We start from the raw sequence: 281130 nt of genomic DNA on the forward strand, positions 1-281130 counted from the left end.
AAGGCGACAGAGTGAGACCCTGACTCAAAAAAGTCTTTGATGAGCTGGATTGGCTCCTGAATAATTGGAAGGGTGTGTTAGCCTCCTGCGGCTGTGATAACAAGCGACCACAAGCTGGGCAGCTTTAAGCCACAGAAATCAAAGTGTCACAGGGTCACGAGTCATCCGAAGGCTCGAGTGGAGACTCCCTCCTTGTACCTCCCTAGCATCTGGCAGTTGCTGGCAAGCCTTGGCATTCCTCTGCTAGCAGCTGCACTGCTCCAGTCTCTGTCTATCACATCCCTGCCTTCTTCTCTGTGTCACTGAGTCCACATTTCCCTCTCCTTTAAGGACACCAGTCATTGGATGAGGTTCCACCCTAATCCACTGTGACCTCATCTTAATTGGATTACATCTGCACAAACCCTATTTCCAAATAAACTCACATTCACAAGTACCTTACCAGGGGTAAGGATGGGAACATATCTTTTGGGAGGGCCGCAGCTTAACTAACAAAGCGTGCTGTGTGTGCTCTTCTTCTGTATCTACAGGTCTGAAGCTTCTTTGGAGGGACTCCTTCCACATGGGGCAGGTTGTTCCAGCAGCAACTCCAGAACTTCAAATAATTATATTACACAGTCAGCACACTGTTTTCTAAGGGCTAGATTCATGCATTCTTTCAGGGTTTGAGGGCCTGCTCTGTGCTGTTGCTGCTTCAGGATCTGGATGTGGAGAGATGAGTAAGCCACACAGCTCTGATCAAATACAATTGTTTGTGTTTTAAACTTGCCAAGGGCATCATGGACTCTTCTGGCAATTACATGATTAAAACATAGTTTTAAGAGAAAGGAAAGTAATCATTTTTCTTTTTGCCAAGATGTAAACTAAGATGCATGTCTGGGAAAATGTCATCTTATAGGATCATGCCTATGGACAAGGGCTTATGGCAAAACTGTGGAGCCCAGCTTGGAGTGCCCCGAATCTGAGCACAGCAGGATGACAAATACAGAAGCAAGGATGGGTGGTCTGTGGGAGGGGAGATGAAGGGGAGCTGCAGGATGGATTGCAGTAGTGCTGGGGGCCCTGACAGTGGATCAGGCCAGGAGTCCTCCTGAGCTGTCCTGGTGGCCCCTGGAACCACCAATGTGATGGAACTTCTCCTGGTCCAGTGAGCACCCTGGGTGGTACAGGAAAGAAACACACTGGAGCAGGCATTCCGCACTCAGGGAACCACCCCAGGACAGCTGTGTGTTTGTGCCTTCTTCCTCTTTGTGGCTTTCCTCGAAGGGTGGCATGGCCTCAGGCTGCCATCACACCCTTCTTCCCCTTGGGCCTTCTGGCCTGACACTCCGTGTGCCTCCCTGCCTGCCTCCTGCTTCTGATTTCAATCCTTGGACTCTCAACAACTCGTCTCCCTTTGTCAATATGGAGAATGTGTAACAAATGGCCTCTGTTTGGCGGAGGTGGGACGGCTGACACCTATGAATGGACCTCTGGACAGCTCCTCCTGCCAGACCAAGGCCACAGGGACCCAGACAGTGACAGCAAGCAAAGAAGCTGCATTCTGGCCCGGGACTCTTGGAGTACTCACCAGCCATGAGGGACGAAGGCTGAGATGCAACGTGAAACATGGACATAAATGTGGTTGTTTTGTATAACCCCCCAAATAACTGGGGGCGACGCTACCTCTCTCCATAGTTTTTTTACTTGGTGACACGCAGCATATATATGAGAATGAAGGAAGGATCTTGAAGATCATGGTTCCCACACAAATTACAAGCACCATCGTTAATGCGTGGTTACAGTAAAGAGTCCTATCCAGTTTCTCAACTGCCAACCCCCGCCCCTCGTATGAGGACTATGAGACATCATAACCTGCAGGTAGAGTTCAGTATTCAACAAAATGAGCAGCTGTCATCCTGGCTGTCACCTGGTGAACCAGAGGCTGGTGTTTCCTACTTAAGGTATGAACAGACTTCTGCCTTTAATCATTCCTGGGCCGGGTTCTATTAATACATATCAGGCAACTATGAAAAAAATGACTGGATTTTTTCCCCAAGCAATCAAAAGTAGTTTATATTATTTTATATTAGTGTGTGAGAGTTACATATATTTGTATACCATTTGTTAAATCCTTAATTCTAAGACTTGAAAATGAACTACAGAAATCTGTGTCTGGTGCATTTAAGTTCAGGATTCAGGGCAAACTACTGCAAGTGGCCAACGTAAACTTTTCACCAAAAGGCTGCAGAAGAATGCAGATATATGTGATGTTGTCTGAAAGCCCTCTACAAGATGTTTTACTCTACTAGCCTTGAATTATTTTGGTGTGAGAAGCAGAGCTGCTCATCCCATGCAGAAATAAAGCGCTGAATTTGATCAATCAAATTCAGACCCTCAACTAGCCCACACGCCCAAGCGTAACCCTTGTCTTTGCAGAGCCTGGGATGTGTCACCATGAAGGCACTGTGGCCACACTGCAGTTCTCCAGGGTGAGCCTGTGGTTCATCCATAAACAACTGTTAACAGTTTCCACACCCACCAGCTTCCCATTGCTGTTGAGCCTTGTTCAGATCTTGCCTTTGCTGGATCCTTCAACAGTAGGTCTCACAGTGATGGAAGCTGCTTCTGGGCCTTGCACCTTCTAGTCCTCTGAGCCAGGAATGTGCATGGAGGTCGTATTCCCAGGGCCAATGAGGCTCCCTGGGAAGCAGGCAGGGGGTGGGGCCTCCACTTCAAGCACCACTTTATTTTCAGGGACGTTTGCTACGTTTCCCACCTCTGGCCTTTCTCCACTTTTCACACCCTCGTCTCCCCAGTAGAGGAGAAGTGATTTACCTTATTGGGGAGCTTCAGAAGGAGCCCCTTTCCTGCTTCTCTCTGAAGGGCCAGCTGTGCACACAGAGCTCACAGTGTCTCCTGCTCCTCTGTTCTCTGAGTCTCACAGGTGCAAGGCCTTGGTGGGCAACCATGTGTAATTCAGAGGTGAGGTATTACAAACCATATTCTCCAGTATCCATCAGCTTTGTTTTAAGAAAGAGGATATTTTACTCTCCATCTGCCATACCCTGTGTCTACCTCCATGAGTTTTCAAATTAGTTAGGGTGCAGGGGTGGCAATTATTAGGGTCCCTCAGACCCCGACATCCTAAAAAGAGAGAAAACAAGCTAGCTTACTGCTTTCAAGGAAACTATGAGACAGAGAAGAAAAACAGAATTATTTGCATATTTAGCATGCAATAAACTTCATGCAAAGTAAAATGTGTATGAATGCAAGGAAATAGAAATAAAGATAATTGTGAACCACAACATTACCCAGTGCTAAAGGGAAACAAAAGTGAAGTAATTGAGGGAAAATGGGGTTAAATAAGAAGGTCAGAGTTTAGATTAAAATGTTGAAGCAGGGACTTTAAATAGTGGAAGTGGGCCAGGTGTGGTGGCTCACGCCTGTAACCCCAGAATTTCGGGAGGCCGAGGTAGGCAGATCACCTGAGGTCAGGAGGAGTTCGAGACCAGCCTGGCCAACTAAAAAGACAAAAATTATCTGGGTGGGGGGTGTGCGCCTGTAATTCCAGCTACTCAGGAGGCTGAGGCAGGAGAATTGCTTGAACCCAGGAGGCGGAGGTTGCAGTGAACCGAGATGGTGCCACTGCACTCCAGCCTGGGTAACAGAGCGAGACTCCATCTCAAAAAAAAAAAAAAAAAGTGGAAGTGGAGTGGGGTAGAGGGGTGGATAACAATAGGGCAGGGGGTGAGGAATGCAATAAAATGCAAGTAAAATGAATCATCATTCGCTCATTGAACAGGCTGACAGACCTACACATGCCAGGCCTGGTTAACCCTGCTGAAAGTGTTAAGTCGAGACCATGGATGCTCACTGAAGAGTTTAGAGCCGAGGAATGGCCTGGCCTGACTTGCATGTTAGAAAACCCCTTGGGTGGAAGAGAGAAGAATGACCTGAAACCTTAAGATCTCAAGGAAGCCTGATAGGAGGTCACTGCATAATGATAAGTGGAATGATAAGGTGGAACTTCTAGTTGGGGTACTGGGGAGAAGGGGCTTGTGGGGCTGTTACTGGCTTCTAGGGTGAGGCCATAAGAGTGCTCTGGGAGAGCCTGGGTGAACTTGGGTGGTGAAGCTGGATAGAGACTGGACTCGGGCTGTCCCAGGGATGGTGGTGGAAATGGGGCCTCAACACAGGCTCAGCTGGAAGATGGTGCAGAATCCTAAGGTAGGGTCCTCTGCAGTGCTTCCAGGTGATGGAGCTGTTTTCAAGAACATTAGGGCTCACCTTCTATAGAAGATATTTCTCCTTGAATTTATGGGATACTCATTTTGGTGTTCCATACGGAGTATTGTGTAACCAGAAATACAAAATTTAAATTTCTGAAGTGATTTGGATTTTTGTTTTTAAATAAGTTTTGGTCAACAGAATAATTTAAACATTTCTCTAAAAAGCAGACATGCTTTGCAGCAAGTATTGCGGGGACAGCTGGATATCTACATGGAGAAGAATGAAGTCACACTCTTTCCACACACCTAACACAAAAATTAACTCAAAGTGGATTACAGACCTAAACATAAGAGTTAAAACTTTAACACTCTTAGGAGAAATTAAGGGAGTAAATCTTCATAATCTGGGCTTAGGCAAAGCCTTCTTAGATATGACACAAAAAGCAGAACTGACAAAAGAGAAAACCGATGTTAGACATCATCAAAAGTTTAAACAATTTCTGCTTCAAAGGACGCCATCAAGAAAGTGAAAAGAAAGCTCACAGAATGAGAAAAATATTTGCAAACCATATATCTAATAAGGGACTGGTATGCAGAATGTATAAAGAATGCTTACAACTCAAAAGACAAATAATCCAATTAAAAAATGAGAAAGTTCAAAGAGCTAAAAGCAGACTGACCATTGGACCCAGCAATCCCATTACTGGGTATATAACCAGAGTAAAATAAATTGTTCCACCATAAAGACACATGCATGTGAGTGTTCATCGCACCACTATTCACAATAGCAAAGATGTGGAATCAACCTAAATGCCCATCAATGAGAGATTGAATAAAGAAAATCTGGTACATACACACCATGGAATACTATGCAGCCATAAAAAAGAATGAGATCATGCCTTTTGCGGGAACATGGAAGAAGCTGGAGGTTATTATTCTTAGCAAACTAACACAGGAACAGAAAACCAAATACTACATGTTCTAGTATATTTAAAATGTAATTCCCTCCTCCCCTCCCCCAGTTCCTTCCTTCTCTTCTTCCTTCCTTCCTTCCTTCCTTCCTCCCCCATGCTTAATTTATAAGCCTGAGATAGAATATATTTAGATCCATGAAATAAAGCATAATTATATTGTTAGTTGGGTAATAAGAAAAGATAGCAAGCCAAAAGTGAAAAGTTCATTTAATTTGAGAAACTGCAGACAGAGAGGATATCTGAGGTTTGAGCAAGTCTCCTTAATGACATTTATTCATTTTTTATTCAACACATATTTATGGGACATGTATTAAACATTTGAGGCACTGTACTAAGTGCTACTTTATGATTTCACAGCAACATATGAGTATATTTTCCATAGCACGCACCTGAGACCAAGTTTTAAATGTTTTATAACAAGTCTGTTGAGGCTACCTCCTTCCTTTTTTCTAGCAAGTCATTTACAGTAGCTGACTTTGGTCTATCACAAATTGCTTACCAAGATAAAACCCACAATCACACTTGGAAATCTCTTGCTATTTACAGAAATGCAAAGCACTTTCTTGGAAAATTCATAAAATAGCTGTGAGTCTTGAATAATGTCTGAGTGTGTCTTGTAGCACCGTTGGGGATCTCAGAGCCACAGGGAGTGGGGTGTGGAGAAACCGAGTCTGCCTATTGTGGGTCCTCCATCCACCACTGGGGCTGCAGATCTACTTTGGTTTAGGAGGACTGAACACTTGACCCAGCCGAGGCCCCTAGAGATATGAGCTGATTATGAAATAGCTTTCAGGAGAATTGGGTCTACAGGATCAAGTCAGAACCCACCTCTTATCAGAGCAAACCCAAGCCTTGGGTCCAGGTGACTTCAAGGTGCTATCTCAGGACCACCCCAGACCCTCTGAACCTGCATCTCTGGAGGTGGGTCAGATGAGGCTTAAAAGCCCAGGAAGTTCGCAAACTACTGTCTATGATGAACTCAGCTCTGAGGTGGACTCCCAAGGTCCCTTTAAAAGTAAAGGAAACTAGGACCTTATAAGTGAGGACTGTTGGAGGCTAAAAGGAATCCCCTGGGCCAGATCTAGTTGATGCGTAGATCTTCACAACTTAATTGAATTGGATTCCAGAGATTAGGCATATGGACAGGAAGAGTGGTCACTCATCTCATCTTTATTATTATTATTATTTTGTCTTTTTTTTTGTTTACTTTAAGTTCGGGGATACATGTGCAGAACGTGCAGGTTTGTTACATGTGCCATGGTGGTTTGCTGCACCTATCAATCCATCATCTAGGTTTTAAGCCCTGCGTGCATTAGGTATTTGTCCCAATGCTCTCCCTCCCGCTGCCTCCTACCCCTTACCCCAACAAGCCTCGGTGTGTGCCGTTCTCCTCCCTGTGTCCATGTGTTCTCATTGTTCAACTCCCACTTATGAGTGAAAACATGCAGTATTTGGTTTTCTGTTCCTGTGTTAGTTTTCTGAGAACGATAGCTTCTAGCTTCATCCGTGTCCCCGCAAAGGACATGATCTCATTCTTTTTTATGGCTGCATAGTATCGCATGGTATATATGTGCCACATCTTCTTTATCCAATCTGTCACTGATGGGCATGTGGGTTGGTTCTACGTCTTTGACATTGTAAATAGTGCTGCAATAAACCTATGTGTGTATGTGTCTTTATAGTAGAATGATTTATAATCTTTTGGGTATATACCCGGTAATGGGATTGCTGGGTCAAATGGTATTTCTGGTTCTAGATCCTTGAGGAATTGCCACATTGTCTTCCACAATGGTTGAACTAATTTACAGTCCCCCCATCAGTGTAAAAGCATTTTATTTCTCCACAGCCTCGCCAGCATCTATTGTTTCCTGACTTTTTAATAATCATCCAAAAAGATCCCGTATAGCCAAGACAATTGTAAGCAAAAAGAACAAAGCTGGAGGTATCATGCTATCTGACTTGAAACTATACTACAAGGCTACAGTAACCAAAACAGCATGGTACTGGTACCAAAACAGATATATAGACCAATGGAACAGAACAGAGACCTCAGAAATAACACTGCACATCTACAACCATCTGATCTTCAACAGAGCTGACAAAAACATGCCATGGGGAAAGATTCCCTACTTAATAAATTATGCTGAGAAAATTGGTTAGCCATGTGCAGAAAACTGAAACTGGACCCCTTCCTTACACCTTATGCAAAAATTAACTCAAGATGGATTAAAGACTTAAATGTAAAACCAAAACCATAAAAACCCTAGAAGAAAACCCAGGCAATACCATTCAGAACATAGGCATGGGCAAAAACTTCATGACTAAAACACCAAAAGCAATTACAACAAAACCTAAAATTGACAAATGAGATCTAATTAAACTAAAGAGCTTCTGCACAGCAAAAGAAATTGTCATCAGAGTGAACAGGCAACCTACAGAATGGAAGAAAATTTCTGCAATCTACCTATCTGACAAAGGTCTAATATCAGAATCTACAAAGAACGTAAACAAATTTACAAGAAAAAAACAACCCCATCAAAAACTGGGCAAAGGATATGAACAGACACTTCTCAAAAGAAGACACTTATGAAGCCAAGAAGCATATGAAAAAAAGTTCATTATCACTGTTCATTAGAGAACTGCAAATCAAAACCGCAATGAGATACCATCTCATGCCAGTCAGAATGGCGATTATTAAAAAGTCATCTCATCTTTAATCTGAGGCTCATTCCTTTCATTTGTCCTCGGTAGACCAACCCAATTATCTTTGTCCTGGAATCAGCCGAGAAGTTGAAAAGTAATCCAGGAGAAAAAGTGTCTATACATATTCCTAGCAGATTTTACTCCTATGGAAAAATACATTTAGAGAAAGTGGAATTTTCCTAAGGAGAACAATGTAATTTTAAAACAAAAATAAAAGGGAACAAATTTTCACCAAATAATTAAGCCATCAAAAATGTATGCATCATTTAAGTAAAAAGCTTTATTTTTTTCCCTCAGTGTCTGAATCTTCTTTATTGTTTACCAGGATTCATGATTCCTTTTGTAACTTGTTCTCAGTCATGTATTCAGTTGAGTAATTACACTTTGTCAGACAAATATCTAAAGTTTTATTATGTAACTTGCAGATTTTCAGGATGAGTGAAGGAGGAAAATGGCAGAAGAGTTCAGGAAAGACAAAAATGCAAGACTGTGTCTAAGTTTGTGCCTCTCTTGAGTTTGGTGATCCACTTTTAATTTAATCATTTGAGTGTCTCTTAGGGATTCTTCCTCCACAGTGGAGGAAAGTGGGCTCTACTGAATTCATTGGAACACCGTCCTTTAAGGAGAAAGAAACTTTGAACAATAGACATCTTTTTCAACAACTACTGCCAATGTTTTGAAAGTTGTCATTTGTTTTCAGCTAGATAACAAAGGCTGAAGAGTTGCCTTCTTTCCAATTGATCCGATGGTTTACTGGCACTTTTAAAACACATTACGTAAATCTTTAGAAATCTTTTGTGAAGGTAAATTCAGTATTTTAAGCAGTGATCCTTTGCTCTCATGATTCATGGCATGGAGACAGCACCCAGCTTTCCCGAATCAAGGTGAACGTTGATATTCAGTTTTCAAGGTAACACACCATATAAGGCCTCCATCGTCCTGAGGAGACCTGATATATTGCCTTTTCCTGACAAAAAGTCTCACTTGCAGATGTACCTCAATTAGTGCAAACTTTTTTTTTCTTTCTTTTTTTTTGGGGGGGTGGAGGATGGGGTCTTGCTCTGTTGCCCAGGCTGGAGTGCAGTGGTGTGATCAAAGCTCACTGCAGCCTTGACCTCCTGGGCTCAAATGATTCTCCTGCCTCAGCCTCCCAAGTAGCTGAGACCACAGGCATGTGCCACCATGCCTGGCTAATTTTTTAAAAATCTTTTATGTTTTGTAGAGATGGGGGTCGCCCTGTGTTGCCCAAGCTAGTCTGGAACTCCTGGCCTTAAGGGTTCGTTTGTCCCTCCTTGGCCTCCGAAAGTGTTGGGATTACAGGTGTGAGCCACCATGCCCAGCCGAAACTCATTTTTTAATGCAGTAATAGTGTATGCAAGTATATATATGTATATAGATATAAATGATCATGTAAAAAGGAGTTATTTCTTGTGTTACAATTTCTCCTATAGCAAACACAGATGACTAAGCTAAAAATATTTCAACTCAGGCTCAGTGGCTCTTCTCAAAGGTATCAAAAGAACTTAGGTCTCAAAGGTGGTACTTTGGCCAAACTGTTTCCTAATCAAACGACCAGTTAGTTGGTCAGTGACTGGGACTCTGCTCCATCATGCTCTCTCCATTCTCCACCCAGCACCATTTTCTTTGGAATTCTATGCCACTCAAAGACTGTTGTTGCACAAGCCATGCTGCAGGGGTACTGGTGTCCAGGATTAAGGCTTAGTGCATCACCTCTCTGAGCAACCCACCGAGATCCTTGCTGATGCCTCCACATTCTCATCAGTGAGCCAGCCCTTTCCCAGGCTATAATGTCATGTCAGGGATTGCTCTTGTCTGCACCCTATATTGGGAGCCACAGAGTGGCATGTCTGAGGAAGCCTTTGCACAGGTGAACGGACAGGGAAGGCAGGCAGGCCATCCATCTGTCTATCAACATGTAGGGCCTGCTATGTGCCGGGCTTCATGCCATGATGTACTATGTGCGATAAGTCTCACAGAAGCCCATGTCCATCAGAAGCTTTTCTGCTCCTCAAAGCAAGAGAGAAATTTTCGTGCACTCAGACTTTGGGAGGGCACTCATGTCTTTCACCTTGTTCTGTGAGTTCTCCAATCCTTCGTGATTTATTTATTTTTTGATTGATTGGTGATCCATGCTAAGTTACGTCCTTTCTGGAGCTCAGTATAAGATGAAAAAATTCCATGAGCTGGGTCAGAAATAGACAGTAGCTTTTGCTTTCACGTAGACCTCCTTTCATCAGGGATGGAAGGAACAGTACAGGACTGTGGCCACAGACACTGAGGCTGGCTCCTGGGTGTGGACAGGGCACAGACAAGGGCCTGGTCTGAGGGGGTCCTTTGTGCCAGGTGGGACAGAGAGGGACCCAGAGCCACGTCTGTCTGCAATAACCACTCCAAGTTTGGTTGCTGCAGGAGCAGGTCCCTGCTCAGAGAGTTCATCCTGAGTAACGTGAAAAGAAAGGAGGAAATGACATATAACTGAGCAAATGGAAAGCTAGGATTTTCCTACCTTCTGGAAAAACGAGGTTTGTATCTTTTTTAACAAGTAGGAACTTTTATGTATAGAATTATCCAAGAATAATGTATTTACAATGTGCGTGGCCTTGATTGTGTTAATGAAGCTATTATTCACACATAAAATGAAAATCATCTGGCTTTGGAGGCCCACTTTGCTGATGGTGTTTCTTTTGAGACAAGCAATACGATCAGTTATGCAAGCAGGAAGAGAAGAATCAGGGCCAGGGCACAGTGGCTGGGCCAGAAAGGCGGGGCAGTGCCGGCGCGGCCCTTCAGCATGCACATCACCCTGGACCAGGATCCGTTGTTGGGCAGCGGGGTGATGCCCACCACGTTGCACATGACATTGTAGACGTCCACCGACCTGATAGGAGCAGCTCTGAAGTTGGATTTGAAATCTGAAAGGGAAAGGCAAACAAACAAGTTGTCATGGCAGCTCCAGGGCAGAGGTGGGCTGAACGCAATAAAGAAGAATTACATTCAGGCTGCAGGTGACATTGAGATTAGGGAATCAGCTCCATCAGTGGGGTGTGGCCTAGTGAGTGTGAACATAGAAGGGTATCTGGAAGGCTGTAGGTTAGAAAGGGAAACAACTTTCTATGGCTCATAGAGATGAATTTCTTTAAAAGACAAGCAGCAGAGCCAGGCTTGGGGGCTCACACCTGTAGTCTCAGCAAGTTGGGAGGGCGAGGAGGGAGGATTGCCTGAGCCCAGGAGTTTGAGACCAGCCTGGATGACAGAGCAGGACTCTATCTCTAAAAAAAATTTTTTAAACCAGGCATGGTGGTGTGCTCCTAGCTACTCAGAAGGCTGAGGTAAGGAGACCACTTCAGCCCAGGAGTTCAAGGCTGCAGTGAGCCATGATAGTGCCACTGTACTCCAGCCTGGGCAAGAGAGTGAGATCCTGTCTCAAAAAAAGGTAATCAGCAAACAGACTTTCTTTGTGCATAACTGTGCTCTCTTTGTGACAACAGCACTTTCTTTGGGGGCTCGGGGGAGGCTGAAGGGCCATCTGATGCTGCTCCATGTCTGCAGAGAGCACAGCAGAGCCTGTATGGTCACAGAGTGACTGTCTTGCCCTTAACCAAATTAAATGCTATGTCATTTTCCAGAACACCTATCTAGCCTGGACCGACAGCCAGAGTGCCAGCGTCTACCGCAGAGGCCGCACGGCAACTCAAGAATGTTTTCTCACTTTGCTGCCCCATCGAGGTCACAGGTCTTGATGGAATGTGAAACTGCAGTTTTCTCGGTGCTCGCTAGCTCAGCAGCCATGGCGATGGTTTCCTAAATACATTTGGAAGATGAGTGGAACACTCTTTGGGAGCATTTTACCAACAGATAAAATAAATTAGCCATGGGGAAAATGAGCAAACTGGTATCTGAATCAGGGATCCATGTGCAGGCTCTGAGCAAGCTAATGGAGAAGACCACTGTGCCTCTGCCCAGAGTGGCCCCAAGCTCGAGAGTCACGCAAGAACACACAGGTAGGGTGGCCACACACAGCACGGTGAGCGAGGGACGCCGAGGGTGACTCCACAAGTCTTTGGAGGGATTTCAATCAAGGGATTTCTTCTTCTCTACAGCGGGCAGATGAGAGGCAGAATTCAAAGCACTTGTCCATTTAAAGAGTGAATGTAAGATTTTAGTAATACACATAAGCAACTTCACTTTTAGGCCCCAAACCAGAGCTTGTAACAAAATACCCAATGCTACATTAAGGTTGAATTCAGGGAGGCGATTTAAGCCATTGATAAAGGCCTGTGCCTGTGCTTTCTAGTTCCCCTACAACTTTGAAGGAAATGAGTTGTTTGGGGGCTGTAAAGCCAAGTTTTTTAAGATATTAGAAATAATCTTTGTAATTGCTTTGCTAAATAATCCTAAATACTTTAGTTAAAAAACAAACAAACAACAACACACAGCAATATATCGCAGAGGTATCAACACCAAATTCTGTTCCTCTATTTATCCTGGAATTAAAAATTGGAAAAAAGCTAAATATAGATACTTCTGCCACATAGTATGTTAGATCCAGGGCAACTGCCCAGATAGCACGTTTTGCTCCCTTTGGAGAATTAAAGTTGAATCCAATATAAAGAGGTGTGTGGGCTCCACCGCCAGCCTGCACCCAGCATGCACTAGCTGGGTGACCTCCGGAAACAGGCATAGAAAGTCATCGTTCCTGGCACACTGTGTATACTCAGTAAATGGTCACTACTATTATTAATAAATATGTATGACAAGGACAAATCGTGGTTTGAATATATTCACTTTCTAAATTATCTGGAGGGTTCACTTTTCTTCAGGGGCATGGAGGATAAGGGTCAGCTTCTCCTCAGAGTAAAAATTAGTTTAAAAAAATGTAAAACCTGGCCAGGCACGGTGGCTCACACTTGTAATCCCAGCACTTTGGGAGGCCGAGGCGGGCAGATCACATGAAGTCAGGAGTTCAAGACCAGCCTGGCCAACATGGTGAAACCCCGTCTCTACAAAATTTACAAAAATTAGCCAGGTGTGGTGGCAGGTGTCTGTAATCTCAGCTACTCAGGAGGCTGAGGCAGGAGAATTGCTTGAATCCAGGAGGCGGAGGTTGCAGGGAACCAAGATTGTGCCATTGCACTCCAGCCTGGGCAACAGAGCAAGACTCTGTCTCAAAATAATAATAATAATAATAATAATAATAATAATAATAATAATAATGTAAAACCTGTCCAGAGAGGAGAAAGAAAGGGCTGCCCCAGTATCCCAGCCCCTCTCAGGCAGATCAGACAATCAGATGAGGATGGTAGTTACACTTCCCTATCCGAGGAATCAAGTGCAGCACGAGAATCCAGTGGAACGGTTGTTCCAGCGACATGGAAGCAACTCTTCTATCTTCTTCTCATGTGACCTGGATGTGATAATCCTACTGCCACATGGGGCCATGCCTTGCTGTGTGTGGGTGGGAGGGCATGTGAGGCAGTGGACCAGAGTAAGCCCAGCTGTCCCACAGCCTTTCAAATATCCACTTCTGGCTGGGCACTATGGCTCACACCTGTAATCCAAGCACTTTGGGAGGCTGAGGCAGGAGGATGGCTTGAGGCTGAGGAGTGCAAGACCAGCCTGAGCAATATAGCAAGACCTCAACTCTGCAAAAATAAAAAATTAGCTAGGTGCGGTGGTGTGTGCCTGTAGTCCCAGCTACTCAGGAGGCTGAGGCAGGAGGATCTCTTGAACCCAGGAGATGGAGGCTACAAGTAAGCCATCACGCCACTGCACTCCGGCCTCGATGACAGAGAGAGACCATCTCTAAAAAACAAAACAAAACAAAAATCCTCTTCTTTAACACTTCACAGGAAAAACTGAGATCAAATTCTTCTGACAAAAGTATTAGAAAATATTATCTTTTTACATTGGAAATATGAAATCGAATTCTGTGCATTTAAGCAGAAAGGAGGATTGAGATTTCTTTCCCATCCCATCTAGTTCATGGCCTCCTGCTGCACAGGGATAGTGCTTTGGGCTCAGTGCAGAAATAATCCAGGCTGGAATGAGAAAGCTTTTAGAAAATTCCTGAAGAGCAAAACAATGCCTGATCCAACTGAGGACCCAGACAGGCTCCACTAGCTGAAGATGGCATTTCAGACATGGACAGAGAGTCCAAGTTATCCTCGCGTGTTTACATTTTTTTGGATATGAGAGGTGTGTCTCTTACAGAGAGGAGGTTCTGCAGGCTTACACTGTGCCTGGCCACCTGGGGCTGCCTTCCCACTGGGGCTTGCTAGCTCGCAGGCAGCTCACTGACTCCCACTCCTGCTGTCTTATCTCGAACGTGGAGTTCTCCAGGGCAAGATTAGACTGTTCAAATTAGAAACTGGGATTAACAAGAGTGAGGCTCTCCTGCAGAATTACTTCCCTTTCTCTTTGCTGGACCAGACTCACTGACTTCTGAGGCTGCATCTGGGCAGCCGCAATGATGCCCAGCTTTACCCCTAAGCGAGAAGCACATACAGTTAATCAGGAGGGATGCACCTTTATCTCAAAGTGCAGCTAGATAGCTATTAAAGGCCTTGCTCTTAAATTTTCTTCTCAGTAAACAGCCAGTGTGTAAAGCTGTTTAATCTTTCATGAGAACTGGAGCCAGAACGTGATGGTTTGCGGGAGGCTCTCCACGCTGTATCTGCCTGGAAACATTTTGCAATTAGCGCAGTCCATTTTCATCAGGGATCATCTATCTGTCTGTAAAAGACTGGGCGCTTTTAGTGTTACAGGAGCCTGTGACGGAGGCCTCTGTTAATGGACAGAATCTCTTCACCAAATTTTAACTTTAAGCTAATGCAGCTTTGGGGACCTTGTTTAAAATTTGGGGTTTGGGGCTAGATTTGGTTCTGCTTTAAAATATTCCTGAGACTCGGCTGGGCGTGGTGGCTCACGTCTGAAATTCCAGCACTTTGGGAGGCTGAGACGGGCAGATCACCTGAGGTCAGGAGTTTGAGACCAGCCTGGCCAATATGGTGAAACCCTGTCTGTAAGAAAAATACAAAAATTAGCCAGGCGTGGTGGTGGGCTCCAGTAATCCCAGCTATTGAGGTGGCTGAGGCAAGAGAATTGTTTGAACCCAGGAGGTGGAGGTTGCAGTGAGCTGAGATGGCACCATTGCACTCCAGACTGGGTGACAAAAACTGTCTCAAAAAGAAAAAAAAAAAAATATATATATATATATATATATATATATATATATATATATATATATTCCTGAGACTCTCACTTGTATATAGTCCTTCCCAGACCACTGCTTTGCATTCATGATCCTATTTCCCTCATCTGGGAATGGAGGGTGCCATGCTTTTGAATGAAAGCCTTGCTGACTAATGTTCTCCCAAAGAAAGACCATGGCCCTGGAATGTATCCAGTGTAATCCAGTAGTTACCCTCGGGGTGCTCCATTCCTAATTCCTTTAGCTTTGGGGCTCTGCATATCTGACCTGGGGCTCGGCTGACAGGGAGCACCTGATAACTATCACTGGTTAAAGGCAACATGTTCAGGCATCTTCAGAACCCTCTCTTAGGCCAACATCATGAACCCTATTAGTGCTCCATGAATTTGCTGCTACTGCTTCTAATGCTCCCTTGAGGACTTGGGAACCTGGATCACATGTGGAAAGGGATTTGGACTAATGTGTTTCCTAAGCTCAGGCACCCATGGAGGTTGCAGAAACTGACACCTCATAGTTCTTAACAGGGATTTTGTGGAAAGTAGAGTGAACGATGGTAGGCTGAATGAGGGATGCTGGCATACGTCTTTGATCTTACTACACTGAAGAGATGAGCAGAGCTTGTAGATGTGATGTGTAACCTATAATTTGAAAGGCAAACATGGACTTTTGTGGACTGAAACATTTTGACCAACATCTAGAAAAAGGCATCCAGAATACAGGTATCAGGGTAAGCTGCTTATATTTAGTGCAGAAGGACGGACTGTGCTAAGAAAGGATAGCTCATGAACCAGTCAACTGATGGTTGATGGCTGTTGGATGCTTTTTCTCCCTTTTTAATTTTTGTTTTTGGGAGAAGAGGGTGTTCAGGTAGCAGTAAGATCTTCAGAGTGTTTGGCAAACTTTTCCAAAGTATGAATTGGCAGGGATCCATCTGTTAAATCAAATGACCAGATAGGCCCTCTCCATCTCTCCTCTCCTCCAGCCCTAGGAATTAATCTGGTCAAGGAAGACACAGCAAATTTGCTCTCATGCAAGGCAACCCTCGTCATTCTGGCTCATTCTCAAAGTCAGGCTCAAGGTCATTTCCGCGAGTGCCCTTGAGCACATCCCAGCTTCTGGTTGGGCTCTAAACTAAATGAGCCTCTCTGAGGTGGGTGCTCGAGACGGGAAGGACCGTGGAAGAGCCAGACCCCGAGAAGCGATCGCATCAACTGTGAGACTCACAGTGGTCAGCAACCTGGTGTCCAGTAAGCTTTCCTGGACATCAGATAGCTATGAAATAACATTTTGATGAATTAGGTAAAAAATGAATCACAAACATGTGGAATACATTTTCTTCACTGCACTCAGGATTTAAAATTTACAAGGCAAAGTATTTGGCTACATTTGCCAAACCCAAGAAGCATTTGAAAGGAAGCCAGCAAAAGATGTTTCATGGAGACCGGCTGGGTTTGCTCTGCTTGGCTCATAAAGAGGGTCTGTAAGGAAATCCCTGCAGCCTCTCCTGGCACCCATAGCCCCCCTTACAGACACTTCCTTGGGAATGGGGTCTGACAGCATCTGGTCATTTCCTCGCCTACCAGGTCCGAAGGCCAGGAAGATGCCCCGCATGTCCATGAGCTCGTTGTCGTAGCCGTGCCATCCACGCTGCCAACCTTCCCGCCTGCCGGTGCTGTTCATCCAAAACGGAAGCATCTCTCGATTCTGAAACCAAGCAAGGCAGACACATGACACTACGTCCTGACCGTGGCGCTGAGCGGGCATCTGCTCCAAGCCGCCACTCCACCGGGGGGCGCTTTCCTCCTCTGCGCTCCGACTGACCCAGACTGACCCAACCTCCGCTGCGGCACTTCCTGCTCCAGGCCGCTCAGACCTCGGGCAGCAGCCTATTCGATTGCTAAGCGCTGTGGTTAACCAGGTGTTTTCCTACGTGGGGCTGAATTGTCTCCCGTAATCAGTTTTAGAGCCACTAAATATAGTAAGTTAGTGGCAGAAGGGATGTTAAAGTGTATCTGCGGTGTCATAAAAATGTATTTGGTCTTTGTCCCAGGTTTCTAACCTAGAGCTCCTAAAACCAGGGGTACAATTTCCTGAGGATAAGAATGTCTTTCGCTTTTCATTCATAAGGAGCTACTTTCTCCCACACCTGAGTTAATGCTACTGAGAGGGGTCCTGGGGCTGGGGGCTAGACAGCTTCAGGGTGGGGACTGGCCACCAGAGGAACCAGACCGGGGGAGGGAAGAGGAGTTGGAGACTGAGTCCAATCATCTGACCCATGATTTCCTCACTCACGTCTGCGCGATGAAGCCCCACGTGAAGCCCACGGGGCATGCGGTTCCGGAGCCCCTCGGGAGTGGAAGCTCTGCGTGCCTCACCTCCCATGCTTTCTTTCCCACGGGCCTCTCTATGTGGTGCCTCTCTAAGGGCCATCCATTACAATAAAACAGTCATCTTAAATATAGTGTGCTTTCCTGAGTTCAGTGATTTGTTCTAGTGAGTGATCAAACCTGAAGTAGGGTCATGTGACCCCTCGAATGTAGCCAAATCACACACAGGTGCCGGCAGGCTGGGGACCTGGGACTTGTGGCTGGCCTCTGAGTGGGGGCTGTCCTGTGGGATGGAGCCCCTTGACCTGTGAGGCCCACTCTAACTCCAGGTATTGTTGTCAGCATTGAACCGAATGGCGGGATATCCAGTTGATGGAGAATCTTAGGGAACCAGTATCTATCTAATCACATTTCCTAGCAAAGCAGCCGGACCCAGAAGGGTCTCCTCAGCAAATCCCAACTCCCTTTCCCATGCAGCCCACCCTACCTTTCTTCCTTCTAGCCCTGCCCTTGGGAGCAACTCCAAGCCAGCCTCCTCTCCTCCATTAATGAGCACACTGGAAGATGGCACCTTTGCTCCCCTTGTCCAGGCTTCACAGACCTTAATTTCCCTCAACCACTCTTCCTTTGGGATGGGTTCCGGAACCATCACTTCCCGTCACACTTCTTTTCTTTGGAACCCAATTTTCTTAGACTACAGCTGATCACTTGCTATGAAATAGAGGGCTGAGAGAAGGCTTTGCAAGTCCTACAGAGGCTGCAGCCAGCTGAGCACAAGCCTAGCCATGCACCCCAGAAGCCACTCATTCTTCTACGACCTCGCCAAGGACGAACGGCCCATCCTTGCTAGGCAGGTTTCAATATTACAAATATTTACTATTTCAAATGCAGGAGGTAGAATTTGCTGGTCGTGATGAATGAGTAGAATCAAGACCGCTAAGCTACCAGCAATTTACAGGTTGGCTCACAAGACTAGTATCATGTGTTTAGTGAGCCAAGCAGTTCGCCATAAGCTGACACCAACGTCCACTGAACCATCACAACATCCCAGTGGGGATGATACCATTTGCCCCATTTTGTAGTTCAAGGGACTAAGGCTCAGAGAGGTTAAGTGACAGTCAGAGTCACACAGCTAGTGCAAGGCAGGGCTGGGATTGGAACCCAGGTCATCTATCTCCCGGTGCCTGGGCCCCTTCCAGTCCACACTGCCAGAGGTCACTGCAGTGCTCCTGCTGGCAGCGGCCAGTGAGGTGTCACCTTGCACTTCACATCCTCACTCACGGAGTGTGGCCAGACACAAAGCACTAACAGAATTTTGGAACTGGGTTGGTGCAGTTAGGTGGGTTAAATTCCAGCTGCTACTTTCTAGCTCTGGGATCTTGGCTGTTCCACTTCTCTGAGCTGCAGTCTCCCTGCTGGTCCTGGCCACCTTGCAGGGTCTGTGGGGGATGTCATGACTGTGTGCTAAGTCCCTGACACACAATAGGTGTTCAATAGGTGGCAACGGTCTGGTCCGCAGATGCCCCTGGCCATGGGGCCAGGCGCCCGGGCAGTATGCAGCCGGGCAGTGTGGGTTGTGAGGGCTGAGCCTGCTTGTGCTTATTTAGCTGTCATATTACATTGCACAGCCATCTGCTCTCACCCCATAAATCGCCCCCTCGCATTGCAGCTTTCCAAGTTTCTCTGTTTCCTGAGTTTCCCGCATCCCTCGTCCCTCCTTCTCCAGCTGTGGTTCGTGTTTTTCCATGGGAAGGTTTCTTTCACTTACTGCATCTCTAACTTTCTCTTTTTCTTCCTTATCTGTCCATGGTGATGATCACAACACATCCCAATTTAGTCTCGTCAGCTGATTTAATGTGTTGCTTCTCCCTCTCACAGTCTACAAGGCGGTGAGCACTGAAGCACGAAGTAGAACACTTTTGCTATTAACAACCTCACCAATTATGAACCTCATAGTCTGTGTGTGCCCCATGGCAAAGAACAGAAGCAAGATAGATGAAGACTGATGGCCTGATTTAAGACTTACAGCCTAGATTCCACAAATAAACACACAAAGCAGTGAAAAACCCCAGCCCTGAAAGTGATTTTGGATCTTTCTAGTTGTAGGTAAATCCACTCATTTTTATTAAAATAACAAGTTGCCCCAGAAAAACAATTGCTCTTACTGATGAAAAAATCGCAGCCACCTGGCGGGTCAGGTGCACAGGTAACTGTGTGGTGTAAGTGATGGACTCAGCCTTCATTTCACAATGCTGCAGCCATGATTTCCTTCTTTTTCCTCTGCCAGTGGCTTTTAGCACCTTTGCTTTGTACCCCACATTATCTTCTCAAGGGCATACAGCTGAGGCCAGGCCCATGAAGAAGGGCCCGCCACACACCTCTCCTCCTCCACAGCGGGAATGTCCGTCTGTGGATCCGCAAGCTCCTGGTTGGCCTGCTGACCCCATCCAGCCACTGCGGGGCCCAGGGACTGCCACACAGCGCCACCTAGTGACATCCAGGGAGGCGCCCCAGCCCTCCAGATCTGGCGGAAGGTGATGAAAAAGGGTAGAGGGTGGGCTTGTGTGTGTGTGTTCAGGCAGAGTGGGGCCTGTAAGTGGGATCCCACTGTAGGGTGGGCAGCCAACTCCCAGGGTGGCAGGAAGCACCCGGTTCTCCTGCAATGTGTGCTGGAGGGGGTGTCTCCCCACTCCTCAACTGGTGGGGAGGGAATTCACTCCATGCAGGCAGAGAAGGAGTGGGGTGCCCCAGGTGAGAGGAGTCCCAGGTGACAGTGGAACGTCCCTGCCAGCATGTGGGAGAAGCCCATGATTTCAGGACCGGTTTATTCAGTTCTACGGATGTGGACTGAGCTCTGGATTCGTGCCAGGAACCCGGCTAGGCTTCTGGGGTCGGGGCCACAGAGGTGGAGGGCGGCTCCTTCCCCTAACAGAGCTCAGCTTTAGTGAGGGAGGAAGGGGGCTGCAGCTGCTGGGCATTGACTCCAGAGTAAGTTGGTGCCAGGAGTGGGTGCCCGAGCCTGAAGGAGGGAGGGAGGCTCAGGCCCCAGGGAGGCCTTCAGCAGAGGGGACACAGGAGGAGGCCGAGGGGAGAGTCAGTCAGTGGGGACGCAGCTGTGTGCATGCGACCTACATGCAGGTAAGCATATGTGTGCATGTGTGTGTGAATGTGTGTGTGCATGAGTGTGTATGTGCCTGTGTATGAAAGTGTGTGTGAGTGCATGAGTGTAAGCATGTGTGTGCATGTGTATATGTGAGTGTGTGTTTATGTGTGTCTGTGTTGCATGTGTGTTTATGTGTGTGAGCTTGTGTGTGTGTGTGTGTAGCAGTGGGGTAGGGAGATGGGGAGGAGAAATCAGGACGAGGAGTCCACATAGGGAGTCCAAATAAAGAGGGTGGGGTCGCTCCAAGGGTCCTGCAGTGACAGAATCCCAGAACTCCAAGAGCGGGGGAGCCCTTGAATGACCTGGGTGGGAAAGATGGAAAGAAAGCTGCCATCAGAGAGAGACAGCTGGAAGAGCCAGGAGGTGAGAGGAACTGGGTTGTTTTGCTAGCGGGGTTGTGCCAACCAAACAGGGTGACCAACTCTCCTGGTTTGCAGCTGAGAGGGTTTCAGGGATGCAAGACTTTCAGTTTGAAAACCAGGACAGTCCCAGGCAAACCAGGACAAGTTGGCCATTGTACAGTCAACACTATATTAGGAATTTAGATAACATCTTCACCCAGGGTGATGTGTTCAGCACTTCCCAGTGCCTTCCAGGACCCCTCCTCTAGACAGGGGTAGACAGCAATGCCAGGACCCTCCTTGATGAGCCCCTCAACCAGTTAATCATTTCTAACAGGAAGGAACCAGAAACAAGTCGCCCCACACGAGGACGCGCAGTGAGAAGCCCCACACGAGGACGCGCGGTGAGAAGCGGCTGCGCGGGTGCCTTCAGGCTTGCGCGCTTTCCTGCCGGTGCCTGCATTCTATCTGGGCGCCTGCACTCCATCGCCAGCTCCCCATGATAATGCCTGTTATATGCTTGCAGTGATTTGGGAAGCCAAGGAATAATTATGAGATAAGAGTTATAATTGCTAGACCAGGCATTTGTCTCAATCATCCTTAGCATTAAAATGAAAAGAAAATGCAACATTTGCGCTTTACCTCCGAATCAGAAACCCGGTAAATACAGTTTGTTCGACACTTGCCAGGGCCCATCCGTTTGCATTCAGCATTGTAGGATTCCTTTGAGTGCTGAGCTGAGCTGTGCTGTCTGGGGAGCACACTCAGAAATGCCAGGCTGCGCTGGGAATGAAGGGGCAGGCAGAGGGAGGGGTGGAAGGACAGGACGAGGCGAGGAGCACTGAGTGGTCCATGTTCATTATTTGCCGTTTCACATGGGCAAGGTATGGCTTTGGCAAACTCTAGGGGCATTTACTTGTCTTTTCATGATGCATTTTTGGAATACGTGATCATATATATTTCTTGCCCGTTCCTTCCTATTTCTCTCCACCATATATAGGAGAATGGTTGCTAAGCTGGGGAGAATAACGGAGGAGGCTGGTGGCCAACAGCTGCCCAACATCCAGCCTCCAGCTGTGTCCTGCATCCCTAAATGTCTCCTCCCGAGGTGGCTGGAGGGTTGAAATCTGTCTTCTCTGGCATCCCTCCCCGAGCAGAGGCGCCGTTGCAGGGCCTTGCCGGGTGCCTCCTGCTCTGCCTGGTGCTGCCCCTCTGGCCTTCCCACAGAGGCCACAGTGTCGCTCCCTGCTGGAAACCAGCGTGCTCACCGTCCACACCGGTGCATCCCATGCTGGCTGCTCAAGGACCACCCTGAGCTCGGCCAGGACCTGGCTCCGGGATATTTGCATTCAGCAGGTCAGGAGGAGTTGAGGAATCTCTTCTTAATGTCCCCCAGGTGGTCGGGATGTGCAGTCAGCCATGAGAACCCCTAGAAGCTGCTCACCTGGCATCTGCCATGGGCCATGTGAAAGGATGATTGTCCTTTTCTGAGAAGTGCCTGAGATCAGGGACTGTGCCTCATGTCCCTTTGTGTGGCACTGGGCAAGCAACACGGGCCTCCCTCTTAGAAAGTTCAAAGGGCTTCAAGGGACTGCAGAGTGAGGCACAGGATCAGCTGGTACAGGGCTGCTTTCCAACAGGCGGGAGCCAGGGTGGCCCTCCAGCTGCTCCAACAGGTGCTTCATTCTCAAAGGCCGGCGCCCATGGGGTGCTGGTTGTTACACATTTTGACTATTGTGTCTCCTTTCAACTACTGAAAGTATAATTCGCATGAGGTGTGGGGTCAGGGACCCAAGTTCTTCCCTTTCTCCCTTGAGGCATCACAACAGGCCTCCAGGGAACTGGGGAACACCGTTGAAATCTGGTCAGATTAAAATAAAAGGTGAAACCTATCTAAGGTGTATTAGAGGCCTAATAAAAATCTACTTTTTTCTTCTAGGACACGGTTATAACAAAAGCCTCCTACCTCCCTGAAAATACAATACACTTCTGACATCCTCCCAGTCTAAGAAAAGGCACCAACAATGTTCAAGTCATGGGTGGCTTCAGTGAAAACGCTGGTGAAATGATGACAGTTTGGCTGGCTTGGATGGTTTTGCTGCTAGTGTGAAGGTCAAGATATGGTTTCTATTATAAACCACGCTTTCTCATATTTTGTGGCATTGCTATTTTAAATTGTCCTGCAAAGAGGCTTCCAGCCAGCAGGACTCTTTGGAGCCCGTGGGAGTGGTGGTTATGAGCCTTGGAGATGTGTTCGCCACATGCCGCTCCAAAGAGATGTTCCTCTAACCATTTCCCTTTCTCTGTCTTTCTGAAACAGAATGTAATTGCTCAGGCCTCGGCCTGCTGGCCTGACCCCAGCGAGCCCCTGGCCACACACTGCTTGATCCTCGAAATGGAAAATGCAGGCAGCCAAGTCAGCAGGGATCCGGCGACGCAGACATTCTCGGAGTGGAGCGAAGCGCTGGAGAAAAGCACTTAGTGGATGGGGTTTCTTTCTTCTTTTCTTTTCTTTCTTTTTTTTTTTTTTTTTTTTTTTGAATCACGTTGATTGCAGCGCGCCCGGGCTGAGGAGGGTATGCCTGTGCTCCCACACAGCTCCCACAGATGGCCCTGGTCACCATCAGAACGCATGCAGCTTCCCGCCCCACATCTGACTTTCTGAAGCTCAGGCAGGCCTGGACAATACCACACTAGCTGCCACTAAAGCTCTGAAGCCACGTTTTCCAGATTGTCTTGATTTCCCCAGATATTTTGAGTCCAGGCCTCACAGCCATTCAACCACAGGCTTTAGAATTGAGCCTGGCATTTCATATCCTTTTCCAGTTTTCAAAATAAGTCTTTCCTCTGGAGAAAAATATTGGCCTCCTTTAGAAGCTTGGGCCTGAATTTGCTGCATTTCTCTCAAGTCAGGCAGGGGTCCAGACCATGTTCTACGATCTTTCACCAAGCTCTGGGGAAATCTTTCCCCATCCTACCTTTGTGAGCATGGTGGCATAAAATGGACACTGTCCAGGAGAGGCTGCAGGAATTAGCCCTTCAGGGCTGGGGAAAGCTGTGTCCTGCCCTTGGACTGTAGCTCTGGGTCAACTGAGGTGAGAAGAATTTGTACTTTCAACACCTCTTCCCTGTTGAAATTTCTTCTGGGGCTACTAATAATTAGCCAAGCTTGAAAGCCTGACTTCGCTTTCTTCTCTGTTTACTTGGTGACTGGTTTACACACCAACCAAGTGAACAATCTGTCAATAAGTAGTCAGGAATCAACTGTCTCAATATTTAATAATTCGTACCACCCACTAACATCTACTGAGACTCTACTGTGTACAAGTTCTATGATGGGAAACAAAGGTCAAGATGCCAAAGACCTGCCCTCAGGGAGCCTCCACTCTGGCAAGGCAGAGTCCAAAACAGACAAACAAATGTAGCATCAGGTCTTACAGAAATTCCAAGCTGGAGAACATTAGCAACTCTTGAGTGTTTCCTGGAAGAGATGGTGTTTGAGTTGGGCTTTGAAGGACAGGGAGGGATTGGCACAGACAGGGCATTCCAGAGATTCTACTGATTATTTATTAGGCTGATTGAAGTTACTTGGGCGAGCACAGTTACCCCTCCCTGACCACCAAATTCCCAACACTTAAGTCTTGCACTGGAAGAATTGTTTTCACAACCAGAAACATTTTGGTTCGGGTCTATGCAAATCACCCATGTTGGTGATAAGAAAGAAAGAAAGGGGTTGGGGTAAGGAAGAATAAAAGGAGGTAAATTGGGCTTGGAACAACTGTAGAGGTTTTTGCAGTATGACACGAGCAAGAAAATTTAAAAAGATGATGGTAGAACTTCTGTTTCTGCAAGTGTGAAGGAGCCAAGATGTAGCTCTAGACCCCACAGAAGCCAGAAGGGTGAGTCTGTAACTGGGAAACACGATGTTAGAAACACATTGAACATTCTGCTGAAATGTTTAGAACATCTTAGAAGAACTGGACGGGACTGTGTGCTTCATGGCTAGACTTGAATTCAAGTCCTGGGTTAGTTGCTCAGAGATTTATAACCATAGGCAAGGTACCTAAAATGCTGAGCCACCATTAACTCAGTAAATACAGTATCCACAATGCAGAGAGAGTGAACTGAGGAGGTACTTCATTCCAGATGGCCACTATTGTTATGGTTGTTATTGACCAAAATTTTTTTTTAAATCCCCATATTTTTATTATCTGCAAAATATAAAATAACTTGATGTGTATGTTATTGAAACTTCTGGGAGGGCCATAGGGAGCTCTTTCCAAAGTCTACCATGATCCAGGCAAGAAAAATTAAGATTGTTGTTCACAGCAACCAGTATTACTAATTAAAGGTGTATGAAATCACATTGACAGTCTGTTTAGTGGGTCAGTGTAAGGATTTTCGTGGAACTGCTCATGACTTCAGTTATTTAACTCTGTTCTTCCCAGGGAATTACATTACCCTGAAGATGATGGATCATGATCCTCCCCTGTAAAAAATTCCCTGTGGTTTCCCACTGAACTTAAGATTAAAAATACCAAGTTGTTTTTTTTTTTTTTGAGATGGAATCTCGCTCTGTCTCCCAGCTGGAGTGCAGTGGCACAGTCTTGGCTCACTGAAACTGCCACCTCCCAGGTTCAAGTGATTCTCCTGCCTCAGCCTCCCAAGTAGCTGGGATTACAGGCACGTACCACCACGCCCGGTTAATTTTTGTATTTTTAGTAGAGACGGGGTTTCATCACGTTGGCCAGGCTGGTCTCGAACTCCTGATCTCAGGTGATCCGCCTGCCTCAGCCTCCCAAAGTGCTGATATTACAGGCATGAGCCACCATGCCCGGCCACAAAAATACCAAGTCTTAAGATAAAAAATACCAAGTCCTGGCCCAATGGTCCCTTGCTTACCTAAGCAGCCCCATCTTGTTGCCATGTCCCCTCTCCTGGCTCCCCACACTTGGCCACCTGGCCCATTCTTTCCATTCCTCTCACTCTCAAAGGTCTTTCCTGGCTCAGGTTCTTCAAGCAGCCCATTCCCTCAGCCTGGAGAGCACTTCCTCTTCCCGCCTGACCGCTGAGCACTCCTCCTCTGGGTTTCAGCCTCAAGCTCCCTTCTCAGAGAGGGCCCCCCCCAGCCCCTCATCTATATCGGGCTCCTGTTGCCCTCACCCCAGTACCCTCTTTCATGGCACTCTCTGTGTCCATGACAGCTCTTACCATGGCGACTTATTTGTGTGGCATGCGTGTTTATTTAGTGTCTAGTGCCTTCACTAGCAGGGAGGGCAGGAGTGGGGGCAAGGACTCCCAGTGGCTCCCCACTGTGGAATTAGAACTTTTCATTGGCCGTCACTGTAGTCGGCACTCAGCACATATCTGCTGGTTCGCTAGGTGCATGATTGCTGAGGCACACGGCCTTCACGGTCGGGGATGGAAGAGTGTGCTTGAGTCTGCTGCAGACTGCCCACAGCCCTTCTCCACTTGGCATTTTGCTGTGTTGTGCCTGACTCTCCCATAATTTAGCATCACTGAGCCTGCCTCCTCAGTGTCCCTGGCCCACCATGACATTGTGACAACCCAACCTGCCCCAGGCCCCTGGGTGAGGGAGTGGCAGGGTGACCCACTGAGAACCGCGGTGGAGCCAACCTGGGCGGGGCTTCCGTGCTCTGGGGAAGAGTGTGATCTTCATCCCCTGTGGGAAGATGCAGGGCAAAGTCTTTCCAGAAGACAGGGACCAGGTCTCAGGCAGGACTTCCATGAGGAAGGCCCATTTCCTATCCTTGAAGCAAAGAGCTTGGCTGGGGTGACGGGCTCAGGCTGGACCTGTGGAGGCGGCCTGTGCTTTACCTCTTTCTGTTTTATCCTGTGGGAATAAGAACACTTCAGATTTCTCTCCTTTCAGGACAGGAGGCTGGAGAAAGGACTGACAGCGGTTGGAAATCCAGCTGGTTTATTAAAGAGTGCAGGGGCAGAGGCAAACTGGGGGCCCTTGCTTTGCTATGGCAGGGTCAGCAGTCCCGCTGCATGACTGTGTGTAATCCCAGCACTTTGGGAGGCTGAGGTGGGCAGATCGCAAGGTCAGGAGTTCGAGACCAGCCTGGCCAATATGGTGAAACCCCGTCTCTACTAAAAATAGAAAAATTAGTCAGGGCTAGGTGTGGTAGCTCACGCCTGTAATCCCAGCACTTTGGGAGGCTGAGGCGGGCGGATCACGAGGTCAGGAGATCGAGAACATCCTGGTTAACACAATGAAACCTCGTCTGTACTAAAAATACAAAAAATTAGCTGGGCGTGGTGGCGGGCACCTGCTGTCCCAACTACTCGGGAGGCTGAGGCAGGAGAATGGCGTGAACCCGGGAGGTGGAGCTTGAAGTGAGCCAAGATCCCGCCATTGCCCTCTAGCCTGGGTGACAGAGCAAGACTCAGTCTCAATTAAAAAAAAAAAAAAAAAAAAAAAAAAAAAAAATCTGTTTCTGTCTTTATCTTTTTCCGTGACGCCTCTCTAAGAAATCCTAAGAAAAAGATGAACTCAATTAAGTCTTCCTGTTAGTGCAGCCGCCTTAGAGTCTGCAAGACTTAAATTTATGTTAGAAAGTTGGTGTGTTTTGGGGAAGGGCATTTTTACCAAGGAAACCAAATCTTCCACGTTTCTGGGATGGCGGCTACAGGCAGAAAGGAGTAGGGGACAGGACTCTGGTGGCTGTCACCCAGCATCACCATGTCCTGACTCAGCTGTTTTCCTAATCATGGCTAAACCAGAAACCAGTCTCATCTGCCAGCCGAACTCAGACCCAGAGAGGCTGCTTTCGGGCCGAGAGTCTTGCCATGCCACAGATGTGAAGTCTAAGCCAGCCCTGAAACGTCATCGCATGCACTGTGGATGGGTGTATAGGTTTCAGGGCAAAACTTAACATTCTTTTACCATTTGGGGAGAAGTTTAGCGAATAGGAAAGTGAGAGATTAATAGCCTTGGCACAACGCAGAAACGAGGATATAGAATGGGGTTTTTAATTCTCTGCTGTCAAGAAAGGATAACAAACAATCGAACGATGTCAAAGGAAGAAGTTTAAGCCAATAAAGAAAGAATGGGCACTTGTTTTGGGGATTTCTCAGAAAACAAATAAATAAAGCCCCAATGTTATATTAAAGTAGAATCAGAAATTATAGCTTTTACATATGGTGTCTTGATAATAAAAATTTGTAAATTCCAGGATAGAAGTAAAATGATTAAGATCTTTAGTCTAGGAAACTGCAGAGTCATTAAAAGATATCTCAGTGTCTCTCAGGACTTAGGGACGATTATGAGTTTCCAGAGAGACATTTGTGTTCATGGACATAAGTGCTGTAAGTTATGTTAATGGAACTGATTGTTCTCTTTGAATTGGCTTCTTGGAAGCTCAGAACCACATGTGTGTTCCATTTTGTTTGGCTGTATGTTATTTTCAGAACTAACAATAGCAGCGGGACGCAGTGGCTCACGCCTGTCATCCCAGCACTTTGGGAGGCCAAGGCGGGCAGATCACTTGAGGTCAGGAGTTCAAGACCATCCTGGCCAACATGGTGAAACCCCATCTCCACTAAAAATACAAAAATTAGCTGGGCAGGGTGGTGGGCACCTGTAATCTCAGCTACTTGGGAGGCTGAGGCAGGAGGATCTCTTGAACCTGGAAGGCAGAGGTTGCAGTGAGCTGAGATCGCACCACCGCACTCCAGCCTGGGTGACAGAGGGAGACTCCATCTCAAAAACAAAACAACAAAAAAACAAAACAAACAAAAAGAACTAACAATATCCATGATGCAGAGTCATCAGGAGAATTAGAAACAGGAACTGGGATGCACTTAATTCAAGAGAGCTATTATTATGCAGTAGTTGTTGTCACTGACTAAAATTTAAACAGACATTTTTCTTGATGTATTTATTATCTGCAAGGTGTAAAATAACTTTCTATGCATGTCATTGAAGCTTTGGGGGAGGGGTCATTCTAGAGCTGCTACGGATCCGGGCGTGATACATGAAGATGAATTTCGCAGCCCTTATCATTAGTAATTAAAGGTGTGTGAGCCACCATGGATAATCTATTAGTGAGCAACCCTCATCTTTCAGAGCTAATCTTATTTTTTCACACCCTATTTATCTGATTTCTGATGTTCTTTTGTTTCTTTTTAAAGTTTCTACTTCACTTATCTTTGAAATTACCTCAAATCTTCCTTTGGAAGTGATTGTATATGTTAAAATGCTGCTCTAATAATTGTCAATAGCTAAGCATTCTTCCTTTCTGTTCTGTGGCTTCTCCCTAAGACATACAATACAGTACTGGTTAGCCCTTGCTAACTGATGGTCTCACTTCTGATTTATTCAGACAAACGTGTGTGTGTGTGTATTTGTCAATGCATACAAAAGTAATATATAATAGAACATAACATGGTCAACGCTAATTTGTCGGTGTCCTACAGGGGAGCAGGTACTTGGATCCACAGCAGAGTGTGGGGCGGGAGGATGCGGGGGAGATGGGAGAAGGTACTTGGACCCACAGCAGAGTACGGGACGGAAGGATTAGGGGGAGATGGAAGCAGAGCCAGGGGAAGGAGGACGTGTCCTCAGACGTGTCACTGGGCATCCTGAGTGGGCCAGCACCAGTCAGAATGGTGCAGAGGCTGCCGTTTGTCCTTGCTCTCCCCTCACCCCTTCTTTCTGTTCTTTGTTTCGGGGCCCCAGTCTACCTGACTCCTGGCCTCTGTTTCACTTTTGTCCTGTGATTGGGACCCCCTGGTCTGCACTTCAGCACAACTTCAGATCTCAGAACCAAAGCTGACCCAAGGCAGGAATTTTCTAGCCCCACTAGTCAGCTGATTGATGAGACTGAGGGGAAGCCGCTAGTGGGTTCTGGGCAGAAGCAGATTTACAGCTTATGCACCAAGGCTCCTCATGTGTGTGAACTTCTTCCAAATCCCTGTACCTAATTTTGTATTCATAACTGTGTATGTTTTCTTCTTAAAGAGAGATCCCATTTAGCATAATCTTCAGAGTCCTACAAAACCTGAGTCTGGCCCTGGCTCTGGTATGTATATTTTTCTCCCTGATAAAAGTAGGAGACATACAAACAGAACCCATGCCCTTTCTTTCCTGCTTTGGAATGTCCTGACGGGATATGATGTGATGCATGGAGCTGCAGCAGCCACCTTGTGACGTTGAAGAAAGCCAAGAGCATTGCAGAAGAGCTTGCTTGGGGCATGATATAATTGAGTTGCTGGATTCAGCAATCCTGGAATTGCCTGCCTCCAGACTTCTAGTTATGTGGGATAGTAAATCCTTTTTGTTTAAGCCACATTTATCAAATGGGCTGTGATTTATGACCAAGAGCGTCTTAATGGATGCCTTGAGGTCTCCCAGCACTGCGTTTCATCACTCACTGGAAGGCCCTGCATCTTTATGCCGGACGTGTGGCTGCTGAGATACCATGTTTACTTTCACTGAGAGGACTCAGGGCTGAAGCTGCTTCCCCAGCACCTGTCACACCCTACTGCAGGGGACCAAGACCTTTCTCGCTGGAATTGAGATGGCACCTCATTAGTCACCCAGCATCTCCATAGTGACCTCTGGCCCTGCACTCCCCTACCTAAGCCTGTTTTCCACCAAGATGCCCGATCACTTCTGCGCTCTTATACTCTCCCTCCCTACCACCCAGCCTCTCAGCACGGGTGACTTCAGCTAAAGACGACAGAGTAATGACGGATGCAAATAGCCAGCTAAGAAATTACTGATGGCTGTGGATTAACCTTCAGGGCATATTTGCTTTTAAAAATTCCAAGCAATTCTGCCAGAATTTTATAAACTGAAAAAAGTTCAAACAGTAAGCCCTTTGGTGTGATCTGGAAGGCTGGCGTTGTGGAATACAGTGAGACAGGTGACTTGCTTGACCACATATGTGCTCTGTGTGAGGTCCTGAGCAAACCACTCTAAGTGATGATTTGGTGATCCCAACCTAACCTCACTCCAGGTGACCTCACACGCTGTGATGAAGTGATGAGAAGCATTTTGGATTGTAGAGGAGAGGGCATTAGGGAACAGAAGGACCCTCACCTTGTAAACCACGTGGCAGAGAAGCCATAGCTGCCTGAGAAGGACCTCGCTGGTCTCTGCTCTGCGCAACTCACACCCCTAACCGAATCTGCTCTCTTCTCAGTTCCTTGGTGCCAGGTGCTTCTCTCTGTCTGAGAGCACCCAGAAGCCACGCAGTCTTCCTGCATAACTGATGTTCATGTCACACAACCCCCATTTTCCCATGCCCATGTCCCGGACTCCCACTCACTTGCCCAGTCAGCCTTCCTGCTGATCATCACCTGTCCTCATGCCCCAGGGTGACTACTGACAGTCTTAGGTCTTACACTTGGTTGGCCTCAACCAGCTATTCTCATGTACCCTGGGGTCTGTTCTATTAGGTTGGTGCAAAAGTAATTGTGATTTTTGTCATACCGCAATTACTTTTGAACCAAGCTAATAATTGCAATCCACCTTCAAATTCCGAAAATAACCCATGCTGTCTTCAGGAATGAACTGTAAACATGACACGACTGCAGACTCCCCTAAAGGGCAGGGCCTCCCCACCGTGGCCTGATATCACAAGCTGATGCCAGAGCTGGATGAGCTTAGAGTCCAGGCCAACCAGGAGGAGGCTGTGGAGGTCATTCAGGCATGAGGCAATTAAGGTTTGGACAAAAAATGCATGATATTCTCCTCTGAAAGATCAAATTGGCAAACTGGGGACTCACAGTCTCATTTGCCAAACATTTCTCTTGAAGGTGAAAGTTAAGCTGAGCCTCTCCCTGCTTTTGACTGCCCTTGAGCAATTGCTTTGGTTCACAGTAATTGTTCCACTTTCAAGCGAACAGGTTACATTGTAAGCCGGGTAATCGAGTTAATGCCCGTTTGTTAAAACACAGCGAGTCTGGAGCCACGAAGTCTAAACCACGACTCTGGGTTTGCGTCTACAGTTGTGTCTACAAAGTTACCTGATCAAGACTTTTGATTCTCTAAAGAAAGACATAACGCAACAAACGATGCCTACGTGAAAAAATCTTTTATGTATAAAAACTTGAGTAACTATTATTTAACTTTGGACTGTTTTATAGAATTTGCATAGAGAATAAATTGGCACATATTTCATAATTACCTCAGTTATGAACCAGCCTTCATCAGCCACTAAAGTCAAAGGAGAGACAAACTTCCCTTTCTTATAATAGAACCTGCTTGGGATGGCTTCTTTCTCGTAGACAGTCATATGTTCCACTGTGCTCAGTTTGTTATATATCTGCAAAGAAAATCAAGAGTGATCAGTCTGACACTCTCTTAAATATGTGTGAATATTTACTGGAGCTAAGGGAGAGGAGAACTTACGTATAAGACCAAAGAAAGAAATTGCCAAATACTTGATAGATTTGAATATGTAAAAACAAAAAACTTTTGTCTGTCTCAAAAAGCAAGGTGGCTTTATCCAGGAAGGCTGAAGATCCTCACACTCTCTCACCTAAGAAGTTGACTCTGAGGAATAGAGTGAAATCCCTCAAGCCTGTGCACCTGTAGCCATGTGGAGGAATGAACCCTGCAGACTGGAACAGCCCAAATGCCCAGCAATAGTGGGGGAGAGAAAGAATTCATGGTGTGGTTCTGCAATGGAATACTCTACAGCACTGAAGATGAATGAATTATAGCTACAAACACTCCTGGAAGACTCTCAGGGATCTCAGCTTTAGCGGGGGGAAAGCAAGTTGCTGAAGAATACAGGCAAAATTATTCCAATTCTATATTTCTTATTATAGTTTGAGCAACTACAAAACTAAACAGCATATATGGTAAAACTGTAAACAGAAGTTTTAATAATTTAAGACAGTGGTTTCCTCTGAGGGGGCAAAAAGGGGGATTGGGTCTGAGAAGGACATACAGCTGTCCCAGGTAACGGTAATGTCCTATTTCTCAGGTGTTCTGAGTATAAAGGGTCTGCTGTAACATTACCCTTCACACCTTATTCATTTTCTAATAATGTCAAAACGCCCATGCTCTAATATTATGTCAAAACTCCCATGCTGATATTAAAGGGAAAGTAAGAAATTGGTCTACCTGATGTTAAATATTGCAAAGATCAAAAAAGAGGATTTGTTCTTCAACTTGACCTAGAGCCTATCCTGCCTGCACGTGAATCTTTAAAGCACTAGTACTTGTTTGCCATTAACTACATTGGTAATTTCATAATGAAGATGCAAACTTTGTACAATTTCATGATGAAGATGCAAACTTTGTACATACTTTGTACATCTGCCTGCCTCAGCCTCCCAAACTGCTAGGAATATAGGCTTCAGCCACCGAGTGTGACCCTGTACGTATTTCTTTTTATCTCTCTCTCTTTCTCTTTCTTTTTCCTTCCTTTCTTTCTTTTCTTTCTTTTCTTTCTTTCTCTTTCTTTCTTTCTTTTTCTTTCTTTCTTTCTTTCTTTTTCTTTCTCTCTCTCTCTTTCTTTCTCTCTCTCTCTCTCTCTTTCTTTCTTTCTTTCTTTTTGATGGAGTTTTGCTCTTGTCACCCAGGCTGGAGTGCAATGGCAAGATCTTGGCTCACTGCAACCTCCGACTCCTGGGTTCAAGCAATTCTCCTGCCTCAGCCTCCCAAGTAGCTGGAACTACAGGCACTCACTGCTACACCCAGCTAATTTTTGTATTTTTAGTAAAGACGGGTTTTCACCATGTTGGCCAGGCTGATCTTGAACCCCTGACTTCAGGTGATCCACCCACCTTAGCCTCATAAATTGCTGGGATTACAGGCGTCAGCCGTCGTGCCTGGCCCTGTACATATTTCTAATAGTAGCAGCCACTTAAATATCTATAGCTAAAATTAAAATCGACTGACTGATATTGACTTGGCCTTTAGCCAAATCAGGCATATATTTCTGGGCATCACTGAATATGAGATTGAGTTTATCAACTCAACTCTGTAAAATAATGTAGTGGATGGTTTCTGACGGCTCCTGAGTTATGATTTTCTACTTAAGGAAATCCGGAGTTCCTAAGGAAAGGAGGATGCATTTGCAGAAGGATTTTGTATAAGTGAAAAATCTAGTGACACACAGCAGGTCTCACAAACTGTTGTGTCCGTCACATGACAAACTGTCGCCCAAACATGGCCCCCGCTTTTGAATACTCTACCAACTGCTTTGGCTGCCTGCAATGCCTGACTTGAACAGTACCTTGGAAGGCGCTCTCCCTAGCTCAAAAGCTGTTGATGCCCAAGTTCTGGAGACAGCACGTTCCTAAGTGCCAAATTGGACACAAGGATGATCTTTCTTGCCAAAAAAAAAAGAAAAAAAGAAAAAACCCAGAATGTATTTTCAAGAACCTGCCAATGTGTAAAATATTGTTTCTGATTTCATATTTTGGGAGCTCATGGGAACACTGCATAAACATAGCCTGCACCTGCAGTCCCTGACCATGGAGCCTGAGAACATCCCCTGGGGATGGAGCAAGGCTGGGAGCAGTGGCATTCTGGGCATCTGTGTTCCTCAACCCCAAACAGACAGATCTTATAGGGCAGTAGGCTCCGTGAGTTATGATTTTCTACTTAAGGAAATCCGGAGTTCTTAAGGAAAGGAGGATGCATTTGCAGAAGGACTGGGCTAAGGAGGTGAGACCCTGGCCTCCACCAGTGCTTCATCCTTACTAATGACTGTCCAGAGCCAACTCATGGCTGCAGTGAGGATGGAGAGAGAAAGCAGGCTGGCCAGGACCTACTACTGGCACCCTGTGGTTGGCAACCTCCAGGGGCAGCAGGTCGCCTGCCCCCAGGAAGACAGTTGCTTCCTGCCCAGATCAGTTTCATCTGGGAGTGGGACGAGCCACAAAGCCCATATTGGGAAGTGACTAGGAACTCGGGGGACAAGCAGCCAGCAGAAGGTGCCACTTGCTCCTCCTCCTTTCTCAGGGTAGGTCACCAGCTACTGCCAGGCAGAATATTTGTTTTGAGAGCAGGGTAAGCAGAGGTCTAGTCATCCCTGGTGCAGGGCAGTGACTGTGGGGAGCAGAGCTTTGTCCCCCATCTTGGCACTGTGGGAACTCAACCACACCCTCTGGTGGGGATCATCGTGGTCACCGACACATACACTGTCCTTGCAGTGGGCTCAGCGAGCTTCCATATCCCTCACAGCAGCCAGGAGGCAGCTATGACAACACCACCATGCTCACGTACAGGGAGGCAGAGAGGCCAGGGTGGGGAGCTTTTCTGGCTTCCAACTGAACACAGAGCTGGGAATGGTGGCTTCTGACATAAGGAGCTGGGCACTGCATACAGCCTCAGCTCCCTTCATTCTTTACCGTCTTGTTCCCCAACAGAAACAGATCAGCCTGGCAGCAGCCTCTTTCCTGAGAAAGGGCAGCCTAGGGATGCTGCTGATGCTCCCCAGATGTGCCTGAGAAGTGCTGCATTTGGGCCAATAATAAAACAGCCCTAGGCCGGGCGCGGTGGTTCATGCCTGTAATCCCAGCACCTTGGGAGGCCGAGGCAGGTGTATCACGAGGTCAGGAGATTGAGACCATCCTGGCTAACATGGTGAAACCCCGTCTCTACTAAAAAAAAAAAAAAAATACAAAAAAATTAGCTGGGCATGGTGGCGGGCACCTGTAGACCCAACTACCCAGGAGGCTGAGACAGGAGAATGGCATGAACCCGGGAGGCAAAGCTTGCAGTGAGCCGAGATAGTGCCACTGCACTCCAGCCTGGGCAACAGAGCGAGACTCCGTCTCAAAAACAAACAAACAAACAAACAGCCCTGGTGAGGGCCTGTATGATGCTTCCTTGATCTCATTTAATTCTCATGACATTCAATGGAGTAGGTATCATCATGCCCATTTCAGAGAAGAAAAAACAGAGACTTGATAGAGGTCACTCAGGGAGTGAGAGGTAAACTAGGTCATCTGTCTCCAGCATCCGAGCTCCTGACACTGCTCTGTATGTCAGTATTAAAACTACAAGGAAAGGCCGGGCGTGGTGGCTCACACCTATAATCCCAGCACTTTGGGAGGCCGAGGTGGGTGGATCACCTGAGGTCAGGAGTTGGAGACCAGCCTGACCAACATGGAGAAACCCTGTCTCTATTGAAAATACAAAATTAGCCGGGCATGGTGGCGCATGCCTATAGTCCCAGCTGCTCAGGAGGCTGAGGCAGGAGAATCACTTGAACCTGGGAGGCAGAGGTTGCAGTGAGCCGAGATCGCGCCATTGCACTCCAGCCTGGGCAATAAAAGTGAAACTCTGCCTCAAAAAAAGAAGCAAACACACACACACAAAACAAAACAAAACAAAACAAAAAAACTACAAGGAAAAGACAGTGCAAATGGCAACACACGAGGGCCCACATGGACCTCCTCCGCCCCCCATGGGGCTGTCTTGCCTCAGAGTGTTTCCCAGGGGCTGGCCAAAGGCTCACAACAGGCCCGCGGTCCTTCACTTGCTGCAGGTCATTCAGGCTGATGTACTTATTCAGCTCAATCACTTTGTCCATCCAGAAAATGTCGGTCATTCCGTGATCCGAGAAAATAATGACGTTCAGGCGGTCCTGCAGGCCCCGCTCCTGTGGGGTGGGAAGACAGTCATTACTGCACCAACAGAGAGGCTCGGGCACTCAGAAAACCTTGTCAACTACAAATGATGGGAGAAAGGCTATCTCCTCAGTTCTGTGTTTAATCATCTACTATTTTGCCCTGGTGAGAGCCAGTTCAAAACCACAACAGAAACCCTTTGCGGAGGGGACTGTGAGGCTCAGTCCCACTCAATTCGTGCTGACACCTTACACAGCACTTTCAGCTTTTTAAGGTTGACCCTCTGCATCTTCTTTGGCTCTTTCAACAAACTTGTGTGCTGGTTTGAGAACTATCACGTGCCCATGTTACAGATGTACAGGATAAAGCACAGGAAGGGAAAGCAAAGGTAAAAACAAAACTGAACACTTGTAGTCATTCAGCAAAAGCGTAAGGTAGAATCAGGACTGGAACCTGTCTACACGTCAAGCTGCTACCAAACTTATTAGGAGTCCACAGAGCTGGGTGTCTCTCCAGCTGAGCCAGGCGAGAAGGCACACCTAGGTCAGTCTCTCTCACTGGCCTGGCTGTGGAACAAAGGATCACTTGGTATCGCAGGAGGCATTGTGTGAAGCCAAGGGACTCGTCAAAGCCTGTGCTGGCCCGATCGGCCTTTAGCAGTAAGAGGGAAGATGTTGACAGGAGTGACTGTGGAGGAGACAAACAGAGGGTGACAGAGAGAAGGCCAGGCCACGTGTCTTTGCTTCAGGTCACCTGGATCCACTTGGTCATGTACTTCAGGACAGTGTCTACAGCCTTAAGGGCATCTTTCCTCTGCGGGGATGCAGGCCCGTAGTGGTGGCCTTCCACGTCAATGCGCTCATGGTATATGGCTGCCAGGTCGGCCCGGCCACTCCTGGAGGGACAGAGGAGAGAGGCGTAGATGTGGGAGGCCCCCGCCAGCTTGCTCCCTTATCACCCCCATAGCACTCTCTGAAGGTGTTCACACCCCCCGAAACCTTGTCCCTGGGCCAGACAAAGCCAATACCCTAAAATAAATGAGGTCAGATCTCCAAGGGAGAAGCACACACTGAACCAAGAATTGCTGGTCCTGAGCAATTCTTGGCAATCTTTGAACATAGAATTCGCAGTCTTTGAACATAGTGAAGCTTCCATAAAATCTGTCCTTTGGATAAGCCTCAGCATTTCATTGCTTTAGGTACGTGCACATTTAGCATTTCAGATGTGCCTGTTCACACAGTATGGCATCTGTTTAGGTGTCCACACTTCCAGAGTGGGCTTACATGTAGGGAAAAATCCGATTAAACTCAGTGGTGTCTTACTATAGTGAGGAGTTTTCATGAATAAAGTTTACCATTGCATTAAAGTTTAATGAATGAACTAATTCTAGGTCTCTTCATGTTAGATACCTCTCCTTAGTGCAGCACTCACTGTCCTGGTTTCCTTAAGGCTATTACTCTATTCACAAACCTCCACATCAGCCATTATGTATGACAATTTACCTGGTGGCTTTTGGTCAGGAAGCTGTCAACCCCAGATGCTGGGAATCCTGGATTTGTGATGCCTGTGATTCAGGGATTATACACGTGTCTTTTGTGAAAGGATGATACGTTGACATTTCATTGACTCACTAGGACCCTATGTCTTCAAGGGCTGAGACCTCTTGCCTGTCTGGAGTTTAGCTGACACATGCTTGCTTGCCAGCTGTTTTCCACAGGGATCTGGTTTCCATCCCAGGTCAGCTCATTTGCAATGAATTGTTTGGGTGAGGAGTGACGAGTAGTCATGCCTGCCCACCTACTACTGGCCATTGACAGCTCTAAGGTCCAGGAACCATGGCAGAAGGACATGTGGCCCCCAGCACAGTTACCTGAGAGCTGCAAGGGGTTCCTAGCCCTGGGGTTTCAGGGACACCTGAGTCTCCCATCACCTTATGATTCTGTCCTGATTTCTTTGCCATGTAAAAAGTTCTTAATGTTCTTTCCATTTTTCTTACTAAAGTGGGTGACTGTTAAGAAAAATGATCCAAAACTTAGAAATAAAGCCTACAGTATGATTGCCTGTCTTCTCAGTGCCATGGTGAGCACTGTCTAATAAGCTTGCTTGAGTCACCAGACTGAACTACTGATTGGAGTTCAGACTCCGGAAACATAGCTGTTAACTTGTAGGAAACTGATAAGATGAAAATTATTTTTGTCTGATGGAGAAAGCAGCTCTAACATTATGGTTTGATTATCCTCTATATTATTAAGCATATCTGCATCAAACAATAATTATCACTCATCATTCTCCATCCTTCTGTTTCTTGGTGTGTGTGTGTGTGTGTGTGTGTGTGTGTCTCATTTTCTCCTTATAAGCAACTTTGTCATGCTCCTGGTTCCCCTCAGCAAGAAACTACGTTGAACCTTGGCATATTCCTCATACCCAGATGTGCTGAGCATATGACAAGTCTTAATTTTGAAAATTCTCTTTTGACAGGGCCATTGCAACTAGACAAATTCGGGATCAAACTCTGGCTTCTCTTCTAACTAACCTCGAGGCCTCAGATGAATGGCAAGATTATCTCCAAGCCTCCATTTTCCCATCTGAAAAACCTACTTGATATGGTTTGGCTGTGTCCCCACCCAAATCTCATCTTGAATTGTAGCTCCCATAGTCCCCATGTGTTGTGGGAGGGATCCAGTGGGAGGTGATTGGAGCATGGGGGCTATTCTCATGATATTGCTATTCTCATGATCGTGAGTGAGTTCCCATGAGATATGATGGTTTTATAAAAGGCTTTCCCCCCTTTTGCTTGGCACTTCTCCTTGTTGCTGCCGTGTGAAGAAGGACATGTCTGCTTTCCCTTCTGCCATGATTGTAAGTTTCCTGAGGCCTCCCCAGCCCCGTAGAACTGCGAGTCAATTAAATCTCTTCCCTTTACAAATTACCCAGTCTTAGGTATGTCTTTATTAGCAGCAAGAGAACGAACTGATACACTACTCAAAGGGTAACATGGTGTATTAAACAAGCTGATGTGTATAAAGCACTTGACACATAGTAAAAGGGAGGGGAGGGGAAGAAATGCCTCCCATTTCTCTCTTCCTTCCAGGTGGCCCTAGATCGCTTTTCCTGAGTATGTGGCTGAGCAGGCATGAGGAGCCAGTCTCCTAGCCCCAGCCTGGTTCCTGCTCCTTTTTCCCTGTACTCTACAGGGAGGAGGGACCAGGCCAGGACAGGGGAGCTGGCTTCCTGGTGGCCTGTGGAAAGAGTTGTGTCATCTATTCCTTCATTAGTCCAGGCACCACTGAGGCTCTGGGATCCTGAAGGCAGTCCTTTAGAGCTGTCTTCAGTAGCCTGGAGCTTGACAGAGGACCATATCTATACACAGCCTATGGCTGTGCCCACTGTTCCGGCGGCCAAGTTGTTTCCTGACGGACACTTTTGTGAGGCTGCACAGTGAGTCTGCTCTACAAGCCTGGAAGCAGTTGTCCGGCCCACTGTGACCCCCTGCTCTCCTCCACCCACCCCATGAGCCATTCAAGGCTTATTTCAGCTTTAGCACCACGCACCTTTTCCCGCCCACTGAACCACGAATATCCTGCAAATAGGACTTCTGGGGGGATGGGAATAAGTGGTGCAGATCACAAACCCTGCTTCCTTTTCGGCCAGGATAAAGGGCCGTGTGTGGGGGGCGCTGCCTGCAGACTGCCCATGTGTGGTGGGAGGCACATGGCTCCAGTGCCTGGGCTGCAGGCTGCAGACACACGACACCTGAGCAGGCTGCAGAACCCCAGGCCTTAGGATGGCCCCAAAGAGAATACTTGCAAAGAGGCGCGTCTGGACTCCCTGTCGCTGTCTCAATTTCAGGGTGTCTTAGAGGTGTGAGCTGGCAGAGACCAGGGTAGAGGACTGAGGAGTTGACCCTGGAGTGGTTCTCAGGCACCGTGTCCCCAAGGCAGGAGGCCTCCAGAGACTGGGCCCTAAGCCGCTGTGGAAAGAGCTGGGTTCTTGCTCCACCACTGGCTGGCTTGTGAGGTCCAAGGAGAAGTATTTAACCTTCAGAGAGCCAGTGGCCTCTTTTGTAAGGTGGGGAGAGCAATGCCTACACAATACCATGGACATGAGAACCAAGTGGGTTACTGGAAATCAAGCCCATTGACACAATACTAGCCAATGGCTGTTAAAACACTAATTCCCTTCCCTCCTCCTTTTCCCTATTAGAAGTTGTCCAAATTCAAAGGTAGCATTTCACAAGGATATGTCTGGGGTCAGTAATGCATTATGAGCACCGGAAGGCAATGCCTGGATCAAACTTGGGCGAGGGATTATCTTTCCTACCACAGGCTGACATAGATCCTCTGCTGAAATGTCCCTGAGCAGACCTCTATGTTCAAGATCTTAGCAGCCTCTCCTGCTTTCTGTCAAAGCCCATCTATCCTGGGTTCCATTCTCTCTGCCTCTCAAGTTAATAGCAAAGTGGATTAAAAAACACACTCTGTGAGTCTTGTAGTGACTTGGAGAAATGTGTGTGCATGTTTGGACACTCACGTATGAAAACTCCAAGTGGTCCTCAAATTATAGTTAGGAATTTGCAGTAGAGCTGAACAGATGTCAAGAGGTGAGCTGTGGCATTCTAGACATGCTCCTCTTTTAGGGGTCTCTGATGGACAGACCAATAATCCTACATCTTTGCTAGACACACATACCAAGAGACTTAATGATTCCTTTGAGCCACATGATTGCATGGACAAGCTACTACGGGCAAAGTGCTCTTGACTGGTCTAGACTGTTCTAGACTGGACATCTTCTTCACTCACCTCATTCCTGAAGGGGACAAAGGTTAGATTTCTTTCAAAGAAAAATGTTGACCCACAACTTTCAGGCCTTTATTATTCTTTGTAAGAAGGTGATGAGACATGTTCTAATAATAACACACAGGTTGGCTGAAGGAGGGGCTTCCTGTGTCTTCAGGGGAGGCCCAAGTCATCTCACTGTCTTCCACGGGCAGTGTCATCCAGCCTGTTATTATTCTTTTCTTTCTCACATGTCAAGAGCTTCCTAGCTTTAGAGGTAGTGGGTCTCCATCTTTCCACCTACTACCCAAAGGGGCTGTTTCTGGTGGCCCTGTTAATTTTGGCAATATGAAGACCCCATGAGACAATTACACTGACCTGGTTTCCATCCGACCCAGGCCTTCACTGCTTCCAGGGCATCATTCTTATTGCAGACCATGTGAATGCCAACCCATGGAGCTCAAGGCCATCTACATAGACCACAATATAAATATGTGGAGCTGGGCAGTATGGTAATGCCAGGGCACATTAGGTGGCGGCCTAGCTGGGGACCCTTTCCTGGGCTTCCGGTTCTTTGTAGCCCTTTCTTCCTGGTGGAACCCAATACCTATGGTAGACACACACTCATAGCCCACCATCACTACCACCACCACCACCACCACCAGAACCTTCCCCATTCCTAAATATTCTCCAAGGTAAAGATGCATTTCCATAGCTTCTCTAGAGGAAACAGAGCCCAGCACTTATTCCCTGCTGCATGCTGGTGTCTCTCAGGACAGGGAAGTCTGCTTAGACTGGCCAGCTAGTAGGCCAGTGCCAACCTGGGATTCTCATGGCTGTGCGCTCTGTGCTCACCCACCTGTGAATCACCGGGCGGTACAGAGTGACAATCCATCAGCTGTTAAGATAAGATGAATGCAAAAAGGATGACATTGCCAAACAGACTGTTGGGTTATTTGGAGGTATCTGTATGACAACTCTAACCCGAAATTTCATATTTGGCACAGCCATGGCCTGTGGGGATGGCTGGCATTCTGGATATGTTGGAAACAGCATTGGTTAGACATGGAGCAATGTCCAAGTGCCAGCCCCACTCATCTGCTACACGTGCTGTGCTATTCTGCTTCACTCACACAAAACTAGACTGCAGCACAATATCCCGGCTCATCCTTGTGTGGTTCTCCAGCACTCACGGGCAATTATTTCTCCATTTCTATGTGTTTTAAACCTGTTTTCTCTCCGACCTGTCAATGAGAGCATGAACCTTTATGTGCCCCCACCTCCCTGGACCCTCTTGATAGGTTTCGTGGAAGTGGAATCATTCTAAGAAGCAGTGAAGGCAGGGTGCTGTTTTCTGCTTTCGCAGCTCTGTGGGGGTGGCTGCTGCTCACCATGGCGTCGGAGGGGCGTGGCAAGAAGAAAATCTATGATTGGTCAGCTCTGTATCTGAGGCAGTCTTAGCGACAGGCCCTTTCATGTGGCTCGTGCTAGTGCTCTGTACACTGTGCCTGGGTATGTTGGTTCTCGGATATGCCCAGCTTGAAACCAGGCTCCTTTTCTTGGGGAGATGAAGGTCCTGTCCCCAGTCTCTTTGCTCTGATTATGGTGGGTCTTCTGCCTGACGCACACGGGAAACCCATTCAGTGTCCACAGTGACCTCAAGTCCACTCCTGGAAACTCAAAAGCTCCCAGCATCTGTAACCTCTCGGTTGCTGATCTCTACTTAATGCAAACTCCCACTTGGGCTCCCATCTTGACTTCCACTTCCAGAGATTTCTGAGACTGACTTGAGGCTTTGTCCTGAACTGTCTTGATCAGTGTCCTTGACAGACTCTTGTGTGCTATACAAGAGAGCATTACTAATTCCTACATTTTTCAAATTGTGTGTCATGGTTCCATGTGGGAGGGAAAAAACAGATTTTGTGTTCTAATATACCCATGCATTTTGTACATGGGTACAAGAAGGGGGTAGGGTAGGCAATTTTCCCAAACTTATTTGACCACATATCCTTCCTTTTTGCCAAATACTGATTAGTACCTTCAGAGACACAATTGTTCACTGACTAATGCTTAGGGAAATGATGACATTTATATTGTTTTTCCGTTGTTTAACAACATAAAAAAGGAGATTCAAACCCTTAGGGATTTTCCTGCTCTCAATTCAACATTTCCAGAGATTGCCCCTGCCTGAAATCACTTGCTCACAATTACTCCCTACTAGCAGTTAACAATCACCATGCAAGACGCTCACCAACTCTCTGACATTATTTCATCTCCACCAAGCCCTCTTAATTCACTTTAGGCTCCATGATCAGTCCTGGAAACAAAGAAGAAAATGGTGTGGCTAGAGTTTGGGACACTTACTTGAAGGAGTCAAGAGCATCGCTGACTGCATTGGCAAAATTGATATCCGTTGGGACATTTTTATATTCTAGGCAGTAGGTGGGTCTGACACCCAGAATCTCAACCTCACAGCCTAAGAAGGAAAAAGATGGCAAATAGTTACTCTCTTCAATAAGCAACGTCGAGTTATGAGCCTATTTCAGGAAGCAAACACCATTAGTCAAAATCAAAAATAAAAATGTTGCGTATTTTTATGAACTAAAATAACTTATTGCTAATAAGTGGTGTATTTAACTGCAATTTTGCATAACCGGAGCAGAGGTTCTCAAATGTTATTCCTATGCAACACTGGTGTCCCACATCAGAGACTGGCAAAAATTAGACCACAACTGTCTTTCCCAATTTGAAACAAAACACAATTAATCAATATATACAAATACCTCAACTGAAAATTTCTTCAATAGATTTTTCATGAATCTAAGTCTTTCATGAAAACAAAGTCTTCTAGTGTACTTTTGCCTCTTCTAGAATCAAGTATTAGGTAGCATCTGATTAGTCAGAGGATTATAAAATAAATATTTTACTATCCTGTGGCATTATACAAAAGCTAACTGGACTTAGAGGTACTCTGCCAAATTGGCAAGCTAAAAATCAGTGAGTTCAAGCAATGGGGTCTGAGCCGTATCCTTGCCTGGCCCAAAACAGAGTGAAAGAATCAAACTCATTCCGATGTGAACAGACTCAGCTTTTCTGCCCCAGACTCCTGGACAAGTAGAAGTAGTTGCTCTGCCGAGGAGACACCCATCCATATTAGGGAACGTAGAACAGAAGAGGGATGTGCCCACCTCGGTTTCTGCTAGTTGAGTAAATATTTATTGGGCATTTACTATGACCTAGTCACTATGTTCAGATGTACTGGAAACAGGAATGGATCTGGTAGGGTCTCCTTCCGGGAGCATCCCAGAGTTTAGTCTAGTGGGAGGGGACACAGGAAAGCATGTGGTATGTGAAGTCTAAAGGGAGGTGCATGCGTCCTGGGTGTTGTGGGAATCAGATGAAGGGCACTGACTTCAGGCATCACTTCCTCCTGAAAGCCTTCCTCAGGTCCCGATGTTGGGCTCAGTTTTGTAGATTTAGCCAGGGCAATGGGATGCAGGTGGGCTGGGAGGAAGTCCCAGGCAAAGACAGCAGCTTGACCAAGGGTTCAGAGAATTTCTGAGCAATACTGTATGTGTAGAGAACTGTAAGTACCATAAAATGCCAGACAATGGTGCCAGGAGACCAGATGCTGCTCTTTCTTATAGCCCAGGGAAAATGATTTCCAAGGTGAGGTAAGTAAAAGTGGGACAGAGGGAGCGCAGGAGGAAAGGAGGAAGGAGTCCCTGTCAGGAAGCACATCAACCCCACCCCTGGGTACATCTGCCAGCTGGTTACAGCTGATTTCAAAGATGATAGGGCAGCCTCCAGAAAGCATCCCTTCATCTGGCATACTATAGCAAGACCTGGGTGTGTCATGAGAGACCCTACTGCTTTCTGCTTGATACGTTGGGTTCAGGGAGAGCAAGGGCCCCTACAATAACTGCGACAGAACTAGAAAAGCAGGAAGTTTCCTTTTCCGAAACATGTTTTTTGAGAGGGAAAAATAGGCTAGGTGACCCAGAAATAAATACTGCTCATGACTTCCAGGAAAATATTCATTAGAGTAAGAAATGTCAGTGGAATCTTGAATGACTATATCACTTTAGATACCAGTGTTTTATCTGTTGAAGGTGATTTGTGAATTGTTATTGCTCTCTCAAAGCTATTTTTTCTGTATCCACCTTGTGCTCAGTGCCAGAAACCCCAAAGCAAATAAGATATCACCCACCCTTTAAAAGTTAAACAGTCATGTACAGTGTGACCAGGTGTCTGCTTCTAGCATCTCTGACACATCTGTATGTAAATTGTAAGTAATGCAGTATGACCATGGTTTTTGCAGATAAGAGAAACACATCCTTTTTGGTGTTTGCACATAATATAAAACTATAAATGTTTTTGGTGCGAGCAACAATAAATATGTTTGTTAATGTTATCAAACAGATGTTCTCTTAATACCTTTACTTAAATAAAATGAATCTGGACTTAACACTGGCATAGTAATACAGTTCACCTGAGAAATTTGCCCTTGCCTCAGGTTAAAGTAGAAAACAAACTTTTTTTTATTGATTAATTACATGTAAAATTCTATAGTACAGGTAGAGGCAGTATGTGTCAAAGTGGAGCTGTTGTTATGGTGCTATGGACTTCTTTATTTTTGAAAACTATAATTAATTTTAATTTAAACAAACATCATGGCAGCAGCCTACCGTGGCTACCTAGGCTAAAGGTAGGATAGGAGAATCAAGAGAAATTCCCCCAAAGTACACAAACTCTTCACTGAGTGCAAAGCAACAGTTTTATCAAAGACTAAAGACATACATCAGAGTGGAAAGGGATCTTCCAACTTGCAGAAAGCTGTAGACAATGCTGGAGAGAAAAAGAATTCCTCAGTGACCCAAGAAGTTGGCAGCATGAATTCTCTATGTAAAGCACTGGACAAATCGCAAGACTTGCTAAAGTGATCGTCCTTATCATTTCTCACCTGTGACACTAGTGGAAAAATGAATCTAACTAAATCTTCAAGAAAGCCCAGACCCAGCTCAGCTACAGATTAGATTGATTTGGATGCCACCCTAGAGGAATGAAATAGGAAGAAATATGGCCTTTCTGGGGAAAATATTATTTACCATATTATCTCTATTGTTCTTTCTCACACAATGTCCAACATACAATAAAAAATCATGAAACATGCTAAAAACAGTAAAACGTGCCCCATAATTAAGAGAAAAAATAATCAACAGAATCAGATCCATAGATGGCACAATTGTCAGTGAGAAAGGTTAAACATAAAATACATTTTTAAAAAAGATTATTGACTAAATCAAAATTGATAACAATATATTATGGACTTTACAACATATGTAAAAGTAAAACATATGACAATAAGAATATAAAAAGTGCATATGTGGACAAATGGCATTATATAATAAAATTTTGAAACTCATGTCATTTGTGAATATTATTTTAAAGTAGATGTAAATAAGTTATAGATGTGTGTTGAAATGTCTAGAATAACCATTAGGAAAAAAACAATAAAATCTAAGATTAATAAAGAAGATATGGTAGAATTCTAAAAGTACTCAATTAGTGGAAAAAAGATAGGAAAGGAGAAACAGAGGAACAAAAACAGTTAAGACAAGTAAAAAAACAGTATGAAGATGAGAGTTTTAAACTCCAAAACATCAATAATTACATCAAAAATAAATGGACTAAATATGTTATTTAAAAGGCAGAGGTGGGTCAGACTGAATAAAAAAGCAAGACCTGAGGTCAGGAGCTTGAGACTGGCCTGGCCAACAAGGTGAAACCCTGCCTCTACTAAAAATATAAAATTAGCCAGGCGTAGTGCTGTGTGCCTGTATTCCCAGCTACTTGGGAGGCTGAGGCAGGAGAATCCCTTGAACCTGGGTGGTGGAGGTTGCAGTGAGCTGAGATTGAGCCATTGCACTCCAGCCTGGGCAACAAGAGCGAAACTCCATATCAAAATAATTTTTAAAAAATTGTTAAGCCTAAGTGATAGCTATTAAGGTAGTTATGTGAAAATATTTTATGGAAGAATAAGGTGTATACTTAACATTTTTAAAGTAATAATCTGGGTCTAAATTTCCAAATTATGTCAACAGAAATTGGGAGAGAGTGCCAGGGAAGGAAGAGAAAGCATTTTCATTGTTGATGAAGGGAAGGGATAGTCAATATATAATGTTTCATTCTAGATATTGATTTAAAAGATTTGAAAATACAGAACAGCATAGGTTTTGAGTCATCAAGGAAAAAAACAAAAAAAAATTGATCAAATATCAAAGTACATATAAGTGAATAAAAGGAAGCAACCAGGAAGCATTAATACTGAATGAATAAAAAAGGAGAAAACCAAATTTATTAACTTCAAAATTATTGTGAATAGATTAAATTCTACTTTTTTTTGAGGCAGAGTCTCACTCTGTCACCCAGGCTGGAGTGCAGTGGCACGATCTCGGGTCACTGCAACTTCCACCTCCCGGGTTCAAGCAATTCTCCCACCTCAGCTTCCTGAGTAGTTGGGATTACAGGCATATGCCATCATGCCTGGCTAATTTTTGTATTTTTAGTAGACACGAGGTTTCACCATGATGGCCAGGCTGGTCTCAAACTCCTGATCTCAAGTGATCTGCCTGCCTCAGCCTCTCAAAGTGCTGGAATTACAGGCATGAGCCACCATGCCTGGGCAGTTAGCCTATTTTTAAAGAATGTCAAGATGATGTAAGAAATAAAATCCAACTTTATTTACAAAATGCACATTTGAAATAAAATGACACAGAAGAATAGACATAAAAGAATGGGCAAAAAAAAAACCTACACACACAAAGAAATCTTGGAAATATAACGTGCAAAATTGCAACTTGGTGGAAAACTTTCATGACAGTTCAAGACATAAAGAATAAATACAAATCTAGAGGATTTGAATGTTAGTATCAATAGGCTGGATTCAATAGATATTGAAAAGTTTATCTTATTAGCATAGAATGTGCATTATTTTCAAATATAACTGTTGAAAAAACTGATCATATTCTGGTCAAAAAGAAAATCTCAGTAACTTCCAAAAAGCAGAATTTTTGTAGGCCACAATTGCATACTATCTGATCATGGGTAATAAAATTAGGAATTAGTCATGATAATTAACCACCAATAAATCTAACTGCCTATAAATTAAAAAGAAACCTTTATGTAACTTGATGTAAAGAGGAAATGAAAACTTCACCGACAGGCTAGTTATTAACAACAGTGAAAACTCTACATTTTTCAAAACTTCAAGGGATGCATTTTCATTTAGGTGAGAAGCAAATCAGGAATGCTATCATCACCATGGTAATTTATTATTATTACTGTTATAGAACTTCTCAAACAGGAAAAAGAAATGAGAAATGAATGCTGGAAATCAGGAGGCATGTAAGCGTTCCTCTATTGGAAAGTTTTGAAAACTTTTTGTCTGTAATCTGTGGAAAAATGCACTGACGTAGTACACAAACACCCCCCCCAACATACACACACACACACACACACACACACACACACACCAGAAACAAAATTTCACCAAATTATAGGCAATGTACACGAATACTTTCTTCTTCTATTCTGTTCTGTGTTTTTTAAAAAATGCTTATTAGCATTCCATAAGTACGTTTCAACTTATGGATCAAGTGAACTCCCATCCACTACGCATCAAGACCTGTGTTTGAAAAATACACCTAGACATGGATTTCAGGGTCACTGTTATCCATTGAGACTAAGGTTGTTATGAAACTCAGACAACTTCTATGGTCTACATGCTTTGCCCAGCAAACCACTGCTAGAAACATACTCTAAAAAATAAAGTTGTATATACAAGCATCTTTATTACAATATTATTTATAAAACTGAGAAGCAATTTAAAGATTTGATAATAGAGGTCTGGTTAAATTATAGCATATCCACATAATGAAGTAATATGCAGGCATTAAAATAATTATGCCATTTTATTTAGTGGCATAATATTTTGAAAGAAAAAAGCTACAAAATATATATATAGTATATAACGGATGATCTCCTTTTTGGAAGTATTTAAAGCAGGTTTATGTCCAAAAAAGAGTAGAAGTAAATACAACAAAATAGAAGAAAGGACACAATTTCAATGACTGGTTTGGCAGACTTTTTTTGGTTGATTGAAGTGATTCCAAACTCCCTTCTCTGTTTCTGTTTTGTCGAATATAAAGAGGAAAACTTCCTCACTTCCTCAGGTCCCCTTGTGGGTAGGAATTGTCATTTGACTTAGAAGTGGCATTGAGATTGGGTGCGGAGCTTAGGGTGGGAAGCTTTGCTTCCTCATGAAAGACAAGGTGTGCTGCTGGCCAAGCTACTCTCTTCTCCAGTTTGGAATGCGGTTGTGAGGGCAGGATCCCTGGGTCTGCAGCAGCTGCCTTGAAACTATAGGGCAACAAGCATGAGGATAAGCTGATGTGCTGAAATGGGCAAGGGACATAAAGAGCCTGGGCTTTGGCCGGGCGCGGTGGCTCACGCCTGTAATCCCAGCACTTTGGGAGGCCGAGGCGGGTGGATCACGAGGTCAGGAGATCAAGACAATCCTGGCTAACGCGGTGAAACCCCGTCTCTACTGAAAACACAAAAAATAGCCAGGCGTGGTGGCGGGCGCCTGTAGTCCCAGCTACTCGGGAGGCTGAGGCAGGAGAATGGCGTGAACCCGGGAGGCGGAGCTTGCAGTGAGCTGAGATCACCCCACTGCACTCCAGCCTGGGTGACAGAGAGAGACTCCATCTCAAAAAAAAAAAAAAAAAAAAAGAGCTTGGGTTTTAAAAATGACGTTGGTCAGTGTCTGAACCACATAAAGCACTCCTTGTTCTATGATACAAATTAATTCCTTTGTGTTTATCCAGTCTAATCTACATTCTATATCATCTGCAGCAGACAAGTCCTAACTGACAGAGAGAGATAGTGGTGACTTTCTATTCTTATTATTACTTATCTGAATGGAACTAACTTTTCTAAAATAAATGTTGCTTTTGTCATAAGGAACTAAAACTTATTTTGTAGTGTTAACTTCCAACTGCCTTGTAATATGCCAATTAGGACACAGAAGTTCCGTTATGTGACTGTATCACTATTTATCTATCCTAAAGTTGTTGAACATTTGGGTCATTGCCAGTGTTCAAATATAGTAGATAATGCCGACAGAAACATTTCTGTACACTTTCTTTGGTGCTCATAGGTATGCATTTCTGTTAGGATACACGCATGAAGAGAAGAGCTCGATTTGGGGAACGTATACAGTCAACTTTATAAGATAATGTCAAAGAGTTTTGTAAATCTGTTGTTTCAACTTGCTTCCACCAGCACTCACTCTTTCTTTCTTTCTTTCCTTTCCTTCTTTTTCTTTCTTTCCTTCCTTCCTTCTTTCTTTCTTTCTTTCTTTCTTCCTTTCTTTCTTTCTTCCTTTCTCTCTCCTCTCTCTCTCTTTCTTCTTTCTTTCTTTCTTTTCTTTCTTCTTTCTTTTTTGTTTTGAGATGGAGTCTCCCTCTGTCGCCCAGGCTGGAGTGCAGTGGAGTGATCTTAGCTCACTGCAATCTCTGCTCCTGGGTTCAAGCGATTCTTCTGCCTTAGCCTCCCTGAGTAGCTGGGACTACAGGCACCTGTCACCATGCCCAGCTAATTTTTTTTTTTTTTTGTATTTTTAGTAGAGATGAGATTTCACCATGTTGGCCAGGCTGGTCTTGAACTCTTGACCTCAGGTGATCCACCTGCCTTGGCGTCCCAAAGTGCTGGGATCACAGGTGTGAGCCACCATGCCCCGGCCTCTACCAGCACTTTCTAAGACTCAGTTGCTCCATCCTCATCAACACTTGGATTTGGTGGTTTTCAAAATTACCCATTTTCCATTTCAGTGTCTGTGACTATCAAGAGTCTGTAGAGAAACAAGGACCAATAGAACACACACACACACACACACACACACACACACATATATAAAGAGGTATATTATGAGGAATTGGCTTCCACAATTATGGAGGCTGAGAAGTCCCACCATCCGCCATCCACAAGCTGGAGATCTAGGAAACCTGGTGGTTGTAATTCAGTCCTAATTCAGTCCTAATTCAGTCCTAATTCAGTCCTAATTCAGTCCTAATTCAGTCTGAAGGCCTGAGAACCAGGAGCACTGAGAGCAGAAGATGGATGTCCCAGCTGAAGCGATTAGGTAGGAAGGAGTGACTCCTTCCCTCCTAAGCCTTTTGTTCTATTCAGGCCCTCAAGGGATTGGATGATGGCCACCCACATTGGGGAGGGAAAAATACATTACTGAGTCCACTGATTCAAACGTCAATCTCAACTGGAAACCCCCAACAGAAACACACAGAAATAATATTTAATCTGGGGACCCCTCTACCTGTCAAGTTGACACATAAAAATAACCATCACAGTGGGTATGATGAGTTCTCACATTGTAGTTTTATTTTGCTTTTTTTTTTGCTAACAAGGCTGAATGTCTTTACATATGTTTATTGACCATTGGGATACCCAATTATGTAAAGTGTTAGCTCATATTTTTCTATTGAGTTGACTTTTTCCTTTTTATTTATAGGAATTGTGCATATGTTCCAGATATCAACTTGTTGTTTTATTTCCTCATACTTTGTAATTATTTTTGTCCTTTCTAGTAATGTCTTTTCATAAAGAGAAGCTTCTAATTTTAATGACTTCATCAGTCATTTTTCTACACTGTTAGTGCTATCTTTTCCTGCTTAAGAAATATTCTTCTTATCTAAAGTCATGAAGATATTCACCTATGTTTTCTTTCTTCAGTTCCAAATTTTTCTAAACATAGAAGCCTTATGTTTTCCATTTTACGTTTAGATCTACAATCCATCAGGAATTACCTAGAATTAATTTTCATATATGGTATTAGATAGGAGTCAGAAGATGTATATATATATTTATATATATACACACACACATATATAGGAGTCAGAAGATGTATATATAGATACACATATATACATACACACACACACACACACACACACATATATATATATATATATAAAATCTCCAATTGATCTATCATAATTTTTTGGAGACTATCTTTTGTCACTTTGTGGCAGTGTCACTGTCATAAATCAGATATTGGATCATATGTTTGTGGGTTTATTTCAGGAATTTCTGACCTTTACCCTTAGTCTATTTAACTATTCTTGTGGAAATACAATTTGTCTTACTTTTTGTAGTTTAAAGTAGGTCTGTATCTATTAATGGAGTAAATCTTCCTGTTTTGTTCATCTGACTCTAAATAGTTTCAGCTATTCTGGAGTCTGCATTTCATATAAATTTTAGAATCAACCTGTCAATTCACACACACACACACACACACACACACACACACACACACACACACACACAGTTGAGATTTTGACTGGGATTACAGTGAATCTGTAGATCCATTCTGAGAAAACTGATAAAATACTAAGACTACCAGTTTATAAACATATTTTTCCAATTATTTAGGTCTTTTTACATTTCTCTAAATGCTTTTTGATATTAAGTTCTTGAGTCATTTTTATTAGATTTATTCTTACATCTTTCATGTATTTGAATTTACTATAAATGGTATTGACCTTTTAATTTTTTCTCAGTTTTCTGTTGATACCAATACAATAATTTTTAAATTTTGAATTTATATCAAAATGCCTCTTATTAATTCTAAAAGTGAATTCTTTGGGGTTTTTCCAAAACAGTCATCTGTGAATAGTGACAGTTTTTTGCCTTTTTAATTGTTTTACTTTTATCCCTGTCATCTTCCCCTGCTCCCCCGAAGGACCCTCCGTACAAAGCTAAATAGAAGTCCTGCTAGGAGGCACCCTTACCATAGTCCTGAACGCATTTCTCCATAAACTATGATGTTTGCTGCCATTTTTTTTTTTGGTAGATATCCTTTATCACACTAAGGGTGCAGTGTACTAATTACCCAACTTTATTTTAATAAATCTAGTTTAGGATGGTATCAATTGCTTTTCATGTATCTACTGAAATGATTAGATGATTTTCTCTTTCATTCTATTACTGTTGTAAATGATATTGATTGATTTTTTTTTTTTTTTTGAGATGGAGCCTCACTCTGTCACCCAGGCTGGAGTGATTTTTAAATGTTAAACCTGGGTTTTCCTTTTATAAACCCAATTGGTTGGCATATATTATTCTATTGATGTATTGATAGATTCAGGATGCAAATACTTTGTTTCTAATTTTTCTATCTATGTTCATGAAAAAGGTTGTCTTGTAATTTTACTTTCTTTTAATGTCTGTCACATTTTTGTATCAAGATTACACTAACCTCATTATGGAAGTGATTTATTTATTTGTTTGTTTGTTTGTTTATTTATTTATTTATTTATTTATTTATTTATTTTTATAGCTGGTATCTCACTATGTTGGCCAGGCCAGTCTTGAATTCCTGAACTCTGGGGATCTTCTTGCCTCAGCCTCCCAAGCAGCTGGGATTACAAGTGTGCACCACTATGCTTGGCTTGATTTATCTTTATGCATTCTCAGGAAGAATTTCTGTAAGATTGTTATTATTTTTTCCTTAAATGTTTGAAAACTTCACTAGTGGAGTGTCTAATACTGGGTTATTTTAGGAATGGTTTTTAAAGACTTAATTTTAAAACTGACACAGAAGTATTCCAATTTTCTATTTCTTTTTTTCTGTTTTGGTTATATTTCCCCTAGAAATCTGTCTGTTTCATGTGTGCTTTCAAATACATTGGTGTAACATTTTCACACTGTATTACTGGCTTTTTACGGTCTACAGGTTCTCTGTTGATGTCCCTTTTTTCATTTTATTATTGGCTATTTGTGTCTTCTCTCTTTATTTCTTTATAAGCCTTGTCAAGTTTTCATCCATTTTAACAGTTTTTTTTTCCTGAAAACAAATGTGGCTTTGTCAGTTTTCTTTGTTGTATGTTTATTTTCTATTTTATTCATTTCTGCTCATCATGCTTTTCTTCTTTACATTTGGGGATAATTAAATTTGCCTTGAATTGGAGACAAATAATTACTTTTGGCCTTCTTAGCTAATGCATCTTGTATGCCTGTTAATTTCCTTTTAAGGATGGCTTTAGCTGCATTCGTCTTATGCCACTACATCATAAGCAGCATTTTTACTATCCCTCAGTTCAAGATTTTTCTAAGTTTTCACAATTACTTCTTTGAATCAGGAGTTATTTAGAGGTCTGGTTATTTTCCAAATGTATGAGGATTTTTTATTTTTATTATTGATTATTGTTTAATTACATGACAGTCAGAAGACACATTCTGATGATTTCAGACCTTTTCAATTTGTTGAGAAAGGTTTTATGGCTAACATATGGCCATTTTTGATAAATGTTTCATGTATACTTGAAAATAATGTTCATTCAGCAGCTAGGGGCAGAGTTCTAGTAAATTCAATCAGGTAAAAATGTTAATTATATTATGTAAATTTTCTGTATCTTTCTAACTTTTTGCTCTCTTATTCTATCAGTTATTGAGAAAGATGTGTTTAAATCCACTATTATTGTGAATTTACCTGTGTCTCCTTTTAGCACTTCCCATTTTTGACTTATTTATGTTGAGAGTGTATAATTAGGAACATTACAATTTAGAACTGTTACATCTTCTTAGCAGATAAAAATTGATATCAACATGAAATGTCCTTAACTTAAAAACATTCTAGCATTAGAGTCTACATTGCCTAATGTTATTATAGCTGCACCAGCTCTCTTAGTGTTTTGTGCAATGTGTCTTTTAGAAATGCTATTACTTTCAACTTTCTGCATACTTATATTTAATGTATGTCTTTATAAGTAGCCTATATTAGTTTTTGGTTTTATCCAGTCTGATGATAGTCATTTTTAAAGTAAATTTCTATCAAAATTTAACATAGATGCAAAAAAGTGAATAATTCATAAGGGTACTGTTCAGTGAATCGTTAAAAGGTAAAGGCAGCTGTGTACTGAGTACCCACGTCAGAAAACAGAACACGGCCATCACGTGTGGGCACCTTTTCATGCTCCCTTCTCATCACTGTTCACCCAAGGGTGAATACTGTTCTAACACTGCACATTAGCTTCACCTGTTTTGAATTTTATGTAAATGGAACACTATATAAATTCTGATTCATTAAAATATTTAACAAAATATTAGTAAAAAAATTAAAATTTACATTTAATGTATTTTCTGATATTTTTGTGTTTAAATCAGCCAATTAACTACATTTCGTATCCATCACACATTTGATAGCTTTTCCTCTCCTTCTTTAATTTCTTTTGAATAAAGTACACATTATTATTATTGTGCCATTTCCCTTCCTCTATTAGTTTGCTATTTGTACACTTTGATTAACCTCTTCCTTGCAAAGGGCCCCAGAGATGATAAAAATGGAAATATTAGTCTATTAAAGTCTATTAGTCTATTAAATTTTATATAAATATAAAATTTATATTAAAATATAAATTTCATTCCACAACTTCCCAGAAAATACAAGAACATTCAGACACTTTAACTCTGAAATTTACATTTCTCCCATCTTCTGTGCTTCTATTGTCATGTACTTTAATTCTTGACAGGATTTTAATCCAAAAAAGGGATTTTTAGTATTATTATTTATTTAAATTTACCTACACACTCACCCTTTCTATTACTCTTCATTTCCTCCTCCATCTCTATGCTTCCATCTGTGATCATTTTCCTTCTGTCTAAAGAAGTTAATATTTCCTTTACTCTAGCTGGCAATGAGTTCTCTCAGTTTGCTATCTCTATATTTTCTATGGTTGCTGTCTCAGTTTACTATGCTATCATTTTTGAAGAATATTTTCACTTGATATAGAATTTTACGTTGATCACTGTTTTCTCATATCATTTTGAGGATCTCATTCCATTGTCTCCTTGGATTCAAATATTTTGTTGGAAAGTCAGCTGTCAGTCTTATTATTGCCCCACTGAACAATTTTCTCTGGCTTCTTTTAAGATTTTCTCATTGTCTTTGGTTTTCACAAGTTCTGAAATCCATGATGCTCTTTCCTGTTTCACAGCACTTCTTGAATGTATAGTTTGGTAATTCTTGTCAGTTTGGGGAAATTCTCCATTATTATTACTCAAATATTACTTCTGCCCCATTTTCCCTCTCCTGCTGTGACCCCTTCACTATATCCCGCATGTCTCTTACATTCTTTTCTGCCTTGTTCATCCTTTTGCCTCTTCACATTGAAGCTGGATAGCTCTGTCTTTATTTCTAGAGTTCCCTTTGTAAAAAAGATTTTAATTTACTACTGCAGGTCTCCATTTTGTGATTTAGTCTTTTATCAGAGTTATTTTTGTTTTTCTGAGATGGAGTCTCGCTCTGTCACCCAGGTTGGAGTGCAGTGGCGCAATCTCAGCTCACTGCAACCTCTGCCTTCCAGGTTCAAGCAATTCTCCTGCCTCAGCCTCCTGAGTAGCTGGGACTACAGGCACCCACCACCACACTTGGTTAATTTTTGTATTTTTAATAGAGATGGAGTTTCACCATGTTGGCCAGATTGGTCTCGAACACCTTACGTCAAGCAATCCACCTGCCTCAGCCTCCCAGAGTGCTGGGATTACAGGCGTGAGCCACTGTGCCTGGCCCATAGTGGTTTTGGGTCTATTCTGCTTTTTTTTTCTCTCTTGGTTTTTCAGTCAGGCCTTGTTTTCTTATAATCTTTTTTTTTAATTGAATACTACATATTATATGCATAAAATTGTAAATACCACTTAACAGGATATGTAGTTATCTTCTAGTGAGCACACAGTTTTGCTCATGGTGAGGATTTAGGCTATGAGCAGACTACCTTAATCCAGAGTGGATTGTCGAGGATTAAGATGATTTGAAGCTTAGCTGTGTCTTTATGAAGGCTTCCCCCTTGTCTATTTCTAGCTTATTCTTACTGCTAGGGTGTTGCTTTTTACTGTTCCAACTGAAAGTCTGGATTTTTACTAGATTTATTTTCCTTGGTGGGCCCTGAACTCCAATTTTTGTCCTTTCCCCTAACCAATAGTGCTGCCATGTCTCTTGACCTCTCAACTGCTGCTTTTGTGATCAGCATTTGACTGAAGGAGAGATGGGTACCATTGCTGGATGCACCTCTTTCTCCAGGTCTTGGCATGTCTCTGGTCCATCACATGCACACATGCACGCAGGCCAGCAGCTTTTCTAGTTGTTCCTGGAGAGATGCATTGTTTCAAAACAACTTAGCTGGGCATTGTACCAACTAGAACCCCACATTTCAATAAATAATTTTTAAACATAAAAGGTTACAATTTTAGAAATTATCTTTACATTTTATTAGAAATGCATGTCTTAATGAAAGAAGTAGGTGTGCTTTAAAACATTAATTTGTATATTCATGGATAAATATGACTGATTTCTAGAATGAGACAAGTTTAGAATCAATGCTATTTCTAATCATTAAATGTAAGTGCTGAGAAAGTTGTTCACATAAATAAATATATAGAAATAGAAGGAGTTTTTGTACCAATGTCATTTAATTCTTTGAACTGCTTCTTTGAATGCCAAAATCACACAGTGATCTATCATCATGCATTTGAAAACAACATTTCAGCTGACAACTCAATTAAGTTTTTCTTAAATAGTTAAAAAGCAAACACTGGAAACATCTTTTCTTTTAAGTTCTGTTATTTTGTTACTGGATTCACTCACTTTCCAACATTTACATCAATATTTTGAACCATCTGTCTGGTGCTAAAGGCATTTGTATACCGTGTCAATGCATCTTAGGAATATTCTTGATGAGTGAGAGGTATCTTTTTCTTACATATAAGAGGAAAGAACATTTTTTAGTCAGGATGACTTTAGCAATAGGTATGGACGTTGAGGATCTTAGAATTGGTTTCTTTAAAACTAATCTTGCTCTTGGAAATCCCTGGGAATTAAGTCTGAAGACTCCTGAACTCAGAAACTAGGCAGCAGAAGCTGTACTCTATGGGAACTGTGATATCCTGGAAGCAACTGGGCCCGAAGTGATGTTGACAGTTGGAGGTAAGAGGTGAGATCCATCTGACAATGGCATAAGGGATTCTCTTCAAGGTTATCCCCCAACTAAAGCTCTATGTGCAGAGCAGAGAGAGGAAGAAACTTCGAAGCCGGGGCAAATAGGACATCCTAATTATGATCTACTAAGATGATTACAGACTCAAATAATGGGGTGAGAAGGTCCTATCTCCACCCATCAGAGGTGCTCTGAATGCAAGTCCTGCAGACACCGTTCATTTGGGTGGAAGTCATGTGTCTCTGAGAAGGGATGGGACTGCAACCCAAGTGGATGGAGACTGGACAGGTGCAATCCTTCTGCTCCGTCTCTGCAGAATGGTCTCTCCGCAGTGAAATCCCAAAAGGGAAAACATCTGCCCTTACCTCTAATGTTAAAACCCAGAGTGAATAAATGACTGGCTAGGCAACGGCCAGCAATAAATGACAATGGCAAAGAAACGGAGCGTGGAAGAGAGAGCAGTTTCAGATTCAGCAAAGTTTTAGAGGGAGCAAAGTTAATTATTCTGAGGTGAATTTTTTTTTTTAGTTTTTTTAAAATTTATTATTATTATACTTTAAGTTTTTGGGTACATGTGCACATTGTGCAGGTTAGTTACATATGTATACATGTGCCATGCTGGTGCGCTGCACCCACTAACTCGTCATCTAGCATTAGGTATATCTCCCAATGCTATCCCTCCCTCCTCCCCCCACCCCACAACAGTCCCCAGAGTGTGATGTTCCCCTTCCTGTGTCCATGTGTTCTCATTGTTCAATTCCCACGTACGAGTGAGAATATGCGGTGTTTGGTTTTTTGTTCTTGCGATAGTTTACTGAGAATGATGATTTCCAATTTCATCCATGTCCCTATAAAGGACATGAACTCATCATTTTTTATGGCTGCATAGTATTCCATGGTGTATATGTGCCACATTTTCTTAATCCAGTCTATCATTGTTGGACATTTGGGTTGGTTCCAAGTCTTTGCTATTGTGAATAATGCCGCAATAAACATACGTGTGCATGTGTCTTTACAGCAGCATGATTTATAGTCCTTTGGGTATATACCCAGTAATGGGATGGCTGGGTCAAATGGTATTTCTAGTTCTAGATCCCTGAGGAATCGCCACACTGACTTCCACAATGGTTGAACTAGTTTACAGTCCCACCAACAGTGTAAAAGCGTTCCTATTTCTCCACATCCTCTCCAGCACCTGTTGTTTCCTGACTTTTTAATGATTGCCATTCTAACTGGTGTGAGATGGTATCTCATTGTGGTTTTCATTTGCATTTCTCTGATGGCCAGTGATGGTGAGCATTTTTTCATGTGTTTTTTGGCTGCATAAATGTCTTCAAATACCTAGGAATCCAACTTACAAGGGACATGAAGGACCTCTTTAAGGAGAACTACAAACCACTGGTCAAGGAAATAAAAGAGGATACAAACAAATGGAAGAACATTCCATGCTCATGGGTAGGAAGAATCAATATCGTGAAAATGGCCATACTGCCCAAGGTAATTTACAGATTCAATTCCATCCCCATCAAGCTACCAATGACTTTCTTCACAGAATTGGAAAAAACTACTTTAAGGTTCATATGGAACCAAAAAAGAGCCCATCATATGGAACCAAAAAAGAGCCCACATTGCCAAGTCAATCCTAAGCCAAAAGAACAAAGCTGGAGGCATCACACTATCTGACTTCAAACTATACTACAAGGCTACAGTAACCAAAACAGCATGGTACTGGTACCAACACAGAGATATAGATCAATGGAACAGAACAGAGCCCTCAGAAATAACGCCGCATATCTACAACTATCTGATCTTTGACAAACCTGAGAAAAACAAGCAATGGGGAAAGGATTCCCTATTTAATAAATGGTGCTGGGAAAACTGGCTAGCCATATGTAGAAAGCTGAAACTGGATCCCTTCCTTACACCTTATACAAAAATCAATTCAAGGTGGATTAAAGACTTAAACGTTAGACCTAAAACCATAAAAACCCTAGAAGAAAACCTAGGCATTACTATTCAGGACATAGGCATGGGCAAGGACTTCATGTCTAAAACACCAAAAGCAATGGCAATCAAAGTCAAAATTGACAAATGGGATCTAGTTAAACTAAAGAGCTTCTGCACAGCAAAAGAATCTACCATCAGAGTGAACAGGCAACCTACAAAATGGGAGAAAATTTTCGCAACCTACTCATCTGACAAAGGGCTAATATCCAGAATCTACAATGAACTCAAACAAATTTACAAGAAAAAACAAACAACCCCATCAAAAAGTGGGCGACAGACATGAACAGACACTTCTCAAAAGAAGACATTTAACCGAGGTGAATTTGCGTGGGAGCTTTGTTTCGTTTTCTCTAGTTTTTATCTGATGGAAATCAGACTGGAGGGGGAGTGTTGTGTGAATCCCAGGAGGCAGCTGTCTAATCAGGAGTCTGTGGGCCCCTCTCCTGTATCTCCCACAGGCTCAATCTGTGAAGTAGGCGAGCATTGCTCAACCTCGCAGGCTGCTGCCTCCGGGCCATTTTCATGGCTCCACAGGGAGCATGGAATCTGGTCAGCTGAGATCTTGCAAGTCCCCTCAACATGACTGAGGAAAGCACGGCTTTCTGAATCTCTGCCTCAGGGATCTGTGGGGAAGGCGGCAACAAGGGCGATGGGCTGCCTTTCACAATTTCAAACATTAATCAGGGACTTGGGGCAAGATTTTGGTTTCATGACAACTTTGAGGGCGTGGTTTAGCTTTATTCTGTCTTGTTTCCTCATCATTCCCAGGGAACATTGCAGGGAAATGCCCTTAATTAGGGCTCAGTTTTTAGGACCTCCTCTTATCTCTGTCTAGAGTCTGCCTTCTTGCTGGGTATTCCCATCTCGGGCAGTCTTCTACATCCTGATTGGAAAATAGAGCATTAGTGAGAACTTAAAGGACAACCAATGACAGCTGTCACTAAACCCATAGGCTTTTGTGCAAAATAATAATAATAATAATGATGATAAGGTATTTCTTCTTCAAAACATATAACTTCCACCCATTAGAAAATTATTTTGATATACTTATTTTTTTATAACACTTTTTTGGCTTGGACCAAAAATTGTCAACACAAATATGCAAGTCTGTAACGTCTACAATACGGACGATGCCCCCCATAGATGTGGCATCCTGTGCAATTTACAGCTTTCACAGCTGTAGCTGCCATCGTACCTCAAACCCCTTCATCTACAGCTGAGAAAACAGAGGCCTTCTATGGGAGAGGTGAACGTCCCAAGGTCTCCCGGCCTGCCAGCCATCGGGTCTAGCTCTGGTACTTTCCACTGTGCGCACTGCCTTCCTGAAGGAGACTCGCTTCCTGGCAACTCTCTCCAAGGACCGCCAAGTTGAGCCCATAAAAATTACATTTCTCCAAACTTCCTAGAGCCTAGGTTTCCCCTTCCAAGTGTAGCTCCTGCTGCCTGCCAACTTGGACACATCTTGTAACAATAACCCCTGTGCGCTGCATTTTATGTGATGCGAGACAGGTGTGCAACTGTTGAATGCATGTCTCAAGAGAGCTTATTAAAACAGCTAAGCCAATTAACTCTCTTAAAAGCACGTAACCTTTTCCAGGAAAATACATCTGAGGCACAGAAGCTTGTGGGAACAAGTCCTTGGGGGAAAGCATGGCCTTTGATCTCAGAGACACTTTTCCTGGGGTCGGCCTTGCCCACGGGGCTGGGGGACCTTTGGCGGTGGCTCCCTTCTGATGCAGGGAGGAAGAGGGTGGGCTAGCCTGAGCGCAGGGTGACCCTGCAGACTGGCCTTGTGTGCAGGGGTGAGAGCAAGCTGAGGAAGACAAATTAGATGAGAACCAACTCATCCATTAGCGCTGACCCTGAAAACTCAACTGAAAATGACCTACTGGGCACACAAAGTGACTAATAGGAAACCAAGATGAGAGGGAACGTGTGCCATACCCAGGCTGAGTCTCAGCTTCAGGGAGGCAGATGGTGAAACTACAGCCAGGCATAATGAGGCCAAAGGCCGCGCTTTCATCTCTCTATCTGCTGGTGAGCTTCAGATCAGGAAGAATCCCTGGCCCAGGGTCAGTGACTGCACTTCTTCCGAGTGGGACCAGGTGAGAGGAATGAATGACCACGACTGGAATTACGGCCCCTACAGGCCACTTGACATAAGCGATCCACAGGGTCTTTGTGTCTGAGGCACGTGCCTCATGACCTTCTCAATCTTGAAAGGATTACAGTGGCTCCATGCTTCCCACAAAGGAAGCCCTCTTGACTTTCTGCACCACACGGTTTTCCTGACCAAAGCCTCCTTCTCCGAGGAGCTGGTTTCCTCGCATTTGGATCACAGCAGACTGAACCTACCTGGCATGCAACATGCTGACAAGTCCTTTAATGCAAAGCTCATCAGGGTTGCTGAACCTCTTGCCCCTGTCTAGGAATTCCTTCCTCACCCCTCCAATTTGAATCTCTGATTCCCAAGTCTTACAAATGGCCTTATCCCTCATGTCTACTGGAGTCTCATGGTCTCCCAGCCTTCTCAGGTGGTTCTGAGCCACTCATAGGAAGAGCTGAGGCAAGGAGGGAGCAGTGTCTGTGGGCCCTGCAAAGCCTCTTCTCTGCAGTTTTTGGGCAGCAGCCCGGCACCAGCTCTCCTGGACTAGCCAGTCCTGTGGCCTTGTCAATCAGCTCCGCCTCTGCCTCAGTTCTGTGGGTGAGCCCTGAGACATGACACGATCAGGCTCTGTCCTCCTCCCCTTCTCCATGGACCTCGTGGCCTCTCCCGCTGTGCGTCCCTTTCCTGGGAGCCCCGCTTTCTGTCATTCATTGGCCCTCATGGCCAATCCCAGAATTCTCTGGGCAATCTGGAACATGGCTCCTGCTGCCCTCTGCACCTCTGCAGCCCAGTGCGGGGTCTGCAGAGAGGGGGAGGGAAGAGCAGAGAGAGGCTAAGGGATTTCTGCACGCCTCGCAGTGAGTGAGTGGCTGCATGGATCTGGAATCCATGTTCTGGCTTTTTAAAAAAACATCTTCTGCCCTGAAGTTCCTCAAGTGCTCCAGTGAAGTGCTGGAAACACTGTAGCCGGACAGGAGGGACAGGCAGGTAGGGGGTGCAGCTGTCTGCACACCAAGGGCTCAGGTGAGGCAAAAGTGCCACCTCTCTGTCCCACCACAGCGAAGTCCCTCTAACAGACGCTGGATCAGACAGCCAAGGGCCCACAGACTCAGCTAGGAAAGGTGCAGCAGAGGCTGGCAGGGCCCCCCGGGCCCCCAAGCCACCTTTCTGCTCTAGGAGGGGTTTGGTGCTGACAGAGAATGGGGCCTAGGCCTAGGAGGAAGGCATATGATGCAGAAAGGGTGCAGACTGCCCCACTCACCAAACACCTCAGACTCTGGCATTCTCCTCTGAGGGCTAATTTAATATGTGGGTACCTACCTGGAGCCCTCTTCTTTATTTTGCCAGGACTCCTCCCCCCAAATCCACCACCCCCAGACTGTGCTCTGGGGAGTTGGGCTGGCACAGCTGGGAAGGCCAGCAGGAGCCCCAGCAGTGCCAGGCCCTCTCCAGACCTGGCCAGAAACCAGGTCCCAGTGCAGGGATCTCGCAGGCGGGACTGGGGTCAGACAGCCCCAAACGGTAGCCCCGCCACTCACTTTCCTCTGCGTGTTCCCTCAGACTCCATTTCCCCAGCCCTGCGGAAGGGATCGGGGGCAGCCTTTCCCCTGGGGTTCTCTGGAGAGACCCCTCTTTCTGCAGGAGTCTGGAGCAGCCAAGGCTTCCCAGGGAGCCTGACGTCAAATCCAATGGCCTAACTAAGGTAGGAGGCAAAGGGAGGTGGCAGGGCCGCCTCACCCAGCTCCTGAGCGCTGCTACCAGCGCCTGCTCCAGGTCAGATGGCACTCTGTGGGAAGGAACCTTCTTCACCCTAAACAAGCTCCGAGCAGGCAGGACACTGGAACCCCAAAATCAGCCCAGAGAGAGGCCTCAGGATGTGTAGCTGGCACTCGACCTTGAGAGCAACAAGGTCTTCCTCACTGGGTCCCACCCTGGGGTACAATCCTGTACTCATCGTTCCTTTAGGTACTGGCACTGAGGACTGTTAGGATGAAATAGTGTGTGGCCTGACAGCCCACGGCCCCGGCCCTGGTTGAAATCTCCTGATCAGGTCAGCGGAGGACAGAGGGCACTGAGGAAGGAAGGGCAGGCCCTGGGAAGGACTGGGCCCAGCAGGGCAGAGCAGGTGGAGCGCCAGGAGGAGGAGGAGGTGAGCAGCCTGAGAAGGGCCTTCCCGCATTCATACGCTGGTCTAGCCACTGCCTCAAGGAGAGACCCTGAAACACAGTTCACTTGTTCTGATTTGCAGGCATCCGAGTGCAGCGTTGCATGTGGAACGGCTCGCTCCGCCTAGGGAAGGTCAGTCCTTCCCGAGTCCTTCAGCCTTATCTCCTCTCTTCCGCCCTCCCTCCTTCCTTTGCCTTGCTGCTTCCCCCCTTTCACCTCCCTGCCTCCTTTTCTTTCTTCCTTCCCTTCCTTTCTATCCTCTCCCCTTTTTCTTCTTTATTTTTTCCTTCAACATGAAAGCATCAAATGACACATTTTGTTTTCCATTCCTGAGGCAGCGCTCAATTGATTTTAAGAAGTGGTCACAACACAGCTGCAAGGAGACGTGATGAAGCCCGAGGTTGGTCTCCTTTGCCCGCTGCACGCGTTGTGCTGTGATGCAATTATTTTTGACACACCTGGCTACCTAATTAGGCTCTAAGCTCCTCGGTGGCAGGGCTGTGGCACATTCCGACTGTGCCCCATGTACACAGGCCACACAAGAAAACCACCATGGAATGAACACGTCAGTGAACAGCATAGGCAGTTGATGTCCAAATTTCTTTTTCAGAGAAACTCTTTTCCCAAAGAACTTCCAGCCATCTCCTGCCTCTCCAGCCCCTGAGCCACTGCAACTTGACTGGGAAGCTGAGGGCAAGTGAATGCAGTTTGAAAACCTCCGATAGATGTGCGATGCGTGTCAGGGAATTCCTTACTGTAAACCCATAGGGGCCAGTGACTGCCCAAGAATAAATGGAGTATTATGCAGTTGTGTTCAAACAAATTTGGAACAAAGCAATCTGGCTGGAAATAATTTGGTTAGCACACCAGTTTGGTCAGAACAATAATTTGGTTTAAAAGGAATATTCATGACTCTGTGATTTTAAGTTTTTCTTTTTCTTTTTTCTTTTTTTTTTGGTTTGGTTTGTCTGCTGTTACTTACCCTGTCCTCTCTTTTTTGTGTATATCCCAGTTCATTTTCAGCCAATTTTCAAGGGTTGACTAACAATGTTTAGAAATTAGTTGAAACGGCCAGGCGCAGTGGCTCACGCCTGTAATCCCAGCACTTTGAGAGGCTGGGAGGAGTGGATCATGAGGTCAGGAGTTGAAGACCAGCCTGGCCAAGATGGTGAAACCCCGTCTTTACTAAAAATAGAAAAATTAGCTGGGCATGGTGGTGGGTGCTTGTAATCCCAGCTACGCGGGAGGCTGAGGCAGAGAATTGCTTGAACCTGGGAGGCAGAGGTTGCAGCGAGCTGAGATCGCGCCACTGCACTCCAGCCTGGGCGCCAGAGCGAGACTCCGTTTCAAAAAAAAAAAAAGAAAAAAGAAAAAAAGAAATTAGTTGAAACAAACTGAATTGTTTTTCTTGCTATAAAAACAATGCATCCTTGCTACACAAAGTCAGAAATTATAATGTTAAAGAAATGAAATAGCCGCAAAGTCCAGAGCTGGCTGGGGTGCCCCGTTAATAAATGCAGATGCTCTTTTTGCAGCTCAGCAACATTAAATGCTCACGATGCCCACTCTGTCTTGCATTCTTTTGGCCTCTGGAACAAGTGTGTGTCAACAGTTGTCAAGTAGTGTCACTGTCTCAGGGAAGCCTCTCCCTGCCTCTCAGATGGGATGGGGCCCTCATCAGATGGCTACGCAGAGAGTGATACTACCTCCCCTTGCTTTTCACAGCTCTGCTGGGGCTTCTCCTGCTTCTGAAGCCTCTCCTCCTTGGTGTCCTTTGCAGGCTCACCCTCCTCCATCTGGTTACTAAAAATTAGATTTCCTCAAGGCTGTGTCCAGGACCCTTTTTTCTTTCCAGTTCTGCACTCTCCCTGGGTAAACTTCTCCATTCCCACAGCTGCATTGACTTCTGATGCGTCATTGAGTCACGTCTTTGTATCTCCAGCCCTCTTCTCTGAGCTTCAGACCTGCCGGCTCAACGTCCCAGAGCCAACTCCGAATTGATGTCCCTCTGCCTTCAGACTGCTTCTCTTTCAGCTCCACCCGATTCAGTGAAGAATCACCATCTCTGCAGTTCTGTGAGCAAGAAGCCCAGGGCCATGCCTGTCACCGTCCAATCCCTTACTCCCAAATCCAATCCATCCGCAGGTCCTGGCAGTTCCAATTCCTAAGTGTGCCTCCAACCCAGCCATTTCTCACCACCTCTGTTGCCCAGTCTGAGCGATGCTCACCTGCTCTCCAGGTTTCTACAGTGACTTCCTGATGTGTCAGTCTCCCTCATTCACCCACCCTGGATGCCTCCATTCCATTCAGGCTGCAGCCGGAGTAGTGCTTTCAAAATGCAAGTATGATGCCATCACCCTCTTCCTTAAAACCTTCCAGTGACTTCTCATTCATTTCACGATCAGAATAAATGCTTCAGCATGGGCCAGATGCTCATGCCTGTAATCCCAGCTCTTTGGGAGGTTGAGGTAAGAGGATTGCTTGAGTACAGGATTCGAGACCAGACTGGGCAACATAGTAAGCCCCCGCCACCCCCGACCCCATGCCCGTCTCTACAAAACGTAAAAAACTTAGCAGGGTGGGGAGGTGTGCCCCTATCATCCCACCTACTTAGGAAGCTGAGGTGTGAGTATCCTTTGAGCCCAGGAGGTCGAGGCTGCAGTGAGCTATGATTGCACCAATGCACTCTAGCCTGGGCAACAGAGAAAGACCCTGTTTCAAAAAAAAAAAAAAGTATTCAGCTTGGCTCTTAGAGCCTGGCCTGGCCTCAGCCTCTCTCCACCTTATCCACACCACAGCTCTCCTCCCTTCTTTCAGTGTCTTGAAACTTGCATGCTTCCCACCCCATCCAGGGCCTTAGCACCTGCTGCTCCTTGAGTCTGGGGTCTCCTTCCCACCTCACCCATCCCCTCGTGTCACTTTCTAAGGACAGCTTTGTTAACCCTCTCAGATGGAGCTAGACTCCTTATTAGATGATGTCATCATGCTTGCTTTTCATTATTGTGCTTTTGATAACTGTACTTTTACATTTATTTTGATAAGTATTAGATCATCTATCTCCTTCACTGGATGGTAAGTTCTCAGGAGGGGGTGCAGGTGAGGAGGGTCTGTATCTGCTTTTGCTCATGGTTGTCTCCTGAGAGTTCATTCCAAGGCCTTGAGTCACACCCTTTAAAGATGTTTTGTGAAGAAGTGGATTTGCCATGATTTGTGAAGGTTGGAAGTTCGTCCCTGGATTTCTCTTTAAAACTTTCTAATCAACATAATGGATGCTGCTAAAAAACTATGCACTCTTTTGGCCAAGATACCATCCTGCAAAGGGAGATTGGATGTGGTTAGACAGCTATAAAAACTTTTGAACACTGCAGGAATCACTTCTGCAGACAGCAGTCCAAAGAGGCAGCATCTCCTCCATTTCTCTGCAGCAGAAATGGTCGACGCCTAGAAACCCTGCAGAATGCTTTTGAAGATCATTTTGTGGAGACAATCTCACTCTTGAGATGTGAATTTGCAATCCTTTTCTTGCTGACACAGACAACATCAGCGATGCAGATCTTGCCGAAGTTACTGACAAAGGAAATGATGCAATGTGAATTCAACCCAAAGAGGCTTACAGAATTTTGACCCAAGCCTGCCCTTGCCAGACATTAATTGCAGAAGCTTAGGTTTCATTTGATACTTTGATGAGTTTTTAACACATTTCTATTGCATTAAAAAACCAAATCAATTAGCTATCATAGGTATGTGTATGTTATCACATCAAGGACCGCTTGGCAATCCTCAGCATCGTAATCTCTTATACTACATGAGAACAAAAGTGTGAGTGTAGTGGATGTGGATGCATTCTTCTGGAAGGACGTTTACAGTTTTTATCAGTTTCCTAAAGAGGTTCTTGACTAATGAGGGCAGGAGCCAGCAAATTATGCCTTGACTAAGGCCTCTTCCAGTCCTAAAATTACATAAACCACAAAGTCTAATGCCAAACTGGTAATGTTATTTAAAAAGTAGTGGATATCCAGACCACTTGTGTTTCCAATGTTTTGACATCTGCCTGAAAAAAATTCCAGTTTTTAACCAGAGGATTGGTGTCACATGCATAGAGGCCGTGACTTAGCTATCAGGTTTACTCATGCCTCTGTATGAGCAATGCTGAGCTCCTAATTTTCCCTGTGCCTGAGCCTCTGCTTCTAAGGTCAGCCTGACTGAAGGTTGTCAAGGACCTACCATGGCAGGAAAGAGAAAGAGGCTGTACCTGATCCATAATTCTTCACCAATAGCCACTGCATGCCTCCTACTATCCAGATGATGTCACCTTGATTGTAACAAGCAAAACTTGATAGAAGCTGAGTCAAGTGCCCACCCACTAACTCCCCACTCAGCCCACTGCTGGAAAGTGTGGGATTGGAAACCAGGTGGAAATGTGTCTTTCTCTACATAGAAGGTGTCTTATTGGTCTGAAGGCCTGCCCTGGACAGGAAGAGGCCAGGAGAAGAGCCCAGACTCACACCCAACACCATTCCAGGAGCACACGAGTGGTTGCATCCAAGTCCTCCTACTGCTTGGCTGTAGGGAGTTAACATTGCAAAATGCATGGTGGGAGATGTGGACTTAGAACTCCAAAGAGTTTTAAGCACAGACTCTTAAAAGGTTGCTATTTTTTATTCCTTTTTTGTATTTTATAATAGTCGTAAAAATAAACTTAAAAACTGCTGCCACCATGTAAGGTAGCCCTGCTTATCCAAAGAAATCAAGCTGCATTTCTACACCATATCTTACTATTCTCCCATATTCCCTATTTTCCCTCCTTCCTCCCATAGTTATTATCTGCTTTGGGTTCTTTCCAATATGAAGTGAATGTTGGAGTCTCTTCCTCACCACCCCCAACCTCTGCCAATTCTTTTAACATTCAACTAGAAGGATAGGGTGGAGGGATTAAGTGAGTGAACAACACACACTCAGCTCTTACTCCTTGCAGTACACTACTGGGTCATATATACAATTTCTGGCTGATTTGGGGGGCCTACCCTGACTTAGGGTCTGGGATCATTTCCAGAGGCATATTTCTCCCTGCACTCCAATGGCAACATTGGGTGGGGTGCTAAAGGGCCTGTTGAACGATATTAAACGCCTCAAGACTTGAGGTGGAGTATGTTGGACTCTTCACTGTGGGTCAATTTTTCAGCCTGCTGCTTCATCTACCTGACAGGAAGACTTGAACTAGTGCCATTTCTAAATTGCACTTCTAAATATTGACTTAATGGCGAGACTCAGCGTGTCATAACCCAGTTCACTAGAGCAACGAAGATTTTCCAGGCCTCACCGAGAGGTCTGTACAATATCCTGTGGGGAGTGGAGAAGGAAGAGGAGGATTTAAGAAGAAAAATACAATCAAGTTGTGTTTTGAAGAAATGCCCCTGTGCCTCACTTAATCTTGCAGAGACACATGAGTGCTCACTGGGCTATTGGCTGAGGCTGGAGGGAACCAGGGTAGACAGAGAAACGATATCAGCAACCAGAAATACCGCAGCTGCCCCCCAGGAAGATGAGAGGGTGCCAGGGCACACCTTGCTGGGCTGGTAGCAGAGACAGCTGGCTCTCTGAGAGTTTCATTTGAGTATCCAGTTTAGAAGGACTAGACAGTGTCTGAGAGACTAGAGACTTTATTCTATATCTATGAAGACTTCAGCACAGCCAGATCTTCAGCAAATCTTCATTTAGGTCACTGAGGAAACTCTAGGAGGCTATCTTTATAGCTTCTTTCCTCCTGAGAGTTAACACTATAACTGATCTTAAGGCATTTTTGTCACATCCCATTAGCTGTTAGACTGTGAATCAGAGGAAGATATTGGTCCCTTCTTGTCCTGAAGGAGCTGTTTTGGAGGAGCAACAAGATATTTTTCATGCAAATTAGCTTTCAGATTTCTTTAGACACTCAGTGCTATATAAATTTGTATTCTCCAAGAGGAGCTAAAAGCCTGGAGCAGTGGCTCATGCCTATAATCCCAGCACTTTGGGAGGCCAAGGTGGGTGGATCACCTGAGGTCAGCAGATCAAGACCAGCCTGGCCAACATGGTAAAACCCTGTCTCTACTAAAAATACAAAAATTAGCCAGGCGTGGTGGTGCACGCCTGTAATCCCAGCTACTCTGGAGGCTGAGGCAAGAGAATCACTTGACCTGGGGAGGCAGAGGTTACGGTGAGCAGAGGTCACGCCACTGCACTCCAGCCTGGGCAACAAGAGTGAAACTCTGTCAAAAACAAAAGGAGATAAAGCACAATAATAATACCCTGTACTGCTGCAGAGAGAAGTGTGTGCAATACGGCGACTGCTCCTCAGTAGGATCTCCTCGCACTTGGCTGTAGCACTGGCATCCTGGCTGCTGAAAGGCCCTCTCCAGGAGATCTTATGTGGAGGGGGCTCAAGGGTTGTTGGCAGGAAGGTTTTGTGTGTGAGGGTGTGCTCTTCAAAGCAGGAAAAACTTAAGTTCTAAGATAGTGAAAGTCAAACTATTCAGATATCATGGAAGATAATCCTCATGGTATTGGCCACGTTCATCTTGATGGGCCTCAGATTTGTTTCCAGGTGGTCCCTAATGCAGTGTGCCCAATCCATTCCCTCTGCTATGCCTATGTATGAATTTGTTGATAATAATGCCTCTGAGAATGACCTCAAAGTGCAACAAAATCTTTGTGCTTTGACCTCATCACACTTGCTAGAAGAGTCAAACTCACCCCTGGATTTGGCTCCTTTAGCAAGCCTGATGAGCCTGCTCCGTGCAGTGACTTCCTTCCTTAAATCTAGTCCAACTCCACGAAAAGTTATCTCCTTGTAAGATAATGGAATCCTCCTAAACTCTTCCTTTTTCTTTGCTCAAAGGTGTCTTGCGTCAGCCGAGATGGCTGCTATGGAAGGAATCTTAGGTGTCTTCTGAAGAAATTGTGATCAACCCCCCTGAAGCTGTGTCTGCTGGGAGAGCCTATGCTGGCTATGTCTTTGTTGCTTGGCCCAGCTGTGAATTCATGCAGCCTGCCCTGGCCTTCAGAAGCTCACCTGCGGGTGAGGCCACTGCTCTGCAGCAGCTTGTAGGGCACGTGCCACGCCGCACCGCAGTTGGGTGGTGGGCTGCCCTCCGCGGTCTCCGTGTGTCTGTGTTCCATGTACCTCTGAGAGTTGCATAGCCTGGAGTGCCCCAGCAGCTCCCCACACGGCCACCTCCATCCAGCATCCTCCAAACTCCTGCTGAAGACCCACGCAATCCTTGTGGGCCTTCACCCCCTCTCCACTGCCCCCTCCCTGCAGACTACACATCTCACAACCCACCGCCCACTCACAGACCCATCAGGCTGCCGCTGTCCTCAATCCAGACCAGTTCGACCCCCTCAGCCACTTCACCCCATCTCCTACAGGCTGCTCTTCATTTATGCCTTCAACGTTCTAGGCCTCCCCTGGTATCTTCCTCCATAATGGCCATCATCAGGATGACACCATTGAGAATGAGGATAAAAGTGTCTATTGCCACGGGCGTGGGAAAGGTAAACTGACCACTTACCTAAATAATGAATCCCACCAATGGAAAGACAATGGGAAGCGGGTTGTATTGTTATCACTGAATCCTCTCATCCTTAATGAAAGCTATTCAGTGACCAAGATGAGGGTGTCCCAAGGACTTCTCACAGCAGCCGAGGCAGTTTGCATGACTACTTACCTCATTGAGCTAGGATGTAGCACGGGAGTCTTTTTTTTTTTTTTTTTTTAATTATACTTTAAGTTTTAGGGTACATGTGCACATTGTGCAGGTTAGTTACATATGTATACATGTGCCATGCTGGTGCGCTGCACCCACTAACTCGTCATCTAGCATTAGGTATATCTCCCAATGCTATCCCTCCCTCCTCCCCCCACCCCACAACAGTCCCCAGAGTATGGTATTCCCCTTCCTGTGTCCACGTGATCTCATTGTTCAATTCCCACCTATGAGTGAGAATATGCGGTGTTTGGTTTTTTGTTCTTGCGATAGTTTACTGAGAATGATGGTTTCCAATTTCATCCATGTCCCTACAAAGGATATGAACTCATCATTTTTTATGGCTGCATAGTATTCCATGGTGTATATGTGCAGCACGGGAGTCTTAACACAAAGGGACTTCATTTCATGGGCTACCAAAAAATAGTGAGTGCTTCCAATTCTCTTTTCAATATTGCAGAGGAGCTCAATGACGTATGGAAATGGTACACTGTTTTTTTTTTTGTAAAGCAAGTAAGCACCCTATAATTTCTCTCTCCTGCATATCTAACATTTTGCACATGAAAAAAAGCAAGCTATCCTTTGGTGTTTGCTATGTCAAGAGAATCAGGAAATAGCATTATCTCTGGTCTGATGTTAGAGAGTTAAAAACACATTTTTAAAAAATGTGCCCATAAGACATATTTCTTTTCTTTTTTCTTTTTTTTTTTTTCAAGATTGAGTTTTGCTCTTGTTGCCCAGACTGGAGTGCAATGGCGCAATCTCAGCTCACCGCAACCTCCGCCTCCTGGGTTCAAGCGATCCTCCTGTCTCAGCCTCCCGAGTAGCTTGGATTACAGGCATGTGCCACCACCCCGGCTAATTTTGTATTTTTAGTAGAGACAGGGTTTCCCCATGTTGGTCAGGTTGGTCTCGAACTCCCGACTTCAGGTGATCCACCCACCTCAGCCTCCCAAAGTGCTGGGATTACAGGCCTGAGCCACCGTGCCCAGCCAATACATATTTCTTATATAAAGATCCCATTTTCCAAACCACGGCTTGGTCTTCAAACAGTAACTTGACACCGACTGTCCTCGGAGACTCTATGATGATTTGAGATTTGGAATGGATGTTCACACACTCACCTGGCCAGTAGTACATGTAGACCTTCCTTTTGGCCTTGGTCAGAGTGACCCACAGAGGTTCTGATCCATTCCACCAGAGAGGCATTAGGCTGTCTTTGTTGACGCCAATGTCAAAGGACTTGTTGGTGGTGGGGTCCCACATGTAGTTCCCGATCATCTGATGGACTTCACAATGGCGGCCTATGTCAATGAGAACACAGCTGTCAGTTTACGGTTCTGGTGGTTTCTATTTTTATCTTTGTTTCTTGATCATATAAGCCATTCGTGCTCGTTTAGGAAGTACAGAACAGCATAAAGATTTGCTTTTGACTTTTAAAAAAAATCGGATTTTTTTTTCTTAAGCTGTGCCATGAAGGTAGACAATCCAGTTAGAGGTCCACTAATTGATGGAGGGTGGGGTCATTTAGAGTGACGTCACCCTGTCAAGTCAGCTGTTTTAAGTTACACTGAGTACACTGTGCAGAGCTTGAAGTCTAAATATGAATTAGCATGGACATCTGTGGATTCCTCTGAGACTTGGTCTCAGATTCTCACCCCAGAGCCCTCTCTGCACCCTCCAAACCCTCCTCCCGTGAGATCAGCAATCTAGCTGTTATAGCGTTTATTCTTTCCTTTCTTAGATAAGAGTTGTTGCTTCAGCTCTGAACAGTGATAAAACCTATGACGTTTGGAACAGAATGGCGAAAAATAGATTCAACTTTGAAAAACAAAGCAGGAAAACAACCCTTCAAATGCAGTGTTATACAGAAACGAGGGCTGGTTCTGTTGAGCACAGCTTAGTCCCAGAAGACAAGCCAGAAGTGAGAGACGCAAACGCTTGGACTCTTTTGAAACATTAGGCTTAAATTATTTATTTTGGAGCAATCTGTTACATCTTTAAAGTAAAAATAACACAAACATTGGCAAGTGCATCAAAAATTGCTGCAATTTTAGTGAGCGTCATTTGGCACCAGGATGAAACATGCTTCACTGAGCTCCCTAACTATGCTTAATCAAGTGGCTTTTCTTCTTTGTTTTACTGTCGTCGTTTCTTCTCCCCACCCCCTCCCGAAATTTTATTTTTAAACAGAAACAAAGAAAAATTATAAAATACTATTTGGAAAATAGACGCTAAAAATATCAAATGGAAAAACCTTTCATTTCATCCCAGAAAGCAAGGCAGGCCACAAACTATGCTACTATGCTCCCAGAGATCCCTGCAAAAATGGTTTTCACCCAAAGCTGTAGAATTAGTGTTTTGATCTTGACCAAAACTTTCACATTAAAAAGATTAATACAATTAAAAATAAAATAAAATTAAGATGTTGAGCAATTTTGGCAATGGTTAAGGAAGTTATTTTATTTATTGTTTCAACTAACATGTATTCAGTGCTCTTATATATATAGTCCTATGTATTGTAGGCTGTGATAGATGTAGAGATTCCAATCTGAATAAATGCCATGCCCATCCTCAAGAGACTTGTAATTTAATACTCAACAGAGGGTCCTCTGTGTAAAAGAGCCAGGCTTCCCAGGGCTGGGTCTGAGAAGGAGAACAGGTTGCAGCCACAACTTCAGAATTATGAGGACCCTCGCTCACCCTGTTGCAGAGGATAATTCCTAGTATGTTCTCACCAACTTATTAAAAGTAGGGTCCTAATCTTATTGGTTCAACTATATTATCGTTTTTAGTATATGAAAGTTGAATCATATTAAGAGAGCCCCTCTTATAAGTAAAAGTACTTATCTATTTCCTTTATTCAAAATTTTGCATTCTGTGTCACAAATTGTATTATCCTAATGATGCTTACTCATCCTTTCACAAGGCAAAATAACCATGATCATATCCATAGGAAAAGGCCTCCTTCATGGACAGTCTTTCCTTATAGATAGATGTTCTCTGATGCCCTTCCAAGTGCAGGAGTTTATCTCAACAGCAGCTGGTGTGCAAAGAAGCTGAGCAAATGTGCAAAATCGGAAGGGGGTGTGGGAAGCATCATTCCTGAGGTCAGGAACCAAAGAAGAGCCTCTGAATGAATCATCAGGAAAGGACCAGGGATATCAGACATGGGAATAATAGGGAGAGATGCCGAGTGAGAGGGGCGGAGGGATCTCTGCTTCCAAGCTTGAATTGTTTGGACCATTTTAGAACAAGGCCATGAAACCCAGAGATAAATGGAGTCTTCACATGATGTAGTTTTCACAAGGCTGCATACAAGGAAGCATGAAGCAACCAAAAAACAGTTTTTAAAGTACATATAATCTATACTTGTATATCTCAGAAACCCCATATCATTTGGTGAAAATTTCTCTCTTCTCTTCAACACACATATTTAGCACTCTGGACTCTAAAGTGTCCAAACTCACTCATTCTTCTTTGTTCTCTGCTCTCTGAGTAGAAAATTATAAGGAGCCTCTTGTGGATTGCAGAGCTGTTGTATGGCTGGATTGTGTGTGTGCATGCATGCACAGGTGTGAGAGAGACAGAAACACAGAGGGAGACAGAGAGAGACAGAGAGAGAGATGGAGAGAACATTCTCCCAGAGAATTCCTATAAGGTGGAGGGCTTTCAAGAAGGTCACCTCAGACTCCTGTGGAGAAAGTTGGGTTTCTTCTTTTGGTGGATTGGGCCCTGAGCTGAGATGGGAGGGTGTGCTGTCCCCAGGGCTTCCTTTGCTCTGGGAAGAGCAGCCTTTCCCGGAAGCCGGCAGGAGGAGGCTGCTTCAGATCTTCTCCCGCCTTCCCATGAATACAGTAAGGCTGCAGTCTGTGCTTGGAACAGTCAAAGTCGACTCAGACTCAAGCTGATTTCCCTACCAACCCTCTGCCTCTCTTGCTCTTTCATTTTTATTGCCTCGGTAAAATTGGTGGCTGAAAGAACAGAACAGAACACAATGTACTGGCTTCTGCAGCCCACGAGCTCTCATCTCCATATTCCTGCCTGACCCATATCTATTTTTATACAACTGCAGTTCTGGGTTTTTCTCTGGTTGTGCTTTCCAAACAGAGCTTGGATGTGGTTTGGTTTTTTGGTCTCTTTGCTCAAGGCTTGAGTAGAAACTTTCCTGACATCCTCCAACACCACAATTGCAGGTGGTTTTCAGGTATGATGTAAGGAATGTCTACTGCTCTTCCTCCTCCAAATGACTACCCTGGGGGCTTTGAAATATGTGTTTGCCTTTCTCAGAGAGAGCTCCTGGAATCGTTCCCATAGCTAGAACTGCTGTATGAAGGGGGTGGGATATGACACCTTCAGTGTTCATTCCACAGAGTCTTACTCAAGTGTGTTCGACATAGTGACCATCACAAGAAGTTTCTTAGCAAGCCCCCAGAAACTTCTGCACCATGTTATATGTTTCATCTCAGAAATGGCTGGCCTTCACATCCCGTGAGAAGGTAGAGGATATGTCCATCTTACCTATAACTCATGGTCACAGAGACTTTCTCTTTGACTTCTGAGTCCTCTGCTCAACTAGACCCAACCTTGGGCTTCCTTCCTTTTTCTTGTAGAGTCCAGGTTGAGCAAGAATCCTGCTAAGTCAGTTTAGTGATAATCCTCCACGCTTGGTATCTGACCACCCTCAATATCTCACCACCCTGCCTGCCTTCAGCAAGAGTTCTGTTGAGTAGATCTAGCCAGAATTCATTGGCCAGAATCCCTTGATGTTTCTTCTTAGTAGTTTTGCATCCGCTGACCCCACCATGCTCCTTGTCTGTCAATCTCTACTTGTCTGTTGTACTTGGAGTGGAGCCCAATCTCTCTCTCACTGCTGGATCCCACTGCAGCATCCTTCCGTCTATCACAGTGGTTCCTCCTTAAAGAAAGTTAGCCTTACCATCTTTAACAAGCATCATAAATAAATTCGTTCTTTCTCTTTCTTTCTTTCTCTCTTTCCTTTTCTTTCTTTCTTTTCTTTCTTTCTCTCTCTTTCTCTTTCTTTCCTTCCTTTCCTTTCTTTCCTCTTTTTCTCTTTCTTTTTCTTTTTCTTTCTCTCTCTTTCTTTCCTTTCTTTCTTTCCTTTTTTTCCTTCCTTTCCTTTCTTTCCTTCCTTTTCTCTTTTTCTCTTTCTTTTTCTTTCTTTCTTTCTCTCTCTTTCCTTTCTTTCTTTCCTTTTTTTCCTTCCTTTCCTTTCTTTCCTTCCTTTTCTCTCTCTTTCTCTCTTTCTTCTTCCTGATCTCACTTTGTCACCCAGGCTGGAGTGCAGTGGGGCAATCATTGCTCACTGCAACCTCGACCTCCCCAGGTTCAGCCTCCTCCTCAGCCTCCCAAGTAGCTGGGACCACAGGCATGCGCCACCAAACTTGGCTAATTTTTTTTTTTTTTATTTTTTGTAGAGACAGGGTTTTGCCATGTTGCCAAGGTTGGTCTCAAACTCCTGGGCTCCAGTGATCCACCCGCCTCAGTATCCCAAAGTGCTGGAATTACAGGCATGAGCCACTGTGCCCAGCCAAGTTTCTCTTTAACAGTGGACATCTATAAGGTTGCTACTACTTAGATTTCAATCAGTCTTAATTTTTTCTCATTGTTTTCAAAGAGTCAATGTCAATTCCTTTTATAGTTCCTTACCTCTTTTATTCTTTTTGCATCCACTCAACATGTATTTATTAGATAATGTTTGCATGCTAAGGATATAAAGATAAAAAAGAAATGGTCTCTGTCTTTGGCTCACAGTCTGCTATGGACAATAATATGGCACAGTGGTTAAGGGAACGAATCTTGGAGCCAGATTGCATAGGTTCAAGTATAAACTCTACTAATTACTGTCTGCATGATCTTGGACAAGTAGCTTAGACTCTCTGAAGCCTCCATTGCCTCATCTGAGTAATGGGCATCGTAACAATTATTGTGAACAGTCATCCCTTTGCATGGCAGTGTCGAACCATAAAAATGGCTGTGCAAGCCAAAACCATGAAAAGCTATCTTAATAATCAGCGGGGTGGGGTGGGGGGAATAGGATTGTTCTGTGACACTTAAAAATGTTTGTCAATATATTGAAAATTCTCCTACTCTCAGTTATACAGCAAAATGAAGGAAGAAGTGTACAATTATAATTTATTAGTATTTTATAATTTATAGTATTAGAAACACGGAGAATTAAAGGGCACTATTTCTTTGTAAGAAATTTATGAAGAATGCTTTGAATAGTGCTTGGCTTCTTCTTCTAGAGATATAAAAAAAATGAGTGAACATCTTTTCTATGCCTTAGGGAATTGTTATCTTCTTTCTAAGTTTAGATTGGCTTTCGACATCTTATCCTTTGTGCTTTCAATGTCATAAAATAGCTCCAGGGGTTCTTTAATGTGAAGTTTTTGCTGGTGTCACTTCCTCTGGGACAACTGCATCCTTTTTTTCACAACTTTTTTCTTCATTTATGTCAATAAATTCACCATCACTAAGGTCCTTGGGCTGCATACCTAGAGCTTTGTAAATGATGTCAGTGTCAATATTCACATGGTCAATGATCTCTTCCATAATTCCACTTACATTTGATTGAAATCCTGCAAAGTTATTTTCCAGTACAGTAAGAGTTTCTGCCATCCTCCATGCATATTACTTGCTCTTCCTATCTGTCGTGATGCTTGAATGTTTCTGGCTACATGTTTTATGTCATAGTTCTTCCAAAGCTTAGCTGAATAAATTGCATTATCTCTGATTGTATCATCAATAACCTGTCTGAAATACAGCTTACTTACATCTAAAAAATAGGCTTCAAAAGTTGCAATAACTTATTGCCCCATTTAATAGATGATTAAAGTTGTTTTTATAGAAAAAGCAAATTTGCTCATATTCTTTCAAGTATTCAAGAGGGTCAGCGGGACCTGGAGCATTATCCAACAATAGTAATGCATTACAAGTTGAACTATATGGGTTTATCAGTGGGACACAGGGAGGCAACACAGCTGCATGCTTTGCTGTCTGTGCATGAGCTAATATTAGACGAGCAGCAGCCAATCACCAGCAGACTATGAAAGAAGTGATGTGATTGACCAACAATCATGATGCAGATTTGTTATTTGCATAGTGATAAATAGTCCTAGTGGACTGAGGACTAGCAAGGAAGTTTATAGTTTATGCTACAGTAGCTACAATTAGGGTTGCCAGATTTATTTTAGTCAATATACTGTGGTAACTGAAATTTGAATCATGTTGTTGGAGAACTGACATTATTATTTTTTATTTTTTAAATATTTTATTTCAATAGATTTTGTGGTATAGGTGGTTTTTGGTTGTGTGGATAAGTTCTTTAGTGGTGATTTCTGAGATCCTGGTGCACCTGTCATCAAGCAGTGTACATTGTACCCAATGTGTAGTCTTTTATCCCTCACCCCCATCCCACCCTTTTGCCATGAGTCCCCAAAGTCCATTACATCATTCTTATGCCTTTGCATTCTCATAGCTTAGCTCCCACTTATAAGTGAGAACATGTGATATTTGCTTTTCCATTCCTGAGTTATTTCACTTAGAATTATGACCTCCAGTTGCATCCAAGTTGCTGCTAAAGACATTATTTCATTCCTTTTTATGGTTGAATAGTATTCCATGGTGTATATATACCACATTTTCTTTATCCACTCATTGATTGATGGGCACTTAGGTTGGTTCCATATTTTTGCAATTATGAATTGTGCTGTTATAAACATGCATGTGCAAGTGTCTTTTTTATATAATGACTTCTTTTCCTTTGGGTAGATACATAGTAGTGGTATTGCGGGATCAAATGGTAGTTGTACTTTTAGTTCTTTAAGGAATCTCCATACTGTTTTCAATAGTCGTTGTACTGGTTTACATTCTCACCAGCAGTGTAAAAACGTTCTCTTTTCACCACATCCAACCAACATATATCATTTTTTTACTTTTTAATTATAACCATTCTTGCAGGAGTAAGGTGGTATTGCATTGTGGTTTTGATTTGTATTTCCCTAATAGTGACATTGAGCATTTTTTCATATGTTTGTTGGCTGTTTGTATATCATCTTTTGAGAATTGTCTACTCATGACTTTTGCCCATTTTTTGATGGGATTATTTGGAGAATAGACGTTACTTAATCTGTGGTAATTCAGTTTTGTGCATATCTGAATTGTGCAAAGCAGAGAGTGTGTGTGCATGCACATATGTGTACATGCACATAAACATACATAGCACATAGTGAGCACTGTTAATATTAACTTATATTACTATGAGTATTGGGGGAGAGTCACACAAATGAATGCAATCTAGAGGTCAGCTGGAGCTCTCTCTCTCTCTTGAGCTCTCCGTACGACTGGTTCCAATCCTACTTCCACCAAGATTCTCACAAGTCCCCAGGAGATGCACATAACTGCAGGCATCTCTACCTCCATAGTCCTGCTTCCAGGACATATGTTGTCTAGAAATGTAGCTCAGCCCTTTCCTATATGACAAAAAGGAATCTCCTCACATGAAATATTCATCAGTTGGGTGAATTTTATTGGGGATTCAGTCTGGAGAGGAGGGGAAGATTGAGGGCAACGCGAAGAACTTCCAACTGAACATTAGACATTCAACGTCTCTTCATGACAGAGAACACAAAAACAAACACAACAAAAACAAAAATAAATAGATGGGACTTAATTAAACTAAAAAGTTTCTGCACAGCAAAGGAAATAGCAGAGTAAACAGACAACCCACAGACTGGGAGAAAATCTTCTCAATCTATACATCCAACAAAGGACTGATGACCAGAATCTACAAGGAACTCAAACAAATCAGCAAGAAAAAAAAATCCCATGAAAAACTGGGCTAAGGGCATGAATAGACAATTCTCAAAAGAAGATATACAAATGACCAGCAAACACATGAAAAAATGCTCAACAACACTAATTATCAGGGAAATGGAAATCAAAACCACAATGCAATACCACCTTACTCCTGCAAGAATGGCTATAATCAAAAAATAATAGATGTTGGCACGGAAGTGGTGAAAATGGAACACTTTTACACTTTTGGTGGGAATGTAAACTAGTACAGCCACTATGGAAAAGTGTGGAGGTTCCTTAGGAACTAAAAGTAGAACTACCATTCAATCCAGCCATCCCACTCTTGGGTATCTACCCAGAGGAAAAGAGGTCATTATATGAAAAAGATACTGGCATATACATGTTTATAGCAGCACAATTCATAATTGCAAAAATAGGGAATCAGCCCAAATGCTCATTAATCAATGAGTGGATAAAGAAAGTGTGGTATATATATATACCATGAAATACTACTCAGCCATGAAAAGGAATGAAATAATGGCATTCACAGCAACCTGGATAGAATTAGAGACCATTATTCTAAGTGAAGTAACTCAGAAATGGAAAACCAAACATTGTATATTCTCACTCATAAGAGGGAACTAATCTATGAGGATGCAAAGGCATAAGAAAGATGTAATGGACTTTGGGGACTTGGGGGAAAGGGTGGGAGGGGGTGAGGGACAAAAGACTACACATTGGGTACAGTGTACACTGCTTGGGTGATGGGTGTACCAAAATCTCAGAAATCACCACTAAAGAACTTACTTATGTAACCAAACCCACCTGTTCCCCAAAACCTATTGAAATAATAAGAAAAAAGGCATCCAAGGTATCCCCAGTCTTTCCAGCAACCACTGCCCCCCTCCCCGCATGGTTTTTTCCTGGCCACCACTCTCAAGGACCCAGCCTGCACATCTCACTGTCTCATTGCTTCCCTATTTTCTGCTCCACAGCAACCCCCTCCAAAATTTCTCTCCAAACTTCAAAGTTTTCTCAAAAGCAGTTCAGCCCTCCAGTGTTCTTGTTCAACTTATATTTGCAGGCTCATAGGGTGCTGGAAAAAAGGGGGGAAGGAAGGAAAGAAGAAAGGAAGGAAGAAACTTCAAATGCATGACTATTGTTGGATAATGCTCTCATCACCCTGATCTTCTTGAGTACTTGAATGAATATGTGAAAGTTTGCTTTTTCTACAAAGACAACTTCAATAATCTATTAAATGGGAGAGTAAGTTATTTCAACTTTGGAAGCCTATTTTGAAGCCTAAGTTATTTCAACTTTTGAAAGAAGGAAAGAAGGAAGAAAGGAAGGAAGGGAGGGAGTGAGGGAACGAATGACTGGAGGGGAATGAGCCAAGACAGAGGGCTTCCTATTGAAGTAGGAATTAGGATAGTCCTCATGCCAGTAAAATGTGGCATTTTGCTATTCCCCACACTCAGAGTTCACTTTCTTTGAAAGGTGAGATGCTCTTACTGATGTGCTAGATGCGGTGCTAGCACAATTCGAGATGGTCACAGCTGGACTCACTCAAGGCCCTGGCAATAAACAGGCTGCACAGAGTTTAATTCAGGGGTTTTACAAAGGTGTGGGCTGGGCTGAGGGGAGCCAATGGCATGAAGAAGAAACCCAGGAGGAATGGCAGCAGCGTGCCATTACCACCCACCACTCCGCTCCCCGAGTGGTGAATAGCAAGTGGACCTGCCTCTCCAGCCACTGTCCTAGAGGCCATCCCTCAAGGTCACCTGCTGAGGCTCAAGGCAGGCTGGAGAAAGCAGAGGAGGGCAGACAGGCAAACAGAGGCTCTCCAGTGCAAGGGCCAGGGAAAATCCTAAGACGTGGATTTTTCAAGAAAATCATGTCGATCACTTGGGCAAGGATCTTTCACTAAATATCAGAGACCACGCAAGCTGAGAGTCCCTCAACAAGTACTTGTGAGCTTTGATGGTATCACACATTCTCAGGAATGGAAGGGACCTCAGGCGGCCTCCTAGTCTAATCCCCTCCCTGCAATTTCAGGGGTGAGGAATAACTCCCTGCCCTTTGTATATATTAGGGGTAAAAGGCTTGAGTGTGTGCTCAAGGCCACAATTCCAATAGGTAGTGGGTGGGGTGAAGAAGTAAAGGGAGCGAGGGTGACTTGAACCTGGATCCCCCGGCTTCTCATATCACACTCTTCACACTTCACTTTCCATGACAATAACAGATTTATGGTTACAGTTGGACTCTGGAATATGAAACATATGCTGATTTCAAGGTGAATGCTCTCGGTTTAAAAAAAAACACAACATTTTATTCACGTGTCCAAACATATATGCAGAAAAACAACTGCATAGCTGGTTATATCGCTGAACAATCAAGTTCTACAGCTGATGAGGAATTCCTCAATTGCATGAACGCTTTCTTAATTCCGGTGTATAACCACCTTTAGAAAGTGATAGTAATCTTTAATTTTTAAGGCATTCGTTTTATTTCTCTGAGGCCTATGTGTGTTTCCGTTAGGCGACAGTGGTTGTGTCTACTAGAGATCAAAACAGCTGGCAGAAAAGGGAGACATGGGGTTACATTTGAGGCACATCAATTTAGTCAAAACGTGGGGATATAAGTGGGGCTTACCATACACTAAGAAGGATCTTGGAAATCGTTCTTTTCTAACCTACAGGTTTTTGCCCAGAGGCAGCATTCAATGGAGCGCTGAGTCCAGAGTTGCAGGCAGGCCTCTGGGGCCACCCGCTGGAAGCCTGGGTTATAACAACGTGCGACAGCACAGGGACCTGGGCTGTGGGCGTTCTGTCGCCTCTGGGAGATGGTGGCTACAGTGGAGAGATGACAGAGGAGTTTGGGTCAGGGTCATCTCACTTTCTAGCTGTGGCAATTGAGTCTAATCTTCAGCTTCTCAAAGCCTCACTTTTTCTCTCTCTAAAATGGGATTCATGATACTCTCCGGGCTAGATTGCAACGAGCATTAAAGATAAAAATGGTCCATGCACAGGTGACGCTTGCTATATTGCAGGTAGTGTTCTAAGGGCATCTCTTATGGATTGAATTGTGTTTCCCCAAAAAGATGTGTTGAAATCCTCACCCCAGGTACCTCAGCATGTGACCCTGTTTGGAAATTGGGTCTCTACAGATGGCATCAAGTTAAAATGAAATTCTTAGGGTGGGCCCTAATCCCACATTTCTGGTGTCCTTATAAAAACGGGAAATGTGGACAGAGAGACTGACCTGCACCCAGGGAAGATGATGTTTGGAGAGGGAGAGATGGCTCTGTAAACCAGACAACACCTGGGGCTACGAGAAGCTAAAGAACCAAGGAATTTTCAGAGGGAGCACGCCCCATCCACACCTTAATTTCTGACTTCTGACCTCCGGAACTAAAAGACAACACATTTCTGTTTCTCTAAGCCACCCAAACTTGTGGTACTTTGTTACAGCAGGCCTAGGAAAGGAATTCCACATTTCGTCTTCACCGTGGCCCTAAGGGATAAGTACTATTGTTAGCCCCGCTTTCCAGGTAAAGTAACTGAGGGGCAGAGAAGGTGAGTTGCCTGAAGTCTTACACCACCAGGTATACTGGAGCCAGGATTTAAATCAGGCAGCCTGGATCCTGAGGCTCAGCTCTTCACCACTGCAATCTACTAACACTTGTGCAACCAGAATGAACCAGCACTCCACGCGATTCCCAGCACTCAGGAAGCCCACAGGAGAAGGAAGCTGCTGGTGTTACACTTGCTATCATGCACTCTGTGAAGCCTCCACCCTCAAGGACAGGATGCATTCAGAGGAACATGTCAGTCCAGGTGGAAGGTCTTGGGGCTGAGCCCACTGAGGAAGCGCTTTACCTGGGACTCTGGAGGGGTGAAGCTCATCACCTAGGTCCAAAGGCAGAAATCGATTTTCTGGACACTTGCTGATCAGTTTAATTATAATAGTTCCCAGTCCTTGGCCAATTCCTTTGTATCTGGAACTAAATGCTTTACATTTGCATCTCTGTCTTCAACATAACTCTAGGAGATGGAGAATATTACCCCCATTTTGCAGATGCTTAAGAACTAAGATTCAAAGTGGCTGAGTGAGGAGGCTGGAGCCACACAGCTAGGAAGAGGGCAGAACCCCAGTCCCAACCAGGTCTCTGACTCAGCATCCGCCCTCCCCCGCACCAGCACCTGTTCCCCTCCAGCCACGGTGTGGCCTCATCAGTTCACCAGGGCTTGCCATTTTAATACAAATGAACTCGTAAGTCAGGCCTGATTCTGAGACTCTCAGCAAAGTAACCACATGGAGATGCACAGATCTCTGGAATGCCAGACATTCTCTTATCTCTTGCAATCAACTATTATGCATCAAAGTTTACCGTAAATACCTCTAAGGAGGGAATACTCTCAGACTAGGGATATCAACAAAGGAGATGGTAATGTTAAGCTTCCTCTTCCTCTGGAAAGAAGCCAGCTGTGGAAAGAGAGGCTCCCAAAGTTCTGAAATCAGGGGTCTCAAGATAATGGATACATTTTAGAGACTGAACGTACATATACTATCTCAGATTGACATGGTTACAAGAAGTAACTTTATATATTCGATTCAGAGCCAAGCAGCCAGAAAATGTTAAATAAGTCAGATATTCCCACTAGTAGGTTCCCCTTAGTACTTTTCCTTGAGCATTTGGAGGTGTAAAGATTAGTTTAGACCCTGCTTAGATTAGTGAACTTTCAAATAACTACTTTATACCCAAGAGACTTGAAAGAATTAACAATGCATTGCTCAAAGTAACTAACTTAAAAATTGAAATTTGCCTTGCAGATAACCTCTGTTGGGAAATCCATTTTATTTTTTTAACGTGTTCAAAGACAGACTTTGGATGTTAAAGAAGTGGTTTCCAATGAAATATGCAAGATTGAGGTGAAAGAAAAGCTCACAATTTGCACATCTTTAAAAGCAACTCCTGATGTATGTGCCAGACACAGTCGTCGTTAGATTCTGAGACACAAATATTGTAAGGCTGAGATAATGGGCTTTGATTATAGTGTGAAGTGTAGGGACTGCAACAAAAATAACCCCAAAAGAGGAGACATCTTTGATTAGGAACATTCACACTCATTGTTTTGAGGTCATTGGACTTAAAAATAAATGCGTTGCTTTATGTTTCTGCAGCGCCTGCCAGCTTGGTGCAATTATTTAACAAGTAGAATACAGAAAAGGAAACAAAAATAATTTTCCTGCATAAGGACAAAATATGTGAGCCCTGAAGTTTTGACTTAAACACTTTTTACTTTTAGAAAGCTAATTTTTAACAAAGCTCAAAGAAATTTCCTGACAATCCAATTCATCTTCACCACTGTGCAAAGTTGGAAAAGAGCAATAATTAATTACCGCATTGAAAATGAAATCTCTTTTGAGGCACACTCCCATTTTATTGAGTTCTTATAGAGGCTTCTCAAAAGATGGTAGATATTTGGAGGGAGGAGCTTCTTACTTGGGGCATGTCTACCTCCATACAGAAAAGTCAGCCAACATCTCCATCCTGAAGCACCTCCGTCTTCTGGCTTGTGATAAAGCTTCCTTTTCCCACCCACTGGGCTCCCTCCTCTCCCCAGTGACCAGGTTGGCTGCGTTCCTCACACTAGTAGGTGGTGACTTTGGCAAAAACCAGGCTCCGCCTGCAGGTGGTGGGAGTACCCCTTTTATGTTCTCTTCCCGTGTCTTCACCTAGGACAGAAATTCTCCTCATGCCACGGGCAGAGACACTGCACTCATCCCGCAGCTGCCCCACCTGTGCCTGGGGCAGGGGTTGGGAGGTAAGGATAGGAAATTTAACTCAGTAAAAAAAAGCACATTTAGGATAGCTTTTCTTTCTTTATTTTTTGAGACAGAGTCTCACTCTGGTGCCCAGGCTGGAGTGCAGTGGTGCGATCTCGGCTCACTGCAACCTCCTTCTCCTGGGTTCAAGCTATTCTTCTGCCTCAGTCTCCCAAGTAGCTGAGACTACAGGCATCCACCACCATGCCCAGCTAATTTTTGTAGTTTTAGTAGAGACAGGTTTCACCATGTTGGCCAGGCTGGTCTCAAACTCCTGACTTCAGGTGATCCGCCCCCCTTGGCCTCCCAAAGTGGGATCAAGCTTTTCAATTGGAGTAGAACTTAGAATGGCCAATGAGTGATGATTTCAAACAGAAGAGACTAGTTACCAGAATATTAGTGGATCAACTTTTAATGCCGGGAATTGATAGAAAATGATGGAACCCAGCTCTTAAGGAGTGTGAACTAATCAGGGACTTTACCAGCTGAATCAAGTACAAACCCATCAGTCAACCATCCCCCGCCCGCTTTTTTGGGGGGAAAGAAACAAGTGGAAGCAAGCTCATTTTTGCTAGCTTGGTTAGTTTTGTTTGTCATTGCTAGAATATGTGACGTAGGTATGATGCTGGCCTGCCCAAGTTCACGGCCTCGGGCCAGGTGCGCCCATAGAGAAGTGAGAGCAGCCTCTCAAGTCTCAGGAGTTAACTTCACAGCAGCCGCAGCTGGTTTGTCCTGATCAATGATCACCGGTGATCTGCATATCAACAGATGGTGCTGGGAGCAGACACTGGGTCTCATTCAGTGATTCACGTCTATAATCCTCCTTGGGTGCTCTTTGCATAAAAGCTGTTGACAGATAATCTGCTTTAGGGATCAAAGAGCAACTCAAGGGGGCTGCATCCTTCTGATAGTTTCCCAGTCCAAACGTTAGACTCCACGGGAATAGGGGAGATTTTTTAGTTAAAAACAGAAGGAACAGGTAGGATGAGAACTGGCAGGAACTGAGGACCTATGAAAACCATGTGGCCTAAGTGGAAGGAATTTTGGAGCCCAGCAAACCAGAGTTCAAATCCCATCCCAGCCACCTCACACGACTCATTCCACTTTATTGAGCCTCAGTTTCCTCCTCTGAAAAATGGAGATAATCATACCTTTTTTCAGAGTTAAGTGGTTTCAGGTAGGGAAAGCTTTGGCACGATGTCTTCCGCACGACGTCTGGCGTGGAAAAGGCCAATCCTATCAAATGGGCCTTTTAAAAGGCCACTTTTTAAAATGGCACTTTGAAAAATCCTCTTCTAGGGAGGGATGGGGCCGGGCAGTCCATTTCTTACTTGATATCTACAGACCATTTGCAGAGGAAAAGTCTCAAATCCCCTTGACGAAAAGAAAAGCAGCACCACGTTGCATCTGCCTTGCACAGGAAGCTGGAAGCTTTGCACGGGGGTGAAAGTTACAGGCAGAAACTGCCCGCGGGGCTCCGGACAGCAAGGAGCGAGCCCTCTGAGCCTGGCCACGCTGGCCCGCCACTGCCCTCTGCTGGCGGCTGCGGTCATCACCACCGCCCGCAGCCGTCCCCGAAGTCCGCCGAGAGGCGCCAGGCTGGGCCAGCCTTGAATTCTGTGTTTGCTTTTCCCTGTTTGAAGGCCACCCCCAGGATTCGCAGGAATCTGACAGCTGCTTGTGACTGTGCTGAAGATGCCGAGAATGTAGGCAGAGCCCGGGCAGGGCCGGCGGGCAGGCGGCCACGCGCTGCAGCAAACGCCAGCCTCGGGGCGTTGAACCTGGAGCCGGGGCCTTGCCTGGGCTGTCCTGGCTGGGAGTCTCGTGCTGTGCCCCCCGCTTCCTCATTCCCCCACCCCACCCTCCTAACCCTTGTTGTGTTTCATTTTCCCTTTTAGGATGTGTGCTTCTTATTTGGGATTTTATTATTCTTGACCCCAGCCCTTTCTTTCCCTCCTTCTCTTAGTTCCTCTTTGGGTTAAGTTTATGATTTTTTTAAACCACAATTTGTAATGGTCACTGCAGGGGACGTTTAACTTTGAACACCCCTTTGTTCCTCCAAAGGCGAAATTCCTCCTGCGCCCTGCATGGCCCATTCAGGAGCGTCTGTGACCCAACCTCTCTGGCTCTGGGGAGAGGGCAAAGTGTGGCATCTAGCCCTAGCCAGGCCAGCGAGGAGCCGCATTCCTGCCACAGTGACCGTGGCTCCAGGATCCAGGCTGGGCGGGAGGATTTTTCATGCTGGAGGAATCCATTCCTCTCGGTGGCCGAGCTGGGAAGAAATGTCCCCATGTGAAGACACGGTCCCAGGAAGAGACGCTGGGGCTACAGCCAGGGCCGCGGGGAGGGCAGCAGGGGAGGGTGAGTTCCGCTCTCCTGGCTCCTGCCTCACCCCTGCTTCTTTTTGCAGGAGCCAGCAGCCCTCTCTCTGCCTGGAGTAGCAGGCCTGGGATTTCTGTCACTTGCTTCCTTTGCCTGTCCCTGGCTCCTCTCTCTGCCGTCATCACATTTCTGGCCACCTTGCCCTCCTCCCCTGAGCTCACAGCTCCTGGGCAGGGTCCTGGCTGTGGAGGGCACCAGTTTAGAGCCGCTATAGATGAAGGCTCCAGGCCACAGTTGAGGCTTCTGAGCACTGGGCCTTAGCTGCCTGACTTTGCCCCTTTCTCCAAGGCCAATCACCGGTGGCAAATCTCACAAGCGACTTTGTGTTAAAAGTGATGACTACCTACGTTTACCTCTCACGAAGAGCTTACATTTAGTTTAAAAATTATCTATTATGAAAATATTCGAATGCACAAAACAGTGTGATAACACGGGACAGTGCTCCGCCCTGGTTTCCTGTGTCTTCCTCCCCACACTGGAATATTTGTAAAGCAAATACCAGACATCCCATCTGAAGTCATAAAGACTTCTGTGCCTGTCTCTAGTACTGAGGGACTTTTAAAAAAACATACTCTTGCTATCACACCCAACAAAATGAATATAACTATTTAATATCATTCAATACCCAGTCCATGTTGAGTTTTCCATAATTATCTTTAAAATGCCTCTGTGAAATTCGTTTATTTGAATCAGCATTTAGGCTGGGAAAGGTGGCTCACGCCTGTAATCCCAGCACTTTGGGAGGCCAAGGCTGGCAGATCTCTGGAGCCCAGGAGTTTGAGACCAGCCTGGGCAACATGGTGAAACCCTGTCTCTACAAGAAATACAAAAATTAGCTGTGTGTGGTGGTGTGCACCTGTAGTACTAGCTGCTCAGGAGGCTGAGGCAGGAGAATCGCTTGAGCCAGGGAGTTGAAGGTTGTGGTGAGCCGAGATTGCACCACTGCACTCCAGCCTGAGTGACAGAGTGAGACTCTGTCTCAAAAAAGAAAAGAAGGAAAAAAAAAAAAAAAGAATCAGCATTCAAACAAAACCCATGCATTTTATTTATGTTTCTTGAGTGTCTTTTAACTGATAATGGTTCTCCTCCATTTTATTAATTCTTGTCTATTTATTTATGGAGGGAACTGGGTCATCTGTCTGAAAACATCCTATATTCTGGATTAGGCTGATTGTATCCTCATGGTACCATTAGCATGTTCCTTAGTCTCCTGTATTTCTTGCAGACTCCTAGTTTGATCTACAGGTCTTAGATTCAGGTTCCATGTGCCTTAGGCAAGAATCCACTGCACGTGGTGCATGTACTTGCTCTCGCATCACGCCATGTTGCTCGTGGTGTCTGTTAAAGTGGATTGGTGGGTTTAGATGGTGTCAGCCTACTCTATCCACTGTCAAGGTTCATATCAACCTGCATGTAATGGTTTTAGCAACCACCGATAATCATCACCTACATCTGTTCCTTTTAGTCACAAAATCCCTTCCCAGTAGAAGTGTTCTCTGAAACAGGCAGGTTCTTTTAGGCATGTCTCTTTGGACTGTATACCCCTTACACTGAAGTGAGGGGGTGGATCAGTTATCTGTTTTAGTGTAACTGACAACCTCGAACCTCAAGTGGCTTAAACAATAGTCATGTATTCAGCTCACAAATCTGCCGTCTGGATGGAGCATGGAAGGGAAAGCTCCTCTCTGCTGGATGCAGCACCAGCAAGGGCAGCTCAGAGGCTGGGGTAACCTGACACCAGAGGGCTGGAAGGATCTGCAGGCAGTTGATGCTGGCTGCTGGCTGAGACCTCAGCTGGGTTGTCAGCAGCTGCATCCACCTGTGGCCTCTCCATATGGCCACCTGGCATCCTTACAGCATGGTGACCATGCTCCAGGCATGAGCACCCCAAGAGAGCAAAGAGAACAGGCTTGGCATTGATTGTGACCCAGATCCAGAAGTTACATACCATCACTTCTCCTGCATCTGTTGGTCAAAGCTGTCACAAAGGTCCACTGAGGTTCAAAAAGAGGGGACACCACTTGATGGGGGAATGTCAATGTCACAATATGAGAAGAACAAGTAGAATGGGATTTGTTACGGCAGCTTTCTTGGAAAATATGATCTGCCACCATGAGAAAACAAATTCAAATAATTAAGCGGTAAGTGTCACGAGCCAGACACATCACAGTTGACATACATTTGTCACAGCTTTGTCTAAGCCATTTAAAGAAGAAACTATTCCAAGTCCATGGCTGTAGTTTAGCTCCACTTCTTGCCTTGATAGAATAAATAGACATACTGATATAGTTAGTTATTTAAAAACTTGTGTGTTCACATAATTTGTTAGTTACAAACACATTGATTTTTTTTTTTAAAACCCCAGTGTATCAGGCACGATTCGAGATGCTGAGATAGAGCAGAGAAGAAGACGGACAGAATCCCTGTCCTCAGGAATCTTGCTCGCAGGCGGGAGAAGACAGATCATGAACATGTAAGCTAAAAGACGGGACAGTCTCAGGAAGTGAGGTGCAGTCAGCAGTGGAAGTAAGTGGAGAGTGTGCGAGGGAGGTGCAGCATTGGCTAGGCGGCCGGGAGGGTTTGGAGGGGGTGGTGAGATGACGCTTGAGTGGTGGCGGAAATAATGACGAGGACACAGCCATGGGAAACCTGGTGTAACAAGAGCATCCAGGGCGAGAGGGTGGGAAGGAAGAAGTGTGGGCAATGGGGGAGCTGGTGTCGCAGAAAAAGGTAGAGCCCAGTGATGTGGCGCATTGTCGGGAGGATTTAGATTTTACTCGAGGCATAATGGAAAATGCAGGCGGGTCTTCCTTTTAGAAAGGTGCCTCTAGGGACTTCTCAGGATGGGAGGTGTTTGAAGGGGAAATCTTATTTCTCACCCTTAGTCTTCCACGCAGGAGAGAAATTCAGCCAACACCTGCCTCCTGAAGAGCCTCCACCCTCTAGCTAGCAGTCAAGCCTCCATCATCCCCCAGCACCCAGCTACGCTCCTCTCCCCCAGTGACTTCAGGTTGAGGTGACTTTGGCAGAAAACAGCTCCAGCCCCTCCCATGCGGTCTGAAGGGTAATGCTGGCAGCCATAGGGGATGAACTGAGCAGCTCAGGATGGAAGCAGGGCGACTTGGGAGGACATAAGGCGGCCTGGACGGAGTGAGCAGTGGGCGCAGTGAACGGTGGCTGGGTTCCAATTTGTAATGACTAATGTGGGTTTTTTTCTGCATCTTCTCCATTTCAGTTTAAGGCCCACAGAAGGCTTATAAAAAGTAATATGACTTTAAAGGGTTTGATGTAGTCAAAATGCTGAAAGTGGAAAGTAATGCAATCTCACTTTTTTTGGCTTTTTAAATTGTAATGTACAAAAATAAATAGTTCCTGAGTGGCGTGCATACCAGCGACAGGAAATGTACATTCGTTCACCATTTGTGGGAGGAGCAACAGAACGATATTTATCCAGTGTTTTTTGTTTGTTTGTGTGTGTGTTTTAATTGAGACGAAGTCTCTGTCTCCCAGGCTGGAGTGCAGTAGCGCCAACTACAACCTCCGCCACCAGGGTTCAAGCAATTCTCTGCCTCAGCCTCCTGAGTGGCTGGGTCTACAGGCGCCCGTCACCATGCCCAGCTAATTTTTTCGTATTTTTAGTAGAGACGGGGTTCCACCATGTTGGCCAGGCTGTCTCGAACTCCTGACCTCAAATGATCCATCCCCCTCAGCCTCCCAAAGTGCTGGGATTACAGCCATGGGCCACCGCGCCCGGCCTATCAAGGGTTTTAAAAGTGTTCATTGGAGCCTTGGACCCAGTAACTCCACTTCAAGAAGTCTAACAAAAGAAAGAAATCAAAGGTGGGATTCATGAATGTGGATGTTCAACACAATATTGGAAACAATCTGAACATAAAACCAAACACAAACGATGTATTAAATTCTGCCCCCTTCATTCCTGACCTATTATAAATGGTGCAAGTTTCCATTTTCCAATCTTCCTAAGGTAGTTCAGGTACAATTACTTGAGGCAGAAGGTTGAATTCGATGACCAAGAAGGTCTAAGGGCAATGTTTTTGTGAAATAAATTTTTTGCCTACATGTAGCTGGTGCCCAGAATTTTGCTCTGGGGTTTACTATTCTCCCAAAAGAGCCAAGTGGCTAAATTTGAAGTGTCTGAAAGTGTCTGAGAGAAGAGAAAATAGTCTTTCCATTTAGGTGTTGGCAGGGTCACTGTGGGAATCTTACTTTCAAATTACAGAGTCCAAGTTGAAAGGGTCGTACAGATATTCTGGTTAAAACACCCACCCACTTCTGGAGTATCTGTTGTTTTCCAGGCACAGGTTAGGTACGGAGAAGAGGAGGGCATGATTCTAGTGCATAAGGGCTTTACAATGCAGCCCTGGGCATAAGAGAAGAAGGAAACACGTCACCACAGGCTGAGTGTGGAAGTGCCAGGTCAGATCCACAGTGAGTGAGGAGGTGGGTGGGAGATCCATCCCGGGGGGACACCTGGTGGGTCACGTCTGGGAACACTGCAGATCGTAATTCCCACAACTCTGAAGAAAAGAGATGAGAGGGTCTCAGACTCTAGAGAAATGCTAACTGAGTTAGAAATGAGAAGAAATGAGGCCGGAAGAGGCACGATCTCATGCCACAGCTTTACTAAATAGTGAAAAAGCAAGCTCTTAGAAGAGGTCCCAAATCCTTTTTTTTTTTTTTTTGAGACGGAATCTCGCTCTGTCACCGAGGCTGGAGAGCAGTGGCGCGATCTCAGCTCACTGCAACCTCTGCCTCCCAGGTTCAAGTGATTTTCCTGCTTCAGCCTCCCAAGTAGCTGGGATTACAGGTGCCCGCCACCACGCCTGCCTAATTTTTGTATTTTTAGTAGTATAGTTTTTTTTGAAATAAGTGGGGGCATCAGTGAACCAACCAATCAATGACAGAAGGAGAGATGAGATCTTGGTGCTTTAATCCCATGCAGGCTAGTGAAATAGACATGATACTATCACCTGCAACATATGTAACAATAACCAATGACAGCCTTGTAAGAATGGAAACATCTACTCTCGGTGAGCACTGTGCTGTGAGGGTTCCAGAATGACCTCATGGTATCCTCCCATTGACCTTCTGAAGCAGATGTTTTACCTAAGGGAAAACCGAGACTCAGACAGGTGAAGTAAACTCTCCAAATGTACCCTGCCAGTATGTGTCAGAACCAGGATTGGAACTAATCTACGTCTAATTTGTACCCCAAAAGTATCTTACGATATTACTTCTAAATAAGGTCTGTGTACTTGAGTTTGACGGCCCATGTTCAGAGATGTTGCACGATTTAGCAAAGTGTGTAAATATACAAGCCTGAAAGTCAGTGGAAGCCCGCACCAAACTTCAATGACCCAATGGCCACCTTGGGGACTCCCAGTTTCTTTATCTTAAAATGTGGGAGATGGAATTCATGCATCTGCTAACCCTGCTTACTGTCTCTTGTTTTCACTCTGCAACAGCTTTGAAGCCGAAATTTTCACTTCTATTTACTGACTGGAAATAATTGACTCACACAAAAGCATCAGTGAGATTCCTAACAAGGCGCTGGGCTCAGCACTGACAGGAAGACCCCACTCGATGTAGTATCCCCGTCTCTCCTCTTGGATCCCAGGACCTGACCCCGCTCTCCCTCCTTGCCCAGTGCCTTACCTTGTGTCCTCACTCCCTCACCTCCGGGTCCATCTCCTCTCCTCCGCCCCCCGGAACTCTCGGTTTCTCTCTCTTCTCTGGCAGAGGCCTCAGCTCATTTCCAGTCCCAGTTTCCCAACCAGCAAGCCCATACACATCTCCCTGCTTCAGCAAGCCAAGATCCGCTCCCCTTAAAAATCAGTACGGGGCCATAAATCACATGGTTTTTTCCCTCTTAGAGGGATGATTAGACAGATAATTCATGTAACTGAATCACATAATAATCACTGAATGAAAGGCAGCCATTGTTTTCATTAATGCAGAGAGCATACCTTCCCTGCTCTCTTCTCTTCTACACCACTATGAGTTGATGTCATGGCAGATTCTATGGCAGAAAAGCTCTTCATCTGGGGCTACCACCGCAGAGTGGGGGCATTTTATCACCTTTGGGAAGAAGCACAGCCATCACTAGCACAGAAATCTATATGTTGTCAACCTGTGGGCCAGAAACTAGGCAGTCTCCCCAAATGGAAATACCATCAACAACTGGAAAGTTTGTGATGAGATCTTGTTCTGGAGTATTCAGAAACAGGAGTCCCACTTACACCAAGCGTGGTCTTTATTCCACCCCAAAGGTAGAGGGAAACAGCAGTGTGGCATATGAGAAGAGAGCCTGGCCATTAGAGGACCTGGCCAGATCTGCTATGAACCATCACCCCACATAACGTCTTGGCCTGCTAGGTGCACCGGGTCAGATGTCCACAAAAGTGGCACGTGTTTATGAAGGGAGAAGGAGGTTGGAGGAGAGAAAAGATGTTGTGTAAATAATAGTACAAAATAATCCTTTTTTTTTTCTTTGTACAGATGGAGGTCTCACTATGTTGCCCAGGCTGATCTCAAACTCCTGGCCTCAAGCAATCCTCCTGACTCAGCCTCCCCAAAATGCTGGGATTACAGGTGTGAGCTACCATGCCTAGCCCAAAATAATCTTAAAAGCTGTGTGTCATTATTATTGCCACTGAACGGAGAGTTGGAGTGGTTGAGTCAATATCCCAAGGTCATGTAGTTGGTAAGTGGTAGAGCTAGGAATCCAACTTCAGAAGCAGCACCTTTGGCCAAAAGATCAAGGCCTCTCCAAGTATCATCTTCATCATTACAGCTAACAGGTACCAAATACTAAGTCTATACCAAACAGGATGCAAGGTGCATTGCCAACATTATTTGCTTCATCCTCACACCATCCCTGTGAGGTTGGCACTATAATTACCCTCTTTTTAAATAGGAAAGCAGATGGAAACGGTGAGAAGTTAAGTGTTAAGTGGCTTGCTCACAGGGACTTGGGGAGGGCGGTGAGGTGTGAGTGTGGGCCATTCAACTCGGGGTAGGGCTTTTGAGCAGTGTGCCGTATTGCATCTCCAGTGGGCCGCAGTGAGCACACCTCCTGCGGCACTGAACTGCAGGAGGGAGAAGGCATTGCTAAGGATCGAGTCCTAAACACCAACTGAACGGGGCCACCGAGCTACGTTGGCTCCTCAGGCACTCTCATGCTGGTGGGGTCTGTAGAAGAACCTGCTAGAGTTGATTGAACTTTTATGAAAGTGACATAACAAGAATTTTAATCATGAGAATTAGCACAGGACCGTGAAAACATCAAAGCATAAGAGAGAACTATCAGCAAGTCATCTTGCAGCCCGGCCCTGAAGGCGCTCATACAGAGGAAAGGTGGACAGGAGGTGGGAACCTGGGCCTTGGCCTTGTGAGACTCTGTCTCTAACTACAACCTTCTGAAGCTCCGTTTTTTAATCTCTGAAATGGGCTGAAAGAATCTCACCTCGTGATTGAGCTACCCTGCGCGGGAAACCACTTGTTTTCCCTGGATCTGTACAACCTACAGCTCAGGAGATCCCCTTGTGAACGCATGCCACCAGGGCCTTGGGTCCCAAGCACAGAGCTGTGCAGATTCTCCGTGGCCACTCCGCTGGAGACACTGCCTAAGACTACTGAGTTCCCAGGGGGAGGGGTTGCCACCATCACTGTAGCCCCAGTCTGCCATTTCCCCCTGCTGGTGCCAGGGAATCTGGGTGGTTTGGACTCAGGAACAACTCCCCACAGCGCAGCACAGCGGCTGTGGCAGGTCATGGCCAGGCTACCTCTTTAGGCCAAACTTGGACCCATCCCTCCTCACCAGATGGGGCCTCCCTGCAGGAATTTCAGCAACTCCAGGCAGGGGTTTAGGGATAGAACTCTGATTTCCTTGGGATGGAGCCCCTAGGGCATGGAGTGGCCATAGTCTCCATGGATCAGCAGACTTGATCTTTCCCCCTGCTGGCTCTGTGGAATCTGGGCAGTCCAGACGAGTGGGATTCCTTCCAGCACAGTGTACCCCCTCCACCAAGGGGCAGCCAGAGTGCTTTGTTAAGCGGGTCTCTGATCCTATGACTCCTGAGCGGTTGAGACCTCCCAACAGGGGTCACCAGACACCTTATACAGGAGCATTCCCACTGGCGTCAGGTCAGTGCCTCTCTGGGATGGAGCTCCCAGAGGAAGGAGCTGGCAGTCATCTTTGCTGTTCTGCAGCCTCCACTGGTGACACCTCCAGGTGTGGGAGGAACCTAAGCAAATGGAGTCTGGAGTGGATGCCTAGCAAACCTTAGCAACCCTACAGAAGAGGGGCCTGACTGTTAAAAGAAAAACAGATAAACAGAAAGCAACAACAACAGCATCAACAAAAAAGTCCCCACAAAAACTCCATCCAAATGTCAGCAGCCTCAAAGACTGAAGGCAGATAAAGTCATGAAGATGAGAAAGAATCAATGAAAAAACACTGAAGACTCAAAAAGCCAGAGTGTCTTCTCCAAAAGATCACAACATATCTCCAGCAAGGGCACAGAACTGGGCTGAAGCTGAGATGGATGAACTGATAGAAGTAGGCTTCAGAAGGTGGGTAATAACAAACTTTGCTGAGCTAAAGGAGCATGTTCTAACCCAATGCAAAGAAGCTAAGAATCATAATAAAACACTACGGGAGCTGTTAACCAGAATAACCACTTTAGAGAGAAATATAAATGACCTGATGGAGCTAGAAAATACAACAAAAGAACTTCACAATGCAACCACAAGTATCAATAGCCAAACAGACCAAGCAGAAGAAAGAATTTCAGAGCATGAAGACTATCGTGCTGAAATAAGACAGGAAAACAAGATTAGAGAAAAAAGAATGAAAAGGAATGAACAAAACCTCTGAGAACTATGGGATTAGGTAAAAAGACCAAACCTATGACTGATTGGGGTACCTGAAAAAGACAAGGAGAATGGAACCAAGCTGGAAAACATACTTCAGTATATCATCCAGGAAAACTTCCCCAACCTAGCAAGTCAGGCCAGCATTCAAATTCAGGAAATCCAGGGAACCCCAGTAAGATACTCCATGAGAAGATCAACCAACCCTAAGACACATAATCATCATATTCTTCAAGGTCAAAATGAAGGAAAAAGTGTTAAGGGCAGCCAGAGAGAAAGTCCAGGTCACCTACAAAGGGAAGCCCATCAGACTAACAGCAGACCTCTCAGCAGAAATCCTACAAGCCAGAAGAGACTGGGAGCCAATATTTAACATTCTTAAAGAAAAGAATTTCAAACCCAGAATTTCATATCTGGCCAAACCAAGCTTCATAAGCGAAGAAGAAATAAAATTCTGTTTGGACAAACAAATGCTGAGGGAATTCATCACCACCAGGTCTGCGTTGCAAGAGCTCCTGAAGGAAGCACTAAATATGGAAAGGAAAAACCATTACCAGCCACTACAAAAACAGACTGAAGTACAAAGACCAATGACACTATGAAGCAACTACATCAACAAGTCTGCAAAATAACCAGCTAGCATCATGATAACAGGATCAAATTCACACATAACAATATTAACCTTAAATGTAAATGGGATAAACGTCCCAATTAAAAGACATAGAATGGTAAGCTGAATAAAGAGTCAAGACCCATTGGCATGTTGTGTTCAAGAGACTTATCTCACATGGAAAGATACACATAAGCTCAAAATAAAGAGATGGAGGAAAATTTACCAACCAAATGAAAAGCAGAAAAAAGCAGGGGTTGCAATCCTAGTTTCTGACAAAACAGGCTTTAAGCCAACAAAGTTCAAAAAAGACAAACAGGGGCATTATATAATGGTAAAGGTCTCAATTCAACGAGAAGAGCTAGCTATCCTAAATATATATGCACCCAATACAGTAGTACCCAGATTCATAAAACAAGTTTTTAGAGACCTATAAAGAGACTTAGACTCCCACACAATAATAGTGGGAGACTTTAACACCCCACTGTCAATATTGAGACAGAAAATTAACAAAGATATTCAGGACTTGAACTCAGCCCTGGATCGAGTGGACCTGATAGATATCTACAGAACTTTCCACTCAAAAACAACAGAATATACATTCTTCTCAACACCATGTTTGTCACTAACTGTAAAATCAATCACATAATTGGAAGTAAATCACTTTTCAGCAAATGCAAAAGAAATGAAATAACAAAAAAAAAAAACACAGTCTCTCAGACAACAGCACAATCAAATTAGAACTCAATATTAAGAAACTCGCTCAAAACCACACAACTATATGGAAATTGAGCAACCTGCTCCTGAATGACTCCTGGGTAAATCATGAAATTAAGGCAGAAATCAAGAAGTTCTTTGAAACCAATGAGAACAAAGAGACAATGTACCAGAATCTCTGGGATGCAGCTAAAGCAGTGTTAAGAGGGAAATTTATAGCGCTGAATGGCCACATTTAAAAGCTAGAAAGATCTCAAGTTAACAACCTAACATCACAACTAGAAGGACTAGAGAACCAAGAGTAAACAAACCCCAAAGCTAGCAGAAGACAAGAAATAACCAAGATCAGAGGAGAATGGAAGGAGATGGAGACATGAAAATCCCTTCAAAAAATCAACGAATCCAGGAGCTGTTTTTTTGACAAAATTAATAAAATAGATCACTAGCTAGACTAATAAAGAAGAAAAGAAAGAAGAATCAAATAGACACAATACAAAATTATAAAGGGGATATCACTACAGAAATACATACAACCATCAGAGAATACTATAAATACCCCCATGCAAATAAACTAGAAAATCTAGAAGAAATGGATAAATTCCTGGACACATACATCCTCCCAAGACTGAACCAGAAAGAAGGTGAATCCCTGAAGAGACCATTAAAAAGTTCTGAAATTGAGCCAGTAATAAATAATACACCAACCAAAAAAAAGCCCAGGACCAGACAGATTTACAGTTGAATTCTACCAGAGGAACAAGGAGGAGCTGGTACCATTTCTCATGAAACTATTCCAAACAATTGGAAAGGAGTGACTCCTCCCTAACTCATTTTATGAGGCCAGCATCATCCTGATACCAAAACCTGGCAGAGATACAAGAAAAAAAGAAAACTTCAGGCCAATATCCCTCATGAACATAGATGCAAATATCCTCAATAAAATACTGGCAAACTGAATTCAGCAGCACATCAAAAAGCTTATCCACCGTAGTGAAGTTGGCTTCATCCCTGGGATACAAGCCTGATTCAACATACACAAATCAATAAATATAATTCATCACATAAACAGAACTAATGACAAAAACCACATGATTATCTCAATAGACGCAGAAAAGGCCTTCGATAAAATTCAACATTCCTTCATGTTAAAAACTCTCGATAAACTAGGTATTGATAGAAAATACTCAGAATAATAAGAGCCATTTATGACAAATGCGCAGCCAATATCATACTGAATGGGCAAAAACTGGAAGCATTCCCCTTGAAAACTGGCACAAGACAAGGGTGTTCTCTCTCACCATTCCTAGTCAACATAGTATTGGAAGTTCTGGCCTGGGCAATCAGGCAAGAGAAAGAAATAAAGTGTATTCAAATAGGAAGAGAAGAAATCAATCTGTCTCTGCTTGCAGAAGACATGATCCTATATCTAGAAAACCCCATCATCTGAGCCCAAAAGCTTCTGAAGCTGTTAAGCAACTTCAGCAAAGTCTCAGGATACAAAATCAATGTGGAAAAATCACAAGCATTCTTATACATCAACAATAGACCAGCAGAGAGCCAAATCATGACTGAACTCCCATTCACAATTGCTACAAAGAGAATGAAATACTTAGGAATACAGCTAACAAGGCAAGTAAAGGACTTCTTCAAAGAGAACTACAAACCACTGCTCAAGGAAATCAGAGAGCACACAAACAAATGGGAAAACCTTCCATGCTCATGGATAGGAAGAACCAATATTGTGAAAATGGCCATACTGCCCGAAGTAATTTATAGATTCAATGGTATTCCCATTAAACTACCATTGACATTCTTCACAGAATTAGAAAAAAACTACTTTAAAATTCATATGGAACCAAAAAAGAGCCTGAAGAGCCAAGACAATCCTAAGCAAAAAGAACAAAGCTGGAGGCATCATGCTACCTGACTTCAAACTATACTACAAGGCTACAGTAACCAAAACAGCATGATATTGATACAAAACAGACACATAGGCAAATGGAACAGAATAGAAACCCAGAAATGAGACTGCACATTTACAACCATCTGTTCTTTGACAAACCTGACAAAAACAAGCAATGGGGAAAGGATTCCTGGTTTAATAAATGGTGCTGGGAGAACTGGCTAGCCATATGCAGGAAATTAAAAGTGGACCCCTTCCTTACACCTCATACAAAAATTAACTCAAGATGGATTAAAGACTTAAATGTAAAACCTAAAACTATAAAAACCCTAGAAGAAAATCTAGGCAATACCACCCAGGACATAGGCATGGGCAAAGATTTCATGATGAAAACGTCAAAAGCAATTGCAACAAATGCAAAAATCGACAAATGAGACCTAATTTAACTAAAGAGCTTTTGCACAGCAAAAGAATTTGTCATCAGAGTGAACAGACAAACTACAGAACAAGAGAAAATTTTTGCAATCTATCCATCAGACAAAGATCTAATATCCAGAATCTACAAGGAACTTAAACAAATCTACAAGAAAAAAAAAAAAACCCCATTAAAAAGTGGGCAAAGGACAAAAACAGACACTTCTCAAAAGAATACATACATGCAGCCAACAAACATAAGGGAAATAGCTCAACATCACTGATCATTAGAGAAATGCAAATCAAAACCACAATGAGATACCATCTCATGCCAGTCAGAACGGCGATTACTAGGAGTTAAGAAACAATAGATGCTGGGGAGGCTGTGGAGAAATAGGAATACTTTCACACTGTTGGTGGTAGTGTAAATTAGTTCAACCATCATGGAAGATAGTGTGGCGATTCTCCAAAGACCTAGAACCAGAAATAGCATTTGACCCAGGATTCCTATTACTGGGTATATATTCTAAAGAATACAAATCATTCTATTATAAAGAAACATGCATACAGATGTTCGTTGCATTATTCACAATAGCAAAGACATAGAATCAACCCAAATGACCATGAATGATAGACTGGATAAGAAAACATGGTACATATACACCATGGAATACTATGCAGCCATAAAAAAGAATGAGATTTTGTCTTTTGCAGGGACATGGATGAAGCTGGAAGCCATTATCCTCAGCAAACAAATGCAAGAACAGAAAACCAAACACCACATGTTCTCACTTACAAGTGGGAGCTGAACGAGGACCACACATGGACACAGGGAGGGGAACAACACACAATGGGGCCTGTTGGGGAATGTAGAGGGAGGGAGAGTATCAGGAAAAATAGCTAATGCATGCTAGGCTTAATACCTAGGTGATGGGTTGATAGACGCAGCAAACCACCATGGCGCACGTTTACCTGTGGAACAAACCTGCACATCCTGCACAAGTACCCTAGAATTTAATAAAATAAAATAAAATAGAATCTCATCTCTTTCCAACAAATTATGAAATCTGAAGGATAAATGAGTTTATAAATATGAAAATATTTGAGAGCTCTTTGGAAGAAAGGTGCTATGGAAACATAGTGCAATGTTTGCCTGCACGATGTGCATGCCGTATTTGTATATGCTATTGCACTGAAGGATTCATGCTTCCTATTAGTTCTAAGCCAGATAGTCAGATGAATAGAACATAATCAGATATCTGATTCTATTAGGCAGACACTGAGTATGTAGAAATATGTAAATAGCTTTTAATTTTAGATTGGCATCCTTTGCACCGCTGATGGAGTAGGTTAAACTTGAATATTGTAAGCGTAGACACTTCCCACCATTGACGGTATGTTAAGAACATGGATGTAGAGCCTAAGAGATTAGATATTCTGTAGGTAGAATTCTCCTTTTACAATTTAACTAGATCTTGGATAAAGCACACATGCACATGCATGTATACACACGCACACACTCACACACACACACAAGAGTTTTAAAAATATTGCCAAGCTCACAAGTGATCCCACTAGGTCAGTGGTGTTCCTTCTTTCTTGGAGAAGCAAATGAATATCTTCTTTTCAGGACAGTTTCAATTTAAGTCTCCAAGCTTCCCACAGACTAAGTTCAATCATATATGAGCTAAAGTTTTTTACCAAACATGCATATCAATAAGTCACATGGCAGAGGTGGCTAGCTCTCAACCAGTGTGTTCTGCTGTCCTTCCACTGTGAAGAGATGTTGCTGGGAAACACTCGGCAACTGCCTCACCAGCAGAAGCATTTTCTAGCCACATTTCCATCTAGGTGAAGCCCTGAACTGCACTCAGGCCAATGGGAAGAAGGCAGAAGTGAAATGCACCATTTCTAGCCCTGGCCCATGGATGCTTCCCCTGCGATTTGCCAGATACTTCCTTTCCCTGTCTACCAGCAGGATGTTGGTGCTCAGGGTGATCCTGGAAGTTGGACATGGTGCAGCCTTCATCCGTCAGCGTCTGTGAATGACTGCACGGAGCGAGCCCCACCTCCATGCACCAAGTGGACATCATGTGAGGGAGGAAACAGTTCTAGCATGTTAAACCACTGAGATTTTAGAGTGTAAGTGAACAGCCGTAAGTTTTATCTTAACTACTGCAGTCACTGTGAGAGTCAGCAGAAATGACAACCACAGATTTAGCACCAAGAGCTTTAAGTTTGGAATGATTATATTTAGAATAAAAGACAAGTTTTATGACGTGTTTAAAGAAATAAAAGATAGAATCAAAATTAGCAAGGAACAAGAGACTATAAGAAATAACCATGTAGAATTAAGAATCAAATAGATTTTTGGATATTAAGAATATAATAATGTTAAAACTTGGTAGTAAGCTAAATAGCAGAACCAATGCAGCCGAAAAAATAATGAACTGGAAGATGTAATTGAAAAAATAATGCAGAATTCAGTATATGTGGGAAAGAGATTAAAATATGAGGGAAAGCAAATCATGGCTCCACAACCTATGTCTACCCAGAACCTGCGGAAGTGACCTCATTTGGAAGAAGGGTCTTAGCAGATGTCACTAAGTTAAGGGTTTCAGGATGAGGTCGTCCTGGGTGATCCAATGGTCCTGCATCCAATGGCAAGAGGTCTTATAAGAAAGGGAGACGGTCACATGTCAATAGAGGCAGAGGTGGAAGTGATGGGTCCACATGCCCAAAAAGGCCAAGGAATTCTGGCGGCACCAGCAGCTGGAGGACAGTCATAGAACAGATTCTCCCTTGGAGCACCGAGAAGGCAAAACCCTTGATTTTGGACTTCTTGCCTCGAGAACCATGGCAGTCGATTCCTGTTGTCTGAGCCACCCAGCGTGTGGAGTGTGTGACAGCAGCCCTAGGGAGCTGACACAAAGGCTGCGAGACAGGAGGAATGGGAGGAGAGGAGCTGTGTCACATCTAATGAGACAGCTGGGAGGAAGACTGGAGACAACAGAGGTAGGACAATATTATGAGAGATACTCACGGAATTTTCTGAACCGATGAATTGTATGAATCCTGATATAAGTAAATATAGCATATTTTACAAATGCAGGTCAAATTGTATTAAATGTATACTAAACTGGATTGAGAACACAGAACATCCCTGTCTTCAGAGTAGCCAGGAGTAGAACTACAGGGTCATGGGTGGAGTTTGCCCAGGACAGTCCTGGTTTACACCGGTTGCTCCTGTCATGATTCTTACCTTCACTTTCATTCTCAAAAGCATCCTGATTTGCATAGGTTTTGAATGTCACTAAATTCACACCCTCCCATAAAGACAAACACCAGAAACAACATCCCATGGGCAACATCTACAACCAAATGAGGGACAACGCATCCCTGTGAACCTCAAAACACAAACCTGTGGGGACACCCCAGCCAGCGCTGTAGAGCCACATGGTCTCAGCCTCCGTGTGGGGTAGCAGGGAGGAGGAGCCGTGTCCTTTTGCGAGAATCATGCCCAGACCCCAAGGTCCTTTCACTCTCATCACCCTCTTTAACCTGCAGAACACCTTGTCCCTATTTAGATTAAAAAAAAAAAAGTTGTAGTATTCTTGACAAAAAAGGTTTAACTTGAATCTATTCATGAAGAAAAAAAATCAGACAAATCCAAAATGTGGCATATTGTACAAGACAACTGACTGGGATTTTTAGGATTGCCAACATCATGAAGGACCAAAATACAAAACAAAAAGACAAAACAATTTCTCTTAATGCAGAGCAAAGGAACATGGCAACCAAACGTACTGCTTGAAACTTGATTAGATTTTAGATTTCAAATAATGTTCTAAGGGATTCTTTTTTGGCCATTGAGAAAACTTGAAAATATGGCAAATAGTCTAATTAATTGATTTGTTGAATCAATGTTAAATTTGTTGGGTAGCATTGTGGTTGGGTAGAGAATATCTTACCCTTACCCATGCTGAAGGATTTAGAGGTGAAGTGTCAGGTGTTAGCAATTTACCCTCAGCTGGTCCAGCAGAAACAAAAGAGAAACCTATATTTCTCAGTGATTAAATAAAGCAAATGTGCCAAACCTTAACAATTTGAGAAACTTGATAAAGGGTACATAGATATTCATAATACTATTTCAATGTTTTTGTACTTTGAAATTTTCTATTATAAAAACTTGAGGAGTAGCCATACAGTGGGATACTATTCTGCTGTAAACAAGAAAAAAACTATGGATACAAGTTACAATGTGAATGAAAATGAAACTCAAAAACAGTATGTTCAGTAAAAGAATCAAGACCCAAGAGACCACAGATTGAATGATTCTGTTTTGATAAAATATCTACAAAAGGCAAAGCTAAAAAGACGCAAAGTAGATTAGCAGTTTTCTGGGGGCAGGGGTGGTGGCAAATGGGAATTAACAATAAATGTGCATGAGACCGACAAGGTGAGAAGAGAGAACAAGAAAGAAAGAGAAATAAGGACCAGGCTCTGAGGAGCTCCAATATAAAGGGGCCAGCAAAAGAGAAGTCAGTGGGAGGTTCTAGAAGGTGAGGTTGAGAGGAAGGAGAAAACTTGGACCCCAATAAAGAGACAGTTTCTAGGAGGCAGGAATGGTCAAAAGGTTAAATACACAGAGAGATCTTGAGAGATGCCATTGGGTCTGGCCATTAGGAGGTTTTGAGTGAATTTAGGAAGAGCAGGAAGGGTAGAGGATGACATCAGTAGTGGAATCCCAGTTCATGCATTTGCCCCGCCGTGGCCTGGGCTGAAGTCTCCTACAGGCCTCTCTGCTTCCGCCCTCAGCCTCACTGGCTGTTGCTCTCCACGCCCCGGCGCTAGAGTGATCTTTCTAAAATGAAAGTCTTATCACACTACCCCCCCACTCAGAACCCTCCAAAGGCGAGCCCCACACTCAGAATAAGATCCAAAGTCTGCGCCACGACCTACAGGACCTGCCGCGGCCTCTTGTCCATTCAGGTTCTTCAAGAAGCAGACGCCAAGACAAGGTTAAACATAAGAGAAATGTGTTAAGAAAGCACTCGTTCCACACAGAGGGAGGGGAGGAAGCAGAAGCAGGCCGTAAAATCTCCCATTTGTAAGGTCTGGCATCTGTGAGAGGAGATGCGGAAGGAAAGGATTGGGTGGAAAGGGTGTCTGCAAATCTAAGGAGGTTTGACCAGATTGCTGGGAATCCTCAAGCTGAGCCAAGGTCACCTGTTAGAGGAAAAGGCCTGCACCAGGAGCCTGACCTTGCTTGGTCATTGGTCAGGGTCAGCTTGGGAGAAGTGAAACTTTGGCACCAAGGTGATGGACTTAAAGGAGCAGCAGCTGGGACCATCAGTTGACTCTGCTCCCTGCAGCAGATCTGGGCAGTACTGCATGAAGGCCACCACACCACTGCACACCACTCAGACCTCACTGCCACTCTCATTGCTCCTTTTTTGCTCTTGCTACACTGGCTCTTGGCTTCCTCCAATATCCCAAACATGCACCTGCCTCAGAGCTGTCGCTGTTCCCTGCCTGGAATGCTTTGTTCTCGGATATCTACAGGCCAGCTCCAGGGCCTTGCTCAGGTCTCCACTCAAATTTTATCTTATCAGAAAGACATTTGCAGACCACCCTAGGTAAAATGGCACTGTGGTCATTCTTGGTGCCTTGTCTAACTTTTTCCATAGAATTTATTACCACCTGACATTGTTTATATTTATGTGTTATTTGTCTGTAACATTTCACAAGAATGTAAATTTCAGGAGGGTAGAAACTTTGCCCTGTTTTGTTCATTTGTATCTCCAGGGCCTAGAAGAGTATCTCTGGCTCCATAGAAGGTAAGAGATACTTCTTGAATAAATGAATGAATAGACACCTATTATTTACACATAGCAAGCTCTGAAAATATTTTGTTGAATGAAGAATGAATGAATGAAGAATGAACCAGACTGTCCAGGAGCTGGGGATACAGCGCAGAACAAGACCAAGTCCTGCTCTTGGAGCATACATTCTTTAATTAAAATAAGGTTTAAGACTGGATGCTAGAGTCATGATAGATGACTGTATGGAAGCACAGGCCTCTTGGAGTCAGCTTCTGTGTGTTACCTTTATGGTAGCATGCTCTTACAGAAGACCATTCCAGGACAGAGTATAACATGGCCCATGGGTTGAACAAACCCAGGGGTGTTTTGTTTCCATCCTTATGTTTATGTTTCAATTCTAGAAGTCCTGTCAGTTTCCATTGTGCCTGAAGCCTTTCCCAGTCGTTTCTCTTTATGAAAAACATCAACGGAGGTTGGCGTCTGTGGGGTATATTCCAAGACCTACAATGTACGTTGTTAACCCAATTCCTTCAACCAAAGAAAATATTGTCCTAGGTTTTTGTTCCAAACAAAGAAGGTAATTTCTTCACCAACTGCCATTTTCACCCCCATCCCCCCAAATTGTCTGACGATCTGGGGTCCCATGCTCTGCTTGAGTCAAGGGTCGGCACACGACTCAAAGCTTCTGTCCTGAAGCTGTGTCACAGTCTTGCCACGCTGTGTTTGCAAATGGCTGCTAGGAATCAGCTCCATGAGACCACACACAGGCATCTCACATGAGGGGGAAAGCTGGTTCAGAAGCCACGTGGGGAGACGATGCCACATTGCTCCAGAGGGCTACAGATTTATGAACAGTTTAGCTGGAGAGAGAAGCAAGTCTTCTGAGAAAAGATTCAGGAAAATGTATTGCCAATTAAATGTGGGAGGCTTCATTCAAGATAAAGATGTCTCACGCTCACACATGAGAGACTGATTGTTAATCCCCTGGGCCTACTGGTAGGACCAGCTTTGCATTTTATGTGACGGAGGAGGTACTGATTTCCATAAAGAAGTCAAACCCTGGCCCTATTAACACTTAGACTTGAACCTGAATAGATCTAGAAAGATTCCTAGGAAGCAAAATGACAGATAAGGTGATTAAGCAAGTGGATGCATTTGCCATTCTTTGAAAATGTAATTTCCTGGACTTTCCACCTGTGACCCACCAGGGTGACCATTCAAGTCTGTCAAGTGCTTTGGGGCTGCGGCTTGGAGCCGAGTGGCTCTGCACACTAAGAGAGCTGGGCCGTGCTGGGAAAGTGGATTGGAGTTGATATAATAAATAGTTCCTCATGTTTATGCCAGGGGATTTCTCCTCTCAGCCGCCTTCCTTTCCTGGCCATGGCTCTGAGTCAGGGGTGCTGTGTTGAAACCAGAGGGGATGGTGTCCATTAGATAGTTCCCAAAAAGAATTAGACTTTGTCCCTCAGGGAAACTGGTAGTGAAAGATGTGATTTTCAACAGAAATTCCTGGCCTAGATTTCTAACCCCACAAATCCTACCTCAAATCAGGCCACTTTCCCTCTTTTTAAATCATAACTTTGAGTCTCATCTAGGGAAAGGGGTATATAAAGACTAAATTCACGCTTTAAAAAGTAAAGGTAAGCATGTACAGGCTTCCGGTGCTAAGCAATGCTGAAGCTCCGGTTTGAGTCCGCAGCACTGGCAGTGAACGGGGCTCATGACCAATGACAGTCCTGCCTTTCCATGGACAAAGTCAGGAAGCCTCATGAGGAAACAGACCAGAGGAGGCCAGAAGGGCAGAAGAAAGAGAGGACCCTGCAGGAATGTTCAAATAAACTCCGTGGAGTCCTTAATGTCCTCATTTTTAAAGAAAAGCAACTTGAACCCAAGGAGACTTTGTCTGAAGCCACAAGGTTTAGATCTCACCACAGCCCGGAGTAGAACCCGTGTCTCCCACTTCTGGTCCATCCTGACTCTCCTCCCATGAATATCTCCAAGAGATGGAGAGGAGCGAGCCAGCCAGAGCCCAGGATCATCATGTGAGCATGAAAAGGAAGGGAACTCGTGTGAGGAGACAAGTGGTTGGATTTGGCAAAGAACTGAGAAAATATAAAATATGGCTGAGTAAAATACAAGGTAATCTCATTTTGGCAGAAGCATTGCCTTTTTATTTCATGTTATTAAAAATCATATTCTCTTGCTGACCATGAAACCACCTGGAAGCAGGGGTGCTAAAATAGAAAAACTTCTACCACACACCATGTCGCCTCAGGGAACCGCCGTCTCTGAGAACTTTTCCAGACTCTCTGTTATAAGTGGCTTGAACTCTCAAACCTAATATCTCTTGGGTAATACAAAAGAAGTTGTTTAAACCACCAGAGTACTGGATTACTCACCGATCTGGAATTTAGTGAAAAGGTAAACCATAGAGTTTAAGTATGGTGCCTTCTTGCCCCTCACAATATTTGACAGAGTTTGCAAAATACTTAATTCCTTCCATTTATGCTTTGTGCTTCTAGAACTTATCCTGGTTTGTGTGTGGACTGTCACTGGGGAGAAGAGAGCAGAGAGAATCGGGGAGATATGTCTGAGCTGATCTCCCTCATTTTCATTTGGATGTTTCATCTGCTCTAAGACTAAAAATATCACCCTTGATAGATTGGCAGCAGGAATTTCTTTTCTGTTTGGAGTGGAAATGAGATGGGGAAGAGAACAGCTAAAAAGGAAAGCTGGCTAACTATTTAGGATACAGCAGCTTCAAGAAACTTTAAAACATATACAAGGAGGCATTTATAGAGTGCTTACTAAGTGTCAGGGAGCATGAGACACATTGAGTGGGATGTAGGGTGAGTCAGACCCTGCCCTCATTGGGACCACCATGCCCTCCCAGGTCCCCATAACCAAGTATAATCAGAAGCAACTTGTCCAGAGCTGCATCTTGGTGGTCTGGGGCACTATCCCAGATGTGACTTATCAAAAGAGGCCTGTTTAAGCCATTTTTCACAACTGTGCAGCCTTGACCATTTGAGATAAGTAGCTAAGTGTCTGATGTTGAATCCTCTCTTTTATACTCAACCCCAGAAGCGCTTATTGTTCACATTGTCCATTGAGACACACAAAGGAGGGTTTAAAAAATAGTTACCCATGAGGTTGCTTAGTCTGAAGGAAGCCTGGAAAGGCAGTGGCTCATGTACTATGGGTGTCTATGTGTGCAGGCGTATGCCATGTGCATAATGCAGCTACAAAATCACTGTCTAAGGGAGAGACACGTAGATGCCTATGCAGGATGGCTGCCCTGAGAGCTGCTTCCTTAGAAACCAGAAGGAAGAAGCAGCATGATGTTGTGGGGAGCACAGGATTTTGTACTCATAGTTCTTCCATTTATGGGCCCTGTAATCTTGAACAAGTAATTTAATATCTCAGAGCCTTGGTTTCCTCATTTGTAAAATGGAAACAATTGTGACTACTTTATAGGGTTTTATGAGGATTAATTGGAATAGTGTTTGAATGTGCCTAGCACTGAGCATAGCACAAAATACGGTAGACATTTGGGAAATGTACGTTCTGCTCCCTGCTTGACTGAATCTGGCTACTTGTAATAAAGGAAGACAATAGGAGTGCTACAGAGATAGGCCATCCATTGTCTTCTCAGATCCTGACTCTGCCAACTGGAGGCAGTGTGTTGAGAACGCAGAGCGATGGAGGGGGAAGCAGAAGCCCTCTGTTCTGGTCCTGATCCACTCACTTCCTGACTAGTTGACCTCAGGCAAGGCACTTAACTTCTCTAGATGAAAGTTCTCTCATCTGTAAAATGCCTGTACATAACTCCTAACGTGACTGTAAAGATCAATTGAAGGCATCAAGATTAGAAAGGAAGAAGTAACTGCCTTTATCTGCAGAAAATATGATCTTGTATATTCTTGTATGCAGAAAATCCTCAGGAATACACAAAAAACTTTTAACTAATAAACAAATTCAGTAAGGTAGGAAGACATTACAGTTTATATACTGCAAAAATAAAATTCTGAAGATAATTCCATTCACATTAACGTCAAAAAGAATAAAACATTTAGCAATATTTAGCAAAAGAAGTACCAAATGTACGCTGAAAGCTACAAAGCATTGCTGAAGGAAACTGCAACAACCCAAATACATGGAAGGACAGCCCATGTTCATGGATCAGAAGACTTAGTATTGTTAAGATGGCAATACTACCTAAGTTGGACTACAGATTCAACACAATCCTTATCCAAATTCCAGCTGGCTTTGGCAAAAGTTGACATGTTCTTCCCAAATTTAATATGAAAGTACAAGTGACTTGGAATAGCCAAAACAATCTTAAAAAGAACAAAATTAAAGGATTTATGTATACTGATTTTGAAACTTTCTACAAAGCGTGGCAATCATGATAGTCTGATCTCACCATAAGGATACACATAAACATCAAGAGATTATTGGAATAAAATTGAGAGCCCAAGAATAATCTCTAATATTTATGATCAATTGATTTTTGACAAAGCTGTCAGAAATAGTCAATGGAAAAGGAATAGTCTTTTTCACAAATAGTGTGGGGGCAACTACCTCACACTGTATATAAACATTAATTCAAAAGGGGTCACAAACTTAAATGTAAGAGCTAGAAATTTTCTTTGTCTTATAAGAAAACATAGGAGTAAATCATCACGATGTTGGGTTAGGCAATTATTTTGTAGTTATGACACAAAAAGTACAAGTCGTAAAAGGAAAAGTTGATAAATAGGACTTCATCAACACTAAATGCTTTTGTACAGCAAGACTTCCCATGAAGAAAGTGAAAAGACAACTCACAGCCTGGAAGAAAAATATATGCCAATCATATATCCCATAAGGAATTTATATCTAGAATATAGAAAGAACTCCTACAACTAAAAATAAAATGACAATCTAATTTTTAAAATGAGTAAAGGGATTTGTATAAACATTTCTCCGAAGAAATTATCACACAGTCCACAAGCACATGAAAAGAAAAGATGCTCAACATCATTAGTTTTTAGGGAAATGCAAATAAAACAACCATGAAATGCCACTTCATAACCCTGGAATGGCTTTGATAAAAAAGACAATAATGGCTCTTTTATCAGAGTGGCTCTAATTTTAAAAAGATAATAACAAGTGTTGGTGAGGTTGTGGAGATGTCAGAACCTCACACATTGCTGGTGAAAATGTAAAATGGTGCAGCCATTTTGAAAAATGGTTTGGCAATTTCTCAAAATGTTAAACACAGAATTATCCTATGATGCAACAATTTCACTCTTACGTGTCTATTCAGGAGAAATGACAACACATATTCACACATAGGCTTGTGCACAAATGTTCACAGCAGTATTATTCACAATGGCCACAAAGTGGAAACAACCCAAATGTTCATCGATTGGTGAATGAATAAGCAAAATGTGGCCTATCCACACAGTGCAATAGTTGGCAATAAAAGGAGAAACATACTAATGCAACATGAATGAACCTCAGAATCATTAGAGTTACTGAATGAAAGCAGCCAGACCCAACAGAACACATATTGTATGATTCCATGTGTATGAAATGTCCAGAAAAGGCAAATCTATAAAGGCAGAGTTGGAGATTGCTCAGGGCTGGAGGTGAGGATGGGAAGCAACTGCAGGGCACAAAGTTTCCTTTTGGGGTGATAAAAATATTCTAAATAAAAGTATACTGTGGCAGTGGTTGCACATCTCTGTAAATATACTAAAAATAACTGGGTTGTACTCTTAAAATGGCTAGATTTTGTAACATGTAAATTATACCTCAGTAAAGCTATTAGCAATCATTTTAAAAGATCAATTGAGATCACCACTATAGATCCATATGTGGGATCTAATTAGCATATGGAAATTAGGTTACATTCGCCAGATTCCCAGCTATGTAGGCAAATATCACCTCCAAAGCTCCAAATGCAGAATTTACCTACAAAGCATTTTTCCTCCTTTCCAGCTCCCTAGGGGTTTCGCAAACTCTGCTGCTAAGGTACAAATCCCCTAACCTAAGGGTGTTTTCATTTCTTATATTCTTTAATTGTTCAGTTTGATAGTACTGACTTTTTTCTATTAGAAGCTTTGTCTTTCCTCGATTGCTTTGGCCTTGCTGAGATCCTAATGCTATTTTTGGCCTTTGTTGCCACGGTCCCTGATAGCTCTTTGCCTCTTCCTTGTCCCCTTTGATACCTCTTCTTCCACACTATGCCCACTGAATGTGAGCATGGTCCCCGAGGTTCCTCTTTCTTACCATCATCTTCCCGCATCTACACAGATGATTTCCCACTCCTCGGTCAGCATCTCCAGGCCTTCACGGCTGCTAAGAAGTCACCACCTGAATGTCCTGCAAGCGTCGCAGTGCGAGAATATAAACGATTCACTGAGATGCTCTACTGAGATGTTTCACTGCACATTAATTAGCATGTTTCTCCCTGTGTGCTCCCCCTCATCTTCCTGTGTTTCTGGAGCAACGAACAGCCACGATGACTGCTGGATGCACCCCTCCTGAGTGCATTTGAGCACATCGTGACAACGTTTCTGGCAGGGAGGGAAGAAAGTCACATGCCTTTCAGAGAAGACAAGAAGACAAGAAGGCAAGATAGGCTACATAATTTGCAGGGCCTAGTGAAGAATGAAAATGTGAGATCCTTCATCCACAAATTATTAAGAATTTCAAAACAGTGACAACAGTGCATTAAACCAAGCACAGGGTCCTAATAAGCACAGAGCCCCTGTGGGACTGCACAGGTCACACCCGCGAGGGTGGCCCTGGTGAGAAGTCTTCTTCCCAGACCAGGGAGGAAAAAGAAGGAGTCAACCTGTCCCGGGAGTGTAGGAGACAATGCCCTGCTTGGTGGCAGAATCCACACCGGAGGACTGATGTCTGTGAGATACAATGGGGAAGGCTGGCGTCATGGCACAAGGTTGTCCAGCCCAAAGCCACAGAACCTGGTCTCTGGAGACACATGGACTGGCACATGGGCGTTTGGCAGGACCAAGTGTGGAGTAATGACCAGTGCTGCTGCCCCAACTCCGTGGGACTGCCTATGACCTAAGGACCTTTCCTAGACCTCAGCAGGAAAAAGACGCCCCGCACCTAACCAGCAGTGATCAAAACTGAAATGCTGATAAGCCCAGTGGCTTGGAAGTCAGAGTCAGATTTTTTTTTTATCATGGTAAAATATACGTAACACAAAAATGTACCATTTGAACCATTTTTAAAAATTTCTAATTTCTAATTTTTTATTTATTTTTGTATGTTGATTTTTTGTAACTTTTATTTTAAGTTCAAGGGTACAAGTGCAGGTTTGTTACCTAAGCAAACTTGTGTCACGAGGGTTTGTTGTATGGATTATTTCATCACCCTGGTATTAAGTCTAGTACCCAATAGTTATTTTTCCTATCCACCCTCCGCTGTCCGATAGGCCCCAGTGTGTGTTGTTTCCCTCTATGTGTCCATGTGTTCTCATCATTCAGCTCCCACTTATAAGTGACAACATGTGGTATTTGGTGTTCTGTTCTTGCATTAGTTTGCTAAGAATAATGGTCTCCAGCTTCATCCATGTCCCTGCAAAGGACATGATTAACCATTTTTAAGTGCACACTTCAGTGGCATGAAGTACATTCGCACTGCTGTATAATCATCACCACGTCTAGCTCCAGAATGTCTTATTATCCTAAACTGGAAACTCTGTACCCCTTAAAACTAACTCCCATTCCCCGTCCCCACAGCCCCTGGCAACTCGCCTTCTACGCTCTGTCTCTGTGAATTTGACCACTCTAGGTAACCTGATATAAGTGGAATCATACAATATTTGTCCTTTTGTTTCTGGCTGATTTCACTTAGATGAATGTGTTCAAGGATCATGGATAGATTTAGGTTTATTTAAATAAAAACTGAGAAATGCAGTATTTCTTACGCACCCAAGTCTGTGAACTTGAATTCACTGTACACACAGAGTAATTTATTAATCTTCCCCTAGGGTTAGCTTAGACTCTCATCTGACCCAAGACTTCTTTCTCTCTAATCCTCCACGTCCAGCTGGTCCCGCAGGTCCTTCTCCACAGAGCTGATCAACTGCTTGACCTGAGGTTCATTCTGGCCCTGGGAACTCAACCCCCAGGCTCCATCATTTTCAACTTAGACTTGAGTGGCCTCCCTTGGCCCTGAAACTTGCCCTGCTTAGAGATGTCACAGTCATCATCCCAAAGCCCAGCTCTGGTCTTCAAACGCTCCTTGTCACCCCATCTCTGCCCCTTGGCTTGTGCCATGCTGTTCACCCACGAGGCCCTTCCTCCAGGTTTCAAGCTGTCCGGATCCTTCAGGCTTTACTCAAATAACTGTCGCCTCAGCGAACCTTCCCTCTTCACAAACACTCTCAGAAATGAGCTGTGCTTCCCCTGTGCCTGTTCTATCCTGTACGATGATTATATTCATTTTGACACATATTTAATTGCTTCAACTTAATTCAAGCTCGTTCAGGACAGAGGCCATGTCCTGGCATCTTAAGAACTCTTACAAAGTAGAAATTCAGTATATCCTTGAATGGATATTATTCATGTATGAATGCAATGTATGACTATGTATGTCAATACTATATGTTGGTGTAATTACCAAAATCTGTGGTTCAGACAGTAAGTGGAAAAGGAGTTAGCAAGTGGATGAAAATAACAAGATCTCAAGGCACCATCCATCTCTGAAATGTTACAATCTACATGTCAAAGCCTTTTGGAAGGAGGGCATCTTATTTTGGCTTGAAAGAGAAAGACAGGTGGAGGAAAGCCAGGGCTTGGGCTGTGGGTGTGGGGGAGGATGGGAGTAAAGCTCTTACAGAAAGAATAGATGGTATCAACAAAGAGAAGGACTGAGAGTTCCCAGAGAGGCCTCCAACAAAAACCCGGAGGTGAAAAGGGAGAGGTGAAGAGATCATGGTTTAAATTCCATCCCAACAGGCGTCTCACAACTGGCTGCAAGAACCCTGATGGTCCTCTGGTTTGAAGGTTAGGGATCAGTCTGATGTCCCCTGAGGGAATCTCATGAGGTCAACTTTCAAGACCCCCCCACAGCTAGCCAGTCAGTTCAAAAGAACAGGCAAACAGGTGGTTGGGGATTGGGTAAAGTCTCTTTGTTTTTATTAGACTCTTTGAGCTTTTAGCTGGACGTTATAATACATGTTGACACAGGCTGAGAGTGAATTCCTTGGAATGTGCTTTTCTTATCTGTTCCATCAGAGCTTGATGGGATTATGTAAAGGGTGTAAGCAGCCAGTCTTCAGTTATTATTCACGGCACTAGAAAATAGAGAAGATGGCCAAGCTGAGTCCAGAAACCAGCCACAATCTTCTACGTGGCTCCACCTCCCCCTGGGCCAAATTGTTGATGAAATCTACACATGCACCACACTCTCTCTCTCTCTCACTGCTTTGAATCTCATCTCCATCTCAGATTGTACCTCCTGGGAGATGTTAATGAGGCTGAAGAAAGAAGCAAAAGCAACCCAGGGAAATTCAGCATTGAAAGAGTAGAGTACTCAGAATAAGGTCGAGAGCTCAGGCAAAAAGGGCAACTTGGGTACATGGCGAGAGGGGCTGGAAGAGAATGCCTGGGCTTCCGTCCCTGATCATCTAAGGGATGCCAGATGCTGGCCCCGGCTTGGAAACCTGCACTTGGTGTGGTTTTTCTCCCTTTATCTGGTTCCGGATCTGCATCTTTGACCTCTGTGTCCTGCACAATAACACAAATGCACTAGCATCTCTAAGTCATCCTCTGCTTTTGGCATTTTGTAATTCTGAATGCCTTTGGGGGAAATTTGGATTGGGGTGTAGTGGATTTTGTTACATATTCCCAAGCTCATTCATATAGTTTTAGTGTTATATCTTACACAGAAAGATGCATGCTAAAATGGACTATGAAAGTCACTCATAGAAATGTGCAAGGAGGGATGTCATGGTTTGGGACAAGGCCAGCCAGCTAAGCTGCAGGGGAATGGGCCAGACTGGGAGTAACTGGAACCTGGAATTAGATCCTCCCACAGAGACCAGTGAACACCAGGGATAGCTCTGGGTGCTGGGAAGTCCAGGACAACAGGATGAACACAGCAGTGGTGTTGCTGTCGGCCTTAAGGGTGAGAGAGGCATCCAGTATGAAGATGAGGGGAGGGGACTTAGAGGCCCATGGAGCTTGGCCAGAAGAATCCAGAAGCCAGTGAGATCAAAACAGGCATATGATGCACTGGGCAGTTTGTTAGAAAAGAGTGCAACCTCAGCCAACAGACGGGGCTTGGAAGCAAAACTCCAGAGCCTTGTAGAAAGATGGGGAACCCAAGGCTTCTGCCACAGAGCTGGGAAAAGCCCAGGCCCTGGCTCTGAGCCAGTGCAGTCCAACAAACACAAATCAATGTCTTCTCTGAGCAAGCACTGGGCCCCAACATGGAGACGGTCCACACTCCACTGCCCCTGAGGGAGTGTAGACCAACAGTAGTGGGGATTACTGCAAGGACAGGTCTTGCCTGCAGGGACTCACCTGCGAAATGGGAGCCCTTCCGAGGCTGCACACTAGGAGAGGTCTCATAGATGGCCTTTAGTCCTGCTTCTCAGAGGGGCAGTGGCAGCTCCCAGAGGTGGTGGCACTGAGAGAAGGATAGTGACAAAAACCTCAAGCTTGGGTGTCCTGAGCCCTGGCTGGTCACCGTTTGCAAGTCTGCAGTGCAGACTGAGAAAACCAAACCAAAGCACAAAACATTGCTTTAGGTCCACTAGATTGAGGAACATGTATTTCAAAACTCTTTGAATGTGAATGTATTTCCCTAAATCACAAGTGGGGATTTAATCAATAATGAACAAAATGTCTGCTTGTTCTACTAGAGTTGAGCAAGTCTCATTAGATCTGATACAAATTTTTCACTTAATATTGCAAATAGGTAAGTAATCCACATTGTTCAAAAACATAGGCAACAAGATGTCTGTGTCCCATCTTGTCTCTCATCTGTCCAGTTGCCATCCAGATAGGTACCATGATTCCTGGTTTCTTAGGCATCTTCAAAGGTATGTTTTCCCTCCAACTGGCAAGTACCCTATGCTGGGGCCCTGACGACCTGAATGGCTGTGTCTCCTTGCAGGGGCTCTGGGAAGAGTCTGGCTGAACAGAGAAGGAGAGAGGCCACCTCCATGCCACGAAGCATATGTGACCAGAGACCAAGGGAACACGCATGAATGGTTTTAACATAACTGGCTACTCAACACACAGATCACGCTGCTTGGAACGTCTCAGGCCAAGTGACATGGCAGCATTTTCCAGGGGCTGCTGGAGCTGAGGCGTCTTCTCTCAGGCTCCCTGATGCCTTGACGTGCTCCAGCCTCAAAGTTACCCATCTTCCCTCTTTGGTGGGCTCTGTGATGAGATATCTCACGGGCTGGGGGGCTGTTGTCAGGAGTCTGGGCTGCCAGGCAGGGGTTGAAGTGGGCTGGGGAGCAGGTTCCAGGCTAGGCCCATGGTCTGCTAGTGAGTGGCTGAAGAACACAATATTTGAGGTTTTCTCCCAAACATTTACGTTTCTGTACGGTGGCTGCTTTCAACCTTTAAAGAATAATGTTTTCTCAAGTCCACCTGTGAAAGCCAAATCCTTAGACACACAGAGGATCTTTCAGGGAAAGCTAGACATGCGGCAGAGCTGATGGGCTACTGTGATTGATTTGTGTTCAGAACCTGGAAGGAGAGCCCAAGGCTTGGGTGCCACTTAGGCAAATTCTGTGGGTGTCTCCACCGTGACATCCACAGACACAGGACTTCTGTCTGCTGCCGTCCACCCTTCCCTCAGGCCAGTCCTTGTTAGGGGCCATCAGTGTCCAGTGGGATTAACTATAGAGCACTTTCTTCATATGTACAAAACAGGTCGAATTGGAGCTACTGTGATCATAAAACAGGGCAAGGGACACAGCATCTCGCTGGGAGCCCACCCCAGTCCCCCCACTTTCCGTCTGCTCCCACTCAGTGGGCCCTAAGAACCTCTCTATGGTATTTCCAGCACCTAGAACACTCCCAGCACACATCCCTGATATCATAATTTGTGCTCCTAATGTCTCAAAATGGAGTCACTCATGCCAAATATCAGTAAGCCCACTGTGAAGCTGTCTCCCTCCTCAAAGCGATATACACATATGCAATGGACTGAAGTGATGACACCTGCTGCTGCCCAGTGCCACCCAACCCTGAAACAGACCAATAGAAAGTGAAAGGTGGCTTAGATGATGAGAGCAAACTCATCTGGGAGGACAATAAAAGCAGCCAAGAACTGGCCTCGTTCAAGACACCCTTAGAGCCTCTGCCCATGAGAGCTCTGAAGCCTTCTCCCAATTTTGGCATCTGATGCCAGAAGCAGTGAGGACCCCGTTGACCAGCGTCCCAAGGACGTCCAGACCCACTCGGCACATCTGTTGGTGTGCTGCTCTCCCGAGCCATCACCGCGTTTCCTTACCACACTGTTATTACTGCTTGTGTGTTGGTTAATTACATGATCCGTGGTGCGTGGAGGCCTCTCAACAAAAGGTGGATTCAAGCATATGTAATTGGCTATCGAGTCACTGTGAACCTTTCTGGCTTCGGTTGGGGTTAGCGCACCTAGGTGGCCAGAACCTAATTAACATCAATTGCGCACTCACTAAATGTACAACCAACCTCAGGGCTCCATTTGTCTGGTCTTCTCACGCTAAACAGCAAGAGTGCAGGCCCAGGAAGATGATGTAATGTATCCAAGTCCCTGCGGACTGTGGCAGTCAGGAGAAGCCGGCTCCTCTGCCCCCTTTCCCTGCCCTGTGGCCCACACTGCTTCGAAGCCTGCCCTGTGCAGATAATCGGCTGGGCAACCCAGGTTGAGTGGATGAGACTGCTCACCACCAAAGGTGACTCCCGGGGGACCTGGCCTCCTGGCACACCTGGAGCCCGCTCCTGGTCCCTAGCACTCAGCCCGGGGTGTTCTGCTGCAGACATGTACACACATTCTCCCATGCACGTGCTCTTGAAGGTGCCCTGGGTAGTTCCTTCATCAAGAAGTAAAGATCTTCAGTATCCTGGACCAAAGTTCCATTGCTCTCAGCCCCGACAGCCCTTTGTCTAAATAAGGTGGCCCACGCATCCTCCCATGATCTGCCTTCTGGATCTTCTCTCCTTGCTATCGAAAGGGCTGATGATGGGAGTCGGTTCAGACCAAGCAAAGTATCCAACAAGAGTCAAACACTGCACGCGGGCCCCCAGGACCCCCAGCTCTGCCCCAGGTCTCTGCCTGGTTATTGTGTGGACACAATGGGCCTATTCATGGAGAGGGGGCTCTGAAACTCGAGCAGGTGTTGCTGAAGGTGTCTCTGAAATGAATGTTAACCTGCTGAGTCAGGCTCCCTCCAAAGTAATCTGAAATGCTCTTTAACCCACTTTTGGCACAGCACTCACGCTGAGCAGGAACTGGAGCTGCAGGGGTCAAGCCATCCCCAAAGCCTTGGCAGGAGGCACATGATCCTATCAATCAACATTGGGGTGAGGGAGGTGGGGGGGCGGGGGTTGTGAGATCGCCATGGTATGTAGACCGCAGTGGCTCCACGTGGACAAGCCTTCTGGAAACGCCTTTGCTGTTATTACAATCAAAAGCTTTCACCACATTTTACAGCTTTGCCCCCTACTCTAACCACTCCCTTCTTCATGGAGCAAGTTTCCAGCAGCTGAATGCCATATAATCAGAACACCCTCTCATCACCATGGAAGCCAAAAGAAACATACTTTTTGAAAAGTGACACTTCAGTGCAGAGAGGTCTGTTGATAGGAGCTTAAATAATGATGTGCTGGGAGACATTATTTTAGTAAATTCTTAGAACACATTTTTTTTTTCCTCAGGGCATGGCTGGTTAGTAGTGCTCTTACCCACTTCTAGCTTCAGTTGCTGGACACCTCGCCTACCATGCCTGCTTCTTTAGGCAGCTTAATCGAGGCTCATTACAGAGAGTATAGTTTAAGTGGGAAAAATGTTGTTAGGTGTCTCTGGGAAGTATATGACAAAATGTTGACAAAAGTTAATTCAGGTGGGAAGACAGATTTTAACTGTGCATCTGTGAGAAATATTCTCTACCAGCTGGGTAGCAAGCAGTGAGATAGGAAGTCCATTTACTGGGGTCCACTAGGACCCACAGGATCAATTTCTCTCCTTTGCCTCAGTGGTATTCTGCATGCTTCTTGAACTCTCCTTTAAGACATGGTCTCTGATCCCCTAAAGGGCTAATGCCAAGTGAATATCTTACTCAAATTGAAATATAATTTGATGAAAATTACTTTTCCAAATAAATCTCACTGAGATTAATAGCCCTTCAAACTTTCCCATCTGTGCTAATGAGAGCCCCTTTACTCAGACTTCAGAAGATCTTGCAGCTGTGGCATCTGTTCAGGCTCTTCTTTCGTATTCACTCATCAGCCAATCAGCAAGTTCTGCCTCATGGGTGCCCTTCAAATTCAACTCTCCCCCTCACTTACAGCCCATCACAAAGGATAGATGCGGTAAAGTCTGGAGTGGAACAGGAGGGGAGGAGGAGCCTGTTGGACTATCCTTTGGTATGGCTTTCATAGACTTTCATCAATTGCACATTTTTTACACACTCTATTCTCTGTAACCCCCGACCCAAACCCAGATGGCAAATGGGCTCAGCACCCCTCCTTCTGACCTGACCACGCTCACTTCTCCTCCTTTGCCCAAACTATCCATGATCACAATGTTCTATTTTATCTTTTACCTCTGCCATGAGAGCAGCATGTCTCATTTAGAAGTTGCTTTTTTCAGCCTGGGTCCCAGAATGAAGAGGAAATCGGAGGGGAGGTCATTCCTCAAGGCCACGCACATGAGTGAGGAATAAACCTGAGCTATTCTAAGACAGACGTGGTGTGGAATTGCTTGTTGCAACAACACAACTCAGCCTCACCTTACTGATAAAGGGGGTAATATGTACACTCTTACTAATGGTGAGTTTACACATATATTTGCTCATTCTGTTCTCACAGCAAGCCTATTGGGTAACATTTACTTTCTACATTCTACTGATAAAATATTAACACTCACTGGACGCAATGGCTCATGCCTGTAATCCCAGCACTTTGGGAGGCCAAAGCAGGTGGATCACCTGAGGTCAGGAGTTTGAGACCAGCTTGGCCAACATGGTGAAACCCTATCTCTACTAAAAATACAAAAAAAAAAAAAAAATAGCCAAGTGTGGGGGCAGGTGCCTGTAATCCCAGCTACTCAGGAGGCTGAGGCAGGAGAATCGCTTGAACCAGGGAAGCGGAGGTTGCAGTGAGCTGAGATCGTGCCACTGCACTCCAGCCTGGATGATAGAGCGAGACTCTGTCTCTAAAACAAAACAAAACAAAATGTTAACACTCAAAAGAAGCTGTTCAAATTCTGAAAGTCAAAAAGTGACAGAATAGATTAAGTTTGATCTTTGACAGCTAAATCCATAACTTTCTCCACTGGACCATGCGTAATGGGTTGACTTGTGGCCCCCAAGAAGATATACTGAAGTTCCGAGCCTCAGGACCTGTGAATGTGACCTTATTAGAAATAAGCCCTTTGCAGACGTAATCAAGTTAAGATGATGTCATTAAGGTGGGCCCTAATTCAATATGGCTGGTGTCCTTACAAGAAGGAGAAGCACAGAGGAACACAGAGAATGCCCCGTGACAATGGAAGCAGAGGTTGGAGTGATGTATCTACCGGCCAAGGAATACCGAGGATTGCTGGCGACACCAGAAGGCGGGGGAAAGTGCAGAACGTGTTCTCCCCTCGAGACTTCAGAGAGAACACGGCCCTGCCCGCACCTGGATTTCAGACTTTGGGAATCCAAATTTGCTATAGCAGCTCTAGGAAGCTAACACACCATGACTGCCTCAATTTCAGGGCAGAAGTCACCAGAAACTCTCAGTGAGTAGGTTTGGTCATGGAAGTGGGCTGTGTAAAAAAACCCTGCATTTTTCCATTAGCAGCCTAGTGTCACGATCCCGTTTATATTGCTTTCCAATGGCTGTCAGGACAAAGTAACACAGGCTGGGTGGCTTAAACAAAAGAAATCTAGTTTCTTACAGTTCTGGAGCCTGGGAGTTTGAGATCAAGATGTCATCAGGGTTGATTTCTTCTGAGGCCTCTCTCCTTGGTCTGCAGGCAGCCGCCTTCTCCCTGTGTCTATATGTGGTCTTCCCTCTGTGCCCGTCTGGGTCCTAATCTCCCTCTCCTTATAAAGATACCAGCGATACTGGATTAGTGCCCACCCTAGTGACCTCGTTTTACCTTAATTACTTCTTTAAAGATCCTATCTTCAAATACAGTCACATTCGGAGATATTAGGGGGCAGGGCATGAACACATGGGTTTTGGGGGTGTACAAATTAGCTCATAACGTGGCCTGATATTTTTAAACATCTAAGTAGCTCCTTGCGATGCTGGCATACATAGCCTGGCCACCTAAGCAGCCTGGGACAGAGGCTGAAAACACAAGGTGGCCGTGCAAGTCCCTTTAAGCTGCCACATGCGTCCCTAGGTCCGACAGCCAGACCACTCGCACCTAGGCCTGAACCGTCCTCACAGTGTTCCACGCTGCTTCTGAATCATGTGCCTGCTTCCATGCGTGGCTGTCGGCTCCACTTTCTCGACTTCAGCGATCTTCACTACAAGGAGGCTCTCCCTTGGGCTGTGCTGACCACCGGTTCCTGGTTAAACTTTCTCCTGCCATCCCCAGTCTCTTTCATCTCCTACTTTGACACAGCTCTCCTTGGAGGTGACTCTCCTTCCAGGCCACTTTCTGACTCCAACCTTATAATCAAAATTTAAAACAAAACTGAAAGACACATTTTGAGATATGTAAGATTACTAGACGTAAAGGGTAATCAGTTCACTAAATGCAAATTGCTTTCATATGAGCAAAGCATGATTGTAGTTTTTTCTCCTCCTTATTAGTTTAGAAGTGTCGAACATCAAAGTGATCATTCATTTCCCTGAAACTCTGAATGTCTTAATCATCATTATAATGCTTTTTCGCTATAGTAATTTTTTTTTTTGAGATGAAGTTTCGCTCATGTTGCCCAGGCTGGAGTGCAGTGGCACCATCTTGGCTCACTGCAACCTCCTCCTCCTGGGTTCAAGCGATTCTCCTGCCTCAGCCTCCCAAGTAGCTGGGATTACGGCACCCACCACCACAACCAGCTAATTTTTTTTGTATTTTTAGTAGAGACAGGGTTTCACCATGTTAGACAGGCTGGTCTCGAACTCCTGACCTCAAATGATCCACCTGCCTCGGCCTCCCAAAGTGCTGGGATTATAGGTGTCAGCCACTGTGCCCGGCCCACTATAATAAATTTTATTTGGAGAAGATAGAAATAAATAATCTGGTGCCATGATGGAAAATAAAGAAAGTAAGAGGGAGAGAGAGCGCTGGTGGGATGGCTGGGGAAGACACATCCGCCACGGTGACCTTGTGGGGCTGATCTGAAGAATGCAGCAATGCCCAGCTTGGGCCTTTCTGGGGAACAAGCAGAAGGGAAGCAGCCAGGAGGAGCAGCGTGCTCAAGCACGCCCAGCGGGACACAAGCAAGCGAAGAGAAGGGTGGTGGGAGCGAGGCCCCGAAGGGGCTGGGTGACCTATAGGGCCAGGTCTGCAAGAGCGTTAGATTCCACTTGGGGTACAACAGAACCCGCTGGAGGGTTTGAACAGAGGAGTGGTGTCATCGGGACTGCTTTCCCAGGGCTGCTCTGGTTGTAGGGCAGGCACTGCTTTCAAAACAGGGCTGCTCTAGTTGTGGGGCAGGCAGCGAGAGGGAGCTGGAGTAGAGGAGGCTCCAGGCAGTCAGGGTGGTGGCTTCAGCCAGGGGTCAGCAACGGAGGTTGGGGGAGGAGAGGCTGAGGATCCACCTTGAAAGGTCAGCTGATTTCACTGTGAGACAAAGGAAGTTCAGGGAGATCAGGAGGAACCAAGGGAAGGGATGAAGGAGGAGGGAGTAAAGTAAAAGGAAACTGAGAGAGGACAGGGTCCTGGGACCTGTGAGCTGTCAGGCAGATGCAGCTCCCAGCCAGGGAACTAAGGCTGGGAATGACCAGGACGCCCGGGAGGACACTGTTCCAAACAGAAGCTTGGCTGGATTTGGTGCAAGAGAGAGTAGGAAGACAGGAAGAGGGCACGCCGAACAGAGATCATTTATTTCAGGAGGTACCTACATTGAAGGAGGCTCACAAGCTGGGGCAATGTCCCCATGTAAATGCTAATCCTGGGGGAAGGAGGGCGGAGGGGACCAGGGAGGCTGTCTCCACCCTACCTGGAGCTGTGCGTATGCAGAGTCTGTGAACAGCCCCTCAAAGGAAGCTTGAATTCTGCAGAAGGCTGAGGATGTGGGCTTTCTCGAAACACGATTGTTCAAGTACTTTCTGCATTGATTGCCTTCGGTCCAGTTTTAATTTAAATCAGATGTTTTCTTAAAAGGTGGGGTGGTAGGAAGTATACCTTACTCTGCTGTTTTACCCCAGAACATGATATCTAGTAAGAATTTGTGTCACAGGTAATTTCTAGGAGTGCGAGACAAAATGCCGTGGCACAAATAGTAATGCTGAGTAGTTAACATCCCTGTTGTTGCCTTGATTTCCACAGAGGAGCACGATGATTCAGTCTCTCGCTGCTTCCCGGACTGTCTTGGGGAGATCTCTATCCGTGGGTCTCAGGTCACTCGCACAACCTCCTGGCCACTCTAAGATGCAGGCCTAGGCCCCGGCCAGTTGCTGTGTGAGAACGGGACCTCTGATGCCTACTCGCCTAGGCGCTGGCCAGTTGCTGTGTGAGAACGGGGTCTCTGATGCCTGCTCCCCCATCTCAGCTCTGCCACGACGTCCTTTGGTGCCTGAAACAAAACATTGTATTTCCCTGCACTTTATTTACTAGTGTCTAAATGTTGAAATAATAATAATATACTGTGGAACAAACTTATTTCAGCATCTGTTCATCTCTTGGTAGTTTACTGGCAGTAAAGATAAAATTCTAGACTGGCTTCCCCGCTACTCAGAACGTTTCTGGGCCACTTTCCCCAGCTGCTTAACCGGAAGTGTTTGAGAATTGCAAACAAATGTTACCATTAGCCTTAGCAAAATGATGCTAAGTTACGCTGCCTCAAAACAGATGCAGCATTTCCCTCTTACCCATGACCTGGATTGAACAAATCACTGCTTTCTTTCCTTGACTTTATGTTAAACTCCACTTCAGTCAAATGTGAATTTACCCCAAAGGGAGAATAACTTTACGAAAAGATCCACGGTAAGATACACTAAAACAGAAAGCATTCCAAGGGCATTTAAAGTGTGGTTGTGTTTTCACTAGAAAGAAGTTGATCCACACACCGCTCTTCAGAGAGAGAGCTTATGCCTAAAGTAAGATGTAAAGACACACACCACGCCGGTGGCTGTTTCTTCCAGCTCAGATCTCTCCTCTTTAAAATGCCTTTTCACGCTACTCCAACTGGAAGGAACGCCGCCTCTCCCTGGTCCTCTGCAGCACGCTGGGGCGCTACTCCCTATTCTCTGTGTATTCATTCGCTTGGGCTGCCATTATAAAGTACCACAGATGGAGTGGCTCCAACAACAGCAACTTATTTGTTCACAGTTCATGAGCAAGGTGTTAGCAGCATTGGTGTCTCCTGGGCCCCTCTCCACCGCCTGCGAGGGCCGCCTTGCTGTGTCCTCAGATGGCCTTTTCTCTGCACGTGCGCATGCCTGTGTCTCTTCGCCTTCCTATACTGTCATATTGGAATAGCGCCCCGCTCTAATGGCCTTGTTTTAACTTGGTCACCTTTAAAGACCTTATCTCCAAATGTGGTTACATTCTGAGGTACTGGAAACCCAACTTGAACTGGGGGACAGGAGGATGAGGACACATTTGGGCTCACAACACCTTGCTACACACTTTAGAATATTAGTGGGCACCCATTCGCGAGTGTTCTTCCTTCCCTGCTTGAATGTAATCTCCCTGGTGAAAGGCCTGTTTTAAGATTCAGTGGGAGGAGCCAAGATGGCCGAATAGGAACAGCTCAGGTCTACAGCTCCCAGCGTGAGCGATGCAGAAGATGGGTGATTTCTGCATTTCCATCTGAGGTACCAGGTTCATCTCACTAGGGAGTGCCAGACAGTGGGCGCAGGTCAGTGGGTGCGCGCACCCTGCGCGAGCCGAAGCAGGGCGAGGCATTGCCTCACTTGGGAAGCGCAAGGGGTCAGGGAGTTCCCTTTCCGAGTCAAAGAAAGGGGTGACAGACGGCACCTGGAAAATCGAGTCACTCCCACCCGAATACTGCGCTTTTCTGACGGGCTTAAAAAACGGCGCACCACGAGATTATATCCCGCACCTGGCTCGGAGGGTCCTACTCCCATGGAGTCTCGCTGATTGCTAGCACAGCAGTCTGAGATCAAACTGCAAGGCGGCAGCGAGGCTGGGGGAGGGGCGACCGCCATTGCGCAGGCTTGCTTAGGTAAACAAAGCAGCTGGGAAGCTCGAACTGGGTGGAGCCCACCACAGCTCAAGGAGGCCTGCCTGCCTCTGTAGGCTCCACCTCTGGGGGCCGGGCACAGACAAACAAAAAGACAGCAGTAACCTCTGCAGACTTAAATGTCCCTGTCTGACAGCTTTGAAGACAGCAGTGGTTCTCCCAGCACGCAGCTGGAGATCTGAGAACGGGCAGACTGCCTCCTCAAGTGGGTCCCTGACCCCTGACCCCCGAGCAGCCTAACTGGGAGGCACCCCCCAGCAGGAGCACACTGACACCTCACACGGCAGGGTATTCCAACAGACCTGCAGCTGAGGGTCCTGTCTGTTAGAAGGAAAACTAACAAACAGAAAGGACATCCACACCAAAAACCCATCTGTACATCACCGTCATCAAAGACCAAAAGTAGATAAAACCACAAAGATGGGGAAAAAACAGAACAGAAAAACTGGAAACTCTAAAAAGCAGAGCACCTCTCCTCTTCCAAAGGAACGCAGCTCCTCACCAGCAACGGAACAAAGCTGGATGGAGAATGACTTTGACGAGCTGAGAGAAGAAGGCTTCAGACGATCAAATTACTCTGAGCTACGGGAGGACATTCAAACCAAAGGCAAAGAAGTTGAAAACTTTGAAAAAAATTTAGAAGAATGTATAACCAGAATAACCAATACAGAGAAGTGCTTAAAGGAGCTGATGGAGCTGAAAACCAAGGCTCGAGAACTATGTGAAGAATGCAGAAGCCTCAGGAGCCGATGCGATCAACTGGAAGAAAGGGTATCAGCAATGGAAGATGAAATGAATGAAATGAAGCCAGAAGGGAAGTTTAGAGAAAAAAGAATAAAACGAAATGAGCAAAGCCTCCAAGAAATATGGGACTATGTGAAAAGACCAAATCTACGTTCGATTGCTGTACCTGAAAGTGATGGGGAGAATGGAACCAAGTTGGAAAACACTCTGCAGGATATTATCCAGGAGAACTTCCCCAATCTAGCAAGGCAGGCCAACGTTCAGATTCAGGAAATACAGAGAACGCCACAAAGATACTCCTCGAGAAGAGCAACTCCAAGACACATAATTGTCAGATTCACCAAAGTTGAAATGAAGGAAAAAATGTTAAGGGCAGCCAGAGAGAAAGGTCGGGTTACCCTCAAAGGGAAGCCCATCAGACTAACAGCGAATCTCTCGACAGAAACCCTACAAGCCAGAATAGAGTGGGGGCCAATATTCAACATTCTTAAAGAAAAGAATTTTCAACCCAGAATTTCATATCCAGCCAAACTAAGCTTCATAAGTGAAGGAGAAATAAAATACTTTACAGACAAGCAAATGCTGAGAGATTTTGTCACCACCAGTCCTGCCCTAAAAGAGCTCCTGAAGGAAGCGCTAAACATGGAAAGGAACAACCGGTACCAGCCGCTGCAAAATCATGCCAAAATATAAAGACCATCGAGACTAGGAAGAAACTGCATCAACTAACGAGCAAAATCACCAGCTAACATCATAATGACAGGATCAAATTCACACATAACAATATTAACTTTAAATGTAAATGGACTAAATGCTCCAATTAAAAGACACAGACTGGCAAATTGGATAAAGAGTCAAGACCCATCAGTGTGCTGTATTCAGGAAACCCATCTCACGTGCAAAGACACACATAGGCTCAAAATAAAAGGATGGAGGAAGATCTACTAAGCAAATGGAAAACAAAAAAAGGCAGGGGTTGCAATCCTAGTCTCTGATAAAACAGACTTTAAACCAACAAAGATCAAAAGAGACAAAGAAGGCCATTACATAATGGTAAAGGGATCAATTCAACAAGAAGAGCTGACTATCCTAAATATATATGCACCCACTACAGGAGCACCCAGATTCATAAAGCAAGTCCTGAGTGACCTACAAAGAGACTTAGACTCCCACACATTAATAATGGGAGACTTTAACACCCCACTGTCAACATTAGACAGATCAGCGAGACAGAAAGTCAACAAGGATACCCAGGAATTGAACTCAGCTCTGCACCAAGCGGACCTAATAGGCATCTACGGAACTCTCCACCCCAAATCAACAGAATATACATTTTTTTCAGCACCACACCACACCTATTCCAAAATTGACCACATACTTGGAAGAAAAGCTCTCCTCAGCAAATGTAAAAGAACAGAAATTATAATAAACTATCTCTCAGACCACAGTGCAATCAAACTAGAACTCAGGATTAAGAATCTCACTCAAAACTGCTCAACTACATGGAAACTGAACAACCTGCTCCTGAATGACTACTGGGTACATAACGAAATGAAGGCAGAAATAAAGATGTTCTTTGAAACCAATGAGAACAAAGACACAACATACCAGAATCTCTGGGATGCATTCAAAGCAGTGTGTAGAGGGAAATTTATAGCACTAAATGCCCACAAGAGAAAGCAGGAAAAATCCAAAATTGACACCCTAACATCACAATTAAAAGAACTAGAAAAGCAAGAGCAAACACATTCAAAAGCTAGCAGAAGGCAAGAAATAACCAAAATCAGAGCAGAACTGAAGGAAATAGAGACACAAAAAACCCTTCAAAAAATCAATGAATCCAGGAGCTGGTTTTTTGAAAGGATCAACAAAATTGATAGACCACTAGCAAGACTAATAAAGAAAAAAAGAGAGAAGAATCAAATAGACGCAATAAAAAATGATAAGGGGGATATCACCACCAATCCCACAGAAATACAAACTACCATCAGAGAATACTACAAACACCTCTAAGCAAATAAACCAGAAAATCTAGAAGAAATGGATAAATTCCTCGACACATACACTCTCCCAAGACTAAACCAGGAAGAAATTGAATCTCTGAATAGACCAATAACAGGATCTGAAATTGTGGCAATAATCAATAGCTTACCAACTAAAAAGAGTCCAGGACCAGACGGATTCACAGCCGAATTCTACCAGAGGTACAAGGAGGAACTGGTACCATTCCTTCTGAAACTATTCCAATCAATAGAAAAAGAGGGAATCCTCCCTAACTCATTTTATGAGGCCAGCATCATTCTGATACCAAAGCCAGGCAGAGACACAACAAAAAAAGAGAATTTTAGACCAATATCCTTGATGAACATTGATGCAAAAATCCTCAATAAAATACTGGCAAAACGAATCCAGCAGGACCTCAAAAAGCTTGTCCACCATGATCAAGTGTGCTTCATCCCTGGGATGCAAGGCTGGTTCAATATACACAAATCAATAAATGTAATCCAGCATATAAACAGAGCCAAAGACAAAAACCACATGATTATCTCAATAGATGCAGAAAAAGCCTTTGACAAAATTCAACAATGCTTCATGCTAAAAACTCAATAAATTAGGTATTGATGGGATGTATTTCAAAATAATAAGAGCTATCAATGACAAACCCACAGCCAATATCATACTGAATGGGCAAAAACTGGAAGCATTCCCTTTGAAAACTGGCAGAAGACAGGGATGCCCTCTCTCACCACTCCTATTCAACACAGTGTTGGAAGTTCTGGCCAGGGCAATTAGGCAGGAGAAGGAAATAAAGAGTATTCAAATAGGAAAAGAGGAAGTCAAATTGTCCCTGTTTGCAGATGACATGATTGTATATCTAGAAAACCCCATTGTCCCAGCCCAAAATCTCCTTAAGCTGATAAGCAACTTCAGCAAAGTCTCAGGATACAAAATCAATGTACAAAAATCACAAGCATTCTTATACACCAACAACAGACAGAGAGCCAAATCATGAGTGAACTCCCATTCACAATTGCTTCAAAGAGAATAAAATACCGAGGAATCCCACTTACAAGGGATGTGAAGGACCTCTTCAAGGAGAACTACAAACCACTGGTCAAGGAAATAAAAGAGGATACAAACAAATGGAAGAACATTCCATGCTCATGGGTAGGAAGAATCAATATCGTGAAAATGGCCATACTGCCCAAGGTAATTTACAGATTCAATGCCATCCCCATCAAGCTACCAATGCCTTTCTTCACAGAATTGGAAAAAACTACTTTAAAGTTCATATGGAACCAAAAAAGAGCCCATATCGCCAAGTCAATCCTAAGCCAAAAGAACAAAGCTGGAGGCATCACACTACCTGACTTCAAACTATACTACAAGGCTACAGTAACCAAAACAGCATGGTACTGGTACCAAAACAGAGATATCGATCAATGGAACAAAACAGAGCCCTCAGAAATAACGCCGCATATCTACAACTATCTGATCTTTGACAAACCTGAGAAAAACAAGCAATGGGGAAAGGATTCCCTATTTAATAAATGGTGCTGGGAAAACTGGCTAGCCATATGTAGAAAGCTGAAACTGGATCCCTTCCTTACACCTTATACAAAAATCAATTCAAGATGGATTAAAGACTTAAATGTTAGACCTGAAACCATAAAAACCCTAGAAGAAAACCTAGGCATTACCATTCAGGACATAGGCATGGGCAAGGACTTCATGTCTAAAACACCAAAAGCAATGGCAACAAAAGCCAAAATTGACAAATGGGATCTAATTAAACTAAAGAGCTTCTGCACAGCAAAAGAAACTACCATCAGAGTGAACAGGCAACCTACAAAATGGGAGAAAATTTTCGCAACCTACTCATCTGACAAAGGGCTAATATCCAGAATCTACGATGAACTCAAACAAATTTACAAGAAAAAAACAAACAACCCCATCAAAAAGTGGGCGAAGGACATGAACAGACACTTCTCAAAAGAAGACATTTATGCGGCCAAAAAACACATGAAAAAATGCTCATCATCACTGGCCATCAGAGAAATGCAAATCAAAACCACAATGAGATACCATCTCACACCAGTTAGAATGGCAATCATTAAAAAGTCAGGAAACAACAGGTGCTGGAGAGGATGTGGAGAAATAGGAACACTTTTACACTGTTGGTGGGACTGTAAACTAGTTCAACCATTGTGGAAGTCAGTGTGGCAATTCCTCAGGGATCTAGAACTGGAAATACCATTTGACCCAGCCATCCCATTACTGGGTATATACCCAAAGGATTATAAATCATGCTGCTTTAAAGACACATGCACACGTATGTTTATTGCGGCATTATTCACAATAGCAAAGACTTGGAACCAACCCAAATGTCCACCAATGATAGACTGGATTAAGAAAATGTGGCACATATACACCATGGAATACTATGCAGCCATAAAAAAATGATGAGTTCATGTCCTTTGTAGGGACATGGATGAAATTGGAAATCATCATTCTCAGTAAACTATCGCAAGAACAAAAAACCAAACACCGCATATTCTCACTCATAGGTGGGAATTGAACAATGAGAACACATGGACACAGGAAGGGGAACATCACACTCTGGGGACTGTTGTGGGGTGGGGGGAGGCGGGAGGGATAGCATTGGGAGATATACCTAATGCTAGATGACGAGTTAGTGGGTGCAGCACACCAGCATGGCATATGTATACATATGAAACTAACCTGCACAATGTGCACATGTACCCTAAAACTTAAAGTATAATAATAAAAAAAAAAAAAAAAAAAAGAAAAAAGATTCAGTATTCCTGGCAATCAATTGTTTGATTCATCTTCATGATCATGATTGGCATTTTGGTTGCTTTTGTCCTGATATAAACATGTTTTGAGGCAAATAAATAATCAGCCATGGTGGCTTCATGGCAGCAACTGGGCTAGATGGTTTCAAGGTTGCTCACAAATAGGCCTGTTGATTCCCCATTCCCATCCACTGTGAAATTCTCTGTCTCAAGGGAGTTTCCGCTATTTGCATATTTTCTACACGAAGGCCTCCTAGGAGGGTCCAGCCCTAACTTTAAAATTACCTGTGCAAATAGCAAAGACTTTGAACCAACCCAAATGCCCATCAATGATAGACTGGATAAAGAAATGTGGCACATATACACCATGGAATACTATGCAGCCATAAAAAAGAATGTGTTCATGTCCTTTGCAGAGACATGGATGAAGCTAGAAGCCATCATTCTCAGCAAACTAACACAGGGACAGAAAATCAAACACCACATGTTCTCACTCATAAGTGGGAGTTGAACAATGAGAACACATGGACACAGGGAGGGGGACATCACACACTGGGCCCTGTTGGAGGGTCGGGGGCACAGGGAGGGAGAGCATTAGGACAAATACCTAACACATGCAGGGCTTAAAATCTAGATGACGAGTTGACAGGTGCAGCAAACCACCATGGCACATGTATGCCTCTGTAACAAAACTGCACGTTCTGCACATGTGTCCCAGAATTTAAAGTGAAATAAAATAAAATAAAATAAAATTCCCCATGCATTGCCTAGTTCTATGTCTGCATCCAGCAGCACCTGAAATCCCGGCCTGATGCAGCCCCGGCAGTTCATCTCATTTTATTTTGCCTGAAGTCTCCAAGCAAGTTCTCCCAGCTCAAGGGCCAGCATTCTTTCCAACAACTCATCACTCCTCGTTATGCAAAGGGAAGAACACCAAGGGCTTTCTGTCTTCTGAGCAATAATTCGGGTAATGAAGTGAGAGCTTAGCCTCTCTTGTGAATGCTGAGGAACCCTAAAACAGCATATCTTTTGCTTCCAAAAAGATCTAGCATAGCAATTTTGTTGGTTCATAAAATGCTCAAATGCTCAAACCATATGTTTAGCTACAATTCCCAATGGCTATATCCTTCTTTATATGAGTAAAAGAGGAGGTTTTCAGCATCAGGTGGAAAAATAAGTATGGGTATTGGGGAAAATAGTCTAAATTTAACTCTGAGTCAGTTCCAAGACAGTGGAGGTGATACCAGCTTCATGGCCTGGCATTTCCCAGCCTGCGAATCCTGCTTCAAGTCTGCAAGTCTGCCCAGTAGGTACAAGACAAATCATACCCAAGGACATTTGTACAGAAACATGAGCCTTGCTAGATACCTCCCTTGTGCAGGGTAGCTTCTATGAAACATATAGACCAAGCAGACTTCCACATCAGTGAATACATTTGGCCATCTGAAAATACAGAGACTTAACACATATGGAGACCTGTGGCTTCCTCGGGCCAGCCTCAGTTTGAAAGCAAGGGTGAGATCTTTGTCCGACACTCACGGGACCTGTGCTGCCCATAAAGGAAGGGGCTCTTCTCTCAGGACAGCACAAGGGAAAACACCCACAGCCGGAAAAGAAGGTGTGTCTCAGCATGACGGAGGCTGTGTGCAAATTATTCCTTGTGCCAATATCAGGAGTGTGGATCTGACAAACAAAAGGCCATGTCATTGGCTTAGTGTCTCTGTGGAGTCTGTAATGGTCCTTTTACTTACTTGAGTCCTTTCTAAGATGGATTTTGTTCATTTTCCACTGAGATTGCAGAAGCTGCACGTGGCGTGGCAGTTTATGAATTGGGTCCCCCGGCAAGGCTCTGAAAGACAGCTGGAGTGGGGGTGGGCTGTGTGTGTGAAGCCGCTGCACAGAGCTGGAGTCGGCTGTCCACACAATCACGTCTATGTGAGAGCCGGCAGCCTGCAAACCGCTTCCCTGCAAGGGGAGACACATGCCAGGGGAGGGCCAGAGACTTTTGTTAATTCTGTTTATCTTAGAGACTGTTTTTTTGTCTGCTGGGGGAAATAAAAAACAAATACATAACTTCCTTGCTTGTGTGCAGTCTGAATTTTTTTCTCTCTCTCATGCCCTCATTTTTATTTCTCCGAAGTATCTCTCCCCTTCAGTTTGGGGCATCAGTTTATGGCATTTTTACGTACATGTGTATATAGTATCTATGCACAAAGTCAGAGATATAAATGTGTGTTTTAGACTCTTTTGGCTTTAGCGTTCTGTGGAGGTCCATGAGATATCAGAGATCTCATTCTCTTTCTGTTAACATAATTAGCAGAGCTCTCTCTGTGCTCAGAGTGCATAGCTGAGTCCCGCATAACCAGCAATAACAGTGCATTCTTAGCAGCCTCCCTGGATAGTTTGCTAAATTCTTTCTGAGAGCCTCTCGCTGCCTTTACAAAGGTTATAGCTGAAAAACAAACCAGAAACTGGGAATCCAACTCTGTGAGCAGAGAGAGGGCTGCACATTCTATTATTGCACGGATAGAGGCTCAGGTTCGTGCAGTCGCGTTTGGAGTCCTGGCAATTTCGGATGAAGGCCATCCTTAGGAAAATCAGCTATCCCAAGCCCAGGCAGTCTGGGGTAGCCGAGGTTTTTGTTTGTTTTGTGGAGTTTTTGCTGGTTGGTCTTTTGTAGATGCTGCAAATCACAAATGGGGAACCTGAATGACACAAGCTTTTTCTTCTCCGTGTCATTTTACGTGGCCAAAAGGGCAAAAGAAGGGGAAGGTGGCATTGCTAAGTCACAGGGAAGGATATGACCTAAACATCCCCCCTTCCCCAAGTAATCCGGGAGCACCACTCCTCTCTGAGGACCCCACAGGTACTTTCACAGTCCAACACACTGAGAAACAAGCCCACAGGGTTCCAGGATGACATGACCACAGAGAAAAGGGACAGAAGGAGTTTGGGACACATGCACGGACACCTGTTGCTTTTGCAGACTTGAACTTAGAAAATACGAGGCTCATTAGAATTTCTCTTTCTAAAATAAACGACCACTTTTAATATCATCAAATATCATGTACTGCTATAGTTCTCTGTCCTCCGCACTGAGAATCCAAAACAGGTCCTTGGGATAACTTTTGGGAAACAATACCGCCGCGAAAACAAAAGTCTTCTCAGCCAAGAACACAGATTTCTTAATCTACCTTTGATGTCCCAAAGGACTAGAGAATCCAGAGCATTTAAATAAGACTCCAATGCCAGGAGCTCACTGTTCCCTGCTGGATGCCAGCCCTCCCCTCCCTGCCCAGAAGAGGACATGGTACTCACCAGTCATTAGGGTATAATAATTGGGATACGAGAGACTAGGGAAGTCTGGAGTCAAGTAATCCACTTTTACTCCCCTGCTCACAATCTCTTTGAAACCAGGCAATGACTCCAGCGCCTCATCACTGATGTAGTCTGAGCGAAAACCATCCAGCAGAAACACCAGCAGCTTCCGGCGGGCAGAGGCTGGCTGGGCCAGGCCCAGTGCAAGGGCCAGCAGGAGGGTCCCAAGCTTCACTGCCATGCTGCCAGGAGCCTGCCAGAGCCCGGCTGGCACAGCTGTCGCCTTGCAAAGACTGAGGATGGAGAATCTGTAGCTATTCTCTCTTCCAGGGGCTGGACCTTGAGCCGCTGGCCTTCCTGAGCCAAGTTCACTTTCAGAATTTAAAGGAACAGCACCCCCCTTTTCCACACATCTACGCTCACCCTTTACTAGAAAGTCCAGAGACCGACTCCTTCAGATAAACTGGGTTCCAAACAACCCAGAATTAACACCAGGGGAGAGAGTTCAAACTTATTATTTTTGGTGAACGTTCCAGAAATACAAGCACCCACAGAGGTGGAATTTTAGAAGATGACAAAGTCAACACTAACTTTGCAGTTGAGCTAACCAAAGGGAGGAACCAAGGAAAAGGGCAAGATTTTAATTTGCTGTTATCCCACATCATGGCCTCATTTAAACTCTTTTTCACTTAGAATTTAGTAACGCAAACCTCTGGACTCAGTGCATAAACAGGAAACAATACGTTTCGGTGGGCCCATTTGTAAACTTCCCAGCTGTGTCTCTGTAGACACAGCACTTAAAAAAGTTATTTGTCTATGTCTTGGCCACTTATGTTTTTATATGCAGTGTTATTATTTGTTATTATTTTATTTTTCAAATGTGATTTAGCTGCTGGTGCCCATAGGAGGAGGTGGTTCGTAGAAGAGCCCTAGAGCCAATGAGAAGCTTCCAGAGTTGGACAATGGGAAATCATTACTGGCAGAATGGTCTGAAGCAGCATTGCCCCAAGAGGATGGAAATGAAATAGAGAGCTGGAGATTGAGAGCTTGAGATGGAAAAGCAGAGCTAGAAATTACCATGCAGGCTTTGGGACCGAGAAGACTAGGCGGAGTGGAAAATAGGAGGAGGTTAGTGACAGGGAGGCAGATGTGAGCTGGGGAGCAGACAGAGTTAGCACAAAGTACCCAGAGTCCAGGGGTTCCCTAGAGTGGCTCCGTCATGCTACATAAAATTAAACAACACAATTCATGTGAAGGCTTATAAAACATGGCTGAGTGCAGTGGCCCACTTTGGGAGGCCAAGGTGGAAGGATTGCTTGAGGCCAGGAGTTTGAGACCAGCCTGGGCAACACAGCAAGACCCCGTCTCTATAAAAAATTAAAAAATTAGCTGGGCCTGGTGGCACGTGCCTGGTCCCAGCTACACAGGAGGCTGAGGTGGGAGGATTGTGTGAGCACAGGTGGTCATATCTGCAGTAAGCTGTGATTGTATCACTGCACTCCAGGCTGGGCAACAGAGTGAGGCCCTGCCTCAAAAAAAAAAAAGACATAAAACATGCATGGTCCATAGCAAGTGTTGAACAAATGTTAGATGTTATTCGCATTATAACATTGCTTGTCTCCTGAGGAAACTTGCAGGCTCTGGGCAAACTTTCCAGGGAAGGAAGATAGACACCAGCCACACAGCCACTCTCAGTCAACCCCAAAATCCCTCTTCCACCTCTGCCCTCTGCTTGTGTCTTTTCTCCTTCTCTTTTTCTGTTGTATTTGAGTCAAGCCCAAACACAGGATCACGATGTCACTTTTTAAATTATGCTGCAAAAGAGAAACACATTGGCCAAATTACCACTCCCCTCTCAGGGGACTTGGCCAAGGATCAGAATTCTTTTTTCCAATAAGAGTTAATGCTTTTTATAATTAAATTTAAATTTTTTTCTTATTAAAAAATAAGGAAAAGGGGAGTTTATCCTAAAAGGTCGTTACTTTGAAAACAATGTTATGCTTTTTTCTTTGAGCTGTGTGGTATTGTTGCTATAAACAGAGAAAAAGAAAAGAGAGAAGAAAGAGGAAAGGAAGGAAGAAAGAAAAGTAAACGAAGGGAGAAAAAGAAAGGGAAGGGAAGAAAAGGGAAGAAGGAAAGAGAACAGAAGGGAAGAGAAGAAAGGAAGAAAAGGGAGGAAGGGAAGGAAAGGGGAGGGGAAGGAAGGGGAGGAAAGGGAAGGGAGGGAAAGGAAGGGAAAGGGAAAGGGGAAGGGGAAGGGAAGGAAAAAAAAGAATAGAAGGGAAGAAGGGAAGGGAAGAGAAGAAGGGAAGAAAAGCGAAGAAGAGAAGGGAAGGAAAGGGGCGGGGAAGGGAGGGGAGGGGAGGGAAGGGAAGCGAAAGGAAGGGAAGAAGGGAAGAAGAGAAGGAAAGGGAAGGTGAGGGGAATGGAAGGGAGGGGAGGGAAGGGAAGGGAAAGGAAAGGAAAAAGGGAAGAAGGGAAGAAAAGGGAAGAAGGGAAGAGAAGAGACGGGAAGAAAGGAAAGGGAGGGATGGGAAGAAGGGAAGGGGAGGGAAGGGAAGAAGAGAAGAGAAGGGAAGGGAAAGGGAGGAGAGGGAAGGGAAGGGAAGGAGAAGGGAGGGGAGGGGAGGGGAAAAGGCAGATGCAGCCTGATGGGTTGATGGGCCTCCTAGACACTGAACATCACATGTGCTAGAAGGAGAACTTCTTCCCCTGGTGAGGGCCCATGGAGGTAGGAGGCCCAGATAGCTGTGCTCTGTGAGTTCCTGAGAGGCTCAGGGATTGTCTGGACTGCGAAGCTGGAGTCACAGAGCAAGTCCAAGTGATTTACTTTGGGATGGCCTCTGAGCTCACTTTGGGATGGCTTCTGAGCTCACTTTGGGAGAGGTTAAGCACTCCAAATGTTAAAGATGAATATAAGAGGGACTTCCACTTTTCTCCACTACTAACAAGGGTACACTCAAAATATGGCTCCCTGAGTGCCTCATTGAGCTGTTGTGGGTGTCAACTCAGAAGTAACTTGCTTCACATTAGCGTGTCCACAGGTCCCCAGAGGCTCCCAAGGCTCCACAAAGATTGTTGTGATGTATCTGGGGTGGGGTCATCATTGTTTTATGATAATGTTTATGATCATATTGTGTTATGACCATGTTTAGACAATGTCTCTAAAGCTTTGGATCAATAAATGATTGCCAATATGAATCTTTAATATACATACCAACATACGAAGAAAGAGATGTATTGGATGGAATTCAAGCCAAGGTAATTCTAGGGTTGCTCAAAGCCAGTCTCCAGGTCTTGAACCGTCTAACCTAGAAAAGATTGGAAATGAAAGCTAAAAAGCAATAGGTAAAAGCCATATGTCATACAGGTGGTTAACATTAAGTGCCCAAAGTCTTGTGATCCAAAACCTATGTGTCTATGATCTGGATGTCTTCACTTGGGAGTGGTTATCAGTACCTAATGCTTATAAGTGCTTATTGCAACTTGTTTTCAAGGGTTGGCAATACTGTAAAGTCATTGTCCACAGGGGTTTCACTTAGATAATGCAAAATATGAAAAATTTACTCCAGAAGTTGAAAGAACCTTTGTCCTAAAGCTGCTGCAAGTCTCTCTAGGGACATGCATGAGCTCTCAGGAAATGTGCTGTCCAGATTAGTCAGCACCCTGGTGCCTCCCCTTTATGGAGAGACAGGTGAGATGGAAGGGAAAGAGTCTCAGAAAAACAAAACAAAATAAACAAACAAAAAACACAAAAAAAACGTGATTCCAGAGTCAAGATCCTGGTATGATGCAATTGTGTGATTCTGAAGAAATTGCCTTTCTGGGCTTCAGTTTTCACCTCTGAAAAGTGACAAAGCTCTAGCTTCTACTTTCTAGCTGTAGAATCAATGCAATTTGAGAGTGAGGTCCCAAGTCAGCCCATGTCGGCCAACATCCACCCTTGTTGGTCCTATTAATTAATTCATCCCAGCTTTTGCAGCCCTGCTGGCCTTTTGTTGGTCCATGTCAACCCTCCTTGTATCTGGAAAAATATTATTTAAAATTTAAGACGACATAAGGACATTTTTAGATAAACAAAAGATGAGAGAATTAGTTACCAACAGGCTTGTACCACAAAAAAATACTAAAGAATGTCCTTTGAGAGGAAATAACACAAGATGAAAATTAATATACACAGGAAGGGAAAAAAATTCATAAATGATCAATATGTGAGTACATATAAAAGACTATGTTTTTCTTTTATAAATGTCCTTAAAAATAACTGCTTAAAGTAAAAAGAATAACACTATGCTGCAAGTGATGACTTACGAAGAATTAAAAGATATAAAAACAACAGCCTAAATGAAAGGGGTAGAATGTTTGAATGGAATTAAGCTGTTGTGAAGTTCCTTGAAATTTATGAAATGGGAAAAGTCAGATGTCTAGAGCAAAATGTAAAGTGATTGAATATTTATTCTAACTAGACTGTAATAAGGATGCATATTGTAATCCTCAGAGTAACTACTAAACAACAACAAAAAAATACAAAGAGTTTCGACTAAAAGGTCAGTAGCGAAAGAGGAAAATACCTCAACATAATAAAGGCTATATTTGAAAAGCCCACAGCTGACTTCACGCCCAGTGGTGGAAAGCTGAAAGCTTTTCCTCTAAGAGCAGTAATAAGATATGGATGCTTGATCTAAACACTTCTATTCAACATACTGGAAGTCCTAGCCAGACAATTAGGCAAGAGAATTATAAAGGAAAAAATAAAACCATCTCTGTTTGACAATGACATGATCTTACATGTACAAACTCCTAAAGATCACACACACACACACACACACACACACACATACACACAGAGCATATAAGTTGCAAGATATAAAATCATCCAAAAATCAGTTGTGTTTCTATAAAGTAACAATAAACAGTCCAAAAATAAAAATAAGAAAACAGTCTCATTTACAATAGCATCAAAGGGAACAAAATACTTGAAAATAGGCTGGGTGTGGTGGCTCACACCTGTAACCTCAGCACTTTGGGAGGCCAAGGCGGGCAGATCACTTGAGGTCAGGAGTTTGAGACCAGCCTGGCCAACATGGCAAAACCCGTCTCTACTAAAAATACAAAAATTAGCCAGGTGTGGTGGCAAGCACCTGTAATTCCAGCTACTCAGGAGGCTGAGGCAGGAGAATCACTTGAACCTGGGAGGTGGAGGTTGCATCGCGCCACTGCATTCTAGCCTGGGCGACAAAAGCAAATCTCTGTCTCAAAAAAACAAACAAACAAACAAACAAAAACTTGAAAATAAATCTAACCACAGAGGTAGAAGATCTGTGTGCCGAAACGACAATATACTGATGAGAGAAATTGAATAATACACAAATAAATGGAAAGATATTCCATGTTCATGGATTGGAATAATTAATATTGTTAAGATGTTCATATTACCCAAAGCGATCTACAGAGTCAATGCAATCTCTATCAAAACTCAAATGATATTTTTTCACAGAAATAGAAAAAAAAAATCCTAAAATGTGTATGGACCCAGAAAGAATTGTGAATAACTAAAGAAATCTTGAATAAAAAGAATGAAGCTGGAGGCATCATACTATCTGACTTTGTAACATACTACAAAGCTATAGCTATCAAAACAGCATGGTACTGGTATAAAAACAGACACATAGACCCAAGAAACAGAATAGAGAGGCCAGAAATAAGCCAACACATTTACACTCAATTGATATTCGACAAAGGTGGTGTAGGGGAGTGAAAAATGGCTTTCGTTCACACTTTTTGATTCTTTGGCTGGGCTAATAATTAAATTAGCATGAGACAGATTAATGAGAGAAAAATCATATTTAATTACATATGACACACAGGAGTCTTAAAAATATGAGACCTGAAGAAGGATCAGATGATTGAAGCTTATATAGCACCCTGAGCTACAGAAAGAAATGGGACTTAAGGCTTCTGGGGAAGGTGGTGACACACGTTATGGAAGAATGAATGGAGGAAACGTATGGTGAATAAAGATTATCTTGTTAAGCAGATAAAAAGTCTCTCAAGTAATAAATGTTGCCCCTGAGCAGCCCTCAGAAGAATAGGTTATAGTATCTCTGGACATGGTGTCAAGCTGCAGCCTCCTCTCCTTTGGTGCAAGTTAATCTTCCCTGGTGGTAAGATTTTGGGGGAGGAGATTTATGACAACTGAGTTCCCTTTGGAGGATTCATCTTTAGGCAGATAAGGGGAGCTCAAGAAAGCTTCTGCCTGCATCCACCCTTCCTCATGTCCTTAGTTCAAAATAATCAGCATACCAAAGCATTGTATTTTGGGATGGTATTTCCCAAACTCTTTCATTTCCTTTGTCTGAAACTTCCCTAGAAGTTTCACACACTAAAAGCTGAGTTGGTGGGTGTCGAGAGAAAAATGGATTAGTAGCTGAGTGGTAAGGGACCTGGGAATAGGTCAGTCCAATGAAAAAGTTGTGGCCTCATTTTAGGAGGTGGTGTTGCAGATGAGTTCCCATCGAAGTTAGGCACCTGTATGGTGCAAGGAAATAGGTATGAATACGATGCATTTCTAGGGAAACAAACAAATAAAGATTAATGTTTGAAGCAGTCTATAAACTAGTTTCTGAATCTGGAGGGCAGCCAATTGAGATTTCTAGATGCTGGGTTTGAAGCATCTTCAGTTGGAATTAAGCTGTTGTGACTGACATCTCCAGTGGAGACTGGCAATGGCAATCTGACAGGTTTTCCTGGTTTGCAGTTTGCATGATGTGTTTCAGGGAACTTTCTGAGTAATGCATACACCAACAGACATGAAGGTTGTTTATACATAAGTTATTATGGTGACTTATCTGAATTCTATAGTAAGTCATCCAGCTTCAGCTTTCAGGGCTTCAGGAAAGGCCAGTTTTAATTTCAGTAATTCCATGTCAGAAGAGCGGGAGGAAACTTGAAAATGTTAGTTTGGAAAGTCAGCGCCAGATTTTGGAGAAACCTAGAAGAATTCAGGATCCAGTTTACAGATGCTCAAAAACAATGAGCTAGAATTTAATAATGGGTGAACTATAGTTTTCTTCTGAAACATAAATTTCTCTCTTTGGTCACCCCCATTTCTACAAAAAATAATCACAGTAAGATCGGTTTATTTGTAAGAAAAATAGTTTCATTAAACTTGGCCTGTTTATTTATATAAGTGCAACAAGAATAGTGATAATTAAATAGGTGCTTTTAAGTCGGCTTTGCTGGAACTTTTAATAAGGAATCTCAGATGGGAGTTTTAAAAGGCTCCCAAGGCTAAGAAGCCAAGCTGAGAAGTCACCATCAAACTTTGCCTGAAATACCTGCAGATATATAGGTGAAGTTCTTTTTCCTCAAGGTCCCCAAAATATTCTGATGATCTTGGGCCTGCCAGGAAGTGAGATTCCTTTCTTATGTGTGAGACAACTATGTGAACTGTTTATTCAAGGTACCAGGCCAGTTTTTACCCCCCAAAGGATGTATTGGCTGCAGAAAGTCAACCCTAGTTCTTTAAAGATGGCTGCTCATGTCAGAAAACATGACGCTCCACTCATAGCCTTGATAGTATAACCAGTGTTTCCAATTGTGTACTGTTGCAAGAACAGATTCTTATTGAACTTATGCAAATAATTATACTGCCATACAAAATAAGAATATTCAACAATAGTTTCCAAATTCTAGAGGGATCAGGTCAGCAGAAAAAAATGTAAATATTATAATTTTATTTACAAAAGTATAATTTACCAAATTGTTGTAAACTATATATAGCTTTACAAAAAGTTCCCTTAAATCTGGAAAACAAAACATAAAAAAGAATCGTAATATTTCAGTAAAAACTATAATAATCCGTTATTAGTTCAGTTCCAGGTAATTAATTTTTTTTTTTTTTTTTTGAGATGGAGTCTCAATCTGCTGCCCAGGCTGGAGCACAGTGGTCCAATCTCGGCTCACTGCAACCTCCACCTCCAGGGTTCAAGCGATTGGCCTGCCGCGGAATCACTATAGAGGTTCCTCAGAAATTGAGAATAGAACTGCCATATGATACAATGATCCTACTCCTGGGTATATATCCAGAAGAATTGAAATTAGAATCTCAAAGAAGTATCTGCACTCCCAGGTATTTTGGGAGCATCGCGGTATTGCAGATTATTACAATGCCAAGCTATAGAAACAACTAAAATTTCCGTTGACGAATGGATAAAGAAAATGTGATATACACATACATGAAATATTATTCATCCTTAAAAAGAAAGAAATCATACGATTTCAACATGGATGAACCTTGAAGACATTACGTTAAGTGAAATACTCTAGTCACAAAAAGCCAGATAATGTATAATTACACATACATTCATTATCTAAAGTAGCCAAATGTATATAAACACAAAGTAGAATGGTAGCCACTAGGGGTTGGAGGAGGGAGCAGAAGAGATTTGTTTAATGTGTATAGAGAGTTTCAGATTTTCAAGATGAAAAATTTCTGGAGATCTTCTGTTTTACAACAATGTGAATATACCTAATATTATTGAACTGTACATTTAAAAATGGTTACGATGGTAAATTTCATATTACGTGTTGTTTATTAAAATAAAAAGCAACAAAAGCTAATAGAAAAAATACTAAAAATACTCAGTTAACCTCAAAGAAGGTAGGAAAAGATTAAACAAAAGAATAAAAACAGATAGGACTGGTAGGAAACAAATAACAAGATGGCAGACTTCAGCCAAACCATATTAACAATTACTAGATGTAGCACACTGAAAATTTCAATGAGCAAGGAAGTACGACCAAAAACACTTGGTCTTCCTAGATTGATAGGAAGATGGTGATAAGCAATCGTAATACTTTCTTCTAGAATACTAAGGGAGGCTTATGCCATGGAATAGACTGGCTTTGCTCAGGATCCAGGTAAATCATGAAGATACATTAATGAAGCCAATGGTTGAAAGAACCTTAACTCTGGGTTCTGCTGATGTAGTGGAGATTACTAGTTGCCCACCTAATATCCTTTCTCTCCCCTTTCTGCACTACACAAGCTTTAAAAATTATTGTTAAATAATTCCATTTATGTAAAGCCCAAACAAATAAGCAAACCTAAATCTTAATATTTAAAAATACATACATATTCAGGTAATAAAACTCTAAAGAAAAGTAAAGGTGTAATTCCAGTAAGAGTTAAGTTGATAGTTACCTTGGTGGAGGTGCGGAGAGAGGTGGTGACTTGGGAAGGGAAGGAAGCGGCCTCTGGAATGCTGGAAATGTTCTTTCTATCTGTTAACTTGAGTGGTGGTTCCCATGACTTTTTCTTGATGGCATGTGATATCCCTTCTTCCTTTAAAACAGGGTGGCCAATAAGATGTGAGCAGAAGTAACTGACTGTGGTTTCCAGGAAATCTGTTTTGAAAGGTTTTATTCTTCTTGGAGGTGTAACCAGTATGCTCTGCTCCTCTATTCTCCTTGACTGTGCAATTTTCAAATAATGGCTGGAACTACAGCTGTCTTCTTGGACCATAAGGCAACCTTGAAGCTAAAAACTGCATGCTAAAGACAATAGGATGAAAAACCAGAAGAACTCTAATTCCATGATGCCTATGGAGCCACACTCTAACCCTGGACTGCCCAGCTCAGAGTTTCTATTGCTTGAGAGAGACATAAACTTCTCTCCTACTTAAACTACTATTAGGTTTTCTCTTTTTTTTTCCTTCTTGAGACAGTCTTGCTCTGTCGCCCAGGCTGCAGTGCAGAGGCACAATCTCGGCTCACTGCAACCTCCACCTCCTGGGTTCAAGCAATTCTCTTGCATCAGCCTCCTGAGTAACTGGGACTACAGGCGCCCGCCACCATGCCCGGCTAATTTTTTGTAGTTTTAGTAGAGACATAATTTTACCATGTTGGCCAGGCTGATCTTGAACTCCTGACCTCAGATGACCCGCCCTCCTTGGCCTCCCACAGTGCTTGGATTACAGGTGGGAGCCACGGGTCCTGGCCAGGTTTTCTCTTAAATGCATCCAAATCCAGTTCTAATGGACACAGCCAGTTTAGAGGCTTAATATCCAAAGGAGTGCTTCCTTGAAGGAATGAAATTGAACTGAAAGTTGAGACGGCCTCTGGCCATGTCTAGCCAATTATGTATCTAATCACCCGGCAGAAAAATGTGTGAGGGAGGAGAGTTATATGCTGGATAAGTTAACTGACTATTTAAAACAAGAATCAGGTTCATGTCGCTACTCTGATCAAAACCTTCCAGTAGCTCCCAGTTCCCCTCAGAGTGGAACCCTTAAGTCTCCTCAGTTTGGTGTATTGGGCCCCTTGCTATCTGGCTTCCTAGATTTGTTTCCTGTGGTTTCCTTAACAAATTACCACAAATAGAGTGTCTTAAAACAATAGAAAGTTATTCTCTCAGAGTTCTGGAGGCTAGAAGTCCAAAATCAAAGTGCTGGCAGGGTTGATTACTTCTGGAGGCTCTAAAGGTGAATCCCTTCCACGCCTCTCTCCTGCCTCGTGGTGACTTCCAGCAATCCTTGGCACTCCTTGGCTCGTGGCCCCATTGCTCCAGTCTCTGCCTCCATCTTTACCGTGCCTTCTCCTCTGTGTGTCGTGTTTCCTCTCTGTCTGTCTCAAATCTCCCTCTGCCCTTCTCTTCTTATAAGGACACTTGTCACTGGACTTTGCCTGCCAGATGATCTAAGATGATGTCTTTATCTCAAGATCTTTAAGTTCATTCCATCTGCAAAGACCCTTTTCTCAACGAAGGTAACATTTACAGGTTCCAGGAATTAGGGTGTGGATATATCTTTTTGGAGGTGGGGGCAGCAAACACCATTCAACTCAATGCATGTCACTCCCCTGCTCGAAGCCTTCCAATAACTTCACATTCTACTCAGGGTAGAAACCAGGGTGTTTCAGCTGGGCTTGGTGGCACATGCCTGTAATCCCAGCTACTCGGGAGGCTGAGGCAGGAGAATCGCTTGAACCAAGGAGTCAGAGGTTGCCGTGAGCCAAGATTGCGCCACTGCACTCCAGCCTGGGCGACAGAGCGAGACTCCGTCTAAAAAAAAAAGAAAAGAAAAAAAACCAGAGTGTTCATTGTGGTCAACCAGCCCCATACTACCTTGCCTCCCATTACACTGACCTCCTTTCCTACTAATCTCAATCATGCGTGTGTCCCACTTGCAGTAACCTCCTTGTTAACAGTAGCTCAAGCCAGATATTCTCTGCCTCTGGGCCTTTGCACTGGCTATTTCCTCTACCTGGGAATACTCTTCCCCCCGCATCCACATAGCTCCCTCACTTTCTTCAAGTCCTTGTTTACATGTCATCTTCTCAATGAGGTCTAATCCCATCTAAAGTTGCAACCGCACATCCTGAAAAGCTTATAATGCTTTTTATGGTTTGTAATATTTAATAGGTTTATCACCTTTTAATACACTATATAGATGACTTCTTTATTATGGTTATTGTTTATGGTCTGTGTCCACTTACCTCTGGCTCTAATGTTAGCTCAGTGAGGGCAAAGATCTTTGTTTTATTCACTGTGTATTCCAAGAGCCTGGAACAAAATAAGGCTCCCTAAGCACTTGTTGAATAAATGAATCTGTTAAGTGGATCAGGGTCTCTGGTGCCCAGTGGAGAAAAGGAGTAGTATGGTGGGGTGGCCAACTTGTTCTGATCTGCCTAAGAGTTTCCTGGTAATAGCACTGAAAGTCCCATGTCCCAGGAAAGCCATCACTCCCGGGCACACTGGGATGGGGGATCACCTAGAATTTGGGGGGAAGTGGGGTGATTGTAAGGGCAGTCTGCTTGTTCTATCAATTGTTCTGTGAATTGCATGATAGATGGAGAACCATTGGAGGACTAGTGAAACCCTCCCCTCAGTACTGAAGACAGCAAGCCACAAAGAACATTTTAAAAGCTTCCAGAGATAAAAAGCAGATAGTATACACAAGAACAAGAATTAAGCTAGCCTTAAAACTGTCATGAAAATTTGAGGGGTCTGATGAAAATGTTCTCAGGCCTTCAAGACCCCTTTACTCTCTTTGTCTCTCTCTCTCTCTCACACACACACACACACACACACATACACACACACACAATGAACATTCTCTTGGAAGACGTATTCGTCAGAAGGGAAACAAATTCACGAGTTGCTTCAAGTACGTATGATCAAAGGAAGAAAGGAGGAAAAGAGAGTCCCTAACAACCCAGTCTATGATCTCTGGATCGCACGGGGCAGCCTCTCTGTGGTGGCTTCAACCCTGTGGGACTCTTGCTTGGCTGGAAGCCAAGCCTCCAGCACCGTGGCTAGGACCAGGGAGCTACGCAATAACTCCGCTTCCATAACCACTGTTTCCTGGGGGCAGGAACTTAGCGAGTCTCAGACTGCTGAACGCTTCTTCATGTAACTAAGACCTGGAGCACAATTCGGGGCAGGAACGGGTGAGGTCCCCAGAAGATGCTGGGTTTGAGCACGAAACCGCAGAGCCCCTCTCTCCCTGCCAGCCCCCGGCCAGCCAGAAAGCCCAGAAAGCAGCATTGGATCTGAGAGATGTGGGCCCGTTGTCAGCTTCCACCTTCTCTCCCTGGGCTCTACCCGCCCAGATACTGGAGGGACTACATAGGCCCATTCATTGCAAAGAATGTCCCCTAGTCCTTCTCAGAGAGGGCAATGTGGGGCCATTTCACTGCAGCTCCTGGATGAGGAGACAGACCGCACTGCTCGGCACAGCAAATCACTAAACCCTGCCCTAAGTCCCCAGGAGGAGGTGAGGTTTCCAGATACACAAATGCTCAGCCCTCCTGCCTTCCATCCTGTGGGTCCCAAACCTGGGCATTTGTGAGAGAAAATAATTCCACCTCCGAGTATAAATTGCTTTTAAAAAACAAAAGTCCCAGCTGGGCATGGTGGCTCATGCCTGTAATCCCAGCACTTTGGGAGGCCAAGGCGGGTGGATCACCTGAGGTCAGGAGTTTGAGACCAGCCTGGTCAAGATGGTGAAACCTGGTTTCTACTAAAAAGAAAAAAATTAGCTGGATGTGGTGGCACGCACCTGTAGTCCCAGCTACTGGGGAGGCTGAGGCTGGAGAACCGCTTGAACCCAGGAGGCAGAGGTTGCAGTGAGCTGATATCATGCCACTGCATTCCAGCCTGGGTGACAGAGCAAGACTCCATCTTAAGAAAAAAAAAAAAAGGAAGTCTTTTTTATTCTAAGCATTGTTTCCAATATGCAAAAATAAGGAAATCTTTCCATTAGGGAAATCTTTCCATTAGAGAAATCATGTATATAGTTTTCAAAGCTCTTTCATTTTTTTTGAACCTCAATACAAATAGGTAGGGCCATTCTCACTTTTCTCTGTTTATAGATGAAAACATTGATATCTAGAATTAAATGTGCTTGCATTTATGCACTGTTATTTCCTTAAAATAGTGTCACAAAAATTATAATAAAATCACTGTATAAGCAAATTTTGAATTCAAATACCCCAGAAAAAATAAAACACTACATGATTCCAAAGCTGAAAGCCAGTGAATTGTAAAATGTTTTTATACTGTTGCCACAAGCTACCACCATATGAACAGGAAAACAGAAATACCAGCCCCCGCTTTCAGTGTCCTAGAAATCATGCTGCTATTTCAGGTGTTGGAACTTCCAGGAGGGATTTCTGTGGGTGGTTGTGAGGCTGGTCTAAGCAAATTTGTCCCTTTGCCAACTGTCAGGTTGTTGTGGTGGACACCGGTAGCCTCCCAGGTTAGAGCTAGGTATGGGCTATACAAGCCCAGCCTCAGACTACTAGTTGGTCTGTCAAAATGAAGTTAAGGCTATATTCTGCCAAGCGGACAACTATTTATTAGTAAGCAGGCTAAAGATAGTTTGGGTGTCCTGCAGTACAATTCTGACAATAACCATCTGGAGTTAATATCAGATTCCTCATGTTAGGAGCACTGTCCCCAGCAAGACTGTCCCCATTTCAGATGCCAGCTGTAATTCCAGGTCTCCAGACCACCTGTGCCTGACCAACTAACTAGCTACAAATCCTACAACCGCTCTCAGGCTTGACAATTCTCCATAACAATTCCTGGAACTCAGGAAGGTGCTAGACTTCTAATTACAGTTTTATTATAAAGGCTGCAAATCAGGACCAGCATAATGAAGAGATACATAGGACAAGATCTGAGAGGGTCCCAAACGCAGAGATCCCACGCTCTCTTTCCATGAAATCAGAGCGCATCACCCTCCTGACACGTCAATGTGTTTATCAAACAGAAAGTTCCTCTGAGCTTGTGTCCAGAGTTGTATTATAGTTTCCTGACATAGGCATGATTAGTCAGACCATTGACCAAGGATTAAACTCAGTCACCAGCCCCTTTCCCCTCCCTGGAGATCAGACTGGCTCAAAGTCCTAACCTCCTGAGATCACATGGTTGGTCTTTCTGGTGACCAAAGATGCCCCTATTATTCACGAAATTCCGAGGACTCAGAGTCTCTCTCCCAGGAACTAGGGACAAAGGCCAGTCCAGTGCTTTATTACACAAACAGTTGCATACCTGTTCTCCTTAGCTTCGTGAGATCTCCTCTTTCTGTCTTCAGGCAACAATCAAGTTCCCTGCATGAACTCTGAGATCAGCCAACCTTGAGATAGAACTTATGACAGAGTCCTCTGCAACATGGGGTGCCCAGAGGGCATGAGTTTTGGATGTGGGCCCCACCCCCACAGAATCTGGCCTGATTCTGATACTTCAACCAAGCAATGTGCTGGGATCCATTCAGTCTTTTCAGGTGACTGTATTTTTTGAACACCACTTATTTTATCTGTGGAAAATTATTTCTAAAATGCCTTATGCTAGCTAATGAAGACTTAGTATCTATAATAATAAAATAGAAAACATTTTCTTTAACCACCTCTGATTATAAATTTCTGTTCAAATGCTGAGTAATTACCCCTGGAGTATAGATGAAAGGTAATTCATGTACCCATATGTGACGGTTCATACTGAGTGTCGGCTTGATTGGACTGAAGGATGCAAAGTATTGTTCCTGGGTGTGTCTGTGAGGGTGTTGCCAAAGGAGATTAACGTTTATGTCAGTGGACTGGGAGAGGCAAACTCACTCTCAGTCTGGGTGAGCACCATCTAATCGGCTGCCAGCATGGCTAGAATAAAGCAGGCAGAAGAACATAGAAGGACTTGACTTGCTGAGTCTTCCAGCCTTCATCATTCTCCTGTGCTGGATGCTTCCTGCCCTAGAACATCAGAGTCCAAGTTCTTCAGCTTTTGGACTCTTGGACTTTTGGACTCAGTGGTTTGCCAGGGGCTCTTGGGCCTTCGGCCACAGGCTGAAGACAGAACCGTCGGCTTTCCTACTTTTGAGGTTTTGGGACTTGGACTGGCTTCCTTGTTCCTCATCTTGCCGATGGACTATTGTGGGTCTTCACCTTGTGATCGTGTGAGTCAGTACTCCTTAATAAAATCCCCTTTATATATACATTTATCCTATTAGTTCTGTCCCGCAAGAGAACCCTGACTAATATAACATAAGTTACACTTTCTATTCTGAAGTAGTTTAAGTAGTTTACCTCATAGACAATGGAACACTTTTGTACTAATATTTTAATACACTGTGACATTATAATTTAAAATTCTTTTTATATTAATAATGCCATCTATGTGTTTATTGGTGGGGCTCATGCTCCTGCTGAAAAGAAAGTGTACTCGGAAAGTCAACTTTGAAATAGAAATTCTGTGTGTTAAAGTGCTAAGAAGATGGGCATACATAAGTACCATGTTGTCCCAGACTGTTAATTAAGAGGACAGCATTCTGCAAAGTATCAGAGTTCAAGGTGAAACGAAGTAGTAAAGAAAGTGTTCACAACAGTCATTCTAGTGTTAAAAGAAAAACCTTAGCCAAATTAAGTTCAATAGTGTTTAATTGAACAGAGAATGATTTGCCAGTTGGGCAGCCTCCTGAGCCAGAGTAGGCTCGAGATTCTCCAGTGCATCTAGGTGGTGGAAGAAGACTTATGGGCAGAAAAAGAAAAGTGATGTACAGAAAACAGAAGTGAGGTACACAAACAGCCAAACTGGTTACAGATCAGCTTTTGATTTACTTGAACCCGTTTTGAACAGTTGATCCCTTTTGGCCAAAATTCAGTGATTGGCACAAGAGAAGTGTTAAATCAGGTTTAGCCTAAAGCTGCCTCATTACCTGCTTTAAGTTTGGCCTAAAGGTTTCTCTGTACATCATGAATTATAACCTAAATAGAGTTGTAAACAGACTGTAACCAACTCTTGTGGCAATCAGCAAGTTTTGGCCAAATATGGTCAATTGTTCAAACCATGTTCAAATAAGGCAAACACCGACCTGTAATCAATCGGCAGTTTCTGCACCTCACTTCTGTTTTCTCTGAGTCACTTTCCTTTTTCTGCCCATAAATCTTCTTCTGCCACGTGGCTGTGTTGGAATCTCTCTGAGCCTACTGTGGCTCAGGAGGCTGCCCGATTCATGGATTGTTCTTTGCTCAATTAAACTCTTTTAAATTTAATTTGACTAAGGTTTTTCTTTTAAAGGTAGGTTACAATCTGTTTACACCTCCATTTAGGTTATGGCTCCCTGCATACAGAGAAACTTTTAGGCCGAATTTAAAATATGTAAGGAGGCAGCTTTAGCCTAAACTTGATTTAACACTAGGTCTATGAATACACAGTTTATATTTATTCCTATTAGGATAATAGTCTTTATTTGTGCGTGTTTTAAATTGAACAAGGCTTCTAAGAACACATTCCTTATATAAAAGACAGCTACCTTCCAACTGACTAAATAGGAATGCACGGGCACTAAGTGGAATAGCTAGAAACAGTTCTTCAGACTCCTCATCTCACATTTGGGCATCATATTGGCTACCTCATGGTGGGAACCAAGGTCTTCTCTTTATTGCTGTGAGTCATCCCTGGGTGGGACCAGCTGTCAGCCTTTACAGGATTCCAGGCTCATTCCTGCTGCACAGACCCCTGCTCTCACCTCTCTCCTGGACAGATAAAGGCTGAGACCCACCCCATCAAAATTCAATAAGGTCTAGACTAAGACTGGGCATCTATCTATATATCTATCTGCCTATCTATCTATCTATCCATCTATCTACCTATCTATCTATCTATCTAAGCTCCTCATATGACTTCGATCAAAATTCAGGCTTAGGAACCATTGCTGACAATAACAGGCAGCAATGAGTTACTCTGAACAATACCGTGTCATCATCAGATTTGCATTTTAGAAAGCAGGCTCTGGAAGAAGTATGGAGGTGACAACAGTGCTGGTGGAAGCAATAATAATAATCATACAGCTCTCCCCTTCATCCTCAGGGGATACGTTCCAAGACCCCCAGTGGATGCCTAAAACCACAGATAGTACAGAACCCTATATATACCATGGTTTTTGATCTGGTAACTCAGATGCCTACTAAGTGACTAGAGGACAGATAGTGTATCAGTGCCAAAGGGATAATTCCCTTCCCAGGCTGGTGGAGTGGGACAGTGCAAGATTTTGTCCCCAGTTCCTGGCACAGAGCTCCTAAAAACTCTTGGACTTTCCTGGGTGAGAGGAGCTATTTTTGTTACCCTTAATAAGCTCCTTTCAACCATACCTGAGTTTATGCTAATGAGGTGACTCTTGGAGGGTGGGGCCGTTTGCCCCGGGAGCCAACCCTGTGATTGGAGGGTTGGAACTTTCAGCCCCACCTTCTGGACTGCCAGGTGGGGAGAGGACCTGGAGACTGGGTTAATCACCAGTGGCCAGTGACTTCATCAACTGTGCCTATGTAATGGAACTTCCATAAAACCTCTTAACAATGGAGTTCAGAGAGCTTCTGGGTGGGTAAACACTTGGAGTTGCTGGGAGAATGGTGCCCACAAAGGGGGCATCAAGCTCTGCACCCCTCTCCTTGCCCTGTGCATCTCTTCCATTTGGCTGTTTCTGAACTGCATCCTTTATAATAAACCAGTAATAGTAAGTGGAGTGTTTCCCTGAGTTCTGTGAGCTGTTATAGTAAATTACTGAAGGTGAGGAGGGGGTCATGGGAACCCTCAATTTACAACGTCAGCCATAAGTGCAAGAAGTAACCTGAGACTTTTGGTTGGTGTCTGAAGTAGCGGGAAGTCTTTTGGGACTGAGCCTGTGGGGTCTCCACTAACTCCCAGGAGTAAGTATCAAATTCATTAAATTATAGGATGTCCAATTTTGGTGTCCACAGAGAACTGGAAATTTGCTTGTTTGCGGGGAATGGATAAAACCCCCACACACTTGGTATCAGAAGTATTGTGAGTATAGAAACAATTTTACACTTTGCCTTCTAACACAAAGGAAATCAGGGTTCAGAGAACCCTAACAGCAGATAGCTTGGAGTGCTGGAACTGAAATTCAAACCCAAATCTCTCGGACAGTCTATATGTTAAATATCTTTAGTTATCTTGATGAAATTGAGAGGAAGAAATGGAAAAATCACCACTAGAACTCTACAGAAATAACTGCGCAGACAGCACCTACGGGTGGATGCTAAAAGTATTGGGAGAACCAGAAAGTAAGGAAGCGTTCAAAACTCCAAAGGATGGGGTGTGTCAAAGGGACCCAGGAGCCAAGCTAGGAGAGCACTCACTAACCAAAGCTGAAATCACTGGAACCACCACGTAGACCATAGAACATTGGACCATGACCCGAAGTATAAAATAAATATACAAGTCTATACTGGCACAATAAACCATGGAACGAATAAATAAATAAGCACACAAGCGAGAAGTGACAGACCTTCCTTACAAATGAACTTCAGACAATGTATGTAGATGCTCCCCAGCCAGGAGAAGGAGCTCAGTCCCCACTCCTCTCCACTGAGGGTGGGACAGAGCTAGAGACTCATTTCTGAAGAACAGAATAGGGAAAGGGAAAAATAGCAACTGTGCAGTGGAAAAACCTGGCAAACACGACATTAACCAGATGACGAAGGTTAATATCACCTGTGGTGTCATGTAGATGTCACATTCCTCTTCTTATAGTGAGGTGGGAGGGGCACTTTGTTCTGTGATGTTCTTTCCAAAAATTCCTAACTCCCACATAATCAAGGGGAAATGCCAGCAAAACCCAGGCTGGCAAATATTCCTTAAGATTGTCAAGGTCATAAAAAACAAGGGTAGACCAAGAAGCCAGAGGCAACTAGGGAGAAATGGCAACTAAATGTAATGTGGGGTCCTGGAGAGGGTGCTAGAACAGAAACAGGCAGTAAGGAAAACATCAGCGAATTCAAATAAAGTCTGTGGTTTAGTTAATAGTATTGTACCAATGTTAATTTCTTAGTTTTTGGTACTACGGTTATGTACGATGTTAACATTGGGGTTAGGTGGGTAAAAGGTTTATGGAGACTCTGCATTACTTTTGCAAATTTTCAGTACACCTAAAATATGTTCAAAATTAAAAGCTAAAAACGATTAAATTGAAACCAGAAGCCTAGTCATCAGTAACAGAAACCTTGAGAATACAGAACAATTGAGTAACAATTGCCCTTTGTTTAGAAGCTGGGAGAAAAGGTTGTTTCAAATGCAACGTACTATCACATTAAACCTGCGCTCACTCAGCGTCTTGCCATAGGAACGTTTCTACATCTCTTTACTAAAGCAGGCTAAAAGATTTTCTGCAGTATCAATCTATTTATTCCTGTGACAAATAGTTTATAGTCCTGTGACCAAAAACAAAAACAAAAAATCTTGTTAATGGAAACCATGAGTGCTGTAGAAAGCCGTTCACTTGCAGTACAAGCTATAATTTTCAGAGAAGTTTGGCCACACTCACCCTCCGTGGGAAGATGAGTCATTAACCTCTTCTGATGTCTGACACTGATGTCATTCTAATTCGCTCAGACAGTATATAAAAAGATGGTACAGATATTCTCAGAAATCGAACATGGCTTATAGGCATTTCTTCTTGTTAAAAAAGTAAATTTAAAATTAAAATAGTGTCTCATATATTATTTGAACTATAGCTCAGTACATCAGTTTTTCTTGACATCTGAGAGGAGACATATGCAAAAAAATAGAACACAGAGGCTTAGTAACCAGAATATGTAATACACTCACCAAAATCAATAAGGAAAAGGTAAGAGAAAGGGCAATGAATAGGAACCGTGAAGCAACAGAATCAGAAAATATGAACAGCCAAAGGCCTTCCAAAAAGATATTCAACCTCCTAGTAAATCAAGGAAAATCAAATGCAAACAACAAAGACACCATTTTCTCCTCCATCAGATTGGCACAAGAAGTTCTGACATAGTGCTGCTGGGACTGTAAATTAATAATGCCTTTCTGAAGAGCCATGTGGCATTATCTAGCAAAGTTGAGGCCACACTTACTCCTGTATCTAGCAATTTCATTCCCGGGCACTTACCTACAGAAGCACCGTGGTCTGCTTCTGACATTTACAAATGGCTTACTCTGGTCAAGTTATTTAATCGCTTCCTGTGCTTCAGCTTCCTTGTCTGTAAAATGGAGATAACATTCGCATCTTTCCCACAGGGTTATCATGGATATTGACTGAGTTAATTTATGTAAAGCAAGGTCCCTTACAGACGGTGTCTGACCCCCCATAGTAGACACTATAAAAATGGCAGACTCCACTCTGTATCTCTGGCCCCACCCACTGTCCCCATCAGTGGAGGAGATAAAAATCTTGGCACACCACAGTCCACTGTGCCCCAGAGAAGCTCTCATATATTCGCTTGCACAAGGAGACAGGCACATGGAGATTTATTGCAGCAGTGTTTGTAATAGCAAAAAACTAGAATTAATCCAAATGTCAATTAACAAGGGTATCAATAAATGACATCAGTATTTATATAATGGAACACTATACATCTGTTCAAGAGAATGAACTAGACTTAAGTGTCTAGTTCTTGAATAATCTCAAGACCAATGTTAAGTGAGCTAAAAAACAAGCTGCAGATGGATGCATGCACTATAAAATGTTAACATGTAAACACGCAGCCCAATACTCTCTATAATAGTAGTACAAACACCATGAAAATTATAAATACCAGAATTAGAATTGGGGGCTTCTCTATAATAATTGCACAAACATTATGAAAATAATAAACACCAAAATTAGAATTGGGGGCTTCAACTTTGTCTATAATGTTCTATTTACTTTAAAAAACAACTAAAGTGTGTGAGTATATATATATATATATATATATACACACACATATATATATTAAAAATGTTACCATTTCACAAACGTGAGGGCTGGTTCATTGATGTTGTTAATATTATGTGCTCTGATTTTCTATAGGCCAGAAACATATTATAATTTTATTTTTAAAAAATCAGCAGGCCTTGGAGATTAATTGAACATGTGGGTGGTAAGGGAGAGGAAATGGTATTGGGTGACTCCCAAGGTTCTGCCTTAAATGACAGAGTGGTACTATTTGTCAAGATCAGGACTCTAGAAGACCTGCCATCTTTAAGTAATCACTTCATCATATAAATCAGAAAAAGGAGGAACGTTAACCTAATTCAAACCATAATCCAAGGTAACAAAGGAACTTTATCTTCAAACTAGAACTGGGGAAGTGATCTCAGCACAGCCGTCAAGAATGAGCAATTCTGAGTCCTGGCTCAAAGTCTCTGGTACAAATGACCTAATATTCTTTCTTCATGTCTTTGGCGGATAAATAAAAATCATTAAGTATGTAGAGGGAAGTAAGATGGATTATTTAATAATTATAAGAGAGTTGAAATGTAAAAACTCATTTAAAACCAATAAAAACTGCTTAGTGATTTGTAAAGAAAACTGGAAAAAAATGGTTAGTCAAAGGAATATGTTTGAGTTGACATTAAAATGTGCAATGTGAAGGAACAATGTAGTAGCACGTAAACTGAAAATGCCTGGACAAAGAATTGCCGCATCTTGGTTGCTCCTGGACTGCAGTGAAGTCCCTTATTTCATTTCTGATAGTAATAATTTGTGCCCTCTTTCTTTTTTTTCATAGTTAACCTGGCTAGAGGCTTATTAATTTTGTTGATCTTTCCAAAGAACCAGTTTTTTTGCTTTATTGGTCTTCTCTATTATAAATTTCTTTTTTTCCATTTCATTGATTTCTGCCTTTAATTCTTATGATTTCTTTACTTCTGCTTACTTCGAATTTAATTTGCTCTTTTTCTTCCCTAATTTCCTAAAGTGAAAACTTAGACAATTGATTTTAGATCTTTCTTCTTTCCTAGTATATTCATTAAATTTCCCTCTAAGGACTGTTTTGCTGCATCCCACAAATTTTGATAAGTCATGTTCTCCTTTTCATTTAGTTCAAAACATTTTGAAATTTCTCTTGAGATATCTTCATTGACTCATGTGTTATTTAGAAGTGTGTTAATGTCCACATATTTGGAAATTTTCCAATTATCTGAATGTTATTGAGTTTTAGTTTAATTCCATTGGGTCTGAGAGCAGACATTGTATGATTTCTATTTGTTTAAATTTGTTAAGCTTTGTTTTAGGGCCCAGAACGTGACTTATCTTGCTGAATGTTCTATGTAACTTTGAGAAGAATGGACATTCTGCTGGTATTGGATGAAGTAGCCTATACATATATTCAATTGATTGATGATATCAAGTATGTCATCTTTATTGATTTTTTGCCTGTTGGATCTGTCCATTTATGATAGAGGGGTGTTAAAGTCTCCACCCATGATAGTGAATTTATCTATTTCTCCTTACAGTTCTATCAGCTTTTGTCTCGCATAGTTTGGTACCCTGTTGTTAGATGTATGTACGCTAAAGATTGTTATGTATTCTTTTAGAATTGACCCTATACAATGCCTTCTTTGTCTTTGATATAGCTACCCGGCTTTCTTTTGATTTGTTAGCATGATACACTTTTCTCCATTCACTTAATTTTAATTTATATATGTCTTTATCTTTAAAGTGGGTTTCTTGTGGACAATATAGAGGTGGTCTTGTTTACTAACACCACTCTGTCTCTGTCTTTTATTTGGTGGATTTGGATCATTGATATTTAAAGTGATATTTTTATAGAGTTGGATTAATGTCTACCATATTGGTTACTGTTTTCTGTTAATATTTGTTGCCCTTGTTCTTTGTTCCTATTTTTGTTGTTCACTCTTTTCCTGCCTTTTGTAGTTTTAGTTGAACATTTTATATGACTGTATTTACTCTCTTTTCTTAGCATATCATCTATACTTTTTTTTTACTTCTTTTAGTGGTTGCCCTAGACTTTACAATATACACTTGGGCTGAATCCAAGTCCACTTTCAAATAACAGTATTCCACTTCATGGGGCATGTGACTACCTTATTATAACAAAATAATCCAAATTCCTCATTCCTGTTTCTGGTTTCATTGCTTTTATTAATTCTACTTATATATAAATTGCATAATAATATATATGTATATGTACATATATAAGATATTCATAAGCATACATCATCAAATACATTATTGTTATTTTCAACAGTTTTCTGTTAGATCAATTGAATATAAATACAAATAAAAATTTGTGGGGGGGTTGTTTGTTTGTTTTGAGATGAAGTCTCATTCTGTTGCCCAGGCTGGAGTGCAATGGCACGATCTCGGCTCACTGCAACCTCCACCTCCTAGGTTCAAGTGATTCTCCTGTCTCAGCCTCCCAAGTAGCTGGGATTACAGACACGTGCCACCACACCTGGCTAAGTTTTTTGTATTTTTAGTAGAGATGGGATTTCACCATGTTGTTGTTCAGGGTAGTCTCAAACTCCTGACCTCAAGTGATCCACCAGCCTTGGCTTCCCAAAGTGCTGGGATTACAGGCTTGAGCCACAGCACCTGGCCACAAGTTTTTATTTTATCTCCACTTACTTTATCTTTGATGCTCTTCCTTTCTTTATGTGACTCCAAATTTCTGACATATTTTCTTTCCCTCTAAAGAACTTCTTTTAACAGTTTTGCAAAGCAGGTCTACTGGCAAAAAAACTTCTCAATTTTTGTTTGTCTGAGAAAGTCTTTATTACTCTTTCACTTTTGAAGGATAATTTCACAGGGTACAGAATTCTAGCTTTTTTTCTCTCTCTCTCTCAACACTAAATATTTCACTCCACTCTTTTTGCTTGCATGATTTCTGAGGAGAAGTCCAATGTCATTCTTATTTTTGTTTTTCTGTAGGTTAGGTGTATTTTTCCTCTGGCTTCTTTCAGACTGTTTTCTTTATGTTTAAATTTTTGTGGTTTGAAAATGATATGCCTATATATAGGGTGTTTTTTTGGCATTTTTACTGTTTGGTGTTCTCTGGGATTGCTAGGATTTGTTGTTTGGATATGACATTCATTTGGCGGAAATTTTCCATCATTACTGTTTCAAATATTTCTTCTGTTCCTTCTTTCTTATCTTTCTGATATGCTCATTACACACGTTAAAACTCTGGTAGTTGTTCCACGGTTCTGGGATACTTTATTCTGCTTTTTTCAGTCTTGATTCTCTTTGTTTTTCAGTTTTGGAGGTTTCTATCAAGTTATCCTCAAGCTCAGAAATTCTTTTCTCAGCCATGTTCAGTCTACCAATAAGCCCATCAAAGGGATTCTTCATTTCTGTTAGAGTGCTTGTGATCTCTATAATTTTTTTAAATCTTTCTTAGGATTTTCATCTCTCTGCTTACATCGCCCATCTGTTCTTGCATGCTGTCTACTTTATTCATTACGGTCCTTAGCAAATTCATCATATTGTTCTAAATTTTCAATCTGAGAATTCCAACATCCCTGCCATGCCTGGTTCTGATGCTTACTCTATCTTTTCAAGTTGTGTCTTTTGCCTTTTAGTAGGCCTTGTAATTTTTTCTTAATAGCCAGACATGGTAGCAGGTAAAAGAAGCTGCTGTAAACAGCCCTTTAGTAATGCTGTGGTGAGGTGTGTATGTGTGGAGGAAACGTTCTATAGATCTAAGATAAGGTCTCAGTCCTTTAGTAAGCCTATGCTTTGGACTGTGTTTCTCCACTTTTTTCTTCCCCCGTAGGTGGGACAGGATGGCTAGAGTAGGTTGGAGTTCAGTATTGTTTTCTCCTATGTGGAAAGCTAGAGCCGACTGAAGTTGATTGTTTCCCTTCCTCCAGGTCAGTTAGGCTCTGGTCATACCCCAGCAGGTGAGGGTCTGGTTAAGTAGTTTCCCCTGAGGCCAGGCCTTGTGAAGAAGAACAGAGTGCTCTGGCATATTTCAAAATGGTACCTTTTCCTTTCCTTCTGCCAAAGAACGAGAGGATTTTTCTCCATTATCTACTGTGAGAACTTGGTAGGGCTCTTGGAGGTAAAATTCATGAAAGTGGCTGGGGGCATGGTCACCTGATGACTGGGTCTGCTTGCGGTTTTTAACTCCTAGCTTGTCCACACTGAGTCTCCATCATTTGTCAGTTACAGTTCATATTTCCCTACCACAAAACCAGTTCCCAAGGTGGTCTCTGCTCATGAGTCTACTCTCGTAAGCTGTAACTCCCTGTATTTCCTATCTGTCTCTCCAATCTTGGGGGCAGCCATTTGCCCTGTGTCCTCAGCTAGCTTATGGATCCAAGAAGAGTTGCTGATTTTTTAGTCTGTTCAGGTTTTCAGTTGTTGTTAGGATAGAGTGGATACAGTCATGATTTCTTTTCTTTCTTCTTCTTTTTTGTTTGTTTGTTTGTTTTGGGACAGGGTCTCACTCTGTCACCCAGGCTGGAGTGCAGTACATGATCATAGCTCACTGCAGCCTCAGACTTCCAGTCTCCAGAACTCTTCTCACCTCAGCCTCCCAAGTAGCTAGGACTGTAGGCACAAACCATCATGCCAAGCTAACTTCTTTTCAATTTTTTGTAGAGATGAGGTCTCACCGTGTTGCCCAGACTGGTCTCAAACCCCAGAGCTCAAGCAATCCTCCCACCTCGGTCTCCCAAAGTGTTGGGATTACAGGCATGAGCCACTGCACCTGGTCAGAGTGGTGATTTCTAAGTTCTGTCCAAATTAAAATTTTTTTAAATGCAACTATATGCCACTTATAAGTATTGTTTAAAATGTAAGGCTATGGTAACATTGAAAATAAAACGGTAGAAAAAGCCACAGCATATAGATTCTAAACAAAAGTCAACAGGCATGGCTATATTAACATCTGGCAAAATAGAGTTTAAGGAAAAATCATAACTAGAGATGCCGTAATGAAAAGACGAGATTTCAGAACACCTCTCCAAGTAATTGACAGTTCAAAATCATTAAAGATGCATATTTTAACAGCATAATCAACAGGAATAATCTTATGGATAGATACTGAACATTGCACCAAATGCACAGATAATTCATATTTTTTCCAAGTATACATGGAATAGCTATGAAAAACAGACCATAAAATAACAAATTTCAAAATTGGTATCATACAACCAATATTCTCTGGTCATAGCTAATTAAGTTTTAAATCAACATTAAAAGGTAAGTATATAATTACTTTTCTAATAATAACATAAAGATCTGTCATACGCAGCATTAAACTAAAGTCATTCCACGTCATCCTTACTGAGTTCTCTCTGTGGTCCCTGTGTTCCTAAGTTGGCTATTTGGCATCGTGGCTGATTTTTGTGCATACAGCCTTAATTAGACGCACGTGATTACCATATTAGACATTTTACCTCATTGGAAGCAACCTCTTTAGTACAGAAGTCGCATATTGTACACTCTGAGGTGTCAGGAGCATATCTGGTGACCGGGAACCCAGAACTCTCTAACAGAGAAAATGAATCCTCATTCCCAGTTTGGAGCAATCTTAGATGACATTTGGTTTGAACACGCCTTGTCTAGGTAAGCAATGCCCACCGTTTTAGATCCTACATGCAGCACTTAGAGACTTCGAATTTTGGGGATTCTATGTTTTTACATAGTGTCAGTTCTGATAACTTATCGGCCTTTCTTTCCACAAAGTAGGCTTCAAAGATAGAGAAGATTGTTTAAAATGTTACAGCGTCGATGGCTAGGTTAAAAAAAAAAAAAAGACCTTGGTCTGAATGGCACTTGTTACTATGGAAGTATGAGCCCTGAAGATGCTGGGGAAAATTGTCCAATGAGGTCTGCACGTAGCACAAGGGCAGGCATGATCCCCTTCATTTTCGACCTGTTAGGTCAGCCCTGAATACCAATTTTTTTTTTTTTTTTTTTTTTTTTTTTTTTTTTTTGAGACGGAGTTTCACTCTTGTTGCCCAGGCTGGAGTGCAATGGCGCGATCTCGGCTCACCGCCACCTCTGCCTCCCGGGTTCAAGCAAATCTCCTGCCTCAGCCTCCCGAGTAGTGGGGATTACAGTCATGCGCCACCAAGCCCGGCTAATTTTTTGTATTTTTAATAGAGACAGGGTTTCTCCACGTTGGTCAGGCTGGTCTCGAACCCCTGACCTCAGGTGATCCACCCTCCTCGGCCTCCCAAAGTACTGGGATTACAGGCGTCAGCCACCGTGCCCGGCCTGGATGCTGTTTTTAAACACAGTGTTTTCCTCTATCTATACCCACAAACGTGCAAAATGGCCTCAGTTCTTCAAAGAGCTGTCTCCCTCTAGTGGCCAAAGATTAAAAAAAAAAAGAACCCTGCAAGGGACTGGAGTCACTAAGGACATAAAACCTTTACACCTTTGCAGGGAATATAGAAAGAGTCCTTGAATTTGGTATTACTGTAGCATATAATTTCATAAGTCCCCTCATTATGAATCTGGGAAGGATTATGTCAATTTCAAAGGGTTACTGTGAGAACTAATCTGAGTATCACTAAATGAGATCAGCAACGAGGTGTTGAGACGTTACAACTGGGAGGTTGGCAAGGTGTTGAGATGTCACAACTGGGAGGCTTACTCGCTAGTACCTTACTGGCTTTGGCACAAGCGTTTAGAAGTAAAACGGCGAGCAATGACAAATCATGCACCTTCATTGTCACTCCCAAATAGCTGAAGACATGGACTTCAGCTGTTGAGACCATAAATGTCAAAGGTATCCTGACAAACTGGAGCTGCCCCGTGGTAGACGTAACGATATGGCTCCCATGACTGGAAGAACACCAGGGTCCTTGGTATCGCGCCAGTTTGAATAAAACGACGCGGACACATGTGGAGTGGTTTTAAGGAGTGGAGAATTTAATAGGCAAGAAAGAAGGAAGAGGCTCCCCCTGTACAGAGACAGACGGAGGGATCTTCAAGCCGAAAGAGGGAACCCTGGGTGTGGTGGAAAACCCCCAGTTATATGAGGAGGCTGGAGGAGGCCGTGTCTGATTTGCATAGGGCTCAGGGATTGGTTTCACTAGGCATGTCATTCACATAGCCCAGTGGAAAAAACTGGCCTTCCCACCCTAGTCCTTTGATATGCAAATTCAGGGCCCCCTGATGTTCTACACACATAGGTATATGTGGGGGCGGCCATGTTGCCAGGCACACAGGGGGACAAGAAGAAGACAGTGGGAATTGCCATGTTTGGGTGGACCCAGTTTCTAACAGCTGGCATTTGTGTATCAAAGCTTGCCCCCCAACTCCCGTACTAAGAGTTGGGGCTTTCCTGCTGGACAAGAAATGTTTCTGGAGCTTCTTTAAAAGAAAAAACAAAACTTCCCAAGGACCCCTCTTCCTCTCTGCCTAAAATAATTTCTTAATAACTCCTATAACAATTATGGCCCCTCAAAAGTGTTCACGTCCTATCCCCAGAGCCTGTAGATGAAGTAGGTTCCATGAAAAGGGAGAATTAAAGTAGCAGATGGAATTAAAGTTGCCAGAGGATTATCCTGGATTATTGGGGTCCATCCAGGGGAATCACAAGGGCCCTGAATGTGGAAGAGGGAAGGAGAAGAGGAGGTCAGAGTAATGTGTCATGAAAAGAACTGGAAGAGCTTGCACAGCTGCTGCTGTCTGGTGCTGTCTGGTGGGAAAGGGAGAGGATCACAAGCCAAGGCACGTGGGCAGCTGGAGGGGTCAAGGAAAAGGATTCTCCCCTAGAGCCCCCGGAAAGAAACCCAGCCCTGCCAACACTTTTACTTCAGTCCTGGGAGACCCGTTTCAGACTTGTGACAACCCAGAGTGTAAGATAATACATTTGTGTTGTTTTGAGCTGCTCAATTTCTGATACATTTCTAAGAACAGCAATAGGAAACTTTATGCTGTATTTGCTCTTCTGGAGGAAACGGAAATACTGACAGATGTTGAAGTCACTCTTCCTAATCAGAAGTGACCTGCCAGTAAGCCTCGTTTGTACCATGAGCTCAGAAGTCTCACATCCAACTGAGATTCAGACTCTAGAACGTGGATCCCAGTGAGAGGTGACAAGGTGCTGGTGGCCCTCGCTCTCTCTCAGCGCCTCTTCGGCCTGGTAGTCTGCTCTGGCAACGCCTAAGGAGCCCTTCAGCCTGCCGCTGCACTGTGGGAGTCCCTCTCTGGGCTGGCCGAGGCTGGAGCCGGCTCCCTCTGCGGGCAGGGAGGTGTGGAGGGACAGGCACGGGCGGGAACCGGGGCTGCGCCGGCGACCGTGGGCCAGTGCAAGTTCCAGGTAGGCATGGGCTTGGCGGCCCCTTACTCAGAGTGACAGGCTGGCACTGCCAGCCCCAGCAGTGAGGGGCTTAGCACCTAGGCCAGCAGCTGCAGAGGGGGCACCAGGTTCCCTAGCACTGCCGGCCCGCCCGTGCCACACTCGAATTCTCACAGGGCCTCAGCCGCCTCCCTGCAGAGCAGGGCTTGGAACCTGCAGCCTGCCATGCCCGAGTGGCCCCCCCGGCCCCCCCCCACCCGCCGTGGTGGGCTCCTGCACCGCCCGAGCCTCCCTGACCGGCACCGCCCCCTGCTCAGGGGCACCCGGTCCCATTGACCACCCATGGGCTGAGGAGTACAGGCGCCCTGTGCGGGTCTGGTGGGCAGCTCCGCCCACGGCCCTGGCACGGGACCCACTAGGCGAAGCCAGCTGGGCTCCTGAGTGGGGTGGGGACTTGGAGAACTTTTATGTCTAGCTAAAGGTTTGTGAACACACCAATCAGCACTCTGTTTCTAGCTCAAGGTTTGTAAACACACCAATCAGCACCCTGTGTCTAGCTAAAGGTGTGTAAATGCACCAATCAGTGCTCTGTGTCTAGATAATCTGGTGAGGACTTGGAGAACTTTTATGTCTAGCTAGAGAATTGTAAATGCACCAATCAGCACTCTGTGTCTGGCTCAGGGATTGTAAACACACCAATCAGCACCCTGTCAAAAGGGACCAATCAGTTCTCTGTAAAACAGACCAATCAGCTCTCTGTAAAATGGACCAATCAGCAGGATGTGGGTGGGGCCGGATAAGGGAATAAAAGCTGGCTGCCCCAACCAGCAGTGGCAACCTGCTCAGGTCTTCTTCCAGTCTGTGGGAGCTTTGTTCTTTTGCTCTTTGCAATAAATTTTGCTGCTGTTTACTCATTGGGCCTGCACTGCAATAAATTTTGCTGCTGTTTACTCATTGGGCCTGCACCGCCATTATGAACTGTAACCCTCACTTCCTAGACCTGCAGCTTCACCCTTGAGGCCAGCAAGACCACAGACCCACTGGGAGGAATGAACGACTCCGGATGGGAGGAATGAATGACTACAGGCGCACCGTCTTAAGAGTTGTAACACTCACCATGAAGGTATATAGCTTCAGTCCTGAAGCAGTGAGACCACGAACCCACCAGAAGGAAGAAACTTTGAACATGTCCGAACAGCAGAAGGAACAAACTCCCAACACACCATCTTTAAGTAAACTGTAACACTCACCACGAGGATCTGTGGCTTCATTCTTGAAGTCAGTAAGACTAAGAACCCACCAATTCCGGACACACCAGGGTCTTGTTCCTCAGTACTCCTTCCCATATTGAGAGGAGCTGGCCCTGCCATTCTCCCTGAGACTGGCCAGGCATTAAGTATATTTGCAGGCTGAATATCTTTCTTGTGTTGTATGTCTGTCTCCTCCAGCACTGCACATTCTGTGAATCTATGTATTTGTAGCCTTTCAAGCAATTGATAAAACACTGATACTTTTGCCTCTGCCTCTGCATCTATTCCATAGTGAGTTGCATCAAAACAAGACCCAACGCTTTCCCGTGTTGCAAGATGATGAGTGAAAAATTGAGCAGCGGGAAGCTAAGGAAAGAAACCTGTAACCAAGAAGGCTCATGCCAGTGGCAAGATTAAGAAGGGTAATCTCAAACCCAAAGAGCCCAGGATGGGGAAGCCCCTCTGTAGCAGAAACCCTGTCCCGTCAGGGGAATGGGCAGATATTCCTGACCTGCTTGTAGTCCAGAAAAGCCATGTAGAAGAGGAAGCTTCAGCCGCTAAATCCAGATTTGGAAAAAAAAAAAAAAAAAAAAAAAAATTCTTGCTACTGTCACAAAACCAGCAGAGGATGATAAGAATGGAGGTGCCTGGATGGTAAAACTTCCGGAAATGCCTACCTATGCGCCTACTCAAGATGCGCCTTGGAATCATGGAGCCCTGGCAAACAAAACAAAACAAAACCCTTCAGTCAGCACGTGGGAAGGCTGCAGGCAGCCTCACTGCCCCCGGGACTGCTCCCATCATCCTCACTGGGCGCCACGGAGTCCAGAGGGTGGTTTTCCTGAGCTGAGCAGTAACCAGACCTCTGGTCCTCAACTGAGTTCCTCTGTGTAGAACATACTGGAAGTTTGTCATCACCACCTCCATCAAAGTTGCGATCAGTGTGAAAATCCCCCACATCTCGCTGCCGCACGCGCACAGACACCAGGAAGGTGAGCACTTCCACACAGAGAAAGAAATGCAGATTACACAGCAGCGCAAGACAGATCAGAAAGCTGTGGACTCACAAATGCTGCCCCGAACCAAAGTTGTCCCTCAGCTCTAGGGCTGCCTTCATTCTGTGTTCTTACTCACAAACGCAATGTGTTCTGACCAACTGCGGTTCTCAATTTCTTGCAAAGAACCTAATTAAATAATGGATACATTTCAAACCAACCAACCAACCAAACCTGGGTGCTTCTTGCAGAAAACTTCCAGCCCTTTTTGCTGGATGGGAGCCCAGTCCTCACTGCTGCGAGAGGAGCAGGGGCAGAAACAATGAGTGCTGTCCCCAGCTGCCCCCAGCCAGGCCTCCAGGCCCAACTCCTGCTGCACCTAGGGGGCCGCCACCATGGGCTCCCAGGGACACACGCTTGCTGCCCAAGGGCAGTGTGAGCAGAAGGGCCTACTCCCTGCAGGCTTCAGGAGAACAAAGGCCCTGATTCAGGGCTGTAGTTTCCTGCTGCTGCTAGCAGAAGGCTGCAGGCCGGGCTCTCCTACCCAGGCAACATCACACTTCTGGCTTTCTTCACTGAGTCACCAATAAATAGGAGGCTTTGAGCTGCAAAATGTGATGCTGTATTTCATGAAACCCCAGAGACCCCAAATGACTGCCTCTGTGCTTCTGAGGGGTTTCTTAAGGGTGGTGTGTTTCCAGGATGAGTTACAATACCTTTTGTCCCACAAGCGAGACTATTTTGCATATGTGCCACTCTGGTTCGGCCCGCGAGGCTGTAGCGGGGGCTCACACGTGGTATTTTTGTGGGGAGTCATTGCCATTTGCTTTGACTGAGACTTTTCGGAGGGCTTTGCTGTCAAATTTTCACTGCGCCTGCACGGTCAGTAAATACCCTCTTCCAGCCTCCTTCCAGGCTAAAAACCAGTGTGGAAAAGTTTAGTCGTGTGTTTGATGCAACTGCATCTCGTTGCTATGGAAACCCAGGCTGCTACATAAACCTAATTAATTCTATATTCCTCTGGCCTAGCCCACTTTTCACTACCAATTTTAAAGGAGATTTTCACCTTCCCTGGGTATTAACCTTTGACTTGGAGACACTAGAGTGGCTTTGTGGATTGTAGAATATCCGTATGCAAGAACTCATAAAACCACATCCAAAACAGCCATTTCATAGGCTGTGGTCTCTCGACACGGAGGCCCACTCAGCCAAGAAGACAAGCTCCGTTGAGTCCTTCTCCAAGAAGGACCAAGAGCACCAGAGAAGGGCCGGCCGGCAGCCCTGTGATGAGAAGCACTCTGCTGGCGCACCCAAGCTGCAAGGACCGTGTCATGATCGATGGGCAATGCCTGCCACAGACTTGGGGGCTGCAGAGGCACAGGTTCCCTCGAATCAGACACCATATGTCTACTTCAGAGCAAAGTGTATTCAGTCTGTTATTTACTTGGACTCCTAAAGCAAGATGGTAGTAGAAGTCCCTTCTGACCCTCCTAGAGCACAGGACCCTTCTAGAATCAGGTTCCTCCGGTCTTGGGCCTGGTGTCTCATTCCTTTTATTTGGGTCAAGACATGTGCTTCTCTTGAGCATTTGACACAGACCACTAAGAGCGAGCCCTGATATGAAATGGGGGCCTATTCTGCCTAGAGCAGGGGCAGAGCTTGTCTGATTTCCCTCTCCTGAAACTGGGGACTCTAGGAGGACTCATTAGGAATGTTTTTGTTGTTACCGTTAAGTGAAGGAAAGCTGACTTGAATTAGCTCAGGCAAAGGTTGAGAGTAAATGGTAGTGATACCCCACCAAAAAAGTCCTGTGGAATCCCCTGCTACAGCCTCAGGGGCTGGACAACAAGCACACATGCAAAGTCGTCTTGCCTGGCACACAAAAGGTGTTATAAATCATTCTGGAAATACATCACCCTTAAGAAACCCTTCAAAAGCACAGGGGTAGTAATTTGGAGTCTTTGGGGCTTAAAGAAATACAGTGTCACACTTTTCAGGCTCAAAGCCTCCCATTCATTGGAGACTCAATGAAGAAAAACAGAGAGCCTGGCATGGTGGGTGCCTGTAGACCCAGCTACTCAGGAGGCTGGGGCGGGAGGCCCTCTTGAGCCCATGAGTTTGAGCCCAGCCTGGGCAACATAGTGAGACTTGAGAAAAAGGAGGAAGGAAAGAAGGAAGGCAGGCAGGCAGTGGGGAGGGAGGGAGGGAAGGAAGGAAGGAAGGAAGGAAAATGATCAGAGAATAGGGGTTTGACTGCTAACTTGAACATTTGAGTGAGTAAGCTATTCGATCTCTAAATTTCCATGTCCAAATTTTGGCTATGGAAGGAGGGAAGGAGGGAAGGAGTGGGAGTGGGGAGGGGAGTTGTGATGTTGCCTTGTGATGGGAGTGGAGATCTCAATGTGCCTGAAGAGAGGGTCAGGATGCAGTCAGGCCTCAGTGACCTCTGTCCTGGCAGGACTCTTCTGCCATCTGGAGTCTAGTTCACTCTGTCATTGGCTTCAGACACTCTGTCATTGGCTCTTCTAGATAGCCAACATATCTGCATCAGCTCCTGAACCTCCAGCTCCCAATCAGGGGCACTGACTCCGTCCCTTCATTCCAACTCAGAAAAGTGCAGGGAGGGGTTCTCATTGGCCCGTCTTGGACAAGGAGGCCCTCTGGACTGACCACCAAGGCAGCGCTGAAGTGGTCTGGTTGGCCTGACTTGGGTATTATGCGTACAGCTGGATCATGTAGCTAGGGCAAGGGGCAGGTTTGAGGACCCAGAGCTGCTTCTGGAGGCCCACCCCTAAGTATCAGGCCCTCTAGGAAAAGAGCAGAGTGACCACTGGTTACCCCTCACTGTGACCACCACCCCACAAGTCTGGACTGGGCACGGGAAGGGGTGGAGAAACCCTCAGCTTTAGAATGGGTAAAAGGAGTCAAAACCATCAAAGCCCCAGGGGCCCAAGTAATGGAGACCTGTCCAAAACTCGGAGCCTGAGGCAGGGAGACTCAAAGTAGCAGCAGGAGCAGTAATGATAGCAAAAATAGTGCCATTCATTGAGCACGTATCTTGTGCCAAGCACATAGAAAGCACTTTACACATGCTATTTCTAATCCTTGCAGCAGCCTTGCATGGTAGGTGCTATTGGTCCCATTTTGCAGTAAGAAAATTAAGACCCACAAACTTTATGAGATGCTTCTATAGCCTCAGAGCTCATAAATGCCAGAAATGGTGCTTCCATGAAGGGCCTGGGAAAGGGATGAAGCAGGATGAAGACAGTTGCTCAGGAGGTCACTTAATGCTCCTGCGACTCCCTGTGGCAAAGGGACTCAGCGAGAAAGAGGCTTTTTGGAGGGATTGTGCAGGGTCTCTGGTGGGGGAGGGAGCTGTAAGAAAAAGGCAGCCCAGAGGGAGACTGTGTGCTGGACTAGACCTGGAAATTTGGTGAGGACCACAGGTTCTTGGATTGCCTGTGACTGTCCTGATTTCACCCGGTATTTTGACATATGTGATAATGGCACCCCTTTCATTCACAAAAGCAGTGGTGTGCTGGTAAATGTATAAAATAGGGTTTCAAATACATATATACACACACATATGCATAATACAATAATACATATTGCATATACATAGACAATATGCAGTATATATTATTGTCTTATGCATATATGCATATACATGTAGTATGTATATACCACATATATACATACAGTGTGTGAATATATGTCTATGTATACATATATGCAATATGTATTGTATTATGCATATATGCATACACATATAGTATGTATATACTATATATACACTATATCTATACATATAGTATGTATGTGTGAATATATGTGAATATATGTGTATGTATATGCAATGAACCGAATGTTTCTGTCCCCCAAAATTCACATGTTGAAATCCTGACCCCCAAAGTTAGGAGATGAGGCCTTGGGGAGGTGATTAGGTCAATGAAGGTGGCTTTCAGGAATGAGATTAATGCCCTTAGAAAGGAGATCCCAGAGACCCCCTTGCCCCTTCTGCCATGTGAGGACACAGAGAAAAGACACCATGTATGCACCAGGGAACAGGCCCTCATGAGACAGAGAATCTGCTGGTGCCCTGATCTTCGGCTTGCTTCCCAGCCTCTCAAACCGTGAGAAACACGTTTCTGTTGTTTCCCGCCCATGCAGTTTATGGTATTTTGTAATAGCAGCCTAAAGGGACTATGACAATATATACACACATACATACACATATTTGAGATCAAGGCTGTGTAATACACGATTTACAATCAATAATAAAATATAGGCTTTTCTTTAATGTAAATTTCACATAGCCATTGATTCTCATAGAATACAATTCTGTGAGAATTTTTGGTTGATTTTTGCTAAAACCTTGTATTCTTAGTCAACTTGTGGTTGTAATTCAACCATGATTTGTCAAATGGAGATGCATTCCAATCTGCTAATTCTTTTCCCAATAAGTTTATTGTTGCTAAATCTGATATGTGCGCTGTTAAACAATTTCTCATCCTCATGAAAATCATTTTCATTAAACAGAAACCTCTTTCAGCTGCAGCGCTACTCACTGCAATCATGCTGCCTTCATAGAGCTGCAGGAATCAGAGTATCATCTCAGTGTGCATTATTTAATAATGGATGCGTTTAATAACTGGCTCCAAAAAATTGAGTGATCAGCTCATTGTGCATTGCCGTGAGCAGCCAGGACAACCACACTGCTGTAAGAGGGTCCCATTTCTGCCAATAAACCATTGTCTCACCCTACTTTTAGAAGCTCGAATCCACTCCCCGTAACTGCAGTGTTGGTGACTGTGACATTGTATTCTTAAGGCACCAGTCAAGGGGAGAGTGGGGGGAAGAAAAGGCTAAGAGGTGGGAGCCTGGCATCCTGTCTGTGACCTGGGCTCTGTGTAACCTGTGCTTGCAGACTTGTAAACCGCTCCTCATGGGTCAACAGACAGGGCCACTGAAGGACAGCATAGGAGGGGCTGCCCCTGGGAGCCACGTGGACTCTCTAAGGGCTGCAGCCTCTCACCTTCTTAAAGCCAGGGAGAAGACGTTCTTACAACTTCCTGTACTTGGAAAGAATCTGAAGAGTCTGGCTCTATGTATAAAACCAAGTTTATTTCACATTTTTAGAAACCTCATGGTGCAGGGAAAATGATCAGAGAATAGGGGTTTCGACTGCTAACTTGAACATCTGAGTGAGTAAGCTATTCAATCTCTAAATTTTCATGTCCAAGTTTTGGCTATAAAATGGAAATAACAAGGACACATATACTTAAAGCATGCAATTATGCATTAAGTGGCAATCAAGTTTTAGCTAATTAAAAATTGAATGAGAAAATATGCATGAGAGAATCCTTGTAAACAACAAATGCAATTTACACTGTTTAAATTTACCAGTGTTCAAAAGTGGTGGCATCAGTCAGGACAATCAACAGAACCGCTGCTGAAATTCCCACCAAAGCCACACACCAGAGCTGCAAGAATTGGGTCTTTGTTATGCTTTGAAATTTCCTGTTCGTGATTAGGACAAAGAAAAGATACAAACACTTGAGGCGGTTAAAAAAACAAATTCTCCAAAACTCCAGACAAAAAGCTTAATTTTCTCCAAGCTATTTTTTCCAGTTATTTTATTATTATTTTAGGAGGATGAGTAATGTCAACATAGGCCAGACACGGGGGCTCATGCCAGCCCTTTGGGAGGCCAAGGCAGGCAGTTCACTTGAGGTCAGGAGTTCGAGACCAGCTTGGCCAACATGGTGACACCCTGTCTCTACTAAAAATACAAAAATTAGCCGGGCGTGGTGGCACGTGTCTGCAAACCCAACTACTTGGGAGGCTGAGGGAAATAATTGCTTGAACCCGGGAGGCGGGGGTTGCAATGAGCTGAGATCACGCCACTGCACTACAGCCTGGGAGACAGAGTGAGCAACTAAATAAAAAAAAATAAAGTAAATAATAATAATCATGTCAATATAAACTATTTCCATAATGCTGGTCACCTTTACATTCCAAGATGATTTTTAATTCAGCAACTTTTTGTTGAGCACGCCCTTTGTGTCAGGCACGGTCCTAGGCTCGGGATGCCTGACCTTGTAAAGTTCCAAGTGAGTAGCTCTCGAAAAACCACAAATATGTAGATTTTTATGTAAATCAATACTCAGTGTCAGCATCTAATTTCTGAGTGCTCAGATGTAATAATACTCTCCTGCAAGTTGTAAAACAAACTGGTTGGTGAGGCAATAAGGAGGTGCCCCGGTGTGTAAGAGGAAAGGACCCAGCTCCATCTGCGCAGAGCTTCTGCTTGCACAAGTCCGCGTTCAATAACACAAAGCAACAGGAGAGGCAAGATTCTGAGGAGGATTCTGAAAACACCATGCATTACACAAAAATGTGAAGCAAAAGATTGCATACATTTGGGTGGATGGTGGGAAGGGGGCGTTTGCTTGCTTGCTTTTATCTTAATTCTCCTTCCAAAATGGAATGTTTTCAGTCTTTGCTTGACTACAGCTGCTCACAGAAAACTTAGGACCAGTTACTTTTTTTTTGAGATGGAGTCTTGCTCTGTCACCAGGGCTGGGTGCAGCGGCACCATCTCAGCTCACTGCAGCCTCTGCTTCCTGGGTTCAACTGATTCTCGTGCCTTGGCCTCCCAAGTAGCTGGGATTACAGGCATGCGCCACCACACCTGGCTAATTTTTGTATTTTTAGTAGAGATGGGGTTTCACCATGTTGGCCAGGCTGGTCTGGAACTCCTGTCCACAAGTGATCTGCCCGCCTCAGCCTCCCAAAGTGCTGGGATTACAGGCGTGAGCCACCACACCTAGCCCAGTTATTTCCTTTAATTAACAACATAATATTGATGGTCCATAACAAGCCAATAAAAGCAAAAAGACGCCTTGACATTCCACAGATCGTAGCTCAATTTGAAACAAATGAAAAACATTTAAATGTAAATTAATTTGGTATGTTTGTAATTATTGTCTAAATAGATGAACAAGCCATATTTTACATATATTTCTAATCAATCAAATGACTACAAGAGAAATGACTACAAGAAAGTCTCTTACCTACTTTTGGGGAGGTTTTTTTCAATACAGTAAGTCCTCACCTAACATCATGAATAGGTTCTTGGAAACTGCGACTGGCAAAAGTACGAATATAGACAAGATTTACGTACAGGTATGTTCATCCTGTGCTATCCGTTATAGAAGAAATATTGGTTATAAAATTATGTTTGTCAATAGATTTAAATATTAGGAAACCATTAAATGTCATGTTTTCAAATGGTAATATCTAGGGACTATACAATATAATGTTTACAAAAATAAACAGGACACAAAACTGTGTTTATAATACAATTAATAAAATGTGTTCTATGTAAGATATATAATGTATTTATTATATATAGTATTTGATTAATATATAGTATATTATTTATATATTATAAATACACATATATAGAAAAAAGCTGGAGGGAAATACACTCAAAATACTAACAGTAGTTTTCTCTAGGTGGCGGGATTATCAGTGATTTTTATATTCTTCCGATTGCTTTTTCTATTTTATCAGTTTTTCCACACGAGCCTGAAGATCTGCCAAAAAGGAAAGAATATGTTGTCCAGGCTGACCCAAGTTTTGTGGTTTCTGTGACAATTATACTTCTAATTCTAAAATAATAAACTGACATCATTTTTAACATCTTATTTTAGTGCAATAAGTAATATGTTCATAATGAAAAATTTGGCAAGTACAGAAAAGTCAGAAGAATTAGGGAGAGAGCTGTGCAAATTTCCACCAGTCAGAAGGAAAGGCTGATACTGACATCCCACAGTTGTCTGAGTCATGGGGTATGTTTGCCATGGAAGTGCCTCATGAGCTGCCACTGGGGAGCCTGAGGACTGCCTGGGTCATGCAGTCTGGGTGAGATGCTGCAACAGAAACCACCCCCCACTACCAACAAACTTGAATCAATCCCCTTGTACATCATTAGAGTTTCACATAACAGTGCACCTGAAGAAAGGCTCCATCCATGGCAAAACAACAACAAAAAAAGCAACCCTTGGTTACCACCATCTTAAGCCTCTTCCCTAAAGCTAAGCATTTAGGTTGCTTCCAGTTTTTCTAACCACAGACTGGAAGCCAGAATAAATGTCTCTGTATAGTCATCTTTGCTCACATTCTGCCTCTGTGATTGAAATTTCAAGAAAAAAGTAACCATCATTTTCAAAGCTCTTGATATTTTCAAACTGCCCACACAAAAATCAACCTGTTTACCTCCCATCAACTTGCCCATCTAACCAAGCCCTGCATGCATTGAGCACAATGTAAAACAATCTTTAATCTGATCGATTTAAAATGGAGTCCCTTGTTGTGCCTGTCACATTTTAAGGAATGTGTGTCCCTTGGGGATCTCTTCCAAGAACCCTTCCGCCAGTACAAGCTGCCATCCCGCCAGCCCCTATGTAGAGGACATGGCACCTTCCCACTAAAATGATGCTGGAGTTCTCCAAGTGGACTTGGGCTTGGATTTTCTTCTCACTAGGCTCCCAGGCAACCACATGATTGAACTCGCAGAAGGCCAGGCTGTGGAATAAGCTCCCAGGAAAAATGGCAGAAGCCAGGGTCTAACATACCCCGCTTCCCAAATACTCTAGAGCTAGACTCTGAGAATGGGAAGGCGTCCTGGAGAGCAATCATCTTTGAGGCCTTTGGCTACATAAATTACGGCTTTGACCCCTGGACCGGAAATAACTCCACCAGTTAATGATACAGCCGGGACCCAAACCTGGTGTCCTGGGAGTCTTAGCCCGGTGACTTCCCCACTACTGGCCTCCAACCCTGGCATGACGTCAAACGCAGCAGAAGTGAGTCCTGACCCATCACCCTTCTGCCTGATCACAGACCCTCCACGTAGGGTCTGTCAACATCATCGATATCTAATAACAATAAACAAGGCTTCTTGACCGAGGGGGCGAGCGGGGACTGAAATCTTCTTCAAAGACAGGGCCACAGTATAAAAGCAGAAAGAAAACAAACTGGGAGAGATGCTCCTCAAGCCGGAAGAGCTCTCAGAACTCAATTTTAGAAGTCAGCATGTAAATGGCCACAAGGAGGCGCGCTGTTTCCAAAATCTAGAAACTACGGTCCTAATCCCCGCGCCCCAACCGGCTTTCAGCTGAAATGGCTTCAGCTTTAGAACATCAGAGGGCTTGTTGCAAGGATTTGCTCACCAAATCCACTGGCTCCCACTCAGATTTTGTGCCAACCTACAGTCTACAGCTTGTAGTCACTAGGAGCTAAAGCTTTCAATTTTTGTCCCTAGATTATTGTTTTAAAAGTAAATACGGTACAATGGAGAAATACATACATGTGTGACATATATATACATATGATAATACATCATGTATATATGTATGTATACTTAAAACAAAAACACAAGTTAGAAAATGTGTATTATCAGCAACAGAATTTTAAATATATTTTAAACATATACAGTACATATTTAATATACACCATATAAATAGAATATAAAACATTTTTAATGTTTTAATATAAAATTATATATAGTACATATTTAAATATTTTTAGGTATATAAAATATATATTTATTGTATTTATATAGAATTGTTTACATTATATATTTAAAATTCTTTCTGTTGCGTGATAAACACATGCTTGAAAACTCAAATTATATTTAAAACACCTATTAAATATATTATTATATTTATATGTACAGTAATATAATAAATGTATTTTATATATAATAATGATTTAAAGTACTTGTTTAAAATTCTCTATTGCTGAGTGATAAACACATGCTTCGTAACTTCTCTGGTTCTGTTTTATTCATTATAATCCTCAAAAACCCTGAAAGACACAGAATAACCTTTGTATTGACCCACTCAAGTTATTTAATTTTTATGTTTCCCTAGCCCATGTCTGTTCACGTATAGCTGAAAATAAAAAAGAAACGGTGGATTGAAATTTAAGGGAAATAGACAATAGTTGTTGTTCCTAGCTTAATTGGGAGAGAAAGCCAGAGTAAAATAAGAGTCTATTGCAGCTAAGAGGAAGAAGTTCTTTAGTCTCAACCAAATATGTAAATATAACATCTCTCTTCTAATATTTTTAGTGCTAATTCCTAGTATAGAGCTGATTAAGGGTGGGGGAAGCACATATTTAATGGCCATTATTATGCTATTCTGAGGAAAATTCTCTCAGTGTCTAATATTTTAAAAATGGGTTTTAATTAGATCTTATCAGCAACCCTAAAATGCAACTTTTCTCACCCTCCAGAAAACAAAACAAAACAAAACAAAACTCACACCATCCCCAAAACTAGGCTTGATGAATAACCACATGGAAAATATGGAAAGATGTTTCATTAACCACACGGCAGATAGAACTAGGTGGGAGGAAAACCTACCGCAGCTTCTCTTAATGGCATATTCAGGCTTTACTTCAGAAAAGGGAAAGCATCTAAAAAAGATTGGAAGAATTTCTCACCACTCTGCAGGCAGCTGTCTCCTCCCAGCACCCAGGACCTGAACTCAGAAACTACCAGCAACACAGACGTGAGTCATTCTTGGTGCTATGCAGTTACCCTTAGTGCTGTCCACCCCTCGTCCTATCCCTCTTTTAATCTATATTCATTGAGAGAAAGGAGCTTAAAAAGCAACAAAGAAAAATCACCTGTGCGGAAAGTAGAAGAAACTGCTGCTGGCTCATCGCATTTTAGGAAAAACAATGCGCACGAGTAAAGCAGTCTTAGTAAGAGAAGAGTAGGAAAGAAACACGCTTAGCAGCATGTTAGAAACTAGTTTCTCGTGCCCTCCTTGGACTCAGAATACAATACCAGAGAACAATCAGATAAGTCAGGAAAAGTTAAAAGTTTGGGGAAATAGAGCTTCCGTAGGCAACTGTGAGGAATCAGGAACAGGCTGGGAGCAGGCACTGCCCACCTGTCCTACCCCGAGAGCACCAGGATAGGACTCCACACACGAGGACCGGACCTTGATGATGCTCACCCTCGCTCTTAACAAGCACTGGCTCTCTACAGATGTCACTTCCTTTAAGGATGAGTAAATAAGGGAGGAAAAACTCTATGGGGCGGGGCGGGGTCTGGGAGGTAGTTTTTTGTAAAGCTACAGAAAATAGGAAAGAGACTTCATCTCAATGATTTAGAAGACTTTAGAAGACTCTAAAAATAATCTACAGGAGGACCCAAGAGATCCAACACGCTGGAATCCTCTATAGGATATCAAAAGGTATAACCTATATTAAACAAACAAAAAATCATAAGGAATAAGTAAAAATGAAAATTACTAATATGTGATGAACCAATGCTTTTAACAAATGTTTATTAAGAACCCATTATGAAGGCCTGGCCCAGTGGCTCACACCTGTAATCCCAGCACTTTGGGAAGCCAAGGCAGGTGGATCACTTGAGGTCAGGAGTTCGAGACCAGCCTGGCCAACATGGTGAAATGCCGTCTCTACTAAAAATATAAAAATTAGCTGGGCGCGGTGGCACATGCCTGTAATCATAGCTATTTGGGAGGCTGAGCACAAGAATCACTTGAACCCAGGAGGTGGAGGTTGCAGTGAGCCGAGATCACACCACTGCACTCCAGCCTGGGCAACAGAACGAGACTCTGTCTCAAAAAAAAAAAAAAAAAAAAGAGAACCCATTATGAGGCACGCACTGGGCTGGGGTGGAGAATCCAGACATGGGTAGAATGGACAAGATGCCGCCTTTGAGGCAGCTTACACTTTGGTGAGGTTCACAGACGATGCACTAATAAATAATCCATAATGATAATTGCTATTAATGAATCAAACCAGGGGCTGATTGGGGGCAGGTAGTACCTACTCAGATAAAATAGGCAGGAAAGGCTTCTGTAGTATTTCATCTGAGCCAGATATGGAAAGCAAGTCATGTATATTCCTGGCAGAGGAAGCAAATTGCTTTAAGGTGAGAAAGAGCTCCACATGCCTGAAGAACTGAAAAAAGACCCATGTGCCTGGTAAATGGCACAGCTGAATTTGGGGACATAGGCAGTGTCAGCTCATGCAGAAGCTTCACAGCTGGGAAAAGTGCTTTGAATTCTTAGTACAAAAGAAAGCCACTGAGAGTGTGAGTGTGTGTGTATTCAGTATGTATATGTGTGTGTGTATGCACATGTGTACATCTGTACACACATACACATGCACACAGTTGGCCCTTGAACAGGTGCCAACCCCCACCCGGCAGTTGAAAATTCACCCATAATTTCTGACTTCCCTAAATGTAACTTGTTGACCAAAAGCCTCAGGTACTATTGAGCCTCTGTTGATTGAAAGCCTTACTGATAACATAAACAGTTGATGAACTCATAGTTTGTGTGTTATATGCATTATATGCTGTATTCTTACAACAAAGTAAGCCAAAGAAAAAGAAATGTTATGGAGAAAATTTAAGGAGGAGGAGGAGGAGAAGGAGGGCTGGGTCTTGGGGTCTCGGGGGTGGTAGAGGCAGAAGAATATCCATGTGTAGGTGGACCTGCGTAGTTCAAACCCATGTTGTTTGAGGGTCAGCTGTACATACACATGTTTAAATGTCTGCATAAACATCAATAACTCCAGCTACAGCATAGAGAACAGACTAGGAGGAGCAATGGGGGGGGGGGGGAGCAAAAAGAAGGGTGAGATGGTGGCCCCGTGAACTGAAGTGATGGCAGTAAAGATGGAGACAAAATGACCTTGAGAGAAATATTCTAGAGGTTGAAGCAACCTCAGCCGTGGATGGACGAGAGGAAGGCATAAGGAGCAGCAAGGCATCGGGCGTGATTTGGGTTTCTGGCTTGAGCGGCATGGCAGAGGACCACGAAAGATGGTCAGAGAGGCTCACGATGCCATAGCGAAACCGAAACCTCATTACAGGCAGCGAAGGCAGAACTGCAGGCGCAGAAAACAGAACTGCGATGCCGAGGGCAAACCAGAGAGTCCCCAGCACACCGGGAAACAGGAACAGAGATGACGGTGGTGAGAAAGAAGGCGGCAGAGAACGCAGAGCTGCCTTGTGAACCAGATTGGCATTTCTGAAAAAGAAACCAGAGTAACTGAAGAAAAACAACAGTCAGAAATTTACATGCAGTTCCCAGAAATGAGCACCTGCGTCTGAAAGTGTCCACCCTTTGCCAAGGAAAATTAGAATCCAAAGTATGACTATTTCCTCCAGAAACGCTTGAATTTCCTAAATGAATAATCAAAAAACAATTTTAACGTACTTGTAGAGAAAAATGCAAAGTCAGTGTGGCAATTACCAGGAGACAGTGGAACTGTGTCTGTATTTTGAAGCTTAACAAGTATGACTCATGAATTCTACAGCAAGCCGATCTTGTTATTCATGTGAGCAAGCAACAAAAAGATATTGTCACATCTACAAGAACTAAGAAAATGTACCATCTACATGTCCTTACCCAACTCTATCTAACAAGGGTGACTCCAGAACAAAGTTATGACATAAAAGGAGTCAGTAAGAATATCTTAGATTTAGTTATAGAAGTAAGTCAAAAAAGTTTTCTAAAGAGACTTTAAGCAAATGAAATGTAAATAATACCAAAAAAAAGTTATACAGTGTAAAAATATACTACTAATAAAAATTGTATCAAAAATCTGGAATACCTACAAAATTGGAAATATGAATGAAAAATTTTGATAGTAAGTGAAGATACTTGGTTTGTTTTGCATAACTGCGTAATTGCTATGGAGTAAATGAGTGGGGTGATGGTTTGAGAACAGCAGGGGGACCTACTTAAATAAAAAAGGTCTGAGAAGGTCTCTCTAAATAACTGCATGTTCCTGACTGTTTTGCAAGTGGAGCTGAGGTTCTCTGAAAGAAGGATAAAACATTTACACATTACTCCAAAAGTATTTAATTAGGTCCAGTACTGACGCAGTTGGACTGGATCGCATACCAATATTGATCCGAGAATTAAAAGCGGGTTATCCCTTTATTCAGCTTTAGGTGATATACAGGTAGCCGCAGAAGATAGAACAGGCAGCTCCTATGTCTCATAGTAAAATAGGGGAATGTTTAGTGACTATTTACAAAACTGTTAGCATATAACTCAAGCTAAGTTGATACTTACTCTGTTTCTTGTTCTCACAAAGCTGAACAAAATATCTGCCTACAAAGCAGGGCAAAGAGCTTTCCTGTATGTTGAAAAGTTTGTTTTCATAATTTCAAGGGCAGCTGGCCTATAGCCATTACACCAGGAGTATTTATTATAAGGAATTACATTAGTTAAAATTTTTTGTTGTAGAATGTTGTTTGTTCACCTAAACCCACTAACAATGGTAAGTGCAATATCCGCTTAGGTATGGAGTTGGGGAACTTTGTCTATAAAGGGTCAGATAATAAATATTTTTGGCATTGACACTGCCACTGTAGCATGGAAGCAATCATAGGAAATACACAAATGAGTGGGCATGTCTGTATTCTCTGTTATTTTCAAAACAGGTGGCAGGCTGGGTTTGGCCAGTGCGCCACAGTTTGCCAACCACTGATTTAGTTGATTCTTCCGAACCAGTCCCCTCAGTTTGTGAATTTATTTCTCTAGTGACCATGCCCCCTTCCCTGCCTTGGCCACTCTCACGCTCATATCCTGAGCTGTGATCAAACCATTATCAATAACTGCCACCCCCGACAACCTCAATTATATCTGCCCACTCTGGGGCCTCCACTCTTTATCTTTTTCATTCACTCCCTCTAGAACCCAGACTCACATAGTCCTTTGACCCTGTGAGGTCCTTCAATACACAGCTCCTGCCATCTCTACACTGTCCTCCACCTACCTGATGCCCTCTGCCCTCTGTCCTCTCCCACAGCTCTTAACCCCATGGGAATTCACTGTAACCTCGCCCCCCACCCGTACACCATCAACTCCCTTGCCCCCTGGCTTTGTCACACTCTAGACAAAACCACAACCCTCACTAAAGCCAACTCTCCACATACCCTGCAGCTGAATGGGACTGGAGGAAATCCCCAAGCCCTGTTGGCAGGCCACCCCTTAATTCATCATCATAAATCTCAGATGGGCACTTTTTGTACCCCTTCCCTAATCCAGTCACCCTCCCACTCTGATTTCACACCTTCTCTCTCTACAAACCACCAGCATCTCCACGAGCACAAAGCCCAGCCCCTGACAAGGGTTATCATTTCACCATCAATCAGAAGCTATCAGAAGAAAACTTCCACAAACACTGGCTGATCGGCCTTAACCACCCCTCCTTCCCTGAACACACACCTGCTGAAGGCTGCTGCTTCCCTTGTGTGCTAAATCCATGGCCTCTTACCACTCCAGCAATTCCTACATGCTCTCCAGGGTCTCTGCCGAGTTGTTATTATTATGAATATTCAAACAGCTACTATTTCTCTTATCTATCTAATCCATCCATTGCATCCATCAACCTATCTATCCATCCATCTATCAATTTTTCCATTGATCCATCTAGATATCCCTCTATCCACCTGTCTATCCATCCATCCATCTCTCCATCTATCCATTCATCTGTTTATCCATGTATTCATCTATCTATCTATCTATCTATCTATCTATCTATCTATCCATCCACTTATCCATCTATCCATCTATCCCTCTATCCACCTGTCTATCCATCCATTTATCATCTATCCATCCATCTGTTTATTCATCTATCTGTCTATATATCCCTCTATCCATCCATCTATCCATCCATCCATTTATCCATCTATCTGCACATCTATCCATCTATCTTTCCATCTGTCCCACTATCCATCTATATATCCATCCATCTGTTTATTATCTATCTATCTATCTATCTACCTATGTATTGATCTATCTATTTATCCATCAGTCCATCTGTTTATCCATCCATCCTTCCATCCATCCATCTCTCTGTCCATCATCCATCCATCCATCCATCCATCCATCTCTCCATCCATCCATCCATCCATCCATCCATCCATCCATCTATCTCTCATTCTGTGTGGGAGCGGGGTGCATGCCATAAGACACTGCTCTGAGGAGGACAAGAAGGTCAGGTAGAGTGCATTGTCTTCATCCAGTGGACAGAACCAGGGCAGGGGGATCAAAACTACCGCATAGCCAGAAAGCAGCAGGACGGCCTGGAAACGACCCCAATCCCATTCTTCTAACTTTCCAAGCAGGTTCTGAAAGAACGTGAAGTCCAATCGTGCCAACTAAATTTACTTTAAAAGGCAAAGAGCTTAGTCTGGTTTCCCACTACCTGGGGCCCATGCCCTGAGCCCAAGTCAGCCTGGAAGGAGAATTTAGATGCTTGTAAGAGAGACCTGTGTTTTGTAAGCTCATCCATGTCTAAGCTTTTGAATTTTTCTTCCCATTTCCTTCTTGCTCTACTGAGCAATCTTCTGAAAAATCTCAACTGCCTTGGCTGAAATCAGTGGAAAAGGATACTTTTCTTTTTCAATATTTATACTGAAATAGCTCAGATGAGGCAAGCCCTTGGTGAGGCCAGGCATGGTGGCTGCTGGATTTGGGAGAACTTGACACATATGCAGATAGAAATTGAGGTGAAATGCAGGTGGGGACAAGGGAGGGGCTAGGAGAGGGCGCCTGTATCAGCAGCAGCTTGAGTTGAGCTGCTTCCCAACCAGCCTGGCTTTCCCATGCTGGAAGGGGAAGGGCCTCTCCACTGCCCACAGAATTCCTGGAACGACTTTCCATGCTGGGAGAAATGAGGTGGGTGTTCACTCAGTGCCCTGTGCGTGGCATGGAGAGTGCTCTTGGAGGTCAGGTGGATACAGTTGGTCCCTAGGAAAATGGCAAAAGGGTAAGTTAACCTTTTTGGCACATAATCATGCTCTGCCCAAAACTGTGGCCATCCAGTGCCCACAGGCTCAAGGCTTCCTGCTGACTTGGGCGTCTTAGTATGGGAGCTCCCCTCCCCAAGGCCTGACCCAGCAATGCCCGTGTTCAGACTTTCCTAGGCCCTCAACCCTCTGGCTTCCCTCTTTTCCCACGTACATGGCTTGCTTTCTAATCTGCAACCATATTTTGATAAATGCATCACAGGGTCAAATGAAATCCCCACCACCCGTTGTGTAAAACATTTGAATTTTTTGTAGATATGCCCAGTCTTGGAGAAAAAAATCAAATGTTGAGAATTTCTGGGTCATTTCCTCAGCACTGGATGTTCACTAGCAGATTTTAGTCAACCCACACAGAGGCTTTGGAACTGTCATCTATGAATGTTACAGAAATAACAGAAATGGGCTTTCCGCTTCAGGGGTGGCCATCAGGGCCGGTAACCATGGTAATAACCAGAAGCACCCAAGCCACGTGGTGGATTCCTCTGGGCTCTGACCCGGGGGTCTTCATTTCTTGCACTCCCCTCCTGCTTTTATGTTTCTTTTATTGTCCTTTTTCCTCCTTCTTCTTGATTCCTTCCTGCACTCCGTACTCTGGAATTATTTCCAAAGGGCAGGAGCGTATCTGTGTCCCCTTGGTCCCCTAAGGCAGGCAGGCGTTTTTCTGCTTTGGTCCCTGCTGTGCCTGTAGTACTAGAACAGTGTCCAGCATACCACAGGAGCACGTTTGGTGAATGAATGAATGAATCAATCAATCAATGAATCAGTCAGTCAATCAATCAATAAGGAGGCTAGCTGCCTGTGTACATAGTCACCATCATCACATTTAATACTCGCCAGGGTTACGGGTCAAAACCCATGGGTTCTCCTGGCCTCACAGATGCATCAACAATGGGCAGTTTGGTTCTAGAATCTCATCCCTCCTCCAACAAAAAGCATTCATTGAGATGAAATAAAAATGTCCCTTGTGACTCTACAGTTTCGGCTACCCTTCACTTCTCAGTCACTGTGAGCCAAGACCAGAGTTCTGACTCCTAGGAAGCCTCAGAGCTTGATGCAGCTTCCCGTCTGGGTTTCCAGAAACAATTGGGAGGCCAGTTGTTTTCTAGAGTTCTGTTTCCTCTGGCTTCACACCTATTCAGTCTATAAAAGTTGCTCAGCAGAAACCCCACCATCCCATCCCTATCTGTGGCTGTCGTAAAGGAGGCTGTCTTGAAGGCTGGGGGAGTCCTGCTGCCCTCCCACCTTCTGTTCCTGAGCTCTGTGCCTCCAGGCGGGAGGCAGCCCATACACCAAGGCAGCACTTGAGATCAGGTCTCCAGACATTCCCTGAACACCACTTGTGCACAAGCTCTTCTTTCTTTCTTTCTTTTGAGGCAGGGTCTCCCTCTGTCGCCCAGGCTGGAGTGCAGTGGTGCAATCTATCTCAGCTCATTGCAACCTTGACCTCCCAGGCTCAAGCAATCCTCCTACCTCAGCCTCCTAAGTACCTGGGACTACAGGAGCACACCACTATGCCTGGCTAACTTTTGGATTGTTTGCAGAGATGCAGTTTCGCCATGTCGACCAGGCTAATCTTGAGCACCTGGGCTCAAGAAATTGGTCTGCCTCAGCCTCCCAAAATGCTAGGATTACAGGCATGAGCCACCACGCCAAGCCAGCAAGCTCTTGCAGCAGAGAGATGAACGCCCCAAGGGGACACTTGGCCTAGTGATTGGCCAGATACTCCACCATGCACTTTTCATGAGTTTTCTCATTTAACCCTCGAAAGAATCCTCTGAGGAGTGACTGTTCTTAGCCCATTTCACAGATGAGGAAACCGACGCTTAGATAGGTTAAATGACTTGCCCCATGCCACAGAATTACTCAGCAGGGGAGTCAAAATGTGAACTCAAAGCTGACACTAAGCTGTGTTCTCTTAACATTCACAGGAACTCCGGGTGAGGACGACAAGAGCTGAGCTCGGGTGCTTGCCTTCTGCACTCTCGGGAGGAGGCACCAGTATGGGCACCCTTCACAGTTCGGGCCCCTCACTCACAAACATCTGGCACATGGAAACAAGCTGGCAAAAAGATTGTTTTTTTCTTCTGTACTTTTTGTTATAAGCCTGTGGTGAAGTGTCCATATCTGGCATAAATGAGTGTTTATGAGTGGTCTTGGGAATCTAAATATAATACATTTCTAAATTACAACCAACCAACTTACAGGGGGCATTTTGGTCTTTAACCTGTTTATTAAATCAGACACTGCCTGAACTTTCCTCTGAAGGAAGAGAGGAATGAGTATTTACTGAATGCTAATTAAGTGCTACTCACATTACTGGAATGCTTCTCTCTGATCCACCAGCCCCAGGAGAAAGGCCCTGTCCTCATTTTGCAAGCGAGGAAATGGAGGCTCAGAGGAAAGGGTTTATCTTCCCCCTGGGCTCGGCAGAACCAACAGCCAGCCCCAACTCCACCCCAAAGCCTGGATGTGGCCGTGGCTCCAGAGTGGGCCGCCCCTGTCACCATCTGTGCATACTGGGTCGGAGCTGAAATCTGTGATCACCCTTCTGAGCCCTACCCCAAGGACACTGAATCATGTGGTCAGGCTCCCAGCTCAGCACAGCCCTGACTATCAGCTCCATGTGTTTAGCAGCCTGGCCCCAGAATCAAAGCCACTGTTGAGGACACTCAGTATGAAGGAGACCACTTCAGGCCAGTGACAGATTCTCTCCTGGACCAAACTCGACTGAGGCTCCCCTGAGCCCTCTTCTCAACTAGGCCTCAACCCTGGCCTAGAAAGACTGGGACAAACACTAGCATGGCTTCTCATAGCTCAAGGCCGCATCCCTAGGTGACCCCAGCCACCTTGGGTGTCCTTGGGAGGCAATCCCAAGGGCACACAAGACTGCCAAACAAGTTTGCCATTTGCTCCAGCCAACACCCAGAGATCGGGCCCCTGTGCCCCAGTCTGTGAGGGAGGCTGTTAACAAACCCAGGTGGGTTTCTCCTGGACCAAGCCCGCTCTGCTGTTTGTAGTTTTCCACTTCTCCGACCCCACTGAGCCCTGGTCACCCCTGCCCAATTCTCTCACTCTCCCTTTAAAACGCCCAGTCTCTACTGCACAAATCAAACTGGAGTTCAGTCTGGGCTGGGCCTTCTCCCTATTGCAATAGATATTACAATCCTTCTTTACCACTTAACTAGCATCTGGCTTGGTTTATTTTTGAGACCAACAGCTGGGGCAGGTGGAGCTGCCCCTCGGTGACAGTCCCTTTTAATACTCCACTGCCTACCCCACCCTCGCTGCTGTTCTGCTGCCCACACCTTAACACTGGCCCTCAGAACCACTTGACTCGCCCCCAGTTACCCGCAGCCTCCTGACTTCTGCCTCTTCCACAGCCCTTCCTGGATGTCCACTTCTCATTTCCAGGAGGAAAATAGGAGTTGCCTGAGTTGGGCTGAGGCATGAAATGGAAAAGTGTTTGGGCCTGTTAAGTGTTCCAGATTGCTGAAATAGCCCATCCAAGCCCCACTCTTTCCTGAGTTTATTAAAGGAAGTGGGGAAAGCTCTGTGCTTTTCAGTCTAAGAGCTGGGTGCTGCAGAGAAAGGAGATGTTACTGGGAACACCGACCACCACGTCAAAGGTGCTACTGGGTCCCAGAAGCTTGGGGCAGCTTCTGCAGGGGTCAGTGCCTACCAGTGCAGAAGAGGACTCCAGTCGGGAAGGAAACAGAGCAGCTGGGTTCTTGGTCATCCTTGCAGGGGAGGAATTCTTCTTCACTTAAGTCTTAGCTGCCCAGTCTTCAAAACCACTTCAGGTATCTGCAGTGTACGGGGAGCCAGCTGGGAATTTCCATGGGAGTTGGGGGATTTCCAGATAGCATTTCCTCTTGAGCTGTGCGTGACACTTGATAGGTCTAATGCTTTAAAAGTTTTCAGAAAAAGAGTCAGGTGTTCAGTTTTGTTAGGCATTATTTTACTTTGTGATGAATGTGTGGATGGCACACCCCAGCAACTGAGCCAAGCTTTTCCCTGTGGATTTGGGCAAGTACTTGTGAGTGTCAAGACTAAAGGGTGTTGATATAGTTTGTGTGTCTCTGTGTCCCCATCCAAATCTCACCTTGAATCTTGATAATCCCCACGTGTCAAGGGTGAGACAAGATGGAGATAATTGAATCATGGGGGCAGTTTCCCCCATGCCAATCTCATGACAGTGAGTTCTTACGAGATCTGATGCTTTTACAAAGGGCTTCCCTCTTCGCTGTACACTCATTCTCTCTCCTGCTGCCCTATGAAGAGGTGCCTTCTGCCATGATTGTAAGTTTCCTGTGGCCTCCCCAGTCATATGGAACTGTGAGTCAATTAAACCTCTTTTCATTATAAATTACCCAGTATCAGGTATTTCTTCATAGCAGTGTGAGAACAGACTTATACAGTAAATTGGTACCAAGAGTGGGGTGCTGCTATACTGGTACGCAAAAATGTGGAAGCAACTTTAGAACTCAGTAAGAGGCAGAGGTTGAAATAGCTTAGAGGGCTCAGAAGAAGACAGGAAGATGCGGGAAAGTTTGGAACTTCCTAGAGACTTGTAGAATGGCTTTGACCAAAATGCTGATAGTGATATGGACAGTGAAGTATAGGCTGAGGTGGTCTCAGATGGAGATGAGGAACTTGTTGGGAACTGGAATAAAGGTCACTCTTGCTATGCTTTAGCAAAGAGACTGGTGGCATTTTGTCCCTGCCCTAGAGATCTGTGGAACTTTGAACTTGAGAGAGATGATTTAGGATATCTGACAGAAGAAATTTCTAAGTGACAAAGTGTTCAAGAAAAACAGAGCATAAAAGTTTGGAAAATTTTCAGCCTGATGACGTGATAGAAAAGAAAAACCCATTTCCTGGGAAGAAATTCAAGCGGGCTGCAGAAATTTGCATAAGTAATGAGAAGCTGAATGTTAATCACCAAGACAATGGGGAAAATGTCTCCAGGACATGTCAGAGAACTTCACAGCAGCCCCCCCCATCACAAGCCTGGAGGCCTAGGAGGGGAAAATGGTTACCTGGGCCTGGCCCAGGGACCTGTTGCTCTGTGCAGCCTTGGGACTTGGTGCCCTGCATCCCAGCCATTCCAGTTTCAGCTGTGGCTACTAAAAGGGGTCGAGATCCAGCTTAGGCCATTGCTTCAAGCCTTGGCAGCTTCCATATGTTGTTGGACCTGCAGGTGCATAGAAGTCAAGAATTGAGGTTTGGGAACCTCCAACTAGATTTCCGAGGATGTATGGAAATGCCTGGATGTCCAGGGAGAAGTCTGCTTCAGGGGTGGAGCCCTCATGGAGAACCTCTGCTGGGGCAGTGTGAAAGGAAAATGTGGGGTTGGAGCCCCCACACACAGTCCCCAGTGGGGCGCTGCCTACCTGGCCACCATCCTTCAGGCCCCAGAATGGTAGATCCACCGACAGCTTGCACTGTGCTCCTGGAAAAGCTGCAGACTCTCAATGCCAGCCTGTGAAAGCAGGCAGGAGGGGGCTGTACCCTGCAAAGCCACAGGGTCAAAGCTGCCAAGACCATGGGAGCCCACCTCTTGCATCAGTGTGCCCTAGATGTGAGACATGGAGTCAAAGGAGATCATTTCAGAGCATTAAGATTTAATAACTGCCTTGCAGGATTTTGGACTTGCGTAGAGCCTGTAGCCCCTTTGTTTGGGCCAATTTGGAAGGGGACCATTTACCCAATGCCTGTACTCCCATTGTATCTTAGAAGTAACTAACCTGCCTCTGATTTTACAGGCTCATAGGCAGAAGAGAGTGGCCTTTTCTCAGGTGAGACTTTGGACTTGGACTTTTGAGTTAATACTGGAATGAGTTAAGACTTTGAGGGACTGTTGGGAGAGCATGATTGTGTTTTGAAATGTGAGGGCATGAGATTTGGGAGGGGCCAGGGGCAGAATGATATGGTTTGGCTCTGTGTCCCCACCCAAATATCACCTTGAATTGTAATAATACCCATGTGTCAAGGGCAGCACCAGGTGGAGATAATTGAATCATGGGGGCAATTTCCCCCATGCTGTTCTCACCATGAGTGAGTTCTCACAAGATCTGATGGTTTTATAAGGGGCTTCCCCCTTCACTCCAAACTCATTCTCTCTCTTGCTGCCTGTGAAGAGTGCCTTCCACCATGGTTATAAGTTTCCTGAGGCCTCCCCACCCATGTGAAACTGTGAGTCAATTAAACCTCTTTTATTTATAAATTACCCAGTCTCAGGTATTTCTTCATAGCAGCATGAGAATGGACTAATACAGGTATTCATCTGTAAGGTAATATTATTGGAGTCATGACATCCAAAGTATCTTTAAACTCTTAAACAATATTTGTTCATTTCACATTTTTATATCTTCCTGGCACTATGCAGGGCAGACAATTGTAGCATACAAAGTGAATTATAGAAAACCTTACATATGGGTCTTGAGGAATTCTTGCACTTTTTCTCCCACTTTATGACACACTTCCATGTGCCATTATATCTAAAAAATAAAATAAAATAAAATCAACTCCAAAAGCAGAGAGCAAAGTCATAACCCATCTCAGCAAAGGTTTATTAAATTTCATTCATCCCAGAAGCTGCTCTGCCAACATTTTTCATCTTTTTCCTTTCTTCCTTTCCAATTTTATGATTTTTTTCTTTTCCACCTAAGGAAACCTTCTAGCGTCTCTTTGCCTACACTAAGCATTTTATATCTACAGCTCTTCCCATTACCATTAAAAGGCAAGAGGAAGAGAAGAGGATCTTTGTATACTTGTCTCTATCGTACAGTATATGAATGTATGCCAGGTGTGGTGGCACATGCCTGTATTCCCAGCTACTCAGGAGGCTAAGGGAGGAAGGTTGGCTTGAGCCCAAGAGTTCTGGGCTGTAGTGTGCTATGTCCACTGGGTGTCTGCACTAAGTTCAGCATCAATATGGTGACCTTCTGGGAGTGGGGAACCACCAGGTAGCCTAAGGAGGGTTGAACCTGCCCAGGTTAAAATAGAACAGATAAGAATTCTGTGCTGATAAGTAGTGAGATCCAACCTGTAAATAGCCACCACACTCCAGCCTGGGCAACATAGTAAGAGACCTTGTCTCTAGAAAAATAAAATAAAATAAACCTTTTTAAAAAATGAATCTAAACTCACATGTAATGATACCTTTCTTGGAGATTGTTTTACTTGAGAGCTGGCAACATAAATTCTTGACTTTTCAACACAGAGTTCCTCTAGTTTCTTTTACAGTATTTTAGATCACTGCTTTTCAAATGTTAATGTACACTGGAATCTCCTACAGATTCTGATAAAATGCAGATTTTGATTCAGTAATTCTGGAGTAGGCCTAAGATTCTGTGTTCCTCAAAGACTCTCGGATGATGGCCAATGCCACGGGTTCTTAGACCTCACTTTGAATGGCAAGATTTATATCATTTCATTTTTTTCTAGCTGCCTGCAAAACACTTCAGTGCAGTTGTTAAAATTATTTTTGTTGTTGCAACTCTCATGTTACGTACAGGAAACTTCAGGAACCCTGCTTGGCTGATGATCTCAGCTCCTCTTAGCTTTGAAGATGGGGTTGGAGTTATCCAGCCAGTGCATGCTCTGTTGGAGACAGTGCCACATGAGGCCCTTTCTAAGACAGACAGGGGCATGGTGACAGGGAGACACTAGTGGGAACATTTCTATATGGGTCTTTAATGAATCAAGAATCTGGTTACTGTTTAAAAGAGTGTCTTGAATGGATTTGTCAGAAGAGCCAAGGAGCCTCTGTTTGGAACAATTCTCAAATGGCATGATTGTAGTATAAGGCAGGGAGCGTATGAATGGCTTCTTTTCAGGAGAAGAAAAAGAGCAAGGGGATTGAAGTAATGGGGAGCCTCTGGGCTCATCTTTCAGCTGAGTCTGCCCAGCTCTCATTAGCGTACCCTCCTTATAGGTATGAACTGAAAAGGGAAGTTGGAGGGTTGTGTCTATGGAAGGGACTAGGGGACCTGGGGAACTAAGGACCAGGAATTACAGTCTCATATTCAGTAAAGGACTCAAAAGTCAGTGATCCAAGTAATGACCAGAGAATATTAGAAAAGGAAAAACAGCCAGCTGCATTCTTAGATGTTATTAGAAATCAAGGCATGTATATAGCTGAGGGGTGCTCAGAGACTCTCTGGTTCTGACCCTGTGTTTGCCCATAAGGAAACTAACATTCAGGAAGTTGGATGACTTGCTCAAGGTCATAAGATTGGGTAGGGCTTTTAGCTGGCTTTTGAACTCGTGGTTCCGAGCTCTTTGCAGTTGAACATATTTGTTGTTTCTCGCATCAATTAACTCTAACACATTTAATTAGATATAAAAACTGTTCCCATGGATTAAATTCTGTTTTTGAAATTGCGCAGGCAGTGCCCTGGAAAAAAAAAATCAGCAATAAAGGCCATAGCTATGTCCCCAGAGCTCAGCTGTGGCACTTGTGGGCAGCTACATAGTTTGAAGTTTGAACACAAGTTTTCTGAAAAGGAATTTGGAGGAAAGACACTTTATTACAGTGAACAGTTTGCAAACTGGGGAGACACTGTCTTCCTGTATAAGGAAGGTGTGTATTTCAGAGAACAAAGAGAGGGTTTGGCTTTTGTAGGTTCTAAATCAGGTCTGTTTATGCAAATAAATGATTCAAACTTGCTTAGTTCTGATTGATCAATGCAGCTGAGTTTTGATTGGTTGACACAGCTAGGCCCTGATTGGCCAAGGTGGGGGAGCTCTGATTGGTTGGTTCAGGCAAGCGCTGAAAGTCCACAGCTAAACATAGGTGTAGGTTTCCCCAGAACTCAGAGTACATCTGTGACCTCCAGCCAGCAAAGGGCCACTTGCTTCTGTTACAAACGTAGGCCCAGTTAGCAGCTCAGGATCTATCTTGAAGGATTGGCTCTTTCAGGTGCACGTTTGTTCACAAAAGCATGGTTGGCTTCTTCACACAAGGACAGGTTTCTTCACAGAGAATCAGTTATACACTCCTGAGCATATTTAACTCCCACAGCCCATTAAGTAGATGATAATATTCTTATTTTACAAATAAGGAAACTGAGAGTCGGAATAAATAAATTGTTGCAGTTCACGCATTTGCACCGAGATTCAGCCCCAGGCCTGCCTTCTCCCACTCCTGTGCCCCTTCCGCCCACTGCCTGGCCCCCACCCTGCTGTTTCCTGCTGGGTGTGCCGGGAGCACTGACCTGGGGCTCTGGGGACAGGACTCGGTTTTATAAAGTGCTGGGAGAAGTAGGAGAATTCAGAGGGAAATGGGATCTGATGCTTGGATTATGGGAGAAGCAAGATAAAAGGATGCTAAAGGCAGGAGAAGCAATGGGAGAATGTCTGCCTGGTGTCCCGTGGTCCCTGTGCAGCTGCTCCTCTCTATTGTTTCTGTGAAGGGATCATGCAAGGTACTTTCCAGCCACTGTTTTAGACTTTTGTTTTTGATGAGCTGGAACAGCAGCAGGTAGGTAGGTGGTGGGGGCCCTCTTTTTCACTTTTCTTTCTCTCTTTCCTTGTCGTGAGCTCAGGGGCCATAAGCCACCCATTCAACAGCCAAAGGATGAAGCAGATCTTGGCAATGTTACCATTTCTGTAACTACTGGAGACTTGCTGCCCTTTGACAGACTGGAGTGGAGCGCTTCAGGGGAAAAGCAGTACCCACCATCACCGTGGCATCTCTGCTCAACGCTGACCATCACGTTGAATTTCTGTTTATGTCTGTAGTAAGATAATCAGCTGGAAAGCAGATTGCTATTGAGAGGGTTTTCTGGTTTTCTTAGTAGGTCAAAAACCAAATTAGATGACCCACATCATAGGCCCGGATCAGTTTGGAGAAATCCCTCCAGTCCTTCAGTGGCATCCTTAGCAGGAGGTTCTGACTTGGAGGAAATGGACAGCCTGCATTTTCTGGAACTGAGAGGTTGCAGGAGGAAGGGAAAGAGAGGGAGATCAAGGGTGACAAAATCTGGGATTTCGGTTTATCCCTTCTCTCAGGACAGAAACAGCTCTCAAGCAGGAAGAGAGAGGCTTTAGAAATACCCAGATCAGTGAGCCTGGGAACCTTGATTGTCCACTTTTCTGGGCAGAGGAAGGGGAAGTTTCTGGTCCTAGAGAATTCCAGCTCAGCACCACACCCAAAACGGTGCAAGTGGATGAGAGTTAAACCCAAGGCGGGGCTGTAGGGTGCAGGGGCCTGCATGTGGCACCCTGGAGTCCTGGCAGTTCCCCCGAGCCACATGAAGGGCACACAGCCATACTGAGATGCCTTGGCACACAGAGATCTCAGATGGCTTCAAACAAGCCTTAGTGTGAATCAGTCATCAAAACCAGAAAACAGTTTCCGAGTCCTCAGACTCCACCGTGGTCTGCAGTGCATCACCCCAAAAGGCCAGAGGAGGCCAGTCACACCTCAGAGGGCAACAGTGCAGGAAGCGGCCCAACCCAGCCGCTTTGTTGCACAGACTGGCATGTAAATACAGGATACAAACTGGGCCTCACTGTCTGCTCTGCCATGAGTTTGCCTAAGCCACACCTCTCCTCTCTAACTAGGGTGAACAAACATCACCTGCTCTACTGGCATAATTATTAATAGTGCCCTCTTTCTCTCTCAAACACATCTCGGATTGATCTGACATGAGTGGTTAAAAAATAAATATTATAGAATAAGATGCATGCTGTAATTCCAAGTAATAATGAGAAAAAGCTCACCTGTGTGTGCAAGGTGCCTCTATGCAGGGAGCATATTTGGAAGGACACTGCTAACTGCGGTTACCTGAGGATGGTTTGGGGACACGGACAGCACTGCATTATTTTTACATGCATTGCATTCTAAACCAGGCACTTGTTTCTAAAAATGAAAAAAGTGCCCGTTTTGGAAGATGATTTGTAATGGTCACTCTATCTAGAGCACAGGCATCACCTTGCCGTGGAGCCGGAGAGGGCAATCAAATCCGAACATCTGCACGTCTCTGCTAAGGGGCTGAGTGTTTGTTTTAAACTGGAGTAGTTTCTATCATTGCAAACAGACTAAGTTTACCAGCTCATGCTAAACACAGTTCGGTTTGTTTTTCCTATTACCCCAGTGGGCATGGGCTCATGAGGAAAATTAGAACAGCGAAGGAGATGCAGAGTCAACATCTGTGCCCATCTAGGGGCAGTGTGAGTGGTTTTGTGAACATGCTGTAGTTGAATTCTGACTTTTGAGAGGTTGATTACTCATTTCTTTCAGTAGACAGAAATCATAGTATTTGTTTGCTGGAGCATGAGCTGCTTTATTTCTATTTTCAGAGTTTCACTTTGGGTCCACAGTGGGGCCTACAACCAATGCTGGAGGTTCTCAGCCAAAGAGAGTGCAGCGGCGCATGGCTGTCCTGCAGATGGTGACAGGTGGGGACTCTGCCCCTTCACTCTTGGAGGTCAGGTAGGGCTAAATGGCTGCAGTCCCCTAAGCAGTCAGTCCTTTTTTTAAAAAGTAAGAACAATGGCCTGTATTTGTTAAACTTTTTTTTTTTTTTTTTTGGTAACACAAGAAAGGGTCATTGTGATGCTGAGCCTCCAGTGCCACCAGACTCAGGGTTCCAGGTAGGCAGGGTCACAGCTGGGCACCCCGTTGTGCTGCTCCAGGCACTGGCCCCGTGTCCTGGCCTTGGGGTTGAGTCTCGGGGTTGGCTGCATGCGTTGGTGTGATTTCAGGGCATACACACGGAACGTGCTGCCCAGGTGCTGGGCCCAGGGAAGCCGCGTGTCTCAGCCCTGAAGAGTTGTCCTGGCGTCGTGCACAACCTGGCTGGTGGCTTGGAGAGCAAACAGTACCCCCGACCCCACGGGTGTCTGCGGGCACTGGGCCCCACGTGCGGGTTCTCTGGCGTCTCCCAAGCTGAGCATCTCCGGACCCAGCCCCGTCACAGCCATGGCTGAGCTTACCCTTGAGTGACCTTCCCGAGGAAGGCATGGGGCTTTCTGGGGCAGGAAGCAGGGGAAGAGGCTCTCAGAACAGCAGGAGATGGGAGCGCGCTGTCCCGGAACTGTTCTCCGCCTCCCTCTGCCATCCAGGTGCCCGCTGCCAGGTCCCCTCTGCCAGGCTCCTGATGCTTCCCAGGCCGCGTAGACCAGGGGTGCCCAGCAGCTTGGCCAGATCAGCCTGCCGTTTTTCCTCAAACGTCACCCTTGCCAGGGATGTCCCCGCCCCTGCTCCTCCCCTTCTTGGGACAGACATCCTTCCTTAAGTCCAGTAATTCCGGTGCTTCCAATAAAAAACACCGCGAGTTTCTTCTCTGCCCTAAGCAGGAGCAGGGGGATTGCAGTGTGAGAGGCGTCCTCCTGCGGCCTAGGTAGGAGGATGGGTCTCCAGGAGCCTCCACGCTGACCCCTGTGGCTGGACTAATGTGTCATTTCTTGTATGTGCCTTGACATGGAGAAGGTTGGAAAGCTCTCCCCGGTACTATTTCACACGAAATGACATTGTGGACTGCAAGCTCAAAAGCACAGGCAACAAAACCGAAAACAGACAAATGGGACTTGTTAAACTAAAGAGCTTCTGCACAGCAAAAGAAATAATCAACAGAGTGAGCAGACAACTAACAGAATGGGAGATAATATTTGCAAACTATTCATCCAACAGGGAACTACTATCCAGACGATACAAGGAGCTCAAACACAACAATAAAGACAAATAATGCCCTCTTAATGTACTTTTAAAAGTATGCAAAAAAGAAAAAAAAAGGAATAGACCTTTTTCAAAAGAAGACAGACAGATGTCCTACAGGTATATGAAAAGATGCTCAACATCACTAATCATCAGAGAAATGCAAATCCAAACCACAATGAGATAGCATCTTACCCTGCCAGAATGGCTATTATTAAAAAGACAGAAAATCACAGATGTTGGCAAGGATATAGAGAAAAAAGAACTCATTCGCTGTTGGTGGAAATATAAATTAGTGCAACCTCCATGGAAAACAGTATGGAGATTCTTCAGACTAAAAATAGAGCTACCATTTGACCCAGCAACTCCACTACTGGGTATCTATGCAAAAGGAAAACAATCAATTTATCAAAAAGATACCTTCACTCATATATTTACTGTAGCACTAGTCACAATAGTAAAGCTATAGAACCAACCTAAATGTCCATCAATGGAAGAAGAAAATCCCCTGGATAAAGAAAATGTGTTATTTACACAATAGAATACTATCTGGCCGTCAAAAGAATGACTTCATGTCTTTTGCAGCAACATGGGTGAAACTGGTGGTCATTATCTTAAGTGAAACAAGCCAGACAGAAAGTCAAACAACTCATGTTTTCATTCATAAGTGGGTGCTAAAAATTGTGTCCACATGTATGTAGAGAGTGGAATGATAGGCAATAGGTCCTCAGAAGTGTGAGGGGGCACGAGAAGGGTAGATAACAAGAAATTGCCTAATGGATGCAATGTACATTATTTGGGTGATGGGTACCCTAAAGCCCTGACTTGGCCACTAGGCAATCTATGCATGTAACAAAATGGCGCTTGTACACCATACATTTATACACATTTCTTTAAAAAGAAATACATCCCCCAAAAAATGAGATAGTGTCAAGTGTTACTCTGTAGGTTAGGGCGTCACTAGAAGCAATATTATACCTAAACCTAATAGCATTCTGATTCACATGTTCATGACTTCATGGCAGCAGGTAGACCTCAGACCCTCCTCCAGCCGTGTCAGATAGACACCCACACAGGTAAGAATAAGGGAAGAACCAGGGTCTGTAGAAGCTGGCAGTTGGGGAACCTTTACAATTGTTGACTATTCCCCAATACTCTGCATTGCTTTTTGCAGGAGGAAGATGTACATTAGTCAAGTCACCTAAAGTTGAGTATTGGGAGAAGGAAAGGGGAATTAACATTTATGAAGAACCAAAAAATAGATGCTATGAGTGTTCTGTATGCTAGACTCTCAATTTAATCTTTCAGATATTCTGTGATGTCCCATATTTCATCAAATCTGAGACATGTTCCCCACCAACCCGCAATTTGGCATCTATGAAATTGAGGACATCTTAAAATCAGCAGACCCCTACAATCAATATTTGTCAACTAACTGTCATGAAACAGCTGTGACTGCCCGGAAATGCTAACATGATTATAAAAATGATTATATAATTAAGAATCTAATTACGTCCAAAAGAGACTTTAAGCAGAGTTAAAATAAAAATTCTAAGTAATAAGAAACCATTGTATTATAATTTAGTTGGCACTGGTACACAAGCAAGTCAAAGAAATGCAAATCCAAATTAAAAATCCAAGTAAAAGTGCCAGCAGCAAAACTTACAGTGACTAGATAGAAAGTCCTAGCAGTAATTACACAACACACTTTTAGGCCGTAGGAACCAAACGGCTGTGAAGAGGAGGCCAGGGAAGGGATGAACCAGATGTGCTCAGCAACATTTCTGAAGGGGGAGACAAAAGTTGGCTGATTTTCCATCATTGTTCTGCCAGTTTAAGAGCCAGAACCAGAAGTTTTGGTTTCTCAATGCATTATTTTTAAAAGGCTGCATCACCAATGTTTTTGATAACAATTTTAGGAAAAATTAGTCAAAACTTAGAATTAAGGCAGAGGGAGGGCAGCACCTCCTCTCAATGTTGGATAGACCACTTATTGCCTAATGGAGTGCACTGCTTTTGTTTAATTGTTTGTTTGTTTGTTTATGAGACGGATCCTCGCTCTGTTGCCCAGACTGGAGGGCAGCGGTGCGATCTCGGCTCATTGCAACCTCCGCCTCCCAGGTTTAAGCAGTTCTCCTGTCTCAGGCTCCCAAGTAGCTGGGATTACAGGCACACGCCACCACACCTGGCTAATTTTTGTATGTTTAGTAGAGACGGGGTTTCACCATGTTGGCCAGGCTGATCTTGAACTTCTGACCTCAGGTGATCCGCCCACCTCAGCCTCCCAAAGTGCTCTGGGAGTCTTATGAGTCTTATGATTCTAATGTTACATGTTTTTTAGTTATTTACATTTATAATATTAAATTGAAAGGATAAGTTTTTAAAATTTGAAAACAATATGTGGTCATTTCAGCAACTTAATACGCTGCTTTATTTTTACGTTTATTTTATATGATTTTTTAAAGTTATCTAAGTATTTGGGGAAGCTTCTCAGTCAGATACCCTTGAAAAAACCTGAATATAATAAATTTGTAAAGGAAATGTCAATATTTGAGGGGATCCCATAGCATATTTAATTAGCCCCCATAAATATTGTAAGTATACTTTTTCCATTTTTTATACTCAGGTTTCTTTTTGAATATTTTCATTTCTGATTGACAGACTTTCCCAAATACTAAACTAAGTGCATGTTGAGCATGCACTTTCCTAATAAATAAAAGTAAAAAGATTCAGAAGCTGAACGTTAAAAACTTAAGAACTAGCTTCAATAAGTTGAATATTAATTTTTAAAATCAAAATAGTCCCTGAATAATCTTTTCTACCTCAAAGAACTCCAAGAATTACAGACACCCACATTCACTTTTGGGTAGAGCAGGCAGAGGCCAGACCAGCTCATCAGCGCTGACCCTTTCAGAGCCTCCGTGGGTGAAATGAGTGCACCCTCATAATGAGAGCTGCTATGTTTGGGATCTCTCCTTGCTCCTCCATTCGTGATCTTACTTTCCTTTTAGTCCTAAAGATTCAAACACGTGGTGTCAGTGTTGCTCTGAAGCACAGACCGATTCCCAGGGTCAGGCTATAAATTCTTTAACTAAATCCACTGACAAATCACCCAGAAAACCTTTTAATATGTTTGCAGGCTTAGCCACAGGAGCAAAGCAAATTGTTCTTGAGATCTTCAAAGCAGGTGTGCAGGTTTCACCAGTTCTTCCGCTTGCCCTGGGCAGGTCTGCAAGTCTGCTGGAACCTGGCACACAGCAGCCCTCCTGCCCAGCCACCCCATTCCTGAGCTTCCTCTCCATGCAAGAGTCCACTTGTAAAACAAACAACGGGCTGGGAGTTGTGTCTCCCCTTCACCACCAGTAAGTACTTCATGCAGGTAGAAAAGCCAGAGGAGGAAAAGATATTGAAACACAGTAGAAAAAACAAATGAACAAATGGAAATAATGAGTTGAACTCAGAGGCTCCCAGCTTCAGGAATCATTTCTGACACTTGGCATTTGCCTCCTGCAGCAGAAGCGCGTCTTCGTTGTTTCTCCCTGTTCAATTCTTCCACTTCTCGATCCTCAAACTCATGCAGGGATTTGAATGTGTTGGGTGGTTGGTTTCGTTGCTTATTTTAATTTTTTAAAACCATAACTGCCTTGTGCTTAGCAGCCCGATTATTTTTCAGCTGGATGTACAAATCTCGGCCTCTCCCCGGCCTCTCGTCTTTCTGATCTTCTACCCTCCACCGCATGGGAGGGCACAGATTCCCTTGTGTCCCTGCTGCAGCAGGTGGTTAGACAAAACCGCATTGTCATTTATAAATGCAGAAATCAAGCTCTCTCTCTCTCCTCGCCCTTTATCCACCCACCCCCTTTTTCTGTTCTCTCTCCTTTCTCTCTGTTCCTTTTCTGTAATGTCAAATCTATTCCACGAAGAGGTTGCTCTTTGACTAATTCTGCCACTTAATTTTCTAACATTCATTCTTGACTCTCAAGGAGGAAACTCCCATTTTGAGTGACATTTCTCGTGACTGAATGAATGTGGACCCGTTTCTCAATACGTCAAAGGAAAGGGTATTCACAACCTAGCCTTGCTCTCAGGAGGTGGAGCGGGGTTTTTCACTCCCTGGAGGAATGAAGAGTTGAGCCTGGAATGTACACCACTGTCCAGCAAACCAGAAGGCCTCTGCATTCTGCAGGTTCCGCTCTCTGGTCTGGAAAGATCTCCCAGCAGGTGGAGGCCATTGTCCTTGGCCTGCCCCAGTCCCTGCTGAAGCAGTTAGAGGGCGAGGCCCAGACCTCCTCCAGACTCGGGACAATCAGTGCCTGGGTTCAGACCCTGGGCACAGCCGGGCCTACTCCAGAAGGGTGTGGAAGGAGGAGAGGTGCCGACAGGATTTGTCTAAGGCAGCAGCCTTAGCACTTTGCCTCCATCCTTGATCCAGCCATCTGGCCTGGCTTTCTTCTCAATTTCTTTGGCCCTCAGTTTTCTGTTGTGTCTGCACTAGCATTGCTGACTTTGGTATTACCGAACCTTTAGCCTTTGGGCCAGCATGCTCTGATTTTGGAATCTGACATCTCTGCCCTGGACCCTGGGGTTGACACGTGTTTAATGAGGTGCACTCTGTTTCGTAATCTGCTTTTTTTTTTTGATCATTAATCTGAACATTTCCTCTCGGTTGTTTACTGGACTTCTAAATATTATTTTGATGGTTGTGTTGTAATGTATCATGAGATCTCCCATAATATATTTAACTAAATACCTTGTAGTTGGACAATTAGGCTATTTCCAAATTTTCACTCTACCAAATAATGCCTTGGTAAGTATTAGTGTAGTGAAATCTTCACAGTTATTTTTTAAAACATTTTAAAATTATGCATATTGTAAACAAACATGTTCTTGATGAAAACTTCCTTAAAACAGGTAAGACTAAAGTCCTCATTAACCAGCTTCAATCGAGTTGTTATAGCCATCATAGAGACAGCCACTATTATTTGTTAATGCGTACCCTTTTTTGAAATGTACGTACGTATATTTTCAGATACCTAAGTGAGATATAGACAGATAGATATGCTGAATCGTTTTTATTTGTGAGGTCGAGTGGTGCACAGATGTTAACATGCTGTACATTCACTTGGCAGTATGCCTTGGAGACATTTCCACGTCAACACATGAAGATCTGCAACTGCTGTGTGGGATTCCATAATAAGGATAAGCCGACGTTTATTGAGTTATTTTCTTATCCCTGGATATTTGGGTTGTGTTTAGCTTTTGCTAAGACAGACAATGCTGCATTCAATCTTCACCTTGTGCACATGTGCAGATGTCTCTCTGGGGAGATTCAGAACGTGGAATTGTTAGGTCGTAGAGGAGAAACATTTTGCCCACCAAAGTAGCTGGAAAATAACGCTCTCACTGCAGAGCAGCTGAGGGCACGTGTGCCACCACAACCTCGCCCACGCTTTATATGATCAAACTTTTGATTTTTGCCACTTTGATTAAAAATGGAACCTTGTATTTTATTTGCATTTCCTTGATTTCTAGTGAGGTTAAGCATCTTTTCAAGTATATTGGTCATACATCCTTTTTTCCTTTTTTTTTTTTTTTTTTGAGACAGAGTCTCGCGCTGTCGCCCAGACTGGAGTACAGTGGCACGATCTGAGCTCACTGCAACCTCCACCTTCCAGGTTCAAGCGATTCTCTTGCCTCAGCCTCCTGAGTAGCTGGGATTACAGGTGTGCACCACCACACCCGGATAATTTTTGTATTTTTACTAGAGACGGGGTTTTGCCATGTTAGCCAGACTGATCTCAAACTCCTGACCTCAGGTGATCTGCCAGCCTCGGCCTCCCAAAGTGCTGGGATTACAGGCATGAGCCACTGGGCCCAGCCGGGTCATACATTCTTAATCACCTCAGATTACATGCCTGAAAGTTGGGTTGCTGGGTCAAAGGACATGCAATATATACACAGTAGTCTCCCCTCACCTGCTGTAGGTACATTCCAAGCTCCCCAGTGGATGCTGAAACCACGCATTTCAGAACCTTCTGGAAACTGTCTTTTCCTATTGCATACATACTTATGATCAAGTTTAACGTATAAATTAGGCGCAGTAGAAGATTAACAACAATAACTAATAATAAAATAGAACAATTGTAGCAATACACTCTGATAAAAGTTGTGTGAATAGGGTTTTTCTCTCTCTCTCTGTCAAAATATCTTATTGTATGTAATATTTTTGGACCATAGTTGAACACAGTTATAATATTTTGGACAGCATGGTTTCAGGTAACTGAAAAGCAAAGCGGTGAAGAAGGGAGAACTACTGTATGTTTTTTACTCTGTGTGTGTGTGTGTGTGTGCACGCACGCCTACCTAGCCCTACCTATCTCATCTATCTAATCTATTGCTTTTAAGGTGGTATTTTTTCCAAGATGTCTTTCTATAATAATTAAACCAATTTATACTCTCACTACAGCATATATAAATGTTTTCTTATACTGTCTACAGAAGGGTTTTACTTTTGTTTTTTGTAGGGCAGATAAATAAATATAGTATCTTATTGATTTTACATTTCTTTCATTGAGAATAAGACTGGCTACTTTCATATCGTTTTTGACAGTTCATTTCTTTTCTTTTAACAGCTTATTTTTTATTTCTACTAATTCTGTGTGTGGTTGTTCACCTTTACTTTTGTTCTTACCAATCTAAAAACTCTCACACGGGTTAAGAATGTCAGCCTACATCTGAGTGTCAATAAGGTGCAGATAGTCAAGGAATAATGCCTCACAGTGTAGTGACATGCTGCCACAGAAGAGGCCCCCAGGAAAATGCACTTTGGGAGCCCCTTAAGCAAATATAACTTCATGGGAAGATTGTCCTTCTTTGGTCTCTGATATGGTTTGGATCTGTGTCTCCACCCAGATTCATTTGAATTGTAATTCCCAATGTAGGAGATGGGGCCTGGTGGGAGATGATTGGATCATGGGGGCAGTTTCTCATGCTTTTCATGGGGGCAGTTTCTCATGCTTTACCACCATCCCCCTTGGAGCTATCGTCCTGATAGTGAGTTCTCACATGATCTGGTTATTTAAAAGTCTGTGGCACCTCTCTGCTCTCTTGGTCCTGCTCCTGCTATGGAAGACACCTGCTCCCGCTTTGCCGTCCACCATGATTATGTGTTTCCTAAGGCCTCCCCCAGAAGCAGAAGCTGCTATGCTTCCTGTACAGCCTGCAGAACCATGAGCCAATTAAACCTGTCTTAAAATACATTCCTCAGTCTCAGGCATTTCTTTCTTTATAGCAGTGCAAGAATGGACTAACACACTCTCCATGTTGACACCTTGCTTGTAAAGCTGGCCGATGCAGCATTGCAATCAAGTGGTAGATTTTGAATGTCTGAGTGTGATTAGACTCAGCTGTTTGTTGTTAAATGATTGGTCTGAGTGTGATTAGACTCTAGCTGTTTGTTGTTAAATGATTGGTAGGTGAATGATGCCATCACAGGCCAGAATGTCCAGCCAGCCTCCATAGCAGGACCATCCCCGCTTATAGGAAATGGAAAGGCTCAGAGACTCCAGAGTGGCCCAGCACTGCCCCTGCCGTCCACCAGCTGGAATCAGGGCAGTGCACCTCCCAGTCTGTGTGTGTGTATGTGTGAGTGTGTGTGTGTGAGTATGTGTGAGTGTGTGTATGTGTGAGTGTGTGTACGTATGTGTGAGTGTGTGTTTATGTGTGAGTGTGTGTACGTATGTGTGAGTGTGTGTATGTGTGTGTGTGCGTGAGTATTGTGTGTGTATGTGTGAGTGTGTGTGTATGTATGAGTGTGTGTGTGAGAGAGTATGTGCGAGTGTGTGTGGAGGGGCGGGGGTCTTGCAGTTGGTCATAGCTGCCCTTTACTTTCTCACAGTGTGTGTATGTGTGAGTGTGTGTGTGTATGTGTGAGTGTGTATGTGTATGTGTGGAGGGGAGGGGATCTTGCATTTGGTCATAGCTGCCCTTTACTTTCTCACAGTGTGTGTGTGTGTGTGTGTGTGTGAATGCGTGTGTATGTGTGAGTGTGTGTATGTGTGAGTGTGTATGTGTGAGTGTGTGTATGTATGTGTGAGTGTGTATGTGTGAGTGTGTGTGTGTGTGTGGAGGGGAGGGATCTTGCAGTTAGTCATAGCTGCCCTTCACTTTCTCAGGTTTTTGTGTGTGTGTGTGTGTGAGTGTGAGTGTGTGTGACTGTGTGAGAGTGTGTGTGAGTGTGTGTGTGGAGGGGACGGGAGGGGTCTTGCAGTTGGTCATAGCTGCCCTTCACTTTCTCTTTTGGTCAAGAGTTCTCCCTTTCTCCTCGTTAGAGAAAGTTTGCCTTGGTTTTGCCAGTTTCCTGAAAGGCTGTATTTTCCGGGTATAAGCTCACTCATTGAGAAGAAGAGAGCCTGTCCTTTCACCTCTAGAACAAGAAAGCCAGTGGGTAGTAAAATACACATAATGAAAATGGTGTGTGCCCTAAACTTCAGGTGAACCAGTGAGAGTGTTTTACAGCACACACTCTAACCTAGAATCATCCACACGGGTCCAAATCCCAGCTTCACTCTCATCGCTGGACATCGGGCTCAATGTTCCAAATTTTAGCTCTTCTCATCTCTAAAATGGCAATTATATTAGTACCTATGTTTAAGGCAGTTGTGAGGATTAACCGAATTTTGGTCCACCTATGGATGCTGGCACAGCAGGTATTTTATGCGTAAAGTCTCTAATTATTATTTCTCCATCTCAGAATAGAGGAAGATCTCTGTGGGTGGAGGACCCTTACCAAAGTAGTTGGAGGGGACATCTTAGGTCATACGACTCTCTTCTCAAAGACTCTTGTTATATAGGAGTCCTATTTGGTTAAAAGGACTTCTCTTGTTTGTCCTGGATGTGACATCAGGTTTAAAAAAAATCTCACTCCCGTTCAGGAGCCTGGCAACCATGCATTACCCAACAACGGTTACCATGGCTGCAAGGAGGAAGCAGACAGCAAGCCCACAGAAGTGTTTATTGAAGAAAGGGAAGTCAATAGTTCCTGGAGTTAATGAGTGATTGTTATTTATGGAAGGAATGGTATTTGCAGATGGGAATGACTGCAAAATGCATAGAAGGACACAGCCATGCCCTTTCCACGGAAGTCACAGAGCACACCTCAACACACTGAGAGACGTCCACGACAGAGAAAGATGACGAAGGTCTCCTTTCTTCCACATCGTAGGAGATTTTCTGCCATAAACTCAATTTATTCTATAGTTGTTTATGTCCTCAGCATTTTGGAGACAGCTGTTCTCATGAAGTGAAGACTGGCTCAGATTGTTTGATTAATTGCAAGAATTGTGGAAACGGGAGGAAGAATTGATGAAGGATGCCTCCCTTACCTGTACAGAGTTGTTTTCATTGATAAAGGGTTGTGATCTGTAAAATGGGGATATCGACATTTATTTCAGGAGAATGAGCTTTATTTGGGCAGATTTGGCTTTGAATTCTGTTTCTACCTCTTAGAGATTGTGTGACAGTTGTTATTTAGTATCTGAGTCTCAAATTTCTCATCTGTAAACTGAATATAACACTTATACTGAATGTCATACTTATATTACAAGATGTCCATGTTATTCTAGTCATGCCTTTTTAGTTTCTGTGTTTTCTGATGTTTTGACTTCTGGGGTCTTGCTGATCCTGGAGAGACTCCCCCTCCCAGGACTGGTCAGTTCCTAGCAGTAGTAAGGGACTCACCTACAAGTGTGCCTTTTGTATGCAAGCCACCAATCCAAAGCCCATGCCCCCAGTGACCCCCTTTATCTAGCTCTCACTTGCAGAGCCACTATCCCCCTGCCCTAATCACCCCAGGGACAGATATTAAACAACTAGAAATAGCCACGATGCCCTAGAGCCCAGTGAAATTATTTAAAATGGGCAATACTACACCTGCCTGCCTGTCCTACATTTCCCCCTCACAACCCATAATAAAGTCTCTTGCCCACATTTTCTTCTCATTCCCTCTGCCTCCTGACCGATCCTGGTGCTTCCCCACGTGGCCCTGCATGGCATGGTGTGACCTCTGCTCTTGAATTGTGAGTAACACACGCTGTACGTAATGGCAGTCATCTCCTGACCCATTTCCTCACCATACCTGAATAATAATAAAACCTATTGTCTCAGCTTATTTGGGCTGCTATAACAAAATACTATAGACTGAGTGGCTTCAACAGTAAATATTTATTTCTCACACTTCTGGAGGTGGGGGAGTTCAAGGTCAAGGCACTGAAAGGCTCAGTATCTGATGAGAACCCGCTTCCTGGCTCATGGACATCCAGCTTTTCTCTGTGGCTGAAAGAAGCCGACACTCTCTGGGGTCTCTTTTATAATGGCACTAATCCATTCACAGGTCCTCCACCCTCGTGACATAGGTGGAGCCCCCATGAATAGCCTCACCTCCAAACGTCATCACATTGAGGGTTAGGATTGTGATACATGCACTTGGAGGAGGCACACACGTTCAGTCCACAACACTCATAATGTAAAAACACATGCCCCAATCTCTGGAACCTGTGAATGTTACCTTGTATGGCAAAAGGGACTTCACGGGTGTGAAGAAGACATGAATCTGGAGATGGGAGATTATCTTGGGTTAGCCAGGTGGGCCTGGTGTGATCATGAGGAACCTTAGAAGGGGGAGGCAGGAGATCAGCATGAGTAGCAGAGGAGGGTGAGGCCACGAGCCAAGGAATGCTGACAGCTTCTAGAAGCTGGAAGAGGCGAGGAATGAATTCTCCCCTGGAACTTTCAGAAGGAATCAACACTGCCAACACCCTAATGGTAGCCCTGTAAGGCCTATTTCTGACACTCTGACCTCCAGAACTGTAAGATAATCAATGTGTGTTGTTTTGAGCCACTAAATGTGTGATCATCTCTTACAGCAACAATAGGGAACTAGTATAAGTTTCAACAAATCATGATTATTTTCACTGTCAAGTACAATAATATTCAGAATGTGGAAACACTTTTGAAAAGTTAAAGTGTCATGTGAAGATTATTATCATCAAAGTTGTTATTTGTTCTGCTTCCATTTGATTCAAGTCCACTGCTTCCAAACTTTGTATTTCAATATTTTATTATTGTATCCATGAATACCAAAGCTACAATTGCATTCTTTTTACCATTTCCAAGAAGATGTATGTCTTAAGGGACAGTTGACTACAGTCCTTGCCCCATAGGGATGTAGGTCACTGGCCCCCTACCACTCATGGGTCTGTGTCACATAAGAGATCCAACTACTTGATCTTGACTCTTGATTGAAGATTGAATAGGATAATAAGAAGAGAGGAAAATGAGGTACCCAACAGCCAGTGGCAGAGACTGCAAGGAGTCTACTAGTATCTATCTTCCCCAAAGTCTATGAAGATTTTTACCTGGGCACATGGCCACTCAAATATGGACTACATTACTCAGACTGCCTTCCATGTCAGTGTGGTCACTTGACTAAGTTCCATGAAATGGAAAGAGAATTGATAAATGCAACTTCAAGGAAATGTCCTTAAAGAGAAATGCTGTGTCCTGCTCCAGTTCTTACCTCATTCCTGCTGGCCTGATTGCTGATGTGACAGTTGACCCCACCCACAACATGGAATTCAAATGACAAAGATGGCAAAGCAACAAAATAGAAGGATTTGGTTCCGAAAATTGTGGAGTCCACATACCAACAGTTCTGAATTGTCCATGGTTATGTGAAAATAAACATCTATCTTGCCTGAGTAGCTGTTTTTACTCATATGGTGGTGAGAAAGAACCAGTCATTTGCAGTCAAACCAAACTCTTACTACTACAAGACTTAGTACAGGAGTTCTCATGCAGGATAATTACTATTACAGATCCCTAGTAAAATAGAACTCTGGGAGAAAACATATAACATCTTTATCAAAAAGAGAGAAAGAGCATAAAAGAAATTTAATTGCAGTATAAATAAAAGTATGATTTTCAAATGTTAAGATGAGGATACATAAATTGAAGTCAATGATTATAAGAATGAGACTTTATTAGTAGCTGGAAAATTCAAGTGGATAAGAACACATAAACCTAGAGGGAAAATTCAGACTGGGGAATACTGAGAAAAAGCCTTGAGGATAGACCCGGGAGAGAAATATGTGATTACAGCCCTACAATGTCTTCTGTGAAACCACTGAAGCCAGAAGGGTTTTGGAATTTAGATTTTTTCCAATTTCTAGAAATTATATTGCATGTTATATACATTACATACTGTGTATACTATATAACATCCCAAGCAGGATGTAGGATAGATCCTGAAATCAAACATTTTAGCTTTTCAGCAGCAAAACATAGAGTCACACTAGTATTTTTATGGCTAAAAATAGCTTCACATAAGTAAAGAGTATGCTTTTCCATCAAATATGTTTGTAGGAAATTTATTTTTTAAAATAACAACAAAATAAAAACAAAAAACAAAATACTTGAGATAATGGATTATGAGCCTGTATTAGGATTTCCAGCAGAAGAAAAAAGATGCACTTACGGGAAAAGTAATGATGAAGGAAGTAAGGGGAAATTATACCTGTTTGAAGAAAAGCTTGTTTGAAAGAGTTTAATACGTGGCCGGGTGCGGTGGCTCATGCCTGTAATCCCAGCACTTTGGGAGGCTCAGGTGGGCGGATCACGAGGTCAGGAGATCAAGACCATCCTGGCTAACACGGTGAAACCCCTTCTCTACTAAAAATACAAAAAATTAGTCAGGTGTGGTGGCAGGGGCCTGTAGTCTCAGCTACTCTGGAGACTGAGGCAGGAGAATCACTTGAACCCGGGAGGCAGAGCTTGCAGTGAGCTGAGATCACGCCACTGCACTCCAGCCTGGGTGACAGAGAGAGACTCCCTCTCAAAAAAAAAAAAAAAAAAAAAAAAAGAAAACGTTTAATATGTTCCGTGCTGTGCTGGAGTGATCATATCCTAGATCATACCCAGTTTTTAAAAATTCTTAATTACAAGGACAAATTTTTTTAAAGAAAACTTCTTGACCTTTTGAACAAGTTGCGTACAAAGGGAAAAATTAGCTGACATTTGACTTCTTTTCTGCAACTCTAAGAATCAGAGGGAATACTAGGAAACATTATAGACTACTGAAAGAAAAGGACTACAATCTAAGAATCTTATATGTAGCCAAGTTATCATTCTCTGTGACAGTGAAATAAAGGTATTTGCAGATATGCAAGGATTCAGGGACTACAGCACATAGACATAGAACCTAGGGATGTAACTGGGAAATGACTTGACTAAATAAATCAATTTACCAAGACATCCACTTACGAACAGAATGAAGCAACAGGACCCAGATTTACCCTTCTGCCTGAAACCGCTAAAAAAAAAAAAGAAAAACTAGACAAAATGTATATGACAATGGTTTTCAGATATTTAATATCAAGCATCACAGCCTAGTGTTCCCTGAGAGAGTTGAGTCATATGATTCACCCAATTTAGTGCCAGGAGAGAGTATCCAAGGCATAACACAGGGAGGGGAATCAGCAGTTTCCATAAGTTAAGCAGACAGCTTGGGAATTGGAGGAGACCAAGACGGAGTTGGCAGGACAGAGTACTAGACAGGAGAGAGCTACACAAAGAGCACCAAAGATCTGCAGAGGGTCACCCTGGAGACTTCAGTAGAGTACTGATCACAGCATGCCTATGAGGAAACCATCCAGGGCTGAAAAGCAACTGCCTAAAAGGAACAAAGGGAGCCAGGGGCCAGAACAGTTTGTATTCCCACCAGCCAATGTTGGAAAACCTTATAATTCATAGGCTAATTAGAAGGTTTAGCTTTCATATTGGGGAAGGATTAGCCCTGGATTAAAAGCTGTTCTGTCCTCCCTAAAAAAGCTTAAATCAGGCCTCAAAACGAAGTGTTTCTTTTTTTTTTTTCAAGAGATCACTTTTTATTGTGATACACAGTTTACTGAAGAGAGGAACTGCTCTGATGATGAGCATCACAGAGTTTCAAGCACATACTGGCAACACCTGACTCACTAAAGCAGGAGGCAATTACACAATTACAGCAGTACAGTACATACTAGTTTATAGAGTTATGTTTTTTTGGGGGGGCTTTCACATTTGTTGATTTTTATTGGCAATCTCTTTTTCAATACAATTTATGCCCTCATCCTCATTTCCAGTCTGATTATACAAGTGCTAAGTGGCAGAAAGTTCTGGAATAAATACATAAAAAAAAAGAGGCAAAGCTGTGAAACTAAGTTGCATGCAACAGGTTCTATGAGGGTGGGGGAAGTGTGTGAGAAATAAAACAGAGTAAGACAATGTAATTGGAAGGTTTTAGCCAAAGTTCTTTTCAGTCATCTTTGTCTTTTACTCCATGTTTCAGGATGCTTGTGAATTCGATGTAATTGAAATTCCCCTTTTTGTCAATAGGTGCTTCTGTGTACAGCTCATCCACTTCCTCATCCGTAAACTGATCCCCCACGGTTGTCAGCAGCTCTCTCAGGTAATCTTCCTGAATGGTGCCTGTTGCTTCTTCATCAAAGCAAGCAAAAGCATTTCTGATGACATCTTCAGGATCTGTGCCATTTAACTTCTCACCAAACATGGCGAGCAACATGGTGAAATTAATGGGCCCTGGTGCCTCATTCATCACGGCATCAAGGCATGCATCAGTGGGATTCTTCCCTAGAGAAGCAAGCATACCATGCAAATCTTCCTTGTTGATGAAACCATCTCTGTTCTGATCAATCATGTTGAAGGCCTCTTTGAACTCCCGAATCTGTGACTGGTCAAACGTGGCAAACACCTTGGACGTTGCACACTGAGGGCGCTTCTTGATGGTCTTGGTCTTTGCCTTTTTGCTCAACATGGTGGTTGCTTAATTCCGGCGCCAAATACCAGAACCGGAACCACCCTGCACGCGATGACAAGTGACAGCGAGGAGCGCGGGGCTGTGGCCAGACAGTGGCGGCTATAGAGTTATGATTTAATACTGCATTTTAAATTTGCTTACATGTACAGTCTGTATGTTTTCATAAAATTTAACTTTTAATAGATTTGTGTATTTTGTGGTCGTGCTCACCGCAACCTCTGCCTCCCGGGCCCAAGCAATTCTCCTGCCTCGGCCTCCCAAGCAGCTGGGACCACAGGCATGTGCCCCCATTCCAGGGCAATTTTCTAATTCTACTAGAGACGGGGTTTCTCCATGTTGGTCAGCCTCGTCCCGAACTCCCAACCTCAGGTGATCTGCCCACCTCAGCCTCCCAAAGTGCTGGGACCACAGGCATGAGCCACCATGCCCAGCCTGTGAATTCTCCAAGTTGTCACAAAGCTCCAAACAAATTTCCAATATATTTATTGAAAAAAAAAATTATGGCCGGGCACAGTGGCTCACTCCTGCAATCCCAGCACCCTGGGAGGCCGAGGTGGGTGGATCACGAGGTCAAGAGATCGAGACCATCCTGGCCAACATGGTGAAACCCCGTCTCTACCAAAAACACAAAAATTAGCCCGGCATGGTGGCATGCGCCTGCAATCCCAGCCACTTGGGAGGCCGAGGTAGGAGAACCACCCAAACCCAGGAGGCGGAGTCCGCAGTGAGCTGAGACCACACCACTGCACTCCAGCCTGGCAACAGTGAGACTCTGTCTCAAAAAAAAAAAAAAAAAAAAAAAAAAATTGCATATACCTGTGCACTTCAAACTTATGTTGTTCAAGGGTCTGATGCATAATTTTTTCAGTAAACTCAATTAGTGGGTTCCCCAAATTGTGGGATAAATCTTTTATGTAAATTCATGTGTTTTACGGACATGTGAAGACATCCCACAATACACTAATTACAGTCTTATTCAAATCTCAACTCTATTACAGATTTTGCATGTCAAGAAATCTTTTAGGTTCTGCTATTCCTCAGACTATGTTCCTGACCTCATTGAGGGTTTCAGAGGATAAATCAGGGGTCAGACTGGTAGAGTCACATAGAGAAGGAAAGAAAATAAGAAAAATGCTAGGAAAACCAGGCAGTGTCTCAATTACTCCAGAATGGTCTTCACAAACTGACATCACTGTTATGCTGGCAATAAATTTGCAAATCTCACACACCTCTTCTAGTGTAAGTAGAAAACAGACATTCAGGCTAGGTGCAAGGGGTTCACACCTGTAATCCCAGCACTTTGGGAGGCCAAGATTGCTTGAACCCAGGAGTTCAAGACCAGCCTGGGCAACACGATAAGACCTCATCTCTACAAAAAAATTTAAAAATTAGCCGGGCGTGGTGGAGCGCAGTTGTAGTCTGAGCTACTTGGGAGGCTGAGGTGGGAGGATCCATTGAGCCTGGGAGGTTGAGAGTGCAGTGAGCTGTGATTGTGCCACTGCGCTCTGGCCTGGATGAGAGGAGTAAGACCATCTCAAAAAAAAAAAAAAAAAAAAAAAAAAAAGACACGCAGAGCTGATTTTTTGTTTTTAGGATCCACACATCTAAAAGTTGAATAATTAAAGAAAAATTAATCAGCAGTGATTGACTCTGGAAGAGTATTAAATTAGCTTTTCCCTTTAAAGTAGACCCCAGGCTTAACTTACCTCAAGCTCTTTTGATTCTGATAGCCTGTATGCCTATACTGTATAAGCTAAAGAGTGCATCAGTCTTTTCTATCACTTTAAATACAATAAAACTGTTTCTAAGCAACTTAATTGCATCCCAGAACAAAATGCAAGAATATCTATAAGAATATTAATCTATCCAGGACCTAAAAAGAAAAATTCATAATGTCTGGCACCCAACAAAAAATCACCAGATAGCCAAAGAAACAAGAAAATATAACTCATAAAGAGAAAAGTCAATGAAGAGAACTATACAGAAATTATAGTTATAACTGTATTCCATATATTTAAGAAGATAGAAGAAATATTGAACATATTAAGGAAGGGGAAAATATTTTTTAAAATGTAAATTAAGCTTTTTGGAATTTACAATTTCTGAAATAAAAAATATATTGGATAGGATTAATCACAGTTTAGACATCAAAGAAGAAAAGATTAGTAAACTTAAAGAAAAGCAATAGAAACTGCAAATAAACGCAGAGAGAAAAATGGCTGACAATAAAAATGAACAGAGCATCAGTGAGTTGTGGGACATCTTTGAGTAGTTTCGTACATGTGTAATCAGAGTCTATAAAGGATCAAAAAGGACAGAAAATATATTTGAAAAATTAATGGCCAAAAATTTTCAAACTTGATGAAAACTGTGAAACTACAGATCCAAGAAGCTCAGTAAACCCCAAGCACAAGAAATGTGAAGAAAACTACAAGTCACATCATATTCAAAATTGTTAAAAGCAATGATGAACAGGAAACCTTAAGTGCATCCTGGGAAATAAAAGACACCTTACATACAGAGGAATAAATATAAGAATAAATCAAACACCTTGTCAGAAAAAGTGCAAGCAGAAGATAGTGGGGCAACATCTTAAAAGCACTAAAAATAGAAATGTGTCAACCTAAAATTTTATATTTAGCTAAAATATACTACAAATTATAAAACATTTGTAGGTGAAATAAAAATATTTTCAGATACAGAAAAGCTAAAAGTATCATCACCAGCAGAGCTGTACTATAAGGAAAGTTACAGGATGTTTTTTCGGAAGAAATAAAAAGAGAAGAAAATCTGGATCTGTTCAAAGACATAAAATAAACCAGAAAGAGTAAATGTGTAATTAAATATAACATTGTTTCTTATTTTTAAAGACTCTTTAAGAGATAATTGATTGTTTATTATTATAACTAGTAGCAATGTATTGTGGGGTCTAAGCCATATATAGAAGTAAAATGTATGTCAACATTAGTACAAAATCAGGGAAGGAGGAAATGGAGGTGTACCGATGTAAGATTTTTATATTATTTATGAAGTAGTTATTATTTTAAGTTAGACTGTGATTGGTTAAATATGTAAATTATAAACCTTAGAGAAATACTAAAAGGACAAAAAAGAAAAAAGTAACAAAGAACAGATGAAATATATAGAAAACAGTTGAACATGTGGTAATTTAAAACCAATAATATAAATAATAAAATTAAATGTCAAGACCTAAATACCACAATTAAAGGTCAGAGATTGTCAGATTGAATAAAAAAGCAAGACCCAACTATGCTGCCTATAAGAAGCATGCTTTAAATATAAGGAAACAAGTAGGTGAAAAGAAAATACATGGGAAATTATATAACGTGATAATACTAATCAAAACTGGAATGACTATTACTACACAAGGCAAATTTCAGAACAAAGATTATTACTAGACATAAAGAGGATCATTTTATAATGATTAAGAGGTCAACTAATCAAGAGGTAATAACAATCATAGACATTTATGCATCTAACATCAGAACTTCAAAATACATGAAACAAAATGAAGAAAACAGCAAAGAGAAATCCACGAGTATTGTCAGAGATGTCTACAACTCTCTATCAACAATTGATAGAAGAACTGGAAAGAAAATCAGTAAAGATATAGAAGATTTAAATGACAGTATCAACCAATTGAAACTAATTGACATTTTTTGAACACTTCACCCAGCAACGACAGAATACATATCCTTTCCAAGTAAACACTGAACTGATACCAAGATAGATCATATTCTGGAACATAAAATAAATCTCAATAAATTTAAAATAATTAATGTCATACAAGTTATGTTCATTGAACTGAATGCAATGTAATTGAATTAGAGGTCGGTATTGGAAATATATCTAGAATATCTCCAAATTAATAGAAACTAAATAACATACTTCCAAATAACCTAGGTTCAAGGAAGAAATCAGAAGGAAAATTAAGAATATTTTAAACAGTATTTCAAACTGAATGAAAATGAAAAGATAACATGTTAAAATGTGCTGGATGCTGCAAAAGCAGTACTTAAAGGGAAATGTATAGCACTTAATGCCTATTACAGAATAGTAGAAGGATCTCAAATCAAGAACTTCACTATCTACCTTAAAAAACTAAACAAAGAAAAGCAAATGAAACCCAAAGCAGAAGAAAGGACACAATAAAGGTTAGAGTAGAAATCAATGAAATAGAAAAAGAAAAACAATAGAGAAAATCAATGAATCCAGTATCTGCTTCTTTAAAGAGATGAATGAAATTGATAAATCACTAGCAAGCCTGATCAGGAACAAAAGAAAAGAAATACAAATTACTGATAATAGGAATGATAATTAGATCACTACAGAGTCTACCAACATTAAAAGGGCAATTCAGAAATATTATGAACAACTTTGTGTCAATATGTTCAACAATTTGATAAAATTTTAAAATTTCTTGAAAGACACAAACTACCAGAGGTCATTCAATAAGTAATAGATAACATTAATAGCCTCTTATATACCAAAGGAAGTGAATTTGCAATTTAAAAATTTTCATAAAGAAAGATCCAGATCCATAAGGTTTCATGGCTTTAGTGGTGAATTCTATCAAATATTTAGGAAAATAAGAATACCAATTTTGTCCAAGCTCTTCCAAAAATTTACAGAGAATTAAATACTTTCCAGCTTAATTTCTGAGGCCAGCATTTCTCTGATGCTAAAACCAGAAAAAGACATTATAAGAGCACTACAAATATCTCCCATAAGGATTTGTTAAAATCCTTAATAAATTTTAGCTAACCTAATACAACAATTTATGAAAATGATAATACATTGTAACCAAGTGTGGTTCGTCCTAAGTTGGTTTAACAACTTGGGATAAGTTGGTTTAACAAACTTGAAAGGTTGGTTTAACATTCAAAAGTCAATCAGTGTAATTCATCACATAAGCAGACTTAAAAAGAAAATATATATGATTATTCAATAAGTGGAGCAAAAGCACTTGACAAAATCTAACATCTATTCCTGGTTTAAAAAAAAACCCTCAGCAAATTAGGAATAAAAGAGAAATTTCTCAACTTTATGGATGTCAATTTGAAGTGGACATTTTTGAATCACCTACAGCTCACATTTACTTAATGATGAACAACTGAATGTCTTTCATCTAAGTTTAGGAAAAGGAAAGCATGACCGCACTCACCATGTTTATGCAACATTGTACTAGAGGTCCTAACCGGTGCAATAAGGCAAGAAAAGGAAATAAAAGGCATACAGATTAGAATAGAAGAAATAAAATTGTCTTTACTCATAGATGACACAATTATCTCTGTTGAAAATCTTAAGGAAGCTACAAAAAAACCACTATACTGAATAAGTAAATTTAGCAAAGTTGCACGATAAGAAAACAATATTCAAAACAAATTGTATTTTTATGTACTAGCAATCAACTATCTGTAATTGAGTTTTTAAAATACCATTAAACAGCATCCAAAAATATGAAATACTTAGGGGAAAAATCTGACAAAGGACATGCAAGGCCTGTACCTGAAAACTACAGAACATCTCTGAAGGAAATTTAAAAACATGTAAATAAATGAAGGGCTGTATCATTTTTTTAGATCGAAGACTTGATTACATGTTTCCCCATACAGATCTATACATTAATACAATCCCACTTAAAATTGCAGCAGGCTTTTTCATAAAAATTGACAAGCTGATTCTAAAATTTACATGGAAATACAAAGTACTTCAAATATAATAGATACTTTGAAAAAGTACAAAGTTGGTGGACTGCATTACTTAATATCAAGATTTGTTTAAAATCTACCATAATGAAGAACATGTGGTATTGGCATAAAAATAGAAAAATAGATTCATGGAATAAAGTAGAAAGTCCATAAATAGTCTCTCATGTGGTCAGCCGATCTTTAAGAAAGGTGCAAAGGCAACTGACTGGGGAGAGGAAAATCTTTTCAGTGAATGGTAGTGGACAAATTAGCCACATGCAAAAAAGAAAAAAAAAGTGAATCTTCATTTTTACTCATCCCATACATAAAAATTAACTTGAATTGGATCATAGACTAGATAAGAAAACTAAAAATACAAATTTTCTATAATTTTACAACTAAAATTCTAGAAGACAGAAGAAAATCTTAGTGAGTTTAGGTTTGCAAAGATCTCTTAACTACAACACAAAAAGTATAGACCATAAGAGAACAGAAAAGCAGTAAATTGGAATTCATCAAAGTCCCCTACACACAACATGGATAAATCTCAAAATAATTATGTTGAGTGAAAAAGGCAGACACAAAAAGAGTACATACTGCATGTTTCCATTATATAAAATTCTATAAAAATGAAAACCATCAATAGCACAGAAAGCAGATGAGTAGTTGCTCAGGGATGGTGAGTGAATAGTGGCAAGGGAGGTTGTTGCAAAGGAGCACTGGGAAATTTTGGGGGTGATGGATATGTTTGTTTTCTTGATTGCAATGATGTTTTTTTGTTTGTTTGTTTTTTTGAGATGGAGTCTCACTCTGTTGCCCAGGCTGGAGTGCAGTGGCATGATTTTGGCTCACTGTAACCTCCGCCTCCCAGGTTCAAGCAATTCTCCTGCCTCAGCCTCCTGAGTAGCTGGGACTACAGGCATGTGCCACCACACCAGCTAACTTTTGTATTTTTTTAGTAGAGACAGAGTTTCACCATATTGGCCAGGCTGGTTTAGAACTCCTGCCCTTGTGATCCGCCCACCTCAGCTCCCAAAGTGCTGGGATTACAGGCGTGAGCCACCATGCCCAGCTGATGTTTTTGTTTTTGTTTTTGTTTTTACAGGTGACTATATAATATCAAATTGTATACTACCTCATGTGAGCTTATTTCCTTTAGAAGGGGGCAAATATAGAACCATGAAAAAAGAAATAAAGCTATTTCCATTGACTAGGGCAAAGATTGGCAAACTACAGCCCTCCAGCTAAAATCTGGCTTACCAGCTGTTTTTGTAAATCTAGTTTTATTGGAACACAGTCGCACCTATTTGGTTACCTATTGCCTATGGTTGCTTTTACAGTACAAGACAGAGTTGAGTAGTTAAGACAGAGACTGTGTGGTCCATGAAGCCTCAAATATTTACCTACTCTCTGGCTCTTCACAGAAAAAGGTTGCCGACCCCTAATCTAATAGATTAAAAAAAGAATATTTTGAATTGAAATACCTGGTTCTAATCCCTTCTTCATTACCATGTGACCTTGGGTAAATTATTTCACCTACGCTTCATCTTTTTCCACCTGTAAAAATGGAGATAATATGGACACACCTTCATACGTTCATACAGAAGGTCACATGATGTAAAACACTGAAAATGCTCTGAGCTCTAACTGGCAATACAGAAAGTACTAAAGAAAAAGGGGCTTGGGGTAGCTATTATTATTTAGAAGTGAACATTTCTCAGTTGCTTTGGGGAAAGTGCATGACGCTTACCATGAGTGGAGCTTGCAGGACTGGAAGTGGCTCTGGTGAGTCAGTCAGTGAGTGGTTTGTGAATGTGAAGGCCTAGGACGTTACTGTGCACTACTGCAGACTTCATAAAAACCCTGTACACTTGGGCTGCACTAAATTTACTTTAAACATTCTTTCTTCAATAGTACATTAACCTTACCTTATTGTGACTTTTTTACTTTATAATATTTTAAATTTAAAAAAATCTTTTTGACTCTGGTAATAACACAGCTTAAAGCACAAACATGTTGCACAGCTAGACAATGTTTTTTCTTTATATTCTTATTCTATAAGCTTTTTTCTATTTTTATATTTTTTTAAATTTTTTTACTTCTTAAACTTTTTTGTAAAATCTCAGACACGGCCAGGTGCGGTGGCTTACACCTGTAAACCCAGCACTTTGGAAGGCCAAGGCAGGTGGATCAACTGAGGTCAAGAGTTTGAGACCAGCCTGACCAACATGGAGAAATCCTGTCTCTCCTAAAAATACAAAATTAGCCGGGTGTGGTTGCACATGCCTGCAATCCCAGCTACTCGGGAGGCTGAGACAGGAGAATCACTTGAACCCTGTAGGCAGAGGTTGCGATGAGCCGAGATTACACCATTGCACTAAAGCCTGGGCAACAAGAGTGTAACTCCGTCTCAAAAAAAAAAACAACTCAGACACAACACAGGGTCAGGGTCAGGATCATCAACATCACTGTCTTCCATCTCCATATTTTGTCCAACTGGAAGGTCTTCAGGGCAGTAATACCCTTGGAGTTGTCATCTCCTATGATAGCAATGCCTTCTTCTAGATACCTCCTGATGGGCCTGCCTGAGGCTGGTTTACAGCAAACGTCTAAAAATATAAGTACAAGGAGTACACTCTAAAATAATATTATGTACATAAACCGGTACATCATTGTCCACTGTCATTATCAAGTATCATATACTGTACACAATTGTATGTGCTATACTTTTAGATGACTGGCAGCTCAGAGGCTTTGTTTACACCAACATCACCGCAAACATGTGAATAACGTGTTGCACTATGACATTACAAGAGCTCCAACATCACTAGGCTATAAGAATTTTTAAGCTCCATTAAAATCTTATGAGGCCGGGCACGGTGCCTCATGCCTGTAATCCCAGCACTTTGGGAGGCCGAGGCAGTTGGATCACTTGAAGTCAGGAATTTGAGACCAGCCTGGGCAACATGGTGAAACTCCGTCTCTACTAAAAATACAAAAATTAAGGAGGCCGAGGCGGGCGGATCACAAGGTCAGGAGATCGAGACCATCCTGGCTAACACGGTGAAACCCCATCTCTACTAAAAATACAAAAAATTAGCTGGGCGTGGTGGCGGGCGCCTGTAGTCCCAGCTACTCAGGAGGCTGAGGCAGGAGGATGGTGTGAACCCGGGAGGCGGAGCTTGCAGTGAGCCGAGATCACGCTGCTGCACTCCAGCCTGGGTGACAGAGCGAGACTCCGTCTCAAAAAAAAAAAAAAAAAATACAAAATTAGCCAGGCATGGTGTCATATGCCTATAATCCCAGCTACTCAGAAGGCTGAGGTGGGAGAATCACTTGAACCCAGGAGGCAGAGGTTGCAGTGAGCCGAGATCGTGTTACTGCACTCCAGCCTGGGTGACAGAGCAAGACTCTGTCTCAAAAAAAAAAAAAAAAAATACAAAATTAGCCAGGCATGGTGTCATATGCCTATAATCCCAGCTACTCAGAAGGCTGAGGTGGGAGAATCACTTGAACCCAGGAGGCAGAGGTTGCAGTGAGCCGAGATCGTGTTACTGCACTCCAGCCTGGGTGACAGAGCAAGACTCTGTCTCAAAAAAAAAAAAAAAAAAAATCATATGGGACCACTGTCGTATGTGTGGTGTGTCACTCACTGAAACGTCCTTATGCAGTGTGTGACTATTATATGCCATATCCTCCTAATAAAGTAAGCTAGAGATAAGAAAACAGTATTAAGAAAAGCATAAGGAAGAGAAAATGTATTTATATTCATTAAGTAGAAATGGATCATCGTAAAGGTCTTCATCTTCGTGGTCTTCATGTTGAGGAAGCTGAAGAGGAGGAAGAGGGGGTTGGTCTCGCTGTCTCAGGGGTGCAGAGGCAGAGAAAACCCTCGTGTACGTGGACCCATGCAGTTCAAACCCATGCTGATCTTAGGTCAACTCTACTATTTCTCTCTTACTCCTCCCTCATTGTGACTAAAAGAAATAGATCAAAATGGCATTTTTAGCGCTATTTTTGCAAGCTGTATGTATAGGCAAGCTCTAAAATCCAACTGTACAAAGTCCCTAATGCCTCACCCTTACGTGGATTAAAAACTTCTCTAGAAAGGAGATGATGTCTTTATCTCTTCTTCCCTTCCAGCACTAAGGGGAGTGTCTTACATTTAGGAATACTTGATATGTGTTTTTGTTAGATGGATGGATGGATGGATGGATGGATGGATAGATGGATGGATGGATGGATGGACGGACGGATGGATGGATAGATGGATGGATGGATGGATGGATGGATGGATGGATGGATGGATGTTATAAATCTTCATTAAGGCAGCATCAGGAGCTTCACTCTGTGAAGTGAATAAACAAAAGTAAAGCATCAGGGGTGCCTGCTTTGCCTTGCCACTTACTGTCAACAATGCCTAAGGCACACGATCCACATGATCTGCTGCTGTGTTTTCAGGGTGTTGTCTTGGTTTTTGTCTGTTCATTTGTTTGGAGTTTTGGTACCTCTGGCCGCAGAGGTGGAGGACGGACGTGTAGCCCTACCTCGATGGCACACAGTCACTATAGGGCTGGGCAAGGCCCTTCCCATGGTTTGTTTTTTATGGACTTTTACTCTCCTCACCTCCTCATGGGTAACCATTGGAATGTGTTTATGTATTTTTATTTGTGCCAATTCTTTAAAAATACAGTGACTTTATGTGTGTATTTTTAATTTTCCTAAGGAGTGTTGTGCCACGCGTCTCTTGCTGTTTCTTACCCTTTTCACTCAGCACTGAAATGTTCAGATCCACCCACACTGCTGTGTGCACAGGAGGCCCGTGGTTTCTAAGCATTCCTTTGGTGCAGCCACACCTGCGCCTATCTATTCTCCCCATTTTGGTTTTTTAAGGTACAACTGACAGTAACTTGCCAGGTTAACCAATCCTGTTTCCAGGGATTGGAAAAAGAGGAGGCACTGCATCTTCTTAGCCCTGAGCCCTGGGAAGAGAGGTAGAGGTCAAGGAGAGGTCAGCCCAGTCAGGCCAGCTCTGTCACCACTGGTCCCCTTGGGCAGCGGCAGCGCCCGGCTATGTTTTCTCACCTGCAGCATAGTCAACAATCCCTGCCCCACCGACCTCAGGGCTGATATGATGCTTCCAGGAAACAATAGGAGAGGAAATGGCTGTGAATGGTGGCCACGGCGGCACGTGGGCCCGCAGCCTGCCCCAGTCCCTTCCTCAGCTGCCCTGCAGCCACCCTGGGTGCTGGAAAGGAAGTGTGTCGTCCCTAGCCACAAGGAGGCACTCACTCTCAGGGTAATGCAGTGAATTGTTACATCCTGGGCACACCTCTGCCTCTCTGGTTACACTGTCCTGCTCCTCATTCAGGGGCTGTGACCTTCCTGGGGGCCATAGGGATGTGCATAGGCCCCTCAGGCACGAAACCCACCCCAGCTTCCTGTCGATCTTTGCCAGTGTCACCCTTTCCCTTCCTTATAACCCCCTGCCACCATTTCTATTCATGTGATAACTTTCTAACCTGGTGTTGGGGAGCAAATGCCCTTCCCCGAGTCCCACACTAGGGATATTAGGGATGTTCCAGAGAGACTGGTGGCGGGCTTTTAGGGTCATTCCAGCATGTGGTGTTGCTCAGTCCAGCCCCATATTCCCTCAACAATAACAACAGCAGCAACAGCGGCAACAAGCAGTGAGAACATGAACTCCATGTTTAAGCTAAAAGACATCAAAAATGCATGCAGCCCAGGTGTGCACTGGCCTCCCAGCTTCCTCCAGCAAAGATCCCCAGGAGCAGCATGCTGGGCCTCTCTGCTGTAGGCAGAAGGGCCTGAACTAAACTTCACAGCGTTGGCCGAGCCCTCCCAGGGACAGGCATTGCCCTGGCATCTGTGCTCACTGGGCCCAGGGAATGCTTCTAGTCGGCCTCACTGCCCAGCATTACTGATTTCTTCCCAGGCCTGTTTTTCCCAGGAGCCCATGAGCTTCTGGAAGGCTGCCACGAATCATGTTCTTCCACTGCTTAAAACCCTTCAGTAGTTCTCCCCTGCCCGCGGGACAAAGTCCAGTTTTCCTCATTATGACACAAAGGCGCTCCCTTTGAAACCAGGGCCTTCCTTTCCTTGCAGCTTCAGCCCTGCCAGTCCCCATTCTTGCTCTGTGCTGTGTCCATAGTTATGTTCTTGAGGTTTCTGAAAGGAACCACACTCTCTCTTGCCTCAGGACTTTCCCCCATGCCTTTTCTTCAGCTCCAAACATCCTTCCCCACCCCTTCCTTCCCACCACTTGGGTAATTCTGACTTGTCCCTCTGGTGTCAGAAGTCCCTCACAGTTCACAGGAAGCCTTGCCTTCTTACCAGGCACAGGCAAGTTGCGCTGCCCAGATGAGCACATGCAGTGTGCACCTGTGCGTCCTGGTGCAACACGGCCCCCATCCGGCTACACCACAAGCCTCAGGACAATGTGTCCCCTAAAAACTCATATCTTAAAGTCTTGTCCCCCAGAGTGTGAACTTCTTTGGACATAGAGTCATTACAGAGCAAATCAAGCCACAATTAGGTCATTAGAGTGGCCTCTAATCCAAAAACCTGGTGTCCTTCTAAAAGGGGTAAATGTGAAGAAAGACACTCAGGGAGAAGGCCATGTGAGGATGAAGACAGAGACTAAGGTGAGGCTTCTACAAGCCAAGAACCCTAGAGATCACCAGCAAACCACCAGCTGGGAGGAAGGCGCAGCTGTCAGAAGGAACCAACCCTGCCAATCCCTCCATCTGGGACCTCCAGCCTTCAGAACTGTGAAACTATCAATTACTGTGATTTCAGCTGCCCTATCTGTGGTGCTTTGGTACCCTAGAAAACTAACACAGGCAGCAATGATGTCTTTACTTCTTTATTTTTTTCCACTTCGTCTACAGAGCTTAGCACAGCCATTGGAACAAAATTGGAGCTCAGTGCATAGTTATTGAAAGAAAAATTTGTACTCTGGAGAACAAGGAGGAGACGTGGTTCCTGCACCCAAGGATCTCATGCAATGAGAACACAGAGCAGGAATAAGATAACTCAAAGTGTGTGCATAATGCCAGGTTAGACAGACAGACAGACAGCCAGGCCACTGTGAGTGCAAGTCCCTGTAAACCAAAAAGAAAATTCCAAGGCCCCCAACCATCTGAATGCATGGCCCCTCAGCCAAGGCATTCCAAAGTTAACCTATAAAACTAGCTCAGGTCATGAGGGGAAGGGGAAGCCAGATGTGCGTCTTGATACCCTCCTTCCTTTAGGAATTACTGATAGAACAGCCTCTTGATACCCTCCTTCCTTTAGGAATGACTGATAGAACAGCCTCTTTAAGTCTGAGTAGAAACATTTACGACCTATTCTCTCTGAAGCCTGTTACCTGGAGGCTTCATCGGCATGACAAAACCTTGATCTCTACAACCCCTTACCATCACCCAGACATTCCTTTCTCTTGATTCCAGGTCTTTAGATAATAACTCAATCAACTGCCAGTCAGGAAGTCTTTGAATCTGACTGTGACCTGGAAGCTCCCCCTTCCGGTTGTCCCAAGTTTCCAGACCAAAACAATGTACATGTTACATGTATTGATTGATGTCTTATGTCTCCCTAAAATGTATAAAACCAAGTTGTAGGCCCACTACCTTGGGCACATGTGGTCACGACCTCCCAAGGCTGTGTCCTGGGCATGTTCTTAACCTTGGCAATATACAATCCTAGATTAACTGAGACTTGTCTTAGATACTCTTGGGGTTTACACCCCTTACTCAGATGGGGGCAGGCAGTGCCTGGCAGCAATCCCGGGAATCTCCCAAAACCCAGATCTTCAAGTACAAGCTGGTCAAGCAGAAGAGAGAATGGGAAGAAACAGAGGAAACAAAGTACAGTGGACTATTTGTGTACCTTCAAGTAATGTGCTGGGAGAGAAGCTGGGACCAGTCGTGAGGGATCTGGTAAAACCTGCCGAGTCTGGGAACCAACGAATGAACTTATTAGGTGGGTCCTAGAAATTTTTCTCTGGCAAACTGAGGATACATTTCAGGGGGTTATGAATCACCACCAGCATGCTCTCTGCTCTTCATGGACATCAGAAGCTGGGGGAAATCTTTCTTTGTGAGCCCCCAGCCTCAAGGGCAGGCAGTTCCTGGGCTGAGCCTCACTGGTGAAGCCTTTATGTGTGATGTGGGAACTGCCCACACACCAACTCCTGTTTTGCCCTTTTAATGGGCAGCATATCTCCTCAGCAGATGTGCTGCATGACTATTTTTGAGCCCACACCATCTTCACCCTCCTAGAATCTGCCTCTGATTCTTGGAAGTTGGGGAAAACCACAGGTTTTTCATCATTTCTCAAAACTACTAGTTTGCAGCAGCAGTTCTGTGAAGGTGGGGAAGAAGCTGAGGACACCGGTGCCATGTTTCTGTTCTTATTCACATTTCTCTGTTCTCTGAAAGCAAAATAATGCAAAGCTATAAAGACCATCAGGGAGAATCAGAGCGCAGACAGGATTCCAAAGGATGGAGGCTGCCCCCGACAAAACCCCTCCCCAAAGTGGGGAGGGGGCAGAGAAGAGGCCGCAAGATCCCAGGTGCTTCCCTCTGCAGCACAAGACACACTATGGGGTCTGTGCAAAGACAAAACATCGATTTGGGTGCAGTCTTGTTGGTCTCATTATTTTTATCATCTCTCAGAGGATGTGTGGTTGTCCCGATTGCTGTGCTCAGGACAGGAAGGGAAAGCAGAGGCTACCATAACTCACCCGGTCTGCAGGACAGAGGAGGAGAGCAGGCTGAAGGCCTATCCACCTCTGCACGCATCAGGGGGCTTCTGCATCCTGAGACACCCTTCCTGAATCGACACTTGGGCCCAGCCTGGCACTGGGCCCCATAGACGCCAATTAGATGGACGTGGTCTCCACACTGCAGGTGTTCACAGTACTCACTTGCCCCTGCAGACCCCAAATGCCAGAGAACTCATTTGCTGACCTTTAGCTGATGACAGGGGCTGGAGTTGACATTTGTATCAACCCACTGCATGCCTCAATGGGTCACCCTTCTGTGAGCAGATGCTTCAGAGGCACAGCAGGACAGTCCTGGCGGCTCACCACAAAGCAGGGCCACCACACGCATGGGGAGAACTAGTAACCCATGACTTGGAATTTCCCTGCTGTTCTGGGTGGGCTTTGATGGGCTTTGCTCTGACTTCCTCTCTTAGACCTCTGGGCAGTTTTGCTACTGATGCAATAGAAATCAAGCATCCTGTTTCACTCCAGCAGAGGCTGCATTGCAGCAATGAGGGGTGTTTGCCCCATACCCAGAGAGGCGCTTCTGGGGAGCGAAGGCCCATAGCAAATGGGCAGCCAGCACATCAGGCCCAGGAGTCTGCTGCGTTGCAGAAGCTGCTGAAGTGTTGGCCCTGCCCACCTCCCAGGACACCTGTGGGAATGCGGGAATTCCACAAATTATGGATTCTAAGCCCCAGGAGATTTAAAAGGAAGGGAGAGGGAGAGAATGAGAATCGATGCTCTATTATTTGATGAGTTTGTAGGCGAGTGTGTGAGAGCAGAATGTTGAGACAAGACTTTCAACTTCGATGTCAGGAATATCTATTAAGCCCCTGCTGTGTGCCGGGGCTGTGTGTGATGTCTAAAGAACAATTGGCAACAGCCTCTCAAGGTGTGTGTGTGTGTGTGTGTGTGTGTGTGTTAGCGGCAGGTATATATCACAAGTTCAAAAGGGAGTGTCATAATTGTATTAAAGAGAAAAGCTACCACTGCTGGATTTAGAGTTATGAGATCTGGGTTTGAGTCCTGGTTCTACTTATCAGCTGCTTCCTTGAGTGTCCTCTCTATAGAATAGGGATCATAGCTCTTCCGAACATCACAGGGTTTGGGAAGGTAGAAAAAAGAAAAGGGATGCAAAAACACGTGGGGAAAAGGAACGTGGTTCCACAGCAAGAGTGGGCCCTCGTGTAAACTATGAGCTTTCGGTGATAATGGTGCATCAACATAGGCTCCTCGCTTGTAAGGGTCAGACCCCTCCGGTGCCAGATATCGACAGCGGGGAGGCTGTGTGTGTGGGAGCAGCGAGGAACTCCCCGGACTTTCTGCTCAATTTTGCTCCAAACAAAAAATGGCTCTTAAAAAAGAAGTAAATTCAAAAGAAAAAAGATATAAAAATACATAATCCATTTGAAAAAATTACAATCATTAAAAAAGAAAAAAAGGAAAATGGAAAACTACTATAGACATGGTTTAATTGAGTTGATATAAAGCTTTGACAGAAAGGCACAAAGAAAATGGCCTAAGAGTTTAAAGCCCAGTGAAATCACAGCTCACGAGGGGTACTTGAGAGAAACTAGGGGAGAAAGTTTTAAGACACAGTCTCCGGCCGGGCGCGGTGGCTCACGCCTGTAATCCCAGCACTTTGGGAGGCCGAGGCGGGCGGATCACAAGGTCAGGAGATCGAGACCATCCTGGCTAACACGGTGAAACCCCGTCTCTACTAAAAATACAAAAAATTAGCCGGGCGTGGTAGCGGGTGCCTGTAGTCCCAGCTACTCGGGAGGCTGAGGCAGGAGAATGGCGTGAACCCGGGAGGCGGAGCTTGCAGTGAGCCGAGATCGCGCCACTGCACTCCAGCCTGGGCGACTGAGCGAGACTCCGTCTCAAAAAAAAAAAAAAAAAAAAGACACAGTCTCCAGCAGAATGGGCTGTCATGAACCCATGGAGTAAGAATTGGGGTTAGGTCGGGAGGAGAACAGCTGCCTTTTCATATCATCCATCCCTCTGTCAGTCACCCTAGGCAAGAAGCCATCCAGAGAGACTCCGAGGCCAGGGACTGAGTGTGCTCGCACACCTTGCCCTGAACCTGCACTTGTGTCCCTATTTCTGCCTGTGCCGCCATAACAGATACCACAACAGGGTGGCTTAAACAACACTGGTGCATTCCCTCTCGACTCTGGAGGCTGGAAGTCTAAAATCAAGGTGTGAGCTGGACGGTGCTCCCTCCAAAGCCCTGAAGGGAGGACCCTTTCTCGCCTCCTCCAGTGTGTAGTAGCCCCAGGAGGTCCTTGGCTGTTAGCAGCATTGCCCTCATCTGTCTCACATCTTCTTCCCTCTGTGTCTGTCTCCACATGGCCTTCTTCTCCCTGTGAGCACCTGTGTCCAAATTTCCTCCTCCTCCTCCTCCTCCTTCTTCTTCTTCTTCTTTCTCTTCCTCCTTTTCCTCTTCCTCTTCTTCTTCCTTTTTCTTCTTCCTTTCTCCATTTCCTTCCCTTTCCCCTTCCCCTTCCCCTCCTTCTCCTTCTCCTTCTCCTTCTTCTTCTTCTTCTCCTTCTTCTTCATCTTCTTCTTTTTAGAGTGGGGTTCTCACTCTGTGGCCCAGGCTGAAGTACAATGGCACAATCATAGCTCACTGCAGCCTCAAACCCCTGGACTCCAGCAATCCTCCTGCTTCAGCCTCCTGAGTAGCTGGGACCACAGGCATAAGCCAGCCACCATACCCTGGTAATTAAAAAAAATTTTTTTTAATTGTAAAGATGCAGTCTCACTATGTTGCCTAAGCTGGTCTCAAACTCCTGACCTCAAGCAAACTTCCTGTCTTGGCCTCCCAAAATGTTAGGACTACAGGCATGAGCCATCATGCCTAGCCAAATTTCCCTTTTCTTACAAGGACAATAGTCTTTTGGATGAAGGCCCACCTTAATGACCTCATCTTAATTTGGTTACATCTGTAAAGACTCAATTTCCAAAAAGGTCACATCCATAGGTACTTCAACCTATCTTTTAGGGGGATAAAATTCAACCCATACCAGTGGACTAGAGTAGTTCATCCCCTCACCTTGTCTCCGAGTGCCAGGCAGAGAGGAAAACCCTGGGTTTAGAATTCTGAGACCTGCGTTTGTATCTGAGTCTTACTAGCTGCATGACCTCGGACAAGTTGCCCAAACAGTGAGCCCCAGATTCCACATCTATAACAGAGATCGTAATGCCTACAACACCTTCTCCCCACCGTTGATGTGAAGATTCCATGAGACGGTGTTAGTGGATCACTTTGTAGACGGTAAAACTCCAGGCAAACATCTATTGTCATTTCTTCAAAAGAAGGGCCCGGCTTCAACCACCTGTGTCTACAAAAAAAAGGGGGCAAGTTTCCATCAATACTCTAATTACAACCAATTGCATGCATTTCCCGTCTGCCCACATGGGAAGTTAAACCCCTCAAAGCACCTTTCTGTTATTTCTGGGGGTTCCCCTGGGCTGTGTCACACGTGTTCTGGAATAGGTTCCCACGTACCTGAGCGTCTGCTCTTCTTCCCCGCTCCTGAGCGACCAGGACTGCCTTCCCAGCTGTTGGCACTCCCAAGATGACCACTGTTCTGGTGCCACTGGGTCCCCTGACTTAGGCCTTGCAGAGGGAGCACGCGCTCCCCACCTTCTCCTCTGCTCCACCTCATTCCTCTCCGCACCCAGCTTAAGCTGGGCTATAACCTTTAACCAGGCATTGTTTGAAGTGTCAGCAGAAGGGACGCTCAAAACAGGGGGACTTGGGGCTGCTAATGCTGCTGCTCAGTCAGGCCCCCCGAGCTTGCCTCCCTGGAGCAGGGCCTGCCCCACCAGGGTGCTGTGAGCACACCTGCCCCCGACCATGCAGGGCAGCCCTCCAGAGACTCGGTGTGAGAAGGAGCTCTTCCACCCATGGGAGGCAAACTCTGCCTCCCTGTTCCTCAGTTCCTGTCCTAGGACAGGCCACTTTCCAGAAGGACTGGCAGTGGGAATTCCCACTCCATTCGGGCAAGTCCCCATCCCTTACCCAGAGGCCTGCAGCATTGCTTCCTGACCCCAAGCCACATGATTCCACTTGCACATAATAGTCCAGAGGCTGCAAATCAGGCACACAGACCTGTTTCATTTGGGTCATGCAGTTTAAAAAATATATATAAATTGTTATCAATATTCCCATTGAGATAGTTTACACTTAAAAATATCAGAATTTGGCAAGGCCCAGTGGCTCACGCCTGTAATCCCAGCACTTTGGGAGGCTGCGGTGGGCGGATCACAAGGTCAGGAGATCGAGACCATCCTGGCTAACACGGTGAAACCCCGTCTCTACTAAAAATACAAAAAATTAGCTGAGCGTGGTGGCGGGCGCCTGTAGTCCCAGCTACTCGGGAGGCTGAGGCAGGAGAATGGCGTGAACCCGGGAGGCAGAGCTTGCAGTGAGCCAAGATCGCGCCGCTGCACTCCAGCCTGGGTGACAGAGCGAGACTCTGCCTCAATAAAAAAATAAAAATTTCTGTCTTCTCTTGAAAACAACATTTAGCCTCTGGATTTGCATGTCAGTCACCAGCTCAAGCTCTGTAGCAGCTCGCTATAGTTGGAATGTGTGTCCCTCCACATCTCAGGTTGAAATGTGATCCCCGGTGTTGAAGGTGGGGCCTGGTGGGAGGTGTTTGGGTCATGGGGGTCCCGTGGGGGTCCCATGGGGGTCATGGGGATCCCTCATGAATGGCTTGGTGCCATCCTCATGGTAATGAATGCGTTCTTGCTCCATTAGTTCCCAAGAGAGCTGGTTGTTAAAATGACCCTGGCGCCTCCCCACACGCTTGCTTCCTCTTGCCATGCCATCTCTGCCGTCTCTGCTCACACGGCTCCCCTCCACCTTCCACCCTGAGTGGAAGCAGAGCAAGGCCCTCACTAGAAGCAGATGCCTGATCATGAACTTTCCAACCATCAGAATCGTGAGCCAAATAAACCATTATATATATATATGTGTGTATATATATATATATGTATATATATATATGTGTATATATATATATGTATATATATATGTGTATATATATATGTATATATATATATATGTGTATATATATATATATATATAAATTGCCCAGCCTCAGGTATTCCTTTATAGTAACACAAAATGGCTTAAGACACAGCTCCTTCCTCTAAATGGAGCCCGTGTTTTCCTATTTGCCAGATGCCCACGGTCTCTTTTAGTCCTGTGTATCGCCTTCCCGGCCCCTGCAGCCATCTGAATTGGTGGGACCATGCTCCTATAGTGGGCCTCATAGGTCCACTCCACAGAGCGCTGGGCCAGAGCTCGTTCTGGCGCCATTCTCTCCTCCAGCTTGGTGCGGCGATTCTGTCTCTGTGTCCTTCCTGCACAATGCTGTCGTGAGCTTTCCAGCTCCTTAGAAACACCTGCACAAAGAATACAGCCTCACAGCAAGAAGAACCGGCAGGTTAAGTGCAGGCTGCACGGCAGGTTGCAGCAGAACTCACCCTCAATCCATGTGGGGCCGGGAATCATTCCTTCCCCCTTTGTGCCACCTTCCATCAGCACCATAGAAAAACTGGTGGAGACAGGGTCCTTGCACAAGCAAGTTCAATTGCCATCTAGTTAATGGTGAGGACCCAGTCAAGCAGGAACAGTCTGCCCCAAAGGTAAATTTCAGTTTAATCTCTTTTAGGAAGCCCCTGGTTGCAATTTTTAAGGAGTCAATTTTCTAGAAATTTTTCCATAAAATTATTTTTTTAACCTTATAATTTGGGCACCTATTAACATCATGTCGCTGGTGTTTCGATAGACCCAAGGTGGAGCATGATAACAGATAGAAACCAAAACTTCACAGGCAGATAGTCATAAACGAAATGATGGTGGGAGGGCTGGGGAATTTCCATAGCACTAGAACCTCTGACACACTGTGGGCATAGAAGAGACCATGAAAGAAGTCACACACATTGAATTTCTCTTTGCATAGAGGCACAAATGCATCTCTCTTGTTTGACCTTGAAATATTAAAAGAACCACAAAAAGGTATCTGCTTTGGGAAATCCCTCATGCCCCAGTGCTGAGAAGGGCAGGTGGACTCAGTCACAGGGCTGTGTCCCTTTAGGTCTATTGACCTCAGCAGGGTTGTAGGGAGAGGTGCCTCTCCCTCATTTTTTTTTCTAATATCCTCCCCTCATTGCTTCCTCACTCAGCCTACCTCCCCAGTTACACAGCCAATGCAACCTTGGCCCATTTAACCAAAATGTTGCCAATGTTATGGGACAGCAAATGAACACAGAGAATTCCGAATTTTCTGCCTTAGAAGATACAGCTTTTGGCCAGGTGTGGTGGCTCACACCTGTAATCCCAGCACTTCGGGGGGCCGAGGTGGGCAGATCACCTGAGGTCAGGAGTTCGACACCAGCCTGGGCAACATGGTGAAACCCTGTCTCTACTAAAAATACAAAAACTAGCTGGGTGTGGTGACACGTGCCTGTAGTCCCAGCTACTCGGGAGGCTGAGGCAGGAGCACAGCTTTCCCGTCTTCTGTGTAGGTTCCCCACATTGCCTCCAAGATCCTGGGGCCATACTTAACTCCTACCACCTAGAATCCTCCTTTTCATTCCTGTCCCATTTGGGAGTTCTGGTCCTCATTCCTGTCTGAGGACATGTCATCTGATATAATTCCTAGCAGGGAAGTCCATCCATGTCAAAGAAGACCACACATGCACATATGGACCTAGGCCTTAATATTCAGCCTACGACAAGATGGTCAACTCCAGCAACAAAGCCCAGCTATTTGCAGCGAGAACACACACCTCCAACAATGTCAGACCTGCCCCGTGCACTAAAAAGGATAAATTCTGCCCAGGCGGATGGGCTAGTCTAAGCTTTCTCGTAAATGGGGGCCTGACGTGGCTACTGGCTTCCTAACATCTGAAGCACTTTTATCAGCTAATTCAACTAAACTTTGCAAAGCTCCTCTTAAAGCCATACTCCCCGGTGTCAATGGACTATTCAGAGAAGAAAACAGCAGCGTTTATGGGGTGAGGACTTGGGTTCAAGTTCTTCTCTGCAACTTAAATTCTCTACAGCTCACTTCCCTCTCTTGTCTGATCCATTAATACCTAGTCCTATAAATAGTCCTATAAATTTGCACACAAAATTAGTTATTAACCAGCACCGAGGCTGCATGGGGTTTTGTAAGATGACTTACAGTGATTACTTACATGTGAGTTGAGCATAAACATCCGCCTGGAACATTCAGTCCACGCCTCTGCAGCACGGCTGTCACCTCTAATAAATGTTTCCAGCATTAAAAAGCTGGTTTCTTATGGTGTCAAGAGAATAAGCCAATTGGTGGTGAATCAGAAATATCTAGGGGGAGGTCTTTTGGAGAATCATGAATAAATACGACAAAAAGAAATCCATTTTAATTTGTATTAATTACTGAATAATTTCCTGTAGCATAATTGTTAAATTATTAATGAATACCATGAATTGTTTATTTTATTATGAAATAATTCTTTTTAATATACTTATTAATCTATCAGTGATAATTATTAACTTACCATATGGATTAATTAATGCATAATGATGAAGTAGGTTGAGAAGGGCTGTAGCAAAAGATGGAACAAAACCAGGGGGATAAGCAAGAAAAGAACTCTGCTATGTCATGGGGCTTCCAGAAAATCAGATGAAAACATTCTGCAACTGGAAAAGTACATGTTCTCTTCTGTAGTATGTCCTCTGCATAAATGTTTTAAAACTTCAAGTCGCCTTACCTGATCTTTTTTTTTTTTTTTTTTTGAGACAGAGTCTCACTCTGTCACCCAGACTGGAGTGCAGTGGCACTATCTCAGCTCACTACAACCTCCACCTCCAAGGTTCAAGCGATTCTCCTGCCTCAGCCTCCCATAGTCAGCTGGGATTACAGGCATCTGCCACCACACTTGGCTAATTTTTGTATTTTTAGAAGATACAGGGTTTTGCCACGTTGGCTAGGCTGGTCTCAAACTCCTGACCTCAGGTGAGACACCCACCATGGCCCCCCAAAGTGCTGGGATTGCAGGCATAAGCCACCGCACCTGGCTGTCCTACCTGATTTTTAAGGAGTAAGTAATCATTTGTGTAGATTTTAGTTTTTTGTTTGTTTTTTTTTTTATTTTTTTAAAAAGTATAACATTTGGCCAGGTGCGGTGGCTCATGCCTGTAATCCCAGCACTTTGGGAAGCCGAGGTGGGTGGATCACAAGGTCAAGAGACCAAGACCACCCTGGCCAATATGGTGAAACCCTGTCACTACTAAAAATACAAAAATTAGCTGGGCGTGGTGGTGCACACCTGTAGCCCCAGCTACTTGGGAGGCTGAGGCAGGAGAATCACTTGAACCCAAGAGGCGGAGGTTGCAGTGAGCCGAGATCATGCCATTGCACTCCAGCCTGGTGACAGAGCGAGACAGCGTCTAAAAAAAATATATATATATATATATATGTATATACACACACACACACATAATATTTAATATGTCAACAAGTTTTTTAGATTTTTTTCTTTCTTTTAACTTTTATTTTAGGTTCAGGGGTGCATATGCAGGTTTGTTACGTAGGTAACTTATGTGTCACGGGAGTTTGGTGTACAGATTATTCCACAGCCCATGTCATAAGAATAGTACCTGACAGGTAGTTTTTCGATCCTCACCCTCCTCTCTCCCTCCACCCTCCAGAAGGCCCTGGTGTCTGCTGTTCTCTTCTTTGAGTCCTTGTGTACTCAATGTTTAGCTCTCACTTATAAGGGAGAATATGTGGTGTCTGGTTTTGTTTCTGTGTTAGTTGGTTCACGTAGGATAATGGTCTCCAGCTTCATCCATGTTGCTGCAGAGGACATAATCTCTTTCTTTTTTATGGCTGTATAGTGCTCCATGGTGTGTACATATCACATTTTAGATTTTTTATTTTAAAAAAATTCAATGCCCCCAAAATGTAATCACCTGCAAACATTTCACCAAGTGAAAACTTTCTCATCCCACAAACTTTACGCCATGGACAGTATGCTTTTCCAGAATCTAGGGAAAAGTTAAAGCCCTGGGCGCAAGGTAAATTCACTTAGAATGTCGGGTAGATACTGATTTTTATTAGGCTCTTGTGCCATTCACAGAAATGCCACATGCTCTTAGTCATCAGCCTCACACTAATACCTGTATACCACATCCTGTTCAACAGAAAGGAACACCCACTTTAATATCCATCAGGAAAAAAAAAATGCTCTTTTTAAAATAAATCAGTGACAATTTTCTCAAATAAAATGTCGGATCAAAAAATAAATGCAGGCCAGTCATGGTGGCTCATGCCTGTAATCCCAGCACTTTGGGAGGCCAAGACAGGTGAATCACAAGGTCAGGAGTTCAAGACCAGCCTGGCCAACATGGTGAAACCCCGTCTCTACTAAAAATACATAAATAAATACTAAAAATAATTTTAATACTAAAAATTAGCCAGGTGTGGTGGTAGGTGCCTGTAATCCCAGCTACTTGGGAGGCTGAGGCAAGAGAATCGCTTGAACCCGGGAGGTGGAGGTTGCAGTGAGCTGAGATCATGCCACTGCACTCCAGCCTGGGCAATAGAGCGAGACTCTGTCTAACCAAAAAAAAAGAAAGAAAGAAATGCATAAACAAATGTATCCCTACAATGGGATATTATTCAGCCATAAAAAGGAATGAAGGGCTGGGCACAGTGGCTCACACCTGTAATCCCAGCACTTTGGGAGCCCGAGGTGGGAGGATCCTGAGGTCAAGAGATTGAGACCATCCTGGCCAACATGGTGAAACCCCATCTCTACTAAAAATACAAAATTTAGCTGGGCGTGGTGGCACGCACCTGTAGTCCCAGCTACTCAGGAGACTGAGGCAGGAGAATCGCTTGAACCCAGGAGGCCGAGGTTGCAGTGAGCCAAGATAGCACCACTGCACTCCAGCTTGGTGACAGAGCAAGACTCCATCTCAAAAAACAAAAAACAAACAAACAAAAAAAGGAATGAAGTTCTGACACAGACCTACAACATGGATGAACATTGATTGGAAACATGCTGCTAAGTGAAAGAAGCCAGACCCAAAAAAGAAACACTGAATGATTCTGTTCATACAAGGAACCTAGAATTGGCAACTTCATAGAGGCAGAAGGTTGAAGAGAGGTTACCAGGGACTGAGGGGGAAGAGAGCTGCTGTTTACTGGATATGGAGTTTCTGTTTGGGATGATGAAAATAATGAAAACTTTTTTGGAAATAGATGGTGGCAATGGTTGCACAGCATTGTGAATGTAATCAGTGCCAGTGTACTGGCCTCCTAAAAGTGGTTCAAATGGCAAATTTTATGTCTATTTCATCACAATAAAAAGTACAAATATGAAAATAAATGACAACTTGGAACACCTTGAGCCATAGAGTTCCGCCTAGGGGTCTTTGGCTGCAAGGACAGAGTAGACTGTGTTCCCACGGCTTTTCCATCCCAGAGCACTCACAAGCCCATCTCCTCCATCTCCACGGCTCCTCCCCACCATTCTGCTGGCCTGACGGCTCTGCTTCCAATCTCAGCCCCACCAGGAAAAGCTTCCAGAATCACAGAAACACATTCTGGGAAATTAGTTTCCTTAAAGCTTTTGCTTTTGGTTTTAATAAAAAAAAAATAAATATCTTGAAAGCAAAACTGCCATCTAAAGCAGGCTAAAATATAACTGCAACTTTAGGAAAACTTAATTACACATGCTATCAATGTACTGGCCCATGATCAATCTATCTACATTTCCCTTTTCTCTCATTTCAGAAAGTAAGAATAAAGTGGCTTTGCTTAAATATAAAAAGCTAATCTCTCTTCTCTTCTCTTCTACTTCCTTGTATTAGATTGTCTTCCAGAACTAACCAAGAGGTCCCTAAGGCTGGCTCCAGAGACAGGATCCTTTGAGAATGTCTCTACTCTTTAAAAACACCCACTCACACCTGTAATCCCAGCACTTTGGGAGGCCGAGGTGGGCAGATCATGAAATCAGGAGATCGAGACCATCCTGGCTAACATGGCGAAACCCTGCCTCTACTAAAAATACAAAAAAAATTAGCTGGGCGTGGTGGCGGGTGCTTGTAGTCCCATCTACACGGGAGGCTGAGGCAGGAGAATGGCGTGAACCTGGAAAGCGGAGCTTGCAGTGAGCCGAGATCGCACCACTGCACTCCAGCCTGGGCAACAAAGCGAGACTCCGCTCAAAAACAAAACAAAACAAAACAAACGAAAAAAACACCCACATCAGGTTGGCCTTTTAAGTTTCCAGAGACAGAAAATCCCCTAGAAATTTTATCTGTAAACAAAGACCTGAAATTGGTGATTACACATTTCACATAAGATGGGGAGGGGGGGCTTTTGCTCCAGGTTAACATGCATGGCTTGAACTTGACTCAAGGTCACCAACTAACCTACGTTGAAAAGAACCTTAATGTGATAAAAAGAAGTGAGTGTGAAATTTCCTACCAGAAAATGTTGATGGTTAATTTTCTGTCCACTTGGCTGGGCCAGTGTGCCGATATGTGGCTTAACGTGAATCTGGACGTTTCTGCGAGGGTCTTTTGGATGAGATTAACCTTTAAACTGAGGGACTTGGAGCAAAGCAGATTGCCCTTCCCCATGTGGGGGGCCCCATCTAATCAGCTGAAGGTGTGAAAGGAAAATATCCTGGGCCATCAAAATCACTAAGCTAAAGGAAAATTCAAGCTGGGAACTGCTTAGGGCAAACCTCCCTCCCATTCTATTCAAAGTCATCCCTCTGCTCACTGAGATAAATGCAGATCTGATTGCTTCCTTTGGAAAGGCTAATCCGAAACTCAAAGGAATGGATTTTGTCTCTCACCTACCTGTGACCTGGAAGCCCCCTGCCTGCTCCGAGTTGTCCCGCCTTTCCGAATTGAACCAATAGTCATTTTACATATGTTGATTGATGTCTCATGTCCCCTAAAAATGTACAAAAGCAAGCTGTGCTCTGACCACCTTGGGCACATGTCATCAGGACCTCCTGAGGCTGTGTCATGGGCATGCGTTCTCAACCTTGGCAAAATAAACTTTCTTTCTTTTTTTCTTTTTTTTTTTTTTTGAGATGGAGTCTCGCTCTGTTGCCCAGGCTGGAGTGCAGTGGCACAATCTTGGCTCACTGCAACCTCTGCCTCCCAGGTTCAAGTGATTCTCCTGTTTCAGCCTCCTGAGTAGCTGGGATTACCAGCACCTGCCACCATGCCTGATTAATTTTTGTAGCAAAATAAACTTTCTAAATTAACTTAGACCTGTCTCAAACGTTGGGGGTTCACAAAGGCCTGTATAGAACAAAAGACTGACCTTCTCCTGAGCAAGAGGGACTTTGGTAGCAGGCAGTCTTCAGACTTGACTGCAGGATTGGCTCCTCCCTGAGTCTTCAGCCTGCTGGTTCACCCTGCAGATGTTGGACTTGCCAGCCTCCATAATCACATGAGCCAATTCCTTAAAATAAATCTCTCTATATACCTAAATACACATTCTATTGGTTCAGTTTCTCTGGAAGACGCTGACTAATACAAAGATCTAGGAACAAATCCTGAGTCCCCTGCGACATATTTGCAGAATGATTTCAGTAAACCAATTAATCTCTCTGAGGGTAAATGTCTTCATCTGTGAAATGGAGATTTTTATATTAACTGAAAGTGTTCTGGGGGTAATGTACATAAAGCACATGAGATATCATGGGTGCTAAATAAACAGTAGCTTTTAAGAGGGAATGCCACAGACACAAAACTAAAGAAACCTCTTCTCCTTAAGTAGCTTATAGCCTTGGAAAAGAGCTAAATAACCATGGAAGTAATGTGTACTAAAACAAAAAAGTAGGGCTTCAGATTCATGCATCTTGGGTATAATGGGAAATAGAATGTGCCATCCCCAAATATGCCATTTTGGCGTAAGAATCGTTTTGAGCTGAAGGCAATTCGCTGTCTGCCATCCCCTATTCTGTCTAAAAACAGGACATAAATTTCCATTTGTAAGGGTGTCTCCCTTTCCCATACCAGGAAGAGAAATACTCCAGAGACAACTTTTAGCACCTGAGGCGACTCTTATCTGCCTAACAAACGTTATTAAACAACACTTGTTTATTATACATTTTCTCCCTTCACCTTCCCATAACTTACCTCCCATCTCAGAAGCCCAAAATCCCCTTTCCTTTGTCCAGCCTAAGATGGTTTATATAAGCTCCAAATTCTAACTGCCTCTTCGAGTCACATTTCGTTGTGAATTCCTGTGCCAGCATACATAATTGTATCTGTCATTCTCTCTTGGTAGTCTGCCTTGTGTGAATTTAATTCCCAGGGCCCCCAACCACTGAACACAGGAGAGCAGAGAACAAATGTTTTTCCTCCCCTACAAGTATAATTAAAAATATAGGAGATCTTGCAATTAAGAATTGGCATCTGAACCAATATTCCCAATCTCTAATCTCAAACCTATTTTTTTCCTCCTGAACTGATGGTATGTTGACCTAGAGATGATAAAGACAAAGTTATTTAGGAAGGTAACGCTGGCAGCCAGTTGGGTGGAATAGCTGGAAAAGTTCCTTTAAGAGTGAAAGGATAGGCCAGGTGCAGTGGCTCACTCCTGTAATCCCAGCACTTTGGAAGGCCAAGGCAGGCAGATCACCTAAGGTCAGGAGTTTGAGACCAGCCTGGCCAAAGTGGCAAAACCCCATCTCTACTAAAAATACAAAAATTAGCTGGGTGTGGTAGCACATGCATGTAGTCCCAGTACTCAGGAGGCTGAGGCAGGAGAATTGCTCAAACCCAGGAGGCAGAGGTTGCAGTAAGCCGAGACCATACCACTCCACTCCAGGCTGGGCCACAGAGCAAGACTCTGCCTCAAAAATATTAAAATAAAAAAAGAATGAAAGTATCCATAATTACAGGTAGATTATCATCAGTTTTCTATTTTTGTTAGATGTTGAAATTAGGTGTATTGAATAAAATACATGGGACTTAAAGTCTGAGTAGCTTCTTTCAAATCCCAGCTCTGCTGCTTAGCAGCTGCCGTTGGAGAAGTGATTATCCTCTGAGCTTCATTTTGTTCATCTGTAAAACCCGGCGACCAGCACATAGGAAGAACACAGCAAATGCTGGTGTCATTGAACATGCAGATAAATGAATGATTAACAGTCATTGAATTGAAAACTGTTTACCAAACCTAGGCTTGGAAGATTCAAAGCAGAAACAGTGGTGTTGACAGAGCATTATATTTTAATGGATGACAGTAAATAGAAAAAGGGGGTTGATTCTGGAAAAGCGGAAAGAGCTTCAGAAATACTGGGAAGCTCCTGGCTTTTGGCGCTCTGTCTTGTTGCAATATTTAAGCCTCAACATACTTTCTCAACCTCATTGTTAGTGAAAGAAGGAAGTTCTATTAGAGAGAGCAAGAGAAAGACCATGCCTCAATAGCCAGAGTAAATCTAGTTTCCATCACACTCGGGGTGACCGGTTGGTCAAGGCAATGGATGCTCCTGATGTCAGGATTTTTCTGTCCTGACCTGAGATGCTTCTGGGTGAACCCATCAGACAAGGTGCTTTCTCAGACTCAAGTTCAACCACGTGGACCTCAGAGAACGTATAGCATAGTGTTTGTTGTTCCAGCTAGTACCCAGACAGGAGTCACCTGTGTGCACGTCTTTGCATGCATCGCCATGGGGGTTTTCCCAGCTCTGGTTCTCTAGTTCACTTGAATGAACACAGGAGGGATCACAAAGGCCTGAAGAATGTGTGTTCTTTTCTTCTGTTTTCCTGCACAGGTGTTAGTGTATTAAAAGCAAGAGCAAAGGGGCAGCCTGATGGCTGACGAGCTGATGAACAAGAGCAGCAGGTGTGCCCCCGCTGTTCCTAGAGAACAGTATGGAGAGTGGATCTCTCCATCACCCCCTCAATTCCCAATTACATCCCAGTTGTCCCATCCTCAGTCCTGAGGGGCTTTCTTAGTTGAGTCATAAGGGTAACCTCCAGGATGTCTCCAGAGCTAGGAGGAAGTTGCATAATATCAGTGTTTTTTAAGTACTTTTAGAAAGCAGTGACATTCATTTGACAAAAAAATTTAATGTACAGTGATTTCTTTCACTTACTGCTGTTGACTTTTCATAAAAAGATAATCTAAGGTCCCTTCCCTCTAGGATGTATTTACAACCTCCTTGGGGAGTCAAACATAAATATTAAATAAGAGCTATAGAAGGATTACACCGATATAATTAATTTTAAAATTAGATTGAGAGCAAAAACATTTATTGAGCATGTACTATGCTCCAGGTACCTGCATAGGCACTTTTATTTATTCCTCTGATTAAACTGTCCTGTAAGGCGTGGGATATTATCTGCATTTTACAAAAGACAGCTCTAGGCTCAGAATGGTTAAGTAATGACAGGGTTCAGGACATGCTACCCCAAACTGTGGTACCTTGACACACTGAATATCTTAAGCTGAAGGAATCTGAGAGATGGCACGTGCAAGAAGCTCCCTCTCACCTTTCCCCTCACCTTGCCTCCTGAATCAGGTCGTAAAACCTAGGAAGGATTTTCTGACCTTCTCCTGAAGCAGGTCATCGTAAGACCCTCCTGTGAGCGGTGCCCTCCCTAGACCCGGAGAAAGGGAACATCCTTATTTCTGAAGACAAAGAAGAAGCTGAACAAACAGGCCTTGCTCAGTTTCCCCCAGTTTATTCCCATCAGATCACACTCTTTCCCCAATCACGTTTCCGCACACCTGGCCACTTCTCGTCAAACCTGTTGTACAAAAGAAGCCAGGCTGAACTGTTTCTCTGGGTCATTTCCTTATGAAGGTTCCCGTGTCAAGTAAAACTTAGATTAACTAAATGTGTATACTTTTCTCTTCTTAATCTGTCTTTTCTTATATGGGCCTCAGCCCTGAACCTGAGATGGGCAAGGAAGATACATTTCCTCCCGTACCGTGACAAAATAAGTGTCTTCTCGTTCAGAGTTTCCGATTCCAAATCCAGGAGTCTTTCCACTACATCAAACCTAATGGTAAATATTCAAGCATGTACAAAAGAAGGATCCCTGTAGTTGAGTGCATCCAGAGAAGCGCCTTGGCTCTCCCAGTAGTACTGCTCTGACCTGAGGAAGAATAAGGCCTTTATAAGCACAACTTGGCTGCATTCCACTGGCATAAATCCCAATCAGACAGTCAACCCCCTTCCGCATCCCCATCCTCTGGCCTTTCGAGAAAAGGGATCTGCCCTCCTAAGGGAATGTTCATTTTGCCACGAACAGGGAGCTCTCTGAAAAACGCTGTTTGCTGTCCAGTCACACCTCTGTGGAATCTTTTAACACATGGCGATTCTGTGGCAGGATATCTGTGTTGGTTTTGTTTTCACAGAGTGGTCACAAAGCTGAGTTCAAGGTGAGAAGTGAAAAAAATTAAATGAATGGTAGGTTTTTCCACATGACTTTTCACTGCAGTGACCCAGCCCGGTCAGCCCCTGCGCCCGCTCGGTGGTGTGGCCCCCGCGCCTGCTCGGTGGTGTGCACTTCCCATGACACACACACTCATGGTATCCATGAGTGCGTGTCAGGAAAGCAGAAGTGTCACATGGACAAGCGAGTGTCAACAAGAGATGTGCCTCCTCTACACATCATGTGGTTAATGTCCAAACTCACTCATCCCACAGTCACGTTTGACTCTCAGTTGATCACTCTTTGTTCATGTTGAGATTCAACAGGAAATATTGTTTTTACAGGGTCTGGAATTTTAATGAGTCTAAGGATTCCTGATGGTTGTATTGACTTTATTTGTGGGGTTCTCAAAAGGAATCTCACAGTGTAGTCAACAGCAAGGAGTAAGCATTTTCTTACTTACAAAACCAAAGTTATATGTGTGGTACAAAGATGAGAGACTGGGGCCAGGCGAGGTGGCTCACGCCCATAATCCCAACATTTTGGGAGGCTGAGGCAGGCAGATCACCTGAAGTCAGGAGTTTGAGACCAGCTTGACCAACATGGTGAAACCCCATCTCTACTAAAAATGCAAAAATTAGCTGGGCGTGGTGGTGCACGCCTGTAATCCCTGCTACTCAGGAGGCTGAGGCAGGAGAATCACTTGAACCCAGGAGGTGGAGGCTGCAGTGAGCCAAGATCACACCACTGCACTCTAGCCTGGGTGACAAAGCAAAACTCTATCTCAAAAAAAAAAAAAAAAAAAAAAGTGAGACTGGGAGCAGAAAGCAAGCAGTACTCACGCCACACTGGGCAGTGGTGCTTAAAGAAAGCAAAAGAACAAACAAATGAAATACCAGCCTCAATGCAAAAATAAGCTGGAATGGAGGAGGTTTTCCATGCGTTTTGAAACAGGCTGGGTAGAAATTGTAGTCTTGGGGGTTTTGTTGACAGCAAGAATTTCAGCTTTGCCTTAAGTGTTACTCAGAAGGTGAAATGGATTCAGCCAAACGTTACCATATAAACACAAACAGGCACATTTTGAAAACAGTTCCTGGAGTTCCAGGGAGCTCCCCTTTAATTCATCCCTAGCTCAATGCCGTATAGTTAGTGTTCAACGTCCTTCTAAGAAAAGAACTGAGGCTGTTTATTATTAGTGGTGAAGAACCAATACACAGAAATACAAAGGGTCATAGAAAGACAGTAAGCAACATTTCTGCTACAACAAGAGTCCGTAACCATGCTTTACTCCAGCCTCGGGGCTTCTGAAACCTCCCTAAGCTAAGAAACACAAACACCTGTATGTGGGCCCATAATAGATGTAGGTGAGGGCTATAGGTCTCCTCAGCTTCATACCAGGTGGTATGTTACAATGAAAGCAAGTCTCAGACGGAATTCGGCCATAAAATAAACATTTAGAAGCCAGCAGGCTCAAAAACGTGGTACAACCAGTTCTGTAAACTCAACCAAGTACTGGTGCTTTGTTCTGCTGGCACACTGACAGGTGCCTTACATAACAGATTCACTTAAGGCAGATGTGACAGTACTCGAACAGCATGATTTAGCTTCATGTCTAGTCAGGGTCAGGTGCAGGAACCTTTCTATGAGCTGTGGATACAAGTCCTGATTCAAATCCCAAACCAGAGACAGCATTTGGAAGGGCATACATTATCCACTAGGCTTTCTAGGTCATAATACCCTGTTTATGCAAGGAGATGCAATCTGATACAGTGCTTCCAGTCAGCCCATAATATTTTGAACAACTCTTACTTCACCAATGAAAATGACTTCTAAAATCCATTATGCCAGAGAGCAAAGCTGTTGGTGTTCATTGAGGATAGAGGAAGTTCTTATAGCTGACTCTCTAGAGCAGGAGCTTCTTCTTCTTTTTTTTTTTTTTTTTTTTTTTTTTTTGAGACGGAGTCCAGCTCTGTCGCCCAGGCTGGAGTGCAGTGATGTGATCTCGGCTCACTGCAACCTCCGCCTCCCAGGTTCAAGCGATTCTCCTGCCTCAGTCTCCCGAGTAGCTGGGAATACAGGCGTGTGCCACCACACCAAGCTAATTCTTTGTATTTTTAGTAGAGATGGGTTTTCACCATGTTAGCCAGGATGGTCTCGATCTCCTGACCTCCTGATCTGCCTGCCTCGGCCTCCCAAAGGAGGAGCCTCTTAATAGTCTTTCAAATTCCAACAGACCACCCCTGGAGTGTGTATATTCATTCCTGAATAGGGCTCTTCAATATTAACTCGCTGCTCCTGGTTGTCAATTAAAAACCCAGAGATAAATACCACTACCTATGCCAACATTTTTAAACATGAATTGGAACAGTGTAATATTTTTGCTGGGATCTTTGATTGTCTCTTGCCAGAGCCCAGACTGGGGATCCAGGCATACACCTGGGCTCAAGACTTAGGAAAGCCCTCTCTCTTTCCTGGCCTTACAGTCTGGAGTCTTGGTCAGAATCTGCCCAACTTCAAACAGTTATGGCTTTCTCTTCTTACCTGTGCCTTCCATCAACCTTGTGAAGTAGGTGACGGTTACCAGGGTTAGAGTTCAATTATTTCAAGGGCTTATCAGAGGAATTAAGCAGCAATTTTTTTATTTTTTTGCTTCAAGCTATCAGTTCCAAGGTCAACATGATATCTCGGTACTCTTAAATGCTCTGATATTTTTTGATTTGCTGTGAAAGGCACACAATATTAACTCTATTAATGCCAGACAAAATACCGTCATAAATACCACATACGAAGGGCCCTTGACAAAGACAGTCTCAGTGACCAAACTTCAGAAGGCCCCTCTCAGCCCTCTTTTTAACAGGCCTCATCCCCGGACCCAGGCTTCAGCCTGCCTAGTCCAGTTTCAGCCGGGATCCTGCTAAGCCAATTTAGTGACAGTCCCCCAACCTTGACCTCTGACCACACTGGTCTGCCTTCAGCAAGAATCCTGTTAAAGTCCTTTTAGCAAGAATTCCCCTCCCCTTGATATTTTTCTTGGTAATTACTTCTCTTAATAATTTTCTACCCATCAACCTCCCCAGCCCCCATCTGATACTGACATGGCCTAAAAAACTTGAATATCATACTGCTGGACTGAGTGAGGGTTTTCCAAACTCTAGTTGAGTTCATGAAACTGCTAACCCATGATCAAGCAAAACAAGAATTAATTACATAGGACTGAATCAACTAAAGAAGGAGTATAATTTTTACGGCTTTTTGTTTGGAACATTGCTTGTTCTTAATGTTCTATTTTCTGGACATAAGGAACCCCTTTTCTTTTTCTCTTAAGTTAGCTATAATATGTAACAATTTAGTAGATACATTTCTATAACAAAAATGGAACATTTATCTTTTTTCCTAATCCTTCCATAATTCAGAAACTATTACTGAGTATTTTTATGTTCATGGTTGTATTAGTCTGTTCACACTTTGCCATAAAGAAATACCTGAGACTGGGTAATTTATAAAGAAAAGAGGTTTAATTGGCTCACGGCTCTGCAGGCTGCACAGGAAGCATGGCAGCTTCTGCTTCTACGGAGACCTCACGGAACTTCCGGTCATGTGGAAGGCAAAAGGGGAGCGAGGCGCGTCACATACTCAGAGCAGAAGGAAGAAAGAGAGAGTGGGAAGGTGCTACACACTTTCTTTTTTTTTTTTTTTTGAGACGGAGTTTCACTCTTGTTACCCAGGCTGGAATGCAGTGGCACGATCTCGGCTCACGGCAACCTCCGCCTCCCAGGTTCAAGCGATTCTCCGGCCTCAGCCTCCCGAGTAACTGGGACTACAGGCGCCCGCCACCATGCCCAGCTAACTTTGTATTTTTAGTGGAGATGGGGTTTCTCCATGTTGGTCAGGCTAGTCTCGAACTCCCGACCTCAGGTGATCTGCCCACCTTGGCCTCCCAAAGTGCTGGGATTACAGGTGTGAGCCACCATGTCCAGCCGCTACACACTTTTAAACAACCATATCTCACGATAACTCACTGACCATCACAAGAGCAGCACCAAGGGGACAGTGCTAAACCATTCATGAGAAAATGGCCCCATGATCCAATCACCTCCCTCTAGGCCTCACCTCTAACACTGGGAGATTACAATTGAACATCAGATTTGAGTGGGGACACAGATCCAAACCGTATCAGTGGTGATATACTATTTTATATGGGTTCAATAAGAATCTGTCCTTTTTGTAACAGAACATAATTTAAAAAATTGATTAGATAATCAAGGCTTTGACCAAAATGTTTTATTTGAGAATAAGACATGGGGGTCCGTTCCAAGATGGCCAAATAGGAACAGCTCCGGTCTGCAGCTCCCAGCCTGATCGACGCAGAAGACAGGTGATTTCTGCATTTCCAACTGAGAATAAGACATAAAATCACATATGAACAGACAGTTTTGAGGAACTGAGGTTAACTTTATGGAGCCAATGCGTATGAAGCCCTCCCGGAAAGTCTGCCTGGTACCTGGCTTATGGAGTTCCCAGCCTTACAGGTGAGTCAGGAAGGTGACTTTCCGGCAGGCCAAAGAAACTCAGGATGTTTTTAGGACCTCAAGAAGAGGAGAACCCATCTGAATCTCTAGGCATTGCAGATAAGGCCTGGTGGTGCTTGACTTGGCTTCATAGCTTCAAGAACTCTTGAAAGCATAATCTGAGATTACTTGTAAAAAGTTCCAGCAATGCAAACTTAAATAAGCCTACCTGGTCAGTTGCCATTCTTGCTGCAATTATGTAAATAAGTAAGTCAAATGTAATGAGACAAGACTTATTTTGTAAACAAGAATAATCTTACTTTGGTTAATCTGGATCAAAAAAGGGGGATGACTGTAGAAAGATATTTTATAAAAACTATAGCACCTTCTTATGGGTTATTATTCTGGTCCTGTACTTGTCTTTCAGGTTTTGTTATCTACTTGTAAATTGAACGGGATCCTGTCATCATGCGTAGTTTGTCAGTCCTTACCAAATTCTCAGTTCTTCTAGTTCCCTTTACTATCTGGCTACCACTCTCCAAACTGAGGTTTTTAATTTTTCTCCCACTGTCCTGATTTGGCATCATTGAGAACTAAAACCTAACTTCCCAGATCTTTATTGTGACTGTCTAAAGAAGCCCTTCAAGATGAAGTTGGACGCTTCTACACTCTGCTCGGAAAAATAACCATGACTGTGACACTGATGTCTATGCCATCACCAAGGACATTCAAACTGCAAACCAGAAAATCCATGATCTGGGATGGCCACTGCAGTCCTCACCCCATCATCTAAAGATGCTTTGACATCTAGAAATCTTCTCAACTGGCTGCCCTGCTACCAAGTTTCGGCAGGGGGCTCAGCTTGTCCTTAATGAAAAAAAGGCCACCAAATGAGAAATTGACTTATATTGTTCAAAGGAAAGAAGAATGTCTCTTTTTCCCTTGAACAAGAGGAGGGACCAAGAAAGACCCTCCCCTTGACCAAATTTTAGACGAGCTCCTCTGAGGCCTCTTTTCAACAAGCTTTGTCCTTGCATCCTGTCTTCAGCCTGCCTAGTCCAATTGTAACAAGAGTCCTGCTAAGTCAGTTTAGGGAAAATCCTCCCACCTTTGATTTCTCCTCTTAGTAATTTTCCATCCACTGACTCTTCTCCTCCCATTCTGCTCACTGGCTAAAAACCTCCAGTGGTTTTTGCTGTATTCAGAGTTGAGCTCAACCATTTCCTGTCTCCTATTGCAACAGTCTTGATACCTATTGCAATAATCTTGAATAAATCTTTCTTACTGCCTTAATAAGTGTCAGAAAATCTTTTTCTTTAATACCATTCTACCCTGATATGGTTTGGCTCTGTGTCCCCACCCAAATCTCATCTTGTAGCTCCCATAATTCCCACATGTTGTTGGAGGGACCCAGTGGGAGATGGTTGAATCATGGGGGCACGTCTTTCCCGTGCTGTTTCTTGTGCTGTTCTCGTGGGTCTCAGGAGATCTGATGGTTTTAAAATGTGAGTTTCTCTGCACAAACTCTTTGCCTACTGCCATCCACGTAAGATGTGACCTGCTCCTTCTTGCCTTCCGCCATGATTGTGAGGCCTCCCCAGCCATAAGGAACTATAAGTCTATTAAACCTCTTTCTTTTGTAAATTGCCCAGCCTCAGCTATGTCTTTATCAGCAGCATAAAAACTAATACATATGCTCATTCAAGATGGATTGGATTTACCCTCCTCCCTGAAAAAAAAAAAAAGCAAAATATATTAAATAGCAATTTTAAGGTACTGGACACCAGGCAATTAAGGATAATGATACTTTGATATTTAAGAGATGAGACATAAATAATGTCATCCATACAGTGGCCAAAATTTACTACTGTGAAAGAGTTTTGAGGCTAAGATATAGGGAGAGGGAACCCTGGTGGAGCCCCAAGGCCTCCCTGAGTTGGGGAGACAGAGCTGAAGGTTGGAAAAACCAGAGCAGTGAGAACTCACAAGCAGGTTCCCAGAGAGGAGAGATTTGTGCACACAGAGTTCTAGGGTTTTGCAGAGGGACCTCCTTAAGTATTCTTCTGAGTATTGATTTGTGCATGCATGACAGAAAATTACCCAAGGCCAAAAGAACCACCTGAGTGGATTAGAAGAAACAATGTCTGATACTCGGACACAGCTAGAAATAGTACCTATTCTTACCAGCCACATTTAAGACCATGATTCATGAAGCAATAAATAGAGTACACAGAAGGGTCTTAAGTTAGTAGTGGGGAATAATTATGCCTAAACTGAGCACTGCTGTAGTACCACCTAAAAAATCTTAAAAGCAAGACTTTAAGTATTCAAGTGTTGCCAAGTATCTTAACTGTATTGCAGAACAAAGCTGAAGAACACTTATAAGATTGCAAAGAACCCAAGACCCAACAAGATAAAATTATAGTGGCTGGCATCAAATAAAAAATTACTCATCATGAAAAGAAGGAGGTAAATACTAGCCATAATGAAGAGAATAATCAATAAACTGAAATCAAACCAGAACTGACACAGACAATAGAATAAACAGAAAAGGACATTAAAACAGTTACTATAGCTGTATTCTATATGTTTAAAAGGTCAAATAGAGACATGGAAGATTTAGAAAAGACTCAAATCATCTACAGATGGAAAGTTCAATATTGAGATTAAAAAAACACTATAGGATTAGTAGCAGATTAGCTATTGAAGAAGGGGAAAAAAGTGAAATTGAAATCATAGCAAAAGACGCTACCTAAAAGGAAACTCAGAGGGAAAAAATTTTTTTAATGAACAGAGCGTCAGTGAGCTATGTAGACTAGCCAATGGAATTCACATGAAAAAGCTACTAGAACTATTAGCAAAGTTATAGGCAAAATCAATTGCATTTCTATATATTAGCAATAACCCATTGGCAATTGAAACGGAAAGAAATAATACCTTTTACAATTAGGTCAAAAATATTAAATACTTAAGAATTAATCTGACAAAACTCTGAAAGATCTATATACTGAAAACCATAAAACATCGTTGAGAAAAATTAAAGAAGACCTAAACAAATAAAGAAATATACTTTGTTCATAGGAGGAAGACTCAATAGTGTTAAGATGTCAGTTCTCCCCAAAATGGTCTATAAATCCAGTGCAATCCCAATCAAAATCTCAGTAGGCTTTTTTTTTTTTTTTTGGAGAAATTGATAAGCTGATTCTAATACTTTTATGGAAATGCAAGGACCTAAAATAGCCAAAACAGTTTTCAAAAAGAAGAACAAAGTTGGAGGCCTAATATGACATTATTTCAAAGCTTATTATAAAGGAACAGTAATCAAACTAGTGCAATTTTGGCATAAAGTTAGAAAAACAGATCAATGAAGCAGAAGAGAGAGTCCAGAAACAGAACTGCACATTTATGTGTTGGTGAATGCCAGGGATTCAGCTTAGGTCTGATTGCTCACCACACAGAAAGCCAATCACTGAGACAACAAGTACTGCCAGGAAGAAAGGCTTTATTGCTGGTGATGCCAGCCAGGATATGGGAGACAAGTCTAAAATCTGTCTCTGTAACCAATAAAGTTAGGAGTTTATGTAGGAGTTGCTCAACAGGCAGTAGGTAGTTGAATCAGGGTTCTGGCACCTTGCTGTTAGGATGCAGTGATCTGGAAATCTTCAGCTTTCTGATACTATCTGGGAGGCCTGACAGCTGGTTTCCTGAGAAATAAACTCAGATAAGACAAATGTAAGTTTCTCAAGCTTTAAAACCTGGAGAGTCCACTTCAATGTTCATTAAAAACAAAAACAAAAACAAAAAACGACAACAAAACTGTAAACAGTTTTTCCCATCAGTTCTATGGGAAAATTGGGTCAGTTTCATTTGCATGACCAACTTTTTACAAAGATGCAAAAGCAAGTCAGTGGAGAAAAGACAGTGATTTCTATCATATCATCACAACAGTGATGTTGGCACAAGTGGTAATCTATATGCAAAAAGTAAAAACCTCAGTCCTTACCTTGCACAATGTATATAAACTAACTCAAAATGGATCATATACCTAAATGCAAAACCTAAAACTAAAACTTCTAAAAGAAAACTCTTGTGACCTTGGGTTAAGTATCTTAAATACTATGCTAAAAGCATGATTTATTAAAATCACAAATTGATACATCTGACTTCATCAAAATTTAAAACACCTGCTCTTCAAAAGACATTGTTAAGAGAGAAAAGTCACAGACTAGAAGAAAATATTTGCAAACCATATCTCTGATAAAGGGCTTGTGTCCAGAACATATAACACACTCTCAAAATTCAATAATAAGAAAACAAACCCAATTTTTAGATAGAAAAAATATTCTAACAGACACTCTACCAAAGAAGATATACAAGTTGCAAATAATTACATGAAAATATGCTCGATAATATTTGTTATTATGGTACTGTTACCAGAAAGGGCAGAAAGGGGTCCTGATGCAGACCCCAAGAGAAGGTTCTTGGACCTTGCACAAGAAAGAATTTAGGGCGAGTCCATAAAGTAAGCTGAAACCAAGTTTATTAAGATAGCAAAGGAGTAGGCCAGGCTCAGTGGTTCAAGCCTGTAATCCCAGCACATTGGGAGGCCAAAGCAGGCAGATCACTTAAGGTCAGGAGTTCAAGAACAGCCTGGCCAATACGGCAAAACCCCATTTCTACTAAAAATACAAAAATTAGCCAGGCATGGTGGCGCACACCTGTAGTCCCAGCTACTCAGAAGGCTGAGGCAGGAGAATCGTTTGAACCCGGGAAGCGGAGGTTTCAGTGAGCCAAGATTGTGCCATTGCAGTCCAAACTAGGTGTCACAGTGAGACTCTGTCTCAAAACAAACAAAAAAACAAAACACAAAACAAAAAACAAAGAAAGCGAAGGAATAAAGGAATGGCTGCTCCATAGACAGAGCAGCAGCATGGGCCGCTCAGCTGCTTATACTTATCGTTACTTCTTGATTTTATGCTAAACAAGGGGTGACTTATTCATGAGTTTTCCAGGAAAGAGGTGGGCAATTCCTGGACCTGAGGGTTCCTCCCCTTTTCAGGCCATATAGGGTAACTTCCTGACGTTGCCATGGCATTGGTAAACTGGCATGGCACTGGTGGGAGTGTCTTTTAGCATGCTAATGCATTATAATTAGCATATAATGAGCAGTAAGGACAACCAGAGGTCACTTTCATCACTATCTTAGTTTTGGTGGGTTTTGGCCAGCTTCTTTACTGCATCCGGTTTTATCAGCAAGGTCTTTGTGACCTGTAACTTGTGCCAACTTCCTATCTCATCTTGTGACTAAGAATGCCTAACCTCCTGGGAATGCAGCCCAGAAGGTCTCAGCTTTATTTTATCTAGCCCCTGCTCAAGATGGAGTCACTCTGGTTCCAATGCCTCTGACAGTAATGTGAGTTAAAACCACAATGGGATACCATTACATGTTTTTGTGTGTTTTTTTTTTCATTTTTGTTTTGTTTTTTTAGATAGAGTCTCGCTCTGTCACCCAGGCTGGAGTGCAGTGTCGCAATCTCAGCTCACTGCAAGCTCTGCCTCCTGGGTTCAGGCCATTCTCCTGCCTCAGCCTCCTGAGTAGCTGGGACTACAGGCGCCCGCCACCACGCCCGGCTAATTTTTTGTATTTTTTAGTAGAGATGGGGTTTCACCGTGTTAGCCAGGATGGTCTCGATCTCCTAACCTCGTGATCTGCCCGCCTCGGCCTCCCAAAGTGCTGGGATTACAGGTGTGAGCCACTGTGCCCGGCCCCATTACATGCTTTTAGAATGGTCAAAATTAAAAAGACTGAACACATCAAGTTTTGACAAGAATGTGAAGGAACTGACACTCTCATACATGGCTGGCAAGAAGGTAAAATAATACAACCATTTTGTAAAATAGTTTGGTAGTTTCTTCAAAATTTAGGTATATACTTATTTTATGACCCTAGATATTTACCTAAGAGAAATGGAAACTTATATCCACACAAAGACTTGTAGATAAATGTTCACAGAAGCTTTGTTTTATTAACCCAAAACAGAAAACAACCCTAATGTCTTTCAGTGGTTGAATGGATAAACAAACTATGGTATATACATACAATGGAATACCACTTGGCAATATAAAGAAGTAAATTATTGATCACAGGAAAACATGGCTAAATCTCAACATAATTATGCTAAGTGGGAGAAGCTGGAGAAAAAAAGTTCTTTTTTTTTTCTTTTTTGGGGATGGAGTCTCGCTCTGTTGTCCAGGCTGGAGTGCAGTGGCGTGATCTCAGCCCACTGCAACCTCTGTCTCCCAGGTTCAAGCGATTCTCCTGCCTCAGCCTCGCGAGTAGCTGGGATTACAGATGCCCACCACCATGCCTGGCTAATTTTTGTATGTTTAGTAGAGACGGCGTTTCACCATGTTGGCCAGGGTGGTCTCGAACTCCTGACCTCAGGTGATCTGCCCGCCTTGGCCACCCAAAGTGCTGGGATTACAGGCGTGAGCCACCATACTCGGCCAGAGAAAAAGAGTTCTTAATGTATGTTTTCAGTTATTTAAAATTCTAGGAAATGCAAACGAATTGATAGCGGCAGAAATCAGATCAGGAGTTGCCTGGGAAAAGGAGAGATGTGGGCAGGAGAGAGGGAGGAATTACCAAGGGGCACAAGGAAACTTTTGTGTGTGATAGCTATGCTCATTATCTTAATTGTGGTGATGGTTTCGTAGGTGTATATAATATAACCAAACTTGTCAAATCGTACACTTGAAATAAATGCACTTAAATATTGTATTTTTATTGTTATGTCAATTATATTTCAATAACTCTCAAAATACTCACCACTTTGTGCTCAGCACACTAATTCTCCAGTTTGAAAAGTCCCTTGTATGGTTACCAACCTGCCAACCTGGTTATTGGATGAGACACCCAGTATTCCAGCTCACAGCTTGATTATTGCCTCTTCTAAGTGCCTGTTACAAAAGATCAGGCATCTTCAAGATGCTAAAATGAGTGAGGAAACTAGACTGGAAGGGATTAGGGAGGGAGGCAGCAAGGACCTATGGAAAGTGAGTGGGCCAGACGTGGGTTAAAGATGAAGTGCTGCTACTTACCGCTGTGTGATCCGAGCAAGCTTCTTAAACCCTCAAAATCTATCACATAGGGGCATTTGGTCATAAGCATCAGAAACTGATTTGAGCTAACTTGAACCACAAAAGAACTTATAAAAGAGATGAGAGTATTCATGAGACAAAAGTTGAATGAATGCTATATATTGCTGCATAACAGACTTAGTGGCTTAAGACAATGATTTTTTATCTCTCATAATTCTGTGGGTTAGCTGGGCAGCTTCCCTTTCTAGTTTTGCCTGGCCTGCTCATGCATTGCATTCAGGGAAAGCAGTTGGGCTAGAAGGTCAAAGACGGTCACACTCACATCTCTGGAAGGTGGTACCGCGCTGCTGTCTGTGGCGTCTTCTTTCTTCTTCATGTGGCGTCTCATCCTCCAATGCAGGCGAGATCTGCTGCTTTCAGGGCCTTTAAAGGACAATGTTCCAAGTGGGTGAAGGCAGAATTTGCCAGACCCCTTGAGTCTGGCCTCTGGATCTCACATATCTCTTCTGGCTCATTTTGTAAGCCAGAGTAATTCACAAGACCATCTTAAATTCTGGGGAGTGAAGAAATAGATTGCGACACCGGATAGGAAGGATGGTTTAGTCACACGGCAAAAGGTATGCATGCTAAAAAGAGAGGGGTGCATAGCCACTGTTGAATAAAACTTGGGAGAGACCATTGTTTTGGACTGAATTCCTGCACTGGGCCCCAACAGGCCAACCCAAATGGAGTCACTCATGTTAAGTGCCACGTAATCAAACTAAAACTTTAAAAAACAGGAAAATCCCAAAACAGGCCAGGTTGCCAAAAAGAAAAAAAAAAAGGAGTCCAGTCAACCTGAGTGGCATGATAAAGGAAGTTCCCTCTGCTTTAATCCACACAATGAAAGCAACCTGAAGTAACCAAGATAACCAGAAGTAACGAAGTAAGTGGATATTAACCAATCTGCTTTTTGTACTATGCTGTTTCCTTGTTCCTGCTCAAACTACCTTACAGAATCTTACTGTTCTGCCATTCCCAGTGGAGCTCTTGTCTATTTTATCAACTAGGTGCTGCCCAGTTTATGAATTGCTAATAAAAGCCAATTAAGCTGGGTGTGGTGACTCATGCCTGAAATCCCAACACTTTAGGAGGCTGAGACAGGTGGATCGATTCTGCCTAGGAGTTCAAGATCAGCCTGGGCAATATGGCGAAACCCCATCTCTACAAAAAAATACAAAAATTAGCTGGGCATAGTGGTGGCACATGCCTGTAGTCCCAGCTACTCAGGAGGTTGAGGTAGGAGGATCACTTGGGCCTGGGGAGTCAAGGCTGCAGTGAGCCGAGATCTTGCCACTGCACTCCAGCCTGGGTGACACAGCAAGACCCTGTCTACAGATAGATAGATAGACAGATAGATAGATAATTATTATAACTGATAATTAAATGAAATAACGTATTTGAAATGCCTAATATATAAAAGACACTTATTGAACGGGTACTACTATTAATGTCATTATGGTTATGAACAGAGATCTCTCAAAAGAAAGTCTCTTGTTCAAGAATACTTGTCATGGTGACCTCTTTGGTGGAGGCTGCAGGGTATGTGACAAGGAACTGAGTTTTGTTGTCAAACTTTTGGGAGAAAGACTTGCTTACTCTTTCCTTTTGTAAGCCCACAAATGCAGCTGGGGTAAGGAATTAAAATGAGATTGTATTTGATTTGCCTTAAAATTCGCGTTTACCTTATAAATGTGTATACTGGACAGTGTCCAGTCAGCAGAACGGAAACTACCCTAGGAATTTCAAGTAGAAGAAAGTTAACCTAGGAAATGGGCTGCAAATGTGTTGAAGGGCTGGAGGAGAATAAAAGGGGAGAGCTGAGATCATTCAGAGACTAGTAACTGCAGGAAGCTACTACCGTCCTAAGGCTGGCTGAACAAAAGGAAATATGGTGTGATCCAGACAGAGTCGGTGATTGCTCGGTGGCTGAGGCTGCTGTGATACTTGCTGCTCCACGGCCGTTATTGGAAATCTTTCAGGAAGCCGGGAGACTAAACTCCCACCAAGGGCTGCCTGTCACGGACACTGATGCTGCCAGATCCAGAGCCCAGGAACGCCCTGCTGCAGAGGCTGCGAGAGCACTCCCTGCCCCCACTGCTGTTGAAACTCCACCTGAGCAGAAACTCAGTCACCTACTGCCGCTGCTACTGCTATTGCCGCAGCTGCTGCCACTGCTGCTACTGCTGCCACTGCCAGAGACTTCAACAGAAGGAGAAATAAAATCAGCTTCCTTCTCCCTTCTACCCTCCTTCCAAGCTCCCACCACCGTCTCCCATTGGCAGAGGCTACTGGGAAGCAAGCTGGCTGGGGATTCTGGGAAATGTAGTTTGCAGGCTTCCAGCTCCTGCAGAGAAGGGCAGGGAGAGTGGGGTGGCATTGAGAGCCGACAGGCAAATAGGCAGTACCATGTGAAACACAGACGTTTCGCAGAGCGCCGCTGCGTGTGTGCCTCTCTAGATGCTTTCCGTTTGGGTCTCGTTGAAGCAAAGTGAATGTATGTTGAATGTTTCAAAATTCTTAATGGAATACTGTCACACCACATTTAACCATCTGACAATCAAATCCCTCTTCCTTCTGGCCATTTACTCCTTTCCTCCTTAGGTTTGGCATTGGATGTGTAAATTCTGGGAAAAAAAAAAAAAAAACCTTTGCGTTTCACACTCCACTTTGCAGAACACCAGTGGAGTCTTTCCAGTCTCCTGCCTCTTATCCACTCGAAAGTGCTTCATTAAATACCCGAGGGGCTGGATATATTGCATGGGGCATCTTACGCAAAGGGATACATACATTCCTTGTATCCCCTTAAGTAATCTCAAAAGATGCTCCTGGTTTTTCTTCAAAATTGTCTACGATTTTTTATTTTATCTATGATTACACACCTAGTCTGCTACATCTGTGATAATGCAAAAGGCTATTCTATTAAACTAGCAATGGCTGTCCCTCATGAAATGAGGTCACTTCCTCTTTAGACCTGAACACTGAGAACATTAGATTATTCTTAGATTTTCTCTTAGGTTTATTGAGCCTGATTGTTCCTTCATGGGCTGAAATCATGCTGCTCTCTCCAAGAACAGCCCTGAGGAGGGGGCGAGTGGGAGGCTGTGATAGCTCAGAACCACTCCAACAAATAAATCAAAATCCAAAATAGAGCTGCTGTGAATTGGAAATCCTTCAGTATTTCGGATTTCCAACTCAGAGCATGGTCAGAGCTCAGGAGGAAACTTTGTTCCTAGCCCAGAATTGGATCCTCAGGTAAAATCAAGTGACAGAACAGCGAGGGTAGTCATAAAGACAGAAAGTGAAGGGAGGCTTGTTTTGCCAGGGACAGTCCCACAGCCTTGCCATGGAGCCTCGTGTCTGCCTCCGCACCTGGCTGAGTCGCCCAGTGCCTCGTAGGCCCCTCCTATGGCAGTGACAGTTGCATGAGGCAGAGGTAGGGGCAGATGCAGGGGTGGCCAGTGGTCCAGTACAGGGTTCAAGGGATGCAGCTGCCTGTGAGGCCATCACAGGGATGAGGGATGGCATATTTCAAAGAAGTTTAAAGACAGAAACCAACAGGTATCAAGTTCCTATGATGGGACAGGCATGCTCTATCACTTTTCATTTTAATCCTGACAGTAACCTTATGACATTATCTCCTTTTTAGAAACAGGAAAACAGATGATCTTGCATCTGGCAAGCCACTTAGCCAGGACGCAATGCCCTGTCTCTGACACCCACATGCCCCTAAGGCGAATCCCGGCACTAGCTCCTCCTAGGACAAGCAGGAGGGACAAATAACCTTCACTGATCAGCTGTCATGCGCCAGGCATCGTGCTATGTGTCTGACACATGTTACCTACTTTAGACTTCCCCAGCACCCTGAATCATAGGTCCTGGTGTTCCCATTTTACAGGGTAGGAACATAAAGTCGAATGTTATAAATGTGTACAGGGAGGGGATTTGAACCCGGGCTTACTTATTCCAAAGCCAGATCTTTCTGTGGCATCAGCAGCTTCCTGATCTATTTTGGGAGTGGAGATGTAAGCATTGAAGGTCAGGAAGAGGGCTGGGCAGAGCAGGCCAAGAACCGGATGATTAGTTTGGACACAGTGTGTGGAAACAGGAGAGCCTTGGGGCCCGGGGTGACTGTGCACTTGTCACAGCTGTCTTGCTCTTTGTGGCCTCTTCCCTGCCAGTGTCTCCCAGGGGTTAAGAAAGGCTTGAGCCGCTTTTATTTTTCCCCTAGAACAAAGTACAAGTTTGAATCTGAGGTCCCAGCCAAATGTTTCTGGGCCCACAGTGGGCCCTCTTGCTGCCGCTCCTCCTGCCTGCACCTAAACCTGTGGGACCCCATGTAGCAAAAGCTCCTTTCAGCACAAGCAAGGCCTCCCTTCTCAGGAGGCCTCCCTCCTCAATACAGAGGTCAGGGCCAGAGCCTACTCTTTAATTCATATCCCCGAAGACCCTTTACATCACTTACACCCAGGGGAGGGTCCATAATTATCTTCCCACTAACTGAAAAAAACACATTAACCTTTTAAAACAAAATCCCCAGGGTTTTAGGAAAAGTGTAATCACTGAGGTCAACTTCGTGGGCTTACACTGGGATTTGTGAGCAACATTTTAAATAACTACAAAGCATTAAGTAGTTAGTGACATCTAACAAAATATAAAAAGTAGACTATAAATATATGACCATTTTCTTTTTTATTTTATTATTATTATTATTTTTTGAGACATAGTCTTGCTGTGTCACCCAGGCTGGAGTGCAGTGGCGCAATCTCAATTCACTGCAACCTCAACTCACTGCAACCTCCGCCTCCCGGGTTCAAATGATTCTCCTGCCTCAGCCTTCCAAGTAGCTGGGATTACAGGTGTGCACCACCATGCCTGGCTAATTTTTTGTATTTTTAATAGAGACGAGGTTTCACCATGTCTCTGGTCTCAAACTCCTGACCTTAAGTGATCCTCCCACCTCGGCCTCCCAAAGTGCTGGGATCACAGGCATGAGCCACTGTGCCCGGCCAAAATATGACCATTTTCTAAAGTTTCTTTCTTTTAAAATTTGGTGTCATGAAACAGTGTTTCCTGCCTACAACTTGTAGTCATGTCCTCACTCCAGAATGCACCCTGCTCTCCTCTGAAGAAGAAAAAGAAGACAAAAAAGGAAATCATGTACTATTGGGAAATTGCTGGCTGAAAACTTCTCCTAACTCAATATTTTGTCCTCCTAGCCTAGTTCTGTGACAAAGCTCAGTGGTCAGATCATTACACATTTAAGCCAAACAGAACTCAGAAATGGGGGGAGAGACACACCAACACAGAGAAAATGTAAGATCATAAAATAAGCTATTCTAGCCACGTTCTCCATTCTAGGTGAATATTGCCTATAGAAAAATGTTTTTAAACACGATTTTGTGAAAAACTGCTACTGGGAAGCCGCTGACACGAAAAGGATGTCCTCTTGGTGGGGAATTTAATGCTGTTTTTGGTATTTCATGTCCATTACATTTTCAACAGGTGATCAGGAAAGCAGAGCTGGTGCTGGTGTGATTTCTCGACTTTACAACAGATGCATACAGGGCATCCAATGAGAGTTTGAAAACATGTATCCCCAGTGATCATTTCTTAGGAGATAGTTGAGGCTGTTTTGTAACTCTCAGTGGCTGCCATAGGCATTTTCACAATGTTGCTTTCCTGTCTTTAATTTTAGTTCCTCTTTGAGCTGTGGAACAGCTAACACTGCTGCAGAAATGACCTTCCGCCATGTTCTGGAGTCTTCAGCTCCAAATGGGATTGGTCAGGGCCAGTGCGTGACACCCTGCCTTGCGGCCGGAAAGCCTTTGTCAGTGACTTCTCAGTGGTGTCAGATTTCTGTTCACTCAAGAACACACCCAGAAACCTGGAGAAACAGCTCTTGCAGAGTAATACCGACTCTCCCTCCTCCTGCTTGTGCACTGGCCCAGGCAGAGAGGAAGGAAGTCACAATTTAAAAATAAAATTCACACATAAGCTTTCGGCCAACATTTACATCTTAATAACCTGAAGTCCCATGGGGTCCCACGCTGAGCTTCGTCCATGACATTCACAGTGTTCACACACCTCAGACCATCTCTTCTGGGATCTTCCTGGGAGGGCTGCCCCAGCAAAGCGAGCAGTGCTGCCCTTTGCTAAGAAAAGGTCTCCCCATGGCCGGGCTAGAGCCCCACGCGTGTGCTCTTATGTGCTGCTGCTGTGTCCATCTGCCTTGCAATAAATTCCCCAGGCTTTATCAAATGGCCTTGGTTTTAGAATTTGCCCTTCGGGACACTAATGGTAGAGGAAATAGCTTGTCATTAGATCAAAAAAATTGTCATGAAAGTCCCTGCTCTTCTGCAAAATTAACAAAGCCAAGGCCTCCTCCCTTGGAGCCCGCCTCACCTGACAGAGGTGTGTCTGGCAACGTCTGGACGCACCTGGGACCCAGAGCAGCCAGCGGGAGGCTTTCGGGCCCCCTCAGCGAGAGGAAGTGCATTTGAACGCCTGGAAACAAAATGCATGTCTCCCGACTGCCCTTCAGTAAAACATTGCTTCCAACTCCTGATATGCAGCTTTATTTTCATTTTTTAGATTATTTCTCGGTAATAGCCAGGACATAACTCATGGCTGACTCCTTTTCTAATTCTCCAACTTGCCTCAGTGCCTCCCAAAGCCTAGTCCCCGATGGTAAGGCTCTGTGACCCAGCGGTCAGGGTGAGGCCCATGGCAGTCGCCTGGGACTATTAAGAAACCTCTATCTGTAGTCCTGCGCTTCATTAGATAAACTGGTTTTCTGCATGTAGACTGCAAGTAATCACCGCATACAAACAAAATGAACTCTGCCGCCTAGCACTAGATAAGTAATGCTTCAAAAACTATTACTCTAGGCCTCTTCATAGACTCAGTCCCTTCCCAGCCGCCTCCCCACCCCACCCCCTGGCTAAAGTGAATGTGTACTTATTTGCTGGCTGAAATTCTGTCTATCCTGGTTTCACAATCCTCCCTGCCTCAGTGTCAGAAATCATATAGTTGCACAGACAAGCTTATCTTTTGGCAGCAATTTCTAAAACAAATGTAAGTCCTTTGCTTTTCTCTCCCCTGCCAACCCCCGACACTGTACTGCATCGCATAAGCTTCCAAGCTTGCTTTGAAAGCTTCGTCCTTGAGCACATGGGACATGGAAAAATACTGCCTGATAGGGTGGCTAATCTAGTGGGATGATTGGAGATCAGTGGATTAGGGAGATTGTGGCGTCAATTGAAGATCAAGGTCCACTGTGCTTCATGCCACTCCTTTAGAACACAAAGGCCAATATCATTCTTGCCACACCAGCTTAAAACCCGATACCTCGGAAGCAGGTTAGGCAAGGCAGCACAAGGACTTGCTGAACCCAGAGCAAGCAAATATTCCCACCTGCAAGCCTCCTTGGCAGAGCAGGGCTGACAGTGGGGCACAGAGAAAGTTACCTCAACCATTCTGTACTCTTGCCTTTAACGAGCCCCCATTTTAACCAAGTTTCATCCCTCCTCTTTTTAAAGCCTCTCAAAGGACCCATAATTGCCCTTGATAGAGCTCCTTCACGTGTAATTTGAATGTAATTCACTTACATAGTCAATCTGATCAGCACTTACTAATCCATTGCCTATAACTCATTTTTCATTATTATTTCTTGAATGAGTGATTTTAAAAATTGCATATGCATATCGTTCCCAAGTCTCTCTCTGAGCCTCTTTGTGACGGGGATGGAGTGAGCACCAGCTTGTATTTCCTTCCTAGTTCCCCTTCCTGCGGCGCTTCCCTCTTGGGGAGATTTTGGTGAATACTGAAGATACTTTCTTGGGCAGAAATGAAGGGGCTTTTCATCCTCTGTGGAAGAACCACATTGACAAGCCCCCCAGCACCCCACCTTCTTATTCCCAGTTGTGTGACCTCAGTTTCCCTGACCGTCTCTGTGGCTCTCCTCGCAGCCCTCTTGAGGACTTGTTTCTCCACCCCATGGCTGCTGTGCCAGGCATGATCTAGGCCTGGACATCAGCAGTCACCAGGTTTGCTTCCGAGGAGCAGCGGCGGCAGGAGGAAGTCTGAAGCTGTGGTGAATGTGCTCCTTTTGGAGCAGGGCCCAAGGCCAACCTGAGTCCAGGAGGAAGAGACGAAGCAGGACAGCTGCGGTGGAGGATGAGGACAGGGGGACGCAGAAGCACCTTCCTGCTGAAGCGTACAGTGAGGGGGCGTGGGGACCACACTTGGGGTTCTGCAGCGGCAGCTGGAGAAGAGGGTCACCTCGAATTGCAGAGGATGTGCTGGAAGGCAGAAGGGGGAAAGAGACTCAGAGAGAAACAGGGGGAGGGAGAGTAGGGAGAAACAGGGGGAGGGAGAGTAGGGAGAAGCAGGGGGAAAGGGTGAGGGGAGAGAAAAGAATTACCTGCACAAGATGGCCACTTGGATGGAGGATGAGGAATAGAGAGCCCGGAAGGCGAGAAATAGGTCTAAATTCATGGCACACATTCATACACAGGAGGCCTGGATCTCCGTGGGCGCTGGGGTGTGTGTGCACCGAAGGTCCACCTGGCCTGTAGTTGGTATGTCGATGAGGCCTTTTCCCTCTCAATGTCCTGTGATAGCCAGAAGCATTATAATTGCTTAAAGGATGGTGGCTAGAAAAGTTGAGAAAGTACATATTCCCTAGAGTGCTCTGCTATATTTTTCTACGTTTTTATTTCCTCCAAGAGTGACAATCCCTCAAAAGCTCAGGAGGCTGCTTTGAAGGGGGAATTAGGGGCCAAGAGGCTTGAACGCCAAGAGAGGGAGCTGCGCTATCTCTAGGTGTGAGCATAGGGCTGGCCCAGCCTCCTGAAGAGGGGCTTCTCCAGGCCCAAGCCCAGGACCAACAGCAGCTGTGGGTGTGGGAGAGCGGCTGCTCTGGCCAATAGGACTACACCAACTGGGGTGTCTGAGCCAAACAAAGCCCACCAGGGACACCCCATGTTGGATCGGGCACCATATTTTCCTCCTTCCACCTGGAAAGTGATGCTGTAAGCTCCCGTCTGACTCATTCTCCAGGCTCAGCTCGAGCCCACCTCCAGCAAGAGGCCTCCCCAACCTGCTCCCACCCTCATTTGAACCAACAGCCCTCATGGCATCTACCAATTACAGTTTGCTGTTCATCAGTTATTCCAAGCAGATTAATATTTTGAGGCCATGAGCAGTAGGGTTTTCAGAACTAAATAGAAAACTTTAGCACTGTTTGAAAACTTTAAGAAAAAAATCGGACTACCAGCAGAAGTGTCTTCCATGAGTGCAAGTAGGAGCCGGCTTTATACTTTTAAATTGGACTTTTTTTTTTTAATCTGGGAAAGTTGTAAATGAAGATGAAGAATCTGCAAAGATGTATCCCCCGGTGTTTAAAAAGAAATGCTTGGCCAAACAGGCTACCTTCAGGTTGTATTTTTTATTTTAATGAAGCAGGTCAGTCTCAGAAAGAAATGTCATAAAGAAAATGTGGCACATATACACCGTGGAATACTACGCAGCCATAAAAAAGAATGAGATCACATCCTTTGCAGCAACATGGATGCACTGGAGGCCATTATTCTAAGTTAATTAACTCAGAAACAGAAAACCAAATATCTCATGTTTTCACTTATAAGTGGGAGCTAAACATTGGGTACACATGGTCAAAAAATGGGAACAGTAGATACTGGGGAATACAAAAGGCAGGAGAAGGAGAGGGGGTTAAGGGTTAAAAACTACTATCTATTGGGTACTATGCTCACTACCTGGGTGACAGATTCATGTGTGCTCCAAACCTCAGCATCATGAAATTACAGCTTTGTAATAAACTTGCCCACATACCCCCTAATCCTAAAATAAAAGTTGAAAAAAAAAGAACACTTCATTTGCAAGGAGGAAATCAGAAGCCCAGGGTATAAAACTGCAAAGGATGTACGGTGGGAGGGAGATGTGATGCCAGTGGAGATTTAACTGTATGGATTATACTGATATTTCAACTAGCATCGTTACTGTTCTTGGTAACAGTAACAAGGCTCTGGTTATAAGTTCCGTTAAGTTTTGAATGGTCTGCCCACCTCTACTTTTCCCATGAGCTAATTATTTTTCACCCTTCGTTTTCCAGAAACGAGAGTTTTCGTGGGCGATGAGGCGGATGAACGTATGAGATTGCAGTAGAAACTCCAGTATGCGGCGATTTCTGGCTTATTGACCTATGACACTTTTTTTCTGGATTCTTATCTCATTTAACTTTGCTATTTGTATTAGTTTCCAAAAGCTACTATAGCAAATTTCCACAAGCTTAGTGGCTTAAAACAACCCAACTGTGTTATCCTACAGTCTGAAGGTCAGAAGTCCAAGTTAGGTCTCACTGGACTAAAATCAGGGTGTAGACAGGGCTGTGTTCCCTCCCGCCTTGGCCAGCTTCTAGAGATGCTCTCACTCCTTGGCTCAAGGCCCCTCTCGTCTTCCAAAGAGAGCCATGTCCGGTCTTAACTCGCATTAACTCCAACTATCTTGACTCTTTTTTCCACTTATCAGGACCCTAGTGACTACACTGGGCCCACCTGGATAATCTAGACTCATCTTCCCATCCCAGATCTTTAACTTAATCTCATCTGCAAAATCCCTTTTGTCATGTAAGGTAACGCTCACAGATTCGGGGATCAGGATGTGGACATTTTAGGGGTGTCATTATCCTGCCTGCCACACTGTGGTTATTCACCTTTCTATGTGTTCATGCTTTGGCACCCCCAGCAGATGGGAAGCTCCTTTGGGGAGTGGGGTACTGCTTCTTTGTCATTCTGTTCCCCATAGCAATTGCCCAATTCAGATACTCAGAAGGTATTTTTCAATTAGTTTTCCTTCCTGACTCCTGGTTTGAATAACACAGAAGTGTATTTCTAGGTAGAAGCTGTGTTGAGCCAGCCATGGTATCTTACCTTCTTGCTAGTCAGTGGGATACAAAGATGATTCAATATTGCCCCAATTTTCAATAAATTTGCCAGGTCGGGCACGGTGGCCCTCGCCTGTAATCCCAGCATTTTAAGAGGCCAGAGCAAGAGGATTACTTGAGCCCAGAAGCCCAAGACCACCCTGGGCAGCATAGTGAGACCTCGTCTCTAGAAAAAAATTTAAAAACTTAGCTGGGCATGGCGGTGCCCGCCTGAAGTCCCGGCTACTTGGGAGGCTAAGGTGGGAGGATTGCTTGAGCCCAGAAGTTAGAGGCTGCAGTGAGCCATGATCACACCACTGCACTCCAGCCTGGGTGACACAGTGAGACCATGTCTCAAAATAAATAAATAAATAAATAAATTTGCCTTGCAAAATGTTCAAGGTGGCTGGACAGCACCCACAGGGTAAGCTCTTTGACACAGGAACGACACATACAACTAAAGATAAAAATAATGTGATACTTGATTGAGCATAATTTTATGGAGCAGAGGTAGCTAGAATGAGTGGAGAAAGCAACTAGGGAGAAGAGAGCCGAGTGGGTTATTCTCTCCAAATTTTGAATAAAGTCATGGGAAAATCAAAGTAGTAGGAAGGGGTCAAAATGAAGCGTGCAAAGATGTAAGAGTATTATCACGAGAACCCAAGACAGCAAAATACGTGTATGTCTAAATACACCAGAACAGCAAAGGAGAGCTTACCTTATTTAAAGTGACATAAATAAAATTGAAAAACGTAGGGATGCTACTGGAGGCTGAGGGTGGAGGAGACACTGATATAAGCAGCTTTCTTGGTCCTTTGCTTTTGTCGATCAGTTTTCCAGGATTAGCTAAAATGCAGCCAGATTTATCCCAGTAAGAAAAAACGTACCCCCTTTCTGGATGCCCAGAGCACTTTGTTTCCACAGTACAAAGCGCTGACCACATGTGGCTTCAAATTTTGCCATGGAAATCCCCTTACACCCCCTGAAAGCAGATTCAGGTGTGCTAGATGGTATTTTCCAAAGATGAAAACGTCACAGTATCTCCTACTCATGTGCTTCCAGAACTTCGCCACTACCTAGTCAAGACGTAGAGTCTAATTCCGTTTCCTTGAGTCAAGGCAGGTTTGGGACTCATTCACAATCCATAGAAGGCAGTACAATGGATGCTGCCTAGCTTCTAGGTCATCAAAGGCGGCTGAGCTTCTGTCTTGCTGGGGCATTTGCTCTCGGAGCCCTGGCCTTCCACGTGAAGTCCGAGTACCCAACGCAGCCATGCTGTGAGGGAGGCCACAGTGCCTGGGGAGGACCCGGATGGACGCTGCAGTCAGCGGACCTCATCCTCCAGTGCTCCAGGCCAGGGCTAGACATATAAGGACAGGAGCCGTTAGACCATAATACACCCCAGCTGCTGCGTTACCCACAGTGGTCAAGGCCCCAGCTGTCATGCAGCAGAGACAAGCCACTCCTGCTGTCTAAATTCCAAACCCTCCAGGTGTGGTGGCTCATGCCTGTAATCCCAGCACTTTGGGAGGCTGAGGCAGGCGGATCACGAGGTCAAGAGTGCAAGACCAGCCTGACCAATATGGTGAAACCCCGTCTCTACTAAAAATAGAAAAAAATTAGCCGGGCATGGTGGCACTTGCCTGTAATCTCAGCTACTCAAGAGGCTGAGGCAGGAAAATCGCTTGAACCCAGGAGGCAGAGGTTGCAGTGAGCGGAGATCATGCCACTGCACTCCAGCCTGGGTGACAGAGTGAGACTCCATCTTAAAAAATAAATAAATTAATTAATTAAATAAAATAAAATAAATTCCAAACCCACAGACTCTGAGAGCATAAATAAGATGATCATTTTAAACCACTAAATTAAGGGGTGACTTCTTATGCAGCAACAGTACCAGGGGAACCAGGTATGAGCAGTGCACATATTTTCACTGAATTTATATTGTTTGGGAAGTTTTCCTGGTTAAGAGCTCCGATTATAGCCATTATGTTAACAGGGAAACCAACACCTAGGACAATTAGAGGGTAATCAGTGGCTTCTCCAGGGCTTCAGCTACAGTGATGGGTGAGAGGAACATGACAGGATCAATTCTGAGAGTGCTGGCCGGGTGCAGTGGCTCACACCTGTAAGCCCTCATTTTGTGAGGTCGAGGTGGGTAGATCGCTTGAGTCCAGGAGTTTAAGACCAGCCTGGGCAACATGGCAAAACCCCATCTCTACAAAAAATACAAAAATTAACTGAGAGTGGTTGTGCTCACCTATAGCCCCAGCTACTCAGGAGGCTGAGAAAGGAGGATCACTTGAGCCTGAGGAGGCCAAGGCTGCAGTGAGCCGTGATGGTGCCACTACACTCCAGCCGGGGTGACACAGTGAGACCCTGTATTTAAAAAAAAAAAAAAAAAGCATTCTACTTGAAGCAAGAAAAAAATATTTTCTGGAAGGGAATCACTTCCCTAAAAAAGAAAAGTAGCAGAATTTTTGTGCCTAGGGACAACTGAGAATAGGCACCCCTCACCCATGCTGTGTCCTCCAGGATGAGCTGCCCACAGGTGAGGTGGGGGACCACCACCCAGCTTAGGCAGGAGTGGCCCCTGCAGGGGCAACACAGCGAAGAAGGCTTATCAAGCAGGATGGGGGTTTCCAAGCAGTGCTGCAAAAAGGCCTTTCTGTTGTTTTTTATGTAAGTCTGTTTCATGCCACATTTTGGGTGAAACACACACACACACACACACACACACACACACATACTGCACAGCTGACAGTGGACAGGACTTCCTGGTGACTCTGGGTAAAGTCATTGTTGCTGGAAGAGAAGGGAAATGCATGTTTCCGGTGAGTTTTGCCTTATGTGGCTAAAATGTGAGAAACTTGGCAAATTTCCCAGTGCAAGAAGTCTATGGGACAGTCTGAAAAAGGAAGGGAGGATAATCTCCACCAGTTACTGAAGTGAAAGTGAACTGTTCTTTTCTGGGGACCCTTCTTTACAGAGAAAGAGTTGAAATGAAAAACACAGCACAGCCAATTTTGTCATATTATCTGGCCAGTTTAGTAGCCTATAGGTATTGTTTAAGGCATTTAGAAATTCAAGTGGTTGTTATTAGGACTATTTTTTTCTTTGCTTAAGACATCTAACCAATTTTGCATAAACTAGGATGGGGAATATGAAGGCCTTGTGTTTCTTTTCCAGTTAAATAAATCTATCAATAAATAATTATGGAGCAGGTAACTCCCAAAATGTTTACTCGGATAATGAAATTCCAAGAAAGAGCCTTTAAAAATTTGTAGTAGGCTGGGCACGATGGCTCACGCCTGCAATCCTAGCACTTGGGGAAGCCAAGGTGGGTGGATCATTTGAGTCCAGGAGTTTGAGAGCAGCCTGGACAACGTGGTGAAAACCTGTCTCTACAAAAAGTTTAAAAATTAGCCAGCCTGTAGTCCCAGATACTCAGGAGGCTGAGGTGGGAGGATCATTTAAGGCAGGGAGGTCAAGCCTGCAGTGAGTCGTGATTATGCCACTGTACTCCAGCCTAGGTGACAAAAGGAGACCCTGTCTCAAAAGATAATAACAATAAGTAAATAATAAAAATTTGTAGTAAATAGATGTCTCTTTTTGGGGCTTATTCTGCATTATAAATCCACTCAGCATCAAGGCCCCAGGATTAACTTTTAAACGTCAAGCTTCCTTCTTGTCCTGAAATGTGTCAACAGGTACTGAGTGTTGGCTCAAAGTAACTTGGTCTTACCTGGGGTAATCCCCTACCAGATACCCTCAATTATCTAGTCACTACAGAGCCAAATCTCCAGCATGCCTGGGCTGACATTCTGGAGAAAGTGAATCACAAATCACCTTGAATTAAGGTAACGTGGCTTCTACCACACAAAAGCCCCCAAACCTCAGTGATGAAACACAATAGAAATTCACTTCCCACTCATGCAGGAATTGGCACAAGGCAAGAATGAGGGACGTGCCAGACAATCCTGTGGAGCCTATGCCGAGACAGGCTCTGCCACCCTACGGGCATGTCCCCAGCACTGCTGCCAACAGATAGGATCAGAGAGCAAAGGATGGGCGGGAGCATTTTGTGGGCCAGGTGTGGAAATGTCATACATCACTTCCTCCTAGCTTCCCATGGCCAGAACTGTCACCTGGCCCAAATTATTAAGTAGATGCAGGTGTCTCTTGAAAACATCATCTCTGGCTGAGCAGCCACTTCCCAGCAACAGAGAAGGGGAGCAGAGTTCCCTGATGAACATCCAACCTTTGGCCACCATGTCACTTACACTATGGATTCTACCCAGCCCCAGCCTGTGGGATAGCTCCACAGATGATCAAACCACTCCTAGTCCCAGCAGGTCCATAAGACCATGCTTTGCTGTCTTGATCTGTATCACATTCATTTGGAGCAGTACTTTGGAGCTGGGAGATGGTCCTTCCTGTGGGGATGCAGCAAAGATGGATGAGGCTAGGCCTGCCCAGCTCATCCTGTTTCCAGTGCTCATTCACCAAGGAGGCCAACCAACATGGGAGGTCCTTATGAAAGGAAAGCATGTTCCTCTGGTGCTCAGTGATGACGAACACCTCAGCATATGCAGTGCCCAGGGCAGGCTCAGGTGTCGAGAAGATTTGCTATGGAACTAGGCCCTGGCCAGGATTTCACTTAGTAATTAACTCTAGGTGTTCTTTTTCCTCTGTGAGTAGCTACTAATGATATAATGGCTGGATTCAATGCTGAAGGTAAGCAGACCTGCTCAGAGATCTGTTTATTTACATAATGAGTTAGCTTGCCCTGTGGCCCCATCACTCTCCCATGTAAATCTAGATTATTTTTAAGGAATGGCAAATATAAGCCATGATTTATTGTTAATTCATTATACTAGGCACTGTGCAAAATACAGTACAGTTTTTATTTATAATAGTAACAACAGCTCTGCAAGGTAGACATTATTGTTTTTATTTTAAAATGAGGTGCAAGGTTAGATAGCTCCTTCAAGGTAGCTGATGAGCAGCTGAGCTAAGACTGGAGTCCAGGCCTATGCAATTCTAAGCTGTGCTCTCCTTCCTACGTGCCATATGATGCATGCCCCACCACCATGCCGTGGGATGCTTGCCACCAGCCTCCTAGAGTAAATGCCTGGCACACACATGGCGAACACCCACCCACTCATCCCCACTGATGAGACTCACCGCAGTAAGCCTTCTCAGGACACTAACAGTAAGCATAGTACACTCACCTTGATAGAGTAACTCCCGTGGGCAAGAAGTCTGTAGAAAACATATTCATTGAAAAGTGAGTGTCCATTGCACATGACTGTGCATATCAACAACATATAATCTGGCCACACCCACCCCTCTTCAGCCATGCCAAGGGTGAGCTGCAGAGTTACAACAGCTGTTTTGGATTCTTGTAAGTGTTCATGTCATCATCAGTACAAGGTCCACTTCTCTTCACTTCTGCTTCTTCATAGTTAACAAACCAGGGAAGTGTGCCTTGTCTTTCTCCAGACAGGTTAAAAAGGCCGCAGGAATTCAGAGAGTAACCAACTCGTCACTAACACAGCCTTTTTGCCAGGCCACCAGAGCATTTGAAAAGATAGTTACTACTGCTAAGAGTCGTATCATTGAGCAGAACCTTGTACAGTGAAACATTTTTATGTGTGTCTTTGAATTCTTTAAGCAAAGGCAGAGCAGTTTGGTACTGGAAATCACAACAAAGAAAAACACATTGCACATTCCCTAACTGCCATTATTAAAATAATTACTTCATTTATTGGAGTGTTTCACATTGCCGGGCACTATCGTGGGTGCTTTACACTCATTGTCTTATTCAGTCCTCACATTGCTCCTACAAAGACTATAATTTTATTATTTCCCTTTTGCAGAAGAAAACAAAAACAAACTAAGAGTCAGATTAAGTAAGCACATAGCACACGACAGAAGAAGGTGAGCCCAGGTTTGTTTGAATGCTTCTAAAGCCCATGCTTTTTCCTTTGTACCAGATAGCTAGAGGCCCCAAAGCTGTTTGCAAAAAATGCCAGCCCAAAGGAAACTCCAGCATGAAGTGGGGAGCCCGTCCAGTGCCACATGGCCGTGTTGCTGTTGTGCCCTTACAAGAAAGGGAACACAGTGTTCCAAAACTGCACAGGGACTGTAAACAAAATAAATGGCAGCTCTCAGAATTGGTGCTAATCCCTTGCTGGAGGCTGATTTCAGAAGAAGCCTACTGTGCAGCATTTGACTAGGTAGCCTGGCCCCCAAAATATTAAAAGAAAGTGCTGAGAACAATGTCTGTTTTGTGAGTGTGTATGCATTTAAGGCAGATTATCTCTTCCTATGCCAGTGCTTTCCTGTGCGTATCAGATCTCAAATGCTTGCTTAGTTATTTAAGAATTCCAGGGAAGCCTGAAATGAGCTTTTATAAGGAGAATTCCAAAGCTGACATTTGTTGATGGAAATAATTTCATAAGGTTTGATAGAATGGAAGATTTGCAATTGCATTAGGAGGCAGCAGGGGGATGGAATTACAGGAAGGACCCCTGCCAGCATGTCCCTCATACATAATAAATAAATAGAGCACGGCCATGAACCAATGACTTCAGATGAAAATGCTCGCATGTAAACATACACGTATTTTATAATTTATTTGTAACAAAGGCCTTAGGAAGGTATAGGTGCAAATGAGTTCATAAGATATGCCGTCAGCCAGGCACAGTGGCTCACTGTGATAATCCCAGCACTTTTGGAGGCTGAAACGGGTGGATCGCCTGAGGTCAGGAGTTCGAGACCAGCCTGACCAACATGGTGAAACCCCATCTCTACTAAAAACACCAAAAAAATTAGCTGGGCATGGTGGTGGGTGCCTATAATCCCAGCTACTCGGAGACTAAGCCAGGAGAATCACTTGAACTCGGGAGACAGAGGTTGCAGTGAGCTGAGATCGTGACATTGCACTTCAGCCTGGGTGACAGAGGGAGACTCTGTCTCAAAAAAAAAAAAAAAAAAAAAAAAAAAAGATTGGTCATCTATTGACTGCAGTCTATCAAGTCCTAGATATGTTATCTTATTTAATCCTGACAACATCTTGTGAGTTTGTGGAGAAAAGGATTCTCATGGCCATGCTACAGATAAGAAAATTGAAATTCAGAGAGGTTAAGTCCACAGAGGGTAGTAAGCGGCTGAGCTTAGATTCAAACCCAGGTCCTGCTTCCAAAGACAGGCTCTTTCTCACTTCTCTGAATAACAGACTTCACATTTCCTCGTACAGCTGAGCATCACTTTGAAGTTCCTATTCCTCCCTCCGAGGCATCTGAGGAATCCTTGGGACTAGGAAAAAATAATGATATGTACGCAGAGGTTGTTTATTTGTTTACACACACAGCCCTTCCCTACCCTACGTTGTTGTTGTTGTTCACGTGCCAGAGTCCCCAGAGCCTGCTCTCCACAGTGTGAGATAGTACATACCCTCATCGGCCTGTAAGCTACCTCCTTTGAGCTTCGAGAATTTGCCCATAAATTCCCACACATCATAGGATCCTTAGCTTTTACTGAGTTCCTTCGCATTCTTTGTGACCTGGAAGCTTTCCATTTTTCAGACTTAAAGATACTGCTGTGAACAAGTAAACATGTAACAACATCTGTTCTCCATTTGAAGATCCATTCAATCACACTGGTTTCTTTCTCTGCTCCCCTAACTTCATGGGGGCAACTGGCACATGTCAGGAGCAGGGACTCATTGATTTTCTGTTTTAAGTGCTACCCCTTTTCTGTTTTCCTTGTCCTTCCCAATAATACCCACAGGCCTGTGTTAGGATTCCTTCCAGCGCATGTCTTTAGGGTATAACAAGAGTCACAGGTGAAATTATGTTAGAGGCAGGGTCTGAGCTGCTTGGCTGCTTTCCCTCATTCACCTAACTTCATATTGCAGGGCTAAGGGAATCCAACATCATTTTACCCATTCTTGGGATCTTGAAAGGTCTTTCTACAGTTTAACATCGTTATTCAATTAATGAAAGATTTTGATGACACTGTAGACTTGGAAAATTCACTGAACAATTCTATTCCACAGTTATTTCTGAAAATGTTACATAAAATCAACTTCTGGTGCTCCCAGTTCCCAAGAGGCCACATCTTCAATATTTCTTTGTCATGGATGCATGAAATTGTTTGAAAATAGAAAGGAAGTTTTATTTCCCTTGCTCCAAAACCCAGGATAACTTTCGATTTAATAGGCCTCTTTAAAGTCTGGGAACCCATGCTATTGCCTCCCCTGTTATCCACAAACCCACTCATCAGCCCTTTCCCCACTGAAGAATGAATGAGGCGTGACTCCCTGCCCAAGCAGCATTTCTGCCACTACATCAAAGCTCATTCATGCTTTGAGCTCCAAAAAAGTAAATCCAAAGAAAACCTAGCATAAACGTTTTGCCCTGGTCAACAACTATCTATCAAGTTAGATAACAGTGCAGGCTACCTTCTTCCCAGGTCAGGTCCTCAATATGGGAAAGTAGAGGAGGGAAAAATAGAAATTCCAGTCCGGTTTGGGTGGGTTAAAGAAGGAGACAGGGAGATTCAGGATTTGTGGGATCCCAAAGCTTATAAAATTTGAGGCATCCTGTTTAAGGAAAAAAAGTAAGATTATAAATATAAAATTAGATATGAGTGTTAATATTTAGAATAAGAAAAGAACACAAGACAATAAATAATTTTTTAAAAAATGGCAAATAACACAAACATGAAGTCCAAAAAATTAAGATTTTTCTTTAAATAACTGCTTAAAACATCTCTATCATACTTTTTCCATATGTTTATTAGCTGCCTATTTTATAATTTTGTAAATATAATTTACAAAAGAAATTATAAAAGAAATATAATTGCTTCTCAGACTTTTGGCTAAGACCAAGTATGGAGAATGGAAATATAACGCAGCCTTTTCTCCAGCATATTTGGTCAAAATTTGTTTTTTATTATCAAGAAGCTTGGAAAAGTTTCTTTTGGCTTCACAATTCATTCTTAATGATGTCATACACATATTTGGGTTGTTGTCAAGTTTCGGGAAATCCCTACGGCCTTTCATACAGGAGCTTTTGTAGACATGTTTATTATTTATAGTAATGCTACAGATTTCTGGCCAGTAAATATAGAAAGTCTGACAATTCTGGTTCATGCAATTCCTATCAAAAGCTAAAAATATAAATATGATGAACTTACAATTGTATACTCTGCATTACTAAGTATATTAGTCTGTTCTCACATTGCTATAAAGAAATAGCTGAGACTGGGTAATTTATAAGGGAAATAGATTTAACTGGCTCACAGTTCCATAGGCTATACAGGAAGCATGGTGCTGGCATCTGCTCAGTTTCTAGGGAGGCCGCAGGCGATTAACAATCATGGTGGAAGGCGAGTGGGGCGTAGGCATGTCACATGGCCAGAACGGGAGCAAGAGAGCAAGGGGGAGGTGATACATACTTTTAAATGACCAGAGCTCACAAGAACTCATTTGTTATCATGAGGACAGTACCAAGAGGGATGGTGCTAAACCATTCATGATCTGCCATCAGGATCCAATCACCTCCCACCAGGCCCCACCTCCAACATAGGAATTATATTTCAATATGCAATTTGGGTGAGGACATGTATCTAAACTATATCCCCAAGGTTATTCTGAACTGGGGAGAACTACACTTTTGAATAAGCATCATTAAGAATCAAGTCCTCTACCAACAGTTTTATCCTGTGATGGCTGGAAGAATTTTCCACAGACGAGGTGCTGGCTCCACATATTTCAAACATTGTTTTTCCTCCCCTTCCCCACACACTTCCAGGGCTGGTATCAATTGCCGTGCGTTCTCTGACGCTGCACATTTATGTCTTGACATCAGGAAAATCAGCCCAGTGGGCTCAGGGAGTATTCCTGGAAGTCATTCCTCATCAGGATGGTTATTCATAACTCAGCTATATGTGAAATTGTCAGAAAACCACATAAATAGGTCCCATTTAACCAAAACTAAATATATCTCTAACTTGAACTCCACTAAAGCAAATATGGAAAAACACCCCGGGCCACTCCCAGCACCCACGCAAGGAAAACAGAAACAGAGAGGAAGCAAGAATGGAAATAACCAGCAGTCTCCATTGCTTAAGTGTCTTACTTTTGCAAATTTTATAAACCTATGACCATTTGAACACATTCTAAGGTTCTTCCCAGGGTCTTACATTTTGTTATTTTAAGCCACCAAGTTTGTGGTAACTTCTTACAACAGCCCTGGGAAGCGAACAGGCCTGCAAAACTAGTTCCCACCGCAACTGAAATGAAAGAAGGAAAAATAAGCAGCATGACTTGTCCAGTCTTCTACTTGGAGAGCTAAGGATGTAGGATTTAATTCTTAAGGCTAAGGAAGTGATTGAGAAGAGGTTGCATGTTTCACTCACCTATTGTTGCATAAAAAACCATGAAACAACCATTTCATCCTTATGCTCCCAGATTCTGTAGGTCAGGAATTTGGAAAGAGAACAGAAGGCATGGCTCTTCTCCGTGATGTCTGGGGCCTCAGCTGTGTTGAGTCCCATGGCTGGGGCTAGGATGGATGGGGCTGGATGATCCATTGACCTGGCAACATCTTGGCTCCTATGTCCAGTCTTTGAGTTGGGCTGGCTGGCGGCTGGCTGAGTTGGGGCTGGTGACCAGAGCATCTACCTGTGGTCACTGCAGCATGGCGGCCTCAGGCTCCAGGGACCGCTCACAGGGAAGTTCAGGGCCCCAAGGGCAGATGTTACCAGGCAACAATGCAAGTCTAGATTGCCTTCCATGACTTGGCCTTGGGAGTCATACGGTACCACTTCTGCCATTCTCTATTGGTTAAAGCAGACCCAGAATCCAGGGGAGTGGACACAGCCCCTACCTCTTGATGGGAAAAGTGCCAAAGAATTTGTGACCATGTTGCAACTTGCCATATTGCACGTTGTTCTTTCACCTTCCTTACAACCCATCCTGAAGCTGCAGGAACAAGATCAGCTCTGCCCGAAAATCAGCACAGCGCCTCTAGCCCAGTCCACAGAGGTTCTACCAAGAAAGGCTGCTGTGACAGTACATTAGTAATTTAAATCCTAATTAATAATGCAATGAATTAATATATACTTCACAATCTAAGGCACTATTTCATTGAAATCTCTGTTAAGTAGATGGTCTCTAACTTACGATTTTTTGATGTTATGATGGTGTAAAAGTGACATGCGTTCAACAGAAGCCATACTTGGAATGAATTTTGCCATTTGCTCTTTTCCCAGGCTAGTGATGTGCAGTATGATACTCCCTCTCCATGCTGGGCAGTGGCAGTGAGCCGCAGCTCCCAGTCCGCCACAGTCGTGAGGGTGAATGACTGACACTCTACGTTGTCCTGTGTTGCTACGTGATTCTGCCCAGCAAAGTTGATGTATGTTCTGAGCATGTTTAAGGGAGTCGAGCTAAGCTGTGATATTTACAACAGGTTTGTCTGAATGGCACCCCATCGTAAGTCCAGGAGTATGTGTATTTGTCACAGCAAGCCCATGTGTAATGCTGCATCCCAAGACTTTTTGAAACCAGACTTTGGGAAATATATTGATACCATGTCTTTGTGAGGTTATCGTATAGCCAGAACACCCCTGTGTGGTTTTATATTCCTTCCTTTAGCCTTGACCTCTGATGAAACCCTGTTAAACATTACACTGTGGTCTCAGCCATGCTGTGAGGAATTAGTGAAAGCCAGGCCCATGTGGATGAGTTGAGACAGAGAAGAGAAGTGTGGTACCCTCTTGCCTCAGGCTTGTAGCAATGGTGGGGTCTGGAGGGGGCCAGGTGTGTTTAGTGAAGATGTGACCCTTGGGAGGGTCATTTGTGGTGTGACCAGAAAGTCAGGATGGGCGGCCCTGAGAGACCTTCCTTTGAGCTCAAGTCAGGGACACCTTTGGGAAACAGTCATAAAGATAAGGCAAATAGCTGTGAAGGTGTCTACTGCCTCACAATAATCCAGCCAGGGGCCATGCCTTCAGGACCTGGCTTGGCTGTGCCCTGATGAGGTAAGATTCAGCTGCAACCTAGGCTGTCCTCCAATGACCAGACCCTGCACACTGGTGGGGGGCTGTGTGCACCTGGCGGAAGCGGTTGCTCACTGCCACCTCTCAAAGGTGTTACATAAACTAGGGCAGCCTGAATATTTTTATATATTAACAAGTACAATTCTGAAGCATAGGAAACAAAATTAGTGCAAATTGGGGTGACAAGGACTCAAGCCCACTTGAGGTTACTGTTGGGGCAGATTTGAGTGGGGGATGGTCACAGAAGCTTGGGTAGAGGGCAGGACTAGGTGATAAGTCTCCTGTCACAGAAGTGGGAGTGGGGAGACAGATAGATAGATGATAGATAGATATTGTCTTGGTCTATTCCTGTCGCTATAAAGAAATACCTGAAAGTCAATAATTTATAAAGAAAAGAGGTTTATTTGGCTCAGAGTTCTACAGGCTGTACATGAAGCGTGGTGCTGGAGCAGTAGGTGAAGGGTAGCCGGTGTGTGCATATCACATGGTAAGAGAGGAGGAGAGGGAGCGGATGATGCTGCTAGACTCTTTTTAGCAACCAGATCGCTCAGGAACTAGTAGATAAAGAACTTGCTCATTACCACAAGGATGGCACCAAGATGGCCATAAGGGATCCAATCCCACAATCCAAACACCTCCCACCAGGCCCCACCTCCAACACTGGGAATCTAGTTTCAACATGAGATTTGGAGGGGTCAAACATCCAAACTATATCAGATATTCAGTGTCTTCAGCCAGTAATCAGCACTACACGGTGTCTTGGGTGAGTGTCTGCATCTGCATGCCACGGTACCCAAGAGAGCTGACCGCATGGGCATGGGCAAACAGCAAGGCCTGTGCTGCCTTCTGGAAGCCAAGAAGATCAAAGAACTTCATATACTGATGACCCTCAAAACTCCCAACTCCTATGCCTGGGAGTCAAAGCCATACAAATCTGTGACTACTCGTAGGCTCTTATTTCAACCCACCCTCCTTCCCTCCCCCACCATCACCACCAATAGCATAACCCAGGAAACATGATTTACATCTGGAATTCTGGTGGAAGTTCTTATCAGGACTATAAGTTTCTTGAGTCAAGATCATGCTAACTTCAGACCAGTATCCTCCAGGAACTCCTATAGTGCCTGATATATAATGGCTGCTCAATCTATATTTGTTGAAAGAACAAAGGACAGGGAGTTTCAGGACACAGTCACTGTAAAATTGGGTGCATCATATTCCCACTGACTGATTTCTGGCTCCATACTAGTGTGTGCCACCCAGTTTGATGCCGTTGCAGGGCTGAGGTGCTCCTGGGGGGCTGAGACATAGGAGAGCTGCCACCACTCTTGACAGTCATCCTGGGACACCTGAGCACTCTTGACTCAACCTCTGCCTGACCTAGCCAGTCCCTTTGGTTAAGGAGCTGGGTGTGGGAAGTTTGACAAAACATGGGAGAGAACCAAGGAGAGGAGAGAAGGGCACAGAAATTTGAATGCCATGGGCTCCATTTGTTTCTTCCAGCCTTGGGTGCAATTCAGCTTGGAGATAAGTGTGGACTGGGTGATCTCTCTAATTCCTTCATTTCATGAATGATGTGTCAAAGGAGAAGTAATGGTTTGGGGGTTTTGTTGGTAGGCTTGGCCATACACTTTTAATTTCATCTATAAGTTCCAAGAAAGCCAGCTGTGAGCTCCATAATTTCCAATTAAATGTCTTCTCCCCTTTTAGCCAGGAATTACAAAGTTCTCTTTTTGACATTTATTCTTGGTAGCTGGCTAAATGAAGAGCTAACGTTTAAGTGAGCTGACATAAATGCCTGTTGATTTACTGTGTACGAATTCAGTAAATGTTTGTAAGCAATAGCTATGCTCAGCTCAATGTATCAAGGGACTTTTTAAAAGGTCTAGGGTACTAGGGCCTTCCACTAACTATTTAGTTAGAAAAATGGAGCAGAACTCCTTTGGGAAAATATAGAAAAAAGCTAGTCAGGATCTGATCATGAGTCCCATGAGTGGCCCAGTCATGATACCGGTGGGCTGGGCAGGTCCCCAAACACAAGTGGGACCTTGACCCCAGCCAGTGCCCAGGTGCTTGATATCATCGGGAGAAGAAATTCAAGGATGAGTCA

At 43.9% G+C, this 281130-nt stretch overlaps 2 protein-coding genes and 2 long non-coding RNA genes across 17 annotated transcripts; 1 reads left to right on the plus strand and 3 right to left on the minus strand.

The window, feature by feature from the left end:
• Positions 1-8148: 8148 nt before the first annotated feature.
• Positions 8149-189762, minus strand: ENPP6 (ectonucleotide pyrophosphatase/phosphodiesterase 6). Of its 5 annotated transcripts, XM_517551.8 has the most exons (13): positions 189559-189713; positions 157653-157743; positions 148717-148783; positions 146426-148282; positions 140438-140531; positions 137221-139034; positions 73508-73687; positions 43657-43768; positions 37271-37412; positions 36370-36549; positions 32113-32250; positions 16700-16823; positions 8149-10821 (listed from the first exon to the last, which is right to left on the minus strand). In XM_517551.8, the coding sequence occupies exons 6-13, from the start codon at positions 137459-137461 to the stop codon at positions 10616-10618; spliced, it is 1323 nt and encodes a 440-aa protein (XP_517551.2). In that variant the 5' UTR covers positions 137462-139034; positions 140438-140531; positions 146426-148282; positions 148717-148783; positions 157653-157743; positions 189559-189713; the 3' UTR covers positions 8149-10615. The 5 variants fall into 5 exon arrangements, with proteins under 5 accessions (XP_517551.2, XP_063666094.1, XP_063666092.1 ...); XM_063810024.1 differs by lacking the exons at positions 137221-139034; positions 148717-148783 and having other exon boundaries at positions 146426-146566; XM_063810022.1 differs by lacking the exons at positions 137221-139034; positions 148717-148783.
• An 11923-nt stretch (positions 189763-201685) lies between these two features.
• On the plus strand, positions 201686-207974 carry LOC134809941 (uncharacterized). Its single transcript, XR_010156772.1, has 2 exons — positions 201686-201908; positions 207480-207974. It is a non-coding gene; the product is annotated as an uncharacterized LOC134809941 (long non-coding RNA).
• LOC129143799 (uncharacterized) lies at positions 203604-207494 on the minus strand. Its single transcript, XR_008547676.2, has 2 exons — positions 207335-207494; positions 203604-203865 (listed from the first exon to the last, which is right to left on the minus strand). It is a non-coding gene; the product is annotated as an uncharacterized LOC129143799 (long non-coding RNA).
• A 4482-nt stretch (positions 207975-212456) lies between the features above and the next one.
• On the minus strand, positions 212457-228361 carry LOC471369 (myosin regulatory light chain 12B). Of its 10 annotated transcripts, XM_063810028.1 has the most exons (6): positions 228123-228266; positions 223209-223477; positions 220880-223106; positions 220614-220686; positions 218604-218632; positions 212474-213517 (listed from the first exon to the last, which is right to left on the minus strand). In XM_063810028.1, exon 6 carries the CDS (start codon positions 213413-213415, stop codon positions 212897-212899), a length of 519 nt encoding a protein of 172 aa, XP_063666098.1. In that variant the 5' UTR covers positions 213416-213517; positions 218604-218632; positions 220614-220686; positions 220880-223106; positions 223209-223477; positions 228123-228266; the 3' UTR covers positions 212474-212896. The 10 variants fall into 10 exon arrangements, 7 of the variants coding, with proteins under 7 accessions (XP_063666099.1, XP_063666096.1, XP_063666100.1 ...); XM_063810029.1 differs by lacking the exon at positions 218604-218632 and having other exon boundaries at positions 212457-213497; positions 223293-223477; positions 227897-228166; XM_063810031.1 differs by lacking the exons at positions 218604-218632; positions 220880-223106 and having other exon boundaries at positions 212473-213517; positions 223293-223477; positions 227897-228166.
• Between the last annotated feature and the right edge of the window lie 52769 nt (positions 228362-281130).

This window comes from Pan troglodytes, chromosome 3 (genome assembly GCF_028858775.2).
Source record: "Pan troglodytes isolate AG18354 chromosome 3, NHGRI_mPanTro3-v2.0_pri, whole genome shotgun sequence".
Taxonomy (NCBI): Eukaryota; Metazoa; Chordata; class Mammalia; order Primates; family Hominidae; genus Pan; species Pan troglodytes.

Coding starts and splice junctions, on each gene's coding strand:
- ENPP6 (XM_517551.8), bottom strand. CDS start 137,461: ATGGCAGTGAAGCTTGGGACCCTCCTGCTGGCCCTTGCACTGGGCCTG. Junction 73,688..137,220: donor TTATTATACCCTAATGACTG/GTGAGTACCATG, acceptor TCATTGACATAG/GCCGCCATTGTGAAGTCCAT. Junction 37,413..43,656: donor GATGCTCTTGACTCCTTCAA/GTAAGTGTCCCA, acceptor CTGTCCCTCCAG/GAGTGGCCGGGCCGACCTGG.
- LOC471369 (XM_063810026.1), bottom strand. CDS start 213,415: ATGTTGAGCAAAAAGGCAAAGACCAAGACCATCAAGAAGCGCCCTCAG.